The following is a 231,834-nucleotide window of genomic DNA, read 5'->3' on the forward strand; positions in this document are numbered from 1 at the left end:
ATATAAAGAGTCAGGGAAAACAAGAACTGAACTTGGGAAGCTCACTGTGAAGCAGTAAAAAACAATAGCTGTCTCAATTAGTGAGAACTGAGCAAAATTTCAGAATACAACAAAAAAGTATTACTTTCTCTGTTACAGCCTCTTATATAATGATGTGGTTCTTAACAGACACTAGAATTTGGTACATTTAGCATAGCTGCTAGCTTAAGAGGTGCAAAACTATACTTTATATTGTATTTTAATACAAAGAAAAAACATAATAGAAGTGAATTTAGAATTAATCTGTTCCTCATTACCACCTTAGCTTGTCTCCTGCAGAAAAAAAAAGAATTAGCAGGTAGCTCTCCTTCTCAGAGAGCATCTTACAGACTGAAAATGCAATGTCACATAACAGAAGCGTTTTCCCAAACTAAGATGTGAATGTAATGTTCTTAGTGACCCCGAGTCCTCTGAAGGCCCCATCTATGCCGTAATAGCAACAGCACAGTAAATTACCCTCTGGGATAACCCACTAATGAACATTTAAGTAATACTTACTGACAACTGCTTCAAAAACTTGAAAGCATATGCTTGAGCAAGATTTATGTGATGAAGAGGTGTAGACCTGGGGCTCTACAGAAGCCAGCTCCAAACAAACTACATGTTCATACAGTCTGCATGTACCATCCCCCATCTTGATCATTACTTTTTCTTTATGCACCAAAGACTTAATAACATAAATGGTTATATTGCTAGTTCTCTGAGGAACTGTTTTTTTTTTTTTTTTTTTAAATACCAATTAGGTACTGGTCCTTGAACTAGGACCTGATCGCAGTTTTCCGTCACCCTAATGAAAAATAACAAAATTAAGTTAATTATACAATTTCAGTACCAGAACATGCTCGAACTTTCTTTCCACCTTTTAGCCATGCTGCCCCCCAAATAAGCAATGGAACATTTTGCTGTAGACCCACAACAACCAACAGTCTTTTATTATTTTATTACAGTACAGACAACATAATCAATGTACATGACACTGTACCTGCAAATCATAGGGTCTAAATCACAAGCTTCTATATTAAAGCTATATTTCATCCTTACCAATGTATTGTGTATTAGCAAGGTATTTTGGTGAAGATTTCTTTCTCATTCTGCAGCCTTCTTGTACATCAGCAGGAATTCAAAAAATTTCAAGAAGAACCAAATTGTGTATAAATACAAGTATGAATATGAATCACGGTGTTACTATCCATTTTAAGTTGGCCAAATCTCTGGGCCTGAACACTTACTGATAGCAGCTCCTAAGTTAGGCAAAAAATGTATATACAAAGAGAGATCACCCCTTAACTGAGAAAATATGTTTACACACATTCCTAGAAGATTTTATTTCACAGTGAGCACCTGCCTCCACACTGCTGCTGGTTGGACAACTCACTGCACAAATCCTTAAGACTGCAAGACCCAAGAACTTCATTCCAACAAACTCAGCCAATGGTCAAGAAGGCTGTTCTTCCAGCCTGGAAACAAAGATGCTGTCGAGATCGACACAGCAGTGCTGACATAGCACTTGGCATCAAACACTCACAGAACTGTATTTTTCACTTATTTTCTGAAGACCCCAACTTTAATTGCTTGTCTGCGGTCCCTTTAACAAAGCACGTTATACATAACGTGTAATATTAGGAAACCTCCTCAGGAGCTTGTTCACTTTGCTTGAAGTTAAGTTTCTCTGGGGCGACAGTGTCTCCTCATCCTCTTTCTCCCTGCGCTCCTTCTGAAACAGGAAAAGAAAGCTCAGAATATTATCTGTTTATTTGCCACCTTAACCCTCACCCTCAAACACTACTAATAATTGTATGGGAATGTTTATTTCAGAAGAACACTATTTCTTTAAGGAAAACTCATAATAGCACTTGGCTAAATAATCACAAGGCTTTTAAAAACTAGTCTTCTTTAAATTGTGAAATTAATGAATAACTGACACTTTGTGAAGATATCTTTCCATATTCTTAATCAACAATATTATAAGCTTATAATAGCAATACAAATGTTTTACCTTTTACTTTCCGTTTTTCAATCTGTTTTTATTGTAATCTACCAAATAATTGGAGGACAATTTTTCATTTATGATGTCAAACTGCAGCAATAAAAAGCTACTTATTAAATTATGATACTATTACTAAAAACATAAAAACTTGAAATCAGTTTAAGGACAAGTTTTGTACCTGTATCAACATTTAGACTTTGCTTCAACAGTGCTGAAATTTTAGAGGTTAAAAACTGGAACATATTAAGAGAAATTAAGAGAGCTGGCCAACAGCATCTGAACTCCAAGAATTTGACAACACAAAAAGGACTGGTTGTGACTACTGTTTTATCCCTAGTTATACCATACAAAACATCTGGTGCCCTCCTATGCTCCTTTAAGGAAATTTCAAATTCAAAAAGGAAGGGCTGTGTACCTGATGTACATCATCCTGCATCTCTCCTACAGTTCAGACGGCTTTAGGTCAAATCGAATTGTTCATGGAACACTTATTGGCACACAAATATGACTGAGGGCCTCTCTTCCTTTCCTACCACTAGCCTTAAAGAAGACAAAATTGGCTTTAATTACTTCTGCCCTTGCCACACAGTCATAAAACATCTGGATCTCCTTGGCGCAAGCTATATCATTGAAGTCATTCTGCTTCCAGCAGGCCATCATTACTGACATCTCTGTAATGCACGTTGCCTCTAGAAGGGAAAAACAGAACAATGAAAGCTTAGGTATCCAGGATTTCATTCTAACATCCTCCACAGTACATAAATCTCCAAAGAGGAGTTTAAAATGAGGTAGAGGAAGATGAGAAAAAACAACAGTGAAGTAAACAGCAGTATCTCATCATTGCTTCAATTAGAGAAGAAGCTCCTAGCACAAGGATTAGCACAATCAGAGCCACCTGGTTGTTACATTTTGATACAGCATGTACGTTAATAATTCAAAGTGCTTTATATGCAGGACTTGCACATGGAATATTGTAAAATACAGACTGGGGGTTGGAGTATGGGAAATTACTCTTTTAAAAACTCCTCGTGCACTAATTCCATGGCACAAACCGGACCCCCTTGCCTGTTGGAATGCTTCTGGTCTTTTGTCCGACTTCCCAAGGGGCTGCTGAACAGCTACCACAGATGTTTTGTTTTGCGTTTTATCTCTGTATTTCCTGAACGTTCAGAAAACGCTGTTACACCACAGCTTTCCAGCTGCAACATTTAGAAACTTTACAGAAACGTTCCTCAGAGCACACGGCGCTCCCGAGAAGGGATTAGAGCACGCCCTGACACCACGACGACCCTTTCCGGGGCGAGGCAGCAGGGCCAGCTACCAGGGACGAGGCTCGGGAACACCGCGTTTACCGGCCCCGCCGGGAACTCACCCCCTGCCGTCTCCCTGCGGTTCGCCACCTTGTCGGCCAGCACCAGCGACCGGGTGGGGCGGACGATCGGGGGCCGCTTCTTCTGCCGCCACTGCCCGGTGAGCCAGCGGCCCACCCAGGCCGGGTACGCGGGCGCCGCCATCTTGTGTGCGAGCGGCCGCCCACGTGAGGCGGCGCGCAGGCGGGCGGGCGGCGCAAGCCGGGCCCCTCACGGTGCCCTGAGGCAGGGCGAGTGAAGCCGCTTGTGGTGTGACCTCGCTTTTCTGCCCTCAGTCTGCTTCCCAAAGTCCGTATAAAATTCATTACCTCTTCGCAGCTTCTGTGCTACACGCTAACAGCTCCCCCAGTTCACACCTCTAAACCTTTTCTATGCAAACCCACTGGTCGAAGGGGCATGCACACTTTAACCCGAGTGGACAAAATCGCCATCGTTTCAAATAATCCAAACGCACCTTAAGGAAGTCTTTTGCAATTGCGTGGCAACTTTCATAGTGCCTGAAATTCAGCATCACCTCACACTCTCAGCCCCACATTTCTCTCCCCTACCTCTTAAAAGCTGCAGCGCCCCTGCCTTATCTACTGGTGCCCCTACTGTGACTCCCAAGAGCATACTGACACCGCTCCTTCCGAAATGGCATCGCTGTTCTCACAGCCCCGTACTCGGTAACGGAGAGAATCCAGATATTCCCAAAAGTTTCTTAATGTTGCATTTAAATCCCTGAAGTTGCCAACGCCACTGGCTGATTCTAGAGCCCTGTGCCCGCAGCTGAAAAGACAGACACTGTAACAGGGAGCACGGCCACATTTCAAGAACTAGGGTACCGAGATCTGCACAGCATGAGGGGCGAGGCAGAAATAGAGAGGTGAGGAGCAGACACTGGGGACCTAAAATACTCAGTTCTCATCATACAGTAGTCACTGAACTGCACCATTTTACCACTGTATCACAGCCCTTCTATGCTGTAGAACATCAGAGGAAACAGTTTTCTTCCACAGGAATGATTGTATCATTTTGGGTTTCTCTGACCATATACAGAATGTCAAACCAAAGAAACTTGGGAGGTGGGTTTTGTTTTTTTTTTTTTTCCATAGGATATTGGTTTGGATAAAAGGAAAACATTCAACCTCCTAGCTATTGACATAAAATTTAAAGCATTCCCCTTGCCTCTGCCTAGACAAGGAAGTTAAGACATTGGACTTTTGTTACTTTGAGTTAAATACAACCAGACCTATACCAGAATATTTTCAGCACCATTACTAAAATTTGCTGCATCTGCAGACTTAATATATTCTGGTATGTGTGACTATAATTATTTTTTGTGTTATTTTTAAAATAGTATTTTCTTAGAGTCCAATTTTTAAAATATGAGAACACATTTCCAAGTAAACAAAAGTGATTTTGTTTTGTCCTCTTCAGAACCAAAGTGGCATTTCTTCAGATCCAAATTCAAACATTCTGACTGGAAGTTCTGGAGCATTTTGGTAAAGGATATTTATATTTCTCTGCTTCCATTTTTTTTTCCTGATGGGACGGGAAATTAGCTATATTTCTAGCCTGGCTACCAGTGGAGAAGAAAAACAAGCTGACACCCTCAAAATAGAGGGCTTGCATCCTGAAACTCTAAATGTTATAAGTCTTTCAGCTCAACATAGAGATGTCACTTCAGTGTTCAACATTCCCATTCTTGTGAGGTTGAGCTGTTCATATTTTGCCTCTTCTATTTACACCCCCTGATAAACACTTTTCTCTGCTGCATTTGACTGCTGTAATTACTAACAAGGCTTGCACAAGAACAAAAGAGAAGCAGCAAATGTTAGGACATAAGAGAAGTTGAGCTGCATTCACTGTAAATCAACCTCCCTTTTTCCAAATTACATTAGCTAATGGTGGCAGCACCTTCAGGTACATTCACCTTCAAAAGCTGATCTCTCTTTTAAACAATTTCAAGAAAAATGGGGGGGGGGAAGCTGGGAAAGAGAAAGGCAAGCTACACAAGGAGAATTTTAATAGCTTCCTGTCAGTTACTCTGCATTATAAACCTTTTTTCTTCTTTTTTGGCATTCAGCCTGGGATTGGAGCATCAGCCTAAGAAATTCCCAAGATGCCAAAAAATGTATGCAATTGTCTGCACACCCCATGCGTCTGAAGTGTGGCATAAACGTTGGTTTCAAAGGGAGAATGTGGAACCACAAAAGAGATTTGATACCCAATAGCCAAGTCTCCCTATAGCCTGTATTTTTCACAACTGTTATCACAGAGTCACAAATGGATGAGGCTGAAGTCCTGACTTTTCAGGAAAAGTCAGAAAAACAGTTCCCTCAACAAACTGAACAGTGAACCCCACAGAAGTTTCACTGTGCGTCCTGAGCATACACCTATGAAGAACATGTGAAATTCTAACTTTGTTTGCAGCTTCTTTACTTGAACGAGTATCATTAAAAGGTGAATCCTAGGCTGTGATCCAGCTGAATTCAGTGTCAAAAACAAAATGACCCAGAGACAAAACTATTAGCACTAGATTTGAAAAGAAAACCTACAACACAACTAGAATAAGGGGCAGTTATGATGCTGCAATAAATGCATGCTAACAATGCTGTCCTAAAATATATTCCAGATTGCTGTCTTAAATACTTCTTTAAGAGATGAAAAATTACACCACAGATTCCTTCTTCTTCTTGAGTAACTATCCAAAACCTCCAGGGCTTTTCCAAAAAACAATTAGGGTCTAAAAAATCCTGTTTATTGGGAAAAATGAAGAGAGTTCATAACCACGTCTTTCTGAACCGTTTGGATCCATCTTTCTTCAGGTAAATTCCAACGTATTCACCCAAGTTTACCTTTCCCATACAACCTCATAAAACCCTTAACTATCACGATTTATTCTCAGTTGTCTCACCCTGACCTCTCTCCTTAACCTCAATGTGAGCTGCCCTAGGGCATCTCAATTTAATTGGAGGTGCCTTGACTTTTAACTAGCCCCACTAAGAGGTGCCCCACTTTAACTAGCAGTAAGATTAACCAGTTTGCTAAGATTCCAGTCAGTTCAGACTTACTCCTGTCTGCTGAGCTATTGTGTTTGGATGGTACTAGCACTTAATGCATTCATTAGCACAATGACAGAGGCAATTTCTTTCCTCATGTCACTCTCCCCACACTCCAATGCTAGCCTACCTTATCCTGAGCTATCTCAATCAGATCAGCCTCCCTGAACTATTTTGCTCACCTGATTAGATCTGAGCTGCTATCCCTAATCCCTGACTCCCAGACCTATTTTATTCCAGTCTGTGCTACTATAAGTTACCTGATGTCTCCTTATTTGCTCAGAGATGTCTTTAAGTGTCATGGTCTGCTTTGATCCATTCCAAGATCCCCCAAGCCATCTCTAGTTGAGCCACTTCAGTATTAGATTGGTCTTTTCTGCAGGAAAGAGCGTATATAACAATAGAAATTAAGATGCCAGTCATGTCAGGGTTCTGGAACAACTCCTGCAGTTCCATTCCTCTCCACCCTTCCTAATCCTTTTGCAGGGCCATGTATCTCTCACTGCCAGCTCTGAGACACTGAATCAAAAGAGAATTGCACTTTGTTAAAGCTTGACATAGGCTTTGGCTCAGCTGGTCATATCACTAAAAGGATTTTGTCTCTGATTAATTCCAACTTGTCAGTAGAGGTCTCTGAGCAGAATGAAGGAAGTGGCCACCCTGTATGTTTCTGATATACATGTTTCAGACGTTTCTGAAATACAATTTCTCAGAAGGTGCCTGGAGACCCATCAACAACCTTAATTAAATCCAACCAAACTGAAGACAGCTAATCATTAAGAAAGTGGCACTCTTGGGACAATGGGTGAAGAATGGGTATGCAAGGATGGTATGAGGGACAGATGGCTGCTTGTCTAACACAGCAAAGCCTGTTTAAACAGTTATGTCCCCGATGGCAGTGTTCCAATGCAATTTGTACTGTTCCTAGCCCTTGAGGAGTTATTTGTTCTTCCACCATCTACTGTTTCACAAGCCAGTTAAAACTACCCTCTGTCAAGGTACGACAGGAGAATTTTTGCTCTGATTCTCCAAGCAGCTACACTTTGGAGACCATTTCCAGGAAAAACATTTCATTCCTTTTTCTCCCCAAACATATACTTCCATTGTTGCTTGGCTCTTAAATTGTTTCATTCTACTTACCATCAAAAATGACCCATAGATCGGTTCAGTTTGAAAATTACTACAGTGACAGAAATAAGTGTTTTTTTTTTGTTTCTGAAATGGATTGCTGAATTTTTAACCTTCAGTTGGACATTTATTTCTCCTCCCTCAAATCTCAAGATGCCATAAACTTATCGTATTTTTTCAAGTCAATTTTGAGACACAGCATCAACAGAATCTACTACTGTTTCATGTAAGCAGTTATGAGAAGACAGCTATTTTTAGAACATTAATGCTAGCGAATCAAGCTGTCTTGACGGTTTTGAAATCCTCCCTCTAGTCACATAGTAAACATGCAAAATGCATGATAAGCAGTGAAGTGACTCACCCTGGTTGGTAGAGGCTTGCCAATGGGTTTACAAGGGTAATCTCTTTGTCACCTTAGTATTTGATACCTTTGCTAAAATTCCTGATTAGTCTCAGTTGTGTTTTCATAAATACGGGCACCTGCACAGTAAGAACAGGATTAACATAGGGGGTTGTATACACCACTCAGTCTGAATATCATATAATCCTCCCAGTAGTCACAATATGAGTGATAACATGCAGCCACTATCAAGCTGGTTTGGATTTAAAGCAGTGAAACGAGAAATCCACAAATAGCAGTCAAGAACTTGCATAATACCTTTCTCCAAAATATTAATAGTTGCTGCAGTGACCTTCCTCCTTTACCGAATCCAGGTATTTGCATTAGTAGAAAGACGATTAGGATCATAAACTGAATTCACTTCAGCTAACGCTGGCAGTAGTCTCTGAATGTTACAGAGCAATCCTTTCAAATGAATGATTATGTAAATCAATCTCAAATTCTTTATTCCTGATAGAATTCAGTCTTAAAGACATGCATTCTCAGAAAGAATGCTTTGACAAGATAGAAAGAAGAAAAAAAAACAGAAGAAATTATATCAAAATTAGAATCTAAGGTTATAAAACAGTTACAAATATTGCACTTATAAGGGAGTATTTGTAAGGTAGTGTATATTCTTATTACAGTACTGGTGTAAGCTACAAGCAAAGTGGACAGTAACAAAATGCATATGCCCTTCAAGGCTATGAAACCCAGCTTCTCCTTCTGCTTCCTCCAAAAAAAAAAAAGAGAGAGATGAAAGCAGAGTCCTGGTGGGAAGAACTACCATTATTCAACATTTTGTAGTCCTTGATGTCCAGAGAAGCAAAGGTTGTGAAGGTCAGTCAGCACCCCGGAAAAGAACTGCAACCACAACTCTTTAGCCAGCTGGGAAGATTAGCGCTTCTCCTGCCACAGAAGGGTTTCCCTGGCAGGTACAGAAGTTATTCATACTACAAACTGGAAGAAGCATTTTAACCTTAATACTTGTCCACCACTTAAAACAAGTAAAATGCATTTAGTACACTAGCATACACAAAAAAACACTTCATAAATCACAAACATTAATTGTGACATATAGGCGAAGATACAGGTAGTACGATCTATTATTTCAGTAAAAACTCTGCAGGTACAAGAGAAACACAGTTTGGGTGAATGTCACTGCTGTAGATTGGTACCTGATATTCATTACCTTCTGGGAAGTTCACCAATTGTGAGACTGCAAAAACAGTTAAATCTATGAAGATGGTGATTAAGAACTCAGAAGAGAAAGCTGTTGAAGTTGGCTTGTGACTGACTAACAAGTTATAAGTGGCATTTTGAAAGCTTTAGACAAAATATAAATAAACATTTGTGACAAAGTTAGTTTCATATCTGTGTTACTTTTATAACAGCATTAGGAAGGAATGTTGCAATTAGAAATACTCATGTTTGGCAACAGTCACAAAGCTCAAAGCAACAGCCTTCTGTAGTATATACATACAGTGGAAAAAAGACTGTAGAACAAAGAAACAAGCTTGTTGGACTGGGGGATACAATACACTGAATACAGATAATAAACAGTGGTGAAGGAATACTGGTGGTGAAGGTTTTGAACTAATTCATGAATAAGAGTCTCAAAGAGCCTCTGATTTTTATCCAGGTTGCTAGCTACTCTTAAGTTTGCACACCGTATCTTCAATTCTATTGTTAGTTGATAATAATATGCTCATTTTGCTGTGAAGAAAGGTGAAGTGAGGGTATAGGACCTCGTTAATCAAGAACTAAACAAGTGCTATGATACACAGATGGTTGCTATTGATACCTACTCCTGCTAGTCCTGCAAGGACAACACATTAAATTCATTATGTCTAATTCTGGTAACAGCAGAAAAAAAAAATTTAAGAACAAACTGGACTTGGTTGTTCATCCCCCACTTCCAGAAAATCTGCTTAAATTATTGGATAAAATAGCAAAAAGCAGAATGTGCTAGTACCTGGATGTTATTTTTATGTTTATTACAAAAAGCAAGATCAGAATTTCTCCTCCTGCCTATCTCAACAAAACTTGGATAAGAAAGGGTTTTGAGATATAGCTAATTAAAAAGACAGTCAAAGGGACCTGAATGATTTTCTATACAGATATGTGAAACAAAGAGAATCTGAAGTAACTCAAGACAAATTCAAACAATTTATTTAGATCTCATTAAGCTGTTCAGTAGAAATTCCTGTTCAGAACTAAAGCAGCCTTAACTTGTTCTATCTTAATTTACTTCTCAAGCCCTGTGACCACTTTAATCCTGAATACACCTATCTATAATCTTAATCTGATTTGAGTAATCTACTTTAAAAATTAATTCAGATATATTCACTTAAGTATTCCTATACCCTGAATACCTGGAAAAAGGAATATAAACTGGTGAAGGCATTTTGGCTGAAGAGACATTTCTTACTATTATAGAAGGGAGATTTAAAAAAAAAAAAGCAAATTTCTCCTTATTCTATACAAAAAAGTCAGGTGCACATTTTATACAAAAGTCATGCATTTTCCACATCCACATGAATGCAGCAATAGTTGTAGGTCTGCTCTGTCCCAGTGCCCACATTTTAACAATGCAACATTGTGGTATCACCTGAGAAGCACACACTGGGATGTATGTCATTACCTATGCTAGTATTGTATCTATACCTAGAATATTATGAATTTGAGAAAAAAATGAGATTAAGTGATCCATACACAGATAAGCAGCAGATAATGACTTAATTAGGGACAGAATGTGGATGCAGCCTGGTTCTCTACTTTTACTAATAGGCTTCAGGCTTGCCCTAGCAATGCATGAACTACCTTACAAAATAAAATAACACCATGGATTCTACACTTTTCGTTACCAAAATTCTAACATAGGCATGGATAAACTCTGGCTATTTAGTCAGTAGTTACTTCTGAGGAGGAAGGAGAAATGGGAAAAAAATACTATTGTATCATTAGAAACATCACTGCAGTGTGACCTGTGATTTGAAACCCCTCACACTAAGGCAACTAGTCTCACTTCAATGCAAAATCAATTTTTTTCAGAAAGGTACCAGCATGCCAGGGAACAGGGGATTTTATTTATTTTTGTAAGAGATACAGGCTATGCAGCAAAGAAGATTTACGTGTCATCACTTACTTTTAGGAATTCCAGTCATAGGCCAGGATCATAATGTTTTAAGATTAAGTATAGATACAAAAACAATCTCACTGCTCTTGATTCTGATCATCCACCTTAGCACAGGAAGACTGCATGGTTTGTATCCAGACTGTAGAGACTACTGGAAAGGCACTATCATTAAGATGTTTTTGTCTTTGCAGAAAGCTGCAGATACCGAAAAAGAACGAATCAAAGGCCCCCGAATTGCTGGCATTAAGGAGAGAACAAGAAGTCAAGATTATAGCTGGGATTTCAGATTTTATGGAAACTTAAAAGAATCAAAGCATACTAATTCTACTGTGGTTCTGCACAATACCTTTCAAATACTTGGTTGAAAGTTGTGAGTTAAATAATTAATTTAGTCTCTCATCCCATTTGTGTCACCTGGAAAGTTAGCAAAATAGGAAAATTAGCGAAATTATCAGAGAGAAAGTGACCTGCCTGTAGGTATCCAGTTACCCTGAAAAAGTAGGAACATTTGAGGCACATTTACTTGGAGAGAAAAGACTATTGCTGCAATTTCATGAGGCACAGCTGCTCTCCAAGGACATCAGTCTTTCATAATTCCTTCAATAGAAAAGGTATTTGTTAATAGCAGGTAATAGTACACCTTTACTGAGGAGAGTAAGTGGTGAAATATTTATTAAAAAAATATGAGTATTTTGGATATAAAAAAGTCCCTGAAATAAGTTAGGGTATTTGAGCAGAGTCTGAAAACATGTTCCTCCATAGTCACAGAAGCCACAAACTATACCAAACACAAATGAGAGTAAATTCTTCTTTTGCCTCTTATGTTGACACCTGTACATCAAGAGCACCTTCACACCACCAAGCTGAAATTCAAATAAAAGCAGTTGCTAACATCTCCAGAGATGAAATCCGATGACTACAGCGAACTACTCACTTCATGCACCAGAAAAATAGTGTCTGCAGGAGGCTTTTCTCCTACTTCAAGGCAAACATTTGGAGCGAAGTAAGAATTCTCAGTCTCAACTTTCAATGTAATTTTCAGATCAAGCTCTTACAAAGGTGGGTCAGTGTTGCCTGGTCCTCTTGAGAAAAATCTCATGCATATAATCCCAAAATCTTCCCTGATGCGACTCATTGCGATGAATCATAGCAGTGAGGGCCTCACCCTGATCCAGGCTTTGCCAATAATCCTGCAGCCACATCTCTTTCCAACTGAAACAAAAAAAGAGACATCACCATAAACCATTAAAAAAACAAATGGGTCTGCAGCTGTAATAGCAGTAAAACTTTTTTTTTTTTTTCCCTCTTTCACCTAGGAGGAAAATAGGTCCAGGGAAGCTCATGACAAAGTATGTTGTTTCTGTGCCATTTCACTCCAACTCATTTAAAGGAGCTTGCCAAGAGAATTCACTATGGAAAACAAAGTTAATATTAGCTTCAGAGTATTTTAGAAATATCAGCATGTGACTGTAGAGTTAGCCGAAGAAACTAAATTATTAATTATTGAGAATAAAACCTTCTATTAAAATAAAAACTTAAAGAGTCCTCATATGATTTTAAGAGTAGCTTTCCATGGTCAGTACGCATATTGCAGCAGTTAGACTAGGAATCAATCCTTTCAGACAAACCATTTAACAACTACAGAATTACAGCCAGTCACAACAAGTTCAGGTAATGCATGACAGAGAGAAAAATCTCCATGTCCCTCAGCTGACTCTGTTCTTTATCTCCAGACCACGTGGCCAAGTACATGCTTTCTTTATCAATACACATATTTTTAAACTTTTCATAGCACAGACAATGTCACAATTCCTGTCCCATTCATGATCTGGTGGACTACTACTCTCATTTGTATTACATCAAGGTATAACAATAATTTAGCTAATAATTAATAACCTTCCTTCTCATGATTAACTGATTATCTTTTCTCCATTACAGCTGCTATCCAGCCCTATCAAACCATCACACATTCCAGCAAGAAGGATCAAAGGTCATGTTCTTTTTAATCTGCCCATGTGAGTTGCCCAATACTTGCTAATTTATCTACAGAACTTTTTCTTCTCCCCCCAGTCACAGAAAAAAGTACAGTGCCTTCCACATTCACTCTAGACACCATATATTAAAGCAAGCATGACTGCACTGCCCAGAAGCAGATCTCACCCGTTATCCCAGGATAGCAAACGAAATGCACAACGCACATCATAGGTACTTTCTTTGTGAAGCAGCACACAACATGTATGCCATGGGAATTAGTTTTTGGGAGTCAACAGTGTCATCTACAGTGGGACATTTCTGCAGAGTACACCAACAAAGACCTCAAAATAAAGCTTTTAACATCGATTATAATGTGAAGGATCACAGACTGAGGCTTACTTCTGCATACAAAAAAGTCTGCCTACAGGTTCTTTTGTAAAATGAATCACTTGGACATACCATGAGATCACACTACTTAACAACTAAATTCATTAACCTTTGTTCAAGGGTTGCCAATATGAGTTACATGTTTTTTACAGCATTGAATAAAAGCACACATTAGGAGAGTGAGTATAGTAGCATAAGTCCTAGACACAAGGATAAGAGGCAGCAGGTAACAGAAAATGTTCTGCAGATGAATTCTATGGCAACAACACGGAAAGAAATTCCCATATCCAAGTGAACACTTTGTCAAAAACATTAAATGAACACTTGACATTTTTCTTTTTACACTGCTGTTATTGTTTTTTTAAGAAACAAATTTTACTCTGATTCTGTAGCGTGGAAAAAAAAAAAAAGGTATACCAGGATGAACAGGACTGCACAAATATTCTTAAATTATCAACTACATCCACTGAAATACTATGACCATGAGCTAAGGATCTATCTTTAATAGTGATTGTTTTTTAAATTCTATTGCAAGGGACACCTTACACTGGCAAAGGTGATACCCTTCTAAGCTGTTTTTCTCTCATCCTAAATAAACTGTGACATCAGCATAAAATAGAACTAGCAAAACTATGATGGTTTCAAAATATTTCAAAGGCACACTGGCTTCTCTTTTCTTGAGAGGAGAAAAAAGAAGAACGTGCTACTGCAGATTAAAACTGCTTAGGTAACTAGAAAGGTGCTGTGACTTAGCGTTCTTATATTTACCTTTGCAAATTCTCCACCTTTGGAAAATTAATCCATAACACTGAAACAAACAAAACATTTCTCTTCACAAAGGTGACGAGAAACCATTATCCAGTCCAAGAATAATTGCAGATTCCAGTTCCTATTAAACAGATGTTCCAATCACAAGGAGCACCAGAACTCACTGTTTTTTTTTGTACAAAGCAGCCAAGAATTCAACAGATTATAGTTACCAATCTGTATCCTACCACATACAAATGGTTATTCCACAACTTTTTTTACATTTCTTTTGGTGTGAAGCCCAGAAGTCCAAACACAAATGAGGCTGAAAGCATAGGGATCTAGGGAGCACATCTCTACACTCAGAGCTAAGGACAGCAAGGTGAAGATCATAATTTACTCTGCCTACATACACTCAAGAGAGAGATTCTGTTAATTCAGAATACTTGTCAACACTAGAAACGTATTACATCTGTAAATACGAGTTAAAGCACGTGCAGATGTGCAGGGTAACCATATTGTAATTAGGTACTAGTTCTAAAAATATATAGACTTTAATTGCCTCTGTTATTTTCTGTTCCAGAAGCCTCCAGAACCCAAAGTCACACTGTATGCTTATAGTCAGACTTTATATATTGCAAATATTGTCACTTATACCCCCATGAGGCCTGCAACATTTTTCCACAAGAAAGTCTGGTAAAGTAACAAAATAAACAACTGACTAGCTAAGTAGACATTTGTTGGAATTTATCAAGCTGTTGCTTGATAATATTATTGTCAAACTCTGACAAAAAGTGAACATGTTTAGCTAATGTTTTGGTGGCAATTTTGTATTTCGGTCATGCCATTTAAAATTTTTAGTGATCATGTTCCATTTTGGAGATTAAAATGGTGAAATCTCAGATGGTTATCCGACAGAAACCACCATACGTTGCTGGAGATCCTCTTAATTGTACTTCCTGAAGGTACATAAACATTTACTTTTTTGGAGACACCTTATGTCTACAAACAGTGGGAAAATAACATACTATGTTTCAGTGAGACATGGAAACCTCCATGGCATGCAGCTGTAGCTTCAGTTATGGACCAACTGTACAGAACTCCTTGCTGATAACACCTACACAGAACGATGGAGTATCTTAATTTGTAAGTCACATAGACACCCAAGCTATGTCTTCTAAGGTATTTCTCTACTGCCATCTGCTGCTCAAGTAAAAGAAAAGTTATGAAAAAGTAGAGAATACTCCCTTTTATAGGGCAGGACACTGTATAGAACATTATAAGAGAAAAGCATATTTTGCTATCAAGACTGAGAAAAAGTATTACTATATAAAAGCTCCAATAAATAAATCAGCCAACAGAAAACAACAGATTACAAAGGCTTTCATCATATAATCATAGAATTTTCAGGCCCTTTTTACTTACAAGTATAACTTATCAATTATTCAATATGATAATTATTTCTATTGTGAAAAATGCTTTTTATTGAAAGACATCACGTGTTTTGTGAAGTAGGAATTTCCTAAAAAAAAAAAAAAAATACCACCTGAATTACCTCAGGCTTATTTTCCTTTTTTTCATTTCAGCTGGCCATTTTTGAAAGCATCCAAACATATGAAGCAGCAGTTCCCTGCCCTTTCTTTCAATTACAAAATTCTTCAGAATTTTGTGGATGGATAACCTAACAAAAACTTTTTTAGAGCTTCATATCCGCGTAGAATTCATTTCTAGGTTACAGAAATTATGGAGTCTACACTTCCATCATCTCTCTAACATTTTAACGCTCTTAAGTGGTTCAATACCTTAGTCTAGGAAATTATTAACAAAGTTCTCAACTGATATAAGCTATGATAGAATATATTAACAACTTCTTTCAGGACAGCGCATCAGATCTTTCCAGTATTTTCAAAAAGTCATTAATACTACAGTGGCACTAACATCAGAATATTGAAGTCTTTGGTGACAGATCAGTAGCTATTGAACATACCGCAAGAAAGCTACAGCTGAGGGTTTAGCTTTATGATGGCTCAGAGAAAGTGACTTGCATACGTTTGGATAATAGTCTAAAAAGCCAGAAATCATTGCAGTTAAAGTGGAGAAAAATGACAAACCTGGGGGATCTAGACGTGTTATGCTAGTAATATGAACTATGAAAATCAAGTGCACTGTACTGGAAAACACTCAACCTCCAAACAAATGAAAAAAGAAAAAGAAAAGGAAAGGCAAAGGCAGACAAAGGATAACCAAATTGCCCAAGGTCACAGAGCATTTGAACATATTATTAAGGGTCTCTCACGTTCATTATTAAGCCACTAACCAACATTACTGTTCAAGCCTCTTTTTAAACTTCAGTGTCACACAACATTAGAAGAACAACCATACCGCCCACAAGGCATAATATGAATTGTAACTGGAGATGTATTAAGAGATCCTTCAAGTGCCAAGCATCATTGAAAATTACAGCTGCTATTATTTAAAGCTTTTTTCTTCAAAAAGCTTAGTACTGGTACATTACCTGTCTCCTCCAGAGAGGTCTTCAACACTTCCAAACCCAGGGGTTGGCATAGGGCATCCCATGTGCTGGAAATGGGCTACATGAGGTCTAGGAGCTGGAACTTTCCCACGATACTTTTTGTGTTCCTGTTCCTCTTTAATCCGGGCGTTCTCCCTGTCACAGATGAAACACTCGAAGCCGTTCAGGTAGTTGGGCAAAGTCATGTCATTCACACCCCACTCCCGCCTCTCCAACGTCTCTAACAAGAACTGGTTTTTGATTCCTCCAGGGTTTTTATACTCTAGATACTTCATGTATTCCTCTCCATTCTCATCCAGGAAATGAAGATACTTAGCCAGCTCTTGAGGGCTTTCAAAGTCATCTATAAGAATGATGGAGAGGTTGTTTGGCATCCAGTCCCGTACAGCCGGGGAGCCTCGATATATTGGGACAGCTCCCAAATGCATTGGACGCCACAGCTTTTCTGTCATGTAGTCATTACATATGGCATTCTCCAAGGCCAGGTGAAACTTGTACCTGGCAATAAAAGCCATGAATTCGGAATCTTCTGTAGTGGCTGTAGAAGTGTCTTTCAGTCGCTCACTGGGAAGCTCACGGTTATGCAGGCACTTCCCATAAGAGTCAACCTAAAATAACAAGTCATCTTTACAAAGGGATTTTTTGCCTAGAGATTGTAGTCCTTATAAAATTCCTAATTTTGATCAGTTCCTAGCTACTTAGTTTAGCCACACTTTCACTCCAACTTCTTTCCATTTTGAGTACTCTAGAGTCATAGTTGTCCTTTAACAGCTGTAGAAGAAAATGAATGCTGAGCTCCAAAAGTAGCACAAACTACACTACAGATAAGGCAGGGGGAAATGCAGAGAAAAGAGATTTTAGAGAAAAACTGTACTTAGAGGATAGATCAAAAACTGAGTGATAAGAAAAGACATCCAGCTTGCTCCATATTAAATTTAAAAGTCATTTTTCTACTTAGCAGAGAGCCAGGACTTTTCCAAACAGTGAATTCACACAGCTCCCTCAAATCCCAGAAAGCTGGCAAAAATATTTTCGATTTGTTAGACTGAAAAAATTTGATGCAGGGAGCTAGAAGAATAGTGTCTTAAAATGAAATACAGGATGCTTGATCTGGAGTCTGCTTTATAGTTTGACAATACAGTTACGTTTTAAAAATGTTTTTGTCTTTTCTTAATTTCTGAGCCAACAATGGTAAAAAATGAATCACTACCATTGGAAACAGCAGAAATAGCTAGGAAAAGGACGTTTCAGATAAGGAGTAAAACCAGATGCTTTTTCCTTTACCTATTGTCCTTCAGAATTTTTAAGAAAAAAGCATTAGATTGTTTTTCTACTCAAAAGAAACTGCATTATTTCAGTTCATGAAGCTACTTCATTATTTCAGTACATGAAGCTACTCTCCATCAGCTGTGCCACAGCAGTACAAATCACCATAGAAATAACATGGTTCTACCAATGCAGATGAGGAGCAGACTCTCAAAACACAGCAAACTTTTCATTACGTGCTGATATTGTTAAATGGGAGCAAGGCTTGTAAACGGACAGCCTTCCTTTACGCTAACTTCAAGCTCCTGGGCTCTCAGGAACTTCTAACAAGACCGATCTTATTCAGGCTTAGTACAACTTGCGACTGACGCCAAGTCTGGCCAACTCCGTGACTAACAACTACCATCAGGCCTACCTACTGCCATGCGGTGCAGTCTAGACCATGCTTTTGGAAGGAATACAACTAGTTTTTCTGTCCAGCTTGCAGTCGGCATGCTTTCCGTTACGAGTTGCATCTCGGCTAGAAACGAGGACAAACAAACCCCCTTAAAACTAGAACCTGAAGGTGGAGGAGGGCAGCCAGGCGCCACAGCCTCCCCACACACGGCACCCACCTGGATGTACTTCATGAGCTCCCGCACATAGCGGTCCCTGTCCGAGGGCACGTCGCAGTGGGACTGCATGTACAGCACCGGCCCGTAGCCCCGCCGCCGCCACGTGTCCTTCTCAGCCAGGGCCACCGGCGGGCCCTGCAGGTAGCCGACGCTGGGCAGCCACTGCAGCGTGAGCGGGTAGTCGGACTCCCTGCGGAAGGTGGCCGTGTAGTTGAAGAGCTGGATACCGGGCGAGTGCGAGAGGAGGTAGTTGTTCATGGGGGACTCCTCGTGGAAGAGGGCCCACGTCTGGTGGGGCAGGCGGGGCAGCGGCGCCTCGTAGGCCCTGAAGTCGGTGCCGTAGAAGATGAGCGCCTTGGTGCGGCGGTGCCGCGCCACCCGGCGGCTGCGGGTGGCCAAGCAGGAGCCCCGCGGGCAGTCGATGCGCTCAGTCTCCCCGGGGAAGTGCGGGAAGAGGCTGCCGCTCCACCACAGCACGATGGGCAGCGCCTTGTTGCCCCGCGTGTCGTTGTTGCCCGGGCCGCGGTACGACGCCGCGGCCACGAAGGCCGGGCCCGTGGGGCCGGTGGCCTGCGGCCACCCCTCGGCCCCGCACGGCCTCTCAGCGCCCGCCTCCCCCTCCGCCGCCAGCACCCACGGGCCCCGGGGGCCGCCCCACGCCAGCGCCAGCGCCAGCGCCAGCCAGAGGCAGGCGGACCCTCGCCGCGCCCCGCAGCTCCCCATCACCGCCTGCCTGGGCACGGCCGGGCCGCCCCTCCGCCAGGAAACGGCCGCCGCGGCCCCGCCCGGGGCCGGCCTTCCGCCGGGAGCAGCGCGGGGAGCGGCCGCCAGGGGCGCGAGGGGCCCGGCGGGGCCCTGAGGGGAAATCCCGGCCCCCGCCACCCGGCCCTGCAAGGGGCGAGCTCTGCTCTTCAGAAGGGGGTAGGGGCAGCGAAACGTAACGCGAACCTGCTGAGCCCAAAGCTGCTCTCGCTGCTGAGGCTGTCTTACTTCAAGCTGATGTAAATCCTCCCTGTCTCTAACGCACCTGCACTCCGCAGTGGGCCGCTATTTCACTGAGGGACAGCAAAAACAAATCCAGCTGCAGGTACACGGCTCCGGCACCAAGCAGACATGCAGACACTGCGAGAAAGTACAGCGAGTGTTATCTCCAGCTAGCGGCCACAAAGGGCAAACAAAACATCTGGTAACAGAACGGGTGGTTTTGAGTAGCTACACCTCAGTTTAAAGTTCACTTAAGCTGCTCTTCCGTACCAACCTGGAATAAATAATATTTTAATATCAAAAGTTAAGTGGCAAATTGATATTTGCAAAGTTGACTTAGGACTACATTATAAAAATCTAACAGAAGAATGCTAGATTTGCTAGTAATAGAAGTGATATAGGCTTCAAATTCATTCCCCATAAGAGATAGGTGCAAGTATTGTGGGATCAGGTTATGATGTAGGCAATAAAGGACACCTGTTAGTACAGACCCAAGCAAAGAAGCACTCCCTTTGAGGAACAGGCTAAAACACCTGGAATATTCATGTTTTCACTTGGGAAGTTTGGTCTTAACACTGCTCAGTCTTGATTCAGAAGCATGATAGTCAGTGCAGAAAGACTACCCTGCGTGCCACCCCCATCAGCTCCATCACTCGCTCAATCCCAGCAGAACAGGGGCTCAATCCCAGTAGACACTGCCTCAGCAAGGCAATCTCCATACACATTGTACTACCACAAAGATTCCTGCAAGCACAATTTACTCCAAAATTAATGTACAAGATGCACAAGGCCCATCATTATTGCAATGTTCTCTCTCCAGTAGTGGATTCTGAACATAATGCACATTCTGTAGAAGAGACTAATCTGAGAAATATTCCATAGCAAACCAAATAATTGGATGTTCATAGCAATGACTGTCTTGTGCTTTCATACAGGCTGTTGTAAGGTTATCAATAAAGTATACAGTATCAATGCTCTAGGCTACAGTCCAGCTGCACTGCCAGTTCAGTCTGAACTTCATTTTTGCAATTAGACAAAAAAAGAAGAAAAAAATCAAACCCCAAGAAACAGGAGAAAAAAGAAAAACAGCTTCCCTGTTATCTTGACTCTGAAGTAGGAAATCTGTTTCTCTGAAAAATGAAGACTGCAGAAGTCTTCAAGCTGGCATTGTCACAAGGTAACACTAATACTTTTCCAATTAGACAAAAAAACAGAAAAAGGAAGTCTTTGCAAAATGAAAGTTCAGAAGGGGCAGAAAGTTAAAACTCTTCATCTAAGCAAAGCAACACTGAGATTAAACAGCACACCTTTTATCTGTTGGCTCTTGTTGAATTTCTTACCGCCCTTCACTGTGAATAAGAAAAAAAAAGACTGAACCTGGTCAGCAAAAGATTGGATTGTAAAGGACCACTTAGCTAGACTTCAGCCCTTCCCATTTCCTCCCTCCCGCAAAATACAGGGTTTGGAAAAATAAGCAGTGTTTATTTACTAACAATGACATAAAATACATCTTAATATATTTTTATTTCTTTACAAATTAAAAGATGCATTGGAAAAAATAAGTGAAGAAAACAAAAGGTTCATTTATGATCTCATTTCCACCCCCACACCCCCCAATATTAATACTAGAAATTAGTATTTGTGGAAGTCTGTGGTTGTTGAGCCTTATATTCCTGGGAAGTTGTTCCCCCCCCACCCCTGGTTAAAAATCCTCTAGATTTTGGGCTGGAGGCAATACATGGAGTAAAAAGTCAGCCACACTCATACAAAAATGAGGAAGGTTCTGTCATTGTGAAAGTTTCTCCATTACAATTTTCATACTCCCCTTTCTCTGTAGTGATGGGAGGGAAGACAAACTAGCAGCATTAGAAGAAAAATGGATTTATATACATGCTACAGTATATGGAACTAAAACCACAGTCAAGTATTTTTCTGATCTAAACAAGGGCTCTCCCTTGAGATGTCAAGCCCAGGTCGTATCTCCTTTAATCCACCCACACTTTTAGTACTATTGGTGGCTCAAACTCCTGGGTATTTTAGGAACACTCGTTAAGTGTTCAAGCTAAAATATACAAGCCCCCTTTCAAAAGCGAATAATCAAAGCCCTTAGGATTCTGAATTTGATTTACACTTGCTCCCTTTTTATAGGAGTCTTCTCATTCACCCTTGCAGAATGGAGTGATAGAGTGGCCAAAATGGATGGACTAATCTGAGGTATTTCAGTTTAACAAACAGGCTTATAAAAAGGTTTTGTGCAAGCTGATCACTAGGCTGAATAGGGGAGGGCATAAACATCCAGTGATGAAACTCTTCACTACGGCCCCAATCCTGTCCAGTAACTGAAATCAGGTACTTGCAATACTTAATACAGTGCAGTCTAAATCTGTTTTTGTATCCCCTTCCTTGTAATACAGGGTCCAAAGCAGTCTCAAATTTGCATCAGTAAAACTCATATTCCTGCTTGTTTGCTACGATTCAGAATAGTGTGGTTGAAAATGGCCACTTCCTTTTCATCCAGTTCCCACACATCACCTTGTTTAGAAGTATTTTCTGCTTAAGCTTAAGAGGCTTTTGTTCCCATCACCATCTGGATAGACAAGTAAGCTCTGCAGAAGAAGAGAGGCCATGGAACATGGATCAAGTAGGACATCACGGAGCTGTGCAATGAGAAGGAAAGGAGTCACCACTCACACCAACAGGAAGCTCTGACTCTACCCCTATGCTGTTCAGAAGCTAGTTATTGTTGTTCACTGAACTATTAATTCCTCCAGTACAGATCTGCTCAGAAACTTATAGTACAGGTAAGATTGTGGAAAGAAATTTGCCCTCCTGCCTCCTGGCTTACCACTTATTTCTTTTTTCAAGGATTTCTGGTTCAGACAGCCACGATACATTTGTGCTCTGCAATGTCACGTTTCCCTCTAAAAAGAGAAAGAGGCAAAATGTTTGACTGCTTTATCTACCATCACCTGACGTGCCTCTTGTCCTCCCAACCTGGGCACCCTCTTCACACTTAGAGCATGCACACGCGCCCATACAAACACACAGCAACTACCAGAAATTTTGAAGAGTTATCACTTTTTCACCCAATGTTGAATCATGTACAGTGAACTGAAAAAAAACTACATTCATTACAACAGGATTAGCGAGCATGGGGGGGGGGGTGAACTCCTGCCAAGCACAGGAAACAATTTAGATACAAGTAAAAGACCTGGTATCAAAGGCCTTTTTGTTTGCTTGTTTTTTAGCCCTCACCAGGAAAAAAAAATTCTCTCATATGGGACTGGGAGAGGTTGAACGGATTTCTGCTTATGCAATGTGTATTAAAAACTATGGAATTGTACAGATTTCTACGTTGTCCTTTTTAAGGGCACTGGGCCTTCTGATCAGGTCATTAGTGGAGGCTGAAATGTCACTGCTGAGTTCCAGCACCACTCCCTCCTCTAGCTCAGTAGCTGCCGAATCTCCTTGTGCATGTGACACAGGAAGTCCACATATGAAGCTCCCCCAGTCAGGCTCTTATCCTCCACCAAAAACTGTTTGAAGAGCATTTCCAGCTTATCTTCTTGCTTCACAATTATTAACTACAAACAAAAGCAATAGTGGATAGTTAGCAGAATTAATGTTCCAGAGGAAAGAAAAAGAGAAAGGCTAAAAAACCAACGAAGATAGCTAGAACCACTGCATATATTGTTTATGTGCTTTCACTTCTATAATTAAGTTGGATTAAGTCTCAGTCATATTTAGAAGGAAAACACCACATGGTATGTGGTTTGTGCAGTAGCATATTAAGTCTGAAATAATTCTAGTTTTAGAACTATGTTAAACACAGAACTCCAAAACTAATACCTGAAGTTTTTTTTTAGATGCTTGAAAACTTATGTTTGACTCACAGTTTTAAGAGTAAGCTCAGCGTTAGGCTTTACATGAATAAGGCTGGTATCACCTGCTCTAGTAAGAGTAAAAGAAGGGGACTTAGAGCTATGAACGAGGGACAACATTTTTACCTTCATGTAGCGGGATCTTTGCACTTGAAGCATGTCAATAATAGATCGTACTTTCTTTGAAAGGGGATTTTCCAAGACAGGCAGGGTATTCTGAAATTAAAGACATTCAATTCCCATTAGACAAAGAAGTAGAGTGCAACTTAAAAAATCTCAGCAGTTCATCATATTATATAACGTTACAAATATATTTACCACCACTAGCATAAAATTTCTTTGACCTCAGCTAATCAAAAGAAAATAAAACATAACATGAGAAATGAAGGTCAATTCTTAGTCCCACTTATGTATCACCTGTTCTCCTTACTGTCAGTGGAAATGTGGCTTGTCAAATAAAGCCAGCCAAAACAATGTCAACATGCCCAGATGAGGGATGTCTCCACTAGTTTCACATATCTGTGCTTCCCATTGTTAGTAATAAGAACCTATCTTTAAATTTTTCCCAACTTTCTTTCCCGTTGTTTTAACTATTGAGTGATTATCATAGACAGCATCTCCCGCACTGCCACCCAGCTCACCAAAGCACTGCTAATCTGACTGAAGGATGACACTCCGAAGAGGTTCTGGATCAGGCCTTGCTGCACGTTCACTCCCACCCACACAAAGATGTTCAGCCCATTCTCAAGCAGATATATGTCACCCTTGGAGAGACGTTCCTCTGAGTTGCGGATTGCTGCTGGTAAGGAGTCACTGTCAACATCTGCTTTGGTCTGTTTTAGAGTGAAGTAAAAAAAAATCAAGGTAAAAAAATAAGACCATATTAAGTTCTGAAAATTTCTGCCACTAAGACCCCAGTGGTTTACCGATTGCTAGGACTCGTAATACTGCAATAGCTCAGACTGAAGTATTGATTGTCTTAGCTTAGCTTTCTTACTGAACATGACACAGAAGCAGATGAGAAACTCTTGGTTAGCAAAAGAGAACAGAAGATTGCTGTGAAAGTATTCTGTAGTTCCAATATTGCTTCCTGGAGCAGTAATTGGTATTTACTGTTATTCCAGCAACTATGTTACCGAAAAGTGAGAATAGTAGGTAGATTTTCCCTGCAACAATTAAAATTACTACATAAAATTAGAAGATGGCTTAGGTTTTTGAAAGACTACCAAAGAATCAAAAGGTTCTTGTCACATGCTCACACCTCAGAGAAGATCTCAGCAAATTCACAAGAGGCAGTACTGTACCTATTCCTGAAAAGAATTAAATGAAGTATCCCAACAGATGGCAGATCCCAAATACTTCTCAAATTACTTTTCATTGATAAAATACAAATGCCAGTCCTTAAGGTAAGTCAAGACAACAGCAAGTCTCCAGTGTTAAGAACCTGAATTACTCACCAGGGGCAAAAGCCTGGGGTAAAAGAAAATGTTTGTTTCTGCCACATCCATGGATGTGACTAACTGACGAATGTAGGCACGGTCATCTGTCGTGACCTCTGGACCAGGCTGAAGGACATCACTCTTCAACACACAATTCAAGTACACAGGAAGCAGCTTCATGCATTCAGGGAGGATCAGCTACAAGTCACAAGCAGACAGAAGTTGGCCAGCTCTGTTGCTGAATAAGTTTATGCTCGACAAAACAAGGCTTATGTGAGCCAACAGTGTAGTTCATAGGTGAGAAGTGAAAACTGACAGTCTAGTTATAATGTGGACCTGCAACAATAGTGCAAAACTTTTCTCTGGAAGAAGCTCACAGCCCCTTTTAATACCTGAGCCCCTGATTCAAATTTAAAGCATTAGTGCTTACCTGGCCAGCAGAAGATGGACTAGCACAGTTCTTTCGATAGCAAGCTAGAATCTGGGCACACTGGTTAATCAGTGCATCTCGGACAGTCTTTACTGGGCTGTTCAGAACTCCACGATATGCTGCACAGAAAGAAAGGATAGAAATGGACAGCTATCGAGAGATTGCTCATGAACAGTACAAAAACACTACTTCCACAAAATACTATAAAAAAAAACCAACAACTTAGATTTAGTGAAAGAGATGAATTCCTACTGAAAGTCTAAAGAAGCTCATTTACCCCCCTCTTATTACATATACTTCTACTCTCCATCTCTCATATGCTTTAAAACACACATAGAATCATAGGTACAAATAAGGTTAAGTAGAGTACAATACATACAAGTATTATATTTAACCCATATTCATAAACGGAGGCCACCATCTCCTCTTCCTGGAGGAAAAACTGGGAAGTCAAAAGAACTACTTAAACCAGTCCAAAAATAAATATGAGTTCAGACAGCTTTCAATACAAACCTCTTAAAAAATATAGATAAGATTTTGTAGGATGGATAAGCCTACATCCTCTATCTGTACCTCTTGCCCTAAACAACAATACTATAGGAAAGAGCACAAAGCTGCGATAAGTGACTGAAACATCAGGATTGCCACCTGACACTTGATGCGAAAAGACTAAATAGGTGTCACTGAATGACAACAGGCATTTTAACACAGTTAGAGGTTATGATTCTTGTTGCCATATTTAGCCTTACCGTATTTAGCCAAGTAATTGATGAGTGTGTCTGTCTCACAGTTTCGATAGAGGTCAGCAAGCTGCGTGCAGCAGTTTAGTGAGAGGTTGTGAATGCGGAGTCGTCGCTGTCCAGCACAACTTGTATATAGCAGAGCACACTGCAAAAGACAAAAATGCCAAGATATAGGAAAGTGAGGTCCTGCTACGGTAAGAAAGGCAGGGTTTGAATATACCTCATTAAAAATCAGGATTCAGATATCCGGACAAGAAAATTATGTAGAGGACTTGCACAGTAAGTTAAAAGAATATGCTAAGAATGAGTCAATGAAAGGTAACAGGCAGCAAACGTTAGCAGTCTGTATCACAGAAAGTTGTCTTTGAAAACAGATTGTGGATTGAAGCTTTCTAGGTCACCCTGAGACCATGTATTCTGAAAGGTTAGGGATATAGTAAATGACATAAAGAATGCACAGTTCCTTGAGTGTCTAATAATTCAGCTTTAGAGCGATAATCATCCTCTTCTGCAACTGGCACACTCCTGCAGTTTGTCTTCGGTTCTTGTTTTGATACATTTTTGTTGACAGTTTTCAATTGTTAACTGCCTTCCTTTTTCTATGAAAGCCTTCACCCTTCCCTGCCTCACCTGAAGGAGTGCACCACTGTCTTCACTCAGTTTGTCATCATGCTTGAATTCCACTGTGATGGTTTTATCACAGTCCAAACCTGCCATCTCTACGTCAGTTGTGTTGCTCATATAGAAAGCTCCAAAAAAGTCAGTTGCTCGAATGCCTACAAAACAAGGATACATGATAAGTGAGCTGCACTTTTCAATAGAATAACAAGACAGCCTTTAGCGCCCTGAAAATCCTGTCACTAGGGACACTAATTATCTTGACAGATTTCAACAGGAATTTTTGTTCACTCTTGACAAAGTGCTTAAAAGTTCAAAGCTGTAAGACAGCTTTTTGCATAGCCTAATCTCAAAAGTTTTAAATTAGGGGAAAAATCTGTTACTTCCCATGTGATATACTTAAAATAGTGAATTTATTAAGACTCATTCATGCTAACACCCACCTGTGCTTGTGCGTACTCTCATCACAGCATCAAATCCCACTTCTTTCTGGACATCTCTTCTCAAGTCATTCAGGAACCTATCCTGGTCTGTCTCCAGCTAAAACACAATCAGTAATTCATGTTTCACTATAAATCAGAGCTGCTCCATAAATCAAAATTAAAAAAAAGACACCACCTGCAGTTTTACTCTAAAAATCAGCTCAGTGCCATATTAATATAATGTCATGCTAAAAGTTAACAGCATAGCTTGTTGTTCTTGTTCACAGAGATTGTGTAAAGACAAAGCTAACAAAATCATTTTGGTGAAAAACTTGAAGTAGCATTTTTATCTCCCAAGAAGTACTTGTTTGCTATGATTTACACAACAAAAAAAGAACTGGCAACTAAAGAGTAACTTTTACTCAAATCAAATACCAGCCTGACTCAATGGAGCTCTTACCTGGAAATATGCATACTTATAAATGGAGCCTCCTGTCTGGTAAGTTACTATGCCTAGCGTTGCCACATCCAAATACTGGTTTGGAAATAGGAACAGATCCACACAGCAGCCCTGGGCCACACAGTCCTTAGCCAAGTTGTTGTAGAAGCTTGTCTGAGGTTGAAACAAAGTCTAAGAAAGGAAGTCAGAGATGAGATCAAAAATTTGTGCTAAGAGAAGGAAAGCGAGAGACAGATTATAATCACAGGAAAAAAACACATATAACACTTCAAGTCTATTCTGCGAAATTCAGATTATACGACATTTCTTCCTGACCCTGCCTTTGAAAATGACTGTAATGCCATAAAAATTACTACACATCTTGCATTAATCCTAAATTCTGCATGTTTACTTTAACACATCATCTATAGTATTTTATCCTGTGTAAGAATATAGATCTACTTCCTCTTCTTATACCAGAGCTATTCTTATGATGTCAACTCTACACAGCTGTGCCTGAGAACAGCCAATGAAGTGTAATGTTAAAAGATATTAGCTGTGATGGTTACACTGCATGCTACCCTTCTCATTCTTTCAATGATACTTCAGAGCTATTTTATCCCATAAGGAGCATAATGTAGAAATGAATCATAAGCGTCGTTATTACCTTCTCCTTATCTGTGTTGATCAGTTTCTTATCGTCCCTGTTCTTTAACTTCCCTGGGGCCTCTGCAATGGGCAGAGAGGTATGGAAAATGAAGAGCTTGCCAGCACACTCAGCTGCCTACAGAAAAGAGGGGTGAAATTGCTCAAGTTAGAAACATTTAATAAAAACCTTCGGGCCAAAACGTGATTCAAGAACACACATCCACGCATCTTTATTACTTCATTTCTTTATGTCAAGAAGGTACTACACAGGCTCAGTAATCACTCGGCTACATTAGTGGTACCCATCACAGGGAGCACAACTTGATGATCTGTTACAGAAAAGGAAGTTTCAGTTCTACTGGACCTGTGCTAGCTCCATGGCAGGGAGAGAAGGTCTGGCTTTAAGGAGACAAAGAGCAGTAAATTCTCTAAAAGCAGAACTCAGCTACAACAAGTTTTGCACAAATGAGTTAGATTGCTTTCTCTGATTTACAGCTACTGAATTTGTGGGAATAAGGCAAGTCACAGAAATGGAAAAGGATGTCAATCTGACTTTCAAAAGATCATTAATTTTAAATCAATAGTCTACGTAAACTCCAGCCAATGTTTAGTAGGTTATTTTCTCTGATACATACAGTAAGCAATCAATTCGTAGTTTGAATTGCTTCTTGACTGAAGTAGTTACCAAACCTGAGTTTAGGGGAGACTTCTAAGGACTTATATGACAGACAAATTAAGTTATAAGAACAGATTTGGGTGGAATCATACAGGAAATCCATTTGATCAATACATACAAGTCTGAGTTAGGTCACACATGCAATTACCTGAAGTACTGGAATGGAAGAACTTTTGGAAAATTTTACTGGTATGTAATAAAATTTTACACACTGGTATGGACAACTTCAACAGATTGCATTCTCTCCTTTTATTTAAATTTATACCAGAGCTTCCAGCACAGGATTAGAAAGACACCGTGTTACAGAACTCCTTCTAAATGACATATGAAGGAGTTCAGCACCTGGTTTTAACACTGGAAGGTCTCTTCTGTAGGTTCTGGAAACTGTTCAAAGCAAAAATGCTGCCAGGTCACCAAGATTAAGCCTCATTTCTTGTACTCTGAGCAAAAATGCTTTAAAAAAATTACGTAGAGAAGAGATAGCTGGCTACAAAGAACTGGAGGTACCTGCACTTTAACGGGCCAAGTACTCCCTATATGTAGCACATCTACCACAAGGAGACTTACTAAAAGCTTTAGAACTCTTAGTAGAGAATAATGGAACATTAACTTCAGAGTACTCAGCAGACTGAAAGTTTGCTATGACATTGCATTTACCAACCTTCAGCGCTTCCAGTCCTGCTTGAATCACAGGTCCAAAAACAGTTTCTGTTTCTCTGGTGTCTGCAAACATTTCTGGAATCTGGTCCAGCAAACTAGCAAAGAAAAAGGAGGAATTCAGGAAGATTCTATAGAAGTGGTAAAGCCACAGTTTTAGTTCAATTAGTTGTTGACCTATGAGACTGAGGTGGTTTAAACAGAAGTCCCTAACATGTCTATGTTTTCAGAAGATACATTTTTTTGTGTTTTTTTTTTTTTTAAACACAGTATTTGCCATCCCATTGCTTATGTGTGAAAAAACTCATACTTCAATAGCTGTTCGTGCTCTTTTAATATATTCCCATGCATATTGCTAGGTAAACTCTTATGAAAGACTAGCAACACTTCGCCTCTGTTTGCCAAACATCCTATGTGCTATTCAAAGATTAATAGACTTAATTCACAGATTTGTACTTGCTCTTGTTAATGCACTACAGAACAGGCAGGTAATTTTTGTTCACAACATGAACTGTGTCTAGTTCCCAAAACCTACTTACCTACACACCATAGTTCAATTGCAATTCAAGTATAGTGTTAGATAGCTTGCCAAAATTTTGTTAATTTCTTTCTTTCCTTCTAGATTTTACCTTCTCTATCCTGCTCATTCAATTTTTTCCATTGAACCAAAATCAGACACCATTGTTGTTTTAGTTTATAAGTTACCTGGGCATCTGTCTTAAAGATAATGATTCAGTATTCCTACAACTTTCACTCTCCACTATTTTATTTTTTTTCCCTCCCCTAGAAAGACACTTCTGCACTAAATCCCATTACATATAGCCTCTGCCAAGCTGGTCTAGAAGCCAAATAAACCCTTACACCCCATGAATTTTCCCATCCTCCTTTGTCAGTTTCATCTCAAAGAGTACAGGAAAACACTAAGAAGTCACTGTAGTGACTGAAGTCACTGTAGTGACTTCTAGGCGCATAACGCAACAAATAAGCAGTGAACATGACACTTTTAAATGAAACACTTGAGTCTACCAAACAAAATGTTTACTCTACACAACATAATTCAGTTTCTGTTACCTGATAATAACTGTCCTGGACTCGTTCACATTCACCAGGAAACCATCAAGGAGTGGCACAAACATGTCCGCCACATCTGAGACAACCATCATTTGTGGCTGCGCCAATGAGCTCTTCACGTTATAGAAGTGTAATACCTTGTTGTAAGTGACAAAGCCTACTCGAATGGCTGATTCTTCCACGTTTCCTTCTCTGTAAGAGACATACTTCTAAGTAGATGGCAAAATCATTACACAGAATCCAACACAATAAGGGGTAAAGGAGAAAAAAAAAGGAAGGAAAAACCTTTCAGCTAGAAAGGTACTCAGATGTCCTGCTTGATCTCTTTGCAAACAAAAGCTTGACAGGATTTTTTTTTTTTAACCCCTGGCTTTTTTAAAAAGGAGAAAGTGAGTTTCCCCCGTTTCAACTGGCTACAATAGTACACATACATACCTGGGCAGGTAATCTAGGAGTGACTTCAATTCTTCACATATTAGCCTCACTAAGCCACTCTTCACAGCATTGTAAGACACATCAATCATGAAAATGAAAGCAGGTGGACTAGGAAATTTGTTATTCTGTGGAAGAGGGCGAAGAAGTCACATTAAGGCCATGTAACGCAAACCACAACAGCTCTATAACATGGACAAACAAATGCTGGTCAAAACTCTAATAGTATTCATGTACTTTTCACTCATGAGAAGTGATTGTTTCTTCAGATTAGTTTCACATTCCTGCCCATCTAACAGAAATTTAAGTGCACTGCGCTTGAAATAGAGCACTGCTATGTACCCTGACAAATTTTGGTATCTCTCAACAAACAGCAGATGACTTTTTTTTTTTTTCAGAAAACGTTTGGTTTTTATTTATAAGCAAAACACAGTAATTAACACATACTACTGTACCTTGCAGTAGTCAACTGTTGCCAGAAACTCATAGGACCCCAATGATAACTCAGGTCTATCATAGAAGTCTACTCGCTTTCCAGTGTGATCCAAATGCTGGAAGTAGTGAGATGGCACTGGGGAAGGAAAAAACATGAAGTTCAGTGACAAACCATAATAAGCACTGTCACAGATGGTTCAAATAGAACTCCTGGAAAAATAGCTAGCTAGACCTCTGTGCTACCATTCAAGTATTACAAGGAATATTGATGCAATTGAAAGTATCATTAAATCCAAGAAATACAAATGAACTGCTTCCAATTTGTCTTATGCACCAGGTGACATTACAGTCACTATTGTATTTTTCTTGAATCTTTTACATTCTGATTTTTTATTTCATATCAGAAAGGTCACTGCAACATGCACGTTGAGTTTTCTGAGTGATTTAGTCCAAAAGGAAAAAAAAATTGTTGCTACTTGTAAAAGTAGTAACAAATGACTTGCAATAGAATTTGCTACAAGCTACAGGCTTCACTATTACTGAGACAGTTCAGACATACCAAAAAACTGAGCCCCTCCTTTTATTATGAGTTATTCAAAGCAATCAAAGTTTCAACAGTTCTGAAGAACACTGTGATACCATTAACACTGTATATGTAAACAGATATCACTCTCTACTCTCTAAGTACATATCCAGTACAAGCTAATTACTTGATTTCTTTTTCACAGAAAACAGGAATTGCTCTGAAGCATTAGGTACAACTACATTAGATTTTCACAACATCTCGTATTATCCCTCCCTTTTATACACCTGCTCAGTTGTTGCAGGTACAGCCATTCATACAGCTGCTGAGTGAATGTTTATGGAACGCATGCAGACCGAAAAAAAAAAATCAAGGAGTTTTTGGTTTTTTTAGAACTGACCACTTTTAGCCCTAGTCAGCTTCCTATTTTGGTTTGCCATGGACCTATACAAACAGTTGTACAGCATAACTGAGGTGATGAGATCAAACAGTCCATTAAAAGCCATCAGTGCTACCAAATGAAACACTCAAAAACAAGTTCCTTGTACCCCGCATTTCCACAGTACATACAAACCAGATCTACAGACATCATAAGCAGCATACAATGACTTCTGCTTAAGAGGGAGCATGTTTTGTATTGATTTAGAAGAGCAGTGAAGATAAACTGGCATATATTGAATACTCCTATTCGACTGTAGCAGATCTACCTACAATCTCATCTCTAAGCAGTGTCCAAACAGGCTTTGTGAGCAAGAAAAAAATCCTAACTCATGCTACTAACTAGATATTCATCTCAATAACAAATAATTTCTCAGAACACTATACATCATGCAACAAGTACCTCACATTAAAACATTTGGTATGATAAAACTACAAAACATAAGCACCTGCTTAATTTGAACATCATTTAATAACTGAGCAGTGAACATGTTTTAATCATTTTTTTCCAACAGTAAACACATTACAGCATAGTATACATTAGATATGACCGTAACATGATTAAGATTCATTTCTTCACATCTTTTTTTTGAAGATCACTACAGTAGTGCCTATGGGCTAGTTTTCAGAAGAAGCCTTACCCTCAGTGACACAGCTGCAGAAACAGCACTGGAACCTCCTTCCACCCTCAATAAACTGCATAAAAGGGCACATGTAGGCCTTGCACCTATTACATCGGACAGGACCAGATTCTCCATGATCTACTAAATAAGGAAGGGTCTGTGGAAACAAAAAAAAAACAAAGAAAAAGGTCACGTGAGGATGAGAAATAAGTGACCACATATACTGCAAAGCTTAAAACTATTTCCTTGTAAATTGTATAGAATTTAGCATTTTTGGCAGCTGTGGGAGAGAGTGCAGGGGAAGCCTGAACAAGTATTTTACAAGTATTTTTCAGCTCAAGCTATTAACACAGCAGTTCCTTTCTGGGCTGCAGTCATTAATGGGCTATCCCACTTACACACAAAGAAGTACTTGGGCATGGTGCTGCACCACCTTATATAGTAGCCTGCTTGAGGAGCATGAGCTCTAGCAGGAAAGCCACGCTGCACAGCACAGATGGATCCCAAGTGAACACTGAAGACCGAAGCCATGCTAACAATGGCTGTGATAACATCATGGGAGCGAACACACAATTTCCACCTCACTCCAGGTTGATTTTTTTTTAAAAGCAATTCTTTACCTCCTATGTTTTTCCCTTGTAAAAAAAAAAACTTTTTTTTTTTGACAAAATAGAAGCCAGTCACTACATTCCACAAATTCAAGAATTTAAAGCATCCAGATTATCTTAAAAATTTTTAATGGTTAAAACTTATTTTTGAAGTTCTCCATGAAATACAACATATCCTTATGTTCTGCTTGTCTTCACACCACTGTGTAATTTTAAAGGACTTGTTATCATGTAGTGATACCATTTTTCAACTATTACTGGCAATATAGTCTATTTGCAGCCAAACCAGAGTAAGATGCTTGGCAACTTCTTCAGCTTTTTAACCTCAGAATGAGCAAAAGCACTTTAAAATGATTAAGACAGAGCTTTTGCAAGCTACATTCACAGTTCAAGACACCTTTCAGTAACTAAGAATCTAGCTCAAGATGTTTAATTACTTTTAAACTATGACATTTAAGGTGTTCAATTTTAATTCTTCCAGGCACCGTAAACCTCTGACCATTTTTAAGAAAGAATGTATTCCTTGAGCGTAAGTTGAACAAATGCCCTTGACACTTCTTTCTTCTTCATGCTGCAGATGTATCAGATTTCTCATTCACCCCCACTAGTCATTTATTGACAATACAATGGCTTTGCTGTCTGTGTGTCTCAGTTCCTACCCACCAGGCTGACCTCCTCTGAGGAAACAAAATTTCAAGTTTTCTGATTGCTAGGCAATATTAGTATTAAGTTTCCACACAATAAGCCTCTCCCCCCCCCCAGCCCCCTGCCAAAATAAGCAGTACTGTACATAACTTGCTAATGACCACTTACTACCAGAAGGCACACAGATACTTCTTACTAAAACTCCCAAGTTTTCCTTTCTGAACTGTGTATTAACATAGGGCAAAGGCCCTGTATCTTGCAAGCAGATGCTGAATTTTCATAGGTTCTAGATTTATCCACATGTTGCATTTTCACCAGTCCTATTTATCCTCTTACTACTGATATGTTAAACGTTAGCTCTATTTACAGTCCTATTGCTCTCAACAGCTGAGCCTACATCTATCAGAAGGGCTCCTCCACAGGGAGTTTGCCCTTGCCATAAAGATCTTCCTAATACTGGAAGCTCACCAATCTCCAGGACAATTTTCCCATCCTAGACATGTTTTTTCTGGATATCCTAAGTGTCTGTTCATAGCATAAACACACCATGAGAGCTAATAGCTAGTTTGTGAAACTTGTCTGAAAACGCACCCCCAGGTTTCTCAAGAAAGATCACATTTGCCTATTGCTCTCCTTTTAAACTCCAGCCAAATACAGAAATTAATTTCAGAACTCAGTTTTATCACAAACTAATTTTCAGAATCCAAATCATAGTTTAGGAACATTAGTCAAATGAAACAAAAACCACCCTTAAACACCAGAAAACATTGCTTTCTTCATGAGAAAGTTCAGTTTAACAAGGCAGAGAACACTGCAAACATATTAAAATTTCACAAGCATATTTGTCTTTATGTTACTGCTCTAAGTAAACTAATGCTACACAGTAACCAGAGTATTTGCCATACTTTTAATACAGTTTCCAGCTCTCATATTCTCAAAGCTTTTATCTTCTCAGCAACCAGATAGAGTAGGTAAAAGGCTGGCTAGCTAGCCACATATGACACCTAGAAGGAAACAAGAGGTGCACAGAGCAAGTGCAGAAATTCAAGTGCAGTTCAGCAGAGCCTGGAACTCAGTCTCACGCTGTCAGTTATCCCACACAGTGCTGTGCACGGACACAACATTAGGCAGCTTAACCAGCACTGCTTGATACATTCTCATCCCATTCCACAACTTGATGTCCTAGAAAACAATATCAGTGATTTGTTACCATTTCAATACTGCAGACCAAGAAAGAAATTGAGATCAACTCTAAGTGCACACATTTATTAGCATCCTAGTATTTTGGTCATTTGGTCAGAATGATGCTTGACAGTTACTGCAAAAAAGAAAGCTGAGATTCTCATAGCAATCAAAATATTAAATGTTTTGAACACAATGTTCTTTTGCCTTACAGATCTCTACCACACACTTGTGAGAGAACCAACATTTACCTAGGCTTTGTTACTTAAACATGCCTACTGTTGAAAGTCAAACAAGGTTATCTGTAAAATACGAACATCTAATAGCATTCTCCTGATGAGTTCAGATTGCATACAGTGCGTGTGTGACTTCACATACAGTTCTCACCTCATCTGGGGGTAGGGTAGCCAGTGGTTTTATGACAGCAGCTAGAGGAACTTGGGACTGTTTGGCCATATCTGATGTGCAGGGAATATTGTACGATGTACATCTTATATAGCGGGGGCTTGCGTTACCTGGAGAACAAAGGAAAAAATGCCAACAAATTTCAGTAAAGTTTATATTAAGAACAGAAATCAAGATAGCTTCAGTTTTGCTGAAGAGTCACAGAATAAGAATGTATCTAAAAAAAAAAGACATAAAACTTAATTCCCAACCAAAAGCCTCTTTACAACTAACTATGCATAATAAAAGCCCTTAACTCAAAACAAGTTACTTTGACTCCATATCAACTTCACCTCTAAAGTATTCCCATTCCACTCTTTTTGCAGACTAAATCATACTATGGGCAAAGATCTCAACTCAGACATTTCTGATGTTTGATTTTATAAGTCTGGCTGAAGAGCAAAGCACTTGATTACAGAACTGGATTCTGAAGTTTTAAGGAAGCTTAAAATCTCCAAATAAATTCATGGGAAATAAAAAGATTAAATTCTTTCTCTATAAAATCCATGAACCAAATGGCATCCCATTCATACTTAAAGACAGTGTTTCCAGTCCAATTCAAATGATATTACTAGTAAATTTCAGTTCTGACCTGAATGATTAAAGACAATTCTGCCACTTTTTTAGGCTTGCGTTCATTGTTTTAATTCATTGTTAAAAATATTTTACCTTGATCCTTGACCAAGAAATTGGTAGTAACGAGCGGTGGGACCTGTCCTCTTACTCCAGTGACAAATGGTTCTGATCCACGGTTACTTCTGTCATCTTCAATCACTTGAATCTATGATTGAATAAAACATCACATTAATCTTTGGAGGCTTGGTTTCAAAGTACTATAAAATATAAAACTTGCATCTGTAAGACAGTGAAAAGGGATCCTGAGGCAAACACCACTAGCTCTAAAAATAAAAGGTCTACGGCAAGCAGGTTTTGTCAAGCAGTCACCTCTCAGCTGGATTTCAATTATTACTGAATGACTAACAATAAAATACAAATGGTATTTTCCCCAAGTATTGAGTAGTAGCATACTTTGTGTTTTAAGGCCTAATCTGAACTCATAAAAAGCAAACTTAGGTCAAGAAAGGATTTTTTTGCTAGTGTTTCCGTTTACTAGTCCTAGCCAAATTAAAATCAGAAGCTTCTTTAAGCCTCAGGGTGAAGTTCTATACATGACCTGACTTTTCCTTTCTGTTGTGCTCCCACTGCTTTCATAGCATGCATTTATTTTCATCCACTGCAGCTCTGACCTAAGGACATGCTTGCCAGCTCAACTGTAAATCTTTATTGCACTGTAGTGCTCAAGAATTTATGATTTGAATTCTGGGGATGAGGAAAGTGAAGTTTCACTAGAGCTGAAAATGATTCAAGCTTAAACTTCACAAAAGCGGAAAACTGCCAAAAATTGTAAATTTCTTACAATTTCAATTTCTTCATTAATGCAAATGTACTTAAGAAAACAGAAACGCATCAGTTTTACTTGACTAAAATATCCATAAGAACAGAAGATTGTTCTTACACGTTTTTAACTACCTTTACCATTCCAGTGCTTGAATCTAAGCATTAAAGCCAGCGGCTGTTTTGCCACCAAACACACATACCTTTGTTTAGAGTCAAATCACAAAATGCGGAATTTTGCACAGCAAAACTTCTACCCTCTCACTATGGCTTCCAAGGAGCCAGCAAAAACACCACCCATAGCATCAGACAGTGACTTCTAGGATAAATCTAGTTCTATCTCAAAAGCCTACAGACTGATTGACATTTGTGACTTCACTGCTTGTAGCTGTTTTATGTTGTATGACCAAATTTGGTTAAACAACGAAGAATTGATACAAGGGTCATTGCTTTTTTTTTTTCTTCCAATGCAAAAGGTAGCTGCTTTTTCTTTAGGTAGAGTTCTCTAGACATAACCACTCTATTTTCAAAATCAAAATGTAACGGTTATGTATGAGCAGATAATGAAAGAATGTTTATGGCTCCCCGGACCTCATATTAGTCAACTAAGAGATTTACAGGAATTAACATACAAACAAAAATAGTTTCTCCTCAGTTTTAGAGTTTCGAAGCACTAGCCCAGTACCGGTATCAACAAGAACTGTAATCAAATTCTGCTTAGAACTGGTAGAAGACATGGCTACAAAGGCTCATGCTGTGTGTATGTTAACATGGGATGTGCTATACGGACAATTATACCGATGGCTTACACTGAAAATGCCAGTTGGAACCTGACGGAGATATTTTAAGGATCAGAAAAGTAAAGGGGAGACATTCTTCATGATCTGTTTCTGCAACGATCTGCTTTCTATTGCCTCACCAGTCATCACAGAAGAGAAGATTTTGAACAACCTCTTGTGGTGTTATGATACTCATTTTGATAAGGCAAACAGAAGACAGCAAGGAAAGGATAAAGGATTAATGATGGAGGGTTAGTGAGGTGAAGGTCAGCTATCAGGCATGCACAGATAGATGGTCACCAACACAGAGACTACAATTGACATAGATACAGCACTTACTGGACTAGGAATTGCGTCTGGGTCTATTCTGTGCCTGGGTTTCTGCTGGGGTGGCAGCTCATTAAGTTGCTTTATTATTTTTTGTTTTTTAAATAAAGAGTGCCACAAAAAAAAAAGAAAAGAAAAAAAGAAGAGAAGAGAATAATAAAACAAAGAGTAACAGTGTTACTTCTCTCTACCCAAACTTGTAGCACTGGAATTAGGTATTTGGACATTGGCTCATGCAACAAGAAACACCAGCTTCTGCAGCATACACTGAACCTAAAAATCAGTCTTGAGGTTGTATCGGGCCTGGGCACCGAACACATTGCTAACAGACGTAGTGGCTCACGTGCTCATTTCGGTTAGAAATTGGGGATTTACGTTTTAAGAACATGCTGAAATGAAGGTAACTGATACAAGCCATTTGAGATTTCATTTAGTGGGAGAGAAGAGAAGCAGACAAGCAATTACAAGTTTTTATATTCCACGTAAAAAAATTTGCAGTCCCAGGCCTTGCATAAACCTGGAGTCTAAACAGCTCACCATTTCTGAATAGCAGTAATTTTGAATAGCAACAGTCAAGACCTCAGCTGTAACTCAAAACTAATTTTTTTTTTTAATAGTTTTTAAGTAAACTGATTTTAAGCACTGTCCTGGAAATGCTTCCTGTTATCAAATGATTGTAGCCTTCTGAGACAACAGAACAATATCAGGAGCAGTGGAAGGAACAGCACAGCAGACTAGGGGCAACAATGCTCCCAGGCTTAGTATTACTCATCATTGTCAATCATCACACATCATTGCTCCTCTTTTCTGAGACTCCATTCTAAAAGATAATTCTAATTTGAGAAGTTGCCCATATTTGACTGAAGTAGTGTCCTGACTTAATGACCCAAAGAAAGCTAACCAGCTCTTTGACAGAGTAGGGGAAAAAGGAAAAGAAAAGCACTACAACCATCTCCTATGAACCATACTTTAAACCTGGAACATACAGTTCATAGCTTGCCACCTCAAAACCAGCAATTAGTTCACCTTGGAAAGTAGTTGAGCAGGAATTCAGAAATGGTCAAGCAAGTATAATCAAAGCCCTCCAGGATCTCCAAAACATAAACCATAACATGGTACAGAAGACCACCTGAGAAATTAGAGCAGTGATTTACATATGCAATGCCTTTCTTTAGTCTTCTGGGCTTATTCATAAGAAATGACTGAAGCTTGGATATACTAGGGAAAAGCAAGCAGGAAAATATACTGCTGTTCTTTGAAAGAAGAAACCTGCTTTCAGCTCTGGACTTTGTCAGTTCTGTTTAACATAAAGACACTATGGGAGAGTTCACACTAAAGAACAAAGTAGGCTTACAGGGCTAGGAATGGAATCTGGATCCAAGCGCTTTGGTGGAGGTGGTGGTCCAGGCTGACTTCCATAATTTGGTGTTCCTGGATAAGCTCCTCCATAGTTTGGTTGGGGGCCCCTCACCTGTTCAAAGGAACCTTACAAGAAAGAAACAATGGAATCAAACATTAGCTAACATGAGGCAATTCCTCATCAAGCACCTCCCATTTTTCCTTTCTTCAAAAAAAAAAAAAAAACAAGAAGTTGCAACAGGAAACTACACGCTTTTCAGTCAATTAGGTTTAAACACATTTATCAATGTTTCAACTCAGTACATCTCTAACAATGATCCGACAAACAGACACAGTCTTCCTTAAAACCAGATTTAAAGAAACACTGTGTTTTAAGACTAACGTAACTAGTTTTAAAATATATGATTAAACCATGCATTAAGATAATGTACTATGAATATTCAGGTTGAGCTGCAGAACTGCCTAATAGAAAGCGCACACAGAACAGCCAAATAGCCAGCAGATGACCCATAATGCCTCAAACTCGAGTTATGCAAGGATTTCTCTCAGGCAGTTTTGTACTGCCTGAAAGCACAGTAATAAGTTAACACATGACAACTTCTTTTGTTTTGTAACTCATGGAAGTAATTTCACATCACATTACACAATTCCAGTCAATTACGGAATAACATTGTGATTCACCCCACAAGTGTTTTTACAGTTCATAGCAATTTGGACAGATGTTTAAACAAGTAATTTACCTGGCTACTTTTGCAAGGCTGCATGTGGGGGACAGGATTTTCAATCCTGACACTTGCACATGATTACTTTATCCTAGCTATCTGCAAACATTATTGATTAAAAATCAGCCAAAACTGTTTTATAATCCAGAAAGTTCAAGTGATATTACTTCTGAGCACACATGAAATGTGAAGGGTTTTACAAGGAGAAAAATCCAGCTTTGTGAATTAAAGAAGAAAAAGTTGCAACTCCTTTTCAATGTATAACACTCCTCTAATACACAGTGTATATTCATACCCAGTGTGCATATTGTTAAAAACTATAATAATGATTTTCAGGATTTCAAATCTCTACTTTTGAAAGACAAGGTTGCAGACATCAAATTTAAGTTTGTATTACAATTTGACCACAACTTTTTGCACTATTATAGCACTAAGCATTGAACACTTTTGGCCAAGTAAGCTAGGCTTCTTTTAATTACATTAACCTGATTAAAACCTGCATGACAAATAGCTTAGAATGATAAATCCTACTCTTTGTCTTAGATTTGTCCTTCACACCAGGGAAACAAGAGGGAAGCTCTGAAGTGAAGCCAGAAGTTTGCAAGTTACAAACCTGAAAGCTGTTTCTCAGTTTGCAGCACGCAGAGAATACACCTAGCTTACAATTCCTACGCTAGGAATACTCACCGTTCTGCTGCATTTGGTAACCTGGCTGAGGAGGATGAGTGGGAGGAGGTGGTCCACGGAGGCCACTCATGGGAGGCCCTGGGTGAGGCCCTGACAGAGTTGATGGAGGTGGTGGTGGTGAGGATACATGATGAGGCTGTGAAGTTGGCGGTCCAGAAGCTGTCTGCACAGGCAGCGGTGGGCCTGGCATGGTAGGTGGCCTTGGGGCACCTGTGGTAGGAGGATAAGAGGAAGGTCCAATCCCTGTAGAAGATGGAGGTGGAGCAAAACCAGGGACTTGAGTAGGTAGGCGCTGAGTTGATACTGGTTGACCAGAAAAGGGAGGCTGTGCCAAAGGAAGACCCTGAGACACACTGGGAGGAGGGGGTCCTTGGCTCGCAGTGTAAGGTGTGTAGAGACCAGATCCTGTTGCACTAAAGCTCCCTGAGACTGGGGGAACCGATGTTGGGGGACCTTTTAAGAAGAAAAGAGGACGTTACCATCATTTTTTTCTATCCTCAAAACATTTAATTCCAAATAGATCACAGAAGACTCAAAACCCCTTCACTCTAGAGCATCTGAATTGGTGTGTGTATATATATATATATACACACATACACACACACACATTATACATATATATATACACACACACACATATATATTTATATATATATATAAATGTGTGTGTGTGTGTGTATATATATATATATATATATATATATATATAAATAAATAAAATTTTCTCATCTTCAGATGGACATTCCAGTACTAACAGAGACAAACCTTAAGTGATCATACTCTTAAATTCAAACAGCTAAGGGATACGAAACTTGACAGTTCCTTCAGTGCCTTCTTTTCCCCCCCGCCCTGTCCCCTGCCTCAAAGCCTAAGCTGCTTATTTTCTACAACCAGAATACATTTCAGGATTCAGGGACAGGAAACCTTACCATAGCCCAGTCCAGCTGGGGGAGGAGCAGAGGTTGAAGTACTGCCAATTGTCATCCCTGCCATGTGATTGCTGAGTTGCTGTACACTGGCTGGAGGTGGACCATATTGCTGGAACATAGATGTCTGGCTGACAGGCACGGGTGCTGAGCCTGGCAGAAACGGCTGAGAAGCAGGCGGCCTGAGAGGGGAGATGAGAATCTTCACTGGGTCCTCCATTATGCAAGCAGTTACAATTCCCCATGCCTTTATAAATTGTTCTACCATATAAACACTAGCTAGGTGTCAATAATATACATGAACTAAAAACTAAGCACTGTAGCTACGTTTCTGAAAAATAATTACATATCCTGCACAGGTCCAAATCCCTTTCATCATAAAAATCTGTTGCTTCTTAAAAACACAAATTTTATGTTCAAAGTATTTTTTGTTAATTCCATTTTAGTTATCATAATAAATCAAATACTGCAAGGGAGTCTACAGGGTAAGAAACAATACTGCCTGCACAGGTATCTAAGAAGGCTCCGTTGTTCAAAGGATTTGGACTCTCCAGCTTATCCAGAAAGCAGCAAAAACCAACCACCTTCCCCCCAACTAGTAATCAGGAGGTAGGACTGCTGCCCCTTTCACCCCACAGGTAATGGCAATATTTAAGATGCCAAGAACTTAAGATGGAGACAACTCAGGGATCCACAACAGGAAAAAAAAAAAACAAAAACAGAACCAATACTAAGGAATTACTCAGTAGTAACAGGTAGCAACACGCTCCAGAAAGCCTAGTTCACATTGCCAGGGAACCAAATACAGCTACTGTGTGGATGCAATTGTTTCCAAACAAGACAGATCATGGGAATCAGGAAATTCCTTATGGGAAAATGACTACCACAAAAAAAGGGTCTTTGGAGGAGAAGTGGTTTTGATCAACCAGTCACTGACCCATATCCTTCCATAACCTTTTTATCTGAAGATATTCCTATTTTCTAACAAATACCCTTCCTTATGGTAAAATGTTGATTCAAAACAATAAGGAAAAAAAAGTCAATGCCCACCACAGCAAAAACAATGCATTTAGTTTGTTTTATATCCTAAAAGGTCTAGACATAGCCTAGGTCTACCAAGTTAGGCCTTTGTTACAACCTTCTTTTCTTGTGTATACCTCTGCATTGGTGCTGTTGAAGCTGGAATCCCATTCTGCACATCTCCTTGTCCAAATGGACTGTACCCGAGGTGACCAGAAGAAAGAGATGTTCCAGAGGTTGCAGGGGCTCTTACCGAACCTGCAGACATAAAAAAAAAAAAATCACAAATTATTCACAGAAACAAGGGCTTCAAACAGCTACCATGAAAAATCAAAGGAGGAAAAGGAGTTTAGTGATGGCCAAATTGATGTATCAACACTACTCCAGCAGCAAATCATTTATACAACCGTATTAGTAGCAAAACTGAAAACAAGTATTTTTAGCCATTGTCACCAGTCACACCCCCACAAACATCAAGTACAAAATATGCACCATGGAGATTTCTTTTAAAAAGGACTTCATCTTTTGACGAAGAACCAACCGTGTTCCTGTCAGAAAGGTATTAGGTTCCTCCCCCTCCAAGTCCAATTATTTTTTATCCAGAGTATGAAGAGTATTTAAGTGGTACCTAATGGTCATTACAGGTCAGTTTTCTCTACTTAAGGGGTAAGTGTGTCATGCAAATAGGTTCAGTTTTGAAAAACTGAGTTCTACCAGCTGCTTTTATACACAACATAGCAGAGGCCACCACAGAGGGCCAGTCCCAACCTCTTAAGGTTGCAGAGTAACAGGAATACTTTCTCATTTTTCAAAGTGAACTGGTTCAGTCACAGACCAAACCTATTTGCTTCTAAATTAAGTCCTGTCACTTTCCAGACCACAAAATGCTGGATACAATGCCAACAGATCAACAGCAGCATTTACTTCCAAAAAAAAGAGAATATAAACTTCTATTTTAATAATATTACGTTAAAAAAATGCTGTTAAATAGAACAGACATGTGACCACGCCTGCTAACCACAATGGAACATATTTCATATATGGGGTACAGTTCAACACAGATGACTCAAACACCTTAAACTGCGAGAAGACCAGAGCAGCACATAGACAATGCTGTGTCTTGCAACAGCGTGACAAGTTCAGAAGGGATTCCGAAGCCTTCCTGTGAGGAACCATTACGAAATAGAAAACATATAAGAGAAGCCACTTCTCAATTCTATCGCATAATTTACTCACCAAAGCATGAGGTTTCAACTCACATTTTTATCTTACCTGTTACATGTACATTTTTGGAAGCTTATGGGAGTAAATTCAAGGAGTTAGCTAGACCTTTTATGAATGACCAGTAGCTTTTGATCTTTTTTTCCCCTTTGGTTTTAAGTTTTACTAAACCTCGTCCTGCTCTTCATTTTGAGATTCAGAACTCAATTTCCAGATAAATTTATTATTTTTATATACCTTTATCTCATTAAACATTTTCTTTATAGCACCTCTGTCTTACTGCTCCTCTGGCCAAGCATCTCCTGATCCCTAACCATTTTTACGTTGTCACTTTCTGTGGTATTTCTATTTCTGAATGTCTTTTGTAACATTTTTTGTGTTAATTTGATATACTTGATATACATTTGTTTTGGAATATTTCATTTCACGGTACATCTAAACTGTTTGGCATTGTCATCTTTTGTCTTTGAAAGCATACGCTTTTTTTCCCATTTTTTTTTTTTTTTTACATTGATTACATATTTTTTCAGCTTTAACATGCATACAATTTGACAAATGCATGTTTAATTCAGAAAAAGCTTCAAAAGTCTTCTTTTCTAGTTCTTGTCACAAACGTACTTCTCTAACCATTAGCACAGACTGCTCAAATAACCACTGGAAAAAAATCACTTAAAGGAATATGAATATCTAGTGGTTTATCATCTTAAGGTTCACTGCTCTTGAGAAATCTTGAAGTTCCTCTTCAATACCTTTGAGATACTGTCCTTACTCATCACAGACCTCAAAACAGAGGCAGATGACAGCATAATGGGAAATGCCTGTGATTTTACTCAAAGCCCTGAGATTATATGGAATTGGCCTAGTTCTGCCTCCCTATTCTTCTAAACAAATAGACACTGCTGGAATAGCTCTTTCAAAATACCACTAGTTAGAAAGAAGGAAAAATAATATGATTTCTTGCAATGTTTCTTATTCTTGTATTTTCATTGCTACCTCTGCAAAAACATTAATTTCTTCAACCCACAGCTTTTGAATCATAATTATTCCTAGCTTCTATGCTATATCTAAAAAACTAAACACTTTTTTTTCCCTTAAATTAAAGCCCAAGCTATAAAAATCCCACGACTTTTAAGACCAAATTCCCCATAGCTGGGGAGATTGTTCATTTCTGCATTACAATGTTTTTATTTCAGACCTCTCATTTTAGTTCTTTCCCAAGCAGGACACTACATTCTTTTAAACTAAGGCTTCTTGACAAAACCTGCAAGGACCAGTTCAGGTTTTGAAATCAACCTCTAAAAACCAACTTGTGACTGCTTTCTATCTGTGAATCTGCAGACATAAGGGATTTCTACTAGAATTATTTCTTCATATCCTATTCGTGTTTCTGGAGTGCTGCCTACAAATAGAGTTGGAGGTGTCCCATCCACCTCTGCCTGAATAATCAGGTACCCACACCTTTGAGATAAACACCCATGTTGAAAGGAACCTTGGCACAGAAGATGGTTAAGAGAACCACCCCTTCCCCACAGTAGGAGTGGCACACCACAAACGCTCCCAAAGAAAGGACACCATTTACCTATGAAATTAGGTGCAAGAGAAGTGTCAGAGTTGAGAGAAACAGGAGAGCCCTTCGAAGGGAACCCCAAGGAAGGAAAATAACCTGAAAAGACAGAATACACCAGTAAATCAAGCCAGAGAGAAAGCACCAAGAGACAGTGTTTTCAATGCTGAGGACAGTCTGTTGTGCAGAAATTATCAGGTACATAAAATCCGTATCACATTTACTATTTATCCCATACTCTATACTGCTCACTGTTCTACCACATACACTACCAACACAGTTTATATATTAACATGAACACAAGTGTAAAAAATGTCATAAACTGAGCCTATGCATGGTAATCCAGCAGCAACCTAATTGTCACTAGTAATCAGACAACCGTATTTGCACTGTCAACTGTACAGTCTCATCAAAAGCACAACTGATAGACTGAATGAAAAATTTGTGCAAAGTTGTCCTGGTTCTTTCAACATTCTCATAGCAGGAAGCTGCTGTTCTCAGCTAGCAGTGCAGTACTCCGCTTCTGCTCCTGAGCAACGCTAGCATCACTGGCACAACATTTCCATGTTTCCATCAGTTAGAGCTAGGGTTTGTCATGTAACTCAGACATGAAGACTCCCTGACTGAGGATGGCACCTGCTGCCAACACTTCTCCATTCAGTCCCTCCAAGCACTTCTTAAGGTGTTTTTTCTCAAATACCTCCTCCTTAAGACAAACACTTTGAGATCACAAAGTAGCATTAGCAGTTCTCCTTCTACCCCTCAGTGTTCTCTAAATTCCTGTCACCCTAGCGCTTCTGAAATGAATTCTCTCCCCTCTACATTATGTAGTTACAACCAATCTTGCTGCAAAGACCTACAATGAACATAACATGATAAAGATGGGAGTAGAAACTGTCACTATCACCTGTCTGCTCTTTTTGTTAATGCATTGTTTGTTTGCCTCTTGTTTCTAGCTGGATCTCATATTCAGCAGCTAACAAAAGGTCAACTTCTGGTTATTGTGTTAGTGCTCTGAATTTTACATTCCTTCCTTCTAAACATAGCAATCCTGAATTTACAAGAGCAGGTACGAAATGTGCAACCTTACAACTGAGATTTGAGAGTCCAGCTTCTCCCCATTCCTTCCATGGGGCAGGAAACACTACTTGGTCAATATCTACACCGAGTGGCCAAACAGAGCGCTCAAAGCTCTGCCTGTGTCTTTCCAGGAAGCAGGATTTCTTTCTTCTGCCCAGCTCTGATTTTCATCACTTTTATAGGAATTTAAACCCTCTTTGAAACTAGTTCAAAACCCATGGATTAAGAGTGCTGTTGGAAGAGATTCACTGGGAGAAGGGGAGGAATAGAATTCAAGAAAGAAGAGGAAGATGGAGCAAAACTGAATAACCCCAGTCCTTAAGCATACCACATTTTTAGCTCCAACAAAAAAAAAAAATCCAGGGTAACCACTTAGCTCCCCTTGAAGTCTCCTTCTTAGTACGCAAATTTTAGTCTCCCGCTCGAGTTAGTTTCACTTCAGCAGCAGGCACTTTGGTTGTTTTGTCCTTCTCATTGACTGACACAGAGACCATTAGCACACACCTCCTTTCCTTAGAAAATCAGTGCAAAAATTGAGTATTTTCTCCTCTACATTTCTGATGTTAAAGTCACTGTTCATCTCTCAGTACAGTTTAGGTACTCAAACCCAAAAAATCTAAACAAGTGACATGATCCTGCAGAACTAAGAAAGTTCTGGAACACATTAGCATGCCCACATGTCTAGAAGCTTTCTATTGGTTTTAAAGATACTAGAGAAACTAGCTCCAAACATGCTTTATATCTAGAGATGTACATCTTAATCCTTCAAGATAGAGCACTAATCCTTCTACACAGTAATGTAACGAGGACTCTATTATAAATACGTAACAGTCATCAACCACTGCCCCTCAACATGACCTCTTCAGGAATACTGTTCTATTCAAGAGCTTCAGTACCATGGGGCAAGGGCATACAGAAAAAAGCTAGGCCATGTTTCTCAACACATTAATTTTATGAGTTATTAGGCAAAGAGCAAGCCCTACTGAAACAGACAAGTGACAGATCAATAACCTGAGCATATACAGAAAGAACATGACTTTTAACATCATGCAAGCTACATACAGAAGATAATTGCTACCATAAAAGCAAACAATAGGAAGTATAAAGAAAAAAATCCACACGCAACAATTCACAGGTTATCATTCATTAAGTTTTGACTGAGAAGTACCTTGTGGAGGAACTGGCTGTTGGTATCCTGGCATCGGACCATTATAAGCTCCATATTGCGAGTGAGGAACCCCTGGCAATGGCTGTCCTCCGTAGGCAGGCTGCTGGTATCCCTGATATCCAGGCTGAGGTTGCCCGTAAGGAGGCCCTGTGTGAGTTTGCTGGTTTACACTCATTGTATTCACATCCCCAAACTAATCTCACCTGCAAAAAGGGGGGGAAAAACGGCTTTTAGCAGACATAAAACCAAACTGGCCAACTTCTCTACTGTTTTCACAGAAATGAGAGATCCTGAGACACTAGCGATGTTAAAATGTTAACAGTAATTTACTCTTGCACAGCACTTTTTCAAGTAAGATAAATGCTTTACAAGAGCTAGAGAACAATATTTTCAGAAATTTTCCAATCAACTTACTCACTGTTCTGTACTGGTTAGACTTCTGATCAGCTTCTTAGAAAAAAAGATTTTGTCACTACACATCAGATATCAAGCTTCCTGAGACACCTTACGAACTACTTCTGCCTCTAAAATCACCAGACCAATGAAAACCCATTTCACGACTTACACGAAAGATTCCTTAACGTAAGACTTCACTAACACTCCACGAGTTCATCTTTCAGCTCTACGCTACCCTCCTAGATCATGCTTTCTTGCTATAAGACAGTATCCACACAGGCTGCTTCTTGAAGTGTTTGAAAGTATCTTGAACAGGGACAACATAGAATTTTGAGAGTTTTCAAACAGCAAATGATTTAAAGTCCTTGTATACATAATTTTCAGAAACCTAGCATATTCCACAAGCAGCATGCTCATCTAGGAAAGATACTCGAAATAGAAAAGCAGCACAGGCTAAGATGTCACTAAGGAAGTTAGACAAAAGTGTAAGACTGGAAACAGAGCGTCAGAAACAGAAGAAAAGTTTCTTAGCAAAGCTATGCAAGAGATCTTAATAGATGTATTCCCAAGCCCTCTAGCTTTATAAAGAGAAAAATAGAAATGACATTAGGAGACCCCAAACCAAGTAGGCAGTTCCTACAGCCATGGTACCAAGCAGACAGATAAACCACAGATCCCTTCAGTTGGAAAGGGCCACACAAATGACTTCACTGGCAGGAGATTCCCTTGCAGTCTCAAGGACATTTCTGCATCCCCTGTTCTGCTTTGGATGCTCCATGTGTCACTGTTACCCCCTTCAGCTAACACTGTATCTGCAGTAACAGCGTAAACATACCTGTGTTGGGAGAGCAATTTGATTTATTAAAAAAGACTTCAGTTTACATAAAAATGCAAGCTTAAGTGAGTAACTATATTTACCCCCAACCCCACAACGAACTTGCACATTAAAGATAAATAGTAAATCTTAACACAGAGGAGACAAATACATCTGCAACAGCCATCAGCCAATTGAGGTAAATCCCAGTGAGGAGTCTACAGCTTAACTCAAGTGGATAACAGATATCCGAGCTGTTTTGCCTATTCCTTGATTACAGGATGCCAACTAATGCTAAGGTTGACTTCTTACATTATCAAAAATATGATGCCAAAGAATAATTTCAACAATTGGCACAACAATTGTACGCAAAGGGTACTAAAATAACTACAGACCTGTAAGAACCATCCATGTACAAATGAATTCTTTCAGGTGCACATATATTATATGAAAGGAAAACACATCTTACACCACACATCTACTTCTTTACAGAAGACAGATAACGTAATACCATACATTCAACATTTAACCTCCTAGAGCTAGTAAACACAATAAGTCTTAATGCTAAGCATGCCAATGCTTACTCTGAAAATCAGATATTTAACTTTATATGAAAGGAAATGAAGTTTTATATCTCTATTTTTCAAGCTGCACAGAGGCAGTGAGAAGGCTTTTGTTTAGAAAAACTTTTCTTTAATATTTAAGGGTAATTTACTGTTGAGAGTAACATATAACGCCATTTACAACAGCTTACAGCGAATTTTGATCAGCTTGCAGAGTTTCTAAACATGATTACAGCAAGCAAGACAGTCACTGCTAAAGATTCAGGTTTCCCACTCCACCTTTGACTTAGTTCTGCAGAACAGTCTAACCTGAGCAGTCACGGGGCCAGGAAATCTGGACTTTGGGACCAGCACCCTTCCCCAGCTCCCCGAAGGTTAACCTCTTCCTCCCCAAACAGGCAACTAGTACCACATTGCAATCACGCACCTACCCACATCCTTTTTCTGTCCAGTGCAACCAGACAAGCAGGACAGCTCCTCCTGCAAAGCTGGGGGTTAAAGAAAGGGAGAACTCCTCTACCTGAGTGGCTCAGAACATACGGGCAGCACTTGGAGTTGCGGAAGGAGGGAGGGCTGCTTTCTCTTCTTCCTGCCCCTCACTATTGCTTTTTGGATTGTCTGTGAGGAATTTGGCTTCCAGTCACTGTTCCTACAAACAGGTCCTTCTTCCAGGAAAAGCTGCAGGATAAGCAGCAGCATCCTGCAAGACACCTCCTGAGCTATAATCATTAAGGCACTCTTTACACGTCACACCTACAAAACTCTGCAGGACTCAGTGTGAATATTCCTGAACATATCTCAGGTTTGTCCAAGCAATTACAACAGTGCTAGAAAAGACCAATCTTTCATTCTATTTCTCTCCAAAGCACAATGGGGCAAAACCTCAAGGGTGTCCCTAGCAAACAACTTCTGACTTAATGGTCTGAGTGTATATTCAGTAGGTGACCCCACCCGATGACCTTTTACTATTCTCCTGTTAGCTTTTCTCCCCTTCCCTCCTGTGAACATCAGCATTTCCCACTTGGGTTGAAAGTATTCTCTGCTTCCTGCTCTCTTCTCAGTAATACTGAGACCAACAGGCAAGCTCATTTAATACAAATTTTCCAGAGAAAAATGTTTTGAGATAGACTCTATGTAAAATAGAACTAGGTAATTATCTCCTTTGTGTGGTTCCAAAGCGCCCCAACTGAGAGAAAGGCAGATACACCTCAAACCTTTAGCTGGCCACGCAACAGCCAGCACAGGCCAACCTCCACCACAACACAAACTGACACTTGCTCTGTAGCAGCAGAGGGTCAAAGAGGGAGCTGAAAGGAAGAGGAAGACTCGAGAATTAGCTTGGTGTTGAAACTGCGGACAAGGCTGCTTCATTTATCTTGGCTGCTCAACCTGCTCTAAATGTAAGGCTTGTGGCATGCTTGCTCATAACCGACGTGGAATATCATGAAGGGCAGGGCCAGGAGTATCCACTTCTGAGAAGGCGGAAAAGAGTTGTCACTGAATGAATCCATTTTCCCTCTCCCCCAGTACAAGTCATTTTTATCAAACAGATTTCATTTTGCCTGCATCCAAAAAAAAGTGTACATAAATTAGAAGCTGGTCACTCGAAGAGAAGTGGGAAAAGGGAGGATTTTATGCTCTATTTCTTATGACATGAAGAAAGAGGACAGAAAGAATGAAATACGTACACCATACAGTGAGAAATAGAGAAAGAAAGCTGTTCCACTTGACAGAAGTACCGAGGACATTCATTTATACATGGTAACACATTACTGTAACTAAGCCAAACGTAATATTTTAAGATGCTATCGAACATCATATTACTACTCACAAGTTACAATACACAGAGCTCCAATAACCAGGACTGATGCTAGTGGTAAATACTATGACAAGTGGATGTTACTACAAATAACTCAATTTTCTTGCAGAATATACAGCCATCACTGTCATTTTCTTTTATTCCTCTGTACAAAGGCAGTTGACCATGGATGTTTTGGTCAAAATAGTGTCAGTACACACAGTTAAAATTTATACTGGGATACTGTTCAATAAGACTGACAACCAAAGCTGGTAAGCAACAAACTGATGGTAGAAAAATACACAGTAATACTGGGAACAGATCTTTAACTTTTGTAATGGTTTCTGGATTCCTTAGTTTCCAAACAAAGACTACAGTTCAGTTTTTATGGCCTATTTAAAAAATAACAACTGGTGATTCATATGAGTGTTTCAATCAGCAAGCCTCCCCAGTCTTCGCAAACTGCAAGCTCATAATTTTTTTTTGGTTTGCATTCACTTAATTCCCTTTTGAAACTGAGAAGCTTGATCTCATCAGTTCTTGATTGCTTCCTACACCAAGTGTGTACAGCAAAATTATTTTTCTTCAGAAAGATGCTAGCCCTTTTTTCACTGGTCCCAGAGAAATAAAAGCCTTGTTGGTTTCAACTTCTGGAGAGACTTGATCCTTGTTCAAAAAAAAAATAATAAAAAAAGAGGATAGCACAGCCTGTTATATTTTCCTGGAACTGAAGGAAATATGCCAACTTGATTTCTGACCACAGATAACAAAACCCCTTCCAAAAGATGGGACAGAAGGGAACAATTAGCATCTCCACAGATCAATTAGATTATCTACAGGGCTTCTAAAGCATCTAGGCTGTAACTTTCTGGAGAAGTAGCAAAGTTACACCATTCTCAGATCACTCTCCTGAAAAGCAGACATCCTTGCTTTTTTTCTTCAGTTACAACTTTATGATGTCCTCTACAAGCACTCACTGAATACCTGACTTTCTTCAGATCCAAGAAGCTCCTGTCTTGTTTTTCGACAGAGAATTCTGGAAAAAAAGCTCATATCCTGGAAACCAAAGACTGGCAATTGATCTGGAAGTGCTTGGGCCGTTACAGCAGCATGCATCCCATACATTTGTCCAAATCAACTCAAGTGACACTACGGGAATTGAATCTCTGAGCCAAAAACATCTGTTTTGACAGCTCACAAGAGGTGTAAGACATCCACTTTTAAAAATGAAACTTCACAATGTAATTACACCAGTGAAAGTCCAGAAGCCTCAGTATTTTCACCAAAGACTTTCAGGAAAACAAAAGATAGATTAGCTGCTAGAACTTCTTGACACAACAGGTCCTGGTGCAGAATTTCAGAGGCCAGTCCTTCCTGGACTGTTTTGAAAAGGTCTTTCAATCTATCATTCACTTCTCAGGTATGATCACTCCATGTTCTTCTAAATAAGAGCCACTTCAAACCCTATTTTGTTAGGTTGTTTGGCAAGGTCCAAGACATCTTTGGTCCATCTTTGGCAAGGTCCAAGACAAATTTAAGTTACAAGATTGCAGAAGTGGTTGAATATGGAATTTAAAAGTCTTAGTCTTTACCTGACTTTAAGCCTACCACTATTTCCAATCCCTATCATCATCACTAGAATTTTAAGTCAAAAAAAAAAAAAAAAAAAAGGATAAAACTGAGAGAAGTTGAATGGTAGGACTGATTTACATCTCTACCTCTGGAATAAAGCTCTAAAAAAAAAAAAAAATCACAAACACTCAGTCATGGGCATTGCTCCTAAAAAACAGTCCTGTAGGGGCAAAAGTCATTCGAAATAACACATCAAAAAAATGACAGCGAAAGATTTATCTCCTTCCTTAGCTTTAACTCCACGTACACGTTACAATGTGTGAAGTCATCTGACTACACTTTGGTGAACTCTGCACAAGTATAATTGATTAGGAAAAGTTGAAAGTCATTTAAAGTTTATAGAAGAAGCCAGAAGGAAGAACAAACAAACAGGTAAGTAACTAGTAAGGCCAAAGGGGTATTATAATGGTACACAACCTTTCTGCACATACATTGTAACACTGCCCATTTTTCACCCAAAGCATCTATACTCTGACTTCCTCTACGCAAATATGCGTTACACAATTCCTATCACTCACAGGAAACCAGAAAATCTCACAATTAGCTTTTCCTGGTGCATGACTGCCTGGTTCATAGTTTAACGATCTCTGTGCTAACAATGAACCTCACTGAACATGTAAAAACAAGCTTTATCTTCACAACTCATTGCTAATGAAGATCAAACCTAAATAACAAGAAACATCCACCTTGTCTGTTCTGTGAGACCTTGTTGTTGATTATTTTCAGTCATTCTTTGTACTTTGCCCTTCCTTAACCAACTACCAATTCTTTCTTGGATTTTTGACCCTTCTGATAATAAACGTTACAGGAAGAAAATGTAGTCCTACAGTAAGTAGCTGGAGAAAACATTCAAAAAGGTACAAGCATTAAACAACTCATTAAATAAATAATCCTTTAGACATCTGCTCTCTGTCAGAATTCAGGTTTTAGCCATGAAATTAGAACCTGTAGTGACTGTCCCAGCAAATTAAAAAGCAATATTGCCTTCATCACTTTCCACTTCACACTGTCTATAGCAATAAAGGATTCTTCTGAATGGTACAGCTTTAAGCAGAAGGAAACAGTTCCAGATGTGAGAACCTCTCCCACACAAAATAGGAGATGCTTATACTTCTGCTGACAGTGTACAGCAAGTCTCCTCTAAGGGAGAATTTTAGGCTAAGTGTATTTCTAACAATCCCATAACCAGATTACCTATTCTATGACAGGGAAAAAAACCATCAACACCAAAGATCTGCAGATCCACTCTGAACTCCACATTACGAAGGCTAAAGCCTAAGACAGCACCTGCAACAAGCCACCTCGCTCTAGGGATGTGACTTGGCACGTAAACGAAGACTGGCATTGTGTGTTGTATGTCAGATGGCAGCTTCTCCCCCTCTAACATTTTCCCTGAACCTTTAGTACCGTTTACTCAGGAACCTTTTAACAGAAAGAAACTAGAAATGTTTTCTATGAAACTATTGCATTAACAGCTGAAAATTAATGCTGTGCACCAAACTGAAAATCTCTATTCTTTACGTTATCATAAGAAATGTTAACAACTCTAGCGGACACTTATGATGTTGGTGTAAACAGTTCACCTGTGTTCCTGCCACAACTTTTGCCTGCTGCAGCATGGGGAAGTTTAGACAGGGCTCTAGGCACAGCGTAACAGCTGCCAACGAAGCCCTGCGGATGTTGAGTGAAATCGCCACACGCACACAGTGGACACTGAGCTATGGCCCAAGACCAGGGAGAACCGAAACCGACCTGCATCCCACTGCAGAGGGCAGCGCTCACAAAACCCAAAGCGGGCTGCAGCGACACACCAGCGAACTTGAAGGCGCACGGAGGCGGCCAGCAAGAGCCTACCTCACGCCGCCTCCGTTCCGAGGCCCCGCCGGGCTGCCGGCCGGGCCGCCTTCCTCTCCTTCCCCTCGCCTCCCCGAGGCCGCGCGCTGCCCGCCGCCGAGCTCCGGTCCCGCAGCGCAGGGGGGCCCCGCAGGGCTGCCCAGCCCCCGGGAAGGAGCCCAGGGGCCACCACGGGAGCACGGCGCGGCGGGGCCGGGCGGGGTCGGGCGCGGAGGCAGAGCGGGCCCCGCGCAGCGCCCGGCAGGCCCCGGCGCCGCGGCGCGGAAGGGAGCTGCGGCCGCACCTCGGGGCGCGGCGGCGGGCGCGGCGGCCGGCGCTGCGGGCGGCCCCGCAGCCTCCCCCCGCCCGCCCCCCACTCACCGCCACTGCCGGTGCCGCTGCCGGGCCCGCTTCCGGCCGCCGACCCCGCCACCCGTCGCCTGCCACGTCCGCACTCCCCGCCAACCCTCAGCTACCGCCTCGCCCCGCCCGCTAGGGCCCGGATGCCGCGCACGCGCACTGACGCCGGCGGCGCTCAAGCGCGCGCCCCGCCCGCGGTCACGGCGCTGACGTCAGGGCGGGGGCCAGGCCCGGAGGGCGCCCCGTGGTAGCGGTGGGCGTCGGGGGCCTCGGGGGGAGCCCAGTCGCGGAGCCGGGCCCAGAGCCGGGCCCGGAGCCGCTCCCCTGGCTACGGGGCAGTGAAGGGGACCTCAGCGGGGAGCCTGCCGCCTGCCCCGCTTCGGTCTCAGGGTCAGGTGCTGTCACCTGAACCTGCACAAAGGTGTCCCCGAGGCGTGTCCCTGCCCCAAACCGTCCTGTCAACGAGTGCTGCGCGGCTCTGGGATTTGTATTTGGGGTGGGACGGGGAAATAAAAGTGCTGACTGAACAACTCCCAGTGTGAGCCCGAGCTGTGCAGGGCCAGGGATGAGCTATTTTCAGCCCCACTCCGGTGAAGGATCCGAGGGGCACGGGGGGAGATTGACAGGACACGTGTGCGGGACGGCGCTGGCCCCTTCCCAGGAGCAGAATCAAATGTCTAATCATAGGCTGGGCAGCAGCTGGGAGCGCAGAAGAGTGGGGAAGGCTGGGCTTGATGGTCTCCACTCTCCTCTGGTGTGCGTGAAGTTGAAGGAAGAAGTGAGGAGAGGGCCTTTGGGGGACTGGGGAGTCGTAACGTGAATGGTGAAGATGGGAAGGGGAAATACTGCCTGTTAAAAACCGGAGTCTGTTTTGGCGTTGGGAAGACAAAATATCCGAAGCGCAGAAGTCATGGGAGCTGAGGAAGAAATGCTCATCACGCTGTCTGGAGGTGCCCCTTGGGGCTTCCGGCTGCAAGGGGGCTCTGAGCAGAAAAAACCCCTTCAAGTGTCCAAGGTAGGACCTCAAGATGTGAAGTGAGAGGGCAGGGTTGTTCTGCTCAAGTCAGGTGTCTCTACTGAGGCAGGCATCTTTCACTGCCAGTAAGGACCACAGGAACTCCTTACTGTGACAGCAGGTCTGAAAAGGAAAACTTGGGTGGAATGGTCAGGCAGGGCGCGGGGTGGGATACGGGTCCTGAAACGGATACTACTGAGGCAGAAATAGACAAGTGTCTGGTGAAGATGTGCTTGCTTTCTCAGTGCAAGTTGGATAGCTCACACAGTTTACATATAACATGTGCAATACCCCCCAGTTGTCTGCAGAGGTAGAACAGCAGTGAAAATCCAAGAAAAAGGGCTCACATTCACATATGGAGGCTTCGGTGTTTGTGTAAGGCATCCAACGAAATTAAAAGCAACCGAAGTCAAAGCAGCAGAAGCCATATTTGTAATTCAATTAAACTGTCTCTAACACTTCATTATTTTCCAGCTTTCAAAATAGATGCGCTTTTCTTAGGGTCTCTTACATTGGCAAAGCTTTCTCAATACTGTCTGAAGTATTTTTGATGCTCTAAGCAGCAAATACGGGTTCAATTTCAAGGACTGAAGAAAAACAGTTGTTTGGAAGAGAGGTGAAATAATAAAAAGGAACAAATATGAGCTTTGTGTTACACTAATTTTGATCAACAGCTGTCCCTGTTTTCTTTACATAAAGATGACTGAGTAGGCTAAAAATTAAGAAAAAAAGGGCCTCTGTTTATTAAGCTTGTAACAGCTGCATTAGCTTTGACACAATGATATCTTGGGATGTCTCGCTGGAAGGCACCCAGTAGCAGGTGTGAAAAAATGCTTTGCCCAACCTTTTCTGTTTCCTTAAATAGATTGTGGGTCTGACAGAGAATTTTAAAATGAAGTGTTCTGTGCCCCTAGGTCAGGGAGTGTTTATCTGTAACTTCTATCAAGTTGTTTGGAACTCTGTAGTTTGGCCCTGAAGTAGACATTTCTTACATAAAGAAACATTATCTGTAGGAAAACTAACATTCAGAAAGCTTCAGGTGCTGAAGAGAAGGAATATCCTTGAAACAGGTATCTGGAATCGGTGGTTATTAGCAAAATGGGATTTTCATTGGCCACATAAATTTTGCAGAATTGTTTTGACTCGTTGTTTTCCTTCAATAGACAAGAAACTGGAATTGAAGAGGAAGGAGGTACTGAGTGTCTTATAAAGAGTACTTGGGAAAGAACAGCAGCAAGAACTAGCCAGTGCCCAGACCAAGTTGCACTTTAAGGTGACTGGAATATTGCTCCAGGATTAGTAGCACTTACAGAAAGATATTAACTAAAACTAGCTTTCATCCCAAACTTGGTGTTGTATCTTAAGTCTAACAATGCAAATATATATATATTTTCAATGTGAGGAAAAAAATATGGAAAATATAATTGATACAAATCCATTTGAGTATAAATCATTCTTCATGCAGGACTGCTTTTACAATTATTGTTTGGGGCTATTATTATCCAGAATTTATTGGCATCCCGGTGACCATAAACACTGTCATAGAGGCAACACTGTTTAATCAGTCTCCAAAGAAAGGCTTTAAGGATCCTTACTGGGAACCTAGTAAGGTCCTATCTGAATGTAGAATGCTTAGAAGAGAATAAACCCCCAGAATTCAGGGAGTAACCTGACTCCTCTGTTACCAGGCAGAGAGCAGAAGTTTGAATCTCAGGTTTTGGCTCTTTGAGTTGAAAGATCAACTCCTCATTCTTCTGCAGTTAGGATTCTGCTATTGACACACCTGTAGAATGAAGTCTGGACCAAAATGTTGACTGCAAAGCATCTGCCAAACCTCTAACAGCATCTGGATCTTCTGGGAGCCAAAGATGGGAATGGTCCCAACACTAAGGAATCCTGACCAGGGATTGTGGCCGTATGATATCACACAGAGAAAGAGGGCAGTATTGTGTTTGTTAGAGCTGTATTGGTTTGTTAGAGCTCCACTGGTTTATTAGAGCTGGGACCCTTGAGTTGTGGATGTGCAGTTTGCTTTGTTCAGCCTCCACTCCATGATATCAGAGCCACTGCACAGCACTGGGACATGTGGTCAGAGGGAGGTGTCACTGAGACTGAGCCTGCCTCGTGGAGGTAAGGTCAAATAACAGAGTGTTTGTTAGTATGGTGAAGAACATGTTGTGCATGCATGGAAAGACAGGTTAGATAAATGAGAAGGGTCTATTAGTAAGCTAGTTGCTGTCAAAGAAAGGACTCTTGGGGAGAAAGAGAAGTTCTAAGCCAAGAAAACTTTGTCTTATCAGAACAGAAATTGTTACTAGTGCTTTGGTTCTTAGAGCAAAATCTATTTGGACAGAATGGGGAAGGACAGAACAGGAACATGGATGAATCTGTAGAAAATACGGAAGAAGATACAGACACGAATATCCTGGAGGTACCAGAAAATACTTGAGTGGATACAGTTGGGTGTCCCTGGGGATTCCAGTGCTGTCATTTAAGGCAATTTCAACTTCTAGACTAGAAAAATCATAGGAGTAGCACTAAGGAAAGATGCTTGCCCTTGGATGTTGAATCAAATTGTTTCTCTATACCATTCTGGCTGAAGAAGAGCTAAGCAGATAAAAAACTTATTTGGGCCGAATGAGTGGAAATTAATCAGATATAACAAATAAGTTATATATAAATGGTTTACACTGTAGTTATGTAGAAATGCTGGAATTGCTATACCAGACGAGGTTAATGGTCAGTCCACCTCCTGCTTCCTGTCTCCCTTGTGTTTCTTGCAACGCAGGTGTGTCAGAGGAAATTGTAAACTTCAACAATGCATCTAATTTTCTAGTAATGCAATGCCGATGGAAATTTTCACCCCAGCTGATTATGAGCATACCCTATGAAGTACATGAGAATTGACAGTCCTGGTGTTTTACCCTATACATAAACAGATAATTACTTGTGAACAACTAGTTTTACCTGTCTGATTAAATCTCAACTGTTTCCCAATGAAGATCCAATAACATCATGCGGTCAGACATTCCAAAGACTAAATATTGCACAAAGTAGGATTTCCCGTTTTGAGTCACTCTTTGTTGTATTACAAATCCATGGAAAATTCATTGTCTTAAATGATCATTTTACACAGTCACAGTTCCTCTTGCCTTTCTTCTTTCTAATGTTTACATCATCATCTTTTTATTGTTTTTCTATATGGAAGATTATTCTCAATCTGATTGATATCAATCAAATGATCAATCACTTTAATTCCTGTTCTTGATATCTGTTATTTCTGAAAACTCTTTAGGCCTGTTGTATCCCTTCCCTTCCCTTCTCCCTCCCAGTGGGTATTGACGAAAAAGCTCAAGTTTAAATAACATAAGCAAGATTGAAATGCTAATATTAATTTCTACTGATTACATGGTTCCAGATCTGTAACTGCATATGTCTATTCTTTTTGTCTTAAACTTTCCTATGAAAGCACACACTGAATATTTTGTTCCACCCTAACAATCATTTGCAGTGTCTGTGTGCTAAAAAATGTCTGATGTGTATATGAAGGATTGGTGGTACCATAACAATTCAGTCTCGTAAAAACAGATATGGTAGGAGTGGAGGGTGAGGCAAAAGAAGAAGCAAAAGAGAATTTATTAATGTCTGGGGAACCCTCAGTGGAAAAGAGTAGATGATTTTTAAATTAGGGTTATATTAAAATATCAACTTGGTAATGAGTAAGCTGAAAAAACAACAGACATTAATATGCTCAGCAGGCAGATACACAGCAGGATAAAGGATCAACAGAGGACATGAATAATTCTGCAGAAATTAGGAAGGATTGAAATATGGGGAACTAGAGAAACAAATATAGGGAAAATATAAGATTAAAGAACCCAAAAAGGAAAACAAAACCTCTATCTGTTCTTAGTTACAGCAATGTCCTTATAACTGAAATCAGTTGAACTACTGTGCTTTCACATTTAGCTTATTATCATTTGTAATGAATCTTTTAACTCTTACCCAGTGAAGCAGATAGAGGATAATGAGAATTCACACTACCCCTTACCAAACCAAAGGTGACTTTGTATAGCTCAGTGGCTGTGTGGTAGCAACACAACAACACAGCAACGCAACACAACAGATCTTTGGCCAGAAACAGCAGGAAAGAGAAAATAAGCTCAGAAGTAAGAAACAAAAAGTGTCCACAGATGGTAAGATTTTTATTTTAGAAAGGCTGAAGCAAAAGCACATTTTCCTGACATGTACAGCATACCTTGCAAGGGGAAGCTATAATGATGAGAAGGTTCACCCACTCTGAAAAGAGCGTACAGTAATGGAGAATAATACCATCAGATCCTGGAGGATTTCTTTGCACTAACGGTATGTGCATCAAATGCACTTGAAACTAAATAAAATGTGAAATAGCTAGTCTGAGAAAAGTCGTAAGATAGGACATAAGCATTAAATCCGTCATCAGCCAAAGCAGAAACATAACATGGAGCTATATTAGGGAAATCATTTTTAGGATCAACAGGGCAGCTTTAAGATGGTACAAGTACATGTACTGCCTTTAGGGAGTCTTCTACAAAACAAGATTTATTCCATTAGAGGGAAACCCAGTTAGTTACTATAAAAAGCACAGAAGACACTTGTACCTCCAGCTTAGTCTGGTCCACAAGTACTACTGAAGAAATTAGTGGAAACAAGAAGCTTTCCAAGAGGTACTGATGGTAGAGGAGACAGATCTGGGCATATTAGTGCATCACAAGAGGATAATGAGCTAGCAAAATGATGCATTTCTGAAAAAAAGGCAAACAAATGAGCGTCAGCTGAGCTACATTTAACCAAAACAGGAAGGCATTGATGTTGCTGTCTGATGTACAAGTGAGAATTCACTGGAATTACCACACCTATGGTGCCAGCCACTTTGAAAAAAAATTAATTTCAGGTAGAGCAGCCATAGAAAAGGACAGGAGAGAAGGCTTCTTTCATCTAGCACAAAGGTTGAGAGATATGATTGCTGTCTACAAATAGATGTTGGGCAAACACCAGCAGCACTGTTCAAATATAGGACAGCATTGTCAACGATCAAGTGTGCACAGAAAGACCAGAGGTAACTAACCAGGGAGATTTGGCAACAACTTTCCAATCCAGGCAAACAACTGAAAACCTCTTAAAATCAGGTTATGAGCTGGAGTAAACAGCCTGGCGTGTGAAACAACAGAGGATTGGCCCTTTTAACTCAGGAGGCTCCTTTCAGTTCCCACTTTTGCACAAATACTCTGCAGCAATGGAGTGAATCGTTAGGGGAAGCAGTGACCACAGGACTGGATAGCTATTAAAAGCAACAACTGTTTTGTTGTTTAAGAGCAGTTCACGACAACCTCCCTTTTACCTCTTTCTTACCTATCTCTACTTTCTTGTGTGTTTCTCTACTGCAAATCCTCTGTTTCTACTGTCTCCTCTGCCAGATAACAGAGAGCCCTGCTGCCGTATGCCATGCCACTGGCCCCTGTGACCCATGGCCTGGCTGCTCTGTCCTGTTCGCCTTTGCTCATGTGACATTATTCCTGCTGAAGGCTGCCAGCTCCAACCCAAATAGGGCTGATGGCTTGCAGATTTGCAAGCACTCTCTCTGCCTCTCCTCTGTACAGTGAAAGGTGGACAGGCAGGTCTGTACCTGTTCCTGCAGACATTTAACATAACATCTAAGGTGTGATTGGCAGCCTTCTCTATAGCAGTCACTAACGCTGGCTTTGGAGTGCTGCGTATGTCTGGCAGCGCTGTGGAAGGAGTTACTCAGGCAGTTTTGGGAGTGCTCCTGGGCATGTTTTATGGCCTGTCAGTGCCTAGACAGGTGCCACCACTGGCTGCCAGTGAAGGAGAGCTGGCTGCGGTGCCAGTGGGACTTTCAGAGGAGCCTGGCAGTCACCATGTACTGTGAGGGCACAGGGGCTCCAGGGCTGCGCTGTGGCCGAGGAGCTGCAAGTTCAGCGCAGCGCTGGGACAGCAGTGAGCGAGGTGCAGAGCTTGGAAGGAGAGCTCTGCCCTTCCCAGCAGAGATGAGGGGATAGCACCTCCAAGATAATCATAGGAAGGTGGCCAAAAGAGAAAACCGTGTTATTGCAGCTGCAAATCACCATTGCTGATTTGTATCAGCCAAGGATCTGGTTCACAATTCCTTCTATCACCAGGGGCTTGGAGCTACCTGCAAGGGAAGTAGCTTTATACAGGCGCTCCCTGTCAAGCACGGAGAGCAGGCTGTGTGGATGGAAGGGATCACTGGTTATGCCATTCCCTGCAAACTGTCTTTACTGTGGAGTACAGGGTTGTGGTTTAGACCAAAAAGAGCTTTTATTCAGTGAAATGACACAGGAAATGCTAAGTGGCAGTATCTACTTATTTTAAAACAAGACTAGAAGGACTTCACAAATTCATCAACTTCACCCTAATGTAGGGTACTAGATGTATCTTCTTCCCTCCAGAACACTAACTGAAAGATTGCTCTCCAGTCTGATTGGGAAGTCTGTGATAGTTAGAAAACAATTAGGAAGTTGATTTTTAGTCTACACTTGCTCTCAGCTATTCTTTAACCCTTGGTATAGTACTCCTCTCTCACTCCTCAAGCCATTTCACTCTGTTAAATCTTTTCTTTCCCCTGCCTACCTTCGTGTTCCAAGGGACATGATGAAGTCACGCCTATGAAAAAATTGGATGTTGTCTTCTGGTCCTCCACACATTACTGTCCTGAATCATTTCTCCTCTGCTGTGTGACCACAGCTGTGCTGCCTCATGCTTTTTGCTTTCACGGCTCATCTAAGACTTCTGCTTGAAGGACACTGTGAGAAAAGCTTCCAGTCTCCTCCTTGCAGAGGTGAAGAGACTGGACAGTTATGTCTTTGCATCCTATTTATGCTTTAGCAGGCAGGAAGCATGTCTGTCAGGTGACTATCAGCAGCTGTGGGGAAACCACACCAGCTACATCTGTACGTGGTGCGTTAAATGTGCCTGGGACCACTCTGGCATGGAGGCCATGGAGCCATACAGCATGGAGCAATGCCCAGCAGTTAAAACTCTTCTGTTCTCCTTAGCAGGGTGGCCACATGCAATCTGCTCATGGGCAATGGCCTGTTCTAGCTCCCAAACTGTGCCTGGGAATTGTTCAGGAGAGCACTAGCTGGCCGGAGCCAAAGGTGGGACAAGGACCATTTCAATGGTTTGACACTAACAAGCATTTTGCTGGCATTATTCAACCTGCTACAGGTACAATTCTGTGCCAAAGTCTCTCTGAATCCTTCAGGTGAAAGGGCTGTTTGTCTAATCCCTTCCTGTCCTGGCTGGTCCTGTCCTGGCCACAGAGCTGCAGAAGTGTGGTGCTCATCCATCTCAGACAATTTCAGAGAGGCTCTATTAAGGTTAATGAGTGCTGTCTTTTGGTGTGGTAGCCCACACTTGCAAATATGATGAATGTTGTGTACAATAACTTCTTACAGACATGGTTTTTGACTTGGATTGTATCCTAATTCTATCAAAATAATAGTAGGTATGTCATCTTCAAGTTGGCCCTGCCTAAGTGTAATGCTTTGGAGGCATATTATACTTGAGACTGCATCTGTTCAACAATAGATAGTAACTAAAAAGAGTCCTCTGTTCTGAATAAGGGTTTTGTTCAAAGTTTTTTTATCCTCACTGCACAGCACCAGCACATAGTGCTAAGGTTGAGAGCATCTTGTTCTGGAGGACTGAAGCCATGTCTCTGGATGACTCTGCCCTGTGTTCAAGGCCCTCCCACTCCTGGCCTGGCTCACTGCCTGACACTGTAAAATGTTGGTAGCTGGATTTGCTTGTGAGCTCTAATTCCCTTAGATCTAAAATCTTTTATCTCATGAGGAAGAAGGCTGAACATCTAGAAAGAGATCTACATGAAATAGGTGAGCATGTTTCTTCTGAACACTCCCATCTCTTGTCCCAGCAGCTAGATGTGGGCACCAGGACTCCTGCTTTTTGATATACCTATCTGTTCTTTCTGAATCCTTGCTTCATATGAAAAACCCTTGATATCCTGCTGGTTCACTCTGTTGAAAGCAAAATGCTTACCAAATACTTTTAGTATCTATTGCAGTACATGTGGCATTATTCTTTGTCAGTGGTATAACACTTCACTCACTTTTCAGCCACTCTCCTATCAAGTAACAAAAGGCCATGGAGATAAAGCCTCTTTTTGTCTACCTGCAGTCAACTTTGGCTAGGCACTTGTTCCCAACAGCAAGCTCCATGCTAACCTTTGCTTAGGCAAAGAAGGTAGATTGTTTGGGGTTGTTTTCTGTTTTTCTCCCTTGTAATATCAGCACAAAATACATTTTTAAGGTGCTTGGTTTCAACAGACAGGCAAAACTAACAGCCCCTGCTTGCCTGTGTTTGTTTTGCATCGGTTGTACCCACTGGTACAAATCAGAATTAGGCCCAGTGCACTGAAGATGTCTTCTCTGTCCAACACTGGGATAGCTATATCCCTCTCACCAGTGCACTCTAGGTGGTAACAGACTAGAGGAATCTTGTACACACTTAGTGGATTGTCTAGCACCAGCATCTTCTGCCACCACCAGGTTTCATCTCCAAATCCGTTGCCCAGAAACCACCCAATCTGTCCTTGTGTTCAAGATACATTCTTTTACCACCCTCTCTTGATGTGTTCATTTATTATTCCAGAAAATGTCTGTTCTCTTCCTTAAACAGGGAGTTACAATACCCTCTGCTTAAGCTTCACTGTGGATGACCTTTGAAGTAGGTCTGCAGGGACACAGGACCTGCTTTAGCAAGATGCAAGTCATCCAGTGCCACCTCTTAACCTGGAACAAGGTGTTTGGGCAGTTATTGGAAGTTATTGGCACAAAATAAAGTGTAATTGTAACGGATAGTGTAGTTATAATAGGTTAGAGTAAATATTCTCCTCTAATAAAAATACAGCATTACCACAAAGATATGATGCTATGTGTATCCTTAACAGCCAAGGCATAGAAATAGTATCTTACTGGATCTTTATGTTCACATGGGCAGCTGAGACAAAGAAAATCTAAGAGTCAGAGCAAATGATTATTGAAAAACTTCTTGATTTCTAGGCTCCTGTCATTTACAGTTCACAGTGTGAGTGTTTTCTCCAAGGTCACACAAAAACTCATCCAGGCCTCCTGGATGCCAGTCTAGTGCTTTAACCACAGGGGTGTATTTTTCCTTGCACAAATAAAGATTCGGCCCTGGCCCCATAGGAAAACCAAACTGTTCCAGTAACCAAAATAATGTCAACACAGATGTGCTGAAAGAAGAGGTGGAGGGTGTTTGCTTCTTCTCTTGCAGCTATCAGCTGCTGTGTTTGTGGTTCAGCTGAGCAGGAAGTTCTGGGAGGAGCAGACCCTGATGTTGGTTGGCTCTTCAGATCTTGCCTGAGTTCATTCCCCTTTGGTAATGCTTTATATTGCTTCATACTACAACAAGGCAGCTCTTACCCCTCCTTGGGGACCCTGTGACGCGACTACATTTCACTGAAGACTGGAAATAAAATATAAATGCTGCCGAATTGCCATGGGGTGCAACTACTCCACTGTAGCTGCGGTGGGAAAGGAGGACAGCTGTACGATGTGAGATGCAATCAGAGAGGGGAAGGAGAAAGACCACTTGTAGTCAACATACAACTCTTACTTGGCCTGAGCTTGCTCAGTTGCTGCTGGGCAGATTTTAGGATAATGTAATTTGTCTTCCTGCTGTACAGATTGAGCTCTGCTGATGAGAGAGGTGTTAAGTGCCTTGGGGAGGCAAGGGTGAAGATGGCATGTACCTGTTAGAGCTGATTCCTGAAAGGCTCTGCAAACCACTTCTGATTACCCACAGCATCTTTCTTTTTTTATGAGGAAGGGGTTGTAGCCAGCAGGGAGGGTGGTTGCAGAGTTTCAAGACAGGTTCCATGGGCTGTACTCAGGCAAGATGGGAAGCCACCGAGTTACTATCAGGATTGCTCTATTCTTAGCATCCCAGCGTGTGTTCACCCCCCACATACCACTACCTAAATATAGACCATACTGAAGGACAGATGCTGCCAAGTTGTATCTGACCCCCTCCTCCCGTGCATTCCCGAAAGCTAGACTGAATTCGCCCAAAACATGTCCAGTGAGCAGCATGTCCTTTTGTCTCTTCAAGGCTGTGCTGAGAAAATTCTGCTAGAGCCTCACCCCAGTCCTAGCCTTCTCAGCCTCTCCTAGCACTGGCCTTCCCTTCAACACCTTTTCTTCTTACTTTCTTTGTCATTTGTTGCTTTCACTCTTCCTTTTTTGACCTCAGCTGCTTCTGTCCCTTCCCTCCCATCTGATTCAATATGATCAATTAGAGAAACAGGGCGATGTCATAAAGGAAAACAGGCATAAAGGAAAACAGGCATATATACGTGCATGTACGTAGGTGCTGTAGAACACCAAACCTCTCTGACAAGAGCTCTTTTGTCACAACAGAAGTCTTGGTGTGAGTGCAGTGAGAGGGACAATCTTCTGTGTCAGTGTATTTCATTACTTTATTGTTCCAGTATTCCATACTGATTTGTATTTTGAGGAGCATGGATCAGTAAGGCCCTGATACTGGGATTCCCTAAACCCAGCTGAAAAGTAAGCAGGACGTTTCTCCCAAGTGAGCCAAAGTGTGCAATGGGGAGGGGGTGGTGTCTACTGAGGCAAGGAGTGGAAAGTATACCAGATAGGTAGTTAGAAGAGAATTTGTGGGGTTTTCCCCTCCAAAGGGAGAGGCCAATCCTTGCAGATTGGGTAGTGTAATCCCCTGAAGCTACCCCTGGCTTTCTCAGAGTCCCTCACTGCTGCCTCTCACTTGCACAAGAAAGTGCTCGAGGGATCTGCTTCAGAAAGCAGAGAGGATTTCTCTTTGAAATCCCACTTGTCCCATCCCTACAGAAGGATTCCTTTCCCATCCTTTCCCCATCCTCTTCCAAAGAGCTGCTGGGTGACACCGTCCTCCCTGTCTGCAGCCTGTGCAGAGCTCCATTAGTGCCGCTTCCTGAGGCTGCTGGGCGCCCAGGAGAGGGCATCTTTCCGACATGGGCAGCAAATGGCCGAGCGGGAGGGCAGCCTGACCTTCAGGGTGGGCAGTGAGCCTGGCCTGGCACGCCGAGGGCTCAGTGCTGCCTTCCCTGCGAGTGAGAGGTGAGACGTGCAGGCTCCCGGTTGTCATTAAAGGGCTCCACAGCACTGTGCTGGCACTCGTGAAGTAATGAAGCAGGACTGCAGCCTGCGGACGTGGTTGTGCATTAAGTCCTGTCCTTTCTGCGGGGTGTGCTGTCTCCCTGCAGATTCATTCCCCTTCTGCCTTTAACCCCTTTGCTCTCCTCTCTGGCAAATGCAGTGGGGTGGGAGTTGTCATTAAAACGAAGCTGTGAGCAGGACGTTTCCCTCTGCCCCAGGGAAGCAGATTTGCAAAGTTCTGGGGAAGGATTTATAAACCTGTGGGGGACTGACAGCCAGGAACACTTACATGCTATTTTCAGACTCTATAGGTCTCTTCCTGGGCTGGACACTGTGCATGTTTTCCCAAGGAGGAATGGAGACGGGGAGACCTCTCCTCCTGGATTACAGAGCTAGCTCGCAGCTCCCACAGCAGCACTGGAGTAACTAGAGCAGCTTTTGCCTGCGGACCTCCTGCCACCCTGGGAAAGTCCGAGCACAGACCAAGCCAGAGCCGATGGGCCGGCATGTGTGCTAACCATAAAATACATGCACTGCCTACCCACCTTGCTCAGCCCACACGGGGCAGCTGACATCCCATCAGCCTGCTCTGATCTAAGCGTGCTGAAGCAGCAGCAGGCTGTGCGTGAGTGCATCTTGACCTGGGAGTGCCAAGTGGTCGCTGGCAGGTTCCTGCGGTGCTGAGGGACCAGAGGCTGGTGAGATGCTGGTGAGGCCGAACGGCTCTGGGCTGGGTGGTCAGCAGCCCACGACCAGCTGGTTTCAGTGAGCATGGAGGAGTATGATGGGATGTGAAGAATGCTCTCAGCACCTGCTGACAGTTTTAACCCTCACTTCCCACACTCCAAAATTCGGAGAGGTACTCAGCAAGTGTGTTCCCATCCAGTGCTGGGCACAACGCACTTGGCATGGAGCAGCAGTTGGCCTTCTGAGGAATACCAGGGGGACATCTTCCTTCTCCCCTCCCTGCAGCCCCCTAACCCTCTGCATTAGCTGCAGTCTCAGTAGGCAGCACTGGAAAACGAGTCTGCTATTTCTTCTCAGTTAACAGCTGCACCTTGAGGGAGTATCAGGAAGCAATATTTGTACTGTAACAGCAGAAAAGTAGCTCTTCAGCAGTGGTTCATTACAGACCCACATGTTTTCATTCCTGGCTTTTATTAACAAGGAGGGAGATAAAGGCCTAAAATGACAGAGGCTGATGGATATGGCAGCTGGGATGAGAGAGTCCCTATTTTAAGCACAGAGGCAAAATTTGGGGTCAAGCTGGAGAGGCTACAGGGTGATAAAGTGCCAGTGAACACACAGAAAACTCAGAGTGTATCCCCCCTCTTTCCATCTTCATCCCCAGTACCTTCCAGTTCTGACAGGCTGACCCGCAAGGAGTGCTGCTCTTGCCCCTCAGAGGATTATGGCTGAGTCTGGTTGCTCAAGCAGCAAACTCTAAGATATGGGAGAAGGTGCCGTGCTGCACATTACCTCTCTTCAGGGATCGCTGCACCCTCTGTTAAACAGCTCTGCACTGATTTGTCTCTCACTTAACTGCAAGATCTGAATAAAATTTCTAGAAGAATTTACAAATTTAGTGCATTTAGGCACGATTTGCTCTCATGAAGTGTTTTTGTCTGGCAATTCCTCTACGTGCAAAATGAGTGCATTATGGGTGCCAAGCTGTCCTACAAGAAAACTGTCCCATTGCTTACCTACATGGGAGAGCTCTGTGTTTTCAGGCCGAGTGGGCACTTTGTTTGCTTGCTTGCTCTAACAGAAATGCTAGACTGTGTTGTGGGTTTCAGTGAGAAGTTTAACTGAGATACAGAAGATAACTCGGATAACTGAGAACAGAAGGAAGAGGAAATATTTGGTGTGGCCACCACATAAGATGGCCACGAGAGGCCAGGTTAGGGACTAGTCTGGAACTAGAGCCCCAGACTCCCTTCTCAGACAAAGCAACGCATATCTCGCACAGCTCCTGTTAAGGCTAAAGATTTACTCCACGTTTACGCTTGTGTAACAGGACACCATACGGCATGATGCAGATGTCCAGAAATACATTGGCCAAAGCTGTTCGAGCAGGAATACTTGACAGCAGGAAGTGCCAGAGAGCCCCCAACTCTTCGCGATGTCAGCTTCCTCGAGGGCTGACATCTGCATCCCATCTGCAGGGGCTCTGTGTGTGTCAGGGATCACACCACAGAATCACAGGAGTGGGTACAGCTGGAAATGCTGACACGCAGCCACATACAGGGAGAGTTGGGAATAAGGAACTACCACAAATGCAGATGCCAAAAGGCACAGGGGACTGGTCCATCATAGTGGCAGCACAGTAGTCTTAGGCCTTATTTTATTCTTTCAGGGACGGAGCAATAAAAGGGTCAGCAGGAGACAAGCAACTGCACTAAAGAGCTGCTGTTCTGACTTTCATCCCTATCCTCTCTGTTCTGTTTTTTTCAGATCCGAAAGAGAAGCAAAGCATGCCGTGGAGGCCTGTGGGAAAATGATGTGCTAGTATCTATCAATGGAAAGTCGTGTGCTGGCCTCTCCCATGCTACTGCCATGCAGATCATTGACTCCTCCAACGGCATGCTCAACATCCGGGTGAAAAGGTAACCTGTTCCCCAGCACCATGCTGAGAGTGCAGGCAGCACAGCAGCTTCACCCAGCACAGCAATCTACACCTGGCAGGAAGAAGGCAGGCAGGGAGCCTTTGGTTTCTCTATTCTGTGAGCCATCCTAGAAGGAGTTCCGCATGGCTAACATGTGGTCATCCATTCTCTGTGCTGCTCTCCAGAGTGCCTAGCACTGGGCTTGAACTCACCCCAGATTTCCATGTCCCAGCCCCTTAGGCTGGAGGGAAATACTTGCAGTGTGAGGACTGTGCTGCTAAGAGTGAGCAATTTAGGCTACAACCAAACAGTTGACATAGGACAATTCAAGTCAGGAATTAACAGAGACCCAGTTCATTCTGTAGAAATGGATTTGATGATGCATTGGATAACTGAGCCAGGACAAAGAGTGACACAAAAATTACCTCAGTGTTTGCTACGGCAGACCACTATAGTCCAACAGGGACTTCTACAAAGCTCAGAGGTATGTAGGTGAGTCCGTTTCTCCAGGAAGAACTATCTCCGGTGAGAGCTCCAGTCTCCAGAATACTAGAAATCAGGCTCAAATTTAAGCACACAAATGGTCCCAATAACTTCACTGTTTCTACCTGTGCTAAAGCCAGCCCAGTGCCTCAGTGTACGTTAAATGAGGCACAAGCTGTAAATGAATCAGGTAAAGACGACGGCAGCAAAGCTGTGTGAGGTCCCAGCTAGTCCACACCACTGCCAACTCAGAAGCTGCCCTCAGGAAATAAGGCCCTGTTGAAGGTGTTTGAGAAATGGGATTTTCTGCAGCCCTGAGAAGGCAGAGGGGAGGGACAGCCACCCTGGTTGCTGGCATCTGTAGATTGGGGGTGGAGGTGGGCAGTGCTCAGAGAAGGAAGAAAAGCAAGAACATGTAGGCTCCTTCCCTTGGCTTTGGGGAAGGCTACAGTGCCTTCTGATGTGCTCTCCCTGTACTGCTGTGATTAAGTGGGATGAGTGAGCCTTGAACAAGGTGGCCGGAATAGCGCCTGGCTCCTTGCCAAGGCCTTATCTCACCCCACTGGAGCCCATCTGCAGCCAACAGGTGCCCAGGCAAATTCCTCTGGACCAAAATTAGCACTCTTTGAATTAGCAATGTGACAACGGCAGGCTTCTCGCAGGGCTCACAGATCAGCCCTCTGAGAGCCAACATCAGATGGCTTGGGAATAACGTAACTAATCAATGAAGTTGGCTTCCTTTTGGGGTACTGGAGAATCATGAAATAGTGCCTTCTCATCACATCTCTATTCCCAATCTATATCTATATTCCCAAGGAAAACACCAATTAGCTCTTTTCAGAGAGGAGAGGTGGCTGGATGACTGCAGTATGCAGGGCTGTATGTATTTCTGTTGAAAAAGAAAGTATCTCTGTTGGTGTGGAATGCGTGTGAAGAGAAAAAGGAAGATTGTGACCTGAATGTACAGTGCAGAACCACAGAAATTGGCTTATAAGCAGCAATGATTTTCAGCTATCTGATCAAGCGTTTAAAGATGAGGAAGGACTTCTTTGTTTTGCTTAGGGAGGTTTGTGTTTGCTCCCCAGTAAGAGTTCATAATACAAATATTATTAGAAAAAATAAATAGAGAAATTGTCCCACCCTTAGCTTACAACAAGTCTTACATTTGACATGTATATATATTTTTCACAGTTCAGAGGCTGGATAAAAAAGAACTGGGATTCAAGTCATGAACTCCACAGCTTTACAGAGGCCATACTCTACCTGACTTCCCAGTATGCATGCTCAAAAGGCAAATATGTGAGGCTCCTTTATAAATCCAACAAGCCCTGGTGACTCTGGCAAGGGAAGGAGGATTTTCCCCACCCCATCTGTGTGGTCCAGAATCAAACTGCCTTTGAACTCTGGGCTTGCTCCTGAGGAGAGGGAGGACAGAGCTGGCTTGTTTCCCATCAGCAGAGCCAGTTCTCCCTCTGGCAGTCAGCAGTCGGACTGACTGTCCCAGTCTGTCCTGTTCCTACCCCAGTCATCCTTCCAGCTGACTCACAGGTTGGAATTGCCATGTCTAAGCCAAAGGCAAATGCCAGCATGGATTGGGCTGGCATGTCTGCAATGCAGTCGTCAAAATCCAGACACTGGCAGCTAGCTTGTGAAGCAGCCTGCAGCGAGCTGGCCACAGATCTTCTCACCTACCTCCACAGAGTGCTTGGGTCCTTTTCTTCTAAGTATTTGCTATTTACTCCCGTCTAGAAGGCTGGGCAAGCAAACAGCACCGACTTCTTCCTTCAGAGAACTAAACTGCTGGAGCAGTTTGGGGGATGCCCTGGTGTGCAGAGCTGGCACAGGTCTGAGATGCAGTTCCAGCTGCAGGAGCAGCTGGAGAGCAGCGTGACAGCCAGGGCACCACCTCGCAGCCCTGCCCAGCAGGCTGAGTGGGCACGGCCAGCTGTGCTGAGGAATGCTTGCTGGGCAGGAATTTACCTCCCAAAGAGAAATGCCTGGGAGCTGATTAAGCAAGCTGGGTAGATTTTTATGCTTTCAGGACATTCTGATTTTCGAGTGTTTAAAACCTGGTTTTCAAAGAGGTCATGAAGCAGAAAATCAGGATGAGAGCAAGTAGCTGATGTCAGAGATGTGCCTGCCCTGTAGGTATCTATCTGTGCCACATGAAAGACACCTGAAACACCAGCTCAGCCCTCAGCCCTCCCTCTCCAGTGTGCTCTCTCCTCACAGGGGGGTTCCTTGCAGCTCCCCCCACCTCGCTCACTGCTTTTCCTTCTCCTGCAGAATAGTTGGTGGGGACCAGACTGGCCCGCGGCTGCAGCGCTCCCCTTCCCCGGGGCAGCGAGTGCTCTCCCCGCCATCCCCACTCAGCCCCCCGGCGCAGCTGCTGAGCTCCAGGCCGGCAGGAGCCCCGGCCACCACGCAGCCTCCGCAGCCCCGGAAGGCACAGAGGCACCTGGAGAGCCTCACCTCCCCGCCTGACAGCGAGGCCTACTACGGTGAGACTGACAGCGATGCCGACAACGTGGCCCAGGAGAAGCACCGCCGGGCCCGCAAGAAGAGCCCGCGCTCCCCACCTGGCAGCACCAACAGCAAGGTGGACGTGACCCAGGACGAGGTGTCCCTGTCCGAACAGAGTGGCTATGAGAGCACGCCAGAGGCCACTGCGCAGGGGGGAGCCGAGGTGGCCAGCTCCAGTGGGGTGGCCAAGAGGGAGATTGCCTGCCCGCCCAGCAGCCGCACGGACACGCCGTTCTCAGAGAGCGAAGGAGCGCTGTGGCCACCCTCAGCAGAGGGGCGGGAGCCTTCCCCGGAGGCGATGCTCCTACCCCACGCCACCAAGGCTATCCGAGCGGAGCGCCACCTCATCCCCATGGTGGGGCCCGTGGAGCACCCAGTTGATGAAGACCTGACCACCACATACGCAGAGAAAGCCAAGCAGGCCAGTAAGTCCTCTGCACCCTGCCACTGCCCCACGTCCTTTTCCTGCACTTGAGCTCCTTTCCAAAGCCTCGCACCTGCAAAGTGGCTTAGCTCCTCTAGCTTGGGAAGAAGCAAGGGTCGAGTCAGCCCTGCAGAGACAGGGGTCTCTTATTGCAGCTTTGGCACTGGGGTCTACATCACCCAAGTTGTCCCAAGCAATAGATGAGAGAAAGGGCCGGGGGTGTAGGAGTCACTTCTAGGAGATGCAGCCACACAACTGTGCAGCGGCAGTAGCTGGTGAGCCCTGGTAGAGCTGATGTCTTTTTAGAGGGGAACCAGCAAGGGCAGGTGGGAGCTGGTCAATCAGTTAATTCCAACAGGTCCTTGTAGGAACTCGAGACCTTTCCAGGTGGAATAAAGCACTGAAAAGTGTCATGTAGTACTTGGGTCATAGACCTGAAGTGACCTTAACAGTGGATATCTTTCCTAGTTTCTGCTACACATTGTATTTCAAACCCAGACACGAAGGCAGGGTAAGATGTTATTCGACTTCACAGTTGTGATCTACCCAACAATATTAAATAAAAAGTAATCAATAGCTTTTTTCATGAGTATCTCAGTGCACAGTATGAGTGGCTAACTGACTTCTCTGAGCCTAGAAATTAAGCAGGTTTCAAACAGCTGACTTAACTGAGGGACAGACTGGGAAACTTAGAAAAGTTATCAGACTGATTCAGATAAACCACCCAGATTCTCACTTCTAATTCTCTGCTCCAAGTGCAAGGCATCTTTTCCCCAGACCAGCTAATATTGCAAGGCAGTTGTTAAGCCACTCCCCTCTCTTTTTCTTGGTCCTTTACAGGTAACTTTCAAATCCAGGCTGCATCCTTCAAGCAGGGCACTGGCTTCCTGCTCTGCCGTGTACTGAGGGCACGGACTCAGTTGGGTGCCTTGCGTCAGGCCCCGCTAGGCAATGCAACCGACCTGGTGCTTTGCAGGATTTCTTTCTAGTCTTTAGCACTCACTTTCCTTAGAAGAGCAAAGAAAGCAGCGATTTCAGCCTCTCTGAGGATGAAGCTATTTTTTCCCCCTTTGAATAATGTACAAGCATGAGGTGAATGGTGAGAAAGGCATGTTCAGCTGCTCCCTGCCACCTGATAGTCCCAGCAGTGGATAAGCAATTGCTTTACATCAAGGCCTATTTCCATGGATAGCATCAGTCCAGAAGGCTCCCAGAAAAGCCACGTATTTAATGCAGAGCATTTCTGATGGCAAAATAATACCCCATGGCAGAAGGTGATGCAACTCTATTGTCAGCTAGAGGTAGGGTTCCTAGAAGCATTACACACTGAGATAATATTTTATTCTCCTATTACCACTCCACCCCTCACCCCCCTTCTGGATTAGGTTTGGCCATGGGTGTCCTTAAGTAAGAGCTGCTCTGCCATGGATGGCAATTCACATGGCCAGCTTGGCCTTTTCTTGGATTAGGAATCTTGGCAGGAATTACGAAGGCAAAACTCTGTGTTCTGATTGTGCTGGAGCAGAGTACCCATTAAAAAAAAAATGTGATCAGCAGCCAGCAACTCTAGGAAGGATGAAAGCAAGGAGGGAAGAAGGATGGGAGGTGCTCATTATGTGGGGAGCAGAGCTAAGGAGCACCTACACCTGCAATAAACCCAGGAGGGTGCATGACCGCAGAGCTGCACTGGCTCCTGGGGGGAGGCTGCCTGCAGAGACACTGGAGGTAGCCGGCACTGCACGTATTGCCAGAAACAATTGGCCTTGCAAGGGTGTTTGGACACACAGTGGTTTAGCTCCTACAGTTGCCCCAGGCTCCCATGGAACCAGAGGAGTTTAAAGCTCTGTTTCTCTGACCCCCTTAGCAGTACCCAAAGCACAACAGCCTTCTCAGGACAGGGGTACTCCTGGGTTTTGCTAAGCAGGAATGCAAAGTCAAGCTCATGGTTCAGAAGTGAAACAAGTTTTTAAAAACTGAGTCAAGTATGGTAGGTGACTTGGACAATCGGTCATAGGAGCCTAGGACCTGATGTAGACACAGTAGACAGGTGAGAACCATTATGGCACCTAATCAGATATCTGCCTTTTGGAGCACCACCTCTCTAAATATAATCCCAGTGCACCTGCGCAGCACACCCTCCTTGCCTTGCCCTGACCTCCTCTTTGTCATGGCTCCCACCACTGCACCATAACATGAATAACTCCTTCCTTTTGTTTGTTTGTTTGTTGGGAGTGTTAACAGGTTCCTCAACCCTCTTCTTTCTATAATGTACTCCTGCAGCTTTCTCTGCCTGCTGTGATGTTTTCTCCAATTCCAGTGTTGGGGGTATTTCTCTTGTACTTTGTATTCACTCTTTTTAACTTTTCATTGTCATTCTTAAGCTACAGAAACATTTTCCCTTTCCTACCTGTCCCTGCACCTCAGGCAAACAGAATTGCAGGTAAATTTCTGATCTGGGCTGATTGCCTACCATCCTCAAGAACATTAATCAGACTACAAAATGCCCCCCATATTCCCCTCTTCTTTTTCCTGCCTTCACTATAAAGGACGATCAGTCTTTTATAGTCCGATTGTTACTGATTCCTTTTCTGTTAATTTGTGTCTGACTGACAATTCTCCAGCGCACATCTTTTTCATCAAATCCACCAACTTTTGACAGCTACAGTTACTTTCCCTGCTTTTGCTAAGAGGATATAAATCACGTGGCCATTGCCGGAGGTGACACTGCTGTCTGACACCTGCTTTGGCAGCAGTGCCACAGGAACACATGGAGCTCACTTACTCACACGAGCCCAGGGGTTGACCCTGGGAGCAGAACACAGTGTGGTGGTGAGTACAGACAGCAAAAGAGGATTTGGCAGTGGATGGGATGGAACAAAAGAAGCTCAGGGACAAGGGGACAGCAGCTGATGGTGCCACCTTAGGATGCCCTGTGTGTAGGCAGCTGCTGTGCTATGGCTCTCCTACCCTGGAAAGGGTGCAAGGGCTTAGAGCTCCTTCAGGCAACAGCCGGTGCAGTGAGGTGTGGGCCTGCCTCTTTCCAGAGTTCCTGCCGTCTCACAGTTTGCATGTTTTTGTTGACTCATTTTTTTCCATCATGTGCAATAAGCCCCTACATCATCCCAGCTTCCCACAGGATGCACGACTCAAACATGCCTGCTCAAAACCTACTCGGAGTGTTGCTGATGCAGACTAGTGGGGCAGCGTGGAGAGCCACACACCAAAGTGCGGGGAATCTGAATGAGTTCCTGAAAGTCAGCAAAAAGCAGGGGGTTGTGGCAGGGAGATTCACACTACAGATGTTACAAGCAATTGCTAGTGAGGACCCTTGGTTCCCCACAGCTCCTGCAGTGTCCCCCTCTGCACAAATGCTCACCCCACTCTCAGAGGCTTGGGATCCTTCTGTAGCCAGGACCTCCTCTCCTCATCCACCTGTGCTCCTTGAGGTGCACTGTATTTTCACCCCCATCCCCAATTGTCTGCAATAGGCTCAGGCTTTCTCCCAACTGGCAATACCAACTGCTGGCAGAAGACAGGCATACCACGACAGTGGTCTAGTCCTAACTTGCTATCACACTGTAGGAATTTGTGTCAGTGCAAGAAGTGCTTCAAAATATCTCAATTTAAACTTATCCGCTGGACTATTTTTAGTTCCTAGGACTCAAGAGTCTTTCCATGTATGGCAAGGAAAGGGAGGGAAAAATGGGTGGGGAAATTTCCTCTTCTGCTTTATAAGGGCCTGGCTGTGGGTACACATTCATCAAAGTTACTACATTCCATATCAGAAAAGGAAATCCTTCTTGTTCAAAGTGGATGTACAACAGCATCACTTGCTGAGATAGGATGCTTATAAATAAGTGGGCTATTCATTGGAGGGCCACACAGATTACCTCTTCTAACAGTGCAGTCACATTTCTCTGCAGAGAGTGTGTGAGCAACAAGCCAACTACCAGCCGATTACAATGCATACAGGCCACAGGAGTTGTGAAGAAGATAAAGTATCTGAATGGCAGTTTGAATTTACTGCACCATGTTTTCTACTTGGCTTTCACCTTTGACAACTGTGTCTAATAATTGCATCGTTGGTAGGCTAGCTTAAGAGTTTTGCAATTCACTGCAAGCTAAAAGACCAAAAAGATTCCCATTCTACCTGCATAAAAGAAGAACAGAACAACATTCTGCTCAGATCAGGAGATTAAGATTAATCACCTGAACTATTGATCTGACAGGAGGTCTGTTGCTCGCAGTATGAAACAATGCTGAATAACCCTTGGTCTTTGCTACTCAGTAAGTAGCCAGCCACTAGGAAAACAAGGACAACAGCCTCCATTGTTGAATCACTGATGGAGAGTCTGACCTCACTTCAGCATGCGTTGAACTAGAAATTGCCTCCACTTGGGAAATCAGTTTACATACACCGGTGTATGCAATCTAGCTGCATGCCTTTCTGCCTTTGCTTATGAATGTACCACTTAGTATTAACATTCAGTTTTGAATTCTCTGCAGCTTGGAATGCTTTTATTAAAGAAAACAGCAGTGAGATAAACAGTGTGCATCTGGAGCCCTCTCCATCTAGTTTTAGGCTTGAGTATGTCATTTGAGCTTACACCTTTGGTTTATGTTTTCTACCGAAAGCACAGAGGTGATATTTTCAGGCTGATGTATTAGTTGCTTGAGCAGGGATTGTCTGACAATTTCTAGGTTCCAGGATTTTTAGAGCTGAGTTGAAAGAAATTGTAATGCAAACAGGCAACAAGAATTCCTCTTCCTGTCTAATTTTATTTCCATCATGTCTGAAAGTGATATGGGACTTGCTGAAAAGGTTGGGACAAGTAGGCAAAGCTACTCAGAGACAACACTGAAATGAGAAAAAATGATAGTGATGGGGGACGGAGAGACATAAAAGGGCGAGGCATAAAAGGACTTTGACAAGGGGTAATTAAGCCATAGGTCATTGCTCAAAAAGAGTGAGAGAAAATTATAGTTAGGAAGGAGAAAACTGTGAACCTGACAAATATAATTCGGCAGTTTCCCTTAAATCCATCACAGGAAGGGAGATCAGTTTGTTGTGAAATCCATAAAGCTTCGCTGTCATCAGCGTATCTACCGCTCATGTTAACCAACGATCTGGCCCTCAGTGTAGAAGAAAGAAGAGCAGAAATGAGGGGGAGAAGATTCAGCATATCTTGACACACTGAGTATACTGAAAAGGGCAAGGCTGAATCATATCCTCTGTGCAGGTGAAATGTAAGGTCTTAGCGAAGATTGTATTAGGACAACCCTCAGGTCTTTGTTAATATCCTGGGATAATGGGGAGGGACTCAGAAAAAGGGACCAAGAATAGCACCCTTCTTACAGGCATGGGCTCTGGAGATGACAAAAAAAAAGAGAAAAAGTTTAGCAATTTAGCTTCAGTGAGGTGAATGAAGTAGTTCTTTTGAGCACACTTTGTGAAAAACAAAATGATCAGTAAAAAAAACATGGACTAAAGTAAAAACAACAAAAAGACACCGATCAGTGACCTGTTCAACAAGGCAACATACTTTGTGGCTTAAAAAATAAGGTGGACACAGTGTATGTTGACTTCTGCAAGATATCTGATACAGTTCCACATGACTTTTCCAACTAGAGAAATATGGGAGAGAAGGGGCTACTGTAAGGTGACTACACAATTGGCTAAGTATAGAGCAGAAAACGTACCTATTAATGCCTCATGATGTCAGGGTAGCTAATTGACTAAGTTGGTAGTGGTGTTTCACTAGGCTTCTGAATCCAGTGGGACTACCTCTATATTTTCATCCATGGAGCTTTAAACACTAACGTAGTCCTCTCCACCTCAATGTTATATGACTGGCAAAAAGACAGATGATTAAAAATCCCAACCCTCCCCTCTTCTGCCAGTGGATCTTGTCCTCTGGCTGCACCCAGACAGACCAGGCAGCGTGTGCTGTGGGGCACCCCAGAGCCCCTAAACTGCTGTTGCTCAGAACTGGGACCTGGCTCGGACACCTTGCAGCTTTTTTCTGGTCTTTCTTCCCACAGAAACCCAGGTGTGTGGGGAACAGGGGGAGGGAGGTGGGGTGTCTGGACTGAGGAGCTCAGAAGCGTTCCCAGGTCCACCACCATTGTCTTTCTATCTGCTTTTTCAACTGCAAATTCTTCCTAGTGAATCTTTTTAAATATTGTTGCTTCTCTTGAGTGTGTTGTACCTAGCAAGCAGTAACAGCAAATGGCAGTAATACCATTTTTAATGGATGGCCTGAGGATTCAGTGAGATTGCAGTGTGTTAATCAGCAGATGACATAAAGCATGGCAAGTACGTACAGTTGTCTTGTGGAAGGCTGGATTTTTAGAATGAGGTGGGAGCTTGACAGGTCGCAGAAAGGGACTAAAATCAATTAGACAACAAAATATATGACAAGTGCTACAGGACTAATCAAGTGCACAGACCCAGATGGTGAACATATGCTTGCCAGAGAGTGGATGCTGGAAACACTGAAGGACAAAGGGAAGATGAGTCAGTAATATCCTGCTGTCAGACATCAAGCAAATCTGTGAGCAGCAGAATGAACAGATCCTGGTGTCCTTTTAATTTATGTCTCATATTTGATATCTCATTCTCTCATGTCTACTAAATGCAAATCTGCCTGATGTTTCTCATATTCAAAATGGGAACTTAGAATCTTTTCTGTGTGTTCTTCAGTTTTTGGTGCCTAATGAAGACCACACTCAGGCTTTCTGCTTCCTATGGTGGGGTCTATCTCCTCTGCCCAGCCACCTGTTTTCACGTAACTCATAGGAGGCTTCATATCTTTGTGACTTCAGACTGAAATTAACAAATGAGCTCATAAGCTTCTAGGGTGAATCACATAAATCAAAAAAAAAGAGACAAAAATAACAACACAAAACCTGCAGTGTGACCACATAAACCCTTCTTAGGAAATCAGGCTAAAAATGCAAAAGACGGATTCACTAGTACTTTCAACTTGCTGTCCTGGCAAAAAGAAAGCTCTTCTTTGGCAGTGTTGTAGAAGGCTATGTAGGGGCCTATCCAGGCTATCCAGGGCCCAAGTGTGAGAGGGAAGCCGGCCATGTGTGCTGCCTTTTGCTCTGAGGACACATTTCACTCCAGCTCAGGAAAAAAAGTCAAACTCTCAATCAACCGAGGGAGATTTTTGAGTGAACAAGCAGGATACCATGAGACTAACACAGAGACAAATTGCTGCCATGCATAGCAATGTCTCTGAACCTTCTTAGCCTAGCAGGGTTCTTCAGTAGCAGTGTGGGAGTCAAAGAATGGCAAAGAATGGTCAAAAATCTACTAAGGTACTGAGCGCATTTTTTCTCACGGCTGTTGATTCCCCTGTAAAGAAGCTTGATTTCTGTCTTTCTAACACCAGCAGATTGTAGTGGGGCAGTGTCTCACTAGTAACTCTTAAAATCACTAGCCATTTAAGAAAATGCACTGGTTTAACAAGTACTTAACTGTACATTTAACTCTAGCTACATGCTTAAGCATTGCAGACTTCAGTACGACCACAGCATTTGTCTGTACCATGCTAAGCTGGAGGTGAAGCCAGTATTAATCTTTTATATTATGCACAGTTTATGTGATGGAAGTGTGCAAACATCCAAGAATGAGAAGTAAGTTTACTGTCCCCAGAGTTACACCACTTCTTTTAAGTAAAAGAATATACAGTCCTCTGCCATATTCTGCAATTCAAACATTAGTTGTAGCTCGAAAGGCTGGCTTTCAACAGGGAAATACTTGGAAGGCCAGTATAACCTATTCAAATCTTATTTTGAAAGGACTCCAGATATGAAGAGCATGAGATGTCTATATCCTCTAATGACTTACTGAGATATTTGCAACATTAGCCATGGAAAAATGACCTTGCCCAACATAAATAGCTGGAAAAACAAAATTGAAGTTGATCCCATATGAAAAAATAGTAGACAAAGTAGTATTTCATCACACAGGAATAATTTTTTTATATCTGAAATTAGCAACACGCTTATTTTCTGTAGTATTGGCTTTTCTAGAATTTGGTCTTTAGTGATAAAATTTACCAGCTTTATTTCCTAGTAAACATGAACAGTATCTGACATTGTGTAAACCTGCTTGTTCAATAGTTTTCTTGAGTATACAATGCTTTCTTGTAGTGGGTCCTAATCTTAAAAAGATCTACAGTTTTTGCACTTCTCTTTACTGTAATTAGTAATTTAATTTAATCCACTTCAGTGAAATTTAGTTAAATCAGTACATAGAAAAGTCTTTGAAGGCTTTGCCTAATAGATTTTTTTTTGTATTATTCCAGCAGAATTTAATGGGGACAAAATTTGAGTGCTCTACAAATTAGCAAAAAGTTTTCTATAGAAATTGTCCACCACACCAGCAGAATGTATGAGTTTTATAACCCTTCTCTGAACTCTCTTATCCATTCCATTTGAATGTTCTTAACAGAGATTTTTTCAGCACTGCAGAGCTATATTTTCATTTCCAATTGCATATTGCATGTATCAGATTTGACAAGGCTTTTTCAAAGAGACTGTATCCCTGTATGTGTAAGTATTAATCAGAGAAGAAGCGACTGAGCCACTTTCATTGCTCTTGCTGTAAAAACCTCTGTATGAGGCATGTCTGCCTCTCTTACAGCAACACTGCGTGTGGAAATTGGCTTTCTTGGCATTCAGCAATGGTTAATGGATTTTAGGAGGCATGATCAGACCTTCCTTCTTCTAGACTCACTAACACCTGAGATGGTGTGCTCAAGTCCTGGGCTAAGGTACTGCTAGGGCTGTACGTCTGCTGTATGGGAGAATCACAGGACAGTGTCTCACAGCTACAGCTCTGGCATTCTCTCCTAGGCCCTATTGCTCGTGTACAGAAAGAGGCAGTAGGACAAGACCTAGCCAAAGCATGGGAGATGCTGAGCAGCTCACAGGGTTACAGCTGTGGAGATCTGTAGACTCCCAGCACCCCCTGTTCCCTTCCTCTGTCCACCGCAGTCCTTATTATCATCAACTCATCTTTCATCACCCCTCAGTCTCCAGTGCTGGAGCACTGCATGGTGCTCCCAAAACAGCGCTCTTTGGCCTCCAAACCCTCTGTCGCCCTCCCTGGGCACAGCCACACTCTTCATTATTGTAGGTAACAGCCTTTGCCATTTTAATTCAACTAAACCAATTCACTACCAGGTACTCAGGATTCTAATGCTCCTCTGTTAAATATTCCTCAGTCCTGATGCACAACAGGAATCAGTGACATGGACTGGTACTCCTCAGATACGAAGCACAATTGATATACATAGGAAAAGAAAACCTCTCCTCCAAACTCTTTTGTTCTTTATATTTGCCTGGAGCTGGGCGCTCTCTGAGGGTTTCAGAGAAGGCAAGCTGCTTTCCTCTTGGGTGGGTTTCTCTGCCTTGCCACATTGGACATAAGCACTGTGTTAGCCTTGTCTGTTTGCAGGACATTGAGGCACTGCTTAGAAACACAGCTTCTAACCTGAAGCTTGCACCACAGAAGCAGTAAGAGTAGAGATTTATTTTAAGAAAAAAGAAGAGTTTCTCCTCCCAGGGAGTGGAGGAAAGAAGGAGGCTAAGTGCCAGGTGACAATGTCCATCACACTGCTCAATGATGAAGCTAAGAAGACAAAAATAGACCAAGTGACCTCATGGCCTTAGGCAGCAATGCCTATGAGACAAAAGAGAGGCTTTAAAAGGCTTGTGAAGCTGATAGCAAAGGGCTTGGACACCTCAGAGTTTTGGTTCTGCTCCAGCAGGGAACTGCTTTGCTTCTCTCTCATTGCCTCTCTCTGTTTATGGGAAGTTGTGAATTAAATGGGCTTTGTGACATGCCCAGCTCTCCAGGTCTGGACTCTGCCTTCTCAAGCTTGGATCAGCCTTATGCAGGTACAGATGTCTCCTCTTTCCTTTTTCTTTCCTTTTTATTTCTTTCCTTTTTCTTTTCTTTTTTTTTTCATTTTTCTTTTTCCTTTTACTTCTTTTTCTTTTCTTTTCTTTCCTTTTTTTCATTTTTCTTTTTTCTTTTCTTTTCTTTTCTTTTCTTTTCTTTTCTTTTCTTTCTTTTCTTCTTTTCTTTTCTTTTTCTTTTCTTTTCTTTTCTTTTCTTTTCTTTTCTTTTCTTTTCTTTTCTTTTCTTTTCTTTTTTCTCTCTTCTCTTCTCTTCTCTTCTCTTCTCTTCTCTTCTCTTCTCTTCTCTTCTCTTCTCTTCTCTTCTCTTCTCTCTCTTCCTTTTCACTTTCCTCTCCTCTCTTCTCTTCTGTTTCCACTCCTCCCTTTTCCCAATTCATTTCCCTATTCTGCTTTCACTCTTGTTCTTTTTCTTCAGCAAGTCATTTTGGGAAGATTTCTCTTTTCCTTTTTTTTCTTAAACCATTGTGGGAGACTGTAGTTTGAATACCATGATCATTTTTTCTGCTGGGAGAATGGGTGTAATTTGTTATGTGCTTTAGCCTTTATAAGAAGGGATGTAAGAAGAACAGAACAGGGAGGCAAGCTGCAGGTCCCAGAGGGCCTCAGTTTCCAGCTGCTTCAGAGCACAGAGTAGTTCAGAACAACTTGCTAAGGAAGCTGTACGTGGACATTAGTGCTGGGCCTGGCCCAAGAGTTGGTTGAGGCATAACCAAGACTGTCTACTGTTCTATTTTCTCTAACTATATTTGCTAGAGTTGGGCCCTTTCATGGTGCTCTGCTGCCAGAAGGGCTGCACAGACACTCCCTTTGGATGGTGTAGCTCCCTGGATGTTAGCTCCTGATGCCAGAAATCTTCCTCTGAGTCACTCACACAGAGTTGACATAGTCTGGACTTGATGTAGATTCTATAGTGATGCTCTTCCTCCTTGTAAATTTAGAAGCAAAATATGAGCCTGGTGAGGTGTAGTGACTGGATCCTTGTAGAAAGAAAGAAATCTCTCTTATTTCCTCCACTGTGAAAACCCCCAGACACATGCATGCAGACTTCTAAGTGGAGTGGACAGACCTTCAGGGACTGTAACTGGTTTCCATCATGGGCAGCAGATCTTTGAGGGCAAATCCACAACTGTGCTGAAGAGCACTACATCGCCACAAAATCCTGGACACTACATTAGTCTTGGTTCAGCTAAAAGTCAGTATGTAAGGAAAGTTTTTCACACAGCCTTCACTCTCCAAGTGTAAATACAAATGGTGGGCCATTTTTTCAGGTCAGCACTGATTTTGCTTTTTCTCGTTTTCTGGGTGCAAAGGGGAAGAGTGGACTGAGCACCCAAGTAAGGTGATTTCAAACCAGAGAAGTCCCCTTGCTGAAATCACAAGGCAGCAGCATGTGCTCTGGAATTGCTGCAGACCTTGAGATGAGTCTTTCTTTGTTTTTACCTTAAGCTTTGTGGAAGAATGACTGCTCTGCAGAGCAACTCCTTATTTTTAGCATGGGTAAGAGAGGGAGGCCATTTCTGCTGTGGTTAAACTGGTGCAGTACAGAACAATGACATCTGCCACAACTGTGCAGCCTAGCCAGATTTTGGGGGACATCTGCAGCCCCCAGGAAAACTAGTGTCCTTCCTAGCTAAGCTCCCTCTCCCCTGCTGTCCCCCAGTGCAAATAACTGCCACATTAGCTGGTCCCCATTGAATGAATGCTCTGTGGTGAAACAAAGTGAGATCCCAAGAGGACTGAGCAGCTTCCATCCTTTCCTGACTTAACACCATCCGTCAGCACTGCCTGCAGCTCTCCTGTCCTGTCCTGTCCTGTCCTGCCCTCTCTTCCCCCCACCTTCAGCAGGGCCTAATTTTTTTCAGTGCAAGTTTAGTGCAAATTTCTCACTTGAACACCAATTCTAGGCAAGTCCATGCTTTCCATAGGGCAGCTGAGTTTGGTTTTCTGTTGAATCTTGATCACCCCGACTTCCCTGCATGCCAGGCAAAGAACTCAACGTTCCTCCCTGGGGCTTTACTGTCCATTGGACTGGCAGAACAGGTGGAAAATGATTATCCCACCCTTTCATGCCAGTGTCCCAACAGGTGTTGGCTTTTCCAGGCAAGCCTGTGTAAGTGGATTCCTTCTGGCCTGGCTGATCGGTCGTGGAGGTCTGGGATTCTTGCTCGGGAGCAAATGCTCTGTTTCCTTGCTGGGCATGGGGCACAGGCAAGGGACTGCAGCAAGGGTGAAAACATGCCTCCTGCTGCTGTGGGGCTGCTGCAGGGAGCAGTGAACAGCCCTGCGCACAGTGTTGCTGCAAGGTACCCTGACTAGAGCTGGCACTGCAGGGCTCAGGCCCCAGTTGTGCCTCTTGAGCTCTTTGTGACTCCAGTCTCTTTGGAGTAAGGAGAGTTCACCTGTATGAACTTTTTTGATTGTGTTTGCAGGGAAAGAGAAAACTGAATATGGGTTTGTATCAGTAGGTCCTAAAGATGCTATCAGCAAAGGTTGGAAAGAAAAGGAAGGGCAGGGGGTGACAGTGTGTCTTCTTGTACAAGCACTCGAATACCTATAGCCATATCACTCTCCATCTCTGCCCATCCAGCCTCTTGTTGAGCTCTGAGCTTGCCTCTCTTTGTCTCTTGCAGAGCTCCACCGCCACGAGAGCATCCAAGAGAAGAATGTGAAAGAAGCCAAAACCAAGTGCAGAACCATTGCATCCCTGCTGACAGACGCACCGAACCCCCACTCCAAGGGGGTGCTGATGTTCAAGAAGCGTAGGCAGAGGGCCAAGAAGTACACATTGGTAAGCTTTGGGAGTGTCGACGAAGACCGCTCTTACGAGGAGGAAGACGGAGTTTTTCCAACCAGTGAATCTGAATTTGACGAGGAAGGTTTCTCTGATGCCCGAGGCTTAACGAATAACTCAGACTGGGACAACACTTACCTGGACATTGAAAAGTCCAAGTCAGACTCTGAGCAGAAAGAAGAGAAGCAAAAAGGTTTGAGTGAGGCCTCAGGTAAAGGAGCCCGCTTATTTGAGCAGCAGAGGGAACGTGCTGGAAAGTACACAGTAGAGAAAGTCCCTGCAGAGAAGAGCCCCCAGCTTGCCCCAGCTGTGCAGCCGCAGCCAGGCATGCTGAATGGAGAGATGCTTGTGCCACAAAAGACAAGCAGTGTGCCCCTCAGCATCCACCTGGAAGGTGTGCAAGTGCCCAGCAAGCAGCCAGCCACTCTGCCCGCTCCGCTCCTGGCTCCCTCCAGCCCCACTGTCTTCCAGCCACCCCCCGGCACCCCTGACCCCTTCTCTGCAAGCACGGCCAGTATGTTCAACAGATCTGCACGGCCTTTCACTCCTGGCTTTTCTGGCCAATGCCCAGTGACATCCTCTGTCATCTTCAGGCCATCTGTACCCAAAAAAAACACTGAAATCCTGGGTGGGCAAAGCACGGTGGTTCCCCCTTTCTCACCTCAGGCTCCAGGATCACCTGCCAGTGCCCCAGTGCCAGCACACCACGGTCCAGTGAGCTCCTCCACATCTCTGTATATTCCTGCACCAGGAAGGCCAACGCCACTGCTAGAATCACAGCCAAGAGCAGGAGGAAGTGCTCCAGAGGCTAAGCCTTCCACCAACACTGCCCGGACATCCACTGCCTCTATATTTCTGTCAGCTCCCTCAAAGCCAGGAGGGGAGGTGGCCTCTGCAGCATCCCAGCCACAAGCCCCTGGAACAGCCTCTTCATCTTTGTATATCAGCCCAGCACCATCGCAGCACCCCAGCTCCCCACTGCCAGTGCAGCCTTCTCCTGCCACCTCACCAGCAACGCCACGGCCTCCTTCCGAGCCCTTAATCTCCAGGGAGCAGAGGATTGCTGTGCCGGCTCCCCGCACAGGCATCCTGCAGGAGGCTCGCCGGCGGGGCAACAAGAAGCCCATGTTCAGTAAGATTGAGGAGAAGAAGAAGAATTCACCCAACCCCGAGCTCCTGTCTCTGGTGCAGAACCTGGATGAGAAGCCAAAAGGTGACCACCCTGGGGCAGGCTTTGAGTCTGGGCCTGAAGAGGACTTCCTCAGCCTGGGTGCCGAGGCCTGCAACTTCATGCAGTTCTCTGGCCGCAAGTTCAAAACCCCACCTCCAGTGGCTCCGAAGCCTCAGCAGCAAGATGCTGGACTGGTAAATGGGGCCCAGGACATGCCTCAGCTTAAAGGGAAGGGGGCAGAGCTCTTTGCCAAACGCCAGAGCCGCATGGACAAATTTGTGGTGGAGACGACGCCAAAGCCGGAGTCCAAGCCCAGGACCCCTTCTCCTTCCCCTTCTCTACCTTCGTCCTGGAAATATTCACCCAACATCCGGGCTCCCCCTCCAATAGCTTACAACCCAATGCATTCCCCTTTCTATCCTCTGGCAGCCAGCAAGTCTCAGGCTAGCAAAGCAGAGAGCAAAGTGAAAAAGGCACCTGGCCAGAAATCAGGGCTCAAGGTCATCAATTTCATGTGCCATCAGCCCTATCAATTAAAGTCAGCCATGTTCTGTTTTGGAGATCCCCCAAGCCCTAGCACGCAGGAGTCTCCTGCTCAGCCAGCCCAGCAGGCCGGCTCATCCTTCACCGTGGCCAAGCAGGTCCCAGTGAAAACAGCCAAGACCCAGGAGGTTCGTCGCTTCTCCACCCCGGCTCCCGCGCCAGCCTCAGGCAGCATGGCACCCACTGTGCTTGTGCCCCGCTCAGCCACCATGTTGGATGAACCAGTGTGGAGAACAGAAATGGCCTCTTCTGCCCCTGCTACCCCAGCGCCCTTCCAGGTGGAGCTCAGCCAGTCCCCTAAGCCATACCAGAGCTCCCCTGAGCTTGGTCAGGCGAGCCTGCGGCCCTCCCCAAACCCTGTCTCAGCCTCTCGGTTTCAGGTGGCCAGGCCCAAATTCTCAGCAGCTAGAACGGGGATGCAGGCCAACGTGTGGAGGCCGAGCTTTGGCCACCACTGAGGCAGGCACCACTACCATCCCATCCATGGCCCCACAGAGATAGTGCTCATTTTGTCTTTCATGTCAGCTCAGTACATTGGGGTGAGTGGTGTAAAATGAAGAAAAGAGAAAAAAAATTACTCCCCTTCTGCACCACCCTCTCCCCCAACCTCCCCTTGGTCTCAGATGGGCAGCTTCATGGCAAGGCTTATGGCTGTGTCTACAGATGGAGGAAGAATGTGGAGAGAGGGCATGTGTGGTACACAGGGACTGGGAACTTGACTGCATCAGCAAAATCCATGTCTGGAGAGGGCAAATGGCGGGTGTTGTCTCAACGAGGACATGCAGTGGTTTCCTCCCAAAGTCTTTGGAGTCAACCCTGAATGAGGGGCCTTGGTGGACAAGAGCCTTCCAGGAAGGAAGGGTTAGAGACAGGATTACAAAACAGAAGTCCTACCTTCCCCATTAGACTGCTTTTTTGAGAGCCTGTGAGTCTGTGTATAGGCACACCCATACACACACACAGCAGCAGTCAGCAGGGAGAGAAAGGAGAAGTGGGGCTCTGCCTTGGACACTTCTGCCAGATCTCCCTCCATTGCAAAGGAGGCAAGAGAGCAGAGTGGGGGGTTTGCACGTGCACATGTAGGCAGTGTGTCCTGTTCCTCTGGTTGCCAGGTGGGGATTGAAAGAAACAGTCATCCTAGCTGGTGAGAAACTCAGCCATCAGATCTGGGAGCAGCATGCCAGAGGGGTGTTGAATGGACTTGGTGGGGCTACCACAAGTCCCCCACAGAAGGAGCTATTAATTTTTGAAGATATACAAGGAGCAAAGCTAAGCTCAGGCAGTGGCTGGTTGGCTCCAAGCAGTCCCTGCAGCATTAGTCTTACTGGAACAGGATACAGATGCTGTACGTATAAAGAAGGATTGTGTGGGAGAAGGTAAAGTTGGCTTTAAAAGGAGGCAGGATTGAATAAGCATTTGCATTTCAGCTTTTTGTTTAGTGGACAGAAGAGTGGCTAGATTGGAAATGGGTCTTGACGTAAAACTTCCTGAAAACTCTCTGTTGAGCTGGAAGATGGAGCCCCTTAACAGACAGTCTCAGCAGGAGAGTGGAGTACAGGGAAACAGAGTCACAAATGGAATTTCATACTAAATGATTTAAGTATCCTCAGGACTGATTGATAAAAACTGAAGTGTTCTGAGATTCCCAGAGGAACTGCATTCTCACACACACATACAGAGCTCAGTTTGCTGGCAGTGCTGGGGAAATAGGACTGGTTATTCTTTGATTGCCTCAGGCTAACCTCAGACCTAATCCCTACACCAAAAGTATACAAGAAGAAAGCATTCCCTCTCCCAAGAAAGAATTCAGGTTATCAGTAGGGTCTGTGCATGTGTATGTGCCCATCACCTATGCTCTAGTCTGTACAACCCCCTGACATTTGTTTTTCTGCCCTTGCTCCCTCTTTTGTGGCAGCCTCACAAAGTGGGCTGGAGAACCCAGCTAGCAACTCTAGTCCTGGACAACCCTGAGAGGGAGGGAATGAGAGAAAAGGAAAAGCAATACATAACCCTGCAAGGTCCCTTTGAATCCTTCATGTCTGGCTGGCCTCGCTCTGCAGGCCTGTGTTTGCAGTGCACATTGCTGTGAGCCCTGGAATATAGGATGAGCATGCTGGGGAGGAAGGAGGACAGCAGTTACAACTCTCTTGGAAGACTTTCAGCCATGGGAGAGGTTGGAGAAAAAAAACTTAGGACATGCCCTGAGTTAATAATAAAAGGGGAGGTGCTGCACCTGGTTGTATAACAGAGGAGCAGTCAACCTCAAGTGATGAGGTGACGGTCCATGTTCCTGGAAAGCCGTAAAGGGGAGGTCTTAGGAGAAGTCATCACTGCAGAGTTAACTCAGATCACCAGAATCCATTTCACTGTGAGGGGGAGCAGCCACGCTACAAAACCTGACTTGGATGATTGCTTTCTCACTCATCCTGTGCTGCACTGTATTGCCATTGTTGCTGCACATATTGCCATGTGCTCTAGCAAGATAAATGTCTGTAATTCTTCCCACAGAAAGAAGAAGGAGTCTTCCATTTTTCTAGGAAACCTGTGGGGAGGAACTAAAGGACTGGTAGTGCTGCGAAAGCTTTGTCTGTAATCTCCATGTGGAGTGCTGGCTGGATGTCACTGACAGACCAGCTTGCCCAGGCTGAAAGCATCACTGAACTCAGGTGTAGAGAGGAGTTATGTGGACCAGAGAAAGGGTGTTCAGGATAATTCTGCAGTGAATAAATAACCTCAGAAAGTTTGAATCTTACTCCAGTGTTCCTGTCCCTCATGGACCTAAAGATCAAGTGCATTCAGGACCTGAGTGTCTCAGGAACTTCCTTCTGCCACTGGGAAGAAAAAATAAATAAATAAATAAAAGAGAGAAGTCTGTTTTTAATATGTTCAGGAGATTGCATCTGGCCTGTATTTGGGTGGTGCTGCTCCAGATTTCTAGGAGACACTGATGCAAGTCAAACAATGATGGCCAAACACTGTGGAATGTTACATGGCAGGACCTGAGTGCAATAACTGGATTTGGCCCATAATTTCTGATAATGTAGTGGGAAGGAGATGAAAAAAAAAACATTAGGTCTGATAGGAGAACTAATACTAAACATCAGGGAGATCCTGCATTTCACCTCTACCATCCTTGGTTCAAAGCTAGGTTTGGAAGGAACGCTAGTTTGATGGTATCAGCCTCTCCCAGTCTTTTCTGGGTCCTGTGCTGAGGACAGAATGGGATCTGCAGAAGCAGAGGGTGCTGCAGATGAGGCCTACAGTGCTTGTGGAGTATCCCAAATAAGGCCTGTGGCTGCAAGTAGCATGAGATGAGAACTAATACTGAGATGCATCTGCTAAGCTATAGGGAAGAAACTTGCACAACTGCTGCCTTCAAGCAGCTCTACTAGTGTCTGCTCATGAAAATCATGTGGCTGCCTGTTAGAAAGGTCACAGCTGAGGTTACAAGGAATACTTTTGAACCATATAAGATTGTCTTGAGCCCCTCCAAATTCCTAATTCCTCAGCTGTTGAACAAGCACACATGTAAACAGTTGTTGGACAAGTTTTAGCTCCCACCTGCTAAGTTATGAGCTGCAGTGGTAGGCCAAACCCCAGTATCCCTTAGGTAAGAATTTGAAGACGTCTACATGGGCTCTGATTTAAAACTGCCTCCTCTCTAGCATGCTGCTGGTTATACATTGCAGCTATGGCAATTCTGGGGGGTTATCTTGGCTTCCCTTCCCTCTGAATATATGGCAACACTTGCCAGAGATAACCTCAAGTTCCTGCAGCAGCTGAGAGGAAGAATCTCAGAAGAGACTGGTGTGACGAGGAGTCACTGTTCACCAGACGCAGCACAGAATAACCCAAGATTGTTCCTCTGACAGAATTCACTCCCTTTCTGCTATACCATCCAGCATACTCTACCACACCCTCTTCTTAAAGGAGACTTGTCAGTGCTCTGAAGATGGGAGCCTCACAGCAGTGCTCTGTCTGGTGGAAGATGTGACCCCAGAAAGAGAACAGAGGTGGCGTCTCTGTTTATGGAAATACTTTTTTCCTTTTCTGTTTTGTCGTTTTTGCAGTTTACAGTCACTTTCTATTTGTTTGTGCAGAAGAATAAACTTGTGATATGCACTTTACACGTGGCATTTTGTCACCTTCTTTGCTTAGCACCAAGAAAGGACTGCTGTGTACATCACATGCAGTTAAGCACCACCACAAACTACTACTACTGCTAAGGCCAAGAGAATATAAGGAGTCCAAAAAAAGATGGGATGTCTTGGTAATAAAAACACCTAAGCAAAACAATCAAAAATTAAGTGAGATGTAAACTTTGGTACAAAGGGTTATAAACCACTCACATACTGATAGGGCAAAGAAGAAATTTCTTTAGGGGCGGTGTCACAGCCTGGTGCTACAATCAGCTCTGCCTGTACCTGTTCACCCTCAGCATAACCGTTCATAGCCCTGCTCTGCTCTAGCCCAGTGATCTATGCCTACAACAGAACAAAATCCAGACAGGAGTTTACAGAGATGCCAGCTATAAACCTACCCCAACCACCTCTTCTTCTCTCAGTTATCGTGCAGATAGGACGTGTCAGTGTGAAATCTAGCCCAGCAACCTCCTCTTGTCCTAGGCTATCCCTGCCATAACAGTCCCTGTCCTAGCAAAAGATGAGTCCAAATTTTAACAGTGAAGGGATGGGACAAAACACCTAGAGAATTAATTTAGTCACCTTTTCCAGACTTAGCCTAAATCCTCATTTGTTAGCTCCTGAATCCTTGTTAGGGGTTCCACTACTCTCCTCTGCTTATAAATCCGGTATTAACAGTTTGTCAGCTCCACTAAGTCCACATACAAACCCCCATTGTACTACTACTCAATGTATTCTTAACATAAACTGAGAAATCAGGAAACCCAATCAGTCAGAAAAACAAATATATCCCACTACATCCTCAGGCTGCAGCCCTAACTCAATTCATGTTAAAGTCTACTCAGTTTCTGGGTCTTGAGAGGTTCATTGTCCTCAGTTTAGGACAAGTGTTGGCAGGCGTTACTTTCCCAGATGTATGTCACTCACATATAGCAATTCCTGAGCATTGCAGGAGCTGCTGGGGTCAGCTGTAGGATTAGACTGCAGACTGGACACTTGTCCAGGTATCATTTTGGGGATGTTTCTCAGATTAACTGCTAAGAAGCATCCCTTACACAGTGTCTGGGGGTGGGTCTTGGGACTATCCAGCCTATTTCTGATTGATTTTTGGACAGTAAAAAACACAAAGGGGCAGCAATGTCTGCTGATGCCAAACCTGGGCTTCAAGTCCAACCAGAAGTGCAGTTCCCAAAGAGATAAGACTACAGATGCACAAGCTGCAGATTAGGACTGCATCTTGTTTTGCTTAATAAAGCTGACAAAGTAGGATTACGAGCTACTCCAGATGGTTTGACACATTGCAGGACAGTTTCTGTGTCCAGGGCTCTCATTAAATTCCATGTTAACCTCTACAACCTTCTCAAGTGAGAGTCACTTCTTCTCACAACAGACCGTGTCAGAACGATCAGACAACCACTTTCAAACGTGGGGGGGGAGCCAACCCTGAGACTACTGGCCCAAAGCAAAGCCAAAGGATTACTGAACAGTTATGTGGCAGGCTAGGGATGAACTTGGTCTCCAGTGTGCTCCTCAGAGAGTATTTTAAAACTAGAAAATAGTAAGGTGCCTGGGGGGGTACCTACCCCCAAACACTCCTACTAGATGGAAGGAGAAGTGTCCAGCAAAGTGCAAAGCTAGGCAGGTATGTGGCATGTGTGAAGAATAAGGATATTCCCAGGCACTACATACCTATAGCTTCAATGGCCACTAGATGTTGCCACTGTTCTCTAAATTATCTGGAGTTTTGGCATTCACCTGATGTGGTGTTAAACCTGGAGGCTTTAAAATCTTAGGGAATCCTTCCCTCCTAATCAACCTCTTTTGGCATTCACATATGGTGTTTCTTAATGCCACATACCAGAGGAGAAGACCAGCCTCATGCCGGGAAGTTTTGGCAGTGGGAGGCTTGCTGCAACTTGGAGGGGATTCCTGGGTGGCAGCACGTGGGGCATGCAGGCAAACAGGCTGCCCGGCGGGTAACACACCATGGGTACCCAGCTATTCCAACACACAGCTCTGTGATCAAATCCTACATATTTCTGTCCCAGACCTACGTCTCATCATGCACTAAGCCCATTTAATGGCAGGAGAGAGCCGGGTGTTAACTATTTCTCCTATTGTGTTGCTACAAGCTACTGACAAGTCTTCCAGCTGTCTGTGTAGAAGTGGAAGAGATTAGGCATATATGAAATATTTTAAAAGATCAATATACATATATATATGCATTTCAAAATGGAAAGCAACCTCCCCCACAAAAGGCAACCCAAGAGCTTTGCAAGTTCTTTTCAGAACACATCAAGTTGTGTTGAAATCTGCTGCTTACGAATATTTTCAGCACATAATAGTCCTGGGCTCCAAGGAGAAAGGGGAGCAAGGTCAATATTTAACTCCATATCTTTGGAAAACTAAAATGGTGAAGACTCTTTGCCAGACTGACTCTGCTTGCCAGATTTTCACATGACCAAAACGTGCTCAGGAGACAGCCCTGCTGATGACTTTTGTCTTGGCTACTACTTATGTCCATCTAGCACTATGGAACAAGACAGGTCTCATCTGCTGCGCTTGAAATGATTTTACAGGTATCAATATTCTGAAGTTGCCCGTTTGAAATTAGGTGCATGGGAATTCAGCACAGAAATAAACAACTTTTGAAGATACAGGTCAGACAAAGCAAAGCTTTGTGCAGGCTGCTCTTAAAGCCACTTAAGCAAAGCATATATTTGGAAAGAAGGAGGTAGTCACAGTGAAATACAGACAGTCCCTTGTATGATTAAAATCTCCTCTCTGAAGTGCTGAAATGTCCTGAAGGCAGGACAGGTACTATTACCACTGACCTAAGTGGAAGCTCCACACTCAAGCAAGGACTGAATTTAGCCCCCATATCTCACCACAATCCAGGAAAAAAAAAAAAAAAAAAAGGTAACTCATCAACTAAGTCTTGTAATGATTTATAAGTCTGAGCCTTGAGCATGAGTGGGTTATAAGATAAGAGTAAGAGTCCTACATTACTTCTTAGCTATGCTGTTTTCATCCTATTACTTTAGGCAGGGCTATCAGATTGGGACAACACTACCTATGGAAAAAGCCACTGAGCTGCTGAACCTGGCATCGTGGCAGGGCACAAGTGCAGTTTCTGCTAGGCCCACCAAAGACATTTCTAGACTAGTGAACTACGCATTTCTACCTCTCAGAGAAACTGTGCAGAGAGAGGAGAATGAGCAGCATTTAGTTCTCAGCCTGGCAACTGAAAATGGAGCCATACCATTTTATTTGAAGCTAGAGTAGGAGGTGAGAATCTCAGTTAAAGATGTGCCTTGGTGCTTAAGTGTCAGACACAAGACTGCTTTATCCAAATCACCCTGTAAATCCTGGTGCCATACTAATAGAATAAACCATCTCTTACACTCCCTCTGGGATCAAGGCTCCAGCTCCGTGCGGTACACACCAACAGCACCATTAGGTCCCGCACCTCACCCTGCGTATGGATACATGCCTTCCCTTAACCCCACTTGTTTCTTACTCTTTGGGATGGGGATCCTCAGAGGAATCTGGTCTTCTGGAGGCATCTCACCCCAAATTGTCATCAGTGCCCAGTCCTTTCTGCTGGGCATGCCTGCCTGTATCCTGTCTGAGATCCACAGACACTGCACTAGGCACACCTTCCCTTCATCTCCTTCCTATTGCTTTTCCCTACTTTCTCTAGAGTTTTGTAAGAGGGTTTCCATTGATCTCCCACTAGTCTTGAGGCCCTCTTCTCCCTTCCATCCTGCACAGCTCTTCTGCCTGCATCAGGACCATCCCTCCACTGGGATGGGAGGAAGCAGAGGAGCAGCAGGTCGTGCTTTGTGGTAGGGAAGAATAAACACATATTTCCCTGCTACAACATCTTCTAGAGCTACACCATGCCTCAAAACCCAACAGATTTCCCTATGATATCCATCTAGCACAGATTGTTCACCTAAGGTGTAATTTGTGCTCATGAAGGTGCTGGAGATGACTGGAGAAATAATATAGCAGCTATAAAATGGTCTGAAAACAGCTGCTGGAAGCAAGTACAGAGGAGGCAGAGTTTAGCATCATTCTAGTGACTGCAGGAAGGTGCCATATAATGGTAGTTGCACTTCTCAGCTTCCTACCTCATAATATAGATCACATTAATTCTTAGTTGATTATCAAAATGGAGACAGAAACTTCTTAAATCTATGAGGCAACTGTATCTCATGCCTTTGAGAAAGGAGAGGCAAAGGGCTGCTGATTTTGAGCAATCACCAGCACATTGTGCCTGCTCACCCTGGGCAAGCCCGACACGGTGCCAAATCCAAGGGAAATATATGTGGTGACAAAATATTCCTCTTTGTACAACCTGCAGTGAGCAGAGAGAGACCTGCTCCTCTGTGGCCACCTGCACTGTGGTGGGTGTGAGGTACAGCAGTGGGACAGCTGGGACAGTAGTATTTGACCAGCTCCGGCCTTGTGCAGATGTAATGGCCTTCTCCAGGCATGTAGCTCTGTCTTGGTGTCTGCAGCAGGCAGAGGGTATTTACAGTTCGGTTGTGCTATCCCATTTTCACACTGGCACAGCTCCGTGGGGCTACTCCCAGATCTCCAGCATAGGAGTGTAGGGGCACAAACTGGGTCCCCCAGCCCCATGGGTCATTCTGGTGTATCTGCTGGATTCAGTGAAGGATGCAGCGCTCTTCTGGACAGTGGAAAGCTTATAGTAAGGTGTTACAGTGGATGTGACCAGGGGAGAACAAGTACTGTGCTACAGGCACAATGTGAGGTATACATAGTAGTTATATGGATACAAGTGAGGGGAAAACAGGAAACTTTAGGCTAGGAGATTGCCATATGTGCCCTGATTCCAAGCTGGGTATAAAGGCTGTTTATTGCCCATAGGTCTCTACTTCCTATTCACAGACAAAGGAGCTAAAGCAGAGGCATCGTTGGCACGCACAGAGCTACACAAAATGCAGGCAATCACCCCCATTTGTGCCATGAATCAGGAAATGAGTTTCCTTGCTGTCTGATTCTTCTGGGCTTGCCATACGCATTGCACAGCTACTTCCTAAGACTCTCTAAATAGCTTTCTAGACTTTGTGGTTTTGCCACTACTTCTTGGTTAATGCATACGATCACTTTAGTTCTCTGCCTTCTGATGCATTACTTGAATGCCTGGCATTTTAGGAATTGTGTATGAAGCCTAGAGAAGGCCAAGCTGAATGATGGAGTGAGGAGGGGGCAGAAGAAACATGTAAATAAGAGCAAAACCCCAGAGAGTTTTTGAGGCATTGCTGAGAAACACGATATTGAGAAAGGATTACTAAAATGCAATAGGAGGAGGAAGAGGAATGGCATATTGATTTGAGTGAGGCACCTATAGGGTGCCTGGTCTTCCTGGGCACTGAAACAGTGACTGCAGGAGGCCCAAGGAGCAACCTTTTCCTTTCCCCTCTCCTTGGGGCTGGTGGCAGTGCTATCTGAGACTCTATGCTCTGGACTGTCAGCTATTAATAACCGCAGGATGCCTGTGCAAGCAGACTTCAGGAGTCAAATTCACAGCACTCTGCATCAGCACTTTGTGCTGGGCAGACCTTGCCTGCACCCAGGCCCCCTGGGCAAGCGGGGCTGCCGGACAAGCCTCCCCAGCAGCACCCAAGGACGGGCTGGGAGGAAGCAGCCCCTTGCCGAGCTGTGGGGCAGGCGCATGAGCTGATCTGAGCGGGGCACTGCAAGCCTGAGGTGAGTTGACCTCGAAGCAAAATAGTTTAGGGCAGGGGCTGGAGAGGGTAAAAACTAGGTCACTTTGAAACAAAACCAAGAAAATGACTGCTGCAAAGACTCATGCAGGGAAAGACAGACGAATTGCACTGAGGGATAAGGCTCAGGGGAGAAAAGGATAATTGTGGCCCTGGCTTTATGCATGGGACAGTGGGGAGGCTGGGGACTGAGGCTTCAGCAGCCTCCCCTGTGGTGGAGTAGCAGGAAGAGCCACAGTGTGGCTCTCAGCCCTGTCCATACGGAAGACTTGCCCTTTTCCTTACGTTAAACCAGTTCCATGGAGCAGGTTTTCCACTTCCCAGTCCTGATGGATTGGTGAAGGACAGCAGAATGGGACAGCCTTGCCGTCACTGCTCCTCGGTAACGGGTGTGCTGGAAGGGCACGGCTCCCTAACAGTGCCAGCCCTTCCTGTCTTGCCCCAAGGAGACCACATTTGGGGCACGCAGATGGTTTTCCCTCTGTTTTGCCAGTCTTGTGACCCATCAGACGCGCCATAACCTTCCAACCCCCCTGCCTCCTGGCAGCATTGCCCCTTTCCTGTCAAGCAGGGCCCGCTTCTTTTAAATAGCCAAGCAGATGTCTGTCTGCTTGAGGAGAATGTGCAGTGCATGCTTTATGGCTGCACCTGCTTACACTTGCTTTGGGAATACACCAGGATGGGCTCTTCTGCGATGTGAACTACATAGGTAGCATCTCAGGAAAAAGAAAAGCTTGGAAATCAGAAAGTAAAAATAATCCAAGAGAATATCTGCCAGTGTGATTGAAGCTGGTTTGATGGGGCTGGGCTGCCTTAGCAGTTATCATCACCTCATCACATGAAAATCATGTTGCAAAAGGAGCAACAGTGGAATAAAACTGCAAAATACACAGAAGATAAAAATGTCTTGATCACATCAAGGGCAGTGCACAAACTCCCAGAGCTAGTTGTTTGCTTGCTAGTTTATATACACATATATGTGCTCATAGTTACATAAATATAACTCATAGTTCAGTCTATTCAGTTCTGAAGTGTGAAGCAACTAAAGATGCAAAGAGGCACAAGGATGGAGATGATCAGTTGCTGTATTCTATTGAGGAAGCCAATGGACCTTTGCTCTTTTTCATCTGCATTGCACTGTATTAGGTGAGGATCTGTCCCCCTATATGCTGCTGTTTGGGCACTGACAGTGCTAAAGTGAAGGCAAGACTTTGGCCCTACTCATGTTATGTGTGATAAACCCCAGAGGGACTGCGAAAAGCTGCCCGAAGTGAAATTGCTGAGATTTCTCCTAACTTTCCCTGACTTTGAAGCTCACATCTTTTATCCTATTTGGGTACAAAGATGGAAAACAGTGTACCGGAAGAAATCTCCCTCTTCCTCTCCCCCACTCTCCAAAATGATATGTGATAAGATCAGTATATGAGATACAGGTGCAAGTGACTTCAGACAACTTGGGTGAACAACTCTTCCTTCAACAAGCTTGCCTGTGCCTTCTTTCTTCAGCCCTTCTGTAACAAATTAGAATTACACAGGGTTTCTTTTTTTTTTTTTAGGACTTGCAGTATGGTGGGGTTCCGAATAAATATTCTAATTTCAATAGAACTATCTAAACATCTAAACCAAACTAACACGTTATTCAAAATGCTCCCAGATAACTCATGGACAGACTCAACATCTTAATACAAAAACATATACCACCACTGAATGATAACTGCATGCTATTAGAGTATGTTATGGTAGCAGATTTTCAAACTGACCTTTACTTACTCCAGCACAAGGTAACAGCGTACCACTGTGGCACGCACAGGTGCTGGGAGACTGCTATGTTGCAATTATAATGTGCATTTTGGATGGCAATGCTTCTTCTGTGACCAGTTGTCATATTTTGTGTCATAATACTATGCCTCCAAAGAACACCAGGATATTTTGCATAGGATGATACCATTTGCTACCTCTTCCACATGGAAAGGATAGAAAAGAACCTGTGTGTGAAACAAAGACCAGGTGTCTCTTAACTGTAGATGGCAACTAAAAGAGGGGCAAGAGATAACTTTCCAGTGTTTCATTCTCCATTTCCTTGTGTGTTTAGAGCAAAGCAGAGAACACTTTGTGGGAATGCCCCTTGCAGGGACTCCTGCTCCTGTTAAAAGGAAAAAGTCCACTAAACTCATTGGGAAGCTGACACACGAAGGTAAGATATACAAAACTGCACACATGAGAATTGTTTGGATTTCAACCTAAATTTCAGCTTTCAAAATTTCACACCATATCTGACTGAACTCCTACAGCAAGATATGCATTGAACATACCAGGAGGTCGCAAATATTACTAAAGCTCAGCCTTCAGCCACATCGCATTCTGTAATGTTCTATTAAATGTGTTGTATATACCGTATCAGCGTGAATGGAAAGAGAATATGATCACTTCTGGGCATCAATATTGCAGTGCCTAGTTATATTCTACGTTAATCTCTCTCTTGCAATCTTTGCCTCTATTTTCTTTTTCCTCTTTGTGAGAGAATTCCTTTGATTCCAACACTCATTAGTGGAAAAAGTCAAAATCTCTCAGTGGGGTTAACACAGCAGGAAGAATATGACTTGGGACACTTCTCTTTCTACAGAATACATGTGTATTGGGTAGGGTGACTTTTAATTAACAGTGATATTCTTCTCTACTTTTAACAGCATGGGAAATGTTTTCAGAGGTTTTGTAAAGCAGTAATTCAGTGCTGGCCCTTTCTTCAGCTCCCAAAAAGGACTACTGAAACTTCTTTATTAGGGTACATGTATTTATTTTTCTATTCATCCCTAATTCTGCATTCATGTAAACGAGCAAGTAAAAATCCAATTTTCCATTAAAGGGCATTTCCTTTTGCTCTAGGAAATAGTGTCAGATACGATTGGCTTGCTAAAAAAAAAAAAAAAAAAAAGATAATTTCTTCAAAGAATGTCTATGAAAATTAATGGCCTTATACCAATTTTATACCAGTTTAAGGAGGGAGATTTATTCTCTGTTGTAAATTACAAGTAAAGGCAGATAAGTGGTCTTATCCTTACTTAATACAGACACGCACACAATAAAAAAAGTAGAAAAGTTGCTTGTTTCAGGATGAAAAGCTTTAACCACATTTCTGCAAGATTTTTACATTGAAAATATTTGAATCCATTGCTCTGATAGAGAATTGGTGGTACCAAATTATATGGAAAGGGACTTATCCAGTAACCAGCCTATTGTCTTGAAGAGAAGTTCAACCACTTTACCTTCCAAAAGTTCACCTTAAAACAAACAAACATAATATAACATCATTAAATCTTGCCATGGTTACAGGATAATGTTTAAACCAAAGCATGCCAGAGTTGTCTTTGTTCATTGTGTGACAGCACTATCTGAAGAGCTGACTGCCACTCATTTCACTCCAGAGGAGGGGAGTATAGGACAGTAACTGGACAAGCCAGGGGCACATTTTGAGGCAATACTAATAAATTCTGCTGCACTGAAATGCTTCAGATGTGGGATACATGTGGAATACATGCACCTTTATGTCTTGATCGCAATCCACAGTAAAAATAAAAAAAAAAAAAGCATAGGTTATTTCCTAAAAACTTCATTTAGAAGAGAATTTGGCTACTTTGAAGTCCCTGATGCTGGGAAGCAATGGACAAGAGAGCTGGACTAAAGTACTTCCTAAAGTGTCCCATTTCATATGTTTTGTAGACATGCCACAAGAGGTATCCAAGCTGAACCTGGGGAAGAAGATCAGCATCCCCAGAGATGTGATGCTAGAAGAGCTTTCTCTCCTCACTAACAAAGGATCCAAGATGTTCAAATTACGACAGCTGAGGGTGGAGAAGTTCATTTATGAGAATAACCCTGATGCCTTTACCGACAATTCTGTGGTAGGTTGGAAATTAAAACTGCTCTATACACCCAGGGGAAATAGGAATAGAAAGTGCCTGAACTCTTCTCTGTCTGAATGTATGTGCAAGGGCAAGGGAGGGATCCACTGGCAAAGGAGTGCAGAAAAAAAGTTATATATATATATACGAACACACAAATTTTATTTCCTTTTGGCAGTAGCATTAATTTCCTTTGGCAAATACTTTGGTATCACGCAAAAGCATGAGAAAAGCCAGTACTGAGTGAAAAGGGAGGACTGTGTGTACAGCAGGTGTTCATAGCTGCACAGGGCAGGAGTAATTGTTGTTTTGCCCATTCCCTTATTTTTCTTTGCAAGATGGAAATGATCCAGTCAGGTCTGACTTCAGCACCAGTGGGTACAGTTTTATTTTTAGCCTAGGATACACTTCTATTCTTCCTACTGTGCAGAGTCCTCTGCTCATTTCAGCAAGAAGGTCTGCACCTGAAAATTCAGACAGAAAGCTCTAAGATGATACTGCAGTATACTTGCTAGAATCTATGGTTGTTTTTTTTCTAGAGTATCTCCCTATAAGATATGGTATCTTGTTTTCCCCTTTCCCATGAGATAGTTCTGTTAGTTAACCTTTGAACTTTCTTCAGTAAGGTCTTCTGAAGATACTTAAACTTTTACAAATGGAAACTTCCCTTTCATGTGATTGTCAGGAGTTCAGTAAAACAAATAGAAAATGTTTCAGGTTCATACACATTGTGATGCAGCATCTCATCTTCTGATGCTCTTTAAACTTTATTTGGTGTCGTTTTATCCCTTTATGGCATCTGTTTTCCAGTCCAGGGAAACTCAAGCAAAATAATAAAAGTCAAGCTGAAGATAATGTTCTGTCAAATGAAAACACACTATTTTTTAGCTCTCTGATGTTTTAAAAAGCAGCAAGTAGACCTTTGTAGTTGACTTATAAAAATGACAATTTGGGAAGCAGGATGTGGAAAGATGCCTGAAATAAAAGAAATCATTAAAATTGTCACAGTAGGTCAGATTGCAGATCAGGGATGACACACCAGAGATACAGCAAGCATATCTGGTGTTGTTGGACTTCGTGCAGTTTCTTCATCTCTTTGTGCCTTAGGCAGTTTCTCTCTTCAATCAGCTCTCTCCTAGAAGGGATGTCAGAATGACTGGTGTGTTGAACTTTGAACTCTCTGAATGAAAACCTTAGAGAAATGCAAGCTGTTTTTATAAATACTCAGCAATCTCAGAGCTCCTAAAATGTATGAGGGCCAACTTCATATGTCAGAGTCTGAAGACTGCAGTGAGGATCACAGGAGGAATGAGAAAATAATAATGTAAGGGAATAAAAAGGCTGAAGTCCAAATTTCCAAAAAAGTGAGGGTGCCACTTAGGGGTGTCCAGTCAGAGAAATACGAAGTCAATGAGTTGTGACAAACGAGCTCACTGGATATGCAAACCTGAATATGAATAACTGGATATGCAAAAACAAAGAGGCACTGAAGTATTAACAGAGACACTGGGTCCCTCCAAGACTTAGATTACAAAGGCTGAAGACGACCACTTTCTCTGTTCACTGTTTTTCCTATTTCATTCTGTTTATTCACCCACACCTGACATTCACTCCATACCCTTTCTGTAGTGAACCTCTACATTTTTTCTGCAAGAAAACCCCTTCTCTCCTGCACTTTGAGCAATACTGTTAAGACATTTTGCTGTGGAGAAATGTATTTGGGGGTTAGACAATACCCTAGCAAGCCTAGGATTTTTTTCATGGCTTTGCTATATGACAGCAATGGCAAAGGCTCCAAAGAGGAGCTGGTACTCTGCTTTAGAATCCTCCATGACTCACTTTCAGGGCTCTCTTTTCTCCACGCTCATGGTACAGGTAATGAATCTCTGTCAGTCAGTGCAGGAAGACTTCAGTCTGCCGTACTGCCCTTACTCAGGGCCATTTTAGCAGGATTACAAACATGATTGTTACCATTTGCTGGTTGCCCTGTGCACTCTGAGCAAGGGCTCTGCCAGGCTGCACCCACTGTTTCTGTGGATAACTGTTCTCATCATCACAGCTAGCATGAATTAGCACCTTTGCTGGCAGCCAGAGCAGCAAGAATAAAAGCTGAGAGATCTCAGCAAGGAAGCAATCCCCTCAGAGGGACTGGTTGCTAACAGGCAGCTAATGGCAGCAGATCTATGGCCTCACTGTTATCTTCCAAACCATCAGGACAATGCCTGACCTTAGTACCCAATCACTTTATCAAAAAGCCCTTTTGATTGCAATTTTTGATTAGTTCTCTGTTCCTTTCCTTCCTTGCTCATGGCTCTGCTCAAAGGATGATAAGCCTTTCGAAGAAGGCTTAAACAAAAAGGAACTGTGAGAGGAAGCTAATGGCAGAGCAGAGAATTCCTACTGCTTCTTCCAGTCACTTCCTCCTCTCAGTTAATTTTTATGTGCTTTGCTACTTGTCCCAAAGAAGTCCGTGTGCCTTCAAGGCTGTGGGACAGTGAAGGGATTTAAAGCTGGTGGTTTGTTTCTTGTTTTTATACCATGGATTTGTTAACTGTCTGAAAAAGTTCTGAGGACAAAGCAGAGCAAGAAAGGGCTGGGATGGAGTACAGATTGTTTCTTCCCCCCAGGAAAAGTTTAACAGCAAGGTAATGTAATATAAAAACAGGACAAAGAGAAAGGTTATTAAAAATAAATCCAAACCATATAAGGGGTCCCAGAATAGCCTGTGCTATAGCCATAAACCTTCCACACATGGGAAAAGATCTCAGCAGTCATGTGTCATTGATCCACCCTCCTGCTTCCCTCCTCCACCTCCTTCTTCTCCTCCACCCAAACAACCACACCAGGCAACCAGGTCACTCTCCTTACTTCTAGCAGAGAAAACATATGCATTGCATGTGCATAAATGCCAGACAGACCCATGCAGAGGTGAGAACCTGCCACTCCCTCTCTTGTCACTGCTGTGGACCAATGCATCCAGTTAAAGGCAAACTGTAGCTAAAGCCCCAGTCAAAACAATTGAACGTTACCAACGTGAGCACAATGAAATGCACTACCTACTGTGTAGCAATTTTCAATATTGTCCCTTTTCTCTTGCAAGTATGCAGTGCAAGGGGATGTTTTTAGGGAGGACTGAGTCTGACACTTACAGCACAGTGGTATCTTGTCAAACAGGGGGAGTTCTTGTGAAGTTCTACTTTTTTGGTACCATGCTGGATGATCTGGGCTCTGCCTGGCCCTGGCTAATAATTAAAAGAAGGACTTCTTCTCCCTACCCCATGTTGTGCAACTATGTTGAAGGAACTGTGATTCACTCCGTGCCTCTGAGGACATTATCAACCGCATTGTGGAGTTACAAGATGCAGTTTGTTACTGACTAAAGACCATTACAAAATCCTAGCTAGCTGTGGCTCTATTACTGTAGCATCTGACCGACCACAGCAGGAAGAAAATTACTACACCCATTTTTTAAAGGTCAAACTGAGACATGGGGTATATTAATGAATCACCCAGTATCACAGAGAGGGTCTCATCTTACCTCTGGGTCTCCTAAATCCCACTTTACTGTTCAGAAATTAGATCAGCAGTTCATAGGCCTTTATTCCACTTCATAACGCTAATTTATTTGTTGTCAAATACATCAACATCATGTGAAACTGCATTTCTTAGCCTTGCAGCTCCACTTGTTATTGCCGTAATTCATCTCAAGATCCCACTTGTGCTTTGGGAACCTCTGTCTAAGACCTTCCTGCTATCAATTGGTAGAAACTGTTCGAAAACAAAACCACAGTTATTCTTTTTGGATGTTGCTGGTATGATGTTTATCCTCTAATGAGGATCCTTAAAAATAGTCTTTCTGATAGTCAAAATCTGTGGCCTGATTTGGGCTACATGCAGCAAACATCTTACAGAAAGACTTGATTTGTCTGTACTTTTTTTCTGTCTGCTTTACCTACCGTATCTTAAATTTAAAGCACTACGAAGGTAACATAATATGTGAGGAGGCAATTATCAGCAGTAGTACATCAAAAAAAAATCAACAACCACAAACAAAAAACCCACCTTGATACATTCTCAGAGTAGCCCACCAGTTAAACAGAGGCAGTTGCCGTATCTTGGCAATGCTTGTATGAAAACAAGCTGAGCAATATGTTGGTAGGTAATTTCTGCTGGACTTAGGTCAGGAGGTCTCTTCAGATCAGTTAAGATACCCAATGTGACACAAAACATAGGAAGTAAAAAAGGATTAACGAATTGGATTCCTGTTCTTCTGGATAATGGCAGGAGTTACCCTGCATGTTTTTTGCTGCTGAACAAGAACCCAGAGGAGTAAGCAGAAGTGGCAGGTAGAAAATGGAAGTGCTGAGGTTACAACGCCAAAAGTTGTGCATCACAGCAGACAACAGTACACAAACAACCTGCATCACAGATCTTACATGTTAAATAGCCAGACATGATACAGTATGTGAATGAAAGCATCCTCCATCCTTAGATGGAGGAACAGAAAAGTTATCATGGAGTTATTATACTCAGTTTAAGGCACAAGCATGAACCAATGACAGTTTGCTGCTGAATGTACTTATCAGAAAGCCAAACAAAATCACTGGAGGTAGGCTTATGGAGAAAATATTAGAAAAAGCACTGTTTCTAGAAGTCTGTTCTGCAGGGAATATTAAATCTCTTGAACAAACCTTACAGAATAAGTACACGCTGAGATATGAGAGACCTCCCATGTTGTGACTTAAGTGGAGTGAGCCAGTCGAGGTGTAACTTTTCTATCTAATAAAATGAGCCTTGCTGTGCTGGAGTTGAATTAGTGCAGAAGACCTAGAGGTCCCAACTACACCCCAAACTATGTAAGAATGAACATGAAGTCTGATGGCTTCTTGCTCAAGAAGTGACTGGTGTGGAAAAAGCAGAATGACAGAGAGGAGGAGCCATTGTTTCTCCACCTATTTGTTGGAGCACTGTGAGAAAACTTTGGAGTGAAATTCAGAAATTTAGAAACACAATTACTTTCATCAACAATGTGACAAGGATGATACAAAATATATAAATTAGATATAAATAATTTTCTGTAGCATTAGGTAAGAATTATCATTATTTAGACGGGTAAATTCAGGCACAGAGATGAAAAAATCTTTGCCTAAGATTAAACAGCGAGTCAGAAGTAGAGCTGGAAATAGAAAGCAGCTCAACCAACTAAACTATGCCTCTTGGGGGAACGTGATTAAAAAATAGCTTAAGATACTTTAACAGCTGAGATTACTTTTTATGTTCACACTTTTTGAAAAAGTGAATCACAGGTTTAAGGTTGTGCAATGTCAAATTAAAGTCTGATGGGCACCTCATTACCTTATTTTTGATAAAAACAGCAGGCAGTCTTATGCAGTCATCCCTACTCTCATATTCAAGTGTCTGAATTTTAAACCACCCATCCCACCACTAAGGAACGTTTGAGTGGCTGCTACTGAGAGGACGCGGTCATGGTAACTTCAGAAGTGTTAGTAACCACATAGGCATCAAGCCTTTGGGAAGCTCTTTATCAGTGAGGTGGAAATAGAAACACATTTGGTGGCCTCAATCATTCTCTTTAGGGCACAGCGAGGAGCTGATGGGGAGCACACGGTGTCTCCTCCTGGGGACTGCCTGCAGTGACGTCAGGGCCTTGAGATACTTAGAGATCTCAGCTCTATTAGTTGGATCATCTTTCATCATCTGTTTTTCATGAGACACATGGAGCAGCCCTAGAGAATTCAGAATTCATCTGATCCAGGCACTCAGCCTGCAGGATCAGGCTCTTGCTAGTGATAACTTAAAAGACAAGATCCCAAAATTTTTAGGCGAGCCAGGGGACTATGTATTAGATGAACTTGCCACAACTGTTCGTTTCTTTGAGTGGGTTTTGAGATGTCCAGAGATGACTGATACTGTCCGCTTCCTCCAGAAACACACAGACAAGGCAGACCTTACCACAGAGGGACAGTGATCTGTCCCCTGGGCCAAGTGGAGAGGGTTATCAGCCTTCTCAGTTGACACTCCTGGGCTTCTCTTCTGGGACTTCCACCAACAGGCTCAGTCAACCCTAACTGAGAAGTCGCTTTTGTGATGTGAATATGCATATATGTAAACCTCCACAGCTTGTTACCAATGGCATGAGCCATGCATTCCACCCAAGTAAAATCTCTCTTCACTCCAAACACCCTGACCAGAGGCATGCTGCAAATACCAAAGACAAAGCTGCACTTACCCAGCTTTGACTGCATTAAGACTCCTGTTTGAGGCACAGCTCCTGAGCAATGCTGTCTTGGAGTGAGCTTGTTTGAAGCCAGCAAGGATCAAGATTTCAAAAAGATGAATTTGCTCTTGCCTCCTGTTATATAAAAAGAGGATTTCTATGTAAATTTGAGTTAAGATAATCCATTGTGATAGCCAAAAGTAAAGAAAACAAGACTTTTATTCTAGCAGGTGTGTAGACTTGGGGTGTTGCATGGAAAACACATGTTCCATGGGTCTTTCCTATCTGAATGGAGATGTCTCCTGAACATAGACCCAGTAGGTCCATGAAGAATCATGAACTAGGCTGAAGACCCAGCAAAATGATTTCATTTGCATCTAAATAGTATTTAAGTGTGGCTTTGCTGAGGCACACTTTGTGTTTCAGAAAAACTTCACTCCTGCTTAGTGATAATATTGCAATTTAAAATAACACGAGATGACAATGATGCCCCTTCCTGGTCACATCAAATACTGCCGTTGCACACAAGATCAAACCAGCCCATTTTTCTGTAGCTCATGTTATGCTTATGCTTTGTGATTTTTATTTATTTTTTTTCTGTGATAGTGAATGTAAGTTAGCAGAAGAAAAAAGAAATAAGTATTTAATTCTGAGGAATGGCACATAGCATGGGTGAAACTTGAAGGAAAATAGATGCAAACCCTGCTTTGAAATTACTGAGCAAATCAGTAGAAGCATTAACCTTCCATATATATTAAGCTTTGAGAATAACCTCATGCCGACCCCTACACGACAACAACAACAAAATCCTTGTTTCAGTTTGCCTTTTTACAGTTACATAGCTCCCACGCATAACTGAACAGATTGCCCTGCTAGATCCTGTGTACAGCTTAAGCTTCGTGCTCACAATCCTCTCCCTTCTCAGTGCTTCTTGACATTCAGGGAAACATTATCTCCACTGTTCCTAAAAAGGGAATTCCTTAGGCTAGGAGAAGGACAGGCAGTCCCTAAAGGCCCTGGAGGCACCAGCTCTGCCACTTCAGCCTGCAGCTGGCTCCTTGCCTGGGTTGCAGCCTGGTGACCTGCTGTGAAACCCTGGACACTGTTGCTTGAGACACAAGGAGCAGAGGGTTAGATAATTCTGCCTAGAGCCTTGTGGGGTTTTCACTTCTCATCTATTTTTAGCCGACTGAACAGCTGGCCTTGGAAGCCTATTTACAGCCTGGAAAGCTTCTTTTTGCTAAACTGTACTAGGTGTAAGAGCCCGGAGAAAGCCTTAACCCTTTGGGAGCCCTGAGATTGGCACTTCCCATAGACTGCCTGAGAGGAATTTACACAAGCAGAATTGCTGCATGAGGAAAGACAAATTCAGTCAGCTTCAGCTTTATTTCTGTTACATTTGTGTACCTATAGCCAATGCCCTAGTCCAACAGAAAAGACATAAACCAGGCTGCTATCTCTTTAGTGTAAATCTCAATGTGTAAATACCTCTCTCTATGCAGACCTTCATACGTATGGAAAACAGACCTATTGGCAGTTACCTGGCAGGCTTGTATGTTTTCACAGGTATCCTGTTGTTCTGGTGCCTTCTAACACTTAGCTCCCACAAGAAAACATTTTCTATTTCTTGTCCAGCTTGCTTTCCCACAGCTTGACCAATGTGCTTAGACCTTCAGCTGCTGTAGCAAATAATGCATTTCCTTCTCCTGTATTTCATACTGATCATTGCTGGGTACAGTACGCAGAACCCCCTCTTCTCACCCTGTTCATATAAAATGACTATGAGGTGCCCATGAAAAGGTGTCCTTCAGTTGCCTTTGCTGATGTTCTGAAAGTGCTCCTATACTGAATAACGGGAATAACTCACACAAAGTTATGCCACTGGTTTTGTAATCAGGACAAGGCTAGTCAGACCGCAGGGACTCAGGAGTACCCAAGCCTGTAAGTGTGAACAGACTATGCCCCGTAACAGGGACCTCTACTCTCTTTCTTCCTGCCCTAGGATCACTTTCAGAAGTTTATCCCACCGGGCGGGCATTATGGGGAAGATGCTGATGGCTATGCCCACGGGCGGATGGTAGGAGGAGTGACGGCAGGGCAGCATGGCTCTGGTAAGCAGCAGTATTCCGCCGTTCCTCCTAGGCCTGGAAGCAAAGGAGGTCCTGGGGATGGCGAAGGGGAGCATGCAGGGAAATCAGCTGGAAGTGGTGGAGAAGGAGGTGATGGTACTGAGAAAGGCAAGTATCTCTCTGAAATAGATAGCAAGAAATAGATAAAGCTATCAGGCCCTTGTGGCAGCCTTAATTTTAGGGACCAGTAAATGAATTTGAATAATATCTCAATTCTTCCAAATTAAATTGCATTGCAAAGTCTGAAAAGTTGAATTGCCTTTAGCTTGACAATTTTGATTGCATGCTTCTGTGTTGCTCATTCATAAGCAAGAAGCAGAAATACCTGCTTTGGCTGAACAAAAGAAATGATGGGAAGCTCCTGATTTGAAGTTGAGACAGCAGTACACCAGTACACACAATAGGGGGCTCTACCTTCCCTTTGAAGGGTTTCATACTGACCAGTACTGGAGACAGTAGCCATAGCTCTTTAGCTCAGTAGTCTGACCTGACACATCAGTTGTGCATATATCAACCTTAATTTCAAATCAAAGTTTTAATTTTAATGAACAGCACTTTGTAGATAATAGTAAGAAAGAAACAGCAATATTTCTAAATGTTATCTGCTGATCATCACTAGTGAACTGAAGCAATATCTTTACGAGGCAGAGTATCTTTCACTGATTTTAGTCCTTGCGTAATTTTACCCTCCATTTAGTTTGGCCAGAAGCCCCTGGAATCAAATCTCTTGTATGAAAATCAGCAGGTGAAATTGTTATTTTAACAGTTCCTGTGGCATTTTAACAACAAAAAGCAAATTTGCTTGGGAACTGTGAACAGCTTCTGTAAGTGACTTTGAGTGACTTGTAAAATCCAAGGTTTTTCATTTACATTCTGGAAGAGTGTGCATTTTATATGAAAATCTGCTTTGATATTTCTGGATATCCCCATGAAATATAAATCTGTGAAATGAAGTTAGCATTTTGCCTTGCATAAAAATTTCCCCTAAGGTAGTAGAAGAGATGATGTACCTAAGACATTTGTTCTTAGGGGAAGAGGTTTCTACCTGAGCAACCAGAAGGAACAATGAAAAACTAGCTTTCAAGTATATGCTTTAATGCAAGTTCCTGGATGAGTGGCTCTTAGACTGTGGTACTTCTACTTTTGTGGATAATGATGGAAGTGGCCCACAACAGTCTCTTTTAAGAGAAATCTAACCATACATTCTAGGACTTGATCTAAGAGTTACAAAGGATCTAGAAAGACAAAGCTGGTGCCCCAGTTTCAGTAGTAGAGTATAGAAAGGTGTTGTATTTGGAGTACCTGTCATCTAACTTGAGTGTTTTACTTTCCTCTGTTTACAGATGGAAAGTCAGGAGGCAAAAAAGTCGCTATATTTAAAACTTACATCTCCCCCTGGGAACGAGCAATGGGTATTAGCCCTGAGGATAAAAGTCAGTTGACCATTGACTTACTGTCCTACAGTCCCAAAGCTGATTTCCCCCATTACAAATCTTTTAACAGGTAAGTGTTCTGGGATATTGAATTCCATTTACTTTGCATGAAGAAAAACCACAATAGCCCTGGATATAGCTCTCCTGTCTTGTGCAATGTAAGTAAGTATTAGTTTCATGTCATTTTGCTTATTGCAATCTCCTGTGGGTGAAAAGCTTGGAGGTCTACAAAGAGAAGACACATTAAGAGCTAGAGCTTTGAATTCACCTTATGGACAGGAAACCTACGTAGCAGGATAAGACAACTTTAATCCTATTTCCCTTTCTTTCTCCCCACATTTGACCAGGGAGATTTGGCATGTCACTACTTACTACTGCAACCATTTAAATTTCAAGAGTTCACGAAAAATACTTAACATCAGAAGCCATCAGTACCTCCAGTACTTGAGATAAGAATAAGGATCTTCCTGCTGCTTCTGATAAGACTGAAAACTTTGATAGATTTTCTAGTGCACCATCAACTTTCTGTTAGCCTTTCTATTTTGCCACCTACTTACATAGCCTCAGGACATCAGTGCCCAGGACAAACTAAATCCCACTCAATTCTGCAATAACACAGCCTTTGCCTCCAACATGTATGGGATACCAACAGGTGTGAAAGGTGTATAGTTGTACAGAGATTGATGCAGCAGGGATTAAAGAAGTACACAGGAGCATTGAGGATTTGTTCGTTTTTTTTTGTTGTTGTTTGTTTGTTTTTAATCTTTTTTAGCACATAGGCAATGGTTATGTATGTATTTGGGTAGGATTTGTTGGCCAGTTAACTGCAACAGTTGTAAAATTTACATTCTCAATAAATTTATTTTCTAAGTCTCGTTGTTTACCTACGTTTTGTGCGCTAACTCCATTTGTTCTCCTATGCCAGGACTGCCATGCCTTACGGGGGTTATGAGAAAGCAGCCAAACGGATGACTTTCAAGGTGCCTCAGTTTGATATTTGCCCTCTGCTTCCGGAATCTATCATGTTATATAATCAAAATTTCAGAAACAGACCCTCCTTCAACAGAACCCCAATACCTTGGATGCCTTCAGGAGAGTCCTCTGAGTATCATACTGAGGTCAATGTGCCGAGAAGTGGTGAAACAGAAGAGCTGTAAATCCCTGCCCCCAAAGTCTTTCTGTTTTTTCTTTTCAGCCCTTTCTATTTGCAAGTTGATAGTAAGGAGGTGAAAAGTGCAAATCTAGTCCTGTGAGTCCTTCGTTTCTTTTGCCCTTAACCCTGACAAGCTCCTGGTAGCTTCTAAACTTAATCTTTGCTGTGATGTTAATCTGTATCAGAAACAGTTTGAGGGAAAGGAGCTTTTTATTCACCAGGGCATAAAAGGGCAAAATTAGGAACAGTTTTTCTGTTTAGCAATGCTAAATGCTTCCTGTCTGCTTCATAATAAATTTGTTTTGTCATATATTAACAAGTAATAAAACATGAAGATGAAAAAAAAACTTTTTTCTCTTGAAAATACTGCTGTATCTATTTGGGGATTAGCAATAACAAAAGATTCAGTCTCACAACAAGTCTGCTATCATGGGAATAAGGATATGGGACTAACGGGCATGGTCATAAGATAGGCAGGTATATATCAAGGTGGCTTGGATAAAGACCTCAAAACTGATGAAGAGTGATTACTTTGTAAGGAAATGATACGGGTAATCATAATATCATCAGAGATAAAGTAGCAAGTTGGTCTGTAAATGTAACAGACAGATTAAAGTATTTCAGCGTCGCCTGAAATTCCCCAGTTCTCCAGAGTATAACGCAGGTGATAGCTCAAGCAGTTGCTTTTCATATAGACAGAACAAGAAGGCAATGGGCTGGGAGGAAACAGAGGCACACCCAAGTGAGATGCCTAAAGTTCCAGAGCAAGCAGTAAGAAGTCTTAACTACACCAGAAATACTTTGACACCCACCACAATCAATACTTACTCAAATATGCAGCCTCAAAATCTATTCCATTTCTGCTAATAGTTGTATCAATGCCACACATACAGGAAGAAAGCCAGGCACTGTGGAAAACAAATGAAGAACATTGTTCTTCTTCACAAAATGCTTTGTTTCATGGATATTTGCACTCTGACACATAACATACAGACAACCGTTTTACCACTGTACCCTGGCTCAACCTGAAGAGACTGGTTGGAATTTCCTGTCTGGATGTCTTCTTTGACTAAACAGCTGAACAGGACTAAACAGCTTATTTGCAAGGACAGTTTCTATTGAAGTAGTTTTAATTTAGGAGTTTTACCTCCTTGTTTAGAAATCCCTACAATTGGATATTTGATATTTATTGTTTGTATAGGTATGAGGTTGGCGTTACTACACCCCTCTAAAAGGGCCAGTCTGCCAGGGATACCCTGAGATTTCTTAAAAATCATGCTAATGGCATTGAGCTGCAGAAGTCATGATTGAGTACTTCCCCAATCATTCTGCTGAAATAGTTAGAGAACATTTATTATATGTCCTATTTAATTATTAAGACATTCCCAGAACTCAGTGTTGTGATTAAATTTAAAAACATGAAGGTGGTATTTTGATCCTCTGAAGAAGACTTCAAGAAAAACAAAAATGTACTTTTACCACACAGTACTTGAAGTCTGAGTTGAAAACAAATCCTCAAACCTGTTTTGTTTCTTTGGATAAAATGGATCCAGGAATTAGTTGAAAATACATTTCCCACAATTATTTCCTTTCTGAATCAGACACTGGGGCCATCCAAGGAGCATGGTCAGGAGCAAAAGCATAAAAGCATAGAATCTCCTGAGTTGGAAGGGACCCACAAGGATGGTTGTGTCCAACTCCTGCCTTTACACAGGACCACCCAAAACTCAAACCATGTGTCTGAGAGTGCTGTCCAAACACTTCTTGAACTCTGGCAGGTTTGGTGCTGTGATGACTGCCCTGTGGAGCCTGTTCCAGTGCCTAGTTAAGAACAAAAAAACGAGAGGGCTGGACACAAGCTACACTGTGGGTCCAAAGTCCATCTAGAAGGCTAGCTAAGCTACAGCACAGGTCTCACGTCCACCCAAAAGATAAGAATACAGACCAGGACACCTACAACATAGCTCAGACAGACCAAAGACCCAGGCCTAAGCTTAAATGGGGTTTCTGGACCATAGGTAGGGTGGAGGTTGCAGGTCAGGCTGGTGGGGGCATTGTGGGCTGTTGGTGGATACAGAGCAATGATACCAAAAGGTTTGGGAATTCCAATATAATCACAACATGTGTATTTAAGTTCCCCTTAAAAAAAATAAATAAAAGACTAAAACCAAATGACTAAATTAAAAATAAGTAAATAAATAAGAAAGACTAAATAAAATAGGTCCTCAAACATGCAGGAAAAGGTAATTGCAGAAATAGGACAGTGCTCTCTGGTGGTGTAGTTTCAAAGTTTCTGCATACAAGGGAGGCAGCATCATTCAGCAAGTAGGTCAAAGGACTGGGTGTATTCCCAAAGCACTCTCTGGTTCATAAGGTATTGTTGCACAAGAATCTTTGTCTGTGTGCCTCTTTATCTCAAAGCCTAAATGGGGATAGGAAGTGGCAATGTGCTTGGAATAAGTATTGTATCATTACAAATTATTACTAATATTGCTATGGTTCATACTTGTAAGCTAAGAGGATCCTTCATTTTTGGTAAATCTGCTTAATGAGGCATATAGCTCTTCTTTTGCCAGCACACTTTCAATCTTAAACCCTGTAAAGCAGGTTTTATGTGCTTTTGCTTCTAGTACAAAACGGGAAATCCAACACTTCACTTTGTAAAACAATTCAGACAACTACTGTCTTGCTGTTTATATAGTTCAAAATATACGCTAGTTTAGTCATTGCTCAAACTAATGTTAAAAGTGAGAAAAATCAATAATCCAAATTCAGTCACAAAAATCATTGGTACCACTGTTAATTTCAGTGAGGCTTGCAACTAATGTAATCAATGCAGAAATTTGTCCAAAATGATAAAATATTTAAGAGAATGTAAGTAACTGCTTCTGCTCTTTGTTTTCCTTGGGCTATGATGTAGACTCAGGGGAATCTCCTATGTCAGAGAATTATTTATATGGGGAATAAGAGGATTTTATAAGATTTAATTACAGTGGATTTCCGCAACATACTGGAAGCTGCAGAATGGAAGCTCAGTCATCTGATTTTAAGCAGGATCATAGTAGTCACAGACAAAAAAGACCTAATAAATTATTAAGCCCATCCTCTTGTACAGGCAGCATACAGTCCCCTCATGGACGATGTACTGAATTTATTTTATCTTAAACTTATATTCCATGGAACAGCAGCCAAAAATGCATTTAATAGAAAGGGGCTGACCCATGAAAAAAAGATTGGATAGAATTTTGTGACATTCAGATCTTCCATTCAGAACAAAAAGTCCTGACATTTGTAGTTATTTACAGTGTCATTTTTAGGAATATTATCTTGAAGTTTCCAGGCTCTGAAATGTTTCTCTCATGTAACGCAACTTGTATGATCAAGAATTCAAGTCATACTGAAAACATGTAAAAAAAGTAGTGCATACTTTTAATGTTGAAGAAAGGTGTTCAACAGATCTCAACGTTACTATCCATAAATATGCACTGATGTGTTTTAAAATCTATCTGAAGTTATATCTGATGGCATAAATTGTAAGGCAGGTAGTGGCACAGTTGGCATGCTTTTCTGTGTTGTGCAGATCTTCCATTTGACTGCAATGTATTCCCTAATCAAAGGTTTTGCATCTCATAATAGACTGTCTCATGTGAGCCGCTTGCCATCAGTGGTAATGATGAAATTATTTATACAACTAACATCTGGGAATTACATTTGATGCTGTTATTGACAGAGCATTTAGAGGAGATGGCTTTGTCATTAGGCTTAGGGATTCTCAGATAAAATCTCAAACAGTTTCAGGCTGTTAGTAGAATATGGCTTTGTCTTGTTTGGCTTTTTAAAATCATCCTGTGAATACATAGTATGTATTCATTTTGCATTTATGTGAATACAAAATGTTACACATTCATTTTACACACACACAAAATGTATGTATGCATTTTATGCATTTGCACCTCTTCTACACCATGCGGGCATCAGACAGTGAGCCTGAAAACAATTGTTCTGCTATGGAGCGAAGAGGTTTACACGTGGCTGTCCCTGCACAGGGAGCACTGATCTGTGGTGCAAGGCTTGAACATTCATGGCACAAAGGCTTTTTTCTTCCTACATAGCTTGTCCCGCCAAAAGTATATGCTCTCTTCCACAGAAGACTGATTGCCACAGATGTGATCATCTGGCAAACATCCCACTTCCAAAGGACTGTCCCTTGGCACACCAAGCTGGTGTGAGCACTTCTCTGGCAACTTACGGGGTACACAGTTGCTCATCAGCAGCTCGTACGCTAACTCCTCTTGGATGCATATTAGAAAAGTTTGCAAGCCAAACTGCTGGCTCAGAGCACATTAACACATTTAAATGCAATCTCCTCCATGCCAAAATCCTCAAATTGTGACTTACAAACTAGCTTAGACAAGTTGTGCGGTCTGTCTTGGAGGTGTGCCTGACTAGGACCACAGATAAGCAGAATTTGCAGATGCATGCAGAAGCAAGATTGCACACATTTTGTGGAACCCTACAACTTTTTTGAACTGCTGAGTATATGGGATTCAAGACACTTAATTATATTCATGGCATCATATATCTACTAGTAGAAGTATCTTCAGCTAGCATAATAAATTAGTAGTGCCTTTGCACTGCACCTCTTACTCTCTATGTATTTAACATAGAGGGATTGTCATCTCTCTGATGATCATCTTCTGCTTACATTAGACCATAAATGATGCTCTAATGAGTCCAAGTACTTGCTCAGATATATATTGTGTTAATTAACATATGCAGCAAAGGGGAGAGAACCACATAAATCACCCTGAAGGAATGCTTCTAAAGGCAACCTAAACTCCAGTCAGACTAAAAAAAAATCTCAGACATAAACTCTCCCTTTAATTTTCAATTAAATGTTTTAGAAACATTACTTATTTTATATCAAAACTTAAAATGTGTATTTTCTAATTTTTAAAGAAAACATGCAGGCTCTTCTTTTTTTGTTCTGATTAACTATAAAAAAATGTGCAAAGAGTTTTAGTTTTAAAAATCTGTTTTTCATTTAAAGCAAATTCCATCTGGTCTAATTTCAGAGAGAATTGGCACAGATAAATTTGCAGACAATGACCACTCTCCTTTAAAAACAAGAAAAGGTTAGAGGTATAGCTCCAGCCAGAGTTATAACGAACATTTCCAAAAGTCCACAGTGAACAAATAAATGCATAAAATAATGAGAGATTAATTTATGGTCATAAATTCTTATTTTAGCATCAAGCCAAAAGAGTTTTTCTTCTTTGCTTTTCTAACAGGACTTACTGGGAATGCTTATTTTTTGGAAATCTAGACAGGGAAGACATGACATTATGAAAGGCTGATAAATGTTTGAACTCTTCCCTGGTGCAGATATGAGCCAAGGGAAGCACCGCTGTTTCACTCCAGGTCCCTACATTTCGAGCTGGGGAGAAGAAACAATACAAGGAGGGCACTGAGGAATGAAAAAGGCTACCCACTAAGCAATGCTTTGTTTGTACCGCAAAGCATTTTTTGCATAACATCCCTCTACACAAAAGGGTAAATAAGGACTCTCCAGACTTTCCCTTCTCACTGGGGGAAGGAAGTTCCTGCCTTGAGCAGCAATCTCATTATGCATCACTCACCACGGGGAAAATAAAGTGGCCCCTGGAAGGAGAATGAACAGAAAAATGAGAAACTGCCTGTTGGCCAGCCTAAGGACAATCTGTGGGCCATATCACACAGGACCTCCCCTGCTCATAGATGCTGTACAAATTCAATTACATTGAAGAGTGCTTTAGTCTAACTCCACGGTGCCTGGCTCAGATGAATAATTACTTCCATATTCTATTATAAAAACAGCCATATTTTAATGGGCTAGAAGCTAGCATGGATTCAGGGCTTCATTATATCCGCTCTCTCTAAACGTTTCTCTTAATTATCTTTGGTCCCCAAGAGAGGGTTGAGGCCTTCCTTATTTGCTCTCTCTACCAATATGCTTGGCTTGATTCCCAAAGCAAAAAACTGAAATGGGGTATGAAGTCACAACAAATAAACAAGTATCTTTCCAAATGCACAAATATTTTTTGTATTATTTCAGTAGTGCTAGAGATGTCATATTACCAACAGCAGACACCCGTACACACCGTTCTAGTACACTCTTAAGTGCAGAACAAAAAGGAGTTCCAGTCCTCCAGGCACACCTTATGCACCTGGTACACTATTGAAGGTATACCTGAATTACCTGAAGTTGGAAATTCTGACATACAGAAATACATCTTTTAAATATATCATAGAATCATAGAATATCCCGAGTTGGAAGGGACCCATAAGGATCATCAAGTCCAACTCCTGGCATATAACATTATGCATCAACTCACTTCTTATATGTAAAACGGGGCTCAACAACTCATTAGAAAGAACTTCTTCCAGAACTTACAGAATTGGTGGCATGGCTCTAAGGACTGTTACAGTATCTCTGAGACCTTGAGAGCACTGAAATACAAGAGCACAAAAGAAAGTGCATTAGCCCTTGTGTCTTTATGCTTCTTTTTAAGTAATTAATTACAGTTTATCCAGGTGGTTGTAATACTAGCATGAAGATACCAATTACTTGTGGAAACATGGACATTTCAGGGACTGTCCACTCAGTCATCTTCAGTCTCTCTTTACATGCATGATCCCAAATTGATAGGAAATGAATTTGCTCCAGTGGGCTTGGAATGTATTTCTTGGGTATCCCCAGAACTACTGCTGCCTGAGGGGTAGCATTTTACCGGTACGCTGTGGTGGTAACAAGAAAATCACATACTGCACAGTGCAGCTAATGCAATTTGGGGAATGTGAGCTTAATATTAATTTTATACATTGTCTAGTACTTAGAAAGTAAAACCACAAATTTATACAAGAATTTATTTAAATTCTCCCGGACCATGTGAAAATCTAATTTATGCTTGCATCATGCTTGAATGGATGCTGCTGATGCTATGGCTCTAACCTGTGAATAAATCCAGCTCTACTACGGACTACACCCAAAGTTTTAGTAGCAGTGAACGTGGCGGCCTGCTCCCTTTGGCCTCAGGCACGTCCCACAGCGCTCACTCACCACGCTTTGCAATCCTTCGGAATTACACACACTCTGAGAGCACACTTATTTTCCCTCCGGCGAGAAAACGACGTTTGTGTCCAGGCAGCTCTATACTTATATATAAGTGCTTATATACATATAAGCTTGTAATATAATATATATATATTATATATATATATAATATATATATAAGCTTATAATATATAGCTTATATATATATATAGCTTATATATATATAGAAGCTTATAATATAATATATATAATATATATATAATATAATATATATATAAGCTTATATATACATAAGCACTGCTGAAGGCCCAGCTGTGAGGGGAGACTGGCTGGGTCAGGCTGACCCTGGACATAACAATACACGACAGAAGGGGACCCACTGAGGGGAAACGCGGCCGCCGCCCCGTCCTGATAGAAGGCGTCCGGTCCCCACCACCCTTCAGCGCTCTCGCGAGAGGAGGCGCCCGTCGACGGCGCGGCCCGGGCCCGTGGCAGGAAAATGGCGGTTCTCGCGAGAGCGCGGCCGCGGCGGCTGCCCGTAGCTATAGCAGCGGGAGGAGGGCGGCCGGCGGCGGGCATGTGGTGCTGTTAGGTGGGGACCGCCTGTCCCGGAGTGCCGCTCGTCGCTCTTCAGTGGTTCTCGGAGGAGAGGTGCCGTACGTTCTCCTCTCGGAGATACGCGGGGTTTGCTGCCTCCTCCCCCCTCGTCCCGTCCCCTCAGGGGTACCGCGGAGCTGCGGGGAGCAGTCCCACAGCGGGGGGTGACGGGTCCCCTGGGAAATCGGCACCCCGAGAGCGCCCTAAAACGAAACGGGTCCTGACCGGCGGCTGTCTGCTCTTACAGCCTGAGCTCACGGGGAAGTTCTCGGCTGGAAGGCGCTGCTGAGCTCCGGTGCCGCGGTCACTGCAACGCAGCCCGAGGAAGGCAAAGTATGTATGATTTTTTGTCTTTTAAAACCAGAAGCTGCTCGCTTTTCCAGGATCTCATTTCATTTGAAACCCTCGGTTCAGTAGGAGGATTACGGGTAGGATTCGTGGGGATTACCGCCCTAACTATAAGCCCTATCAGTGCACACCTCCTGTTCCGAGGCGTTGCAGGCACAGGGGCTTTTTGCTGGCTTTTCGGCAGAGTGCTGGTACTGAGCCTGTGCCAGCGGCTGCTTGCACATGTGGAAGGGATCCAGGGAGACTTTCGGGTTTTGGAACGAATTCTCCGTGTTACAATCCGTGGAGAAAGCATACATGCCAAATTCAGGGAAAAATAACTATGCAGTCTCACAAGCAGTTTGAAATAATGAAGTATGTAATGAGAACAAACCTCTTTAGGTTTGTGCTGTTCTTCAGGCTTTGAAAAGTAAATCCAAGACTGAAAGGTTTTGTATTGCAATTTACATGAAGTTCAATAGCAGTTTTGGAAATCAATAGCAACGTAGATAAGCAGGCTTATTACTAGAGTGAAAGAAAATGTTGCTGTGCAGAGTACTAATCTGGTGACTTAATATGTAATTGGACATGACAGCTTTTAAAAATAATGACCAAAATGTATTATGGACTTTAAAAAAAAATTAAAAAAAAGAATGAGTCTTTAAAATCTATTCTTATTTAGAAAGTGGTAGAAATAATAATACTTTCAGTAGACAGGATACTCCTTAAATTCTGTTCCAGCACTTAATCAGGAGTATATCTAATCAAGCATTGTGCATACCATTCATACTGAATGAAACAGGAGAGTTTTTTTTTTTTTTTCCTCGGCTCTGTGGTGCCAGTCAGGAAGCCTTTTGCCACAGTGTTCTTGGGGTGGGGTATGGGAAAAGGGTGCTCTTCATTTGTCCGGTACAGACAAACTTGCAGTTATCTTAGAGAATTTAGAAATTTTACTGCTGATGACTGTGAAAGCATTTCAGTTGATCTCTTTCAGTCAGTGCAGGTAGGATTATATTGGTTCTTCCCTCTGTTTTGGGTTAATAATCTATTTTAGTACTGTACTCAATAGTTCATTTAAACAAGGGTAATGGGAATTTAAATCCTTCTTTATCCAGTCCTGATGTTGTTATTAGGCATTAAGCCTTCTTATGTGAATTTTCATGGAGAGTACATAAAAGAGGAAGTATTCTTATTTTTCAGTTTTTGGAGCTTCATAAACAGCGTTACTTAAAGATAGGTTGTATTCACACCAATCAGAATTTAGTTTCCATTGTATTTGACAGCTAGATACGCATCAATATGAAGGACTGCTGTCCCAAATGAGGTGCAGTGCAACTATGCAAAGTGCAGCAGATGATACAAAATGCAAACTGAGGCAGGGGGATGAAAGAGTAATAAAAAGCCACAGCTTTTTTTTTTGTGTGCATAACTTACTGTTCATAATGAATAGAAGTGTGTCCTGTAATTGACATGCTTATTAACACTTGCAAAACTTATTAGTTGTTTCATTTTTTCATGTAACATTCTGAAATGTAAATTACTTAAATGTTCTTTGGTTTCCTAACATATATTCCCCTCACATTTATTCAGTTTTTTGTTCACTGATATTCCACTTCTTGCCTTTGTCTAAACTTGGCATTTTAATTTCTTTCTTTTCATCAGTAACAGCTGCAGTCACCCTTCCAGCATTACTGTGTATTTTCATCACTGAAGTTCGTTTCCTGGCACAGATACACAGTGCTTGATGGCAGAGAGGAGCAGCAAGAATCTTGCTACTGACTGTAAAGGAATTTTGATTTGTTTTGTACAAAAATATTTCTATTGTTCCTGTTAACTGCAAGTGAAACAATAGGCTTAGTCTTTAAGATCTGGTCTTTATCTGTAGGGAGCCCCCTTTCCAAGGCTTGCACCCTGTATGTGAGACTTCTATGAGAAATGTCTCTTGGCTGCAGCCTGGACAGTTTTTAAGTCATATTACACAATATGTAGGTCTCTTTGTGTGTCTTGACAAGCAAGTTGAGCAAGCAGTTTATTCCTGTTCCATCTCTTCTCTGTGTTATATCACTTGATGCGTGGGATTTCTTGTGCTGTGTCCTGATGAAGTTAAATTGTTAGGGGGATCTCACCAGGCCTTGTCTGTGGGACACGGGAGAAGTGCTTGGCTGAAATAGGGTCTCGCTTAGTTACATGATTTTGATTTTGTAGCAGTGGACCACATGCCATCTTGATGATTCCTGTGGGTCCCTTCCACCTCGGGATATTCAGCTTGCTGAACTTAGGTGCAGTCATTCAGTTGGGAAGTGAACTTCTCGTGGCTTTCTTAAAGTTAGCGTAAATGTTCTGTTTCTGAAGGTGTTGGAAAAAAAGAAGGAAAAACTTCAGTATGTTAGCAACAACTTAGTAGAAAAGAAGAAAGCTGCCAGAAACAGAGGAGACTCTTTCATATGTTGATTTTTCAGCATTTTACAAGATTTGTGAGCTGCGTGTGTTCTGTTGTGGTCTTTAATGTACAGGTAATGTTTTGTGTTCACAGAATGTAAAAAATCCAGTAGACTTTGTTGTCTGATACCCTAAATATTTGAAGTAAAGGCGATCATAAAGGTGCTACGTTAAAACTTCGTGTCTCTATTCACCTCTGTAGCAGTTATCATCCAGTAAACCTGCAGAGCGCTTGCTGTGACTGTTGTCAAACTATTAAGAGGCAAAGGAAGAAGGGTTTTGAGGCTGAAAGCTTGTTTGTTTTTCGTTTTGTTTTGTTTTTTCAAATCATGAAAGCATGTGGAAAGTTATGCACTGTTCTGGACTAATCCATAAATTTACCAACAAAGCTGTGAAGAAATACCTTAAAAACTGAAGTCCCTGTTGTTCTTACAAACGTTGTTTAAATGTTTTGGCTACAAATGCATCATAACAAAGTGGATGTTAAAGTTGTGATGTTCCTTTCAGAGAGCACTCTGACCATTTTCTTTGTAATCTTTAGACTTAGGAAATACATCTTTGAATGAGATGTCCAAAGAAATCTTTATGCAACACTGTGAAATTTTAGTTTCAAAATCTCCATGTTGGTGTGTCTTCTTACTTGCCTTCTTTAGTATTAAAAGCCCTGAACATTGTAGTAGTAAAGAGGCAGTTATATTTGGGTGTCTGAGAGGCAGGTCATCTTTATCCATATAATGATGTGCTGCGTTGTGGGCGGTGTAATTTTCACCGTTCCTCTGGCACTCCCTGGTCTGGAGATGGGGCCAGAGGAAAAAAGGTTACTTTTCTCTCTGTTCAAGTTTCGGTTACTTTGCTGGGGTGGAACTATTTGCAGGAATGCAAATTACAGTGGTGAATTTTGAATTTGGTGAGAGCTGCACTAAGCCTGACAAATCAATTTATGAAAGCCAGAGCTGTCGGATAGTAATAGCTTCCTTTGTTACCAACCAGTTTAGTTTTGAACCAGTGACCTAGAGGTGAAAAGCTCATCATTCCATTACCCGCCCTTTGATCTATCCATGTGTTCTCTTGTTTAAACTCCCTGTAGTCCTCTTAAACACAACGTGCAGTAAATATCGAGCATCCTTTGCACTTGTAAATTATGGAACACTGTCTGTTCCAATTGTCTGCTGTGCATGTGAGGACACTGAAGTTAAATATAGCAACAATTTCTTACACTCTCTAGCTTTTCATGAGAAACCCTCGTACAAACCCAACCATATGGTAAAATCCAGCATTATCTTAAAACCATTAACAAGGAACCCATTGCTACCATTAACAGGAAAATGAATCCACAGTGCTAAGTAGCATCCTGGGAGTTATTAATAACCGTAATAATGAACGTAAATGAAATACATTAGCAGCTGAGTCATCACACCAACACTTCTGCATGCTGTATACAGGTTTGTTTGTATTTATCTGTGGAGGCTTTTTTCAGGATGTGTTATTGTTGTATATCAACTTTTTTTATTCTCCATTGAGTATCTACAGTGTGCTCAATGCTGTAAAAGCATAATGGGGAAATGACTTCTATTCCATAGATCTCGTGAAATAAATTCTACAAAATGTTTGAAATATGCGGATAGGAGAACATAATTCATTTCTCCATTCATTCTGAGGTAAGATGTTTCTAGGCAACCTACTTAACAGGCGGAGGTCAATAAATTTAATACTCGTCCATGTTATTCTCAATTTTTAAAGCTATTAAAACAAGTTACTGTTTGTGGGTCAGTTTCAGTGAACTGCAGAAAGAATGATATTACATTCCTGTGTATTTCAATTGTCTCTTTATCTCCTTATCCCTTTTCCTCCAGTCTTTAACCCCATTGTCTTCCATAACAAGAAACGTTGTGGACATTATGTATTGATTGAACTGCTGACAAACCAAATATGCAAGGGGTGAATTCTTCTACTTCCCCCTCACCAAAATTGCAAATTGGTTGTTTTTCCTTTACCTGATCATCAATTTTCACGTAATCTGTAGGAATGTAATTACTTTTGCTATCTCTTGTTTCTTATTTCAAAATGTTGGAAATTGGATAATGGATTAAAAAGGTGTTGGAAGAAAACTGATACTGGTCAGATGTTTCTGCAGGCGAGAAAAATGTAATTTGCTGCCTCATTTATTACTGAAATGAGGCTTATATGATCATGCTGTCTAACATTTCCTTTGTCCTATTTGTTTCCTCCCTCTTTTTTGGTTAGAGCACCCCACTTAGAGCAACATCTTCCTCTTTTGCACAGCATTTCTGGTCCACAGGCTGTGATTAGTATCTGTTCTGCCATTTTTGCCACTCCTTTGCATTTCACTGATTTTTCAAGGCTTCTGTCATTAAAAGCAAAATGTCGGATGTACTTTTTTTTTTTTTCAATCAGCAGAATAGGGTTTTTAAACCTTAGACTTAAAATTATGAATGGTTCCTTCTTCTGAACGTCTCTCCAAGCCTGAAATGATACCATTTTATGTTGTGAATGAAACTTCACTGAATTGTAGGTGGCTGTAAAAGTGTGACAGGACATGAACCACAGTGATCTTTTCTTTAATTATTGTGCAGTATGCCCTGGCTTGTTATATTCTGCCAGAATTCATTTGATGTGTGGATTTGGTCAAGCTTGCAGTCCTCAAATTTGAAGGCTGGAATTACTTTCCTGCTTTTGGAATTACTTTTTCCTGTCATCTCTAACAGTCTGAATTTTTGGAGCTATAAAGCTCAGCTGCTTTCCCAGCCTGCTTAAATCGGGACAGTGAATGTGGGTTTATTGTAGGCATCTATTTTTAAAAAGTAGTTAAGCTCACAAAATGGTATAAACACCTCTTAGCACAAAGACTGTTTTTTTTTTTTATGAGTGTGTACATTGCAAATAAGTAGTATGTAACTGCTGTTCCAAAGGTTAATTATACTAATGGCAGAAGCAGGTAGGATGATCTGTAATAAATAAAAAATGATCACGGATTAGTGTCTTGTCTAGAATTGTCTTTTATGGAACAGTTTGGCTCATTCACATTTATACAGAAGCACGCGTTGCATACTATGTGGGGGCAACAATTTGCAGATGAGATGTCTTTGGGAAGGAGGAAACTGGCTTTTATTTTTTTTTTTCTGTGTGCATGAAACTTGATTTGGCGTTTTACACTCTTGAGCAGAGACCAGCTAGCTTGCTAATTCTAGCAGTTGGTAAAATGTAAACTGGTATTTGTAGTAGACAATGTAATTCTTGTATGTTATGCTTGTATGTGATTTATTACAATTTGACTTTTGAAAGTAATGAATGGGCTAAAAATATGAGTGATTCAGATGTGGGAGACTGAAGAGGAGGATTCTCCTGTAAGTATTTCCACAAAATGTTAAAATATATTCTGGTTATATATATTACAGTTAACCAATGGAGTGTCGCAAAGCATAGCATAGCAAAATACTTTATAATCCTCCTGGTGGTATTCCCAGTGGAATGAATTCATAAATGGATCAATAAACAAGCTAATGCACATTGGTACACAAGCTTTGCTATGACATGGAAACAGGTTAATGTCCTCACTAGATCTGCATGTTATTCAAGAAAATAGGTCATGGAAGGGAAAGAAAATAGGAATAAAAAATGTTAATTGTATATTTTGCCTGTTCTCTAAAGCTTTTTGGTTATACTCTACCTGAGATGTGCAAATAAACACACAGCAAAGTTTCATAAAACTTGGAATTAATAAAGTATAATGCTCACTGTACTTTGTCTGTGTTCTCTATTATGAATATTATTATTGTTAGTAGCAAATCTATGCAGTCCTTATATCTTATATATAATAGATGATACCTGGAGAATTAATGTAAATATTTTTGAAGTATTTTTTTTCTAATAAAAAACTTAGGTCCTTTTGATTATGGATACTGTGTAGATTTGAAATACAGATTTAATTACTTTTTTTTTAAAAAGGGAAACAGTGAAGAATGTTGCAGTGTGAGCCTGACAGTGCTGCAGGATGAACAGTTTTCACTGAAATTGCTGTTTTTAAGGTCCTCCTAATTTGTTTAAATTCTCTAGACTAGACACTAATTTTTCTGGAAAGGCTTTTTAAAGCATTGTTTTAGATGCTTCTCTTAAAAATGCATCGGTTTAGGAAAGAATGGGCAGGTAGAGAATGTAACCTTCCTGTTAGCAGAAAGGTATTTATATTGTCTACTCCTTTCAGATGGGTAGGTTTCGGACTGTGGGTTTGATCTGGAAATAGTCATCTTTTGAGAAGAAATACATTTTGGTGTGTAAGTGCATTTTCTTAAAGCAAAGGACTTCCTTTCTGGGAGATATAGAAAGGTAGTTAAACTTGGTAATTTAGTTCTGCAATCAGTCCATTTACTGTTATTAATTTTTAGTTGTATTCAGCAATATCATTATCACATAAATCAACCTGTGCTACTTCTCCATTGCCTTTCTTTGCTTGCCTTTTGCTTGTAGTTAGTTCGCCTCTGCCTGTCTGTCAGGTGTCACAGAAGCAGCCTGGAAAGATACCTGGACAATTTCACTGTATGCATTCCCCTTTCTGGTAGGAACTGGCGGTGTTCAGAGACAAAAGATGGTGGAGTCCTGTCAGCTCTACCGAAACTGAGAGCTTTTCTATGCTAAGGGTAAAGAGTGACGTTTTCAAGTTGAAGTTGCTTTGTCTGACTGTGTAGCACTGGGAATGCTTCTAGGTAGAAGCAGCAGTACTGGCAAGATCTTGTTCAGGAAAGGTATACGTGAGGTTTTGGGGGAGAAAAGGTGGAAAATATGACTCCTGCAGTGTCATGCCCAACTGAATTGCTTCATTCTGCTGTAAAAAATACAGCAGAATTTTCAGCATCAGGTAATTTCAAGCATCAGTTACACATTTATATCACCTTTTTCCTCTGATAAAGGAGTTTGCGTACTGTTTGTATAGGAGTTAATCCATTGATAATGACATATCAGTCCTTTAACCTTTGAGATACTTTATCTCATGTACGCACAGTAAATCAAAAAGTACGTAAGATTGTTTGAACAGGAATCCAAGGCTTAAATACGATTTCTAGTTAAACGTAAAATCTTTAAACAGCCGTGGATGCTTTTGTCATTTGGATTTTCATAGTAGTAAACATGAAATATCAGTCTATATTGTTTTACCTCAGACTTAGCTATGTCTGGTTGGTTTGAAAATGGCTATGCTAGTTGTGGTGCTTTTTCCTCATGTCTCTACCCTTCCAGTTTATTTTGATGGTATCATTATAAAAGTATAACAATATTGCAGGTTGTTTGTGGGCTTCCCTTCCTCTTCTTATTCCTGCTTGTCTGGAATTAGTTTGAATAACGACATGAATGCTAAATGCCAGGGCCCATATTGTCATGCTAAGATGAGGATTAATGACTATGGCAATTCCACACAACATGTATAATGGTTGTGAATGACCTTAAGTATTTAATACACCCAAATTCCAACGCTTACTTCAATATAACAATGGTAATGCAGTTCTTGCTGCGTTCTGAGAGTTTTCAAAGGCAATTCCTGGTTTTCTGCATATCAGATTGTCACTACTGTGTGATCCCTGCCTCTAGAGCTGATATGGGAGTGCCAATAGGTCTCTATCCTAACTAGGACTCAGCAGTGTCTTCATTTGTCCAGTCACAGTGATAACCTCATTTGGTTTGAGAAAATCACTCCTAATTAGGCAGTAGGAACTTGTATCAGGAAGCTTGTGAAATATTTTACAAATTTATGGGCATAAACTAAAGCATGAGACGTTCCAAGTGGTTGTAAGAAACTTTTTTTTTCTCTTTTAAGACAATCTTGCATTTTACTGAGAGGTGGTACAGTCTCCATCCTTAGAGGATTTCAGGAACCAACTGGGTACAGCCCTGAGGAGCTTGATCTGATCTCATGCTCTGAGCATGAGCTTACACTAGACACTTCCTCTGAAGTCCTTTGTAGCCTTAATTGTTCTGTGATTGTGATTTACTTGTTCATCACATTCTTCTTTAGCTTTCTTATTACCGAACAGCATGAGCTGGTCAGTTTGAGCGCTTGTTAAATTCTTTCCTGAAGAACAGAATCATGTGAGACTGAAGAATTAGAGGCACTGGCTCGGGAAGAACAGAAGTGCTGAGAAAGTGCTGTCCAACTGTCCTGAGTGGTGGCTGAGGCCACAGACAGGTTAACTCCTGCCTTGAAGAATATTTCTGTGAGGATTTAATGTAGATTAAGCTGTTTTGCACACAGGATTTAACCAAACTATGAAGTTTCATGCTGTAGTTTTTAATAAATTACAGAGGAACCTGAGTGAGCAAATGGCACAATGCTTCTCCTAATAAAACTGAGACACAACTTCAGACCTATCTTAGGAGTTCAGCACAGCTTTTAAGCAGGGAGTCAGCAAAGTACTATAAATATGTGCCTGTTGCTGAGCTTGTTCCTTCCACTAACTTTTTTTGGTGTTACTGTTATAAACAAAGGCAAAAAGAGGCTAAAGATAATTTTTGTTTAATTGCAACCAGTTTATGGGGAGACTTAACTGTTCTGAACTGTTCAGAACTATGTTCTGAAAGCATAGCACTAGCGGTTGCTTTGCACACCTTTTCAGATGAAAGAATTTAGATTTGCATTTAGGAACTAACATAATTCGTGTCTTTATGGTGTAAGTATTATAGCTTTATGAAGAGGTTAATTCCAGCTGAAAGTTACAGAAGGGGTTTGGAAGGAAGAAATCTTACTTCTCCAGTAGTGATATTTTTCTTAATGAAACTTGTCCTAGACTCACCTGAGGTCAGTTTTGTTTTAAGTACCCATTTTACATTTCAGTGTTACCTGTTAGTGCTGGAGGCAGATCAGATAGTTGGTTTTCACTTGGGCATTTTTAAGGACACCTCCAGCTTCGGGGCCTGGTCTTAGCAGAGCTTTCGGTGCTGTGTGGCAGTATTCTGGATGGGCACTGCCAAGCGCATTGCTCTGAGATCGGAGCTGGTGAGGCTTCCTGCTGGGAATGCTTGGAACAGATCCTGTCGCTTGTTTTGGACTGCACCCAGTTGGTGACAATTATGAAGTTGTTCAAGGAATAGTTTGCCCCTCACTTCCCCTCCCGATGACTGTATCTACAACTCCCCTCCCTGTTGTGGACAGTGGTCAGGTAGGCAATAAATGGAATTTTAGTGTAGAAATTGTTGTTAGAAAGTTCCTGACTCTGCCTTTTCCTATTAATTAGGTGTGTAGTCATGTGGTTTTAATATTTCTGCCAATATTCTTTGTTCTTAAAATAAATAAATAAAAAAAATACAACAACCTAATGAATGTGGATGAGAGTATCATCAAACTAAATGACGACAACCTGTAAAGAGAATTTGGAAAAAATCCTGGTCTTTTTCAGAAGGATGGTAAACCCTCAGTCCATTTAATGAAAGACAGGATTTTACTTTGTCATAGGTTCCCTAGCTCAGGACTTGAAGGCTGTCTGTTACGCTGAGCAGATCTGTCTGTAATCTTTCATCTCACAAGCAGTTGTACTTTCTCGGAAGGAGCGCCGTGTGCCACAAGCTCCTCCATGAACAAGGAACCTGTTTGCAGCAGTAGCAGGAGATAGGTAGCACTTCCCATTGCCCTACAGAGGGATTTTCTGTCCACACGCTTCCTGAAAGCTGTTCTTTGTTTTTTCCAATCAGCTTCCAAAGATGATTTTATTATTGATCTAGTAAAAAAATAATAATATTAATGGAGCACTGCACATGTAAGTCTAGACAGAACTAATACTTCATCACTTGAATTCTGGCTTTTGAAACATGGGCAGTTGTACATTTCTATAATAGGATTTTCCCGAAGAAGCTAATGGTGAAATAGGTGCATGCATCAATTTTTTTCTCATGTCTTTGCTTTTCAGAATAAATTATACCTGCAAAATCTAATTACTTAGTAGTTCTTGAAGTGCTCAGCACTATTTGCATGCTATAATTATCCAAATCACTTTAGAGAGGGAAAACAATATTCTTTTGTCTCAACAGCATTTACTTATGTCTTGATTTCTGAATCTGAAGGGAGAGGGGGAATTTGAGCATCTGTGTCTGTTTGCCTGTTATCTGCATTTTTCTTGGAAAAAGCAATGTTAAATGCAGTGCCTTTCTCCAAGCTTACTTGGACTTAATGTCACAACTTGTTTATCTTCTTGCCCTGTTGGCAGATTGTTATCTTTGAAGTCATGGTTTTGTAAGTTGGAGAAAGAAAACTATACCAGTGCCAAAAACCTGTGTGACATTTTAGTAAAGAAACATGTCTTCCTGGAGGAAATACCAGTATCTTCATGTAGTTTCAAGGCAAAATGGTTTTGGAAATTCTTTTGTCATCAGGGATACTTTTCCTCTGTTGCTCTAGGATTTCATCAGTATATACTGGTACTGGAGAAATTATTTGGATTTTAGAGAAGGATGATGCAGAACAGCACTTGTTGTTGTCTTAATGATGTCTGTTCTTCTGCTTGCACAGCTGGAGTAGTCTCTCTTGCAGCCAGAAGTTTCTCTGGAGAGAATTCCTGTGACATCAGTGGCTGTTGCAGCCTCAGACTACAACACAAGACTGGAGAAAAGGGCATTTTTATGTCTGCAATCAGTCCTGTTTTCTTGTGCTTTGTGAGCTTCTGACTTGTGAATTGCCCACTGAATGAAGTAACAGGAAAATGTGTTTGCTGGTACCTTCTGATTTCTGGATGCAGCCAGGATGCCAGCATTGAAAGCTTTGTGTTCTGAGTGTTGTGGGTTTTATATGTCACTCAGCTGCATATGTAGCTGTTATGTTTTGGTCAGAAATATAACTCTGCCTAGTAGCAGACCAAATCAGGTAGAATTGCTAGGCAAAGTATTAGCATGCATCTTTGAAATGGCATAAATTTGCAAGATGTACTAATAAAAAGCAACAATACCTGTTACTTAAGTAATTGGGAGATAAATTTCCACACCTTGTGCGTTTGCACTTCATACAGGGTCTGCCTCTTTTATGAAGCACGATGACATAGCTTGCTTACTCAGCTCCTCCAGATTCTTTGAAGTGAGGTGAAGAAAAATGCAGGGAAAAACATAGAACAACTTGTGTGGTATTCTTATTCTGTATTCTTATTCTGGTAGTAATCAATAAGGGGTTTGGGATTCTCTTTCAGCTCACTTATTTTACATTTCTGAAGCTTTGAACTTTTACCATACCATTTTTTTTCCTGCTGGCTGCCTTCCAGTATCACTTAATTTTCTGCTTTTATGGGGTTCTGTCCTCCTCGCCCTTGGTTTTATGACAGAGTTGTAGCTGATTGTTCTCTTAGTTTAGGTTTATGCCTGTTGCTACCAGGGTCCATATACTTGAACTTCATTTCATACTTCCTTTATTGTCTTTCTGCATTGGTAGGCTGCTAGTTGGCAACAGGAAGAATGGTTAATAAATGCAGAAACTTTGCTTGGGGTCCCTGTCTGGTTGCCTCATTAAAAAATGTGTTCTTCACCTGAGTCAACTCTTTCTTATTCTTCGTCCCCAGAAATCAATTGACAATTAATTCGTTGTCTTAGCTTTTATGCCTTTTTGTTTGCTAGTTAGTTGTTTGTGTTTGTTTGTTTGGTGTTTTTTTTGTTTTTGTTTTTTTTTTCCAAGAAGGGCTTTTGGCTAGAGTTGCCTCATTCCTACTGGCCAAGCTGTATCAACTGTGACCTAAAGAAGTGCCTAGAGAAAGATTATAAAAACCAAGGCAAGTCTGGAACGTGTCTTCCATTGTGTTTTGTTGTTGTTTAACTTCTAATCTTTTCAATGGGCAGTAGTTTAGGGATATCCTGAACTGAAACCTGCATCTAGACAATAACTTGCAGTTGTTTCTGATGGGCCTGTGCTACATTAACAAGTCTAATCTTTTTGATCCAAATTGTGTTTTGACTTAGTCAACTTTCTGTGGTACAGAATTCCACAATTTGTGATGTATTGTAAAGCCGTTTCTCTATACTTGTTTTTAAACCTGTTACCTCATGACTTCTTTACTTTCCAGATTATTGTGAAATAATGCAGAATTGCTTGCAATTTCATAGGAAGGGAATCAGGAAAACAGGTCTAATTGTCTATTCTTTTCATTTTCTTTTGCTATGTATTTTTTGTCTCTACTTTAATATTTCTGGGCTGTGGTGGCAAGAATTACAAGAGAGCCAACCTTTAGAAGGATAATGGCTTTATGCACAAAACACTTGTTAATTTTCTGTGCTCCAGGAAGGTATCCGTAAGGTCTGTATACAGGACCGTGTGATCTACAGTCTTTGCATACAAATTTTCGCATGTTTATCAGAAGTGTTCGACTGCTTACTGGGAGTAAATTTGTGCCTAATGATCCTGCAGCGCTCTGTGGGTGGCACAGCTTTTTATGTTGCTGGTGGAAGGTGGTTTTAGTGAGACAGTATGTTGTCTAAGTTCTTCTGTCTTTGCTTGGGCTCCAGATTAATTCTTGCTGTGCCCAGTTAAGCAGGGATAACGAACATCCGTGTCTACAGAAGTAATAACATTGGCAAAAGTTGTTTACTCAGTAAAATATAAGCACATTTTTCAATAGGGCTATGGACATGATCTAATTTTCATAAATGTAATCAGTTTAAACTTTGCAGTTTCAAAGTATCCAGCTTTTAAGTTGCCAAACTGTTGACCCATCTAAGGGGAAGTAAATACAAATGAGAGCAGGTTGGCATCTTCGGTTCACTGGTAAGTGCAGGCTCTTGCATAAGATAGGAGTATGCACTTTTTTATTTTGCTTTGTAACGCCTTTAGGTTCAGCTTATCTGTTCAAAGAGCAAGTATGGGTGGGTTGATATTATGGAAAAGATGACAGCGCTTAAAATTTTAGAGGAATGAGAACTGGGCCACTACAGCATTAGTTTTCCACTGTGTCTTTATTACCTCAGCTTCCATTCCAGCCTTCACCGTAAAATTGTACGTTGCTGTTATGCAGGCTGAAATTTGATGGAATGAGAATCGGCTACTTTATATGGCACAGCAACGTTGTTTGTTGGGATGGATGTCCAGAAACAAGGCTTTCCCTGGTGAGCAAGTGGCTGAGGATTTATTCATCAACTTTGCTATGTAAGTAGGCAGTGTTCCTTTTACTGTTTGAAATTTCAAAGTAATTGAGATAAGCTAATTTCTCAGCATATTTTTCACCTTTTGTTTTTTTTTACTGTAATGCTGTTTTGAGTCTTTCAGTCCAGTGATTACAACAAATCTTCCCTTAGTACGGTGTTACAGGTAGGCAGAACGGATGGACACAGAGGCTTGTCAGAGGATGTTAGTGCTGAACCAGGAATAGAATTCAGGTGTTCTGGCTGTTCCAGTGCTGTCGCATTGCTGGTTCAGTGAGAACAGCAACCAGATCTTGCGCTGTCTGCCTTCTTACAGAAATAGTTCTAAAATCTGTTAATTTCTTCTTGTGGGGAAGAAAGAAGTTCTTGGAGGATGTGTGAAGTAACATAATGAAACTGCATTACAATGAGTTCTTATGACTTAGCAGATAATTCTGCTAATGTTTCTTAAGAGCATATCTATACACAAGACAAAATTAGATTTAATTCAGAAGCTGACCTGCATATTTCAGTCTTTTCAAGATTAATTTCAAGACTAATTTTCGTAGATTAATTAGCAGTGACTACTTCTTGTGATGCGTTCTGACTGCATAGACAGAATGAAACTGAGCTACAACCAAGTGTAATCAAGCATTGTGAATACAGCTGAATACAGATAGTAGTGCCCATTCCATTCCTGTTAGAGAATTGTTAAACTAAATGTGTATTTGGACTGAATTCCAGTGTGGTTATGAATACAGCAGAGAAGCTAATCATGAAGTAGGTAGTGAACTAGATAGGAAAGAGCTCTTATGTTTTTCCAAGTTTAAAGATAATGTTAGGAGCCTCCATCAGTGTCTTTTTTATTATTGTTATTGTTATTTTTAATGGATGGAAATAGGTGTGACATGAAGCAGCAGTGGGACTCAAATCTGTAAGGTATGCCTCTTACCATGTTAATTTGCCTCAACACATTAAGTTCTTGAGATCCTGGTTGAAATTATTATGTTATGGAAATAAGAGAAATTCATCTATTTCATTTAAAAGAAAATCTAAACCAGTTGTTATTTAGTGTCACACTGAATGACAGCCTAGTGCAAATTGGCCAGTACAGTGCTATCTAATAGTGATTAGTGTTCAGTGTTGCTAGCAGGATCCATAAAAAGAACTGTTTCATTTGTAACGTTCCCACTGGTTTCCAATACATTCATCTTTTTTTGTAGTGTGCCTCTAGCACAAAAGAAAAAAAAACAAAACACCAAATACCTCTAAAATCCTATCAGCTAAAGCCTGAATACTTGTCCTTATAACCTTGTCCTTATAACTTAAAGCTTCATTTGTCAAAATATGGTTAGCTGTAAATCAGTGAACTGTTGCAATGTAAATTGTCTTTGGTTAGTATATTATCCAAAACTTCCCTTGAGCATCTATGCTCAGTTCACTAGTAGTTTATACTAACACATTTTACTTCTCAGCATAATTGGAGTAGAACTGTGTTAGTCAGTTCATACACTTCAGCTGATGGTCAGTGTCATGTTAAGTCATGATAAATCACTGTTTTAGCATCATTCTTCTGTGGTGGGCAAAACAGTATGTCTGGAATGTCTTTTTCCTCTTTAAAAGCATCAGTATTTGTACTATTAACAGATTCAATGAGATAATTCTCAAAAGTTAAAGACTAAACTACTATCTTAGCCTACACAGGTAGTTTTTTCAGTCTTTTTCCTTTAATGTTAAACTTGTCAGATTTTTCTCTGCTTTTTATGAATTATTATTATAAAATTATACAGTGTGCCAGATGAACTTTGGACACACTTTAGGGGAACTAATTAATTTTGAGATGCTTTTGTTATCCTAACCATTTTTATTAATTTACAACTGTGTGAAGCTGTCGTACTTGTTTTGGTACATATGGCTAGATATGAGATTTTTTTTTCAGTAAGGGAAAGAACTAGAAGGTTATGAGTATGCTTAATGTACACAGAAGGTAACAAACAGTTTTCTGTTTTGTGTAATCGTTGTATAATTCTTGTGAGAAGGAAATAAACAATTTGGGTGTATGATAAATATCCTACAGTACGCTGAGGAGAACGTAGGTATTAGTCTTCCGGCAAAAATCAGCAGAGCTGCACCAGAGCTGCTGCCATCTTTAAACTTTTTTTCTTCTTGCTCTGTTGCTATTTTAAAATAATGAAATGAAACATGTAAATCTTAAGTTGCCACATAGCCATGTTCTATAATAAGACTCTATTATTATGTAGTTAGATTTTGGGCAATGACAGCAAGTAACATTTCTAAATGCAGTGGTGTAACAACGTAGGAATGTACTGAAGGCTCTCTGGTTTTGTGCACTGTGCTGTCAGAATAAATACATTGCTACAGCCAGAGTATCTGAAGTATCATCAGTGTCGGGTTGTAATCTGGTTTGTATTAGCAATCCTTGCTTTAGTATGTGTGTATGTGAAGAAAGTACCCACACTGGCACATCCAACCCGGCTGTGGGTGCCTAGTTGGGTGTACAGGGATGTTATAATGGACACAAGCTATGCTGCAAATGGTCTGCTAATTGGTCTGCCCTGTAATTGGGCTGATGTGATTGCAGCTCTGGATTGCAGAGCTCTGGTTCTGTTAGTTTTACTGTCTTAATACAGACTTTCTCTGTATGGCCTTTGAACTAGCAATTGCTAGTGGTTTTGCATGGGTTAGAAGTACCTGCTGCTTGTTTAAACCTTTGCGTGGGGCCCGCGCTGCCTGCAGACAGCTGTACAGCACTGGTGCTTTGTGAGCAATCCTTGCCACTTGGTGTTCCTAGCTGCCTAAATATGCATGCCTCCAATGTGACTTTTATTATTATTTTTTTGATAGGCAGCATAGTCATGTAAGATGAATTTGAAGTATGTACTATGAAAATGTTCTCAAAACATTAGCTGAAGAGGAACAGAAGTGAACGGCAGTTAGCACACGGAGAAAATAAAAAGCACGGAGTACATTTAAGATGGATGGCAAGTCTGAAGCTAGCCTTCTGCATACTTCCTAGTAGTTGGGTAGTTTATTAGGTTGTACCTGATGAAATTCATCCTTTGACATATTAAAAAACAAACAAAAAAAAACACACCACCCACCACCACCACCAAAACCATCTTCCCCTCTCAGTGCCCAGAGCTCCGTTAGTACCACTAGCTGTTATCTGAGATGCTGGAAGATTTGAAAATGAACAGGACTGGCAGGGAAGGAGGAGACAGGAGATCATAGATTATTCTGTCTTCAGTGTTTTGAACAAATCCTTGTACAGAATTCTTGCACACATTATCATGCTTTGAGAGACAGCAAGAACATGAATCACAACCACCACAAATTCAGGAGGAGTAGATAGTTGTGCCAGTTTAGTTTTCTTCTGTAATGTGATAATAAGATATGTGAATTAATGAGAAAAGAGCAAACATTAGTATTTTAATGTTTGTGAGGTCTCTGACATTGTTTCATGCAATATAAAGAAGTGAAGAAACATGTCCTGAAAGAAAGTATGGTAGGGTAGGTGCGAGACGTGGATGACTGTGCCCAGTGGGTGGTTATTAATGGCTGTCTGTCGGAATGAAATGGCTGTATTGAATGCGGATCCAGCACGGTCTGCTGGATCTGTTCTCATTCTGGTTCACTTCAGTGTTTTTGTTAATGACCTTGGTGATAGGATAGAGAGCGATTGTGCTTAAAAAATTCTTTCATTAAAAATGCCCCCTGAACTTGGAGGGAGTACAGATGTATAGGATACAAGTTTCTGAGTCAAAAATTGTTTGGAGAAAGTTGAGAAAATCTTAGGAAATAGATAGAGGCAATTTGAAATTCTACAGAAATTGTGAAATATGCAAAAACAGAGCAAGGAATAAGTAAATAGAAGACAACTGTCCATGATTCCTACTTATATAAGAGGACAAATGTTATATGAGGAGGGCTAAAAATAAGTACAGCCTGTAAAACATAGGAAATAAGCTTTTTATCTCAGAGAAGACCTCAGTTGAAGTATTGCATCTAGTTTGGGCAAACCCTTCAAGAAAATTCAGTTCAGCTTAACAGAAGCTGAGTAGTCAAATGATTTGAGGTTTGGAAAATGGGGCCTGATAGGAAAGACAGAAATAATTAGAGTGAGGGAGAGAGAGGTGTGCAAGCCCCAGGAAGAGAACTGCAAAGTGTTATTGTGTGTGTGTGTGTATAACATTATTTTTAAACCGAGGCACACTAGATATGGATGCTTCTTGACTATTTTTTCATATCAGTGATTTAAAAAAATATTTTGTAAGTGGAGATGACGTACGCTGAGTCAATATCCACCAGGGAAAGCTGTGGTGTAGCCAGCCTGCCTGCTGCCAGTCCTAACGCTTTGAAAGTCTCCCAAGTCAGTAGCCTTCATCTTGTTTGTGTTGGTACCTCATTCCATAAGTACAAGATATACCATACAAGATTTTCAGCTCACTATTCCTACATTATGCCCTTGACAGGCATAGTTAATAGTTTTGGTTTTTTTTCTTCCTCATTTTCATAATGACTTCAGTTGTCAGTCCAACACTCTGGGGACTCAATGTGTTATTGTCATAAGAAAACAAGGAGTGTACTGTAGGTAATTGTTTTGTTTATGACATCTTTCCCAATATCCATTGTATATTTCTCCACGGAGAAATGAGCGCAGCCTCAGTTACCTGAGGCTGTAACACATGTTGTTAGCATCCTTCAAGTCTGTATTTGCATTATTATACCCTAGAACACACTTCTTTAATCATCACGGTTGGAAATTACCTTGCTTTGCAATTTTAGTCCCTATTTTCTCAGAGAGGAATAAGCGATTGCATGAGTCAAAGCCAACAGCCTGTGTGCAGTGTAGCAAGCCAAACCTGAATTCTGTGCCTGAGAATGGAATTTGTCAGCTTCAAGCAATCTTTAATGGAGGTTTTTGTTTAAGTAAATATGAAGGAAATTCCATCATTTCAATGTTTCTTCTGTCTAATAACTTACTATGTGCTGCTTTCAGTTTACATTTTTGCCATTTTCATTTGTACTATTATTACTACATTGTCATTTTGAGATGTTTCTGTGTGGGAACGTGGAAGTTCAGACAGCTGGACAAGAGGTGATGAGCAGCCTTTAAATCACAGAATCGCAGAACCATCTAGGTTGGAAGAGACCTCCAAGATCACAGAGTGCAACCTCTGACCTAACACTAACAAGTCCTCCGCTAAACCATATCACTAAGGACTACATCTAAACGTCTTTTAAAGACCTCCAGGGATAGTGACTCAACCACTTCCCTGGGCAGCCCATTCCAATGCCTAACAACAAGGGAGGTGTCTGACAGGGAAGCTTTAGGGGCCCAGCATCTTGCAACATCCTCTAATGTTTTTCCTTATTCCCATATCTTGCTTTTCAAGCTGGATGTTTGTGTTCATGTTATCTACAAAGGAAGTTATAGGTAGTATTGATTATTTAAATATGTTCATAACTAGCTTTCAAATTTCCAGAAAAACTCACAAGTTTGTACTTGTCCAGGTTCTGGTCGCATTGAAATGGTATGCTTTTGAACCATGAAAACCAGCTTACTTTTAAGTCTTACTTTAAAAGTCTAACTTTAAATTAAAAATTTAGAGCTGGTTGTATGAATCTAGCAAGTGATGTAGATACTTGGAGTATGTGTGATCATTACTGTGATGGAATGCAAGGTAACACTGTTTGTTGCTGATGAACACTCGGTGATAAAAATTATCTTTGAAAAGTAAGCCAAAAAATGCTTAAGTCTCTGAGAATGCCAATAGTGTGTGCTGCTGGTACTGGAAGGATGAGACAACTATGTAGGAGGAGGAATGTATAATAAGGATATACCATACTGCAGAAAATGCAAGATGTTGCAACCTCATTAACCAGCTCTAAGCAGTGCTGATGCTTCTGGGTGTGCAATGGAAAAACATGGCTAATGGAGGGGCTCGCAACAGCAGCGAAGGGTTGGTGGTGTGGCAAAGTTGTTCCCTATGTTTCTGCCTCCCAAGCACATAAACCTAAGGGTAGGTTTCCATGGTTAATGTGTATTTTGGTGGATCAGTGAGGATATTAGACTGACAGAAAGGCTAGTTGGTCAGAAAAAATGTAACACTTTTTTTTTTCTAATAAAAAAAAAGGACTTAATGAGCAAATTCTTCTCCAGAACTCAGAATCCTTGCCATTGTGAAAGAACAAATACAGTATTAATTGGATCCCAGCCTCTAGTTCATTAAGCTGTATTTTGGAGACAGGACAAAAAATAATTTAAGCGTTTGAGTAGTGTGGGACACACATGGGAAAACCCAAGCTTTTATGTTACCGTGAAGATCTAAATGAGAAACATAATAATTTCATGTTGCATCTCACCTATTGCTTTTGAAAGCAGGAAGAAATGTTTGTTTTAGTAATAAGTAGGTCAGAAAACTCAGGGCTTTCTTTTCTCTTAAAGAGCTGGAATGCGGGTGCCTTAAATCATTTAGTTTTTCATGGATTTGGACTTGCACCTCGCTTTGCTGCTTTAGAAAATCTCCTGTGCAAACACAGACCATCTGCCTTATTGTTTGTGGTACATCATGTTGCACTTTCTGTGTTTAACTTAAGGAAAAGAAGGTAATTATTAACTTATGATTGACCAACTAAAGTTCCTTGCATCTCTCTTTGTTTCGTACAGGCAGGATGCTGCCCACAATGGGGTGCTGGGTTAGGCTGTTGGAGGTCCTTTTCAAGTGCCTAGCATTTTTCTTTCTCTTTGTAGAATTACAGCATTAAGATATGTAATAGAAGCTTTATTTGTAAGGGTAAGTTAAAGTATGGTGTTATGAAGTCTCTGTTAGTACAATTATAATCCAAAACCACAATGTGGTGATGGCACAAAAAAATCTCCTGTTCGAGCAATGAACTTGACTTATGAATAAAATAGAGGAAGGTCAATGCTTAGCAGAGCAGTGGGCGCTGATACACTTCCAAAATGAGTTGTAACTCGTCTTTGTTGTAAGATCGTTGTTGTTTGGAAACACTGTAGGTGATTGATGTGAAAAATGAAGGCTAATGAGCAAGTCCTGTGCAAATTGTTTAAATACTTGGAGTTTTCTAGTGCTGCCTGCTTCCTTGAGTACAGACCACCATGCTAACCTGTACTGCTCTGTTACTCCTCAGCAGCATTTCCATGCAAGGATTTTTATGTGCATAAGCATGGACTATGAAACAGATACACCCATTTTCACTGTAAAGTGGAGTTTGAACTGTCTCCTTGCAATAAAAGTAAATGGAACGTCTTATGTTAGAAACCTAGTAGCTAGTGTTCTGAAATGGCATCTACTTTATTTAGGCTACTGAAAGGTGGGGGGAAAAAATCCAACGTTATTTACATAAAATTAGAATAAGGTCTATCTAGAAGTGATTTTGTTGTGATCTTGCTGTGCAAAACAGAGCTGAACTGTAATTTTAATTATTAAGATTTTAATATTAACATTGCCAGTGGAAAGCTGTGTTGGATTAGAATATATGTAATGTTGGTTTAATTTAATAGCTGGTTCTAGGGGAAAGCAACAGGAAGGCAACACAATAGTCTGGATAAGCAAGAGCACTGCAAACATGCTGAAGACAATAGCTGAGCTGTCAGCTGTGAAGAGCCGACTTCCAGGCTCCAGCTCGACCTGCACAGCCGACTGGGAGGGTGGGAGCTTGGTGATCAAAAGGACACCAGACAGGATGGGTAACAATCAACTGAGGTGGTGGTGGTGTTTGTTTTTTTTTTTGTGACATTTTAAAGTGATTAAAATGTATTTTCATTGAGGGTTGTCCTGGTTTCAGGTAGGACAGAGTTAATTTTCCTCCTAGTAGCTGGCAGGGTGCTATGTTTTGGATTAGAATGAGAAGAGCGCTGATAACATGCTGATGTTTTAATTGTTGCAGAGCAGTGCTTACACCAAGCCAAGGACTTGTCAGCTTCTCGCTCTGTCCTGCTAGCGAGCAGGCTAGGGATGCAGCAGGAGCTGGGAGGGGACAGACCCAGGACAGCTGACCCAAACTGGCCAAAGGGGTATTCCATACCATCTGACGTCATGCTGAACAATATATAGGGGTGGCTAGCCGGGGGGAGGGGGGGGGCGGCTGCTCGGGGATAGGCTTGGCATCGGTCAACGGGTGGTGAGCAATTGCATTGTGCATCACTTATTTCGTACACATTATTACTATTAATACTATTATTATTATTATTATTATTATTGTTATTCTTTTCCCTGTCTTAATAAACTGTCTTTATCTCAACTCACAGGCTTCACTTTCCCGTTTCTCTCCCCCATCCCGGAGAGGGAGGGGGGAGGGTGAGCGAACGGCTGTGTGGTGTTTGGCTGCCAGCCGGGCTAAACCACAACAAGGGTGAAAAATACATTAATGTATTTAAATACGTTTTGGACTATATGATCTTCAGGGGTCCCTTCCAACCTTGGCCATTCTGTGTATATTCCACATTGAATGCTATCAATAATTAAGATAACTTGTTCTAAATATACTTTAAAATAAAACCTCACTGGTTGTTTGCCACTAGTATTTTAGACAGTGAGATGCTGAATTGAAACTAGCACTATCAAATTACTAGCCTAGCTTTTGATAAGTGTTGTTTCTTGTAATTGCAGCGTAGATAAAACAGTTTGTTCCATGCTGTTTCTCAGTTTAGAATGAAAGATGGAAAAGCAACTAAGGAAACTTTCTTTACTGTTTGAGTAATAGCTTAGAGAGCTGAGGATGATCTCCTAGTTCTAAAGGTGTTCAACATTTGGTGTTTACAAACACTATTTAATTCAGATGCTGTAACTACTTAAAAAAAATAATAGAGCATTATCATATGACTTCTGTCCATGTACAGTTTGAAATTAGTATGTATGTGAAATTCTAGTGTAGAAAGCGTCATATCACATTCACCATTTTCAGAAAGATGGTCCTGATCATTTAGTATAGTGGGCTTAGCTTTAGTATAGTGACCTTTGTAAAGCAGGAACACAGATATTACAAATACTGTGAAATGAGGAAAAAAATAGGAAGAATCTGAGCAAGAAAAAATGTTTAGACCTCTAAATGCCTAAAAATGTCAGGGAAAAAATGAATAATATTTGAGGGGGGGAAGAGAGTTCAATGTAATTGAGATATTTTAATAGATGTATCTCTTTACCTTCCCTATTACCAAAGCAAGAAGCCAAGTTTCAACGTGAGGCTCTAATACAGTGTCTCAAAGCGTAACTCTGCGTGTACCCACCTGTCTTCTGCTCTGCTAGCCTTCCAAAGGCCAGCACCGATCTTGATGAGTGCTGGTGTAATTGGTGGTGGAACCCAAGCATAGAAACAAATTAAGATGTGGGATGTCTGCAGAATCAAGTAATTGCTTGGAAATACCTGCAGAAGGCTAAGTAAAGCCTTTGTGAGATTAGGTGGACGGTGAGTGGCACTTTGTTCTGTTACGATTTCACCTTTGATACCTAAGTGTAAGGGCTGGCACTGAGAGCATGGGTGCAAATGGCGAAAGGAAGGCTGGACAGCTGATGTTTTACAGGTGAGGGGCTGCAGCAGACAGGGAGGAACTGATCTGTGCAAAGTTGCCCTGGAAGCTGGAGGACGTGGTGATTAATCCTGCTAGCCAGTATAGACCAGTGAGTCTGTGCTAGTGGTAATGGGGAGAAAGAGAAGCGCCGCAGTGGCTGCAGTTAGGGCCCCCAGCATCCCCTCTGAGCTTGCGGGGCTGGTATGTTTCGGTGGCGCGGTGCTTGCCGCGCGGTTGGGGTGCTGGCAGGAAGGTGGCGGAGCCCAACGGCGCCGGGACGCGATCGGCCGCGGCTCCCCGGGCTCGGCACGCAGCGCCCCGCTCCCCCCCGCCGCCACTTTAAGGCGCGACCTGCCCACGCCGTTCAGGTGCGCGGCGGTGACGTCACGGGGCAGGAGGCGGGGCTTGGGCTGCTGCTCCCGCGCTCAGCGCGCCGCGGGAAACGGCGGCGGCTGCGCACGTGGGTGCGGGGCGGCCCGGCCCGGCCGCGGTGAGTGCGGGGCGACCGGGGCGGCACTGGGACGGGAAGCCCGGCTGGGGGCTGCTGGCGGCAGGGCGCGGGAGGTCCCCGTGTAGCTGCGGGTCCGCTGCAGCCTGGGTGGGTTTTCTCTGCGGCGTTACAGCGCCGTGCTTGCTGCCGTATCGCCACGCGAAGGATATGCTCCTTAGAACCACGCTTTATTATTTGCAAACATTTATTTATTTATTTTTTTTTAGCATTTTGCCTTCTACCCGCACCTCTACCTGTTTCTCTGTAATGCGCCGCTTACATATATTTGTTTAAGCTGTTGCTGAGTTAGCAGGTGTACGCCAGGCACTGCCTTCACGGCTGCTGTTTCTCCGGGTGATGAATCGTGCTGTGTACCTGCTGTCCTTGGTAGAGCTGCTGTTTTAAATACAGCTCAAGGTACTTCGGTGAGTGGAGGAAAATGCAGGAGTTTGGAGCACGAGGAGGGCTGTGAGGTGTTTTACAGCTGCCTTCCCCCCGTTGCCGATGGGAAGCTGGTAGGCTGTCTCTAGAGGAGGGTGACCCCTGGGCCCTCCACCAGCTAGGTGGGAATGCACAAGCTCATGCAGAATTCCCACCAAGGAAATCTTCCCGTGCTCAGGAGCTGCATTTGCTAGTTAAAGGCAAAGAATTGACAATGGCCTTTTTTGTGGTGTTTGCTTTTTCAATAAGGGTAGCAGGGACATTGAAATTTTTATTTTTAAAGATTCATTTAATCCCCACGCTAATCAGACTTCCATATTTGCAGTTTTCATTTCTGACCTCATGTGTTCGCTTTTCACTAGATATGTTTAAATTGTTGGAAAGGAATACTAGAAAAAAATCTGCTTGGGGAAATAATGAAGATAAGGTTGGCAGAAGGACCTCTCATTGTCTTGTGTAGCAGAAGGATGTGACAAAGTAAAGCAAGGCTTTCACAGGTTTGTCTCTTGGCTAGCTGAAGGTATCTCTGGTATTCTTATGCTAAAAATGTAGGCTAAGACTTCTCTTTAAATCTTAAATGGGAAAGGCACAGGTCAGGTCCTAATCTCTTACCACATCTAATTTATTCCAAAGCAGACTTAATGGCTAAATCTGCAGAGCAGGGTTCTGGAGCAAGCCCTTATTAAAAAAAAAAATACTTCAATGTATGGCCATATCTAATTGTTGTGATACCTGCTATTTTTAGCTTTGGATATATACCTAGGAATTCATCTTTTCTGCAGGTTTCTTTCAGTAGCTGCCTTGCCAGTGTTTCAATCTAATCAGTATGCAACAGAAGATGTTTTTAGTGTCTATGTTTAGCTGCTGATGTTCATACTCTGCTTGGTATTGTGTATTGCTCTTTGCAGTGGGCATCCTGCATGGATAGATCAGCCTCATCCTGAGATCTACGTTGTCCCAGTTGACTTGTATCAATAGTGGGCTTTTTAAGGGGCTAAGCGTGTTAATCTGTCATGGTTTAAGACCAATGGAGTCTTTTTATTTAGATACATTAATGCATACTTGTGATTTGTGTGCTCCTCACATATGGGGGAGAGGAACCTCTGAGTGTCACATTGCTTTAGTGTTTAATTAATAATAATTTTTTTACGCTACCTATGTAGAGAATACCAGTGTTCTGTCAGAAGCAGATTTGCAGTCTGAAGAGGTGATGTAATTTAGGTTGCCAGGCAAAGGTGAACAAATAAGTCATGCAGGACATGGGAGGATTAGCCTACGGAGTGAAATCTGGTCAATTACTCTTCTACCTGAAAATCTCCTTAACTGTTAAGTATATTTTTTTTCACTACAGCACCTATTACTGTGATAGATGTGACTTTCCATAGAAATTTTGCAAGTGGCATATTGTTTTTTCTGGAAGTCCTTAGCCATTTCCCACCCTCCTTGAAAATGTTACTTTAAAGCTTGTTGATATTTCAGCATCTTAAGCCAATTTCATTTCACTAGCTGTGAAACAAACAGTAAAACTCATATGTGTGGTTGTATATGCAATTGGAAAAATCACTGGATTTTAAGCATCTGCAGAAGCTTTTGTAGGTACATACAAATTTATGAGATAGTGGCTGTTCTAATGAAACACACAAAGTATTTCAAGATGGAAAGAAAGATAACTTAAGAAATGCTGTTATTCCCCCTCTTTATAATAGCTGATTTTTTTTTTATAGAGGAATTTTATGAGTTGCAAATTACAATTTGTTTTAAAATATTTATTCAGTGATTGGAGTGATTCCTGGAGTTGTATGTGTCATTGACTTTTGTTTTCAGCCCTTCAAATATCGCGTTATGGATTTGAATGCTTTTGGGAGTTCTGTGCCATACATCCTGACTGTGTGTCAGTCTGCCAAGGTTCAATTATAGGACAAACACTAAAAATAAGACACAAAGGAAAATAATTAGGGCAGGAAATGTAAAACAATCTAAGATAAAATTTTATGAGTCTGATTGTCTTCTTTGCTGCCATGTCTTTGTGATCTTTTTTTGTAGTTAAATTAAGTGATACAAAAGTAAACTAATAAAGCCGAGGAACTAAAATATCAAAAGGAACAAACAAGGAGGGTTTGCTGGAGAGCTTACTTTCTTTTTTGGTGTCATACGGATGTAAGTAAGTTCCCAAAGTGAATCTTCCACCTCCAATCAGTCATCTCCTTTTTTTGTGTCAGAAAAGAGCCTGAAAAGCATCAGTTTGAGTTGATGGAAGTGCTGAAACAATCTTGCGCAGTCGTCTTTCCTAAGACATTTTCGCAAGCCTCAGTCAAGGACCATACCGCTGCAGAGATCCTGGTGTATCAAAGTCGGGTGCCTCAATTTCGGGTCACAAACATATCTAAGAACTTGATGCTGGGAAAAGCAGATACGGCTTTATTGCTCCATTTACACTGAACCAATGCCATGTGCGTGTTTTATGTGAGGAAAGGTATTTTCTGATTCCAGACCTGGTTAAACTGTAAATTAGTTCTTCTGTGTCTCAGGGTCTTATCTAAACCACGGGAAATTCCTTTTCCTATGAGGTAACAAGTTTTGTGCCATGTCTTTTAGGTTGTAAAACAGTGGTTCTTGTCTGCTCCACCTGTGCAGGTGACAGGAAGCTTGTCTGTGGCTTTGGTGTGGCAGAGCATCACACTCACTGAAATGATTTGCTTGTGTTTTGACAAAAAATAAAAGTAAATGGTTTGTTTGGTTAACAGGCATCTGTGAGCTAGTGTGTTGCTTGTTGTCAAGAAGACCTTTTACCATCCCTTCTTGACAGGATATTTATAAAATACTCTTTTGGCTCTGGTCCACATACTGAAGTGGAAATCACAAAACCCAGGGTGGATTAAATGTAGCGCACTGCATTTTGCAGTCACTTAAGTGTGCAATGCAGCTGCTTTTTTTTTGGTTTGGATTTGTTTTTGAGTGTAGTAGCAAGAAGAATGTAGTTATTTGTAGTATTTGTGGGGGTTCCTTGGTATCATAAAGAGTGGTATTTTGGTTCCTGCATGTGTTTCTTTAATCTTTGAACCGTGGCTGTTTCGTGGCCTCCCATACCTCCCAGCACTGTAGTTTGAATTACTGTGGAGCACTGGGTAGGAGTTCCTAGATCTAAGGAGTCAAAGGATCTGCCAGCAGGGTCTGTTTGCTCAGAATGAAGTGCTCAGGCTTTGCTGCTTTCTCCTGGTATTTCTTTTTTCTTTTGAGTCATCTGCCAAAAGGAAGACTGGTCTCAATGAGGAGCTCTCTGCCTTCAAAACATACGTAAGAAAGATGAGAAGAGGAAAATACTAAGTATATACAGACTGTTTTTACGTTTAAAGTTGTAAATGGGCCAGATTCATTAATCAAACCATAAGGATCTGACAAGGAGTTGCAGTGATAGTGCTCTTGGTAGCCAAGGATTGGACTTGAGATATTAAGGAATCTTTCCGACTTCAGTGCTCCCAAGTAGATTTTTAAAGCTAGTTTAGGTTTTGCCTTAGACTGCAGACCACAGTTTCTCAAACAATTCAGCTGGTACTACCTCTTTGAGGCATCCTACACAGATACTTGTGGGGCAACATAGGGAGTGCTGAAGAACAGATGCGACTTAAAACTGCCGTGGCCTGTATTTCCACCCACTCAGTGCTTTCCCTGACCTGGTTGACTCTGGCCGCTCGAATGCTTGTGTTGCCACATGGGAACGGCTTGTGGAAGGATCAGAATGAATGCTTGGGAGGCTGAGGGAAAGCGGAGGGCATAAAAAGTACAGCCACACCTTCGCCAGTCTCTGTATAACATGGTAGTCTTGAAAACTTTGATTGTTGATAACTAGCAAGGCAATAGTATGTTTGATTATTCTTTAGAAATACTGAGAAACAGCAGAAAAGCTTTTTGCTCATCTTGCAATTTACAAGTGACTTTAATAGCTCTAGGTAATCTGTTCTTAATAAAAGAATTGCTAAAATGGCAAGGCAGAAAGCCATATGGGTTTTTATCAGTGGCTCCATTTGGCTTTAAGGCTATCTAACAGAGTAAACCATGCTTTTTTTTTTTCCCCCTCAGACAGTATTGAAACAGTTGTCCTGCCATGTGGAGAAGGTCAGCTGAGTACAGCTTATGTGTTTGCCTAATATTTTTGAACACATTGCCCTGAAGTTTGTTCGATTGCTGTAGATTTTTCATTGGCTTTTTTCCCTCCTCTTGAAAAATGTACCGCTGATGCGGCAACACCAGCTTCCCTGCCTCAACCAGCCCTCCTCCCACCCCAAATAAATGAATAAAGAATTCTTGGTGGTTGCTGCTTTGTGTCCACTTCACCGAATTAACCTTCTTGACCTCAACATTTTTCAATGAAGGGGGCAATCAGATTTCTTAAAATTCCAGGGGATGTGTCCTGGAAGTCAACAAAATGTTGGCTTGCTTACAACAAGGAGGCTAGATAAGATTAACCGGGGGTTTCATTTACAGCAGTATTTATGAACTGATTTTTCCTCAAGAGCAGCTTGTTGCTAACCTGATGCAGTTTTGCTGTGGCTGCTTTGGGAAGGGGCTGGGCTGAGTGCTCCCCTCCCTCCTTAGCTGGTGCCAGGCTTCTTGCCCTGCAGGTGGCTCACAGCACGGCTCACAGCACGGCTCCCTGATGGTGCTGTGCTGGGAAGCAGTGGGAGTGAGAGGCTGGGGAAGGTAAACAGGTTGACACTGCCTGGTGTTTCCTACATTGCATGAAACCACCACACCTGTTGTCCATGTCGCTGACTGCTGTGCAGGCATCTGAAAGCAGATTGAGGGGCACCTTTGTTATCTGGGTAAGGGAATTTGACTTCAGGCCATTGCTTCCCAGGTCTGCTTGCTGAATTCTGAGTGAGCTAGCTGATGGAGGGGAAAATAAAAAACCTATCATTCCTTTGGTAGTTATTTTTTTTCCCAGATTTTCTCTGTACTAGCTTGTTCTGTGGACTGCTTAGTCCGAGCGTAAGGGGAGCAGAAGGGTCACGTGATGGGAATGGATCCATCCTGGTAGCAGCTGTGGGGTTGGCACAGCTGTATCATGAAAACATGCTGTGAGTTACCTATGCAAGAAATTAGCACATCTCTGCAGTATCTTGACTTTGGTAGCAAAGATGATATGAGAAGCTGCACTAACTCTTCTTTCTCTGTCTCTGTTGGGTTAGTTAAAGCTGCTTACTGTAGGGCTGCTCTGTGTTGTGAATAACAGAGATCATAAAGGTAGACCCCTTCAACGTTTTATTTTCTAGTTATTTTTAACCCAGAGTGTTCTCATGAAGCAATTTGTAATGTGGTCCTACACAGGTTGCCATCTGCAGAACAGCAATGCATGAGACCAGGAATGAGAGCTGTGAAAGGTGGTCAGGAACTTCTGGAACCAGCTCGTTGAAACCAGTCAGAAACTACATCTGCATGGTGGTGTAGAGTTCGCCCCTTATCGTTTGTTCCTGACAAAAGTCTCCATGTAGACAAACTTACGTTACTTAAACTATACTAAATGTGCTGACATTTATAGCTCTACGAGTGGGAGTGCTACGGTGGAAAATTTTTCAGGGGTAAAGGGAATGGCTACCGTAGTCTTTGCTCGGTAGGAAGCTCCGTGATCTGCAATGGCAGAAGGGAGATGAAATCCAGAGAGTTTGCAGACATTGGGAAGAGGACTGTTGTCAGTATTCAAAATGAAAGCACATGCAGCTCTGTCATCTATACCTCATTTCTAAAGACTTTTTTTAACATATGCTTTTGTCATTTTCTTAGACAATATCTGTTTATCTTGCCAACTGTGAATGGATGCTGTAGGCACACACGCATTTAATAGATGAAATTGTCTGCAAATATGTTTGCTTCTCAGCTTATTGATCTTTAAAACAAACAGAAAAGCAAGGAATGGGGAGAGAGATTCCATGCTTGTTTCTGTTGCTTTATCTTCACTCGTTTTCCTGCCTTATTTCAGTCTGAGGCAACTATGTGATTGACTGCATAATAGCTAGCATTGCTATCAGGTCTTAATAGCCCTAGGGTCTGCTGTACTTGACTAGAGCTGTTTGAGGGTTGCTGTACTGTCCTAATTTAGGTGAAATGACATTGGAAGAGTGGGAACACTTTTTTTTTTTCCCCCCTGTTCTGTGCAGAAATACGATAATTGCTATGAGTTCTTTCTTCGTTTGGTGGCAGTGAGTCAGATGCTTAGATAGGGTGTTTGGCAGAGCTCTTTTGTAAGCTCAGAGAGCTCTTGCACTCCAGCGAGGGAAGTGTCCCTTGGCTTCTGGTGGGGCGTGGAACCCTGCTTGCTGCCTTAACTGTTTGGCCTTTGGTGGTAGGGAGTGAAGTCCTGGTTTCTGCCTGATGCAGAGGGATTTGTTTTAGCAGGAAAAGTCTTACCTGTTCCTTGCTGCTGTGTGATTTTTCAAGTTTGAGTTTTAGGTGTGACGGAAGCAGAAAGCAGGACCAGTTCCAGAAATACTTCTCGTGCTTTCTTTAGTCACTGAAATATTGAAGAACCGGATATTGTTCAGACGGTAACTGCAAGTTTCTGTGTAAAATGGCATAAAAGTGGGTGTTTGAAAAGGTCCTCAGTTTGATCCATACTTGTAGTTGTTACTCAAGGATGTCTGGTTGCCTGAAGCATTTTAGGAGGAGCTGAGAAGGGAGTTCTGAAATGATGGAAACTGAGGCTGAAGCAAACTTGTAAAGATTGGTACTGCAAATCCTTTGGTATTACAGATTTAGGTGCTCCTGCCATGCTTTTTTGCCCACACCACCTCAGCGAGGAAATGAGTGGAGTCACATGAGGCTCTCTGTGGTCCCTGCGTGTCTGAGGAGGAATAGGCAAATGCTTCCTTCTGTGGGATAAGGAGGAGGAAGGGAACATGGAGACCAGTGTTTTCTCTGCAAGGGTGCTTGCCAACTGAAGGTCATTGAGCCCTCAACATAATGCTGCTTAAACGGATGGACTTGCTAACTCTTAGTAAGGAAACCTGCATATCCAAGTAATGGTGCAAGACACCAGGGAGGCTCAGTTGTTCTTCCTGTGTGATAAAAATGAGGATTTCTGGCTGGAAAAGGTCTGTGTTGATATTATAATCTGTACTTTTAAGTGGTTTGGCTTCTTTGAAACAAGCTGTTTGAGGAACAAGTGCTATTGAGTTAACATGACGTATGCAACTGTAGAACGTATTCAATAATCATGCTGGGCTCAAAATATTGTACTAGGTTTTGTTCACAGTTGTGCCACTATTAGGACACTTCAAAAATGATTTGAGATTTGCGTGGGCAAATCTAAAATCTGGGGTTAAGGGGAGTATACAGAAGTATCACAAGATAAAACACTGCTTAGAGTATTGTGCTTTGCCACATATTTTTCCTTTCTTGCTCTTAATCCTGTTTTTGTCTGACCAAAACTGCATCATTATGGAAAGACATGGTTAAAACTTGGCTGAGCCTCTTCTATCCTGCAAGACTGGATTGTTTTTAAGGTGAAATGACTGAATTGTATTCCAACTGCTTCCTTTGTACATTTTTTGTTTTTGTTAGGTAAATGGTCGTGGTGGGAATAGTATCTTCAATACCTTGTATGGTCCAAGGCGTTATTATATTTCAATCTGATTCTGTTTGTTAGCATTGTATTGTGCTAGGACAGAAAGACAATGGGGTGCATTGCTTTTTTGTAACACAACCAAAGTTTTGTTTTAAGTTATTTTGGTCTTGGATATGCACTGTAACTCCTCTTATCTGTGCTGTGAATGTGACCATGTTAGAAGAAGAAATGGATGCTGAATGTGGATGGCATCAGTGTCCCAGGAGCTGCACTGTAAGAGTTTGAGAATAATCATGTAGTAATGCTGATTCAAAGCTTAAATAACTGAGTCTGTGGTAGGTTTCTGGGATAGAAAGCTGATAGGAAGCTGGACAAGCTTCCTTTTTTTTCTTGAATAACATCACTAGTTTTGAAACATATGAGATGGTTCCAGGAATTCTACTGCAATAATTGTTCTTTAAAAGACTGATTTTACGTTTGCATTGGAACCACGGTGCTCTAAACCGAGGGAACAAAACTGATGCAACCTTTGAGTCCTCTCATTTGTTCTGTTCAGTGGTTTCATGTCAATCCTGGTTATCAACCCTTCTTGTAAGAAATCGTCCTTCGTGTTTAACTAAACAATTTGCAGGAACTTTGCCAGTTCACTTGTCACGCTTGGTTGAGGTGAGCCCTGCTTTGCAGAGGGTGCTGTAAATAGAAGTAATCCATTACAGCCCAGTCTCCTCTGCCTCCTCCCAGCCACATCTCTTTTATGAAGGGGGTTGTAAAACTTTACTCCCTCTTTCATGGCCCTGTTTCCAAAGTGAATTGTTAGTAAGCAGGCTCTGGTCTTATCTCTGTTGGCAGAGCTGCCTGCCTGGTAGGTGGCAGCGGGGGGCAATGCTTTTCAAATGGGACTTTCCTGTGTTGACGGAGGCCCTTGGGTTTTTATGTTTTGTTTTAACAGCTTCCTATTGTTTGAATCTGCAGGTTGTCCCCTCCCACACTGTTCTAGCTCTTTCCTCCTCCCTTAAATAATTTTTCCTTGTAAGTATTACTCAGAGCAGTTACTCTAACAGAATGTCCTCTGAGAATTTTTTCAGCCTGCTCTGATCTCCAGTTTGTGTTGCAATACCAATGTGGAGTTTACACAATAGAAACTGGCTTCTAAAGGTAGGTCTTAGTAATTTTGAAATCTGTTGTTTAAATTCAGTGTCACCACTGTTGTGACTACTTTTTCTGATTAAATCTAAGTTGTCACAGGAATGCTCATCTATATATGGTACTGAAAAGTAGAAAATGCTGCTTTTCAGTGTGGATTGTCTTATTTCTGAGATGCAAAGTAGTAGTGTTACTTCAGTTTGTCATTAATTTGCATTTGAATGTTCAGGCCCTACTTCCTAATGCTGTTTCGTATGTGTAAATCTTATATATCTTCTTGTGTGCGTGTCTGAAATGCACTTTCTAAGCCATAAGCTGCCTTGGGTCCATTGTACCAGAGCTTCTGCTGACTAGTACTATCCATAATAAATGCAAAGATGAAGCCAGTCAAAATCTCTCTGCACCTCAATGTTTGTGACAACTGGAAGGGATATTGGCAATTTGTTTCCCATAGTTATTTTATAGTATAACTATACGTAGTCAGAAGCTCTTAAGACTGCTTTTTTCATAATATGGATACAGTTTTGTTTCCCACTAGTTGTTAGCTTGAATTCTGTTTGAAAGAAAATTGGTAATAAAATGAGGTATTAAATATAGGTAGGGCTCTTAAAATTATTTTTAATGTGTTGATTTGTGAAAGTAAGGACTTACTTTGGCAGCTTTCCTGATTCCCTGCCTTTTATAGAAGTGCCTCGTTTCCAAAATAAACAGTAATTATTATGTGAATTTTGGAACTCTACCATGACTGTTCCATACTTCTCATTGCTGAAGCTTTTAGCATGAGATGCATCTTTGTTCAAATCTGTAGATTTGGAAAATACACAAACCATTTTCATAAATTTGGTGACAGTAAACAGGCTTTAATTGCACCAAATGATAAATCCAGTTCTAAAATCTGTCACTGGAGGTGGGGGGAACAGGGAAAAAAAGCTATATATCATTTCCACTGCTCATCATTCTTTATAATAAAAAAAAATTCTGCTTGTTCAAATGCATCCCAGACTTTTTTGAAGGAATACCTTTTGTATAATCCCTGCATGTTTTAGGCTGCCAGACATAGATTGTAGCTGCCGAGGTGGCTCTCAGTTGGGTGGGCTGAGCTGATGCGGAGCCGAGCATGGAAGCCTGCGCTCCTGCACACTGCTATCTTCCCTTGTCCCCAGCTCCAACTTCTTGGCAAGTTAATTCACCTCATGAAACTCGTAGGAAATAAAACAAGCCCTTCTCCTCTTTTCCCATTCTCCTCAAAGTGCTAATTCTTTGAGCTGAATTTGTTCTTGCGATCCAGAGGGCAGGGATGTGGCCTGCCTGCCCACAAGCACTGGGGTGGAGAGGGAAGTGCTCTCCCCGCTTTGGTGGCAGTGGGATTTCTGGTTCATTTGTCGATAGACAATGTCACCCCCAGAAATCGCCTGTCGTCCCACAGATAGCAAGAACGCTGTATCACAACCTCTGGCTAATTGTACAGGAAGACAAGCATGAACTTGCGTTTGATACAAGGTCAGATTTCCATTGCGTGATGAGCTGGTGAATGTGGAATTAGCCTGAAAGGACAGAGGCCAGCCCATCTGACAATTTGCAAACTGAAGCACATCAGGGAGCTACTTGCATTCATCTGCATTATTAGAAAGTTCAGTGGGTATTTCTTCCTAGCATGTTGTACTTCATGGGAGTTACAGAAGCCTTAGGAACGTCGTCATCGCTAATTATGCTTTTTTGTTAAAACAAAACAACAAAACTCCCCAAAAATTCAGTTCAATAATTTTGTGCTTTAATGGAAAAGCATTCTGGACATAGTGTTTTATGTGTTTTGTGTTCATTTGTAATGTAGTTACACCTACAGGCTCAAGTCTCTGATTTAGGTGCCTTACAAAACAGAACAGGCTGATTCCAGCTTAGAGAGTTCCCACTCTAAGGCCAGAGAAACATGATAAACAGCTAGAGAAGTAAAGGAAACAGACTGTGGTGGCTGTCAGGATGAACAATGGCTTTGGCACACCTGCTGCCTAACTGCTGAGCTTTTCTATGCTTTGCAGGAAAGGAATGATTTGGAGGATAACAGAATAGCTTTGTAGATGTTTTTGGTATGTTTCCATCTTCTCCGGGGGAGAGAAAACAGAAGCACTTGCTTTAAAGTCGAACAAATGGCTAGTGAAGGCTGGCATCATCAAATATGGGGGCAGAATTTAATCATGCACTTAAAAATTGAGAAGTCAAGATTATGCTAGATCCAAAGGCCCTTAGAAGTGAATGCAGGGAGTGGTGTACCAAATACTGCAATATAGTCAGAGCAATGCAATGGAGAAAACTGTACTCTTACGGCACTTCTGAATAGATATAAACAGAAGTAAACTACTTTTATGTGAGAAAAAAAGAGTAGGTTTTCTTAGTAATCGGGAAGCAAAATGAAGAGAGCTGGAACAAATATATACGTGGGAAAGTTTTTCAGTATGGCAGTTTTCAACTCCACCAAGAGCTAAGTGATGTTAATCAGTTGCTGTTAACTCCTGGGAGTTGTCACAGATGTGAGCTCTGGGACGAGATGTGTCACAGCCATGGCATTTCACCCATTTTCCAGTTGCATCTTTTCAGGTTTGGATGTTTTGAATCACAATAACGATCTTTTAATTGAAGAATTAATACATGTATATTTCCACAAGTCTTCTTGAAGTTTATAATGTACTTGGTTCCATAAGAGGATGTATATTTCAATTCCTGTCCTAATCAGTGAGTACCTGCGTCACCATAGTATATTAGAATTGGGGAACTTGAGGGGACTGGGAAGAAATGAGTGCTAAAAAGACAGAAGGATTTCTTTCTAGGCTAACAGACAGAATGTACCCAACATCACACGTTTTGGATCAAGCTCAGAGTAGTTTAGCTTCAAATGGAGTGCCTTTAGGCCTGATTGGCCAGAAGTGTAAGATTTTTCCAGGTCAGCCACTTGGTTGTGTGTGCGCGTGCATATGTATGTGTGATTTATTAATCACAGAGGAAGGATGCACAAGCTCTTAATCTGGATAGAATATTCGTATTTTTTCCTGTCTCCCTTACAGGTGTGCATAAGGAAGCGGGATATGTTGTAATGCTGGTTAAGCAATGCCTAATAAGAATAATGTTAAGTAACAGCGCATGTTAATGCTTTCTTCTAGTACTGAAGGGCAATTTAGTAGTTGTGATTTCTCAACACAGCATTTATTGTGGTGTAATGTGGTGACTGAAAATACCATCATGGCGTGCTAACTCCTTGATAAAGATAGCTTTTAGTGATGTTGCTTTTCCAGATGTCAGGTGATTGTTCTGTGAAGGCTGGTTATTCTGAGGGAGAGGACTTGTAACAGAACAGTATTTGTTTTTGCCTTTTCGCTGTCTCGCTGGTGTTCTGGATCTGCATTTGTTGTCGTATCGAGTTGCTAATCTTCCTCACACCCTGTTCTGGCAAGTGTGGGAGCTTCGTCCCCTCAGCAGCTTTTCCTGTTGCCAGCGTATTGTCTGGGGAATCATGGGGAAACAAAGTTGCATTGTGCGGGTTACAATGCTTGGAGACCTGGGCCTGGAGCGTATTGACGGGTCTTGTCTTAACGGGATTTGGCAAGAGTAGGTGTGGGCAACGTGAGGCTGAGCTGTTTGTGCAGTTGTGACTGGAAGGAGAAGGCTGCGCCCCATGCTGGCTGCAGGCTGTGGGGCTGCGGGGCTGCTGTGGGCCGCAGCGAGCCCCAGAGACCACCATGGGTAGCTGTAGCAGCACGTGGACTCCTCCACAGGTTTGAGGGGCCTAAGCCTTCTGTGAAGAGCCCCCAAAAGGATTTTAAGATTGACAAGGCCAAATTTTATTTAAATAAGAACTAGAAACTTAGCTTTTTTAAGAGAAAATTCTGGGGAACTACAGGGTGTAAAACAGAGCTGTGCTTATTGTATACAACTTCCTTGTTGCCCACTGGCTCTGTTTCCCAGTCTGTCAGTCACTGAGTAGCCCCATATGCCTGTAAGAAATGCTGTGCTATGTCTGAGGCCAGCTCAGGCATCTCTGTGCCCTGTGGTACCTGCAGCCCCTGGAACCCCCTCTCCGCTGAGCATCCTTGGTACCTCTCTCAGGGGGACAGGGCAGGATGGGGCTCTGTCCCTGCCCCAAAGGGTGCTGCATGGCACAGCCGTACTCTTCAAAGATCACAGGCACAGTTAGAAGCAAAAAAGTGAACACTTACATAAACGGTGTCATCCTGAGACCAGCCACATCCGTGTCCCTTGCTGTGTGTGGTGGAGCAGGAGAGCCCTTAGAGCTGCTGTCATGTCTTGCCTGAGCCCTTTCCCCAAAGCGTCTCATTCCCTGGGGTGCTCTGAAGGAATGAGATGCTGGTTTAGGCTGGGTACTTCACTCTACAGGGGAGAAAAAAGATGAACCCAGCACATAGAATAACATAGGAAGGCACAGAGCTTTAAACTCTATATTTCACCCATTCTGGGGTGCACAAAGTTGGAAACTGCAATCCTCTGTGCTTAACTTTACAGCAAGGATAGTGGTCACTGGAAAGTTAGGAGGTTTCAGCCAGGGGTGTTTTGTTTTCAGTTTGAAAGTGATTTCATCAGTTGGTGTGAGATCAGTCTGAGGATATAACAGAAGTAACTGTTTGCTTTTCACGAAAAAACCTGCAGCAGCGTTGAAATGCTCTAACCTCTGCTGAAAGAAGTTAAACTATAACTCTTAAGGTCAGCATCCTTTTGTTTATAGTCCAGGCTGCAATCTTGCCTGAAGTTCAGCAAGGCTGCAGTTCCCTCTAGCTACTTTTTCAGTGTTGAATTCAGTGGCTTAAAAACTTGTTGCCTGGGTACTTTGCAGGCCTGTTGGGCCAGGCCTCCCTTCTTTGTATGGGGGGACATAATGTATCCTCAAGCTTGTTCTTTCTCATTCTGTTTTAAAATAACAATGACAAAGTTATTTAAGGGTGTCTTTCCACACCTGTTGGTTGGTTAAAAGTATAACTTCTCAGGGTACCCACAGAATTCTGTTTAAATTTCATATTTAACAGTTGTCTTTTAATTGCAAATGCAGGAACTTTTTAAACTGCCTCTTCACTTTCTTCTACCAGTGAGCAATCCACAAATAATGTGCAGAGATTCCTTTTGTGGTATCTACCTCCTCTTGAGCCCTTTATGTTTTTCTGTAGAGAGCTTCTGGTGCCGCTCAGCAGTGTCATTTCGTTGCCAGGCAGAGCAAAAATAAATCAAAGCTGTTGACATCATTCTTCTTTTTCTTACCCCAACACCCAACTAGTCTGTTCAGCTTGTGTTATAGTGCATTTGCACAGCTTCTGCGATCCATTAGGACAGAGCCTGCTTGTATTTTACAAGAGTCTCTTTCATGCTTTGTGGATCTCTCCAGGCCACAGCAGGACACAGAATAATCCCTTTTGCATTTGGTAGTGTCACAGTATTTCTCTGGTAAAGATGAAATAATCTTTCCAAATGAAAACAATAACAACATCTTCATGAGTCTGTATTTGATGCAAGGTAATTCTCTCATGGTTTTTGTGTTTTAGAGAATGAACAGCTGCTTTTCTTTTTTTTTTTTTTTCCCCCCAGCAGATCCCAAGATTTTAAGATGTTAAAATCTACAAGGAAAGAGTTGTATAGGTTTTTAAAATTAGCATGGAAGTAGTTGCATAAATAGTAGCATCTGGTAAGGATAATACAGATGTTCTTAAAATTATATTAGAAACTTGAATTCAGATTTTGCATTGAAGGAGGTCGGAGTTCTGTACAAGTTTGTTTTGAAATCTTACAGCTTTTCCTTGCTTCCAGTTCTAACATAAAATAAAGGAGTTGTATGTCAGAAATCTTGTTTGTAGGATATAATCTGTTTTGCACACACAAAACCTTCCATCAATGTGTGCTATTCATATTATGCAATATTTTAGTTCCTGAAATGTATTTCTGACTAATATACTATATATGAAAGTTGAAGAAAATATTTTGCCTGTTTGTTAGCCATCTCCTGCAAATTTCACAAAATGAAGTAGGTTAAACTGGATTTGAAGTTGTGTGTTTGATTTTGTTTTGCTTTTTTTTTTTTTTTAACAACTGCTTAAGAAATAGATACTGGGACTTCTTGTCTTCCAAATATTTATTTTACTACATCTGTCAGAATGTCTTTTACCAGCATAAAAATGTTTGCTTACAAGAAGAAACTACTGTAGGTATTATGGTCCAGATTGTCTTTCATTAGCAGAATGGTCATGTTTTAAATGTGTTATGATTGTGTTTATAGATTAGAAGATTTATACTAAGAATGCTTAGGTCTGTTTTTATTGACCAGTTTATTAACAATCTATTATTTAAATTAATAGAAAATCAGAATTTAGGCAAAATAAATTGTCTATTTGTAGGGCTTCTCAATGAGAGAAAAATTCCCAGTATTGGACATAGTAGTGCATCGTATTATACAGGGGCTCCTTTTCTGGGTTTGTGGGTATAATTGCGTGACTTTGTCTGCATTTAATATTCAGCTGTGAGTTCAGGGCTGTTGTGCATTCATTTGTCATTTATCCTCTTCTTTAAAACACAGATTTGTACAAAGTGGGCGCTTGCTTTGAAACAGTAACGGGCAGGACTGCAGCTGAAGAGAGGCACCATACGTCCATGACTGTCCGCTCAGGGGGCAGTGAGCTGGGCAGCTGGGCCTGATCCTGGGGTGCAAAGGCCTTGGAGAGAGGCTGTGGCAACGTATTGCAAATGCTCTGTTTGCCAGGCGGAGACCAGAGTCCTATGTGCGAGTTCTGAATGTGAAGTTTGGAGGCCTGGTTATGTCTATTTGTTTCCTATTTACAAAAGGAAGAAGTCACCAGCTTGCAAAAAGTGTCTTTTCCTCTGTAAATCCACTAATCAGATGTGTTACTTTGCTAGTTTATAGAAAACAGTGAATCAGGTCTCTTTGATAGAAAACAGTGAATCAGTCTGATTTCTACTCCCTCTCTTTGCCTGTTCCAGACTGCTGGTAAGGTACAGGACATTGTCATATGTTGCCCCCAACCTTTTTTTTGCTTTACTTTTCCCATATGTTAATTGCCACTGTTGGGAGACAGGATGTTTTGATTCAGTAAAAGCTTTTTCTTGTGATCCGTTCAAGTGTTGTTCCTATCCAGGTTCTGAAGGTTTCGGTGTTTTTTGCAGAAAAACACTTCCATATACAAGGCGAAATCAAGCAAAAATGAGTTTCTCTATTCTTGTTAGTTATGCTTATTTTTCTAAACTAACAAATAATGATTTTAAAACCAAGTTAAGATTAAGTGCTTATGCATGTGCATGCACACTCGTGATTCTGCTCAAGTGTTATTTATAGTTGTACAGCACAGATGACTGCTTTAAAAAATAGGAAAAAGCAGCATATTGTGGATGTCGGGTGCATTGTTTTATATCTTTAGGTGGAACTACTAATCCATGTAATGCTCTGCAGTGCGGGAGCGCTCCTGCTTGTCAGTTTTAGCAAGGCAGGAAAAAAGATTTAAATGTTTAAGGTGTTTATGGCTTGTTGCAGTATTAAACTGCTGTTCTTTTTCTTCGCTCTGCCTATGCTTTGTCTTCATGAGTTCCTCTGAACTGCTTCAGTTTGGCACCTTGGTACATTACTAGTCCGGCAAGAAAGTGAGTGTTAGAAGCCATCCTGATAAGTGGTGATGGTGGGATGATTCACTGCATTTTGTTTCATCTAATAGGTTGAGAATAAGTATTACTTTAATACTCCAAGCTATCCTGACCTTAAGAAAAAATAGGGAGTAATTTCCTAAATGCGTTTACTGTAAAGTGTGCTGTCTGGCCCCCACCTGTTGATCATGACAGAGGTGGGCATCGTGTCTGCCCACCCTCTGGAGATGTCTTCTGTAGGCAGTGGTGTCAGAAAGTCCATTGTGCCTCTGTACAGAGGAAGCTCTGTTCTTCCCTGGGTGTCGTTTTGCCCTTCAACGCTACCTGGGGAAGACAGTGCCTTGCGGTGTTTAACTTTGAGGTTCTTAATACGTCACTGCAAAGACTAATTTCCACCCAAAGGCTGTCCATCTGTCTGGTCAAAGTCTGTTGCTGCTGTCTGCATGTTTGTGCCTTTGCTTATTACATTTTCTCTTTCCTTCGAAATTCAGCTACTGATGGTGCTGGAGTTTTTCTGTTTGCCTGTTTCCCTGGGAAGTACGTACCTTGCTTACCTGTGTTGGTTATTCTTTGTGAATGTGTATGTATTAAGGCATTCAGCTGTTTCAAACATTACTGGAATAGAGGTATAATGAAACAGGTTAGTGAAGTAGAGGGATTCGTGGTGCTGTAATGTGAACAGAACATGATTTGGGATTGATAGCTAATGGCTTTTCCTTTAAGGAAGGAAAGGGATATGAAGATTGACAGGAGAATTCTTAGTTATAGCATGGTAGCTGTTCTAGAAGAGGCTGATTTTTTTTTTTTCCTGCAAATTTTTGTGGTGCTGCCTAGCAGGAAAAGTCTGCAAGGTCAGGAAAAGAGTGGCAGCAGGACTTTAAGATTTGAAGTTCTCAGTCATGAAGCCTTGTGTTACTGAATACCATTGTAGGCGCTCTTTAGTCATTCTCGAGCTAGAATTTGCAAGTCAAAGCAGAAAATAATTGTTTTCCTGGGTCAGTAATATTATTGGAAGAAGAATGAGATTATTTGCTTGTGAATAAAGGTGCCACAAGAAAAAGCCTTGAAATCTTGCTGCTCAGGCATATGGCTGTAAAACGCAGAATTTTGCAAAGAAAATTATTGTACTTGGAGTTTGAATTAAATACTGAATTAGTCTTGAAGCTCCCCTTTGGAAAGCCTAGGTGAAGTTTTAGGAGGGAAATAGCTGGCAGGAGGAGGCTGTCTGGGCATCCGCTAGAATAAAACCAGAACTTTCCATTTCACCGTATGGTTGACAGCTGTCCTGTTCCTATTTGTCATCATTTCCTATGTTAGACAGGATTGAATGGTGATGTTTTACTGATTTTGAGCACTTGCATAACATTTGAAGCTGCTGCATTTTCCCTGCTTATCTTAACAGATTCCATATGGAGTGGGATGAGAAGCTGGTTTCACTCTCCCCTTCCTGTTATGAAACGTCCAGCACCAAGTCTAACATGGATAATACAGGGCTTTTTTTTTTAATTCAATCTTTGGAGAGTAAACTTCCATGTCATTTAGAAGGTGATATGAAACTTAGGGTAAGTACTTCAGAAATCCTCTTCCACGCAGTTGTATTCAGATGCCTGCTTCTATTACCATGTGCAGCAGTCTTAAAGAGCTGGGCAACTGCGGAGTGAGGATCTGAAGGGAATGCAAATTATTCTGGAGTCCTATTTTGAAATTCTTTGGGTTTACTTCTGGCTAGATGACTTTCTTACCTATGTCTGTTCCTTCCCACTTCAAGTGTCAGAGAAAAGCTGTTGAGATAACAGCTCCTTTGGGTTGCATAAGAGAAGGGGGGGGCAAGATGCTTCCAAAGGGGCTGGGGAGGAGGATACCAAGCTGGGATCCGCCTGCCTCCATTCTCATTGACTCTGCAGCAAACGCATGTGCTGGAAGTCCTGTGATGCATGAGATCACTGGTTATTAATATAGTGTTTTTGATATGAGTAAGGGTTTTATCTAGGGAGTGAAGTGTGTTTTGGCAATAAGCCCACACAAAGTAAATAACATGGCCTTTGCGTCTCTGGTTATGACCTCTCATCTCTTGTTGTTTGTCTTCCAACAGAAGCCCTTTATTGTTCAGTTATCCCACATTGCGTTCTTAAAAACTGCAGTCTCTAATGTGAGGTAGTCCTGAAACTTCTAGATCATCTTGCAGGTGAAGTTATATTTGATCAGAAAAGGCTGTAATGCTGATCTTTATAAATAAACTCACAGCTCTGAATACCTTTTTTATTACAATATGCCTTTTAATGGTTGTCATTGTCGTTACTGGAAGGTTTTTAATAGCTTGTCCAATTGAGAGCCACTGATACTTTGGGTCCAGTTAACTGCCTTATGAAAGTCTGGACCTGGCTACCCTATTTTTCTCTCTCTGTAGCTATATGGGATAGATACATACTTTTTCTCTATTTTGAACAGAAGTCTGCATGTTCCCAGGTTTGAACAGAAGAGAGGTGTTTCTCAGCTGATGTACTGCTTCCAGGAAGGACTGCAGAAATGACCACCAAGCCTCTATAACCCCGCAGAAGCATCCCCAGACAGCTGGGGACAAGCAGAGGATGGCTTCTGTTGAGCTACAGCAGGGGGAGGTTTCTAGCCATCCACCATCACTGAGCCATCTGCAGTTCAAAGCCCATGGCATTCTGCCACTTTTTTTTTTAAACTGAGAGAGAGATGCTCTTCAAAAAGATTTGGCTGACTGTTGGGCTTAAAATCAAATGGTTCGGATTAGATGAGTGTTCACAGTATTTCTTTAGACTGTATTAAGACACAGTTCACTATAATTTTCTAAAATGCTGGCAAGCAGTGCTGCTCGCTGCAAAGAATAAACCACCTTCATGCAGTGTAAAGCTGTGCTTGACCTCAGCAGCTTGCAGAGTCTCACTTTTGGGTGTTTCTGCAGCACACGGTCTCTCCACACCCCTTGTTGGTCTCAGCTGTTAACAGGAACATGGAGTGGGTTTGTTTTTTCCTGTTATTTGCTGGTTTGGAAAGTCAGTACAAGAATATTCTTCATTTAAAAAGAGCGCTCAGTTTTCTCTCTCTGTAGAAATATTAAGCTGTATTGCAGTGCAGAAATGGCAACGGTTCTGCTTCAGGGAGTGGTAATCCCAAGAAGCTTGGGCCCTTTCAGTGTCCTGCCTACAGTTTCTTCTAGCGGTTCGTAGGCTGTACAAATACAAGTGGTAGTGCTTGAAATTACTGCAGTTTTCATCAAGGACACGTGCCAGCCTGGTTTGCTCGCTGTTCTGTTGAGACCCTTTCCCATTGGCTTCCATTATCTTGAGACAGGCTCTCAGAGAAATGTCCTTCGCTGTGTCTGCAGTGTTTGTCATGGCTCGTCATGCCCTCATGCTGTAACGGATCCAGCTTTGGATCTGGGGAAGCTTTTTTTTTTTTTTTTGTCTTTACTTGGAGATCATTTTGATACCATTTACTAGCAAATTGTAGCCTAGCATTTGGATAATTGCTGTGTATCTGGTAAGTGAACCACTTCCCTGGTGTCTGAAAGAGCACTCATCTGAACTTCACAGAAACTCCCCATGTGTTTTCTCATGTCATTCCTGGGAGCCAGCTGATACTCAGAGCTTTGTAAAGGTATGACAATGCTTTGCAGACAAGGAATTGTGCAACAGCAGAATGAAGGATAAGAAAGAGCAGTATGATTATGTCCTGGGCGTCAGCTGTGCTGTCAGTTCCCAGTTCCACCCTGTAGGCAGAAGTAAAGGTAAAGCCTTTTAATTAAGTTATCTGTTTAAGCGGAAGACTAAAAAGTGGGTGTAAGCTTGACAGCAAAAGCATTGCAGGCTTTTTTCCTCTCTCCCGGCACAGCAATCAAGACTGAGGAAAAAGCATACATAAAGCAGAAAGGTTTTTCTCTGTCCCATTTGTGCTATCAGAAAGTTCTTGGGGATGGAGATGAATGGAAATGATTGCACTTACTTCTCAGTAGTTATAGTATGTCTTCTAGGTGCACAGAGAGATCTGCCCAGTATTTCCAACTAGTTGCAGAACTCAAAAAGACAAGAGGTTCTCCAGAGGACGTGATCTCCTCTTGGTACTGAGGCAGCTGGCTTCTGTCAAGGATATTTACTATAAGATCTCTGCATTGCTCACTCTTTACTTCATCCAGCCTTATGGCTATTAGGTAATGAGTACTTATTCTATCCCTCTTTTATCTCATCACCTTCGAGATTGAGCATAGACTGAGATACCAGGCTGGATATTTTGGGAGGTCTGAACTGTAAATGAAGGTCTTAACGTTGATGAGCGATTAAATATAATTTAATTCATGCAGAAATTAGCAAATGCTTTCATCGTTTCAGTTAAACAGAAAATTGCCAAGCCTCTGGTTGTGAGAGCGCTCTCCCTCAAACCTTGGGATGGGGCTGGGGACAGAAGGCTGTTCCCCTGCATCCATGCTGAAAGGGGACCCTGCTGGGAGCCAGCTGGGTGAGAGCTTCCACCAAAATGCATCATCTTGGACAATTCTCTTCTTTGTTATGAAAACTATCAAAATAGGGGATTTCCATGCCATTTCTCATCTGTTTATGCTTTCATTGTTGTTTTTACTGTGTGAAAGGACAATTTACTCTCAACACCAGTAATCCGGTCTCTACTGCCTGAAAAGTTGGTAGGATCACAGGGGTGGGGAGCACGTTCTTTTCTGAAAACACCAATGTAGAAACATAAGTCACTGAAAATAAATTCTGGACCTCTGATCTTACTTAAGTGTGATAAATACTTAATTGGTGGCTTCAGCCATACCTAGAACTAAATGGAAGCATCTCCTTTCCTAATTTGGCTGTTTTAATTCAGCCTTGTGCCTGGAATGATTCATCGAGCAGTAGCCTAAAACGTATGGAGAGATATGAAGCTGAAATAAAAGGAACGTGGCAATTTTTTTGCCTTAAAACGAAGTAGAATAGTGGAACCTCACCAGAGAAGGAAGGATACAACTTGAGATGCTACATTTGTGTGATGTGCAAATAAATATAAGAACGAATCGGGACCTGAACTCTTCTTTGGCACATCTGTGAGAGCTCTGTGCCCTGTTGTCCCAAGGACAGACTGTCAGGTTTCTTCAGGCCAGGGGTACGTGCTGAGCTGTGGCCAGCACTGCTCCAGGGGTGCACTGCTGGAGAGGTGACACGAGTGCTGCTCCCATGCACTGCTCTTGTCTGTTGAGCCTGCTGCTGTCTGGGAGATACAGATTTGAGGGATCTATATAATCTTCATGAATGATATGTGATATTTATAAATGATTTACTCTTTATTATAACAATTTTATTATGTCTGTGCAACTTTTCAGGGATCTAGTTAGATTTACTTAATCATGCTGGCTGGATTACTTTTGTGCTTTATTCCAGTGAATGGTGTTCTTCACATGATAAATAAAACTCAAGTGCATTAGAAGCTTTTTAGGCTGTCTGCCTCCATTTATTGTGTCTCTAAGATAACATTTTGAGTAATGAACCAAGAGCATCGTTTATGTTTTTGCATCTGGCACTCCTGTTTTGGTCATATTTCTGTACTAGTAAAATTTCCAGCAATGAGAATCATCTCTGAGAATCATCTGTCTTCTGTAGGAACAGTTTTCTCAGATCTGATAATGCTGTTCTCCTTTACTTCAAACTCACTTGCTTGGGGTTATGCCAATATGCCACATGGAGCTATAGTACAGGAGCTACAGGTTTTGAGTAACTTTCATTTGTAATGTAAGAGCTATATGGAGCTGCACGTGTTGTGCCCTAATGTTAAAATGCTAGAGAAAGCTGGGAAACCTCAGTAGCAATTGAATTATAGGGGTTTTCCTTGTCCTATTAAAAAAAAAACTTCTTTTTTTTTTTGTGTCCTTAGTGGGAGAACAGTCTGGCTCAAAAACTTCTTTAATCAGAAATAATATGTGAAAGTATTTTCTTCTCACTTAACTATTCAGTTCTCTGAAACATGTCATGTATATCATTGTGTTATTGTGATCTCATTTCAGAGAGTAAATTTGTTTTTCTTTAGTTTTGTGGTTGGGATCGTTTTCAAGCTCACACAGTATCAGGGAGAAGTAGCATGTTTAGAGAGCACCTCTGCCTGCGGACAAGCTTGTGTGGCAGTGCCCTTCCATTTCCTTACAAACCACTGGTGGTTTGTTTGTTTTCTTTTCTTTTTTTTTTTTGGAATTGTCTATTGTGAGGTGAAAATACAAGAGGCTTAGCTTTTTTTCTGGTGGTGGCTGTGTCATTGGTGAAAGCAAAGCAGAATATTTTAATAGTGATGCTTGCTCTTTTCCTTAAGTTCTTTTTTCCTGCTTTTTTTGTTATCCTTCTTGTGATTTCCATGATAGAACAGAGGCTAAGTGGATCCGTAAATAATACATATGAATATTGTCATACATATATTTCAGACTAATTAGGCTTCCATTTTGTAGCTCTTGTATAATGTTGGTAAGTTTACAGTGTTTGGTCAAGTGTGAAGCTGCCATTAATCTCCAGAGATGTGGTTCTGTCCTAACTGGGTGGTTACTGGATTGAATGTTTTCTGCTTATTCTCTTATCTCTGCAACAGCCATCTAGCTAAATGAGCAGACTGAACTTCTCCCTATAAAAGACCATGGAGAATGTAGGCTAAGAAGTCAGTTCTGCTAAGCCTGTACAAATGCAAGAAGTTTGGACGATTACTACCAGAGTCCTGCCAGCTTGCAATACTCCCCTTGTGATTACAGGCAAAACAAAAAGCTTCTAATTTGTTTCTGGTCCCAAGACAATAAAAATCAATAGAAAAATGTATTAATTCTGTAATAACTGGGCCATTTTGGCTTGAAGGTTTATAGCCCAGCTTGAGAGCAGAATCTTGATTTGCAGTTCATGAATATTTACTCAGTGCTGCTCACTCCTGTGCTGCTGGGGCATGTTGTGGATTTTATTTTCCATCTTCCTGTAGGTGCTGTGGAAAGGGGATGGAAGAGTGCTTGGCTCAGGGACTTTCTGTGAGTTAGCACAGAGTCTGCGTACCTCAGCCCATTCCCATGGCATCCTGCTCCTGGCTCTTGCAGCTCAAGCTTAGTGCTGCACCTATTGCAAGTAGCATTGGTTTACAGACGTTCTTAAATGGTTGCTTGAAAGTCAATTACCTCACACAGTGTGTTTGGCTTGTGATTCATTAAGGGATTGAGCAAAGAAAAGGGGGGTTGAGGATGAAATTGCTTTGAAATGAAACCTGTATATGTTCAGTGCTCAGGAATGTTGCACGACTGGCATGATAATGGACTGTGTCTGCAGGCTTGCAAGCACATCTGAAAATTTTGCATGGCATATTGGCGACTGGGAAGAGTATTCATCTGTATGTAGATGTTTGCCTGCCTTACAGCAACACTGAGACTTCATTAATATTTGTAGAATTTGCTTAATACAAGTACAAACAAAATATTACTAGAAGGGAGTGGGTTAGGCTACTGTAAGACATCCGTGGATGTTAAGGAAATTCTGTGTTTTGACAGAAGATGGATGACTTATCATTGTGGTGAAGGTGAAAAATGTGCCTTCACAGATACCCAGGATATCTCTGTAAGGAGTTATACTCTTAGTTAATTTTTGCTGATGCACAAATTTTGCATGCACTTATTTTGTGGTGCGATTACTTCAGAACATGTGGAATAGAGCTGTCTTGTTCATGCTAGGTATATTCAATTGTTGTTCTGTTATCAATAATGGTGTAATCCTAAACCTCATTGGCAGTGTCCCATAAAAATGCTACACTATTGGCTGTAAAGTAAATAGAGGTGGGAAAGAGGTGGGATACTCTTTCAAGAAGTTTTTTTTTTAAATTACCATAAATTCTTGCAGTTCGTTTATAGGATTTTTTTAGAACAAATTCTTTTTTTATATTCCCTGCAAGACAAGGGCAAAAGTGAGCTTAGGGTAGGAAGAGCAATTTCTATTGAATGATGCTTATTTCTTTATAAGCATCAGTGTGTCTTGGAAGACATTGTGTATTCAGTGTACCTCGGTTAAGCAACTTGTGTGTGTGTGTGCATATATATATATATATATATATATATATAAATAAAAATCACTGTCTATGGTTAATAAATCATGGAGAGTATTTTGTTCTGAACACAGCTCTGGTCTTCTGAGTCAGTGCGGAGACTTGTCTTCATCTCAGTGTTCTAACATCGGTGGAAAATTCCAATTCTAGTATGGACAGTATATTAACATCTATTCACAAAATCCTCCCACTACTATTTGAAATACTAAGATCTTAAAGATATGTAATATTTAAGGATTGCAAAGGATATGTATAAACACTAGCATGATGTTTGTGTGAATGTTTTCTCTCTTCTTAAATCTAACTTCCTTCTTAACTCTACTGACATAGTTCAGCCCTCTTGCTCTAACATACTTTACTCATAAATCTGCGTTCTTTTCCTTGTTATTTTATTTTTTGGGTGGAGGAGGACTTATATTTTTTGCTTTGTCTCAGAAGATTCAGTGTATTGTGGGAGGTGAGGCAACACTGGTCTTGGCAGAACACCACAAAACCAAGAGAATAATTAAATGACGCAAGCCTTCGATTATTTTTCTCTCTCAAGCTTTCTGGCACGGCTGGGCATTCCGATTGCAAAAGGAGGATCAGGAGGAGGAACTTCTAAAGATCGCACTCAGAATTAGAGAACTGTATCAGGCTCCTCGCTACTCTAAAGCTCGTCGCTCTCAAGTTCTGGAGTTGCTGTGAGGATAATGTCTCTTTCATCACCCAAGACAGAAGTAACTGAATGGGGGCTACAAAGACTTTGTTATGGTTTTGGTTTCAGTGCTCTCTTACTAATTGGATTTTTCCCATCTTCTGTGGGAGGATTATAAAAGAATTAGAAAAAGTGCTTTTTGGGGGGAGGGTGGAGGGGGGTGGGAGGTAGCTGTTGTTTTTCTCCTCTTGATTCAGGGACCTCTTTAATCTGCCATTTGTTCCTTGAAGTTACTACCCACTTGGAAAAGAGAGAAACAGCATAACAGATGAACTTGAAAGACAATGGAATCCTTCCCTCTGCAAACTTTGTACATGGCTTCTTGTAAAAGAGGGTTTAGTATACATAAGCATCAAATGAAGAATAGCATCCTGGGCTGGATTTAAAAGAAACAAACTGCTTCTGTGCTGAAGAAAAGATAAATTCCATTTAAACCATAAATTATAGAATATTGGATGTTGTTCCAGTTCTGAATTTTGGTGAAAGAAAGGGAAGATCTTATCAAGTAAAACACTGTACCAGCCAAAACCTACATGTTCTACAGCTAAAACTGGAAGATGTCTTGGAAGAGAAGTTACTTTTCTGTGGGTCGGGGGAATGTCCAGGGGATGTTTACTCCACGAAATACAACCTCAATAGCACCCAGTAAAGGTCTGAGCAATGAACCGGGACAGAACAGTTGCTTCCTGAATAGCGCACTACAGGTAAGATCACAGAATGCAAAGTGGTTTTGTCATCTCTTTCTGTCTATTGCAATATTTTCTGTGCTGTGCAATGCGTACAGCCAGGCTTGACTATGTAATTGTTTGTGAGTCTAGGTAGAAGAAAGCTAAGTTGGGAAATGCAGATTAGTTGTGTTACAGAACAGCTCTGGTAATTTTCAGTTTTTCTTGGTGAAATTAACAGTGTTTGCACAATCACGTAGTACACAGAGTCATTTCTGTGCAAACTTGTAATATATCAACCAAAGGTGAGAATGTGTAGAAAATTTATTTTAAAATAGGAGAATATTGCATAGGTTTCAGTATGTCTACTCCTTAAAGTAATTTTTGGTGATCCAAACAAGTTCAAGGGTTGATGATATTTGTACAGGATATTTTTACGCAGTCCAGTTTTCTTTTTAATTGCTAATTTGTAGTTTAGTTTAGATGTTTGAGTACTTACCTTTTGATTTAGAAAAAAATAATTTTCCTTTGTCAAAATGTGGTGGAGTGGCTGCTCTGCTTCTGTTGTCACTGTTTGCATATTTGGAATGTATGTTTGAGTTTCGGCCCTTCTAGCTGAAGGGTTTCAATCCCTTTCTCCACTTCAGGCTCCTTCCCTTCCTATGGCTTGTTTGTGTAGTACAGACTGCGTCACTGTCTTTTTCCATGGGAAAAATTAGCTTCTCAGCTAGCTTCAGGCTTCAAGGTACCCTGGTGATACAAATACAAATGGAAACTCTCGTGACCCTCAAACAGCTTAATATGCCAGGAAATACAGGACTGGGTACAAAGGAAAGTGCTCACAAGAAAAGTGGAGTTTCCAGTGATGTGCTGTATTGTTCTGTGAAGCTGTAAGGTGTAATCACTGGCTGCCTCCTAACATTGAGTTATTAAGCCTATGTCAGAACTAAGTGGAGCCTAATGGCAGCCACACAGCGTACATAAAATAGCGAAGTGTGCGACCTGGCCTGTAGTGTGCTACAGAAGCTGTTTCCTTCTGAAGCTCAAGAGAGATAGTACACCAGAAATATTTATAGTTAAAGCCGAATACAAATAAAACAGAAAAAAGATGATTATCATTTTGTAATAATATATACTTCTATTTTTCATCTTATTTTTTTAACGTTGTGCGAGTCTGAGAGACTCTTGAATGTTGTTGCTCCTTACTATTAAGTATTTCTATAAACATTCAAGATAAACTACAGAGGCAATTACATTGAAAAATTGGGCTCGTTCCTAAATGTATTATTTTTTCTTTTTGTGAAGTCTGTAGTAGCTCTTCAGGAATGTTGTATGTGATCAGATGCTTCAAAGGTTTACATTGCCTCCCAGGCCCTTAAGTATTGGGAGAGTTTGAGTATAAACATACCCCTCACAACTCAGAAAGTTTGGGAAAGTTGACAGATTAAATATTCACTAAATGGATTGATTTCATAATACAGTTGAAGGTAACATTTGGGTGCTATGGTTTAGTTAACAAATTGTTAAAGCTAGCAACACTTTTCGAAAGCAGTACAATTTTTTGTAGAACAGTACATTTTTCTAGTGCATTGTACTGGACCAGTTAATCAGAATTAGCTGTTTGGTCCCTCTGCTCATGCTAACGAAGTGTTTAGTCAGTCACATGCCAGCCTCAACCTTCCCGTTCCGTCTGGAGCCTGGCACAGACGGTCAGGGCTTCTTTCAACACAAGCCTCTGCCCCTGCCAGGCTGTTGGTACTGAGGGCAGGGCTTGCAGGAGAGCCCAGTTGCTGTTAGCTGAAGTTGAAAGAGCTAGCAGCAACCACGAAGAGCTGACTGTGAAGCACCTCAGATCAGTAGTGTCGCTGCTGTACATGTGGAAATTTAGATGGTTGCACAGGTTTGGTGGTAAAACAGTGATAAAGCTTGGTGCTATCACAGCAAACTTTGCCTTGCGCTGGTGCTAGAAGGGCGTACGAAGCCTGCTTGTTTTTATGTGCTGTGATCAGTTACCACAATAACTACCCATACTACTTAGGGTTAGAAATCCACCAGTCATCACAGGATGTAAAAGCACTTAGTAACGATAATAATGAGCACAGAGGATTTTAGTAATTTATTGTTTTGACTTTCAAGATCTTGTGCAGATATGCACTGCTGGTGTGCTCCTTCTGACATGTGGCCTTTCTGCTCAGAACATTGAGGCTGATAGGGAGGAGGAGTGAAGTGCAAGGAGCTTACCTGCATGGCTGCTGGGGCTTCTGACACCTCTGCTGAGGTTCGCAGTGTGGCCATGCAACTGCTCAATGTGGCCCAAGCACCAGGGAGCAGTCAGGGCACCTGCAGTTGGAGCTGGCAATGCCACACAGGCAAAGCAGCGTGTCTTTAGTCTAAAAGCACGTGAAAAGAAATTGACAAGTATGTCCTGCTCTAAATTAATTCCCAAGTGCTACAGTTCTTGAGAAAGAAAGGTGAAAATACCAGCTTGCAGATAGCTAAGAGGCACACTGTGTTAAAAGTGACATTCGTTAACACTAATGTGCTTCAGAATTATTTAACATGCATTTTTAGTCAAAGCTTTATGCAGCATATTCATAAAATCATTTGTGTTCCTCTTTGTGTTTCAGGTTCTCTGGCACCTGGACATTTTTCGCCGCAGTTTCCGACAAATCACGACGCACAAGTGTATGGGTGATTCTTGCATCTTCTGTGCTCTCAAGGTAAAGGTTGGAAATAAATTTCGTTTATTAAAAAAAAAAAGTGTAACATATCACCAATATTTAATTAACATGCATCTGGAAATCGGTGAGAGCAAAGGTAAATCTGGTTAGTGGCTGGGTGCTGATACTCATAGTGCTGTTGTTAAAGTGTGTTCCACTACATTGTGAAAATACTGTAGGTGAAGTTACAGATAAAAAGGACTCTCATCAGTGAAGTGTGGATCATCATGAGCCTCTGTTTGAAATTATCACTTCAGGCAGTAAAACATCTATTTTCTTTGTGCTTTTTTCTAATTTGTCATTTGGTTTATATATATTTTATTGCATATGGTTAATATGCTCTTCAGAATTTATCTTTCCTTTAGAGCTGCTTTAAATGTCAGCATGGAAGGCCTTTCTGTTCAAAGCTGTTGATTATGTAAGACTAAAAGGTATTTTCTACTGTAAATATTGATGTCTGCATCAAAAGGCGCAACTCTTTGTGGTCTCTGTTTTAGAAAACTTCAATTCTGGTTTTAGATGCTGATACAGTAGCTGTCACATATGCTGCATGGACAGTCAGATATAGATAATAGTTCTGATTCGAAGTACTGTTGTGTACTTCCTACATCTCCCTTCGTTTCTACCCATTAATTTTTAGTGCTTCTGTTGGTTTGGTTTGGTTTGTGTTCTCTTCCTTAAATTCTGTAAACCCAGTGCTGCCTCTTACCTGGTGAGAGAAACAGACATAATCAAAACAGGATGAAAAAACTACCTTTGATGTTCCTGAGCAGTGATTTCTCTCTCTGAAATTGGTACTGAAACATTTTCTTTGATCACAAACGGGTGGTAAAATTTAAGTAAATATTTAAATTCATTGTGGGAGAATTTATTGTGCTATGAATTCTGTGTGCAGAAATGAAAAAGAGACAGCATGTCTTACCATATGGCAAAATAGAGAGTGCAAGGTTTAAATTAAGATCATTTGAAGTTCACAGGTGATGTACTATAACAGCTGTCTTGTTCCTTATAAGTGACTGTGAAGGTGAGAGACAGACTTGAAATGAGTTAGCCAGGAAGGTTTTTGATTGTTCTGAAGGGATTTTCCATTGCAAAAGAACAGCAAAGAGGAGACTCTTAAGGCATGAAAGAGATAAGTAATTTCCTTTTGGAGGGGAATCTATATCAACGCATCTATTGAAATGAAGAGACAGGATGATATTTACAGTGGTATCTTCAGAAGAGGATGTTGTGGTAAGTAAGGAGCAGGATAGCACATCCAAAGTGAGAAATACAGCTATGCAGACAAAAGATAGGTATTGAGTATATACTCTTCCTTGTAGTGAAATGGCCAAGACAGACATGATCTGGTTTGAGTTCATGAAGTGCAGTGGGATAAATGATTTGAAGCTCGTTTTTGGATCACTTCCTCAAGTATTGCCAGGTGATTGCTGGCATTCTTTGGTAGCTGAGGGCAGAAAGAAGAGGATTTGGGAAATGATCGTCTATGTAAGTTTTTGCTATTCTGGTGTTTAACCTAACAGCAGGATATGGCAAGGAGATAGCAAAAGTCCGACAGGTTCTGCCATTTGACTGAAAGTCAAGTGAACTCTGAGGTGGAGTTGCTTGGGCTAATAGAGATAGTAGCTGAAGTCTTAATCGACATGAGAGCACTGAAAAAGGAGGGGAAAAAAAAGCCATGTGAAAGAGGAGAGTATGAACATTTATTTATCTAGCTGGTACAGAAAGGTGAACTGTGAAACAAGATGCTTCTGGATTAGCAGTACCAGTACAAAAGGGCAAAGCGCTTCCGTAAGACTGGAAGGTGGCAGAATCTCTGGAATATGTATTAAAAGCACGCATTGGGTCAGAGAGTGTTTAGTTTTGTTGATAAAATTCTTACTGCACATTTCAGCAAGACAGCAAAAGTACGTCATTATAAACTTCTAAGTGACAGGTAGAGTGGTAGAATTCACAAATCGCATGCCAGCAGCCATATGCCTACTTTTAAATTATGCAGCCTTTGAAAAAAATGCTGCTCTCTCTTCTTGCTCACAAGCATCTTTGAGGACTTTGGTTTGTTTCCTTTCTGAAGTTCCTACCAATGCCATCTTCAGCCACAAGGTGTTACAACGCTAAGTTTTCAGCAAAGCCCTTGCATTGTGCTAAATCCTGAAGGTGTTTTGCACATTTTAGACAACTTAAATCTGGCTGCGTGTGGAATTGTAATAGCTCACAAAACTCAGTGTACAATGAAAAATTTTGAAGAAATGCATCAACAATCATCTGGACAAGTACTTCTGAATGTGGGCAGTAATGAGTACTTGACAAAGAAAAAAAATGAATACCAACAGGCTTTAATCCAAACCAAAATTATAATGTTTTCTACCTGCTTTCTGTTCTTTATGGGAAATACCAGTGTTCTACCCAAGTCTATTCTATAACCCTCAGAATGTTTACAGATACTTACTGTAAAACTATACAAGGGAAAAAAATGTGCAGAAATCTGCTTGTAAGAAGTCACAGAACTGTCTTACTCCTGGTTCCTGTATGTTTATTAGCATCTCACAGTTTTGTTTCTCTCTGAGTAATGTCAAGTTTCCACTGTAATTAAATTGTGTAAAATGTTGATACTTGTACATAAGTATTTGATAATTTTCCCTGATAATCAGTGTTACCAATTGGAATATTATAAAGGTGTGTAATAAAGAGTGTTACTTAACTTGATTTGAAATTGGGGATGTAGCCCTCCCTCCAGCAAGCAAAGAAAACAACTACAGAACAATGAAACCTCCACTAATACCAGAAATGTTGCTTGTCTCACAAGCATGCAACTGAAAACGTGGGGATACTAAGTAACAAAGGGATGTGCCAGGGATAGCCCCAGATGATTGCATTCATCTTCGTAAACTCCTTAAGCAAAGCAGTACATGAAAAACAAAAAGCAGTACATGAAAAACAAAAAATCCCAAAAGGCTGTTGAAAAGTACTTACTTGTCCTCTGCTGCCCTCTGGATAAGTGGTTCTCACTGTTCTCTTTTTCTCCTGAAAATGTCAACGCTGCCTGGCACACGCAGTATGTGTAAACTTGTATGTGACAAATGGGATAATGTGTGTAATACGCGCCTATTACTGCAGGCATCACCAGGAGTGTTTTGTGTCCTGCTGCAGCAGGATCAGCCCTTCCCATCCTTGCTCATCTCTTCCCATGCCCCGCTGTTCTTGTCTGCTCTGGAAGCCTCTAACTGTTGTCCTGCCAGGGTAATGTCAGCTTAGCCTCCAGCTCTTTGACGCCCTGTTTCTCTTGAATCTTGCCTTAGGCTTTGCTAAGATGAGGGAGAAGATATGGCTGGATCCAGTGGGAAGCCAAGAATTTGGATCTCTATACCATGCGCGAATGTCCCATTAGGGTCTGGGGAGAGGTAACTAGCCTTGCATGCTGTCAGGTGGAACTGCCGGAGATGCTGGCCAGAGCGAGCAAGGATGGAGTAGGATGCATTTGCTTTTCTCCAAAGCATGCTGGCATGTTCTGATTCCAGCCTAGCTTGTGAAGGGGTCAGGACCTGGGGAAAATAGTCTACTTGCCACTCCTCCTCTCCGTTTGCCTTCGCAGGATACCTTCTGTGTTGGTCAGAGGGGGTTTGTGCTCCTTCCGCGATTGGAATGATTGCTCTGAAGGAGACACTCTTCCCGTTGACTTCAGAGGAAGACAGTCTTCACCAGGCTAAATTTAGCCTTTGAATAACACTAAAGAAGTTATTTTTTTTGTGCTTGCTTGGCTTGCTGCAGCTATTTCTAGGGATTCTGATGTCATGCACAATATTTACTGTAAATGCTCAGCTAGCCCCATAAATATTATTTGTGATTTTAATTTACTTTATAAAATGAGGGATCACAGGACAGTGATATTTGTTATTGGATATCAAATCCCATTTTAGTTTTGTGCCACATTGAAGACATCTACTGCATAAATTCTTGAAGTAATTTTAAAACTTGCTAAGCTACCTGGCTGTTTGGTACTACAAAGTGAGCCTTGAAATCATTCCAGACATTCGTTTGTTGGCCATTTTGAAGGAACATTGCATCTACAGATGTAAAATACAAGGAAGAGCTGCAGAGACTGTACTGGAATCCCACACACTGTTCCTTGAGATGTTGTGGTGTTATTCAAGGTTGTTTGTTTAGTACGCTAGCTGTTCTTACCGCTGTGTGGTTTGCCTGCTGTAACACTGGAACAGCTTTTTAATTTATTATTAATGTTGAAATCTGCTGTGTTCTGTTTTGTTTTCCTTTTTCTAGAACATTACTTTGCTGCGGTGTTTGTTCATTACAGCTGGAAGGGGGCAGGAAGGGGGAAATCCGTCCACTGTGCTGAGCATGCTACAGAGTTTGTTCTCCTTCCAGGGATTGTGCTGGGAGCTCTATAGTGCCAGGATATAGGACAGAGTGTTTTTTGTAGTTTGCAAGAAAGAATGCTCTATTGATTGATAAATTCCAACAGGGCTGTTCTTTTTGGAATTCTGTCATGCAACAAAAACAGGAAGAATATGAATTTTCTGCTTAGAAACGATTGTTTTCAGAGGTGAAAACTGAGAACAATAGGATATTAGAATGCTTAAAGAATTGGAATTGCAGTAATTCATGGGTCTGATTAGGCACCTATTTTGAAGGATTTGTTTTGAAAAGTTCATGACATGGTTGAGACAATAATAAGTTGGCTGCAAAAATCTTGTACTCTTCTTTTGTGCTTTTTTAGTATATCTTGGGCTACAACACTATCAGAAATATAGGAAATACTTCCAGTAATGATTGCTTATTTTTATCTTAAGCAGTTTTTTTAAATCTTCGTCAATTGTCACCTAGTTATTGTGAATACTCTGTGACTTGGGTGGCTTTTCCTGGCGTCCTCTTAAACAAAACTTGATGAAAGTATATTTTTTATTTGATCTTATTAGTAGCCAGGGGATGCATGACTTTGCAGTCCATACTGGGGGGTGGTATGTTAATATTTAGGGCATGGTGTGAGTAAAAATGTAGAATAGACATGGTGTGAGTAAAAATGTAGAAAAAACTGTAAAAGAAAGGAATAAAAGGAGGTCTAGGTTGATAGACTTGGAGGTTTAGAAAGTGATCCAGAGACAAATAGGCTCAGAATTATTTGCGCTCTTGAAGGCAAATATAAGGAAACAATGAGGAAGAAGTCTGAGCTAGTGAAAATAACGTAGGTGGAAGTTGATGTGGTTGGATGGGAGAAGAGTGGGTTTAGCAGCCAGAATTTCTATTGAAACAGGTTGCTGTACTGAGCAGGAGGAGAGTGATGCTCTACATGTGAGGTTAGGTATTGTAGACAAAAAAAATTTAAAACAAAGAACTTTCAATTGAGTTAGAGCAAGAATAATATTGATATGTTGAGCAATGAGATAAGGATTGGCCATGTTAATATTTGTTAATATTTGTAACTTTTGCTAAAACGCAGAAACTTACCATAGGCAATACTAAAGCATTTGGAGAGAATGTGTTTTTTTCTTTGAAACAAATGCATGCTGCTAGATCTGGAATGCTGTCCACATCCAGAAGTAACTTCTGCTCAATGCTGGAAGAGAATAATTGATTCTCAGAAGGCTGCCAAGGACAGGACTCAAATTTACAGTGCATGGACACTGATCTGATTCAGTAGCTGTTGCCTCTTGTCTTCAGTCATCAATTTATTTTTACACCAGGCTGCTTCTGCGTGCTGGATTAAAAAGTCACTTGTACATGTGCATCAAGTGGAGGTTTTGTTCCATTAGTCTGGTCAGATACATAGTGCAGATGTCAGTGTACCCCCAAATTGAATACTTTTTTTCATAGGGATACAGTGGATTGCAAGCACTGTTAGAGATGATTTGGTGCAGATCTCTTAGAATGGGGGGAGGTGGCAGGATTCACAGGTATTTCAGCTTCACAACTTTAAAAATAAGTCTGAAACTTCAATCCCATGGATTATCTTGAAGACTAATTACTGTCTTGTTTTCTAACCAAATGAAGCACAACTCGTTTTATGATCTTGCATGTGAATTTCAAGCAGTCATAAACAGAAAGGCAAGTTTTAATTTCAGCCTTTCCATAATATTGTGTTCCTTATCTCAAGCCATAAGTTGTTCTCCTTTGAAGCTTTAGAAAGTTGGCATTGATCCCCATACTTCCCAAAGTGGAGGAGGTGATTCTGGGAGAACACTGACTTTGCAAGCCCTTGTTCAGACAGGTTCCAGCAGCCCAAAGCTGTAGTAAAAAGGACAAGAAGCTTCCAGTTAGAAACCAGAAAAAAAGCCTTTTGAATGGCAATAAATCAAGTGAGGCCCTAGAATAGATTGCCTGGAATGGTTAAGGAATTTCCAGATTTGGATGCATCTGACAGCAAGCTGGCCTAAGATCAGCTATGTGAAGAATATAGTTGATCTTGACTTAGTACTTGGGCATGGACCAGATGCAACTAGATGGGCTTCAGCAATTTATTTCTGTAAGGAACAGTTGTGCTTCCCAATTCTGCTGTCTGCGCTGTCCTTTCCAGACCTTTGCAGATCTGTAGCGAAGGAAATATGGAGAGACACAGGCATCTTTTTTTTTTCTTTTCTTTATAGAGATGTCAGGAACGCAATGTTACTAGAATGCAAACTTCTTGGCTGACACATCCCTTTCTCATGCTCTTCTGTATTGGCTTGTCTCATGCCAAGAACAGATCATCAGTATAAAAATCAACGAACTGCTGTTAATTCAATATTACGAATTGTTCATGTTCTATTTAAGCCAGTATATTTTTCTCTTTCAGTTCTGATGACTTGATTTGTTTTAATGAAAAATAGTAAAAATAGGAAAAACTTATGAATAAGCTAAGGCATTTAGTGGTGTTTCTTCATATTGTGGCTGCAAAGGATACTCTCAGCTGTATTGGAATGTAGCCATTGCAAGAGAACTTCAGTGCAGTGAATATGCTAGTGGGGTTTTCGCTATCAGGCAAAGAAGTTTTTGAAAGAGAATTAAGTTTGAATGTTTTATATATGAAGCTATCATTAAGTTCCAGAAGCACTTGAAGAAGAGGTGTCATCCAAACTTCTGTAGGAGGACCAGCAGTGCTTTCCTGGTCTGCACCCAGACTGTATATGGAGCAAATATAAGCGGTTAACAGTGTAACTCGAGGGCAAGATCTGAAGTTAAGGAGAGAGATCCAACTTAATTAACTTAAAATGATGAAACATCAGGAAATGACACACCTGTCCATCTAAGGCTGAGACAAGACTGACCTGTTCTGAAGAAAAGGGGAGCGAAGAGCCTATCTTGAGAAATGAAAACAAAGGGAAACAACTCCCCTGTCTCCCTCTGCACCTCTCCAAGCAGAAAACAAACAAGAAAAAAAAAACACAAACCCACCAAACCTTGTGCTCAAAGTGAGTTTGACTCCATTGCAGGTGCATTTAGGGCTTCCTACAAGCTGCTGTGCTGTGTTTCAAAGTGTTTTAAACTGCTGTGCAATGGTACAGTAAGATTTGATCTTTATTAGAATAAAATGCTCAATTACTCACTGTTTTAAAAAATATTTTAGTCCTCAAAATTTGAAGAAGACTATACCATTGTGTTCTATGTCATTACAAATCATGAAAGACATTCTTCTATATCGTATTGTGAACTTCTGCTGCTTGGTTTTACATATTAAAATTCTTTACAGCATTCTTTGTTACTGAATTATTTCTGTTCTCTGGTGGTGGTAACAGATTTCACAATTTTCTGCTATTGTATTTAATGAAAGTCTTTGTTTTTATAATCTTTATTTTTAATCGTGAAGGCTGCAATTTTGCAGTGAAAAAAAAACACCACAAAAAGTAAAACTGCAGGATCTTGTGGAATAACTCTAAAACAGTTGCTTATAAGCATCAGGATCACATTCTCTTTACTGAATCTCTGTGTTAACTACAGGGTACGTTGCAGGTAAAAGTAGAGTATGCATTATTTTCTCAAAGATGATTTTAGTCTGCTTGCTTGTTGGTTTATGCTTTTCCCTTGTTAGAAGCCTGGGCTGATTCTCCCCCTGCCAAGTGTTCAGAGCTATTTCAGATCTCTCATTGGAGCAAACGGGTACTGTCCATCAGCTCCCAGCAGTTAGGTTGCGTGCCAGCCACTAGACAAGTGCATCAGTTTCCAGTTCTGTGAAGTGAGACTGATGATAAACAGAATGAATGTGTTTCTAAAGCACAGTCATGAATATTTTCAAGTGCTTTTAAATTGCTTAATGAAAAGTGTTCCAGTAGGATGGAACTATTTTTCACTGTTTTTGAGGTCCACTGAAATGAGAAAATTCCTTAAGGAAAGGTGAAACTTGCTCTTATCAGTGTGACAGAAATTGGAGTCAGGATTGTTACGGACAGAGACTTTGTCATTCTTCCCATTTTTGTATATGTATGTATATATGAAAGGTAGCTGAGGAAAGGAATTGTCTGTAACACATGAAGTGTGAGACTTCATTGCCTCATAGCCTTCTCTTTATTACCATTTTCCAATTTCATTTTCCACTAATAAATGCAGTATTAGAAGAGCAACAGTCTTCAGCACAATGGTCCCTCACCTATGAATAAGCACCATAAGCACTGCCAAAATAAAATTAAAAAAATAAGAAGCAGTAAAGAGAGACGTGGGTTTTATCTTTATGTCAGTGCTATAAATTCTGTGATTTCTACAGCCAGAGATGGAGCAGACACCGAGGTTGGTTTGTTTGGGCTGTGCAATGACTGACGTGTTCTGCACTTTTTCAGCTTTTTCAAAGCAGATGAGGTGGCAGAGCGTGGCAAACCTTCTCACAGTTTACTATTCACTTTCTGATAAGAAACAAATACAAATAGTTAGTTAAAGGAGAAAAAGGTTGAGGTTTATTTCCAATGAATGTTAGTTCTCAGTATGTTGGGGAGAAGCTTTCAGTAATTTAGGGAAATCCCACAGGAATGAACATCGCTACAGATTCTTGTGATCGATTTGAGAGAAAAATAAATCCTCAAACTGGTTTGAGGCTAACTTTCTCATTTTTGTTTGATTTGTTTAGAAGGCAGAAAAGCCAAGTAGTGTATAATTGAAGATTATTTTTCTTTTTACTGGAGTAAGAGCAGTCTTTTTCTGCAGTCTTCAGGGAAGTCCTGAGGGAAATTTTATAGGGAAATAGATGCAGAATTTTGATACTGACTCTGAAAATATTTGCTTGTCATATGAAATGAGGTAGAAGGAATAGTGTGTTGTAAGAGTAAGAATTGTCTGAAAATAAGGGCTAGAATTTTTTTTTACTTAAACTGAGGATATTGCATAGAGAATCTTTCTGTTCTTTTAGGATGGTGAAACAAAAATGAAATAACTGTTCAGAAGATCTCTTGGAGATTACACACGCACACAATAAAAGTGGGATTTTAGTCAGTTGGGAATATGTGCTGGACTTTGTGTATGACCTGCATTTCAGCTGCTAATGCATCTCTATTAAACCACTTGTCCTTGCAAGTGATTACCCAGATGAGCTGCGAGTTACAGGTATGAAAATGCAGGTGTATGGCAGCAAGAGAACAGCTGGCCACACACTGGAGCTGCTATTCAGGTCGTGCCTTTTCTCCTCCTGTGTGCTGACCCAGGCATCATCTGATTCTTACTCACTTGGGTAAGAATTTACTGGAAAGTAAATTCCTGCAGGATTACAAGCAACATATTGTGGGTGGGCTGAGAAGTTTGGAAAAAGTTGACTGAGAGGAAAATAGAAGTTATGTATAAGAAAGCCATTGGTGTGGAATGAAAGAATCAAGAGGAAGAAATAAGAATAAAAAGTGTGGATGTTTTGATGTCTGTTGTATTTGCTTTGGGAGAAGGTCCAAGGGTGATGAACATAGAGGAAAATTTGCCCCTAGGCTCCCAACCCGTAGTTCTTTGCATATGTGCCCTTCGAAATGAAAGGAAGGGAAACACCACAAAGATAGATATGGTTTCCAAGGAGAAACTCCTAGTATTGTCTCTTGTAGTCCCTGTACAATACAAACGTGTGTTGCTTAATCAAAGTGAGTTCAAGATTTCTTGTTTCTTTTCAAATAACTTATTGGTCATGTGTTTGAAAAATACAGTGACAACTATTTTTTGGTGTTCTTATTAGGGTATCTTCAACCAGTTTCAATGTAGCAGTGAGAAGGTACTGCCTTCTGATGCCCTGCGCACTGCTCTTGCGAAGACGTTTCAGGATGAGCAACGGTTCCAGCTGGGCATCATGGATGATGCTGCTGAATGTTTTGTGAGTACGGTTGAAAGATGGTCTGAAGGCGTTGATGCTAACCCGCACTACACAGTCAGTCCACTCCCCATCCCAATTCCAACAGACCTAGTTTATGCGGCGTGGAAAAGACAGAGATCACCAAGCTTGAAGTGTTTCAGTGGGGAAACAAACTATGTTTTAAGAATTATCGCTAATGATTTTGTAATAGAAATAAGAGTGTTATAATCTTTATATTTAAACTTTTGCGTATGTACTGCTTGCTGTCTCAAGCATATATTTTTGATAAGAATGGTGTGTGTGGTTTTTTGTTGTTGTTTTCAGTCTCTTCAGTGCTTTGCAAAACTCTCATATGGGGAATGATGCGAAAACCTCACAAATAGTGTTCTTGCTCAAAGAAAACAATCCAGTTTTCTCATGTGTAAACACTTAAGGGAGTGATCCAGGATGTTAGTTTTAAGGATCACCTCAAAAGGATGAAAGGATATTTTGTTTACTGGTTATCCTGAAATCATGTTTTCACAAACTCTAACTAATGGAAAGTGTTAAAAACAAACAAACAAACAAAAAAAAACCAGACAATGTAACACAATTGCTTGTCTGTTGCTTGGTTTGTAAACCTTCTGACAATATTTTTTTAAGTTGTTTATCTCACTGTTGTACTTAGGACTTTTATGCCAATCTTATGTCTTTCAGTTTACCCACCTGCATTTTTTTAATACTGAAACTTTCTTCTCAACTCTTGTGTTCAGGTTTTATTCTTACCCACACTTCCTCTTTCTTTCTTTAGTCTCCTAAATTTCTGTAACTTAAGTAGGAGGTATTTTTGTCATGCTGACCTATTGACTGCCCTCTTTCTCTGAAATGGTGTTTGTGGGGTGCCGCAAGTGTGTTTTTATCCTCCCAGTTGTTAACAAAGATTCTTAATCAAATTGATTCTTAACCAAATCAATTCTTAATCCATGTACAAGCATGCTAGATTTACTACTGCAATATTTAACTCCTCTCAGGCAAAGCACCATTCAGAGTGGAGTCCTTTCTATATGTTACATCTTTCATTTCCTGTACCTACCCAATTTGACAGTAGCACTGGAGGAAATTATAGAAATGATAAATTCATATAGCTGTTGTAGGTCTTCTCCTCGCCCTCTAAATGGGCTTATGATAACCCAAGCTATCCTGTGTTTGTAGAATACCATGACAGAGAATGTTTATTTAGAAAAACAGTATAGTTTAATAGGCCTATTTAAAATGGAAATAGATCATACCAATGCAGCCTCGAAGTGAAATAAGGGAGGTCAGCCTATACAGGAGCCCCTGTCAACACAGCGATGTCAAATCTTTGTGTGTAGCCCAGCACATTAACAGAGGTCTATACAGTAGTAGAACATGGGAACTTCAGATTCAGTTCCTTTCTTGAGAAATCTAAATAGTCCATCTATTTCTATAGGAAGAGTCCCCACAAGCATGTTAGGTTAACCATACTGGTACAAAGACACTTAAGAGTGGTAAGAGTTCCATTTTGAAGTTAAACTTCAAGGCAGGGAATTCCATAGATTTTCACTTGGTTAACGTTTTCAGCCCTAAAGGCAGAGATTTAATTTAAATGGCAGAGGAAGAGCTTATGTATTGAAGTTCAAAGGAAACAGTACTGGGTCAGAGCTATTTTGCCTACCAATTAATTTTGACCTGGTTATTGAAGGCCAATCAACCATCCAGGCAACTTATGCCAGTGGTGGAAACTGCTGCTGGAGGAGGTGGCAGCAGCCTGCTGTCACCAGCAGATAAATGTTGGCAACAACAGGAGGAGCGGAGGTCTTAAGACAAGAACTCTTGGGAGCTTTAAAACAGATGGAGTTATCTAGAAAATGTTCAAAGCTTTTGTTTCGTGTAGAAATTAGTCTCCCTCTTCATTTATTAGTTGCCCTTCACTTTTACAGAATGTGGATTTACCGTATTTCAAACCCCTTGTGGAATATGGAAATTGGCTAGAGTTATTTGGTGTTGATGGGAAGTTAGTTGTAACCAACTGATTTTAAAACTGCAGAGCTGCTGTACCTGTTATATTTGGTCAAATCAATTGATTTTGAGAATTGGACAGAATAATCAATGACAGAATCCTCAGAGGTACCTGTAAATAAAATAAATGGTTAACTGATAGAGCATTTAAAATCAGATGTGGTAGCCGTTTTCTCTTATAGCAAAGAAATGCCAACTCCCTTGTTTTCTAAGCGGTTTCAAAAATTTGCAGTAGTCTTCTGTCTCTGTAAATGGTACTTAAGCATGTCAGATGCAATGAATAATGTCCTTTGTGATTTATATTCTACTTTTGTCTACATTTGAAATGATTTAATGCTTTTTCACTTCTCTCTTGGACTAGGAAAACCTGCTAATGCGAATTCACTTCCACATTGCGGATGAGACAAAGGAAGATATTTGCACTGCACCACATTGTGTTTCCCATCAGAAGTTTGCAATGACCTTGTTTGAACAGGTGAGGTGATGATGCATGTTGTATACAAATCATAAATTCTCAGTTTCACATTTTTCAATCCAAAGATATGCATTGCCATGGTTTAAAAAAAAATAAATACAAGTGGGAGCATTTCTGTGAAAATGCGTGTTTAATCTTGTCAATATACTACATTTTCATTCTCTTTAGTGTGTTTGTACCAGCTGTGGTGCCACCTCCGACCCATTACCTTTCATCCAGATGGTACATTATATCTCCACAACCTCACTTTGGTGAGTTGAGATTTTTTTACATGGAAAATAGTTTCTTATTTATACTGGCATTGTGATTTGATCTTTACCTTCAACACTAAATGTCAGGAATGTGGTTTGTTCGAAGTTGGGGGATATTTTATAACCATGATAAAGAGCATGAGGGCTTAGTGGAGCAGAAGATATCAACTTAGGCATGGATCAGTGTGTCTTCTTGTTTATGATTCTGAATCTGACAACTGTAGTGCCAAGGACTCATGTATGTTTTAAAAGACCTAAGTATGTGAACAGGTGAGTTATGATAAGTGGGGGAAAAAAGCTGGAGAGGACCTTCAGATGCTTAGTCTATCTTCCCATTCAAAACAGGGATAATCTCAAAGCCAAATCAGGCTGTTCAGGGTTTTGTGCAACTGAGTTTTGGAAATGTTCAAGGACGAATTCCGTGGTCTCTCCAGACTACCTGTTCCAGAATTTAACCATTCTGTGAAACTTTTTCACTACTTTTCCCTTATCAACAGAGACAGTCTTTTTATGATAGGAGATAATCAACTTGATCACGTGTGGTTTGCCATTGGTAAATCCATGCTGACCGCTTTGACTCACCTTGTTTGTCTTATGCCTGGAGATGATTTCCGAGGGCATTTGGTCCATCTTTTCCCCAGGTAGTAGAGCAAGATTGACCAGCCTTATTTAGTTTCTCGACTCCTCTTTCTAATTAATGTTGAAGATGGATATAACACTTGCTTTTTACTAGTTGTTGGCCCTCGTGACCTTTCATTAAAGGAGCTTCTGCCCTAGCTCTGTTAGAGTTCTGTTGAATGAGTGCTAGAGGAGGTAAGTTGATTTTTCTCTTCCTTTAGTAAGCTGCTCTTCAGTTAAAAATCTGCCTAAACCTGATAGAGGCAGGATCCTGTTGTTCGTTTCCATCTCTAAATTTTGATTGGGATGAAAAACTGTGTGTGTTGGCCACCTTGAGAGAGCGAGACTGAAAAGCTTGTCTTAAACTGCTAGTTGCTCTTCTCATTCAGATCTCTGTTAAAGGCTACTGCTAGCAGTGTATTAGGGGTAATGTAAAGCTAGGTTTCATTCTCCCTTGTGGCTGCTACTGGCCCTTCCACCGTGCTGTGGTTCTTTAAGTTACAGGCAGAGACTGTGTATTAGAATATTATTTATTAGAATTGCATGAAAACAATGATGTAAATGTTATTCAGTGTTTTATATATATATGCATATATATATATATATATATATATATACACATATATAAATAAAAATCTCAGTAACTCTTGAGTTGGATATTATTTTAAAAATACCAAGAAAAAATGCTATGTTTATCTACATCTTAAACTATGTTAAGTTTTAACGTCCTTTAACTGTTAGTCTTTTTATGTATTTAACTTTCTTTTAAATTGGATAGTGAAATCAATTGAATACTGTGCTATTTTGCTATAACTGTCTAGTTATCTCAGTAGGGATGTGCTTTACTGTGCTAACATCACTGTTATGGTAGCCAAAGGGAAGCATTTTGAAACAAATGCTTCATTTTGAAATTAAGTATTTCTCAAAATGGTAAAGCTTGTTTTTAAGGTGTAAGTTTTAAGCCAAATTAGAAACCTTTTCTATTTTTTTACTTGGTCTATTTCTTCCATATTACTATAGCAGGTGACGTAATCCACAGTTAATAACGGTGTTTTTTGTACTACATTAAATATAAAAAGTGTTGTGTATTTTAAGGTTCTTAACTTCTTACATAATTTAAAGGCAACATTCTTGCTTAATGTGCTTTTTTGTTCGTTTTTATATTTTTGTTAACCTTTTGTTTCCCGTCCTTTTTCTATACTGAAGCAATCAAGCTATTTGTATGCTGGAGAGACGAGAGAAACCCACTCCAGATATGTTCGGAGAGCTTCTGCAGAATGCCAGCACTATGGGAGACCTGAGAAACTGTCCGGTTAGTATGCTTAATTTTCTTATGAGGACAACAGACAGGACAGAAGAGAGTTAATAGATTACACTGACATACCTTTTAATTCATGAGCATTTTCAAGATTTAGTTCATTGTAGTGATTGGGCTTGATTTTGGTACCTCTCAGTTACTCAACGAAGGAAAGAAAAAACTGCTGATGCTGAGTGTTTTCTTGACTAGAGGTAAGTGCTAAGAATAGGCAAGGATATAGTGCCTGGATGGAGAATAAAGATAAATGTTTTTATTGAGCTAGAATCCACACAAAAAGGTGGTGAGAAGGAATAAATTGGAAATGTTTACATTGCCCACAGGGAATGTGCACACAGTCTACTCCTGTTCAAGTCTGTGTGGCTGCTAGAGGTACCTATCATATGTTTCCATTCAATCTCACTGAAAATTGGTGAGGACTCCAACACTAACATGAAGCAGCAATTGTCTGCTTTTATTTTATGAAGAAAGTTCTGGCATCTTATCTAAAGAAACAGAAATGACAAAGAATTTGGAAGCTGTATCTTTATATAGGAGTTGTCTCTATGTTGACAGTAGTTTAGATTATCTAGCTTTTTAGTAGTGTTCCCAAAATCCGTCCAGGTACTCTGGTGTTATTTTTTTCTGTGAAAGTAGTGTGTACCATCTGTAATAAGAGCATGGGAAAGGAAGTACTTATTTCTTGTAGAGTCATCTCAGTAATACATGCTATGACACAAATATTACTACTCTTGCACCAGTTGTTGTAATTACATGTACAAGATCCATTGTTTTGCCTGGATAAGATTCCATTCAACTTCATCACTGCTATTCAGCTGGAATAAATTATACTGTTGACCACACTGTTGTTCTTGCATCATATAGCCAAAATGTTGGTCAGAGGCGAAGAGAAAAGAACAGCCACTTCTCACTGCCAGAGGATATTCCAACAGCAAAGGCTTGTAGGCTACGCAGCGTATTTGTAAGAGCTATGTGAAAGGCAAGAATTATCACAGAAAACTTGAGGGTGTACTGTTTTGGAATTCTGGCTGACATACTGTTCAGAGTATGGAGAAACTGACCAGAAAGTGTAGGTTATAGTCATTATGAGTGATGATTGGAATTTAACTGACATATAACCTCTTAGAATATGCCTAATTGATAGTCATAGGTTACTGTTCTTAAAATGCTCCATTCTGCTATGCAGTAAAAGTCTGACAAAGTTTGGCTGACCTAAGTCCTTATATCAGTTGGGTTGAGAAAAATACAATTAGTTTCATGTAAGCATGAAGACATTCTTGTTTTTAAATCATAAGGGCTTGGTTTCTAAAACAGGAGTTTGATATCTTGTTCTACCTTTTAATTTAGGTATATTCAGATCTAGAGCATTAGGTAGTTATGCAAAAATAGTGATCATCAAACTTTTTTTACATATTGATTAATAGGTAGGGCAGGAAACAGCTGCATAATTGCTGCTTTGTGTAGTGCTACTGTTTGACATCTCATGAGCCTGAAGTGAAGCAATACCAGGCTCTAACAGGAATAGCTTGTGTGCCTATTCCCTGGGGGTGGTATAAGCATTTCCATTTTATGCCTGCCTGCCTCCCCCTTAGCCTTCTGTAGCTTGTAACTTTGAAACATTCACTTTTAGTCTCTATCTAAATGTTAAATTATTTTTTGGCTATTGGCAAATCGTGGTTTACTTATGATTTAAAAAACAAAACACATAGATATTGTTTTATTGTTTAAGAGATTCAAAAGTCTAGCTATTTAATAACTAAAACAAGGAAAATTTACCAGAAGAACTTCCTTTGTCAAGGTGAGCTGCTTTGTATCTGAAATAATCAGCTGGGTAAAATTGCTTGTCGGCCCTTTCTGCCTCCTTTCTTTGTTTGGGAAATCTTACTGAGGCTTAGCTAAGGCTGGACTAATAAAGCTTCACTTGCATGACTTATTGGGATTACATATTAATCCTGTCTTACAAAAATTGCTTATGTTAACTAGTTGAAGCAACGGTGACAATTTGAGAGTAAAAGAGATGTTTTTTTTTTGTTGTTGTTGGTTGGTTTTGGTGAGATAATCCACAGGAGTGCTTGTACTTTGTGTGTGTGAATATGTCATAATAAAATATGTCATAATAAAATGTGTGTGAATATAGTCATCTTAATATTAAAGCCTGATATATACATGTAAACATCAGTCTTCTACCCATAAAACAAATGAACAAAAAAAACAACCACACGAAACAAACCAAAAAACCTCTAGCCTACTTTCTCATCATTGACTTGTCACTAAACTGAAGCTTTTTCCTTTTATTTTCTTTGTTTTTTTCTGGATGTTTTTTCTGGAATCTTTTTCTAGAGGTGCATATATGACCTGCTGTGGGGGGAAAGTGAGTTCTAAGAGATTTTTTCATAGTTGTCCTCAAAAATAAAAAGATGATGCGATCTTTGCTAAAATTACTGTGATAATTTCTTAATTCAGTAGGTGAACTTTTTTCATGATGCTTTAAAGATGCTGACAGTTCCAACAGATAATGGATAGGAAGAATCACTGAAAAATTTGTTAGCTTTAAAAGCAGATTTGTTAGCTTTAAAAGCAAGTTTCTCTTTGAAGATTATAACTAATGTTATAAGAAATAATGAGAATAAAAAAAATATTATTTATAATAAATAATTATTATAACATTATAATAAATAGAGAATGTTTATTTTCAATGTGTGTTTTGTTTTAAATCCTCAGAGTAATTGTGGGGAAAAGATACGTATTCGTCGTGTGCTGATGAACTCTCCACAGATCATCACCATTGGCTTGGTTTGGGACTCGGACCACTCTGATCTGGCTGAGGATGTTATACACAGCCTGGGCACTTGCCTTAAGTTGGGAGATGTGAGTTTTTTGTAATTTGACAGTACCTAAAAGCATGCAACCTTTCTAATGATAGTCTGTAGTGCTGGGTTGAGAAAAATAAGTCACCACCTCTACCTTTTCAGCCTCTGAATAGAGGGCATACCCAAAGATCTGGTCTGATTCTGAATTCTTCACAAAAACTGTGAAAGTACTAGTGTAATCATGTGTTTTCAGCTATATGAAATGACTGTATAAGGTGCTTGAAAATAAGAGAAAATTACTTCAGAAAACAGTTTGTCTGAATTAAAAGGAATACGTAGAAGTGCAAGGGAATTTTAGATTGGGGTTTGTGCTGGTTTCTATTAAAATACATTTGTACACTTTCCAGTTCAAAGAACAGAAGTTTATTACTTTTGAAGATAAAATACAGTTTCTGGTTGTTGTTTAAATCCTCTTTTCATTTACACCTGTAGTTGTAACAAGTAGACGTTACTTATAACTGAGCAACTTAAAACTGAGCAGTCTCTGAGAAATGGTGGCTTGCATTGTGTGACTGACTGATAAGTTAAATTAACTTGTGTATAGGATACGGAGGTTTGTATATCAGAGGATGCATTTATTCTATATCAGTTTGTTTTAGAGCTGAGTAATTCATATACTCAGTCTTGGCTGTGCCATATTCTAGCACTGAGGTATTACATTAAAATACTGAAGAAGAAAAATAATCTAGTGCATAGTGAACTAAAATCAGATCAAGTTAATGGAAGTGTGGTTAAGAATGCATGGTACCTGCATAGTAAAGCAGTAACACACTAAAAAATGAATCCAGTGCATTTTTAAATAAAACATGGTCAATTAAATTCAGAAAATGTTGCGTGTGCCAAATTTTTCTGACCTACTGTTATCTTCATTTCATCTTCTTAGCTTAAATTAAAATAAATGCCAGTTGTTTACTGTCAGAACTGCATTACTTCTACAAAGTGATGAGGAATGAGTAACAGTTTTTAAATAGTATTTCATATAATCAACAAGCATAACAGAGTATATGGAGAATTTTTTTCAGTGCAAAGTAGTTTTGCTTGTATTCATTTTTAGAGTAGAACCACACTTCAAATTCTGAGAAGGTGTTACGTATTACTGTTGTAAACATCTTTAAAGCATGGGCACAGTCTCCAAGACTGACTTGATTCTTGGGCATTTGGTGAGTTAACAACAGCCTGTACCTGGTCTGCGTCTCTGGGTTTGCTTAAACATTTGTCAATTACCTTAGTCTTTGACCTGTTTTCTTAATCTCAGCTAAAACAACTGCTGCCTCTCTTGTAGTACTTTGAGGCCTTCAGACTCGAAGCAGTATATAAAATGCTGGGTATTTTATTGATTTCTGCTTTCATTTTTTTTTATTTCCCTTCTTGAAGCTCTTCTTCAGAGTAACTGATGACAGAGCAAAACACTCAGAGCTGTATTTGGTGGGAATGATTTGTTACTATGGAAAGCATTATTCTACCTTCTTCTTCCAAACAAAAATCCGCAAATGGATGTACTTTGATGATGCTCATGTCAAGGAGGTAAGAAAGTAATGCTCAACAAATTTCTAAGATTTTTTTTCTAACTACTTATATACAAATCCATACTGTTCTTCAAAGATTTTGAGAAATTGTGTGTGTTTTCCTACTCAAGTTCCGTAGCTCTGTACCTTTTTGTGAGCAAAGTAAAGCATTCACAGGAAAGCGTACCAGAAATCTCAGAAGTCCTATTCTTAGTTGTTGGCTGCCAATCTTGCTTTCACATTGTTGTTTGAATCCCTATTGTTTGTTTGTGCACACAGCTGACGTGCTTCTCTTTCCCTTACTGATGAGTGGTGTTGCTATTTAGCCTGCTTTTGGAGTTGCTTGTTGAAGTATCTAGATGCCAGACTTCCCTGATGGTTGCTTCCAACAACCAATTTTCCACTTGTTTGTCCTTTTTTTTAATTCTCACCAAGCATGATGAGTTCCTTGACATTACAGATACCAGTGCTGGAATCTTGGCACACTGTTCCTATATCCCGTTAGTTTGTTTTGCTTTATTTCCCACTACTTTCCTTTTATTCCTTCTAGTCATGGAGGCACAAACACAAGAGAGGAAAACTCTCTGCTAATTTTGCCAAGCAGAATCTCAAAGGGAAAACTAATCTTTCCATTTGTTCAGTCACATTTGTCTGCAGCAAAACTGCCAAGGATAGGTACTGCAGTGCTTTAGTTGAATAATTGTGTATGGAGTAGATTTGTTAGAGCAGATATTTAGCGTATTAAGTGAAACCCATATTAGTATATGGGGAAGATTTTTGAGATGTATATGGCTATAATAATTGTTGCCTGGCCTATCAAAATGCTTGATTTTAGTTGAGTTGGTTCCTCTGTGTTCCAAATGTGTTCTTAGCTGGTGTCATAAACGGTGCCTTTTTTTCTTAGATAAGGTGAGTCTCAGAGGAATGGAAATGCCTATTTTTAAGAGACAGTTTTGAAGTGTTTTCCAACGTGTGACCAGTGGTTAGAGCTTTCTTGATGATTCCTGTTCAATACTGGTTATGGAAGGAATTAACGAAAGTCAGAGGAAAAAAATTGAACTCTGAAATAAGGGGGGGGGGGGGTAGACATTGTTACAGAAGATGATGACAGTCTTTTTCTTGTGTTATTTTGTTCTTGTTGTCAAATCAGATTGGTCCAAAATGGAAAGATGTTGTGACAAAATGCATTAAGGGTCATTATCAGCCTTTGCTGCTGCTGTATGCAGATCCAAGAGGAACTCCAGTGTCAACACAAGACTTGCCCCCCCAAGTGGATTTACAGCAATATAGCAGGACTTGCTATGATAGTGAAGACTCAGGTAAGCAATCTGGACTGCAAGCTTATGCCTTATGCTGTAGTGTTGTGTGATTTTTTTTATGTTGCTCTGTGTGTGTTTTTGTTAGGGGGGGTCTTTGGTTGTCAGAGCTGATCTAGAGAACTTCCAGTATTTCACCTTTGAACTTCTCTTCCAGTCCAAGACTCTGTTGATTGTTTGGGTAGTAAACTTTTCCAAAAAATGTTGGAGAAAGAAACTAAAGAAAAAAGCAGTGAAGGATCTGTTGTGGCGTGGAAGTAGAGAGGAACAATAAATAATGATTTCAAGGGCTGGTTTCATAAATTCGTCATCAGTTTTAACAGGAAGGGAATAATAGCTGAGTTGCACAAGCTCAGAAATGAAAGGAAGCTGCAGAATTAAACTCAGGAGTGAAGTTAGGGGTAAAGTAATCTATGAAACGTGAACTGATTTGTGGGAGACTAAAGGGAAAGGGATTGGTGAAGGCATATGCCTGTAGGTGATGATTACTTGTTAATTCTTCATGGTCTGTTTTGCATCAAAAAAAGATTACAGCTGCAGATATATAGTACTTTCTAGCAAAGAGGCCTTCAACATATCTCTGCTTCCTGAATCCTTTGTTTTGTAGGTAGTGCATTGAATCAGAAATGTGTGTCCTGCTAAGGTGCTTCAGAGCTTAGAACTTGGTCTGTTCAGCATGTTGGTAGTGGTCTGATGGGCTATTGGTTTACTGAATATCTGGGATAATTTTGGATATTAGATGTGGCCTCTGGATACATTCTGAGAAAGATGGGCAATTGCAATCTAGATGGAATGAAGAATAGAAACTGGGTGTAGGTTTATTATAATGGTTTAGCAAATGAAGATTGTTTCTATTTTTGTACATTTGGAGAAAATATCCTGTATTAGAGTTGGGTTTATAGGTTGCCAAGAACAGCAAGACAAGACTAAAACCAGAAATGCAGCATTTTTCCAGAATACTAGCCTATTTATACAACTGTAATTCCAGGAATATATTATGTTTTTTGTGGACAATAGTTGACCAGGAAACATAAAGTTAGCTAATCCATAGAGAACATCTGTTATCCCCTTAGTTGTGTGTTGACAATCTACTAGTAATGAAATAAATCTCCAACTCGTCTTAAAATAAATGCAAATAAAAACAGAAGGAAGAAAACCTTCACTTCTCACTTGACAAGATGCCTTAAAATTTAGAAACCTATCTTCCTGTTCTGAAGAAAACCAGGAAGTGGGGAGAGGGCCTTTGATGCTAGATGTTGTGAGCATCTCTACAAGTATCAGGTCAATATACGCTATATATAAACTGGCCTTGTGGTTCTGCTCTTTTTTTTTTCCCAGGAAATACATAGCTAACACTATTTCTCAGTGTCTCTTCAGTATCTAATATTATTGTGTTCTGAAATGACCTCAGGAAGCTGAACATAAAAATACATACATACAAAGAAATTTAAAAATGTGCTTTCTTTCAGATTAAACTCAGAAGGTTACAATGAGTAACCTGCTCTCTCATTTCAAAAACACTTGAGTTGCTCAGGCTTACTTATGTTGTCTGCAGCGTTCAACATTGATACAAAACTTTTGAAAGAATTTGTGAGATACTGTAGGTTGATGTGCCAGAAAAAATCATACTCTATCTATTTTCCGATCAAATATGAATGGATTGGTTTTTAGTCTTGTTGATATCCAGAGTTTTCTATCCTAATATAGCTTTTCGGAATGGCCTTTTTGTCTCTCACTGAGTGTAAATACTTGAGGACTACTCAGTGTTATCAGATATCCACAGCCCATAATTCAGAAATGAACTGAAACTGCTTATTCTTAAGCTGTTAATCACAATATCATACCTGAAGTGTTGTTGATAGGTTCAGATAAATGCATCTATTCACATCAAAATGTGATACCACAAATTATGGAGGAAAGATTGTCAAAAATGCTGGTACAAAATGTGGAGTGGAGTCCAAATGGTTCCTCTTAATGTTTTTGATTTTCTGTTGAATAGAGACTTCAGTTCATAAATTGTTCTTTACTACTCAGTTCCATAGCACTGATTCCTTTTTCCTATATTCACCTTTCTTTCTGAAACTGTCATTTCTTATAACAGCCCTATTCTGTATTTCCTTAGACTTTAAGATTTTTAACCAGTCAGGAGGTGGGGAGAATTTTCTGAGTGTAAAACCTTTTACATTGCCTGAAGTAGGACATCAGCTTACAGGACTTGGTCTCACCGAAAATATGAAGCAGTCTCAGGCTGTGTGCAAAATTAACCATAATTTTCTTCTTTATTTTTCTGCTTTTCTTTAGTTTGTCCACTGACAAACAAGTATGGAATGAACATTCCGTATATTCTGGAGTGTATACAAAACATATAAAATGGCCAACAGTCTCCCTACTGTTCAAATTTTTACTTTTGTATAATGAAAGTGTTGGGAGGAGGTTGTCCTTTTCTCTTGTTTTAATGAATTTAAGAAGTACTGTACTGAAATCGAATCATGGTGGTTCATCCATTTCAGTATCCCAGTCATGCAGTGGACCAGCACCAGCTTCTTTGGAAGAAACAGGTTACTTTGCTTTAGATATAATCTCAGTATGAAGTTTTAGATAGGCTTTTGCTTCATAATAGATAAAATATGTTGTTATTATGACTTTTGTTGTTATTGTTATCTTTATTAATATTTTGTTCTTGACTAGTTTTGTTAATTTTAGCGTGGTACTAATGTGTACTTTGGTATGCCAATTGACATAGTTTAATTTTGCATAATAAATAGATCTGATAAATTTGGAGTTACCAGAGAGAAAGAAATAAAGGTTTTAAGAAGGTATGACACCCCTTTATCTTCCCAAAGGATAGGACCTTTCCCGTAAGATTCGGTGTTCTTGGATTTGAATTTGCATATTTGGTACTCTGTTCTTCCACTTAACTTACATGTAGCTGCTTCCGTTCTATTCCTGTTTTTTTTTTAGCCTTTCATGACTCTTATAAAGGTCTAAAGAGATTGAAAATTGACATTACTTTCTTTACTAGGGAGAGAACCTTCCATCTCAAGCGATACCAGGACAGATTCCTCTACCGACAGCTATCCTTATAAACAGGCACACCATGAGTCTGTGGTCAGTCACTTCTCTTCCGACTCACAGGGGACGGTCATCTACAATGTGGAGAATGATGCAGATTCACAAAGCAGCAGGGATACAGGTAGCAGATACTGTTATATCTGAGTAGTCATTGTCATTAAATATGATGAATGCAGTGGAGCCCCATGAAAAATCTTTTTATGCAACCCGTAACAGAATAATGAGCAGTGTTTAGTATCCAGCATGGTTTTGGTTTGCAATGAACTGTAGTGTTGACAAAGATCTGCATAATTTTAACTGCTGTTGACCTTTGTAGACTAGCATCTAGCCAGGTAAAAATTTGAAGACACTATTTCTGTTATCCATTATCCACCTGCTCTTTCTGTCATACAAAATCCTGGAACCTCGAGTCTGTTTTGCAGTACCATTGTACAGTCTGGTAAGTGTTGTGTGTGCAGTTAGTTCATTTCAGGAGTTGAAGCTGTCTGGGAAAGGCACTTCTATCACCAGAATCTCCCATACATGGGTACTAAAGACTTCCTGTGTAAGTGGATGATGTTAGTATTTACTGCACTAAGGAGGAGCATAAGATGTTCCTGTTCTCCTGCCTGTGTTGTGGAGACAAATTAACTAAGCATTTGCAATGGGAAGGGAGTCTGTCTTTATATTCCTTCAAGCAGCTGAACAGTCGGCCCAAAGACTAGTTGAAAAGAGGTTAGCTGGAAGTCTGAAGGCTTAGATCTGTATTATTCATGCTTAGTGACCCCAGTCAGTCTGTTTCTGCATATAGTACTAACTTCAGTTCTGAAAAAGTAGTGCATGAGTCAAAGGCAGACTTCTCAAGCATCAGAAACATGACCTACTAAATTCATTTGAAGTTATTTTATTGTGCCTTAAAAAACTTTCTAAGATGACATAACTGTTGAATCAGCAACTGTTGGTTGCAGCAGTATCAACAGCTAACGCACCACTATGTCCTTTTAGTTGCAAAATAGTTGCTGTCTTGTGATAATGTATTCAACTTTAGTTCATTTGAAACCATCTATGTTACAAATATTTTTCACATATGAACCTGGAAGAAAATGGTTCAGGTACGTTTTCTTCACTGCTTTTACATTCTTCATCAAAAGTCTAAGCAATTGTAATCTATGGTTTTCGGTAACTTGAAGGTACTTTTAATGTTTTATGAAATACTTAGCACTGTAGGTTCTGGTATTAGTCCTCAGTAGAGTGTGAGAAAGAAGGGAAAGTTGGAGCAGAATTTGAGAGTGATCAGGAAACACAACTTATGTTGAACTGAAGAGTTCTGAGAAGCCAAAACTGAAAATGCTGGCAGGGTGTTACTTATATACAAAAAAGTCTACAAAAGTGGCAGGCAGTTGATTGAATTAGGTTCCTCCCTACAAAATTTGTCACATAAGTCTGCTTAAAAAAAAAAAAAAAGGAAGAGGATAGTGGGATAGCTGCCAACATATATGTTGAAATTCACCTGCTTATAACTTTTTGTTCTATAATTTTTTAGTAATATTCTCCTCTTTTTTCTTTTTTCTCCTACTGATTCTGTCCTATATTATTCCTCCAGCTCTAGCCCATCTCTCACTACCTAGTTTCAGTCATCCTCATCTTCCCTGATTCAACCCTAGCTATAGTCAGTCTGTCCCCTTAGCTAGTCACCTGTCTGGACATTTTCCCCTTTTATTTTTGCCTACCTAAAACCTTTCCAAAAAGCCAGTCTGCTGAATCATAAAACTGCTTAGTCATCAAATGCTGATCTGTGGGGCTATTAAGAAGCCATCCACATTGACCTGTCAACAGTTGCTGCTATTGAATAATTCTGGGCAAGAGCAGGATTATTCATGTAATGGCCATTTACCCCACTACTGCAGCCCAGAATTTTATGAACCCTATCCCACATCGCCCTCCTGGGAAGGACCACCATTGGGTCATATGACCTCAGACACCTGGGTTCTTCAGGATGAGGGCATGAAGAGTGGCTGCATGAGCACTCTCTTGCTCTTGCCAACCTGTGCTGCTGAGAAAAATGTGTGTATTCTGGCTGCCCTATTCATGCAACTGAGTTTTTCTTGGGAGGGAGTAGGGGACGTTCTGTCTTAACCTGTTTGATTTCATTCTTTTTGTTTAGCATATTCTGACCATCTTCCTCCTCCTCACCTTCCAAAAACCAGAGACCACTACCACCGAAAACCTTTCCTTTGTACGTTCCTTTGAATACCACTGTTTGCTTATAAAACCATCCCACCCATGGAGGATGAGGCATTTAGGAATGTATTCAGCAATGGACACCTTTTTAGGTGTGTGATTGGGCACTTGGAAATCCTGGCTTTTTATTTTAATAAAAGAAATAAAGTGTGAATTTTTAGCTCGTATATATGGTATTACAATTCCTCTATTCGTGCATTTCATTGGATTTAGTCTTTGTTCCAGAGCATCCAGGTAGAAACAACGTAGTCTGTGTCCTGCAGACTTGGGATTCTTGGTTTTCTTCTCTATGGCTATGAAATGTTCAGTGAGAATATGACAAAATTTACAGTTTATGAAATGAGAAGAAATATTTATGTACAGCTAGCAACCTTCATTCTACAATGCTAAGTTGTGTTCTTTTGTCTGTGCAGGCCCTAAGCTAACTCCAGCACCACTGAATATCTTTAAATAGTTTCTGTTACAGGACAGGAATACACTAACATGTTACTGTATGGTAGCCAGTCATTCCTATCAGGTTGCAAACTTCTGGGGAAAAATGTTTTGCTTCATAGTATACAATTTCTCTAGTGAAGCGTAAGCTCCTTTTACCTCCTAGTAGTTCCCCTCAAGATAAAAGATACTACTGTTCTTTCAGTCCCTAAAAGATGTATGACAGTACATGCTATTGGGGTAAATGATTTCTCCCAAAGTGCTGACTGACTCATGCTCAATCACCTAAATGCCGTACATCTTGTTTTCATTGCCAGTGTTTCTCTTCTATTCCCTTAGTTCTTTTATGTGTTCTTCTTTTTTTCTAAAGATTTAACTACAAAAATCACTCTCTAGTTTGCAAATGAATAGAAACATGAATCTTGTATAGCTTGCTTTTTGTTGTCTAGATTCCTTCCCACTCATATTACAGTATCTTCTTAGCAATTGTAGTTAAAGTGAATTATTTCTTCAACTGTTTAAAAGTGTGATTTCTACTTTTAAAATCCGCTTTGAATATTGTTGATTTTTGTGCTTATTTCTAGAGAAGGGGTAGGCTCAGAAATGCCAACTATGTAGTCTGGGGACTTCTAATCCACTGTTGAGTAGTAGGGATTTTTCTCTGCTGTCGTCCTATAGAAGGTGAAATTTGGTGATATAAAGGCCAGAGAAGTCTTTGTAGCTTATTCATAAATTCCCTTCTTACCCTGCATCTCTGCTTGGGACTGCTCACGTGAGTAAAGCCATGCGTGTGTTTGTGCTTGCAGGCTTAGGACTGTGTGTGAGAACCATAATGTTAAAAGAAATGGCAGTACAGAAAACTTGTAATGAACTGTCATATACACTTAACTCACCTTTTATGTGAGGAAAAGGAAAACATGTGTGCAAGAGAAAATGCTAGGACTTGGACACATGAGCAAGGGAGTAAGGGAACATTCTTGTGTGTAAGCTGATTCGTGCTGATAATTTGTGTGTATGCTCTTAGTTTGTGGCAGATGTGAATTAGCTGGTGTAGCTGTTGAGAGCCAACTGAGGCTTCTTCATTGTGGCCTAAGCTAACTCAAATTACTTCTGTAAAGAGAGTGCAGTTAGTGCAGAGCAACTGGTGATGTGCATTAATTTATTACTACATGCTGACTTGTTCATGTGTTTGAGCCTTCATTCAACAGACTAATGTTAAGCAAGCTGTCCTCAATTCTTTTGTTGGTGACTGTTAAAACTGACCAAGTATTCAGACAGCAAGAAAGCGACACCCTTAGAGTATTAGAAGACAAGGCACGCTCAACTTTTTCCACTTGCTTTGGATGATCTGTCATTAACCAGGGTCCTTGGAGGGGCTGTATTGCTTATGACCTTAAAATGAATGTACATCCCACCCACAGGACAAAACCAATAACTTCTGGAAACGAAAAGTTACCCAAACCTGCCAGTTAGCATTGGAGTGTCTGCAGCTCCTAAGGAGGAGAGCCCTACTGTTTTCAGCACAGAGAGCACTTGGTCCAAAGGCTCTTGTCATCTCAGATGTGTTCTTCTGTCCTTTCAGGGCACCTGACTGACAGTGAGTGTAATCAGAGGCATATTTCCAAAAAGGGCTCACTGGCAGACCGCAAAAGGAGTTCTAGCCGGTCTCGGCGAAAAGCAGATGAGGCTCAGTCATCAGGATACCACAGTGAAGGCAAGAAACATTATTTTATTTGAAATATCAATATCTTTCTGAATGCTTTTAAGATCCTCAGAGTGTATGTGTATTTCTTTCCTTGTTTCTTACATCTTAGCATTTTGTCTTGTCTTTGCTTTTGTGTTTGGGTTTTTGTTTTACTTTTCAAAGACTATATGAAGATGCTGTGAGTAGGGCTGCTGGCTTAACCTGGACTTATTTTTGTGGCTTTTGCCCTCTCTTTTATAAACTGCAGGAGAAACCTTGAAGGAGAAACAAGCTCCCAGAGCTGCCCCCAAACCATCCAGCAGCACGAGCCGACTGAGGGAATTTAAAGAAACAGTGAGCAATATGATCCACAGCAGACCACAGCAAGTTTCTCAAATCAACCAAAATTCCTCTCATGGAGGGAGTAATACAGATCAGACTGAAACACGGCCCTTAAAAAGCCTATCATCTGCACATTCTCGAGACTGGGAAGTGGAGAGTACCAGTAGTGAGTCTAAATCCAGTTCATGTAGCAGGTACCGGCCAACCTGGAAACCCAAAAGAGAATCTCTGAATATAGACAGCATCTTCAGTAAAGACAAAAGGAAACATTGTGGCTACACTCAGCTTAGTCCCTTCTCTGAAGAGGCAGGTAAGCAGTTGGAAAGAAAGATTTACTTACAAATATGTGGAATTTACAGTCGTCTTCTCTTCATTTTTAAGTTGAGAAGTGAAATTTTGAAGATGGCATATAGGTTGGTGGTGACTTGAGTCCTTGAAGGCTAATTTCTGTGTGTATTTATGTTGCATGTGTGATGTTTGTTTTGTTTGTTTTCTGTGTGTAAAATTTCACTTTTTGGGAAGTTACAAGGGAAACTTTACTGTTTTTGCTACTTAAACAGACCCAGTGCTAAACTGCTAAACATCTGGAAGTTCATTGCTTGGAGTAGCTTTTTTATTGGTTACTTTCTCTGGCTCCTGCTATTTTAGCATGATGGCTCAGACTGTGGTGCAGCAAGTACCTCATGCATTAGCATGGAGTTTCTCTTGTGAGTATAAGAGCAGCTAATGATGATTTATCTGGGACTGTTTTGCACTACAGCAGGCTGTGTAATTTGTACGTAAAGACTTTGTCCTAGGCTTTGCTGTTTTTTTGAAGGTAATAGAATCTTTTGTGAAACAACTTCAGGTATCTTTTGTTCCCCCTGCTTCCCTTTCCATGGTCTGCAAATGAATGTAACAGTTATTTTCCTCCTTTATCAAGAAATGGATGCTCCTGAAACTGTAAAGGGTGTGGAGAGCAGGTGTTTACCCATTCCCGTCTTTTATACTGTTATGCTACTGGAACTGCTACTCTCCTTTCTTAGGTGCTTAAAGGGGACAGTGTGTGGATGAGAAGGGAAAGATTTGTGTGACTGGCAGCAGGGTTGTGGTTAATGATGACACCTGCAGAAATTTTGGAGTCTTGAGAGGGATAGGGATAACTGGAAGGAACTAAAGGTTGAAAAGAATTGGGCAGCATGAAGGAACATACATTTATAGGGAAGATGAAGAGAGAAGAGAACACAGCTTCAGGAAAAGAAAACAAGGGGAGTAAACATGAGGCAAGTGGGAACGTAAAGTAAGATCAGTAAGGAAGAATTTAAGTTTTCCAGTTCTCCTGTCTTACATGAATGACACAATATATGAGCCTCATCAAATTGTAACTGGCAAAATAAACTAAAAAGTGCAGCATCTGAAGTAAATACAACAGTACAGTAACAGCTATGAAGTGGAAATACTAAAGGCACAGTTGGATATACTGTAAAATGGTTTTGCACAAATACAAATTGTTACAGGGAGGAAGGGAGTTTTCTTTCCACATCTGATTGTTACTTGGGGGGAATATGGTAGCATTAAATTGGAGAGATTTGAAGATGAATTTGCTGAATAGGTTGTTGCTTAATGTTATCAGAGATGATGTAAAATTTTTTTCTGCTTCCTATTGCTAATTTTAGGTGATATTAAAGGCAGTGCTTCTGGTTTAAGCATAATTGAGAAGCGAAAATGTGTCGATGATTTGCTGTTATGAAACTTGGACCTTCTCCTGGGCTATATTCTTTTATCTCAACAGGTAAAGAGCTTATGGAGAATGAGGTGAAGGAACGTGCTGTTCAAGAAACAAGATCAAGCCAATCAAACGTCAGATACAAGCGTGGTGTACTAGGCCGTGGCACCCAGCATATGGTGGATCAACATCCTCATCTAATACAGAGAATGGAGTCTGGGTATGAAAGCAGTGAGCGCAACAGCAACAGTCCAGTTAGTCTGGACATGCCCTTGTCTGAAAGCTCAAGCAACCACAGGTAGATTTTAACAAACTTCATTTTTAAAGTGAGGTCTTTGTTTCTTTTTTGTTGTTACATAATGATGTAGGACATGAAAAACAAAACAACAAAATCAGCACAAAAGAGCGGTCCTAGCTTATAGTGCAAATTTATTGAGGCAAGGAATTTCCCTTGTATCTGAGTGAGACTGATTCCTTTTCTTGTCGGTATATTGATAGCTTAGTGCAAGTAAGAAGGGGAAATAAATGGTGTTCAGTTGAATGAGAAGTGTTGATTAAAATGATGCATCTGAAATAGTCATACCTTTAGTCTATGATTTGAAAACTCAAATATCAAACTTTGCATGTGCTTTGAACAATATGATTGACCTTTTGATAAACCATTATTTGATTTTTTAAAATCTGTGTAGAAAATCAGAAATCAACAGTATTATGGCCCTGTCAGTTTGAGAAGTTCACTGAAATCTTGTAACATATTTGCAATATTTATATGCAAAAATAAATAGGCATCATAACGTGTTTCTCTCCTTGGCTTGGACAGCTGATGCAGTCACAAACCGAACATGTTTATAGCCAGAATAGGAGATTTTCAGCTGTTAAAACCAGTTGAGAACAGCTATCAGATCATGGTTTTAACATGCGTTGTGTGGTCTTTGGAGTAGATTAGAATTATTGTCCCTTCCCTTTGTTTGCTTTCTCTTCCTCTGTTTCTCCAAAGACTTTCCTGTGGTAGGCTTTTTTTTTCCCTGTGAGGACATAAAAGTGAAATGCGAGTAAATATTTTTGTGATCGTAGAAAATGTACACACAATTTCTCCTTAAGATAGTAGTAACATTGTGTACTGTAATTGTTCTCTTTTTGGAGGGACATTCATATGAAATGGGCAGGTGGATTGGTTCCTGCTTGGCGCAGTATTCCCAAGTCTCACAGTAGCAGCATCCTGGAAGTGGAGTCTAATTCTTCAACTGGGAGCTGGACAAACAGCCCACGCACCATTGGAAATGGTAGGATGTACTTCTCAGTAGTCATGGTTCCACAAGATAAATTGTATTGGAGTTGTTCTTTACTTTCTGGATGCTTTTCTTTACAGTGGTGTTCCGAGGAAGGGGAGATGAAACATTGAGCAATACAGCACAGTTTTACAAGATGTAACTTTGGTTTTCCAAAGGGGATTGTAAAAAAAAAAAAAAAAAACTTTATTGGAATATTACTTTGATCATGTTGTTCTGGTATCTTTTTCAACAAAGATTGACTTAACTGATTAAGTAAACTTTTTCTCCTATTCTTTCCCATAATTCAGTATTCTGCTGTCAGTGCAAAATGTCTTCCTGAGCATAACTGATAATAACTTACAGGATTGACTCCTGAAAAGAAGCTCATAATGGTATACAACATCGAAAATTGTCACAAATGAGAATGGGTATTTACAGGACGTTTGGGCTAAAGCTGAGCTTTTATGCAGATACACATTCTGATTATCCTTCTGAGCAAACGCTTTATTCCAGAGAATGTCTGGGGAAGGGAGGAAGGGAGATACTTTCTGAACACACTTCATAGTTGAAGTGAGAGTGAAGACTGATTTCTTCTGTGTTGAGTAGAACATTGATAAGCTTTTTCTTCCTCTCATTTTTATCTGCTTCTGCACCTGGATGAAAACTATCTCAGTTGGAATCTGTTTTACTTTCTAAAGCTAATGATCTGGCTACATTGTCATAGCATTGGTTACAAATTACAGGCACAATAAAAAGTCTCGATTTCAGCAGCAATTTACGGTTCTCTTCTGATGATTTGCTCTGTTCCATTTGCTGTTTCTTGGGTCAGTGGATTAAAGGATGGACTGTGTTACAGGGGATCATGAAGCAATACTGCAACGATTCTAACAGGCTCACTGACGCAGAGAGGGCAATTGGAAACCAAATAGCTTGGGCGGGGTTTTAAAACTAAAATTTAACAAAGCAGATTTTATCTGAAATTCTGTAGCCTTTGTTTGGTCAGTATGCTATTTGCTAATGGCAATTGTATTTTTCATTAACATTACTTGTCTTTTAATGGATACTTTGAGAGATTTTTACTATCAAAAATATTTTTTTTGAAGGTGGGGAGATCTTTGGCCCTTTAAAGAGTGAACTGGATGAATTGCAAGAGGAGGTGGCAAGGAGAGCACATGAACAGGAACTACGCAGGAAAAGAGAAAAGGAAATGGAGGCAGCAATGGGCTTTAACCCCCGTCCCAGCAGGTTCATGGATCTAGATGAACTGCAGAATCAGGGTAACCTTTCGAATGCAGTATATTTTGCAAGACTGTGGTGCTGATTTTTTTTGAACCTTTGAACTTAATTTTCTACTATATGTCTCTCCCCATTCACCCAGTTTTACAATTTTGTACCTTCAGTTAGTGAAAGACCATCAATTTCAAACCTGTTGAATACAGAAAAACAATTTGTTATTTTAAGCAAGTACTTTCTTGAATGTGAAAATAACAACAAGAAACTTCCTAATATATAGTGTTTGTATATATTTGGACCTTTACATTTTTATGTGGTTATATGTACTAGTGATACCTAGATTTAGCTATAAGGGTTCAACCAGCATCCTGGAATGAGCACCTTTCAGATGCCTCAGATCCACCTGCAGCACAACTTGTTCATTTAGACCACTGTTTTGTTCTCGTTTCTTTCTGGTAGCACCACTGACCTAAGCAATTCTGCCTGTTTCTGCCCTTATACTTTTCACTCTCCCTCCCTGCTCAGCTGTGCAGCCGCAGCACAGGGGTGGGAACAAGTACTGGGGCAAGCTTATCTGGTCTAGTGTTGAAAATCTGAGCAGGGTTTGGCATACATATCTTTCAGAAGGGACAAGAATTGAGAAAAAAAATAAAAATTAAAAAGCCAAATATTAACTCTTATTATATCTTTTCCAAGGCCCCTCATGTTTCTGGCTGGGGATGGCAATAGAAAAGGTTTAACTGGAATTTAATTGGAAGAATGGAACTGCAACAGAGGGAGCTTGGTGACAGGATTCACATGTAGCACCTTTGTTTTATTCCTAGTCTCCATCAGCCAGTAAGAGGAGTCAGAGATGGTGGGGTGACCCACTTAGTAGGGTTTGAATGAAACCAAGTAGAGCATGTAAGTGTGGGGCTCTTGGTGGCCATCAGAGGCAAGGAGTGTGGTAAAATGCCTAGGCTCTGCCCTCTCAAATGACTGGGGCAGTCCCACCAAGGCACTGTAGTCTCCTGTGTTGACAAGCCTCCTGGGACTCCTACGCTACTCTCTCCTACCTGGTGTAGGAGAGGAGAGCTAAGGTGCTGGTGTTGTACAGGACAGAAGTGAAGGATGGAGAGGGGCACCCCACAACAGTGCCAGCTGAGGGCACAATGCAGCCAGCATTCTGCAGCTCACAGCTGTGCCAGCTGCTCAGAGCCAGAATGTCACTGTATCAGTGGCAGCTGAAAAATAGGATCTTTATGAGAATGGCTGACTGTGAATGTTGTTACAGTTTGTGCTTTCAGTGAGCCGCTAGGTTATCCTTTGTGGTTCTGCTGTGACCTGCAAGTGTCCAGTTGACAAGTTCTGATCTAACATAATAGACAGATACCTTTTTATTAGTATTGTTGTTTATCTTCATAACACAAATGATAATGATGTAAAAATTGAAATGGGAACCTCTATTCTTGAGCACGAGGATGTTGTCTTCTCTGCTTTTCGTGCCCAAAGGGAATAGCATGGTTTTCCAAGAAATGACCCATCTTTGATCTGTTGTTGCATTAATTGGTAGAAGCAAAAATACCTTGGGTTTTCACTGTTAGGAAGAAAGCGAACTAGAATAACGCTTAATCCAAAAAGACTTCAGTGCAATTTTTGAGTTAGTTATTGACCTTAAAGCTGGGGAGGTATTCATTTGTTCCTTTTAAGCCTTTCCCCACCCCAGTCAGAGATGTAATGGCTTAACATTAACAGACTGCTTGATTGCCTGGAATGCTTGCTTGTACACAGAGCTCCAGAACACTTGTGACTCATTTTCCCCTTAAGTAAAATGCTAAACTCATGCAAAGAAAGCTAACTTTAGAATACTGGCCTTGCTTATGAGCCTTAGTAGCCTTGATTTTGAAACTGAATGTGCTGCTTGATTAACTCACTGCTCTAACAGATCTTACTTCTCTCAGCAGTAATTGCTTTTCATGAGTTCTTTGGGATTTGTGTGTTTACATTTGTGCACAAGGGTGCTGGGGAGCAGGTTGGGCCATAGTGTGTGCTATACAAGTTGGTCAAAAAAGATATTGATGTTCTGTGTCATAACGGAGACGTTCCAGAAAAGGAGCCCACCCCCAAATGAAACAGTCTATTTTTTTCTGTTTTCCCTGGCCTCATTTGAATGTGTACATTTTAGGATACAACTTGCATAATGTTTAATAGATGACACCAGCATGTCTGGGCATTTTCTCCTCTCAGGACTGGATGTTCTGATGCCAGGACATAGTGTTTCATCTTTTCCTGTTGCGTCCAAGAATGATTTATTCTTATTCCCTGGTGCTATTTTCTAAATTGGTGTAAAAAGAATTACTGACTGTTTTCCGTATCTTTCTGGTTCCTTCCACATGTTTTTCTTCTAAAGCTACAAGACAATTAGATTTTCGTGTTTTGTATGTCTCTTTCAGCAGTTGAGTGTATGCACTCAACACATTCATGGAACTAGTTCTTGCATTCATACACGCATTCAAGTCTGAGTGTTGTTCCATGGATATCTCAGTAGGTTCAGTTTGAAGACATTTTGTATGGAAGTAATTAGATACCTGAAGAAGAGACAGATGATTTCTGGCAGGGAACTTACGATAATGTAGTACAAGAAAAGCCCTGACCTGCTGTGTTTCCCGATTTAGACTTCCTAATTCAGACTGTTGAAAACAGCATGTTAGGCAAGTACAGCTCTCTGAAGTAAGCAAAATTTGAAGAAAAAATCTGGTTTACGAAGTTCTACTGTGTGTGCATCAAGTATATCAGGGTGCTCAAGTTATACTTCTGCTTAGGAAAGTTTAGGTGTTACTGTAGATGGTTTGGGATATGCGTAGCCTCTGCAAGAGGTCTGCTACCAATGAGTCAGTGTGTGGAACAATTTGGTGATCACAAATGGGGTGAGGGTAAACGAGGGTTCTGCACAGAATGAAACCAAAATGAAGGGTGCTGCCCGTTGCAGGGAGGAATGATGACTTTGAGAAGTCCATGCAGGAGGCAGACTCAATCTTTGAAGAGTCGCTGAATCAGGAGCAGAAGGGGGATTGTGCTGCAGCTTTGGCTCTCTGTAACGAAGCTATATGTAAGTAACTCTAACCACTTGAGCTATTGCGCTTTTGGCAGTGCTAATATCTTAGAAAACTGTGAAATATTTAATCATGTTAAATTGTCAGGTTGCAATACAGGGATCCAGATGGTCTTTAGAAAGTGCTGGGTGACAAAATCTTATTTTTTTCAAGCATTCTGTTTTTGGGGTTTTAGTCCTATTCTTCTTCATCTCTGTATTTTCGTGTTTGCATCTGTTTTTGTTGTTCTCTCCAGCGCTATGGCAATAACAGCACTGGGATATTGATGTGTCTTTTCTGGTGCTAAATGCTGCATTTCAGCAAGCACTTTGTAGGTAACTTTGTGCCACTTGGCCCTCGTTTAGCAATTTTTCCCAATCCTCAGGCCAAATTACAAAGGGTATTAAATTCCCCTGTTTCTCATGGAGGATGTAGCATACGGAAGAAAGCAGTAGCCTACTTTTTACATCCTTTGGGTTTAAAAAAAAAAACAACAAAACAAACAAAAAAAAAGCCTATGCTGTACCTAACACTCAGGAAGAAAAGCAATAGGACATAGAAGTGCTTAAATGCATTGTGACCTTTGAGAATGCGTGCTATGTGATTTCTTTTTTTTGGTCTTTTTCTGTTATGACTGGCTGGCTGTCTCACCCCATGCTCTTCTCTGTCTGTATAGAATGGCTGCAGACAGGGTAGGCAGTTTCTGTGCATTTGTTGAAATTGAAATTGCCTCTTATGGGCTGCAGAATAAGGGGCAATATACAGCTATTGTGAAATCTCTTAGCTTCCATTCCAGCAAGGTATATGCTGACTTTCAGATCCCAGCTTGGTATTCCTGCACATAAAGGGAGTCCCAGGTATGGAGCATACAGAAGGAGGAAAGATGAATGAAGCAGCAATGTGGTAGGGTTGGAAAGAGCCTGTGTGAAGGGGATGAGAAGTTGGGCTAAAAACATGATTAATTTTTTCTTTCAACTTTATTTTGGTTTAGTTTCAATTAACTTGTTTGGACACCTGGCTAAGCTGAATGTGCATTAATGGAAACAGTAGCATCCTTGTTATCTCTTGTGTGGCAGTATTTGCATGGTCCATGTTTTATGTTCTTGCTGCATCTTTTTTTCTTTTTTTCTTTTTCAATTTTATTCCTTTTTTCTGTTTGTTTTTCTGCTATGTTTTCTTTTGCATTTTAGCTAAACTAAGACTTGCCATGCATGATGCCAGCTCTAGCACTCACAGCAGAGCCCTAGTCGATAAGAAGCTGCAAATCAGTATCCGAAAAGCCCGGAGCCTCCAGGATCGCATGCAGCACCAACAGCCATCGCAGCCGCTGCCGTCGCCAACCTGCCACCCACCACAGGGCGGCACCATGGCCCAGTCTACAAGGTAGTCCAAGTATATCACCTAGACCCAGATCTGAGCTGCGTCTGAGCAGTACAGTCTGAAAATAAGTAGCCAACTATATATATTCCCCTGGATAGTGCAAATCCTACAGTGATGCTCCTCATTACTTTCTTCTTTAGGTTAAATCATATTTTAAGAGGGTCAGCTACCTTTTTTTCTCCCCCTCCGCAATCTTTTTAGAATAGTTAACTGTGCATGTGTTCAAAATGTGGGCTGTGACAAAGAATTGTAGCAGTCAGTGCCTTGTAGCATTAATGTTTTGTGTACAGAGAGAAAGAATACGTTAGATGATAACCTAGCCAGAGGGGAGTCTTAGGATATAACGTGCAACTCTACTATCAGGAGCACTTTGAGGACTCAGTCAGTAAAAGACTGTACTATCATAAAAGTCTTGCTATAGCTGCTTTTATATTAGGAACAACAACCAACATGTTTTAGTGCACTGTAGTCTGAAAAGCATCAAGTACACTGGTCTCTTCTTTCTAGTCCACTTCTCTAGTGTTGCTGTGGTACAGCTCTTGGATCTAGATCCTGATCCTGTCACCTTGACTTACTCTCCCTGATGCTCTGTCATTCTTCATTTTCCTTCTGTGCTTCCCAGCTTCCTGTAGCCTGGTCTAGCAGGCTCTTCAACATCTCTTCATGATTTTTTTCTTCCATATGGATTCAACTCTAGCATAATTAACTCTGTGCTATAACTGATCCTTCTTACCCTCTCTAGCATGCAGTTTAACCCGTCTTTCTTCCCATGCCATTCCCTCCTAGCACTAGACCATCCCTGTCCAATTTCTAGGATGTTTCTTGAACTGTTACTTTCCTTTCCTTTCTCCTTTCTTATGTGCTGTATTATCTGAAACTTAGATGAAATCTCAGATGAGAATCCTTTTTCCTTTTTTTTTTAAATGCCACATACAGCTATATACTAAAACTCAATTAATTTACACACCAGACAAGCTAGAGCTCATAATGTTCTTTTCCTGCACTAGCTGGATTGTACGTAATGAGGGCTGATCATTTTGTCAATCGGGGTCCCTTGTATTCTCCTTTATAGGAAAAGTGCAGAGCCCCAGTTATGCATTTTGGCAGATTTTAAGAAAATGAAAAAACAGAACTTTCTAAACTAATTTTGTTCATGTTGTGCTTGCTCACTGCTGCTTTGTGAAAAGAACATTACTTTTACAAAAGTTGTGTTGAACCAAATATTAATATTGCAGCCAGTGAAAAGAATCTACTCATAGCCAGAGTTTTGAACTCTTACTTTGATTTAAAAAAAAAAAAAAAAAAAGTTGTAGACAGTGCAAACCTTGCCATTAGTCACATACAAGGTCATTCTGCTACACACATCAACTAGGTCCTCATAATGTTAACTTCCATTCTGTACATCTCAAGGAGGAAACAAAGCAATGATGTTACAGTTCCCTCAAGTTCTCTGTTGGATCTGTTTGTAGCCTGTTTTCTCCTCACAGGGACGTGAACTTGGAACTGCTTTTTAGGTCTGCATATTAAAATGCTGAACTAAATGCAGAAAAATGCCAAGGACGTGTATGACTTAAGGATGTAACTGTCTTATGTTGGAATATACGAATACAAATTATTATTTAGAAATATACATAGAATACAAATTTATTGCAAAATAATGGTTATATATTTAACATGAACTTTATTTAACTTGTTGGATAAATATCTCAAAGCTGAGAATACAGTGATAACATGAGTGAGATTTCAACCTGTTCCTTCCATTTATCAAGTTATTTTACGTGAAGTTACCTAGAGAGAGAGGATGTTATGGAAATATCAGTTCATATTCAGATCACGAACTTGTCCAAAGTATTTACCAAAAAAAAATCTAAGATGTTAACATTGGAAACAATTTTTATTTTATGTCAGTGCTATTTTTACTATTCTTAAAATTGTTCCTTCTCACACACTGTCTGCTGGTTAAAGTACCTAGGGTGCTGTACAAGAATACTGTGAAAGTTTCTATAAAACATAACTGTAGTAAAGTAATATTCAAAATATGAAATGGATTCAGCAGTTCAATTATAGTAGGAAATCAGACTTAGAAGCGAAGGACTAGCATGTATGTATCTACTGAATTTTAATACAAAGTCTTCATCAGAATTCAGTTAGCAAAAAGAAAGTGTGTTTTGAGGAGTATGTAGCATAGGGTAAGTTCTGCACCCTAGGGATAAATGTAAGCAATGACTGCTGCTAATCATTTACCCTTCTGTGTGTTTTAGTGAACAGACTGGCCCGCTCCAAGTACTGCTGAGCCAGGAGGTACCACTGGAACCCAACAAAGAAGTGGAATTTGGGTCCAGTTCTTTTTTCCACCCACCTGCTTCCTGCCATGAATTGCACTCATCATTATATCCAGAGTCTTCCTCCCTGTCCCCTACTGAAAGCAGTCCATCCAACAGGATCTCTCCAAACTTCCAGTCTGCTTCTGCTGATTTTCATGACCAAGTTCCCTCTTTTCCCTATAGGCAAGGGTTGGCAGAGAGCCCTGCAAGAACTGAGAATGATACCCACTATAGCGTGGAACTTATTGACGCTACAGCCGCAGGGCCAAAAGACTATAGGGAATGCTGCAGTAGCAGAAAGTTAGAAGAGGTTCATAGCATAACACCCATTCTCACACCTCAGTACAAATCCAAGGCTAACACAGTAAACTCTGGGTCTTTGCCTACACTGTTGCACTGTCCACATCCACCACAAGCAGCATCTCCTGAAAAGGACAACCAGCGCAGTCCTTGTTCCAAACTTGCAAGCTCTCCAGTGCGACCCAGAATTGATCATTTAGGGGGCTATCATGCAATGACCCCTGCAACTTCATCCCCTTCACAGCAATGCTCCCTGGATCCTTTGCAGAAAACAAATAAGTACTCCAGAGCATACAGCCATGAGATTTTATTACCCTCACAGGATGAACATGGCACAGCAGGAAGTTGCACATCTGAGGGTTTTAGTACAAAGGGACATGTTCGCTCCTTGGCAGAGCAGTTTCAGAGAATGCATGCAGTCTCCCAGAGAAAAGGTACTCATGAAAAAGGCTGGATTGCTGCAGTATGTCAGGATAAGAAGTCTCCAAAGTTAATACAAAAATCTTTCATCAACCCTTCACCCTCTGGTTACAGACAGCTAATCCATCAAAACCAAGAGAACAAAAACCAGTCTTCTGAAAAATTATATTCAACTGTGGATATTAGGGATGGGGTAGTTTCTTTGGAGGGTTTTAGTGCCCAGCATGTTGCTTCTAAGAGTGTTTGTGCTCACAGTGAAGAGCTGTGTAGAAGAGGTGGACAGAATATAGCAGACCCTGCATCCTACCTGGAAAGGCACTGTCATGATGGAGGAATGAAACAGGTGGATGATGGAGCTACTAGTAGCATGGTTGCCTCTATGCCTGTGGACCATTGGGTGGATAATGTTACTAGGTATTACAGTTCTCAGAAGGATAATAAGAACACTGAATGGCTTCCTGTACCTGGGAGAAGTCCATCCCTTTCTGATCAGAGAGCAGTTGGAGATGACTTGAGCAGGATCCCAGTACATCTGCATCCACAGTGGAATCAAGACACAGAACAGGAGCTCTCAGAACTGGAATCCCTCTATCAGACTAGTCTGCAGGCATCTCAGGCCACTAGGCCTTTCTTGGGAAGACAGGACAGTGCTAGGTATCCATTTGACCAATCAGGTAAGAATACTGCAGTTGTTTTTCTTGGTTGACCTGCCTATGTATTTCATTATAGGTGAAGGTGTATTTTCCAGTCAGTTTAATTAAATGGGCATGAATTTGTGCAAAGATGCAGAAAGATTCAGATTGAGGATTCTGAAACCATTCTAACCATAGAGGTAGAGAAGCACTGTGATCGTACTGTCTGGGGAGGCTGCAGTAGCTGTTGAGCTTGGCAAACAGCAATATCTGTTAATATCTTGTTATCTGGAAATAATTGATCCTTTTTTCAAGTAGGGAGACAGCTGTTTAGGTCAGGCTACTCAATTTTGCTGTTTGAAAGTTCTGCATCACCTCTGCAACTCATTAAACTGTTCCTATGCCTGGAATGAATGTTCTCCAAACTTGTGAATTTTAACTGTAATTGTATTGTATTTGAAAGTTTAGTCTGCACATGGTTGAGGGGAATAACTTTTAAAAGTGTTACTAGGTCTGTGAGAGTTGAATTTTTTTTGGCTAAGGAACATACACATTAAGTTCTGGAAAAGTACTTGTGAAAGTGGCACTGAGGGTACGTGGTCTGTGCTAAGATCCCTGAGAACTTGTAGATTAGTTGGTACCAAAAGTAAACTAAGAGATTCTGGTGCTGTTGGTGAGAACAGCTCTGACATTGCTGGAGATACCTGTTTGAGTGTGATGATAGCAGCCCACTTCCACTTAAGCTGTTCTAATCTCCTGCTGGGGTAGGACAACATTGTTTCATTTGTGCTAGGCAGAGAATCAAACTTCTTTTTGATGCATGTCTTTGTATTAGGGCTACGAATTTTCTGATCAAATGCAAAGCAGTCCAAAACTTGATGGATACCAAAGTATGTGCATGTGTGTATAAATAAAATACATAGCAATATATACACAAGATAGGTTTCCCCATGCCCTGCAACTGTGGGGGGTAGGAACCTCTGTTTTTCCTTGTAAATCAAGCCAGGCTGTGACCAGAGTGAATACCCTAGTAAGCTCTTGAACAGGTTTTTATACAACAGCTCAAATATTCCATGAAATTCTCATCTTATGCTTTCCTGGCAGACCTGATCCTAAATAAGCCATTTCCTTTTTTTTTTTTTTTTTTTCCAGAATTAGGCAAGATCTCCCCTCACAGATACTCTCTTGCATGGGCTTGGATCAGAAGGTCTTATGTGTTCCTTTTTAGCACACTCATTTGGGAACTTCTTTATGGAAACCTAGCAGGATAGAGCCCGCTTGCTTTAGTGTTAACCGGAGCCCCAGAGTTCTGTCATGTCCTATTTCTTATGCTAACACTTTTCTTGCCTGTTTTCCCACCACATCGTGAGGGATGAGATACAGATATCTTTTTAAAGTTTGTGTTTGAGATCTTTGCTTCTTATTTGCTGTGACTTTCAAATGCTTCTTCCTAAGCTTTGCAAACTCTGTTTAAAAACAAAATATCTATGTAATGAACTAGGTGAAAATCAACTGAGTAGATCTAGCACAGCTCTCTCTCTTTTAACTTGGATTACTTCTTCATTTGGAAATACAGTTTAAGCTTTCTGTACCTTATCAACTGTTTTTGTCAGACTTCTGCATCAAAATTCATGGTGAAAATGCCGCTGAAGCTTTACTGGAGCTTTATAATAGAGAGTAAAAGCCCAAAGACCCAATCCTCTAAGTGCCTCCCCAATGCAGAAGGGGTGTTGTTACCAGCCACCTCAATTTTCTTCCTTCATAGATAGATTCCCTGTGACCATTTTTATTAGGCCATTGATCTACCTGCATATTTCTTGAGAAATTTTAGGATTATATCTGGGTGGCGGCACACTAAAATAAAGTAACTGTGGTGATCTTTGTTAAAAATAGCACTTTCAGCTGCTTAGCCAGAAGAATGAATGGCTGGCGAACTCTAGCATTGGGTGGCCACAAGCAGGTGGACATGTGGGGATCTTAAAGGTGATGGGTCTTGTTTATCCCAAGTAACTTCAAGTAACTGGCTTGGTGGCTGATTTTCTGTCCATTGACAGAACCACAGAAAGGTTGAGGTGGGAAGAGATCTCTCTGGAGATCATTTAGTCCGACCCTCCTGCCAAGCAGGATCACCTTGAGCACATTGCGCAGGATGGCATCCAGGCAGGTTTTGAATATCTCCAGAGAAGGAGACTCCCCAGCCTCTTCGGGCAACCTGTTCCAGTGCTCTGTCACTCTGTCACCCTCACAGTAAAGAAGTGTTTTCTCATATTTAGCTGGAACTTCTTTAGCCCCCCTAAACCATCTTGCCTCTGTATCAACCAAGTACTGGTGTGCAGCTAAATCGTTAAATCTTAACTCTGTTAAATAGTTCAATTCCCTGTTCCCTAGAAACCCTGTAAAGGGGCAAGTGAAACAGGAGTGAGTGTCTTGGACTCTCCCTTTGACACTGTTGGGAGTTACCTTATGTATTGATCTTCCAGGAATTTGTAATTACTTCTCATTCTGTGTATTTAGCCTATCTTCTGCCAAGATAGGCAGAAATGTGACGTAATGTACAATTAAGCCCCGAGATTAACCATACCATTTTCTTTCCCAGTCTCTGCAAACCTGAATGTGAGGAAGCTGCATACTACAGCTGGCATGGGTCTCTCGAAAACCCCAACAGCAGAGATCGAGCGCAATCTGTATGGATCCACTGTCTCTTCTGTCTCCAAGGTGATGACGTTTACTAAGATGTGCTTAGGGAAGGGAAGGAAGCACTTTGTGCGAGTGAAAAAAGTTACAGTTGGGAGAAGTGGAATATATTTTTAAAAAGAAAGGTAGTGGAATCATTGATACTAATATTAGAGAATTTTAAGTTCAGTCTAGCTCAGAATTAATTAGTGAAAACATGAGCAATTCATGCTATGTGGAGCTTGCATGCAATCATGTTATCCAAATTCTGACTCTGAGATCACATACCCCCTGAAAACTTGAACATTTTGGCTTTGTGTTCCAACTTAGGATAACTGCTTCTGGATATTACCACTTACAGAGGCACAGATTTTTTTTCCCAGTTTTGACTGTGTCATTGCATCTTTTTGAAAGACAAGGGTTTAATGTTATATTTGCTGCAGTTGGTAGATGGTTACCTCAGAGGGGAAGAAGATGCTTTTTTCTTTTTTCTGAGGAGAACCTGTTTAAGTAACTGGCAGTTGCATATCAGTGTCTGTACATGAATATGTATTCATACAAGTATTTTGTGGGGAAATCATACTTTCTATAATACTTCCATACTCATTAAATGGTCTTGCTTATATAGAACAAGTGAAAAGAAAAAGAAAATTATCTCCTTGCTAACATAGGATCAGTAAGCTTCCAGCACTCATCAAATAATCCTGGTGTTTTTTAGTTATGAGAAGACTGTAGTACTTTATTGTATTTTGCTATAGAAAGAAATGGCTATAAGGGATAATACTTTTGATAATCAGATCCAGAAAGACCCATTTGCTTTAAGTTCTCAAGACTTGAATGAAGGATTTCAAAAGAGGAAAGTTCATGGAATTTCATTAAAGTATAAGCAGTCTGTTAGATGTATATTGATCAATTCCCTGTAATTATTATACAAAATTGATGTTAACAGAAAGCCTTTTCTGAACTGTGTGATATTGTCTGCAGGTCACGTATACCAGAGAACATAGCAGGGAACCAGAAGAGGAGGAAATGTACAGTGCAGAGAATTTTCGTCGCATTGCTCGCAGTCTCAGTGGGACAGTTGTCTCGAACAGAGAAGAGACCTTGGTCTCTTCTCACAGTCTTGTAAGTAGAATGATGTGTAGCTTTCCAAAGAGCCATTATCTGCATGTAGAGTTGCTGTTTTCTGTCCACATTTAGTAGCTAATGAACAAGATGGCAGGCAACTTGAACAATAAGCCAAGATGAAAGTTTGTCTTTGTGAATTTTGTTCTCCTTCTAGTAGAAGAATGAGCTTTTATTTAAATAACAAAGGCATTTTCTTCAGGAGTCATTGCAGAGTAATACCTGCTGTGGCTGGTAACCATGTGAGCTAATATTCCTTGCCCCGTATAAAAGGACATCCAGTATAATCTTTTCATTTGACTTAATTATTTTTCAATAACACTTCTAATACAGCTTTGATCTTAAAAAAAAAAAAAAAAAAAAAAAAAAAAGATTGCACTAGCCATATGAAAGTTTTTGCTCTCCTGTGTGCATATTCAGCAAGTGGCATTTTTAGCAAGAAAAGGTAAGCGTAAAGGCTAGATGATTCTAGAATTGGTACGTAACATGCAGCCGGTTACATACAGGAAGTAACTAAGAATAGGTAGGGTTGTTTTTTTCTCCTCCTTTATCTCTGTTGAAGTAGTATAAACCGGTATAAAGTAGCATAACCAGCTATAATGTGAAGGTTTAGCTTGGATCTATTTTTTGTTAAATACACTTAAATTTTTATTGCAAACCAACTGCAAAATAAGTGTAGAAGTCTTAGTTGCGAAATCAGTCGTGTAGACTGGCTGATGTGATTGTAACTTTCTGCTGTGTACAGTAAGTTAACAATATGTATGTAAACTTCTGAATGTTTGCTCCTCAGCATACTTTACTGAGGTCTTTAATGCATACCTGGAGGTGCTGGCAGAAGCAGTCAAAAACCTCTAGTTCTCCACCCCTCCCTCTGCTGAAGATTTTTGTCCCCACAACAGAAGCAACCAATAGGATGGCTGTCTGTCACCACTGTTCAGGTTAATCACTGGGCTCAAGTCAGTGATGGTTTGTTATCATGTTCAGTTATGCAATGATGGGGGAGAGGGTATGCATCCTATTTAGCCAGCACTGCTTTGGGGTGAGTAGCTTCTAACAGAGTGTACTGGTACAGTACTGGTAAATCCTTCAACTGCACCAGGTAAATCTCTTCAGTCTTCAATCAGAGCTCTCAGTAAAGCATGCTAGAAAATAAGAAGGATCAGAAATACCCCTATTTGATTTCATGGCTTGTGTAGTATGGCATTTCCAACTCTGACCTTCTGTTGATCTGTGGTTTCAATTTGTGAACCAGACCTTCATGATAAATTTGTGTGTTCTTTTTCTCCTTGGTGTATTTCAATCTTGGTATATACCAAGTTTCTTTGATGTATTTCTCCAGGTATATTCAAGTCGAACAATCCTCTTAAATAGCTCACCACTGCAGTAAAAGCCTTACTGGATTGATGCAGTTTTTATTTGTATTTCTTTTTCACATACAAATGCATGTCATCTTTTTCCCAGTAATTCATCCCTTTCCTTGGATCAGCACCATTGTTGCTTGATTCAACCCAACTCTGTGTTTACTCATCATTTTGTTTTTTCTTCTCCTTTCTCATTTGATAAAAGGAAGCACCAAATATGAGGAAAATGCCAATGGAAACCAGCCACCATTCTTCCAGCTCCACTTCCCTTCCTTTCCCCCACGATCCTCCTGTGTTTCCCTTTGATCCCCAGCACACCCCAAACCAGGTGCAGCACCTACCCCATGATGTACTGATGCCCAGCATGGTGGGCAAGGCACGTAAACCGTCAGGTAATCACAGGACTTTTCATCCTCCTTCATGATGAGAAATGTTGCTGAAATATGACTATGCAGGTCTTGTCTTTCATAATGATATTTCACCATCAGCCTGAATTCCTCCAGAAATTTGGAAGGATGAAACACATTCGTTTTCTCCTTCTCTGCCCTTTGGCATTGTCCACTTAGCACAGAATCACTGAACATAACAAAAGTGAATTATCTTCATGGAAACGTTATAGTTACTTTTTAATATTAAATCATATTCATGTTTTTGTGAGGTATTTTCTTTAGCACTAAAATAGCAGTAAACCCCACCACTTTTATGTCATGTATTAGAGTACTTCCACAAGCTGGTAGTTCCAGCAAATTACACATGTAGTTGTGCTAATAGAAATAACTAACTCCTGCATTTTTTTCCATATGAATTAATTTCCTTGTAAAAGACATCAGAACCAATTTAATCTACCAGCATTGAAATACTTTGATGTGTTTCTCCTTGGTGACACGAGAGATGGCTATTAAAGAAATCTTTTGCCTTGTGAAGTGTCTGACGCTAACTGAAGTAAAATAAGCAGGAAATGCAGAAAGGAAAGTGAATACTTAGAAAGGGTGCAATTAGCTTTTATTCAGAATTCCATGTCAACCAGTAACTGGATGTATTAGTGGTTTAGCTTATCTTTTGCTGCTGCATGTTGGCCACAGCTGAAAGTTCTGTGAGGAAGCAACAATACACAAAATGTAACTGAGCAACCTTTGTGTGTTGTGTTTTGTTTTTATTATCTTTCCCCAGGAGATCAGAAGAACATCATCCAGAAACTTTTGGTTGTGCCTGACAGGGGTGAAGCTTTCCAAGGTGAAAACTACCCAGGTGTGGCACTGAGCTATGGGAGTCTCCCTTGTGCACCCAGAGGCATCCTCTCCCAGGGGCAAAAGCCTCTTGTTAATTTGCCTTTAGGAGGTGGAGCATCAAATGTCTCTGGCCGTTGGCTGAACATGAGCTACCCCGCCAGACAAACAGGCACGTTACCAGATAAACGAACGATGCTCTGGGGGAAACATGCTGGCCAGCCAGGCAAGAGTTTACAGGAAGGCTTCCTCCAGCAGCCTTCACAACATCAAATGCATGAGTCTTATGCCATCGGTTGCAGGCTGCCAGCCAGCACAGACTACAGCACTTTAAGAATGCCACATGAGCCTTTATGGGACCCCAGTGCCCCTCAAGGCTGTCCTGTGCCCCCTTCCTGTGTTAAGGCCCCAGGTCCGAGGAGAGTTGATATGCCCCCAGATGAAGACTGGCGACAAAACAGCTACGTCCCTCAGCCGGGCAGAAGACAAATGCTGCCAGTGCACGTGAAAGATGGGACTTTTTCTTCTGCTTCGGAGACGCACAGAAATATGCTGGCTCGAGCAGCAACAGCTACTGGCACCATGCACAATAATGGCTGGTGAGGTCCTATCTACTCTGTGCACCCTGATAAGTCACTCTGAACAGTCTATAGCTGTTGCTATAGTGTGGATTATGTGGAGACAGCAAACTCTTTCAATCAGTATCTGCCAGTTTTGTCTTAAAATGTAGCTATACAATATGTGGAAACTAATTGCACTGTATTTCTGTTCTGACACTACTGAACTGCTGTCTGGATGGGGAATCTTAGCTATTATAGTCCTGGCCTCTCCTAGCAAAAAGTGCTGTAGGAATGGTAAATGTCAGGGGCACTGGTTTACGGGTAAGTTCAGAAGTATGTGCATGTTTTGAAGGAAGATGGCCATTAATGAGAAGACATTTTTAAGGACTTCATGAAATGTAGCTTTGGTAAATTCTTTGTGTACAAAGCTAATCCTTTTGTTTTCCTCTCCTTCCTCACCTTGTTCCTTCATAGTGGAAAAGAAACAAAAACTAACCAACCTTCCAGGTTCTAGTAAATCTATACTTCGTAGGCTGGCAGTTAGCAAACCAAACCCAATTTTCAGTGTGCTGAGATCTCAGGCAGAGATCACAGCTATAGTTGCTGCTGAGGGAGTGGTAGGGAAACATTGTTCATTGGTATACCAGAATTTTCCCCACTTCCTTAAGGCAAACTAACAATGCTTCAAACAGAAAAGACTGTTAATGCTGCATGCTTAATTACACCATTGTAAACACAGAATAAGTTTTAACTATTTTAGTGTCAAACATACTTGCTTTTGTAAGTATTTTTCAAATAAATCTATGAAAATAGTTCTGTTCACCTGTCTATGAGCTTTCTTTGCTATTTGCCTTTACTGATCAGTTGGCCTGAAATTGCCGATTGATTTTCTTACACACTGAGTTGTTTATTATACTTCATTTACAAAATGTATGTAATCAGTGCTTAGCTAGATTGAAGGACGTCATGAAGATGTAATTTTGTTCTGAATTTGATGTTTCACGCTACTGTGCTTAACTTTCCACTCATAACAGGCAGTAATTAACTGTCCTTTGAAATGTGTTTTTGAGACTTCTTGGGAGGAGTGTGGGGGCGATGACAGTATAGAATCTGTGCAAAATGAATGCACATAAGATTCTTAATCTTGTACAGAAGGGTCATTAGAAATTATTGGTGTAGTGAGAAATCTCATTGTAGTAAGAGTTGAAGTCATACTCTTGCAAATGCTTTCAGCTGTGGTGGTTACAAGTGATTAAAACTTGTACTGTTACATACTTAGATAAAAACTGGGACTGCAGACTGTGTCCTATCCCAGTCAGCCAGTGCAAGGTCTAGACTGCCCTCTAGTGCATGGTTTTGCTCATCTGTTCTCAGTGATGTTCTAGGTGAGTCTTTTAATCTTTTCCAGTTAATTTCATGATTTGCACCTTGATACTTAATGGAATTTCATGTCCTTGCTGTTTAGTCTGAGGTTGAGTTTCATTCATTTTACTGAATGTCACTTCTCAGTTTCTCATTTCTAAATAATAGCTGTGATGTCCGTTATGGTTACAATTTCATCTGAGTACATAGTGTTCAATTGTGTGTTACATTTGGGGTTATGTGGTGCATTTCTCTTTACATAACTGCTCCCCACTAGCTTGGGGGCAGGACACAAACTGTTCTTACATCCCATTATTCCTAAAAAAAAAAAAAATAAAAAAAAAAATAATTTTGACTTTTTCACAAAACGTTTTAGCTAGTTTAATATCATGAAACTTTTGATACTGCCACTGTTCTTTTTACTAATTCTTTAAACAAATGGAGTATTATTTTACTGAAACAGCTGTTAGATTAAGGTTTGTTTCCAAGCAGATGGAACTGTTCGTCTCTTTGGCTCGACGTGGACACATGATAATGAACTGCAAAGTTCCTAGCTGTAGAAGGTACAAGTCTGCTTATAGGAAGTAACTCCAGTGCAGAGGTGGATGGTTGCATCGCACACAACTGACAGAAACGTTCCTGTTGGAACTGCTGCTTTCTTGTTGTTAGAGTGATACAATTTGTGTAAAAGGAATCTAGACAGCAGTCCCTGTTTGTTTTTAGCTTTATTTATTAACCTTTAGTAGTCAAAATTACAGTAGCCCCAGGATCCAAATGAGGACATAGGTAGGTATTTGACATTTTGCATGTTAATACCTTTTTTTAAAAAAAAAAAAAATCAGGTCACAAAGTGAGGCTTACGTAGCTTTGAACTCAATAATTACCTAAAACAGAAGTCCACTGAAACAAATCACAAAATCACATGTTAAAGAAGCAAAATGTAGAATGAAACATTCGCAAATAAAGAAAATGTATATGCTTTTTTTATTATAATATTACAATCCTAGCTACTGGGAAGGAGGAAGTACACTTCCAGAAAGCTGTGCAGAATAATCCTGAGGTGAGGCAACTCATTTTAATCATACTACTACTGGTGTTATCTGTTTTTTCTTTAAAAGGGAATTGTTTATTTTTTTTACTGTCATCGTAGTTCTAGCTACCAGGTTTCAAAATTGATTTGTAAACCTCCTGTGTATATTAATTGCTTACTATGAAATTAATTGAACTAGAGGCCTGAAATGGACAAACTGGAACATAACCTCTGAAATATTTCCATATCGAGTGGTATGCTAATATATCAGAATAGAAACAAACTGAAGTAGATTCAGCAATACATTTAACCTGGGAGAAAACATGAACCTGAACAAATAACATCACTTCATCTGTAGCTCATGCCTGCAAGTCCTAGGGACACTAGTAAGTTAATTGCAATTTGACTAACTGGTAGCTTTTCACTTTCCTCAGTGATATTTATTGGCTATTTGAACCCTAGGAAATCAATTATATATTAGTTAAATAGCTCATTAAAAATCACTGTTGCCCATAAGAAGGGTGAGGAGGAAGCTTCCACTAGGAATTCAGCAGCTATTTTGGAACAGTCTCTTAAAGCTTGTAAACTTTGATGCAACATAACTGTGGTTTTCTTTCTAAAGTAACTGTCACTGGCTGCAGAGTAGGTTAGTGGATAGAATTTAAGTTAAATGAAAATAAAATCTTAAATATACATTTTAAAGTTAATTCCCATTCTCCAAAAAAAATAATATAATCCTGGTATTTGATTTCTTGATGTGTTGTAATTCATATTTAGACCTGGATTGTGGGGTGGGGAGGAAGAGCAAAACTAAACAAACAGTGATTTGGTGTTATAGCAGCAGCAAATGTGTATAAATACAGTTTTTTCTGTATGTGGAAAAGGAGCTACCTAGCACAGTTCTTTCTCTTGAAGGCAGCAGAGTATGTGCACACTGTTAATGGAAATCACACTCAGATCTGCTGAACATCTGATTTGTTCAAGTGGAGCATGTGCTAGAGGGATTTACCAGTCATTCAATTCAAGTGAAGCGTGCTTTAAAGAAGTGAGCTACAGAAGCGTGAGGTATGTGCCTGGTCCTTCCTAAACAAAGGCTGCAGCATCCACATTAAAACACATGGTCTTTGGGAAGAGGGAAGGAACAGTCCTACTGACGTTTTCTGTTTCTTAACATTGCTGACAGTGATGGTTGGGGAAAGAAGTATGAACTTTAGAGAGTGTTCCCAATAATTGGCAGTCATGCATGTTCTGTATTTCATGTCACTTCATGCATTTACATATTTTTCGCAGTGGGAATGAACTCCACCTTTTTTCATGACTGAGTAACCCGAACTATGCACTGAAGAAGAATGAAAGGGAGTATCTATGTATCTTTTGGGGGAGGGGATCAGGGTGGAGGTGTGGGGAGAAGAGAAGGAGGAAAAAAAGAGGGGTTGGGTGGATTGGAGATGAAGGAGAAATAGATAGGTTAAAACAAAAAAAAAAAAGATGAGTTACAAGAACTTTTATGCATTACATCTCTCCACTGAGATATCTCCGTCTTTTTGGAGAACACTTAGGCAATTCAAACAGACCCATTATTTTCGTTTAGTGGATGGATTCCTGGGCAGAGAGGGTCCTTAGCACTGGTCTGCTGAAGCTTTTGAGAAGGGAAGACTGATGTAGAGAGTAGGCGATATTCTTTATAGGACTTTTAATAACGTTCATGCCGCTGTACATTAAACTATGCAGAAACATATTATATACCACTGCTATATGTATAAATAGTCACAGGGCAAACAGTGTAATAGTCAGGTTAGTGTTTATATCAGCTGGGGCAAAGACAAAATGTGCTTATGTTTTTACAAATCCCTCACTTGCAGTAGATGTGTTTTGGAATTGCCTACCACTGTGCTGTTTGCTGATTAGCACTATGGGTGGCAAAAAGCAAAAGTAATACTTTTAGCCTTCTGTGTTTGCTGCCACTAGCATTCTATCACTGTGTAGTTCAGAACCTTTTCAAGCCTAATTAGACATGTCTGTAATGCTCCTTCCATACCAGTTCTACAATTACTTTCACCAATGGAATTAGGTTTTTAAAGCTTAGGAAATGTTTTAGGAGAAGTACATTAGATGGATTTTTTTTAATTAAATCCTACTGCACTACCACTGAAATTATTTTCTATCTGCATCATTCTTCAATCAAGGAATTTTAATACTTTAAAACAAAGCCCCCTTCCAAATAAAGGGGAAAAAAAGGCTATTTGATGGAAAAATAGCAGCTAAGACCAGTTGTGCAGTCACTTCAGAACACTGCAGAATATGTTCTGTAGTATATTTTTGGAAGCATATACAAATGGATGAGGTCAGCTGAAGAAATCTAAACTTCCTTAATGGCATAAACAATTTTTTTTTAGTATTCACGCTTGGGTGAATGAACACTAAATAGACTGTTAATCTTCTTGCTCATAAGTGTATTTGTAAACTAACTTAAACTAGCTTTATTGCAGGATGGTTACCTTGATTTTAGGATGGCCCAGTCCCAGGTGATTCACCAATGAATCGTAGGCTTTATGGGTGTATATGTTGTTAATGAAAATAATTAAACATACCTGAGAAAAGTGAGTATAAATGAAGCTGCATTTTAATTATCAAATCCGAGAATCATTTCATATTGTTAAATTTTAATTTTCTTTTACTAGTCTGGCAAAGTGATTTTGTTGACGGTCTACAGTTTCATATCATTCCATTTTTTTACTCAAAATTCATACTAATTAATTGCTGTGTGATCCTCATTTGAGGGAATTCCAGACATAGAACTACTGCTGATTAACTATACAAGGTTGCATTAAGCAGATTAAAGCAGATAAGAGCATGTACATGTTAACATGCAGTATGTGTGAAGTGTAAACAATATCTGAATGCAATTAACTTGCTTTGATTTATTAATCTGGACTTACTAACCTTGAATTACTTGCTGAAATGTTGCACATAAAGCTAGTTTAATGAATGCTTGTTTATTCCTCTCTTGTCTGACAAGTTGATAAATATTTGTAGAGCATAGCTTATATGCTATTCGAAAAATCTTTGGGTTCTGCTTGCAGTGAGGCTAGTTGTCTTATTATTTGAAAATTATTTGCTTTCAAAATCCTGTAATACCAACACAGCATACTAAACTTTTCAGTTTCTCATACAGGTTCAGACTGATTTTTTTTTTAAATACAAAATATGTTAGTTAAATACAAATGAGTGTTATACCATTGAGTCAGCTACAAGTATTAGAAATCCGGTATGTATTCTTAAGTATATTTAAGAAGAAATAACCAATTGTTCATGACCCCATGTATTAATTGTTTCAAATTGGGTGAAACAATCTGTAACTAAATTTTTGATTTGTTTTGGTAGTTCACACTTAGTTTCTCCAGATAGATGAAAAAGACTACGTTGATGTTAAAGAACCATTTCAGCTTGATCGACTGATTTTGTTGAACGTCCATTAGAGACTTAAAAGAAGTGATGATGTAGTTGATGTAGCAGTTAGGTGTTTAGGATACCTTAATTATCCAAACATGGAGAGGAGGGTCGTCTCAACTGATTTTTCATAATAAACTGCTGATTTGAACACAATGATATAATTCATATGAAGAGCCAAGACAGAACAGATCAGAAAATAAATGTAAAAAAAAATCCTCCCATAGTTTGAGGGGAAAAAAGCCCACATATCTTCAGCAGCTTTATAAATTTATAGTTGTATATAAACTTCCCGGGACCAAATACATAGTAGAAAAGCTTTAATCATCATGTGGTATTATTCTGGGATATCCTTTTCTTCATTCATTTAACTGTTAGTCATACCCTCAAGTTTTCCCATTTATGAGGGTTATTTTTTGCACAATTTTATTTAAGGCACAAGTTTATTTAAGCTATCCAGTCCCAGTGGATCAATTAATTCCTATTAATGCATATTAATGTTTAATGGTATTTGGTTTCAGTAGCTTGTTTAAAAAGTTGCAGAGGCGTAAGATGAAGGCAGCTGTATGGGATTTGGGATTTCTCTTATATCTAAAGGACATCTTGTACATGGATCAACATGACTCATCGAAGTAGGAATTCACACTTTTACATTATAGTTACATATAGTAATCCATTTTACATTATAGCTTACATATAGTAAAGCAAGGTGTTTTTTAATGATATTCTCCTATATGTAGGCCTGCTCACCTTTAATACTTTGTCAGTTAAGTCTCATGCTTGTGGAGGCTTTAAAAAAAAAAAAACAAAACTAGAGAGAACACAAAGGAGGGCAGCAAAAAGCAGAGTGAACTCAATTTTTAGAGTGAGTAGAGGTGACTGGCTCATAGTCTATTAATATCATCAAGGTAGTAAGATAAATGAAGAGAGGGAATTGCTTAGTCTCAGATGGTAGGAGAAAGAGCAATAGCTTAAGGCTAAGGAAGGAAAAGTTTGAACTAGATAATAAGGGAGGGGGAAGGAATGCTTTAAGCAGAGCAGTTGAGCAATGTTTTGGGAAATCAAAGGAAGAGTTTGAGGTACTGTCACTCCAGAGGTGTGAGATTTAGAGTTGTGGCTGATACACTTTAGCAAGAAAAACGTCACCTAAAATTCTAGGGTCATGCTATGCAGGTGGTGCAGGCTGGATTGCCTTAACTTTTTTTTAACATTTGTGATAAGATATGACGTGAAAAATGACAGGGGCCTTGACTAGCTTTTAAAATGTAGTCTACTTCTGCAGCCAGTTCATAGAGGTAACCAGAGAATGAAGGAAATGTGTGTAGGGAGTGCAATAGGACAGAACTGTAGTAAAGTTGCTTGTAATTTCTACTGTAAACTGATAACATATTCTTTGCTTTTTAAGTCAGTGCAGTTTCTCGGTATTAGATGAAAAACTGTGAAACCTTGTAGCTTTCTCTTTATGTGGATGCCAGACAGCTATATTGCTGGCCAAGAAGTTTTCCTTGTCCATGATGACATACCGTAACATCATGGAGAGGCCCAAAAAAAAACAAATACAGTTCCCAAACCAAGTCATTAACTTGTCTGACATTGGCAACTAGTGTATTGCAGTGATAACAATTTTATGATGCTGGAGAAAATGGCCTAAGACTATGCTTTCCGTCTTTTAGAATGATGCTGTTTGTGTTATGGGTATTAAGGTTTGCCATAAAAACTGTCTTTGGACAGCAGGGAAGTCTGATGGTGTCTTCAGAGAAAACTTCACATTGAATACTTGTACAGTACAGCAATGTATCAAAATGTATTTAAAATGTGGCTTGTTCTGAGTCAGTCTCACAGTTTATATGAACTACAATACCATTTCTGGCAATTCAGAAAGGACGGTTTCTAACAGTCACTAGTGAGAGTCAACAAAATGGAACAACCTCTTAAAAGTTTTTAAGTTTTCTCTTCATGTTATTCTCCTGCTTATAGCACATCTTTCTTTCTCAGACCTGGTTTATCTCTGCAAGATTTGCTCTATGCATCTTTCTCTTGGGATCTGGAATATATCTCTCTCTCTCCTGTGATTCAATTTCTTTCTTAGAGTTTTCAAAAAGTCTTCGTTGGGTAATTAGATGATTCTGGGACATTGCATTGTGCCAGTTTTAAAGATATATGGCTGTTACAGTCAGAGGGGACTGTTCTGATCATCTGACCTCTTGCATGAGATGGTTACAGAATTTCAGTCATTTTTACGCCTAACTTGTGTCTGAAATTAAACACCATTTGTTGTCTGAGGTGACTACTTATTTTCTACTGTATCTCTTACTACTTAGGTATCAGAAAATTCTAGGTTTTAACATAACACCTTTTTGTTGAATGACTATTTCCCATGGTGTAGAATAAGATGGATTGGCTTGATTTTTTCCCTGTGCTTCTTGCTGATTTTTTTTCTCTGTAACAAAAGCAGTTGTTCAAGCAGTCCAATGCAGGCTAGAGGAAGATTTAGTATACCAGTTAGAATAGCAATTGGGCTTTTTTTTTTTAAGTAGGTATTAAAATGTGTGGAATGGAATGGCCACTTGGTGGCAAAGTGGAATGGGAAATAAAATGTAATTCTGTTTTTTTCAGAAATGCTTTTACTTGTCTGGCATTTATGGGAGATACGTGATAAACTGTTGAGTTTATAAAGGCACATTGACTTTTACTTGCAAAGCCCTGTTTCTATTTGTAATTGTTCCTAACTTCCTACAGTGATAATGCTATTTGTGGTTCTAGTACAAATCATGTGGTGCATTGAAGACAAGACATACTGAATCAAACAGCTTTGCTTTCACCATGAAGTTATGTTAGTTGAGCTAGGGCAATATTAATGCCCCTTCTAGAATCTCTAGCAGATTTAGAGATAACACAACATGAAAGCTTCAATGGTAAGCTAAAGGGCTTGGGAATGATTCTGTACTTCTATGTTTCTCACTTAATACAGGTTTTGGCATTGTCCTAACGAAAAAGACACTTCCTTTGTATTTCAATAAGGCAAGATGGAATATATTAAAAACAAAAAACTGACGAAAATAAAAACCCAAAGTAAATGTGCTAGCTAACTTCTCTGTTACTCAAAAATAGTCATTCAAATTATTATTTTTAATATTTTAAAGATATATGGTTTACAGGGAGACGTAATGCCATTCATCAAGCCAGCCTGATGTATTTGGGCAGTGGGGGGACAGCAAGCTTTCTTCTGGATGAGCCTTTTCCTCAGGTGCCAGGATATCACTAGAAGCATTTCGGTTTGCAGGGCACTCTGGAAGCTCCTCCTGCCGCACCATCAGAATAAAATAAAACTGTGCTAAGCTTTTTCCTCAACCAGAATTCTGACTGTCAGCCCCTTTTACTTCATACCCCAAGGGATAAGAGGCATGTTGGCTGTAGCCTCATGAGAGAAAAGAGTAACTGCGAGAGGCATCTCTTTTTGCAGCTGTACTTCAGGTACGGAGGTAAATTCCTGGCAACACCCAGCAAGGTCTCAGGTTCCCTGTGTTTAGCATTATATGGACAACTGAATTTCTTTGAGAGTCTCTCTGTTTCACATTGTCAAACATTGAAACTGCATTTATTACTGAGCTTCTCTTGATTCTAAATTCACTGAACAACACTGAATTAATTCCCCCCTCCTTGTTCCAGCAGATCTACTTTAAGCTAATTCTAAGTCAATTGGAGCAGTGTTTACCTACTGCCCTTCCTATCCTATGCTCTCGCTACATATTCTGATCTGATAGGTATGGATGGTGTTGAAGCAAATGAGGTTTTTTTTCCTATCTAAAAGCCATGCCCTTTAAATTTTTTGTACAATGACAGACATTTGCCGAACATGTGGTATGAAGTAGTAATATCCTACTACTGGAAAACACAGCGATAAATCTGGAATAGTGATCTAGGATTTCTTCTGTGATACTCTGTGTCCTAGCTCTCTTTGTGTGTGCATGGACACATTTTACTTATGGACATGGAATTAATAGAGTTCTGTTTCCAAAAGCTGTGTTTTGAAGTTTTACGTGTTCCATTAATAGATAAATAAGGATTATAATTCTGATTCCCTTAAATATATCTCTCTACAACATTCATCAGAAGCAACTGATAAACCTTTCAAAATTTTGTCCATGTAATTTAAAAAAAAAAAAAAGGGAGGGGGTGCAAGATCAAACCACTCTTGTATAAACTGTCAGTTTTCATGTATTTTTGGTAGTTTGCACAATTCAGTACATCTCCTATACATTTTTTTGTATTAATAGCTTAAATTTAAAGCAGCAACTCTACAGCTATATGCTGCATTTCTGTAAATACAGTTTTATGCTTAGATGTTTGCTAGCTCCATCTGGGTTTATTGGTAGCTAATTTCAGCTGTCTATACAAGATAGCTAGATAATATAGCCCAATCCAAGGGTTTTATGTTCTGTTTTGTAGTTCTGATCTGATAGCTCTGTTCTACAGCCACTACCCTTCACTATACACTGAAATAGAAGTGAGACGATAAAATTAACAGCTGCCATAAAGAAGAGCTAGAAGTGCTTAAATTACTGCTTTAAAAAAAAAAAAAAAACACTATAGAATAGGGGTGAAAAATGATCATCTTAAATCTCTGTTCCCCCAGCCCTAGCACCCCCTGGCCTATACTCCGCGTACTGCGGGTCCCTACCCAGGCACGCTGCGGGCCCAGGTGCGAGGTAGCAGCCACCTCACAAAATGGCTCCCCGCACCCAGCCCGGCGCTGAGGGGCGGCCCCGCGGAG

The 231,834-nt window shown here is 40.8% G+C and overlaps 5 protein-coding genes across 24 annotated transcripts; 3 read left to right on the top strand and 2 right to left on the bottom strand.

The window, feature by feature from the left end:
* Positions 1 to 936: 936 nt before the first annotated feature.
* Positions 937 to 19,378, bottom strand: FUT11 (fucosyltransferase 11). Of its 6 annotated transcripts, XM_050712080.1 has the most exons (9): positions 18,608 to 19,378; positions 16,710 to 17,335; positions 12,142 to 12,298; positions 11,096 to 11,500; positions 8,227 to 8,462; positions 7,930 to 8,048; positions 6,701 to 6,816; positions 2,597 to 2,715; positions 937 to 1,753 (listed from the first exon to the last, which is right to left on the bottom strand). In XM_050712080.1, the coding sequence occupies exons 1-3, from the start codon at positions 19,328 to 19,330 to the stop codon at positions 12,151 to 12,153; spliced, it is 1,497 nt and encodes a 498-aa protein (XP_050568037.1). In that variant the 5' UTR covers positions 19,331 to 19,378; the 3' UTR covers positions 937 to 1,753; positions 2,597 to 2,715; positions 6,701 to 6,816; positions 7,930 to 8,048; positions 8,227 to 8,462; positions 11,096 to 11,500; positions 12,142 to 12,150. The 6 variants fall into 6 exon arrangements, with proteins under 6 accessions (XP_050568037.1, XP_050568038.1, XP_050568035.1 ...); XM_050712081.1 differs by lacking the exon at positions 11,096 to 11,500; XM_050712078.1 differs by having other exon boundaries at positions 11,433 to 12,298.
* A 1,718-nt stretch (positions 19,379 to 21,096) lies between these two features.
* On the bottom strand, positions 21,097 to 55,750 carry SEC24C (SEC24 homolog C, COPII coat complex component). 6 transcript variants are annotated; one of them, XR_004778126.1, is made up of 24 exons: positions 55,611 to 55,750; positions 48,194 to 48,396; positions 43,298 to 43,418; positions 42,144 to 42,322; positions 41,215 to 41,667; positions 39,801 to 39,931; positions 36,615 to 36,726; positions 35,889 to 36,016; positions 33,085 to 33,223; positions 31,503 to 31,618; positions 31,051 to 31,175; positions 30,616 to 30,807; positions 29,549 to 29,642; positions 28,231 to 28,347; positions 27,585 to 27,755; positions 27,146 to 27,242; positions 26,715 to 26,860; positions 26,091 to 26,229; positions 25,342 to 25,460; positions 24,930 to 25,109; positions 24,114 to 24,305; positions 23,599 to 23,688; positions 22,437 to 23,175; positions 21,097 to 22,248 (listed from the first exon to the last, which is right to left on the bottom strand). XR_004778126.1 is itself a non-coding variant. In XM_035543194.2 (24 exons), exons 2-24 carry the CDS (start codon positions 48,366 to 48,368, stop codon positions 23,035 to 23,037), a joined length of 3,441 nt encoding a protein of 1,146 aa, XP_035399087.1. In that variant the 5' UTR covers positions 48,369 to 48,396; positions 55,611 to 55,723; the 3' UTR covers positions 21,097 to 23,034. The 6 variants fall into 6 exon arrangements, 4 of the variants coding, with proteins under 4 accessions (XP_035399087.1, XP_035399075.1, XP_035399054.1 ...); XR_004778131.2 differs by having other exon boundaries at positions 41,215 to 41,424; positions 55,611 to 55,723; XM_035543194.2 differs by adding an exon at positions 45,961 to 46,044 and having other exon boundaries at positions 21,097 to 23,175; positions 55,611 to 55,723.
* A 749-nt stretch (positions 55,751 to 56,499) lies between these two features.
* SYNPO2L (synaptopodin 2 like) lies at positions 56,500 to 88,764 on the top strand. Its single transcript, XM_035541029.1, has 4 exons — positions 56,500 to 56,604; positions 70,281 to 70,432; positions 73,202 to 73,863; positions 86,432 to 88,764. The coding sequence occupies exons 1-4, from the start codon at positions 56,500 to 56,502 to the stop codon at positions 88,762 to 88,764; spliced, it is 3,252 nt and encodes a 1,083-aa protein (XP_035396922.1).
* Positions 88,765 to 98,153: 9,389 nt separating this feature from the next.
* Positions 98,154 to 113,270, top strand: MYOZ1 (myozenin 1). Of its 3 annotated transcripts, XM_035540527.2 has the most exons (6): positions 98,178 to 98,190; positions 100,300 to 100,401; positions 101,925 to 102,106; positions 110,347 to 110,455; positions 111,817 to 111,976; positions 112,832 to 113,270. In XM_035540527.2, exons 2-6 carry the CDS (start codon positions 100,326 to 100,328, stop codon positions 113,061 to 113,063), a joined length of 759 nt encoding a protein of 252 aa, XP_035396420.1. In that variant the 5' UTR covers positions 98,178 to 98,190; positions 100,300 to 100,325; the 3' UTR covers positions 113,064 to 113,270. The 3 variants fall into 3 exon arrangements, with proteins under 3 accessions (XP_035396427.1, XP_035396420.1, XP_050567904.1); XM_035540534.2 differs by lacking the exon at positions 100,300 to 100,401 and having other exon boundaries at positions 98,154 to 98,190; XM_050711947.1 differs by lacking the exons at positions 98,178 to 98,190; positions 100,300 to 100,401 and adding an exon at positions 100,932 to 100,989.
* Positions 113,271 to 120,645: 7,375 nt separating this feature from the next.
* Positions 120,646 to 222,030, top strand: USP54 (ubiquitin specific peptidase 54). 8 transcript variants are annotated; one of them, XM_050711917.1, is made up of 25 exons: positions 120,646 to 120,803; positions 120,997 to 121,082; positions 134,498 to 134,628; positions 170,041 to 170,897; positions 173,486 to 173,578; positions 183,705 to 183,839; positions 186,199 to 186,312; positions 186,481 to 186,563; positions 188,388 to 188,493; positions 191,218 to 191,364; positions 192,741 to 192,890; positions 194,022 to 194,190; positions 197,210 to 197,380; positions 201,494 to 201,625; positions 201,864 to 202,247; positions 203,709 to 203,940; positions 204,786 to 204,925; positions 206,017 to 206,190; positions 209,115 to 209,234; positions 210,408 to 210,600; positions 212,859 to 214,315; positions 216,870 to 216,988; positions 217,931 to 218,071; positions 219,638 to 219,824; positions 220,603 to 222,030. In XM_050711917.1, the coding sequence occupies exons 4-25, from the start codon at positions 170,751 to 170,753 to the stop codon at positions 221,259 to 221,261; spliced, it is 5,253 nt and encodes a 1,750-aa protein (XP_050567874.1). In that variant the 5' UTR covers positions 120,646 to 120,803; positions 120,997 to 121,082; positions 134,498 to 134,628; positions 170,041 to 170,750; the 3' UTR covers positions 221,262 to 222,030. The 8 variants fall into 8 exon arrangements, with proteins under 8 accessions (XP_050567874.1, XP_050567875.1, XP_035393022.1 ...); XM_050711918.1 differs by lacking the exon at positions 134,498 to 134,628 and having other exon boundaries at positions 120,646 to 120,808; XM_035537129.2 differs by lacking the exon at positions 134,498 to 134,628.
* Positions 222,031 to 231,834: the final 9,804 nt, after the last annotated feature.

The sequence above is a fragment of the Cygnus atratus genome, chromosome 7 (assembly GCF_013377495.2).
Source record: "Cygnus atratus isolate AKBS03 ecotype Queensland, Australia chromosome 7, CAtr_DNAZoo_HiC_assembly, whole genome shotgun sequence".
Taxonomy (NCBI): Eukaryota; Metazoa; Chordata; class Aves; order Anseriformes; family Anatidae; genus Cygnus; species Cygnus atratus.

Bases quoted from the DNA above. Each gene is read 5' to 3' on its own strand.
- MYOZ1 (XM_035540527.2), top strand. From the start codon at position 100,326: ATGCCCCTTGCAGGGACTCCTGCTCCTGTTAAAAGGAAAAAGTCCACT. The intron at 100,402-101,924 runs GTAAGATATACA...TATGTTTTGTAG, and splicing joins TGGGAAGCTGACACACGAAG to ACATGCCACAAGAGGTATCC. The intron at 110,456-111,816 runs GTAAGCAGCAGT...CTCTGTTTACAG, and splicing joins GGCAGGGCAGCATGGCTCTG to ATGGAAAGTCAGGAGGCAAA.
- USP54 (XM_050711918.1), top strand. From the start codon at position 170,751: ATGTCTTGGAAGAGAAGTTACTTTTCTGTGGGTCGGGGGAATGTCCAG. The intron at 203,941-204,785 runs GTAGATTTTAAC...CTCTTTTTGGAG, and splicing joins GAAAGCTCAAGCAACCACAG to GGACATTCATATGAAATGGG. The intron at 219,825-220,602 runs GTAATCACAGGA...ATCTTTCCCCAG, and splicing joins CAAGGCACGTAAACCGTCAG to GAGATCAGAAGAACATCATC.
- SEC24C (XM_035543194.2), bottom strand. From the start codon at position 48,368: ATGAGTGTAAACCAGCAAACTCACACAGGGCCTCCTTACGGGCAACCT. The intron at 43,419-45,960 runs GTAAATGGTGTC...TTATGTCTGCAG, and splicing joins TCTTGCACCTAATTTCATAG to GTTCGGTAAGAGCCCCTGCA. The intron at 25,461-26,090 runs GTAAGGCTAAAT...CTTTCTGTGCAG, and splicing joins CAATTACTTGGCTAAATACG to CATATCGTGGAGTTCTGAAC.
- FUT11 (XM_050712081.1), bottom strand. From the start codon at position 19,330: ATGGGGAGCTGCGGGGCGCGGCGAGGGTCCGCCTGCCTCTGGCTGGCG. The intron at 17,336-18,607 runs GTGGGTGCCGTG...TTGTTATTTTAG, and splicing joins AGCTCATGAAGTACATCCAG to GTTGACTCTTATGGGAAGTG. The intron at 12,299-16,709 runs GTAATGTACCAG...TTTTTGTTTCAG, and splicing joins GACCTCTCTGGAGGAGACAG to TTGGAAAGAGATGTGGCTGC.
- SYNPO2L (XM_035541029.1), top strand. From the start codon at position 56,500: ATGGGAGCTGAGGAAGAAATGCTCATCACGCTGTCTGGAGGTGCCCCT. The intron at 56,605-70,280 runs GTAGGACCTCAA...TGTTTTTTTCAG, and splicing joins AACCCCTTCAAGTGTCCAAG to ATCCGAAAGAGAAGCAAAGC. The intron at 70,433-73,201 runs GTAACCTGTTCC...CTTCTCCTGCAG, and splicing joins CTCAACATCCGGGTGAAAAG to AATAGTTGGTGGGGACCAGA.